This window comes from Sminthopsis crassicaudata, chromosome 5, assembly GCF_048593235.1.
Source record: "Sminthopsis crassicaudata isolate SCR6 chromosome 5, ASM4859323v1, whole genome shotgun sequence".
In the NCBI taxonomy this organism is placed as follows: Eukaryota; Metazoa; Chordata; class Mammalia; order Dasyuromorphia; family Dasyuridae; genus Sminthopsis; species Sminthopsis crassicaudata.
Genome location: NC_133621.1, coordinates 287,196,114 through 287,476,295, shown reverse-complemented (window position 1 = coordinate 287,476,295; position 280,182 = coordinate 287,196,114). Strand labels below are relative to the sequence as shown.

The 280,182-nt window shown below is 36.0% G+C and overlaps 4 protein-coding genes and 1 long non-coding RNA gene across 5 annotated transcripts; 2 read left to right on the top strand and 3 right to left on the bottom strand.

Moving 5' to 3' along the window:
* Positions 1-83,548: 83,548 nt before the first annotated feature.
* On the bottom strand, positions 83,549-146,100 carry SLC17A8 (solute carrier family 17 member 8). Its single transcript, XM_074268048.1, has 12 exons — positions 145,818-146,100; positions 125,796-126,048; positions 119,339-119,457; positions 110,601-110,715; positions 107,467-107,554; positions 100,126-100,212; positions 98,166-98,305; positions 97,899-98,048; positions 95,576-95,708; positions 90,678-90,788; positions 85,158-85,285; positions 83,549-84,382 (listed from the first exon to the last, which is right to left on the bottom strand). Exons 1-12 carry the CDS (start codon positions 145,916-145,918, stop codon positions 84,038-84,040), a joined length of 1,770 nt encoding a protein of 589 aa, XP_074124149.1. The 5' UTR covers positions 145,919-146,100; the 3' UTR covers positions 83,549-84,037.
* On the top strand, positions 90,698-106,274 carry LOC141543148 (uncharacterized). Its single transcript, XR_012482351.1, has 3 exons — positions 90,698-90,812; positions 103,454-103,596; positions 105,358-106,274. It is a non-coding gene; the product is annotated as an uncharacterized LOC141543148 (long non-coding RNA).
* Positions 146,101-160,446: 14,346 nt separating the features above from the next.
* On the bottom strand, positions 160,447-221,576 carry SCYL2 (SCY1 like pseudokinase 2). Its single transcript, XM_074271340.1, has 18 exons — positions 221,367-221,576; positions 206,394-206,598; positions 186,630-186,787; positions 178,794-178,938; positions 177,605-177,754; positions 176,356-176,577; positions 175,867-175,983; positions 175,496-175,621; positions 174,324-174,500; positions 173,787-173,909; positions 171,910-172,023; positions 170,686-170,818; positions 168,812-168,930; positions 166,351-166,451; positions 165,048-165,114; positions 164,808-164,900; positions 162,742-162,861; positions 160,447-162,071 (listed from the first exon to the last, which is right to left on the bottom strand). The coding sequence occupies exons 2-18, from the start codon at positions 206,568-206,570 to the stop codon at positions 161,433-161,435; spliced, it is 2,781 nt and encodes a 926-aa protein (XP_074127441.1). The 5' UTR covers positions 206,571-206,598; positions 221,367-221,576; the 3' UTR covers positions 160,447-161,432.
* Positions 221,576-244,093, top strand: DEPDC4 (DEP domain containing 4). Its single transcript, XM_074271342.1, has 9 exons — positions 221,576-221,757; positions 223,170-223,581; positions 223,671-223,816; positions 232,328-232,514; positions 234,582-234,808; positions 235,159-235,301; positions 235,396-235,521; positions 239,094-239,169; positions 243,726-244,093. The coding sequence occupies exons 1-9, from the start codon at positions 221,622-221,624 to the stop codon at positions 243,911-243,913; spliced, it is 1,641 nt and encodes a 546-aa protein (XP_074127443.1). The 5' UTR covers positions 221,576-221,621; the 3' UTR covers positions 243,914-244,093.
* A 3,530-nt stretch (positions 244,094-247,623) lies between these two features.
* On the bottom strand, positions 247,624-274,496 carry ACTR6 (actin related protein 6). Its single transcript, XM_074271343.1, has 11 exons — positions 274,402-274,496; positions 270,412-270,529; positions 267,796-267,864; positions 266,310-266,433; positions 263,487-263,622; positions 263,141-263,197; positions 260,942-261,040; positions 260,775-260,853; positions 255,131-255,302; positions 252,639-252,777; positions 247,624-248,247 (listed from the first exon to the last, which is right to left on the bottom strand). The coding sequence occupies exons 1-11, from the start codon at positions 274,467-274,469 to the stop codon at positions 248,118-248,120; spliced, it is 1,191 nt and encodes a 396-aa protein (XP_074127444.1). The 5' UTR covers positions 274,470-274,496; the 3' UTR covers positions 247,624-248,117.
* Positions 274,497-280,182: the final 5,686 nt, after the last annotated feature.

Below are 280,182 nucleotides of genomic sequence, written 5' to 3'. Positions count from 1 at the left end.
GAAAAAATATTTGATCCATCAGCATCAATATACAGATTGGGAAAGTAGAATCCAAAAAAGGAAATTACTTTTTCAAGGACACATGGGCCATGCTAGAATTCTGACCCTGATCTTCTGACACTAAACCTAATCCTTTTTCTATTATTCTACATTTCCTCACTTTTTTGTTTAATTAAAAATTGATAGGGGCAGCTATGTGGCGCAGTGGATAGACACCAGCCCTGAATTCAGGAGGACCAGAGTTCAAATCTGATCTCAGACACTTAACACTTCCTAGCTGAGTGACCCTGGGCAAGTCACTTAACCCCAGCCTCAGAAAAAGAAAAAAACAAAAAAACTGATACCTTCCCATATTAATGCTAAAGTATTGAATAAACTATAGCAGTGTGTGAATTACTTGGGAAAAGCAATGATTAATATTTTTTTTATTTTGTGACCACAACGGTCTTGCACGTGTACTTCTGCTATCCCTAACCTGATCTAGGACACATGCCTTTGACAAGAACAAAAAAATCATAATAAGTTGTTTTCTCCATATTTAGTTAATTCTTTGTCGGCTGAATGCTAGATTTGAAGTCATACACACATATTTTGTTGCTCTATTTAAAAATTAGTTTTAAATAATAATAGCAAGAATTTTTATAATAATATTTTCAGGTCTGCAAAGTGCTTTGTATATATTATTTCATGTTATTCCAAAGAAATGTGCAGAAGGTGTCGCTCTTAAAGGCCAATGTTTCCATGACCATTAAAAATATTGGAATAGTTGTTGGTGTAGATGAGGTAAAAATTTAAATGACTATTTAAGCATAAAATGAAATTGGGTTGAAAATACCAAAATTCAAAAGAGAAACACAGTCTAAAATGAAGATGAAGATAAAAATTGACAAACTACTGACATGAAAAAAATCTAATTAATCCTCAGAAAATAAGGAAAGAAGAATCTGGAAAATGGTGGTATTGATGATTTTTGCACAGTGTAGTTACTGTAGGCTTCTAAAAGTTGGAAGAATAGCGTGAAGACTGATTAAAAAATAATTGCTAATCATTGTTATAAAAAATGCTCATCATCAGTAAGACAACACTAAGACTGTAATGATGAAATTAGGAAAAGGCAATTATTACTAATGAAAGTTACTTTTTACTTCAAATCTAGATGAAAATCATTATCAGAAGTCCTCCAAGTCAAAGATCTGGGCAACTGAAAATCTCTGTTCATCTTTTTAGAAAATCGCAAGCCAGTTCAGAAATCAAATTCCAGTCTCTGGCAACTTAAACAGGGAAAAACTCAATACATTTAGCTAAGTCCCCAAGAGGATTTCAGAAAGGCCTTGAAGAGAGTTACATAAACTGATAATGAAGTGAACAGAACCAAGAGAACATTGTATGCAGTAATAACAAGATTATGTGATGAACAACTGTGATGCACTTGGCTCTTTTCAACAATGAGGTGATTCAGGCCTATTCCAATAGGTTTGTAATGGAAAGAGCCATCTACATCTAGAAAGAGAATGACGGAAACTGAATATGGATCAAAGCATAATATTTTCACCTTTGTTGTTGTTGTTGTTATTTGCTTGCTTGTTTTTTTCTATCTCATTTCTTTCCCTGATTTTTCTTGGGCATCATGATAAATGTGGAAATACGTTTAAAAGAATTCCATATGTTTAATCAAATATTGTCTTACTGTCTAAGGAAGGGGGGAGGAGGAAGGGAGGGAGAAAAATTTAGAACACAAAGTTTTCCAAAGATGAAGATTGAATAATATCTTTGCATGTATTTTGAGAAATAAAAGGTTATTATTATTTTTTAAAAAGAAAAGAAAATGAAAAGAAAAACTCCCATCATCATCCTGGATGAATTAAATAATGTCAAAAATTTTGTTAACCTAATGTCAATTCACTTAAAGTAAGTATGTTATCAAAAGGATGTATTGTATAATAAAATTTTTAACATAAAAGAATTATTAGATTTATAACATAAAATAATAAATATAATTATTTTACTATGGCCCAAGTAATTAGCATAACTATCTACAACTGGGGATGAGTTTCAGCCCCTGTTCTCTTTTCTGACCCCTTCCCTTCTTTCCTCCATTTCTTCAAGGACCATTGATTTTGGTATAATGGATAACTTTTAAAAATTCATTTCACCACCACCATCTTTGACTGATACCGAGTGGTCTTGGACAAATCTCTTTATCTCCTTTGGTCTCAATTCCTCATCTGAAAAATGACTAATAGATAGCTTTTGAGGTTTCTCCCTACATTTAAATATGACGCCAGGATGCCTTTCACTGGAACTGCCCTTGGAAGCTTTTCTGCTTCCTAGGACTACTCAGAACTTGCATTGGCCCTAGAATATACAGTGAGGATCCACAGCATCTCTACCTGACAAGAAGCACTTCCGAGGAGCACTTAAAAATAAATGGATGACTCACTTCCAGTTGATCAATGATGGACAGAAACAACTACACCCAGAGAAGGAACACTGGGAAATGAATGTAAATTGTTAGCACTACTGTCTATCTACCCAGGTAACTTATACCTTCGGAAGCTAATACTTAACATGCAACAAGAAAATGGGATTTACACACATATATTGTATCTAGGTTATACTGTAACACATGTAAAATGTATGGGCCTGTCATCTAGGGGAAGGAGTAGAGGGAGGGAGGGGAAAATTTGGAAAAATGAATACAAGGGATAATGTTATAAAAAAAATTACTTATGCATATATGCTGTGAAAAAATTTTTTATAATTATAAAATAAAATTTAAAAAAATAAAAATAAATGGATGATTGAATGGGTAAACAAATAAATAAGTGAATGAATGAATGAATAAACTATATATACAATGACTTTTTATATAAAACTCTGAAACAATATCCTGATGTTTCATATGAAGTATATCCCCCCAAAAGCTAAACAAAACAATCTGACAACATGATTTTGACTTTTATAGTCCAAGACTCTTTCCATAATTGTAATTACTAGCCATTAAAAAAGAGAACACGTGTTTTGAGTTTGGTAGTATTTATTTTTTAATTGTCCTCTCTTTACCTACCTCCTAGTATGTTTTATTTCCCAAATATCACATAAGCTCCTTGTCTCTCTATTGTAGTTATTTCCATATCTGGTCCATAATAGATCTTTAATAAATGTTCTTTGAATAATTGATTGATAGTACAGTAGTAACCTTATCTATTATACTTAAATGGACCTTTACTACCTGAAAAGTATTTACCAATTTTTTTATATCACTCTGATTTCCTAATATCACACTCCTCATAGAGTCTTCACCTGTAAGAAAGAAATATGGTTAAGTAAAATAAACCAATATATTGATCATGGACATATTGTTTGGTCTGTTACAATATAAGCTCCTTGAGGGCAGGAGTACTTCACTATCAAGCACATTATCAAGAATATAGTAGAGATTTCATAAAGGCATTATTAACTATTTCTCAATGCCTATTGAAAAATAGCTGTCCATAAACTGAGGAATGGCTAAATAAATTATAGCACATAATACTTGCCTTTCTCTATTAGTCAAGAGAATACCATCATGTCATAGAAAATAATGGGAATAATGGGAAGCCTGGAAAGTTTCAATGAACTGATGCAAATCAAATTAGCAGAATGAGGAAAACATCAATGATGGTTGCAACAATGTAAATGGGAAGAGTTCTAGTTCTGAAACTAGTACCAGTGTTGAAATTGCTGAACGATAGCAAATCTTGCCATTTTACTGTCACTAAAAACCTCGAAGTTTTTTTTTTTTTTTTACTTGAGAAAACAAAAACAAAGAAGCCCAGACAAGCACAACAATTTTGAAAATAACATGCAGAATTTATTATATACTTTTCAAGTAAAGATATATGAAATGATATACTCGAAATATATCAAGTAAAGATATATGGGGAGAGAAAATAAAAATAAACTATTTAAACTATCTTCAAAAAAATCCTTATCTGCATTTGGGTTAAATGAAGTCTAATAAGACCTTTTCATTTATTTCCAACATCTTCCCTTATTTCTCTCTTTAAGTTCCTCTACCATTCTGTCCTTGTAGTTGTGACCAAATCAGATCTGTTTTGATCCAGAGCTGGAAAAATTTCAGACATCATCCAGTTTTATTTCCTCATTATACAGATGAGGAAACTGAGTCCCAGAGAAAATGAATTATTTCTTTAAGGTCTTGAATTGGAGAAATAGTTTAGTGAAATTCTAATAATGCCTCAAATGAAATATTTTTTGTAGTCTGGACCTGTGAATTCATACATATAAACTAATGAAATTAGAAGTTTCCTGGAGAAAATCCCTCTATCTAAGTAGATTAGCTATCCATTAGCTACTCCTAGAGAGTTGCCCAGAAGCACTGAGTATTTAAGTGATCTGCCCAGACTTATTTTGTCAATGACTGGACTTGAATTCTGGCTAGCCTAGATCTAAGAAGACCCTGTGACTATTGTAGAAATTACTGAACCAAAAATAAAGCCATGTTCTAGTTAATTATATTCACAACATCTGTCTGACTCTGAGACATCTGACAGATTCCTTATCTTGAGCCTGATAAGTAGGCAAGAATCAGACTCCAAAATGTGCCTCATACTCTAATAAAGATAAAAAACTTCCTTGGAGAGCAGCTGACTAGCTCAGCTGAAGTCGGAACAGGTGAGGATGGAAAAAAATCAAGTGTCTTGCAAAGTCCTGCAGAGGGTTGGGAAAAGGGGATGGGGTTAGAAGTGGGTCAAGGATTCTTCATCATATTACATGGAGGAAAGAGATCCTTATTCTAACATAAGTACTTCATTCCAGAAAGGCCTTCTTCTTGGTGAAAAAATAATGAGGTATTAAGAAAAAGAACTGCTTTAGCTTTAACAGGGTATTTGCAATATGAATCAGCAAAGAGCTACAGAAAGACTAATGTCTTATCTTAAAAATTCTTAGCCTGAGGTTCATGGATAGATTTCAAGGGATCCATGAATCTGGATGGGGAAAAAAAAAAAAACACTTTTTAATCTTTATTTTCACTAAGGTCTAAATAAAATCCAGCATTTCCCAAGTTGTTCCATTATTTAAATTATTGTATTATTTAACAATTATAAATAAATATTCAGAATATTTTTAAATTATATTATTAAACAATATAATTTTAAAATATTCTGAATATTTGTTTATAATTGTTAAATAATACAATGATTAGTATTAATATTAATAACAATAATAAAAATACAATGTTTGTTTAATAATTATTAAATTATATTTTAAAATATTACTTCGAGAAAGAATCCATAGGTTTCATCAGATCATGAAAAGAGACCTATAATTCACAAAATAGCAAGAATTCTTGATCTAAGGGGCAACTAGATGGATTGAGCATTGGCTCTGAAGTCAAGAGAACCTGAGTTCAAAACTAGCCTCAGACACTTGATACTTCCTAGCTGTGTAAGCATTTACAATTGCCTTGCCCCCCCCCAAAAAAAAAAGAATTCTTGGTCTAAACAGGATGCTATATGTTATAATAGAGAGAACATTGAGTTTGGAATCAGGTAGGTAGACTAGGGTTCAAATTCTACCCTTGTTACTAACTCTATAATCTCAGGAAAGTCACTTAAAATCATTGGGCCTCTGTTTCCCCATCATTAAAAGCACGGAATTACACAAAAAGGATGACTCACTTCTGCTCTAAATCTATACTCTGAAGTCATTTGATTTCTATGTGTCTCAGACTCCTCTCTAAGAATTGGGACAAAGGGGTTATAATCTGCTTTGTGAAGAGAGCTTACACTCCCAAAGTGCACTGTACTATCAAGATCACAGATCCTTTACATGTTTTATAGTCATTTCTGTGAGTCATGAAAATTTGTTGAAAGCTGTGGACTTTTCAGAATCATGTTTTTAAATGAATAAAATAAAATGCATCCATTGAAAGGGTGTTGTATTTATAGTCAGAAAATGAGATTAATGCTGAGCTCTTCCATGTAATAAGCTCATAACCTCCTTGTACCTCACTTTCCTTATTTGTGAAATGGGGATATTGGACTGGGTGATTTCTAAGGTTTGTTCTAGCTCTAAGTTTATGATGCAGTGATCCCATGAACACTCAGAGAGCTCAGGTTACTGAGATAATGGTCTCTTTTGGTAGGTTTGTAAAAGTTAAATAGCCACCTGCTTCCTTTCCCCCTCTTTTTCATGCTCTTGTAGTAGTTTTAATAAAGGATTACCTTTTGATTTTGGGGGAAAAATATTTTAAAGTAGTAGGAAATGTGAACACAATTATGAAACTGTGATGTAACTGTCCTTTTAGAACGGCTCACATGAAAATTATCACAGAAAAAGGGGACTGAAGACCAAATGTCCCCATACTTTGGTATAAGAGAAAAGGGACTGGAATAACCTCTCCCCAGTCCCTAGATCAGTCTCCTTAACTCTTGGCAAGCCACCAGGAACCATTCCAGATGGGGATCTCACAGCTCCTCAGTTACCTTCTTGGGTAACTCAAGCTGAGACAAGGACTGGAAATGGAAGGATGGGAAGATGAGGACTTAATGATAAGTGGGTTTTTTTTTTCTTCTGGGTCAGAACACGGGTCAAGAAACTCATATCAGAAGGTTAACATGTCTATAATGTCAGCCACATCTTTTATCAGCTTGGATCCAATTAAAGGCAAGAAGACAAATAAAGTAGAAAGACCATTGGCTCTGTAGTCAACAGACTTGGGTTCAAATCCAGCTTCTGATTGCTTACTACCTGTGTGATTTTGGGCAAATCATTTAATCACCCATGTCTCAGTTCTATCATCTGTAAAATAGGTTCAAATCTAGCTTCTGATGCTTACTCACTATATAACTTTGGGAAAATCATTTAACCACCCCATGCCTCAGTTTCCTCATCTGTAAAATGAGGAAGTTGCACACAAGTAAGATTTCTTTTTTAGATCTCTAAGCATAGCAAAAATATAGTTCATAAGCAAGCAAAAATATCTCAAGGCAACAAGAATATAAAATACTATTTTAAACGATTCCATTGAAAAGCTAGTTACATTTAAACTATGAAACTATGATTGTGGAGCCCAAATACATGAGAATTTTAAAAGTAAAAATCCAGATGGGAAGTATTTTAATGGCAGAATAGGGAAAATAAAAAAAGGGAAGAGTGATGCTTCTGGGAATTCCTTAGAAGGCATATGGATATTCTCTTTCCAGGCTACTGATTTGTTTTTCTTCAAAGGAAAAGTTCTTGTTGCTCCTTGATAAGTTGCTGTACTTCACAAGAGCCCACTGGACTTTGAACCAAAAAGCCTATATCTCATAATTAGCCCTGTTCCTCACCTGCTGTGTGAATTCACTAAGTCATGTCCCATGTCTGAGCTTCACTTCCTGCTCTATAAAACGAGAATGTTGAATTTAATGGCCTCTGCAATCCTTTCTAGTCTTATATTTGCTGTTTCCATAAAATCTACAATATTTTTTCTTCATTTATTAGAATGGTTATAAATTAATAGGCTTATGAGACCATTATCTTCTTTGAAACTGGATTTCTTAAGCTTGGAGGCAATTTTTGTTGGCATACCTCTTAGCCAAGAAGCCATTTGTGAGTTATTGTGGCCAACTTTATGCTATTGGAAATCTCTATTACTTAACTGCTTTGGCCCTTTGAGGTCATGTCAGCTCTAGAAGCCTAGTCAATCTCTCACAACATATGATTATTCAAAAGAGTTTTTCTAACAATATACATAGGAACAACCAAGTGGATGAAAAATGTCTTTTTGTATGCAATTAAAGGAACAGAGATGTTCCTTTATGTATATATATATATATGTGTGTGTGTGTGTGTGTGTGTGTGTGTGTGTGTGTGTGTGTGTATGTATGTATACACACACATACATAATGCAAATAGACAGTGAACCGGGTCCTGAAAGCAATCATTATTGAACATCAACTGTATGTCAAAGACTATTACTGGAGATACAAATTTTTTTAAAATGAAAAAAAAATCATTATTTGTAACACACACATTCTAATGGAAGGACAAGAAGTCCAAATATAAATATTATATGGTATAAACAAATATAAATGTATATTGGATTTAGAATCAGGTGCACCAGGGTTTAAATCCAACCTCAGATGCTTTCTTAGACCTAGCTTTTTCTTCTGTGAAATAGGAATAGTAATGGCACCCATTTCACAGAGGATAATCAGAAATAATAAATATAAAAGCATTGTTAAGATGCTATATAAATGTTATCTATTATTATTTATGCAGCATTTTACATGCATCATATCATTTGGGTCTCATAACCAAATTTGTGCATTAGGCATTGTGTTATTATCTTCATTTTTCAAATGAGGAAACTGAGTCTTACAGGTCTTAAGTCACTTGTCTGTGGTCATGTAGCATCAGAGGCAAAAACTGAATGAAGGTTTTTCTGACTTTGAGTCAAACACTCTATTTGCCACCCTATACAAGGCATGGAACATCACAGTCTCTCAAGAAATAAAATCACAGGTCACTCAAAGGACAATAAAGAGACATATGTCAGCATAAGGGGGTCACAGCATATTATCAACATACTAATGAAAGAAGAAGTGTAAAAAGAAGAGAAAAAAAGATGGACAACCATTGTTCCATTGGCATCCACATAATGTCTAGAGATCATAAGGTCATACTTGTAAAGTTGAAAGCATCTTCCAAAGTGCTCTAATCCAAATTCCTTATTTTACTGATGAGGAAACTGAGGTCCCAGGGAAGGCCCTAGAGTCCCTTGTAAAAGATATACAGGATATATATGGACAAGGGTCACCAGAGATGAGAAGGCTTGTGTGGGAATTGCCATTGGAGGGAGTATCTCTATTCCTGAAATCAAAGACCTATTGATCTGTCTACTACAGTCTATTATAGGGGTTCTTAACCTTTTTTTTTTTTTTTTCCTGAGTCACAGACTCCTCTGGAAGTCAAAGAAAGTCTCCAGACCCTAATACCACTGCAGTTTGTTGCCTACATTCATAACCGGGGGAAATGCTAAATTTTAGTTAGAAATCTGTAAATATAAAAGATGTAATGCTTTTGTTGTCCAAGTATGCAGACTCCCTGAAATCAAAGTGTCCATAGATCCCAGGTTTAGAACTCCTGATCTATAATATTCTTGTGGAGGAAGAAAGACTAGGAAATGTAAGCTTCCATCTGGGCTGGACTCACATATAAATAAGGTAAGAGGTCACCTATGTATGTCCTCTGATTTGAAAGTTCTATAAGACTATTTCTATTTTTAATTTCTCCCACCCCTTGCTTTTTTGCTGATGCTTCCAATTAGAAGAAAAAAAATTAATGAGGTGCTTTTTTTAAGTGCATAAAACACAGAGACATATTATTTTATGGTATCATTTAGTTACAAATGTACTAACAACTTTGTACAAAATGTCCTCAGTTTGACTGAAATGACTAATCTAACTCAATCGCTATAGCTTTCTTCCACAAAACAATGAACAACTCCAATCAGCACCATGGAGAATTGCCAAGGGGAAGTTTATTACAGACAATCTGAGGCTTTAATTGGCATCATATTAAACTATAAGTTTTGTTACTAACAGAAGAAGCATTCTTCAGTCTCCTTTAGAATGATATTGGGCTGGGAGTCAGAAGAATGGCATTCTCCTCTTGGGTGTACTCCTAATCAACTATGTGTCCTTGACCAAATCATTTAGCCCCTGGGGCCCCTGCTTTTCTCATCTATAAAATGAAAGGGTTGGCCTTCATGACCTTGATGTTCCTTTGAGATCTAAAATTCTATGACTCCCAAATGGAAGAATATCCAGAGGGATGAGACAATATCTTTAGGGCACTGGCCACCCCCAATTTATTAGTTAAAATTCAAAGTCATTTTACAACTTACCATATAAATGAGAACTATCAAGAAAAGAAAATTCTTCTGAAGAAGGTAAGTGGATGTGTCCAATGAGATTTGTTTCTGATCCCATCCAGGCACTCAGTAATCTGAGAATACTCTCCACATGTATGTTTGACAGAAAATCCTAACAGACAGAAAATGAAAATTAGAGCTAAATTTTTAAAAGAGACTAATTATTTCTTACATATATATTTCAGCAGGCCCTTCTGAAAAACTGTTAGTCTAGCATGGTACAAAAAACCTGGCTTTGGGTTCGGATCTCACTTCTGATCTTTATTACCTGTGTGAATTTAGGTAAGTAATTTCACTTCTCTGGCTTTCAGACAGCTCTTCTGTGAAATGAGGAAGAAGAATGGATGGTCTAAACAGCCTCTGAGGTTTCTTTTAATTGGAAATCTAGACCCTTACTTGTTGTTGTACTGACCAACCTCCTGAGTAGGTATAGAGTAGAAAGAACACTAACTCTTGAGTCCTAATTTTGGTTCATTTTTGAAACTTACTACTGCATGACATCAGTCAAGTTATTTCTCCTCATTTGTAAAATGAAAGGAACAGACTAGAAGAACCTTAGGTTCTTCCCCCAGCTCAGAATCTATGTTTTTATTATCTTAATTACTAGTCCCTAATCTATGCACAGTAGATAGGGCTTAGAATAGGGCAGACATAGTCTGTGACATAGTCCAGTTAAATGACAATAAGAAAGTTGCATTCAGGATAGGAAGACCTGGATTAAAGTACTGCCTAATATGTACTAGCTAAATAACTCTTTCTTGTTATTTTGTGGCCCTATGGCCTACACTATTCATGGGGTTTTCTTGGCAAAGGTATTGGAGTGGTTTGTCATTTCCTTCTCCAGTAGATTAAGGCAAACTGCAGTTGAGTAACTCACTGAGGGTCACACAGCTAGCAAAGGTGGATTTGAATTCAGGTCTTACTGATTGCAGTTCCAGTGCTCTATCTATTGAGCTACCTATCCACCTCTGTATAATTTGAAGGAACTCAGTAGACTCAGAGAACTCCTTAAGATTGTAAATGGTAGAGGAAATCCATTAACTGTGAATCCCTTCAATTAAGGAAATTACAAATCTGAGACTTCCTGCCCCTCCCCCAAAAAACTCCCTATCCAGCATTTTCAGGTTAATAAAAAGCTTGTTTCCCAACAGTGATTTGAGATACATAACACAATTATATTTACCTCCATCTTTCAGATGACTAAAATGACTCTGAGATTATATACCTTGCTAAAGGTCATGTACAATCACTGATAGAATTACTGGCTTTTCTTTGTATTTAGAAAAGGATTTTGACACATAGTAGGTGCTTTATTGATTCTTGTATGTTAATAAACATTCATTAAGTATTTATTATACTTCAAATATATTTCTAAGCAGTAGAGGTACAAAGAAAGGTTTTAAAAAAAAAATGATCCCCTGCCTTCAATAAGTTTACATTCTAATCTGCACAGAATTTATAATAGTTACAAGTTGTTTGGTTGTTTTTTTTTTAAAGATGGGGAAAACCAATACTTTTTTTTTTTTCACTGTTTATTGTCTGGAGCATTCTAGTACATTCAAGATATATTTGAGAAGTAATGATAACATTTACTAGACACTACAAACTATGGCAAATGCTAACTTCTAAGAAATGTCCTAAGGAGTTGTAGGGAAATAATTCTGTTTTCCATTCTCCTTTTTAAATTTGACAAAGCAATCAAACAAGAAAAGAAAGCCATCAATTATCTAGATAGTAGGACATACTTTTTGACCTTTTCTTTTTAATTAAAGCTTTTTATTTATAAAACATATGCATGAGTAATTTTTCAACACTGAACTTTGCAAAAACTTCTGTTCCAAATTTTCCCCTCTTTCCCCTACCTCATCCTCTAGATGGCAGGTAATCGGATACATGTTAAATATGAGAACCAGTACTAAAAGGAAAGGAAAATTTCTTACCCCAAGGCAGTCCAGGCTAAGAAAGCCTTATTGCCCTATACCATCCAAAAAAATACTCAGTACCCCAATTATATTCAAGGTAATAATAAATAATTCTCAATATTTAAAGAAAAGTTCCTTAAAGACATGTTATGCCACAGTTCCCTAATTATCTTGACTCAGTTTCCCTAAATTGTCCTGCCTCAATTTATAATTGTTCTGCTCAATCCTGCAAAACCACCCCTCCCTCTTAATCAGAATACTTGATAAGGATAAAAGATCTTATGTTTTAGAATATCAGAATGCCTCTCCCCATCTCAAGCTATCAGAATATCAGATACCGTCTTATCAAAGATGCCTCTTCCCATCTCTGAGGTGCCTCCCCCCATTATGTCATCCCCATCCACACCAGTGGCTCACCCTACTCTGTCAGAGTCCCATTCCCGCTCTCAGTACCCTAACTCTGCCCCTGCCTTGGTCTACCCTGTGAATCTGAGCCACATGTATATATGTCATTGAGAACTCAGATTCTTTGTTGAATTCTTGGAGACGATAATTTCATTCAGCCCTGGGACCAAACCATAGATCCATTTGATCCCAGTATTCTCTCCCTTTCAAATAAGATATTAAATATTCTCTAATCTCTATCTTACCTTAATTTCTCCAGCATTACAGACAGAGACTCTCTTTTTCCTTTTGTTTTTTGTATTCTTAGTACAATGCCTGTCACATAGTAAATACATAATAAATTCCTGTTGAATAAGCTGTTTATTTTTGTTTGGGACTTTTTTTTTGAATGGAGAAAACTGATCAGTTCTGAGGTTCTTGGAAATCTGTTTCTGTCCCCAGATTATTCTTGGGTAAAACCACATCTTGGTGTTTCATCTTGGTCCAGTTGTGTTTCTCAACACACATTTCATGAAACTTCTGAAGGTCTGCCCATTACAGTCCCCATAGGGCTCATTGGGATTGCTTCATATCCTTCTTACTGATTTTGAGCCAGTCTATTAAAAAGGAGATAATCCAGCACAAAATTTCTCTGGGAAAATTTAAGAAAAAATCAAGAGAAATGAAAGAAAGGGAAAAGAGTCTGCTTTTTCTGTATAGTATAATGGAGAAGAAAGAGAGCTGTTTCTATTCCCATCGGACCTATATTTGAATCTTGCTCCTGTTACTTACTAGCTGTAGAACCCTGAACCAGCCATTCATGTTCTGTCATAAGCAACTGGATAGCGTAGTGGATTAGTGATGAAGTTGGAAGTAAGAATACCTGAATTCAAATCTCATCTTATTTTAGTCACTTATTAGCTATGTGACACTAGGCAAGTCACTTAACTTCCTTTAGGTCTTTGTAAAATAAACATAATGGAGATACCTAGGTAGTGCAAATAGATAAGGTTTGGGCATGAAGTCAGGAATACCTGAGTTCAAATCCTCTTCAAATATTAGCTGTGTAACCCTGCATAGAACACTTAGCCTCTATTTTTTTTTTTTTAAATCTGCAAAACAGGAGAAATAATAGCACCTCCCTGCCAGTGTGGGAAGAATCAAATAAGATATATATTTTTTAAAATAGAAATAATAATATCTCTGTTTCCCAAGGCTGTTGTAAGGATCAATCAAGCATGTGGGTAAGTAAAGGCTTTGAAGCCCTAGAGCACTATATAAGTGCTATTATTACTCATCTTAATATTTCTCAATTTAGTTTCCCAATTAGGAAATATCCTCTGCCAGTTACAATCTTAGGGAGTCCTCTAAACCTACTGAGGTTAAATGACTTCCCTAGAATTATATAGAAGTAGATAAGTACCTCAGAGGATGGCCTGCTGGGTCTGGAGTTGGGAAAACCTAAGCTCAAATACAGGTTTAGTATTATGAATACTTAGTATTCATCGAGAATACTATCCTACAATATTCTTGACAAATCAGAGGATTTAGTATAAGAAAAAGACATAAGAGGATCACCTAATCCAACCTCTCCATTTTACAGATGAGAAAACAGAGGAATATGTCCAATGTCACACTGGTAAAAAGTAGAAAACTAGAATTTCAACCCAAGTCTTATAACTTTCAAGCCAATATTTTTTCAAGTACATTATTTTGCTTAATGAATTGTCATCCAGTCTCCACTCAGAAGGATGCCCATTATGGAAGCTTCAGGTTTATGGGATCCAAGATTTTGAATTAGAAAGGAACTAAGAGGTCACTGAATTTAACCCCTAATTGGTCCAAAGGTTTAGTGACTTGCCCAGGATTATACAGCTAAATAAATATCAGAGGTGGAATTCAAAGTCATGTCCTTCCACCTCCAAATCTAGCATTCATTCTATCCTTAATTCAGTAGAGGGTTATAACTGTCCATATCTCATCTCTTAATCAACTGAAAAGTACTTATTATTCACTTATTATTTGCTCTGCTGGCAATGCAAATATCATAAAGGAAACACTTCCTGTTCTCTAGGAGCTTACATTCTATGAGGGGACAAGACTCAGTACTCTCCAAGGTAGCTTCTACATAAACCTAAGTCACATGGATTAGAAAAAGCAGATAAAAACATTACAGGATTAAAAACAATTCTTCCCCTCCCCCCAAAAACCCTCTTTTTAGAAAACACTGGATATCATTAAAAGCCATTCATTAATATTAACTATATTTTCAAATAAACATTTTCTTTTCCTAATCCCATTTTTTTTCTTTCACAGACTCAGCCCAACCCAAGCCTCTGAGAATAGTACTAGGAATAAAGAACACTTCCTTATGATTATAACTTTGTCCTTGAATAAGCTTTACTTGGCCTTGGATAAGCCATATAAACTTTCTGATACTGTTCTACATTGGAATTTCAAAACAATTTTAGAAATTATATGTATATACATACATACATACATATTACTTATCTATTTAAATGCCTAAACTTTTAGAAACCATACATGAAAAAAATATACACACATATACACATGAGTTTTTAAAAATTTTTTTATTATTTTTTTTACAAGATATTTATTTACAAGATATATGCATGGGTAATTTTTCATCATTGACAATTGCAAAACCTTTTGTTCCAACTTTTCCCCTCCTTTCCCCCACCCCTTCCCCCAGATGGCTAGTTGACCAATACATGTTAAATATGTTAAAATATAAATTAAATACAATATATGTATACACATGTGTTTTGAAACTGTTTTAGAAACTGTTTTAATTTTAGGTTCTATGTTTAAGCTTTGAAAGAATTTTAGAAACAATTATGTATAATGTGTATATATTTACACATACATGTATGTATATGTAAGGTAGATGCATATAACATACATATATGTATATATTTGAATCTTAAAACCATTTTAGAAATTGTTTTAATCTTAGGTTCTGTATTTGAGTTTTGAAAGAGTTTTAGAAACAATTATGTATGATGTGTATATATTTACAAATATGTATATATAATATGCATAAATATCATGTATACACATATCATATAGATTTGAATCTTAAAACCATTTTAGAAACTATTTTAATTTTAGGTTCCACATAAGTGTATATTTATGGATGTATATGTATATATATTATGTACACATATGTATATCACAGACATTTACATATACACACATAGATATCATAGAGAGTTTTGAGAAAACTCAAAACTGTGGCCTTTATAGCTTGTGTTTTTTAGTAAATCATTCAACCTCGGTGAATCTGAGTTTGTTTTTATCTTTAAAATGGAGATAGCAATCCTTTTACCTCCTCCCCGTGTGGCAGAACTATTATGAAGATCAAATGAGAGAGCGGATAATTAGAGGGAACCTCAGGACATGCTCATCCACCAGCTACCAGAAACTTTATCTCATTTCAGTCACTTAAGTCTTCTAGTGAGGAGAAACCCCTTTTGCAAAGGAACTCTTGATCTCAAAGGTTATCCAATTGACTCAAAAATAGCAATGTCTGTTTAGAAGCATTTACCTTCCATAAAGATGCCTGAAGCCCAGACCAGCCAGCCAAACTCCATTCTGTGGACTTTACCCCCATGATTCATCTGCCTCTTCTCTCTCCACCCCTGTATGACATTTCTCTCACTGCTGAATTTCTCCATTCACCTCTACTTTGAGAAAAGGTCCAAGCCTTCTTTCTCTGAACTTCACCACAATAATTGGCAATGGGCACCTCCCCCTTGATAATGTCTCTGCTCCCTTTTATGTACTCTTATTTCCCATTAGAATGTAAGCTTTTTTGTTTATATTTGTGTTCCCAGTGCATTACATAGTTCCTGACATACAGCAGGTGCTTAATAAATATTTATTGACTTGAGAAAGCCTAAATATGTTTCACTATAACTTCTATCTGCTATTCTTTGTTCTTTCTTATTCCATCAAACAGAACAAGACTGATTTGTCTTCCACATGGTAAACTGTATCATGTCAAACTGAAGTCTTCATTTTTCTAGACTAAATGTGTTCTCATTCCTTCATCTGGTCCTCATAATAATTGATTCTGGTGGATCTCCTCAAAGCACTCTTAAGCTTATCATAGGTTCTAGGACTGGAAGGAATCTCAGAGATCAAGTCCAATCCCTTTATATGAGTTGAAGGAGCAAACACTGTCACGGGGAGACAACAGGCAATCCTGTAAGACTTCTTAGCTATGTCATGTTGCTGACTCATACTGTTGTTATAGTTCACTGAAGTGTCTAGATCTTTTTTTCAGATGAACTGCTATTGTCTCTCTCATTTGGTACTGAAAAACTTAATTTTTTAAAACCCAAATGTAGGATTTGATGATAATCCCTATTTAGTGTCATTTTATTAAATGTAGACCTAAAAGTCGAGTTTATTTGCAAATCACAGTTTTGTATGCATCTTTAAAAACATTTCAAAAATACTAACAGTGATGTAGTGCAGTACTTTGTGAAGTTTAAAATTATATGAATATACATATATCAGTTAGTCAATCAATAAACATTCATTAAGGACTTACCATGTGCTACAAAGAAACACAAAAAAGAACACAAAAGGATGCAAAGAAAATAAAAACAAACAAAAATTTCCTGTCCTCACTGGGCTCACAAAAAATATATATATGCAAAAAATTACGTATGAATGAGATTTATATATAAGAAACAGAAGATGCTAGGTAGAAGTATGAGATTGATTTGGAGGGAAGGGGTCAAGAAAAACTTCATGTGTAGCAATTATTTTCCTCTAACAAGATAGTGGCTCTTCATTGAGTTTTTATTGGATCTGAAATCATGCTCATTCTCTGTCATCCAAGGACTGGCCCAGGAACATTAAGAGAAATTCATTTTGATTTAGGGAGGAGAGTTCTTTTCTCATTGGTCTGGGCTCCAAGCCCTGGCTGGGCAGCCTCTCAGCTTCTCAGAGTGCCTCAAATGACAACAGAGGGAACTGAGGTTATTGGCCACACAATTATCAATGATCACATAATGATTCAAGGTCTCATTGGTGGGGGGCATGTCCTTCCCAACATAATTTCACAATTCTGAAGTGCTAACATAAGGAAATAATTCCTGAAAATGACATCATAAGTGATGGAGTTTCCATCTACATCAGTGGAGATAGGACTTCCACCAGGGAAATCACAGATCATTCAATTATGAAGGACCATTAGTATTTTAAATGCTTCCTTCCATCATGAATGGCATATAAACTAACGTAAAAAAGTAAACAGAACCAGGAAAAAATACACACAATGACTACAAAATGTAAGGGAAAAGAGCATCAATAATCAAATGAAACTGACTGCTAAGTATAAGGACTGAGACTAATTTCAAAGAAGAAATATAAGGAGGCACTTCTCATCTTTTGCGTGTGGGACACTGACTAGCTTCAGGTTTTTCCTTGAAGACTTTCCTTGAAGAATTGTTTCCAATTATCCTTTTTATCCCTTGCTTCTAAATAATTACTTATATTTTCTCTTCCCCATAAGATTGTAAGATTTTTGAGAACATTTTGCCATTCTTTTTTGGACAATATTCTTCATATTTTCAGTGCTTATCACAGTGCCTAGCACATTACAGATGCTTAATAGATGTTTACTAACTGACCAGCAGCACAGTGCCTTGTATGTAATAGACATTTTCTTTTTGCTGAGGCAATTGGGGTTAAGTGACTTGCCCAAGGTCATACAGCTAAGAAGTATTAGTTGTCTGAGGCCAGATTTGAACTCAGGTCCTCCTGACTTCAAGGCTACTCTATCCACTGCATCATCTAGTTGCCCCACATATGATAGACATTTAATAAATGTTTGTTGACTTGACCTGTTAATGCACAGATTAATTGATTCAACAGTCTTTTCCTCTATATTTTCTTCTTTGTTATAGGGATGGCTTCCTGAAATGGGTACGCTAGGAAATGAAAGTGGCATAAGAAAAAATAGAGAGAGAGACATTTAAAAATACTTTTCTGGCTGATTAGAAAAGTGAATATGAGTAAATAACTATTAAGCACATGACTTAGGAGAGCAAAATGAAGTCTTTTTTTTTTTTTTTCCAGGAAAAATGCTTGTATGTTTTCTTAATTCTATAGATATTTATGAAGCTCCTATTATGTACTAAACACTTCAAAGATACTGAGAAAACAGAGAAAAAGGCTGTCTCTGCTCTGAAGGAATATGTGTGCTACTAGGACATGGTAAGGAGGAAGAATACAACTTTTTTTTTTTTTTTTTTTTGCTTTGTGATTTGATTGATTTAGGGAGCTACCAATGAAGAAACACCTCTTGCCAAAAGAGAATAGATCCTATTCTGCAATTTAATCTTGGACAGATTCCTGGAGCAAAGTGAAGTGACTTAAATGGCGTCTGAAACAACTCTCTTGAATTCAGAACTTCCTAACTGAAGCTGGTTCCCTAACCATTACATAATGACTGCCCCCACACTGAAATAATTAGTGGTTTCTCAGACTCCTTAAATTGTTCCATGTATCTGAGAGCATTTGGCAGAAGTGACAGATGATATGTTGAAATAATTTGGCATGTTTTCTGAGATAGAAATTAAATCAACATTATCAGCTAGGAAGGAGACAACTATGTTCTTAATGATGTCCTTTCTAATTGGTCCATGAGATTTTCTCCCTATTTCAAAATACATTGGAGTGAGAGGCTAAAAGGTCAGAGAGAGAAAGATCTGAAAACTTGGGCAGTCATTTTTCAAGTTTCCCCTCTATCTCTGAGAAAGGAAATTCCACAGCTTCCTTTGATAATGTATTGTAGGATTGGAGAGGCAGGAAATGGCTTTGATATCTTCCCCAAATTGCTTCACTGTAACTTAAAATCCATAGCATCCTTCGGGCATAAAGGAAATATTTCTTGTTTCAACAAACTTTCCCATACTCTGATCTCATTTAAAGATCTTCCTTATATTCAATGAGGCAATGGGAGAAGAATTAAATTCAATCCAAGTATTTATTAAGCACCTACTATATGCCAGGTCCTATGCTAGATTTTTGGGATAGAAAGAACAAAGTGAGCAGATCCTTGTCCCCATGTTGCTTAGACTGAGAGTATTCATGTATTCACCACATGGGTTCAGGTCTTACCTTTGAGGAATAGTTGCTGTGAGCTCTGGGTAAATCACTTCACTACTCAGACCTCTAAACAATTCTCTAAGATTGTAACCTGCTGAGAAGGTGGCAACCCTGCATAAACAGAGGGAATTTCCTCTTCTGGGAAAATTACTCTAATGAAATCACAAGTTTCGTCCCATTCCCTCTATAGTCTTTAGGGAAAGAGAGCAGAGTTCTGGATTTGTCATTAGAGGATCTGAGTTCAAATTTTTGTTCTACTACTAACTAGCCAGTAACCTTGAGCCTCAATTTCTCCACAAATGAAATAAGTTTTCTATCAGATTCCCTTCTTTAGTCCCTTACAGCTCTAAATCTATGTCCCTTTGATCCCAATCATAGGAATAATAGCTGACATTTAGATGGCACTTTTAATGAACATAAGCACTTTACAAACCTTATCTCATTCAATTCTCATAACAATCCTGTGGCTCAAAAAAGAAAAATGACGTGGCTAGAGCCTCCAAGGTAAAAGGTACCAGAATTAAGCTGCGAACCAGGTCTTCCTGATCCCAGGTCAAGTCACTGTCCAGCTTGGTATTCCTGCCTTTTGGCTTCCTTCATCTTTTTATCATGCTCATTTAACTCACTGAGTCATGGGAGGCTTATGTGGCACATAGAGCTAGGGCTGGACCTGTAGAGGGAATTCCCAGGTGAGGGAACTCTCTACCCATGCTACAACTTATCTTCCTGAAGAGTGGTCTAGAGAAGTACTAAGAAGTTAGATGAGTAGCAAACAACGACTTGAAATCAAATCTTACTGGCCCCAAGGATTCATCCACTATATTACACTGCCTCTTTGTGGTACATGATAATCCCAAAATCTTGTCTAATCACATATGTCAAACCTCCCCTTTTCCTCATTTGAATTCTGAGAAAAGCTCTGTATTTTCTCTCACTAAATTACTTCCTGTTTAATTCAACTTCTTTGACTTTGGGAATGTTGACGATAGACAAATATTCTGTACGGATTTCATTCTTCCTTTAGCACAAAGGGTGAAAAGTCACATACTTAACAATATATATGACCTCCCAAAAAAAAAAAAAAATCAAGCCATTTTGAGAAACTGTCATCACATATTTTTTAACCTAATGAAATTCCTCAGCTATAAAATAGGCATAAATAATATCTTCACTGTTTTACATTATCATAGTCCCAACTGAAATCATGAATGTAATGAAACCTAAAATCTTTTTTTTTTTTTTTTTTTTTTTTGCTATTTATGTATTATATAGATATTTATATTTAATGATAGTATTGAAGTTGAGAAGGGGACCCCAAAATTTTGGAGTCATAGACTGGTATTGTGAGATATCTCAAAAGAATTTGCAGGCTTGAACCCATTTTCTAGTCAAGGGGCAAAATTTTATTGTAATTGTAATGCCATTACAAGAGAGCTAAGTTCCAAAAGAAATTAGAAAAGAAACAAGAGCAAGGAGAAACATTTATCCAGCTTTCTATCACTGACCTGCTAATTCTATGGTCCATAGATAGGGTCAAGGAGTAGTCTCTGGAATTTGGTTCTCACTGACCAGATTAATATGTATTTTAATATTTCATTTACTTATTTCATTAATCATTTTAAATGATTAAAATACAAGATATTAAGTGTTATTTTATTTTTGTTTTTAATGTATTTTAATAATTTAATAGTATATTACATAAACACATTTTAATATTTATTATATTATATAAAGTATATTTATATTTTATTTATTGTTTATATTATATAAATATATTCATATTTGGTTACTTTTATATTTTATTTATTATCATTTGTTATGTAAAACCTGTCTATATTTTATTATCTATATTATCCTATAAAAACTATATTTATGTACTCTCTGAGAGTAGAGATTGTTTGGGACTTAGTTTTTTTTAATTTTATGTATCTAGAAACAAGCATTTCAGTACATATTATCAGGAACCTAGAATAGCTCCTAGCATATGGTTGGTGCTTAATGTTTGTTGATTGATATTGCTCTTATTTTAAAATTTAGGCAGTGATTTATTATATGGCCTTTTTTTTTTTTTAACCTCAATTTCTCAAGAGCTAAAATACTCAAATTTCTTCTCAAGGGGAATTTCTTGTATGGGAGTACTTCCCACCAAACCAGATTGCAAGCCCATTCTGATTTTAGAATCATGAGATCATGAGTGGAGGGGATCTTCAAGACTTTCTAAATGAGATAGATGAGGAAACTGATCAAAAATTCATGGATTTAAAGTTGGAAGAATCCAATCCAGTCTAATTCTTTCACTTTGTAGATAAGAAAACAGAAACCTAGGGTGTATAGCAAAGGCCAGGTTTGAAACCAGGTCCAGTGGCTTCTGAATTAGTTTACTATACATTATTTTTCTTAACAGCTCTCAGTCCTAGGTAGTAGCCTAAGATCCAGATGAGGTTAAGTGATTTAATTAAGGTACACAGTTGGTCAGTGCCAGAGGGCAGGGTGTCCTTCAAGCCCATCCCACTGTCCATGGTGCTAGAATTGCTTAATTTCTATGATGCATTATTTGCTTCAAGAACAAGACTATCCCATTAAGCCCCAGTGCTCTTCTTCAAAGGTTGCTTCATTAACTTCCTGTTTCTCAAAGTACCTAGACCTTCAACCCAAAAGTTCTTGGTATGTGCAGTGTACAGATATAGAAGAAGCATTAGCCAAGAAGTCAAGAGTCAAAACATCCTTTTAAAAAATTATGCGATTTTTCCAGTATCATTTGATTTATCTGTTCATTAACATGATATGGAGGATAGGGAAGTTAATTGGCAATTAACTACCATTATTCAAGAATTTGGGTTCAAATCCTGTCTCTGACATTGATAGCCTGTTTGGTCTTAGGGAGTCTTCTCATCTTCTGGGGCCTGTTTTGTATTTATAAAATTGGACTCAGATCTATCCAAGTTTTTTTGTTGTTTTTGGTGAGGCAATGAGAGTTAATCTGGGACTTGCCCAGGATCATACAGCTAGTATTAAGTGTCTGAGGCCAAATTCCCCCCCCGCCCCCCCGCTGGGGTTAAGTGACTTGCCCAGGGTCACACAGCTAAGAAGTGTTAAGTGTCTGAGACCAGATTTGAACTCAGGTCCTCTTGAATTCAAGGCTGGTGCTCTATCCACTGTGCCACCTCGCTGCCCCCCTGAGGCCAAATTTGAACTCAGGAATACCTGACTCCAGGGAAGGTGCTGCCCCCTCTCCTACCTCTAAATCTATAATCCCAGGATTAAGTTATCATCCAAAAAACAATTAATGGAAAGAAAGAAAGCCTTACCAAGAGCAAGGGACCACAGATAGAGTGTACTGACAACCATGGAAGAAAGCATCCATTTTCTCTAAGACAATTGTTCACTTCTGGCCTGAACAATAGCCTAAGAAGCGGTTTGGCTGCCCCCAATCTCTTCTCCCTTCCATAATGCACAGAGATGCCAAATAGATATTCCCTAAAACACAGACCAACCATGTCCCTGCAAGCCACACCCCACTCAAATCTTCCATGGCTCCATACATAAATCACTGATTTAAGTGACATAAATCATTTTTGGTAACTTGATGGCACAATGGATAGAATGCCAGATGTAGAATCAAGAATATCTGAGTTCAAATGTGCTTCCCTGAGCAGGAAACGTAATATGTGTCTGCCTCTGTTTCTTCATCTATAAAATAAGGAAAAATAATAGCTTCTATCCCTTAGGGTTATTATGAGGATAAAAGGAGATAATATTTGTAAAGCACTTTGCAAACCTTCAGTGCTATATAAATGCCATTACTATCATGATCATTTTTTACTTTAACTTTGCAAAGAGCTTTCTTCACATTTGACTGGCAGATCCAACCTATAACCAGATAAATCTCTCATAGTATAGTGTTTGATTACAAGAAATGGACATCAAACCCACGTGTTATAGGAAAATATGAAGATGAAAAAACCCACTTCTGGCCAGGGATATTAGGGAAGAATGTTTCAAGGAAGGTGACACTTAAGGTGGTCCTTGAATAATTTTAGAATGTGAAAAGGATCATCAGATAACAAATCTAGAGCTGGAAGGGAACAAGCATTTATTAGACATCTACTGTGTGCAAGGTACTATGCTAAGCACTTAAAAATACTAGCTCCTTTAATCCTCACAACAACTAAACTCCATTTAACAGTCGAGGAAGTGGAACCAAGATGGTAGAGTAAAGGCAGGAACTTGCCCAACCTTTCCCCCAAACTGCTCCAAAGTCCTTTAAATAATGACTCTAGACAAATTTTAGAGCATCATAACACACAAAAATACAGTGCCAGTGCAGCCCCTGACCCAGACCCAGACCCCAACCCAGGCCGAAGGTCTGAATCAGCAGCATTATTACTGGTTTTCAGACCGCTCTGCCCAGAATTAGAAAAGGTCTGTGGAACCAGAGTAGGAGCCCAGTGTGCAACCCCAGTGCAGGCCCAGCACCAGCCCCAGCTCTCACTCAGCATCAGTGAGGTGGGACTTCTGAATCAGCAGCAGGCTTCTGAACCTCTCTGTTGGAGAACACCAGAGAGAACTCAAAGGTCAGTGGAGAGGGTCTATGGCAACAAGGTGGGAGTCTGGTGTGCAATCCCAGCATAGTTTGGATCAGGGGAGCCCTAGATCCAAAAACTAGATCTTACAGGTAAATAGAGCTGGGGGAGGGGGGGAGATCATACCTAACAACTCCAGGGCAGAAAAGAGTGCTTGTGGTCAGGTTACTAGAAGGATTTCTGAAAACAGCTGCACAAAACCCTTAAAATTTGGGATAGAGCACCTTCTTTCCTGGAAACAGAGCCCCACTTTAACAAAGAGTTAAAAGCAAAAGAACAAACTAGGAAAACAAGCAGAAAACAAAAGTTTCTGACCATTGAAAACTATTATGGTGATAAGGAAGATCAAAACACACAGTCAGAAGATGATAACAAAGTCAAATCTTCTACATTTCTACAATAAAAATTGGGATCAAGGAAGGGAAGAGCTTAAAAGGGACTTTGAAAATCAAGTAAGAGAGATAGAAGAAAAATTAGGGAAAGAGAGAGATGCACAAGGAAATACAAAAAGTTAATGAGAAGAATGCCTTAAAAAGAAAAATTGGTCAATTGAGAAAGGAGGTACAAAAACTCTGAATGTGGACCACGACATAACATTTTCACTCTTTTTGTTGTTTGTTTGCATTTTATTTTCTTTCTCATTTTTTTCCTTTTTGATCTGATTTTCTTGTGCAGCAAGATAATTGTATAAATATGTATACATATATTGGATTTGACATACATTTTAACATGTTTAATATATATTGGATTACCTACCATCTAGGGGAGGGGGTGGGGGAAAGTAGGGGAAAATTTGGAAGACAAGGTTTTGCTAGGGTCAATGTTGAAAAATTGTCATGCATATTTTTTTGAAAATAAAAGCTTTAATTTTTTAAAAAAAGGAAAAGATAGAATTGAGCAAATGGAAACTAATGAATTTATGGGAAATCAAGATACAATAAAGCAAATAGAAAGGTGAAAATAAAATAGAAAAAATATGAAATATCTCATTGGAAAAACAACTGACCTGGAACATAGATCCAGGAGAGATAATTTTAAAATTATTTGTTTGCCTGAAAGTCATAATTAGAAAAAAAAAAAAAAAAAGAGCCTGGGCACCATCTTTCAAGAAATTACCAAGAAAAACTGTCCTGATATTCTAGAACCAGAAGACAAAATAGAAATTGAAAGAATTCCCTACTACCTCCTGGAAGAGACGCCAAAGTCCCAGGAATATTACAGCCAAATCCCAGAACTCCCAGGTCAAGGAGAAAATATTGTAAGCATCCAGAGAGAAACAATTCAAGTATGATGGAACCACAGTTAGGATAACACAAGATTTAGCAGCTTTTACATTCAAGGAGCAAAGGGCTTAGAATATGATATTCCAAAGCGCAATGGAGCCAGGATTTCAACCAAAAATCATCTATCTGGCAAAACTGAGTATATTCCTTCAGAGGAAAAAGTGTTCAATGAAACAGAGTATTTTCAAGCATTTGTGATGAAAAGACCAGAGCTGAATGGAAAATTTGATTTTCAAATACAGACTCTCAAGAAGCATAAGGAGGTAATCAGAAAAGTGATATCATGAGGGACTTAATAAGATTTATCTGTTTATATTCCTACATAGGAGCATGATACTTGTAACTCATTAGAACATTTTCATTATTAAGAAATTAATAGTTGGAAGGAGTATATATAGACAGAGGCCATGGGTGTGAGTTGAATATGAAGGAATAATATCTTTTTTTTAATGATGAAATTAAGGGTTAGAGAAGAATATACTGGGAGAAAAGAAAAGGGAGAAGTGAAATGGTACAAATTATCTGCCATAAAAATAGAGACAAGAAAAAAGCTTTTATAATGAAGGGGGAGAGAGAGAAGAAAGAGTGAGTGAGTGAACTTTAATCTCATCAGAATTGGCTCAAACAGGAAATAACATATATACTCAAGAGGGATATAGAAATCTCTTTTACCCTACAGGAAAATAGGAGGGAAATGGGATAAGGAAAGAGGGGAGGATGATAAAAGAGAGGGCATATTGGGGGAGGGAGTGCTAAGTAGCAAAACACTTTTGAGGAGAATCAGTGTAAAAGGAGAGAGAAAATAAATGGGGGGAGGAATACAATTAGCAATAGTACTTGTAGTTTTGGTTTTGGTTTTGGTTTTGGTTTGGTTTGTTTTTTAGCAATATAATTGTAAAAAAAAAAATCGAAGCAAATCTCTGTCTTGAAACATTATTGTTCTCTGGAAATGATGAGCAGGATAGCCTTCAGGGAGGAAAAAAGCACCTGGAAAGTCCTGTATGAACAAAGTGAAATATAATGTATACAAAGTTATAGCAATGTTCTGAGATGATCAGTTAGAAATGATCCTGTTATATTCAGTAGTACAATGATCCACAAATACTCTGAAGGATTTTTAATGAAAAAAATCCTATATAGACCCAGAGAAGGAACTGATTGTGTCTGAATAAAAAACAAAGCATTCTCTATTTCTCTCTCTATCTCTCTCTTTATTTTTAACTTAATTTTTTTGAGGACTTTTATTTTCATTAGGAGAGGTCTGTTTTCTTTCACAACTTGACTTTTATGGGAATGTTTTGCATAACTTCACATGTGGTTTCTTAATTTTGGATGGAGAAAAGGGAGAGAAAAGGGAGAGAAACTAGAACTCAAAAATCTTAAAAACAAATGCAAAAAAAAGTTTTGAATGTAATTGGGGGAAAATATTGAATAAATAAATAAATTAAAACAGTTGAGGAAACTGAGACAATGCTTGACTTACTCACATGGCTCTGAATAGTGTGAGCTAGATTTGAATTTAGGTGTTTGCTCATTTGGTACCCAGAATTTTATTCACTGTGCCTACTTCTGCTAAGGACTTTAGAGAGCATTTAGTCAACCACTCTTAGGGTTTACTGGCTAGAAGTCCTTCTTAAGGACCATGCCTTAAACCCAAATCACTTTAGCCCTCATTGACTGGCTGACAAAAATTCCCAGGCTAAGCCCCACTTGGTCTCTGTTTGGGCCCTGATTGACTCAGAGTGCGTATAAATACTAATTGTATCTGTTTTGGCCAGAAATCCTGAGGTTATTCCCTCCCAGACTGAGTTTTTCTTTGTTTCTTTGTTTGTTTTGGTGCGGTTTGGTGTTTAAGTTTAAAAAAAAAAAAGGCCATTCTTAACCTCATTTTTTACCTATCCCTAATCATTGAATGGATGTTGCCTCAGTCAAACTGAGACCTGTTAAAGATCTAAGCTTAAAAAGGCCCTATCACCAGTCATCCTGATCTAGCCACTGGACCCAGATGCCTGTGGAGGAGAAAATGAGGCTGGTGACTTTGCACAGGTCTCCATCACTCAAATCCAACTCACTTCATGTCATGGCATCCCCTTTCTGATGTCATGGTCATCTTCAAGAACGAAGGACAAACAATGGCTCAAATTTACAAATTAGTAAACTTAGGCCAGAAGAGTTTAAGTGACTTGCCCAAGGTTACACAGGTCACAAGTGGCAAAGCTGGCATTTGAACCAAAATTCTTTGATTCTTCATCTATGACTCTTTCCTCTGTTCTTCATTGGAGAGGAGGAGGGAGTAAGTTCCAGGCATTAGAAGTGACCCTTCCTATATGCATGGCTAATAGGCTAGTTTGGGGGTGCATATTATACAAGAGTCATGTGAAATCTAGGAAAGCAATTTGGAAACAGGTTGTAAAGAACTTGAAATGTTGGGCTGAAGTATTTGTATTTTATTTTATTTGCATTTTTTAAAAATACAAGGACTAAAGGGCACTCCAAGATTTTTTTAAGGAAAAGAATGAGTGGCTTGTACCTTGGTAGATTATGTTGGTAACTATGTGATACATGAGTGAAGAGAGGACTACAGCTACGAAACCAGGTAGGACCATAAGGCAGTCTCAGAGCTGAGTACCACCAAGCTACCTCTTTCTGTCAACTATACCAGGGCTTCTTAAACTTCCTCCATTCACCTGAGAAACTTTTATGTGACCCTGGGTATATAGATATATAAAAATGGATTATAAACCAAGAATCTACTAATAATAAATGATTTTGTGACCACCACATTCAATTATGAGACCCCATATGGGGTTTCTGCCCCTAATTTAAAAAGCTAGGTACTCCATACCATCTATGATACAACACATACAAAATCAATAAGTGAAAGTAGTGTTAAAAGAAGAGAAGGAGGGACAGAATGGGAATCAATCAAGCAACTTTATTAAGTACCTACAATATTCCGGGTGTAAGGGTACCAAAAACAATGGTTTCTGCCCCCAAGAAGATTGCATTCTACAAGAGAGATAATCATATATAGCATAAACACAAATTGATATAGAGAGGGATAGACTCAATAACTGGGAAGGATGAAGTAATATTTATACCGTAACTTGAAGGGAACTAAATGATTGGTCTTTTTTCATCTTTGTACCCAAGGCAGCCAGCATAATGTCTAACCAGTTATGGGACAAGAATAGACTGGATCAGTGAATTCATTGATAAGGGAAACTCACATATGAGGAAATTCCCTCTATCAATGCAGACTGGAACCTTTACTGCTCAGAGTAAGCACTAGACCAGTTTGTATGGAAATGGAGGGTACAAGAGAATATTTTTTCCATCACATTCCAACAATAATACTGGTTTCCTTCAAACATATTCATGAGCCTAACTCTTAGTCAGTTCTGGCTAAATGGCTGGAGCAATGAAGCAATGAACTCCCTCTCCCATGGGAGTTTTTTCACCCTTGAACAGACTTCCTTCCCCAGGAAAAGCACTGAATATTCATCTCACTCCCTTAACTCTATATTCATTAGCATTTCCATAGGCAATTCAGCTTCCACAGTGTTCACATGATTCATATTCTGGAAGCTCTTTTTTTTTTTGGTAGCAGAAAAAGATGCTTAGATTTGAAGTCAAGTCACAGGACCTGGGAAGAAGTTTGAATTCTGGCATGCTCCTGTGGGATCTCACATAATCATTGTATAATCATTGTAAAGTGAAAGGAGCTCTGATTTCTAAAGAGATCTATCCAGGTAAAAATCTATGGTCCTATAACATAATTTTCTTTAGCATGAGAGGCAGTTCAGTGTAGTGGAAAGAGTAGTTAATCCAAAAATCAAAGAATCTAGGTTCAAATCCCATTTCTGCCATCTATTTTTTTTATATATATCTAATAAAGATTTACTATCTTAAGTGGCTTCCAAAAATAAGGTTCTTAACTTTTTTTTTTTTGTATCATATCAGTCAGGTAAAACTTATGGTCTTCAAACAATGTTTTTAAATTCATAAATAAAATGTGTTGAAATACAAAAGAAGTCAATCTTATTGAAATTGTCTTATTGAAAGAAAAAAAAGCCAAATTTACAGACTCTATGTTTTCATTTCCCCTCAAAGATTATTTTCTATTTATTCTATTTGCATTTTATATATGGCTATTCATATGCACATGACATATACATTATTAGAAAGGGAGATATATAAAAGTAGGAAATTTTGGGGGCTTTCTTGTGACTTCAATGTTTGACACAATACCTGGTATATATGGAGTAAATAATGCTTGCTTATTGATTCAATGGCTGACTTAAATTCTCCTGAAACAAGCATTAGGCATGAAATGAGAAGCCCTGTGTTGAAAATGTTAGCTCCACCTCCTACTAGCTATATGATCCTGAGCAATTCACTTTGCCTCTCCTCACTTAGTCTTTCCATCTGTGAAATGGGTATATGATACTTGTATTTCCAGCCTTCACTACAGGATAATGCTATGTCAGTTCCATTTATTGTTTCATTCGCTTCAATAGAATGTATCTCCTAAAAGTCCTTTCTTTCTTTCAACAGTAACCATTTACTGAATAAATGTCTTCTAGTCCTTGACCTGATAACTCGGTCCTCAGAAATAATCATAGTATTTTAGGCTTAACTAGCTTATTTCTTCTCTCACCTTTCTTCAGAAGAGCTGCTTGCATGCTCTAGAACTTCATTTTAATGCCATGATTTAATTTTAAAAGTTTTAATGAAACTTTTTGCTAATTAGATCATATTGATTAATCTCTCCCTTACTCCCCCAGCAAACCTTCTCTAGAAAGTATTAACTACTTTTGACCTTCCTTTTATCTAGAAAATAAAGAAGTTGGATTAAATGGCTTTTGGATCCATGCTACATATGGAGTTAGTACATAGTACATATAGAATTAGCACATGGGTACCTAATTCAAATCCCCGCTCTTGTTAGGATTACAAGGTGCCCAAACAGGGATAGACAAGATCCTGATTCCAGTGGAAAAGCCTCCGATCCAGATCTCAGTGGAAAAGTCTCTTGGACCCAGAAGCCTGAGTAACAAGGAAACTTTGTTAAACTTTTGTTAAACTTTGTTTAACTTTGTTAAAGAGCTAAAGTAGAATTTCAGTGAAATGGGGCAAATGCTTTCTGTTCAAGGAAAATGTTTAGAGAGCATTATCAAGGTTATGAAAAGCCAAGGATTGATTATAATTTTGGAGGAGATTACTGAACTTTTAAAAACTGTGCAGGTCATATGTCCTTGTTTTTCTCTGGAAAAAGAATTGGATCTAGATGAATGGGATTAGTAGGAGAACAATTAGGTGAACACTACAATTCCAAACCAAACTCAATTTCCAAAGATACATTTCATACCTACAATTTAATCCAAGTGGCTTTAAAAATTGTTACTCTAAAGGAAAAGAAGAAGGAGCAAAATGGGGAAGTGTCAACTAAAATCAGATAACAATGAAGTTAAATACAACTCTGAGCAACAGGAGCATTTCCTATCTCCTCCCTCAATTAACCCTTCAGGGGTGGAGCAAGAAGGAGGAGGGGAAGAGGCAGAAACACAAACAGAATTGCCTGTTAAGCAGCCATAGACAAGATGCAGATGAATACAAACCAGTTGACTTCAATCCATGCAGATCTCTACCAGCTTTGTTTGTTGGCAAAATGCTTTAAGCCTGCCCTCCCCTATCTGGATGTGGGCAGGATGGACATTTGTAAGGCCTTGACCTAGATTCAAAGCAGGGCAGCCTTGGAAACAAGACTTCAGAATAGACCTATACATTGCAGGAATCTGTAACATGGAATCCCTAAGAAGCAATGGTGCCCAGAGAAAAATAAGTCTACTTTCTATTGGAGGGGGAAAATGAAGCCAAGTAGCAACTGTCTCAAGATTTATTTTCTAGAGCTGCATTTGTTCCATCTGAGGAGGGAGGAAAGTAACCATGATCACATCACATCTGTTTGTGAAGAAAATGCTTAAAGCTCTGATACTTACTACCTATTTTATCTTAATTGGAAAATTATGAGGTTGCATTAAATGACCTTTGAGGTCCCTGCTGCATTTGGAGCCAGGGAACCCAGGTGCAAACCTAAATTCTGTCACTTCCTAACTATATGAACATATTTCCTCCTCTATAACATTGGATTCAATGGATTAGATTCAGTGATTTCTATGATCCCTTCAAGTTCTTAGATTTATGAGCTTATGATAAACTTCCTAACAGTCAAGCAATCCCAGTGTAGAAAGGGCAGTTTTAGTAGAGAATGAGTTTTCTGTCAATAATGCCTTGTAATGAGGCAGGATGACCCTTGACTAGGATGTTATAGAGGAGATTCCTGTTTATATTTGTACTGAACTAGATAACCTGGGCTCCACCCCCAAGGTCCCTTTTAGCCATGAGATTCTGTGTTTCATCAGTTGACTGCTAGGTTGCTTCAGGCCTATTGCAACATTGGCAGCCACCCAGCCTGGTCCAACAGTGAATGTGGCTCACATGGCTTGGTGTGGAAACAGGACAGTAAGGACAGGAGAAACCAACCCAAGAACGGATGAAAATTTCTGAGTCCATAATGTATCATTTCTAGAAATCCATGCCTCCATGAGACCATTCCAGAGGCTAGCCATATATCTCACTAAAGCACAAAGCAGACAAACAATGGTCTGTCCCCACTACTCCCTCCCGTCCCTTAATAAAAGCCATCCTAGCCATTCTCACAGTCTCCACTTTACTTGGAGACAGAAAGAATACTGGACAGCCTGAGAATGCCTTTGGTTTCCAGTGATGGATAATTTTAATAATAGAATGGTGCCTGAAGTTTCCACTAAGCTTGAGTTTCAACTACACATATACCCTATCTTATAGGATTGTGATAAGAAAAGTGCTGAAAATTTCCCAGGGGATGGATGGAGCAACAGATTTGAAGTCAAGAAGACCTGGTTTTCAATCCCACCTCAGACATTAACTTTGTGACTCTGGGCAAACCATTTATCTATTCTGGGCCTCAAGTTTCCTTCTTGGTAAAATAAGGGAATTGTATTCAATGACCAATGAAGTCCCTTACAGCTCTAAATCTAGGCTCCCATCAGTTTATGATTCTACAACTTAAAGTAGTTTAGACAAGTGGGCATTTGTGATTTATAGTGCTGTGCACATAGTAGGTGCCTAATAAATATTTACTGCTCCACTGATTGGTAGCAATAACTTATTTTTCTACAATACTCCAAGAGTTACAAAATTACAAGTTTGAGAGTTTAGCAGTATTTGTATTATTGTCTCTACTTTACAGAATAGGAAACCTAAGTAATTTGTTTAAGTCACAAAGCTAGACTGAAGAGAGATTAAAATCCACTCTAGACTTCAAAAATAAAACCACAATTTCTTTTAAGCATTTCATCTCCCATTGTAGAAATGAGAAGCTATAGAAGAGATGACATTTGAAACAAATAAAAAGAAACTCATTTTCTTACTCCATCCAAAAAAAAATAACCTTTTAAAATAATAATTTATTATTAACATGACATTAAATACCTCTTTCAAGTACCCTTGAACTAATGTGTGACCTTGTAAACTTGAAAATTCCTGTCTTTGATGCATGTTTGTCTATTCTATACAATTTTTGTTCACACCTTTCCAAAGATATGATGCCAGGAGTCTACTCAAAACTCTGGGGGCTTTTCTTATTGTCTTTTGACATTTCTAGGACAGCAGGGGCACTTCGAAGATACTGTCATATGGACCTAGCCAATGAAACTTGCCTTGCAACTATTTATATTTAAATAAATGAAATTGTTTGCCTAAAATAACAATTTTCAGGTACTCTCACTAATTCTCTATTAGCCTTCTTTCTTCATCCATTCATTTTTATTCAATTTTCCTCCATTTTGATCCTAGACTTTGAAAGATCTGGTCTGGTTCAGGAAAATTGTTTCTTCTCCATTTTGTATCCCCCAGCTCTTATGACTTAAAAGTTTGAGATTGCTCCAGTCTCCCTTGATGTCCAATCTCTGTTAATTCTAGTGCATTCTGTCTGTTACTTATATGCCATTTCTCATATAAATAACTTGCCTGTACAGTTATTTGCATGGAATTTCCTCCATTACATTGCGGGCACCTTGAGAACAGGGATTATCCTTTATTTTTCTTTGTATCCCTAAGGTTTAGGATAATGCCTGGCACATAGTAGGCATTTAATAAATGCTTTCTGGCTCTTGACTAGTGAGCCAGTTTGTGTTTCATGCAAACTCATTAAGACCAGGGACAGTCTTTTGCCTTCCTTTATATGTCCAATGCTGGATACATTAATAAATGTTTACTGACTGATCACTGAGTCAAACTCTTTCATTTTAGAGAGGAGATGTGATGTTCATATCCTGCCTATGAGACATGGACAAATTGTTTATCTTCCCTGCACTTCCATTTCTTCAACTTTATAAAAAGAGAGTTGATCAAGATGACCTCTAGGGTTTCTTGATCTAACAAAGATCAAAAACTTCCAAAGCGAATTATCCAAGGAGAAAGTGATCAGATAGGACAGGATTTTTATCTATATCCTCCAATTATTATTCCTTCCCACTAATACCCCTTCCCACTGTACCCCCTTCTTTTTATAAGGGCCTTTCCAAATGTCTTCAAGTTCCTCAAACTCAAATTTTAAGGACAGTGAACAAAGTCAGTTGAAGAGACAGCATCATTTCCCAAATGGGCTTCCTTGACCATCAAGGGAAATATTGTATGATTAAAAGAGACTCAAAAACCACATTTTCTCCATGTAAGCTATAGTTGGTTATATTTAGGAGCTTTTTAGTTCTTTCAGAATTCTTGTAGACATTTTGAGAATTTTTTAAAAATACTCTTAAATTTTTCAATATGATTGATTTCCTTTGCAATCATCTATGTTTTTATTTTAGGCATATAAAAATATTATGCTGAGAAGGGGTCTAGAAGTTTCACCAGGGTGCCAAAGGGGCCCATCACACACACACACACACACACACACACACACACACGCACCCCAGTTAAGAAATTTTAATTTTAAGTTTGTTGGGGTTTTTAAAAAACATGGCTGAAATAATAACTTCATAACCAAGGAAAAAAACATTCATACCTTTTTTTTCTCCATTAACTGAAATAACATCCCTTTCCCCTTCTGCTTGGATAAATTACTTACTTATGAAGTATTTGGCCAAAGTTCGTCATTCACGGTACACAGGGAAGAGCTGTCTTCCAGCCTAGTTAAGTCCCAGTGATTTTCTACAAGTCCATGAGATGTGTAGTGTTTTCTTGCATGGGGTGACTTGTGGGGTGAAAAAATTTGTTTTTTCAAATGAAAGTTTGAATGATAGCACATTGCCTTCTGGCCTTGTCTCATTTCTTCTTTGGCTCACTGCCTCAATGGACACAGATTAGTCATTAACAAGTCTTCCTTGGCTACATTTTCTAAACATAGATTTGAAAGCTGGGAGCCTTAATGAATACCAGAAAGATGGTCAAATCATAGCCTTGAGATATTCCCTGAGACCAAAAATGAATAAGATTCTCACCCCAGCACACCTTGAAATAAATCTCTTAGAAGACACAAGATACTTTTTTAAAAAGTATGTTGTTGGTAACAAAATAGGGAAGGGTGACAGATTATATCACAAAAGGAATTAGAGGTCTATTTAGAGCTTCCTGGGGAAGGGGGCCAAGAAGAAGGGAGAAGGGAGAGACAAGGAAAAGAGGAGATAGGAAAGAGGAGGGTAGAGGGGGAGAAAAAGAAAGAGGGGGGGAGAGGGGAAGAAGAAAGTAAAGGTAAAAAAGAATAAGAAAAAAAGAGACAAAAGACAGGCAGAAACAGAGTAATGAGAGGAGATTGTGTATATCTATGTGTGCATGTGTTGGTGGAGGAAATAGAGGGATGAAGACAAATACGTTCTATCAAGGCTTTACTTTCAAATTTAGTTTTGATGCTGTACATATCGGTTTAACTTATTCAATACCATTATCTTTTATCTTTCTTTTTTAAAAATTATCATTATTATTATTATTATTATTATTATCATCATCATTATTATTATTTGCTGAGGCAATTGGGATAAAGTGACTTTCCCAGGGTCACATAGCTAGGAAGTGTTAAGTATCTGAGACCAGATTTGAACTCAGGCCCTCCTGACTTCAGGACTGGTACTAGTCAAAACCATTTCCTTGACATCAACACTATATAGTGAGGAAGGGGGAGGAGAACAAAAACCAATAGATTTGTAATCTCTGAACTGGATTTAAATGCTGTCTCTATTTCTTACAATTTATGGGATTTTGAGCAAATCACTTTACCTCTCTGAACCTCTATTTCCTTGTCTATATAATGAAAGATGAGATTAAGATGATTTCAAAGGTTCCTTCCAATTTCCCATCTCTGGGTTCTAGCAGGCTTATTGCCTAGTACACAACTTAATAAATACTTGTTGATGACTTGGGTATCATTTTCATTAAACAAAGGTGGAACCAAATGGCCTCTAAAATTCCTTTGAGTTCTGAATCTAAGATTCTACAATCTTCTGATCCATTTGGGAATATTAAAATTTTTTTATGTTGAACGTATGATGGGTAAGGTAATATAGTTCACTGAATAGAAAGCAGTTCATTTCTTTCTAACCTGACCCTAAACACTGAGACTTGGGAAAGACCTTGGTTTAAAAAGTCCAAGATCTCCCATTGCATCCAGGGCCAGCTTCAATGCTTCTGATCTATATCTTGTCACTGACCCAGATGACTCTGGAAGGGAAAGAGAGGCAAGTGATCTTGTACTTCCTCACTCAAACCCAATTCACTTGCACATCATGACATCCCTTAGAAGAAAACTACTGTCCTATACAGTCAAGTAAGGGGGACAGAATAAAGAAGACTGCAGGTTATAGATCTGGTGTCCACTGGTAAGGGTACTATGAAGCACATCATGCATAATAATCATTCTAATCGTGAATGATACCCAAATAAGTGTAATTATATAATAATGACTATTATTATTTTTATGACAATAATAATAAATGCTAACATTTCTAAAGCAGATATTATGTGCCTAGTGTACTTGGTCTGAAGTCAGGAAGACCCATTCATCCTCCTGAGTGCAAATCTGGCTCTAAGACACTTACAAGCCATGTAACCTTGAGCAAGTCACTTAACCCTATTTGCTTCAGTTTCCTTATCTATAAAATGAGTTAGTGAAGGAAACAGCAAACAACTCCAATATCTCTGCCAAGAAAGCTCCAAGTGGAATTAAGAGTCAAGCACAATTGAAAAACAATTTAATAGCTGACAATGTGGCTGGTTCTGTGCTAAGTATTTTACAATTATTATCTCATTTGATCCTCACTATAATCCTGGGAGATAGGTATTATCTACCAGTCATCATAGGTTTAGAAAAAAAATACTGAAACTATTAAGCCCTGCATCCCCTACTAAACCTTAAAGTAAAACATGGCAGTTGTTATTGTTATTTCTATTGTTATTCATTACTACTTCATTTCTACTACTACTACTACTACTAGTACTATTACTACCACTACTATTACTACTACTACTACTACTGCTACTATAACTACTACTATTACTATTACTAGTAGTACTATTATTACCAGTACTATTATTTCTACTTCTACTACTATTACTATTACTACTACTACAACAATTACTACTATTACTACCACTACTATTACTTCTACTACCACTACTACTATTACTATACTACTATCATTACTACTGCTACAACTACAACTACTACTACTACTACTACATCTACTACTATTACCACTATTACCACTATTACTACTACTACTACCAAAACTACTAGTACTACTATTAGTACTACTACTACTGCTACTGCTACTACTACTTTTATTACTACTACTATCAATACCCACTAACACTACCACTATCTCTACAAGTACTATTGTTGTTATTGTACCACTGCTACTATTATTATTACAACCCCATTACTATTGCTATAACTGCTATTATTACTACTACTATTACCAAACCCACCACCACCACCACCATTACTACTACTTACTATTACTATTACTATCATTGCTACTATTGCTATTACCATACCACCATCACTTCAACTATAACTTTTATTACTATCATCATTACCCTTAGTAGTACTGCTACAATTGCTACTACTAGTATCACCAACACTATTATTATTTACTACTATTATCATTATTATTTGCTACTATTACTGCTATTACTATCACCCCACTACTATTATTTACTACTACTACAGTTACCATTACACTACTACTAGTACCATCATCACCAACACTGCTACTACTTACTACTTCCAATACTTTTGCTGTTGTTATTGCTATTGTTGTGTCCTGCTTACTTGATTGCATAGGACAGTAGTTAATTTCTATTTTCTGATTCCAGGTGGAGTATGTTTTAGATACTAAATACAAGAGGAGGTTTTTCAGTGAATGTGTGATTAGACATTTTCTATTAATCAAGGCATATAGACAACATGGCTCCTGCGAGAGGAAAAACTATTTCTAATCAATTTCAATCCTATCAATAATTAATACCAGAACATATTTAAATTCTTTTTAAATTTGCAAATTATGTTGTATACATTATCTCATTTGAACCTCACAACAAAGCTCTGAGATGAGTGCTACAATTATACTCATTTTACAGATCAAATAACTAAGGCTCAGTTAAACTTAACTTCCTAAAAATGTTTTTTTTTTTCTTCTTTACCCAGGAATTCTACAAATTATTAAACTATTTGAAACTGTATAGGTTCAAATTCCACCTCTGACATTTACTGATTGTGTGATCTTACACATGTCACTTAACTTCTTAATATTCTGGGCGTCTCTCTAAATGACAGGGCAAATACTAACTTGCATTTGTAGAGAGAGACCCTTATAAGTACCTCTTTAACCTCAGTGAAATCCCAAGCCAATTCCTATTCTTATCTCTCTCCTATCATTATTAACTAAACAAATGGTACTCTCAATGGGAGTCAACAGTAGAAAGTAAATCACCCCCCTGGACATTATAAAGAAACCAAAGAAAAACTATAGGAATGTTCAAACACTAGCAAAAACACATCCACTTACATACCCACTTACATACACACCCCAATGTAAAAAAAAAAGTCAGCAAAATATGAACTAGGAAATTGAATAAGACATAAGTGAAATTGTGAAGAGAAAATGGGATGTTTTTAGTATGTTTTGCAAACTTAAAAGTGCTTTATAAAATACTACTATAATTATATTTATTACTATTGTTAAACATGTCTTAAAACTATTAAATAAGGAAATCTTGATTTATTTAGACCTCTGTTTTACCAGAAGGGCTTGTGATCAATTCTTTACAGCCCCAGCTGAAGTATCTTTGTCTGAGTGTATTCATCTCCTGTAGTAGAAGTAGTAGTAGTAGTAGTAGTAGTAGTAGTAGTAGTAGTAGTAGTAGTAGTAGTAGTAGTGGTGGTGGTGGTAGTGGTGGTGATGGTAGTAGTAGTAGTAGTAGTATTCATCTCGCTTAAAGGAAAGTAACCACTTTATTTCCATATGTAGTAAAGGCTACTTGGCTATAAAATCTTCTGTGATAGCTTCCCAATAAATGGCACAATGCTGGGCAATAAAAGGAGGGGCACTTCTTTCTGATCATGTTGACTCATATTTAAAACTAAAAGGTAGATAACAAAAAACTCAAACATAAAAAAGGTCACAGAGGGAAACTAACTGTCTATTAAAGCCATATAATGGGGGATTTTCCATCTTCTTTTAGGAAATTTGGCAGATTTCCTGATGATATACCATTATTGCTGGAGAATGGACTCTGAGTTGAACTTTCAGTGGGAATGATGTATCTGCCCACATTTCCCCACCACCCACAAAACACTTTGAGAAGCACCAAAAGCCTTTTCAAGCCTGCTGACTAGAGTTAGGGTTAGGAGTGCATCTAGGGCCATGGAAGGAAATCAAAGCTAACTGGGATGGAAACCATGACCTTGGTCTCTTCCAGTTGGACTCAGCTCAATAGAACAAGGCGGCAATTTAGAGTAAGTATATAAAGTGGCCTTGACAGGAGGGGAAAAGCATTAATCACAAATAGGACAAAGTTCACTAGAGGCAAATAAAAGTTGCACAAATGTAAGCACAGTTCACACACACATTTTATTGTGGGGGTTGTACTAATGAATTTTTTTAGTAGGAAAAATTACTGAATGAAAACTTCCTACAATAACATAGATCAACAATTTGTCTAATTCTGTAGCCTTAGATAGTATCTGTGGTCAATTAGATTTTAAGTGACTTGCCCAGGACGTGTCAGAGGCCAGGGCTGAACTTTCCTGCCAGCTTCTACCCACTAAGTGAGAGCTAAATCAATCAAAAACAATAGGAGAAGACATTCTGGAAAACAACAAAAACTATCATTCCCCCTTTCTCTTCTATCAACTCAACACAAAAGTTCCTGATCCCTTAGACTCAATAGGAGTCAATCACTGGGTGGAATATTTTGATGCCTAAAGTATCCCTCATCATGTTCTAAAATACTGGGGAGATTGTAGGGGGAACTTCCAATTAGATCCTAAGCTCTCTCAAAGAGGGAAAGACCCTAAATGATCCAACGACATTACAACATCCTTGGACAGAAGGGTATTTTGAGACCTCTTCCAATTATATCAATAGCAAATCCAAAAGAGATATCTCAAGGGTGGGAAAACACAGAATTCTTTTCTTCTAGTGAGAGAGCTACTCTACTATCTTCTAACCTGCTAGAAAAGGAGGATCATTAAATCATCACTTATCTAGCTGGACAGTCAAGAAGTATTTACTAAACTATTCTTATGGAATAGTTATTGTGCTGAGAAAGGAAGAGAAGGAAGGACAGAAGAAAGAAGGGAAGGATTTATTAATCTATTGCTATAGGCCAGTTATTGTGCTGAGAAAAGGAGAGAGGGAAGGACAGAAGAAAGAAGGAAAAGAGAGAAACATTTATTGTTATTACTATAGGCTAAGCATTTTGCTGAGGAAGGGAGAGAAGAGAAAAAAGAGAGAAGCATTTAGTAAGCATTTAGTGCCATTTAGTGCCAGGCACTGTGCTAAGTGCTTTACTAATATTATTTCATTGAACAACCTTGCAAGATAGGTGGCATTATTATCCCCATTTTACAGTTGAAGAACTTGAGGCAAGGTACAATTAAATAACTTGCCCAAGATCACAGTGTCTAAGACTGGATTTGACCTTATAAAATAGCCTCTGACTTCAGTGAGAAAGATAAGACTGCAAACAACCATGTAGACACAAAATATAAAGTAAATGAAAGATAATCAAAGTTCTGCCAAACTCAATTCCACTCCCCCCCTCAACATATCTCAGAAGTAATAAAATAATAATAATACATATTTATCAGCACTTACAAGTTTTAAAAACAATATAGACACATATAAAATATCATTTGATCTCTACAATATCCCTAAGATTGGTACTGTAATTATCCTTATTATACCTGAAGAGACAAGTGAGAGATTCTAAGTCACCAAGCTAGTGTCTGAGGCCAGATTTCAACTCAGGCCTTCCTGACTCCAAGCCAAGCAGTAGCTGCCCAAGGTCTCTGAACCTCTCCAATAGCTATTACCTCCACTAAAGCCAGGTCTTTGGATTCTCATCCAAATACTTATTGTCTCCTATTTTGTTTAAAGAGTTAACTAGACTTCCGGCCAAGATGGTGGAGAGGACACACACATCTATTTAATCTCCATCTTTGCTTTTAGAATTTATTTCATGACAAGGCCTTGGAATTAGTACTTGACTGAAAAAAAAAAAAAAAAAACACAAATAATTACCAATAGAAGACATCCTTGAAATTCTCCAGAAAAGGTCTGTTTTTGCTCGCAGGTGGGGATGGTTAGATCGGGCAAAGACTGAAAGCAGGCAGTGGCAACACAGTAGATGGTGAGAGTATAGAGCTGACTGAAGGGGGTGGGGTGGTGATCTCAGCCATTTCTTCAGAGAGAGCTTTACTGCAGTGTTGGCTACTTTGCCTTGGCAGAAAGCCAGTAGATCAGTAGAGGAGCTGTAAACACAGGCGCTAAAGCTAGGGTCTCTCAGGACCTGGCCACACCCACCCAGAGTGTCTCAGCCCGAGCCTCAGACTCTCAGAGCGTAGTCGTAGTGCAGCCATTGCTGTCCTGCTAGTGCATCACTGCTGCCCCCTGAAGTCTGTAGAGGAAGCTTGGTAATACCATCTAGCACCACCCCCAATCCCCCCAAAAAAGTAGACTGCATTTGTTTTTTTGCTAGTTTGTTTTCTTTGATTCTTCTTTGACAAAATGAGCAAAAAATTAAAACAGACTAACTATTGATAGCTTCTATATGGATAGAGAGCAGACCTTAAACTCTGAGGAGACTAAAAACAGACTGTCTCCAGATGAATCCCCAAAGGGGGATATGATCTGGTCCTCAACACACAAGACTCTCATAGAAGAAATTAAAAAGGCTCTCACAAGAGAGCTAGAAGAAAAATGAGAAAAGGAAAGGGAAGCTTGGCAAGAGAGTCTGGATAAGTCATCCCACTCATTTAAGGATAGAGTGGACAAAGAAATCAAATCCCTGAAAAACAGTATTAGTGAACTGGAAAAAGAAAATAACTCTCTAAATTATAAGATTGGCGAAATGGAAAAAAAATTCCAGAGAACAAAACAACTCACTTTAAAACTCAATTGGACAATTAGAAAAAGATATTTAAAAAGTAAGTGAAGAAAATAATTCATTAAACATCAGAATTGAACAAATGGAATTGAATGACTCGGAGACACCAAGAATCAGTCAAGCAAAACCAAAAAAAATGAAACAATGGGAAAAAATGTCAAATATCTTCTTGGGAAAATAACAGAATTGGAAAATAGATCTAGGAGAGATCTTCTGAGGATTATTAGACTCCCTGAAAAATATGAATTTAAAAAGAGCCTAGACACTATTTTCCAGGAAATTATCAAAGAGAACTGCCCAGAAGTTATAGAAACAGAGGGTAAAATAGACATTGAAAGAATTCATCAATCACCTACTGAAAGGGACCCTAAAATCAAAAATCCAAGAAACATAGTGGCTAAATTCCAAAACTATCAAACCAAGGAAAAAAGCTGCTGGAAAAAAATCAATTCAAATATAGAGCAGCCACAATAAGGATTACCCAGGATCTAGCAGGGTCCACATTAAAGGACTGAAGGGCCTGGAATTGGATATTCTGAAAGACTAAAGAACTAGGTATGCAGCCAAAAATAACTTACCCAGCCAAATTGAGCATTTTTTTTCCAGGGAAGAAGATGGACATTCAACAAAATAAGTGAATTTCATCTATTTCTGATGAAAAAAAAATGGAACTAAACAAAAAGTTTGATTTCCAAAAAAAGAACTCAAGAGAAACCTAAAAAGGTAAAAAGAAATGTTGGGAACTATATTGTTGCTATAAAGATATATAAAGAACACATTATAATTTGTTCTAGAAACTAGAGATAGAGAGGGAATTGTACAAGAAAAAGGGTAAAATGGGGGTACTATATTTCACGAAGAGGCAAAGGAAACCTACTATATCTGAGAAAAAGAATGCAGGGGGATGAACATAGTATGTATCTTACTCTCAACAGAATTGTCTTAAGGAGAAATATATTTGACTTATGGTGAAACTTCTTCCACCTCATTGAAAAGTGGGAGGGAAAAAGTAAAAAGGGAAGGAGTAAGCTAAGTGGAAGGGAATACAGAAATTGTGAGGAAAAGGGGTAAGAAAAGGAGAAGAACTCTAAGGTGAGGGGAGGGAAAATAAAAAGGGAGGACTGTGAGAAGCAAGTGGTGCTCACAAGTTTAATACTGGGAAGGGGGTAAGAGGGAAGGAAAGCATAAGCAGGGGTTAACAAGATAGCAAGAAATACAGAATTAGTAATTTTAGCTATAAATGTGAATGGGGTAAATTCCCCCATAAAAAGGAAGCAGTTAGCAGACTGGATTAAAAGCCAGAATCCTACAATATGTTGTTTACAGGAAACACACCTAAAGTAGGGTGATACATACAGAATAAAGGTAAAAGGCTGAAGCAGAATCTACTATGCTTCAGGTGAAGCAAAAAAAGCAGGGGTAGCCATCCTCATCTCAGATCAAGCAAAAGCAAAAATTGATCTAAATAAAAGAGATAAGGAAGGAAACTATAACTTTGCTAAAGGGTAGCATAGATAATAAAGCAATATCAATATTAAACATATATCCACCAAGTGGTGTAGCCTCTAAATTCTTAAAAGAGAAATTAAAAGAGCTGCAAGAAGAAATAAGCAGCAAAACTATAATAGTGGGAGATCTGAACCTTGCACTCTCAGAATTAGATAAATCAAACCACAAAATAAATTAGAAAAAAAGTCAAAAAAGTAAATATAATACTAGAAATGTTGGATATGATAGATCTTTGGAGAAAACTAAATGGAGACAGATATGACTACACTATTTTCTCAGCAGTTTGTGGAATCTATAAAAAAAATTGATCATATATTAGGACATAAAAATCTCAGACTTAAATGCAATAAGGCAGAAATAGTAAATGCATCCTTTTCAGATCATATGTAATGAAAATTACATTCAATAAAAAGCCAGGGGAAAATATACCAAAAAATAATTGGAAACTAAATAATCTCATACTAAAGAATGATTGGGTGAAACAGCAAATCATAGACATAATTAATAACTTCACCCAAGAAAATGACAATAATGAGATGTCATACCAAAATATGTGGGATGCAGCCAAAGTGGTAATAAGGAGAATTTTTATTTATCTAGAGGCCTACTTTCATAATATGGAGAAAGAGAAGGTCAATGAATTGGACTTGCAACTAAAAATGCTAGAAAAGGAACAAATAAATAACCCCTAGTCAAACACTAAACTAAAAATTTTAAAAATAGAAGGAGAGATTAATAAAATTGGAAGTAAAAAAAAAAACTATTGAATTAATTAACAAAATTAAGAGTTGGTTCTATGAAAAAACCAACAAAATAGATAAACCCTTAGTAAAGCTGATTAAAAAAGGGAAAGAGGAAAATCAAATGAAAAGGGAAAACTCAACACTAATGAAGAGGAAATTAGAGCAATAATTAGGAGTTACTTTGCCCACTTTATGCCAATAAATTTGATAACTTAAATGAAATGGAAGAATACCTTCAAAAATATAGCTTGCCCAGATTAACAGAGGAAGAAGTAAATTAGTTAAAGTCCCATCTTAAAAAAAAGAAATAAAGTAAGCTATTAATCAACTCCCTAAGAAAAAATCTCCAGGACCAGATGAATTTTTACATGGGAATTCTACCAAACATTTAAAGAACAATTAACTCCAATGTTATATAAACTATTTGAAAAAATAGGGATTGAAGGAGTCCTACAAAATTCCTTTTATGACACAGATATGGTACTGATATCTAAACCAGGTAGGTTGAAAACAGAGAAAGAAAATTATAGACCAATCTCCCTAATGAATACTTATGCTACAATCATAAATAAAATATTAGCAAAAAGATTACAGAAAATCATCCCCAGGATAATACACCATGACCAAGTGGGATTTATACCAAGAATGCAGGGCTGGTTCAATATTAGGGAAACTATTAGCATAATTGACTATATCAATAACCAAATTAACAAAAACCATATGATCATCTCAATAGATGTAGAAAAAGCATTCGATAAAATCCAACACCCATTCCTAATAAAAACACTTGAGAGTATAAAAATAAATGGACTTTTCCTTAAAACAGTCAGGAGCATATACTTAAAACCATTAGTAAGCATCATATGTAATGGGGATAAACTGGAACCTTTCCCAGTAAGATCAGGAGTAAAACCATTATTATTCAATATTGCATTAGAAACCCTAGCCTCGGCAATAAGAGTTGAGAAAGAGATTTTAAAAATTAGAGTAGGTAATGAGGAAACCAAATTATCACTCTTTGCAGATGATATGATGGTATACTTAGAGAACCCCAGAGATTCTACTAAAAAGCTATAAGAAATAATCCACAACTTTAGCAGAGTTGCAGGATACAAAATAAATTCACATAAATACTCAGCATTCTTATACATCATCAACAAAATCCAACAGCAAGAGATACAAAAAGAAATTCCATTCAAAATAACTGTCAATAGCATAAAATATTTGGGAATCTATCTGCCAAAGGAAAGTCAGGAACTATATGAGCAAAACTACAAAACACTTTCCACCCAAATAAAATCATATTTAAATAATTGGAAAAATATTAAGTGCTCTTGGATAGGCCAAACGAATATAATAATGATGACAATACTCCCTAAGCTAATCTATTTATTTAGTGCTATACCAATCAGACTCCCAAGAAACTATTTTAATGACCTAGAAAAAATAACAACAAAATTCATATGGAAGAACAAAAGGTCGAGAATTTCAAGGGAATTAATAAAAAAAAAAATCAAATGAAGATGGCCTAGCTGTACCTGATCTAAAACTATATGACAAAGCAGCAGTCACCAAAATCATTTGGTATTGGCTAAGAAATAGATTAGTTGATCAGTGGAATAGGTTAGGTTCACAGGACAAAATAGTCAATAACTATAACAATGTAGTGTTTGACAAACCCAAAGATCCCAACTTTTGTGATAAGAGTTCATTATTTGACAAAAACTGCTGGGAAAACTGGAAATTAGTATGGCAGAAATTAGGCATGGACCCACACTTAACATGGTACACCAAGATAAGATCAAAATGGGTTCATGATTTAGGCATTAAGAACAAGATCATGAATAAATTAGAGGAGCATAGGATAGTTTACCTCTCAGACTTGTGGAGGAGGAAGGAATTTGTGGCCAAAGAAGAACTAGAGGTCATTATTGATCACAAAATAGAAAAATTTGATTATATCAAATTAAAAAGCTTTTGTACAAACAAAACTAATGCAGACAAAATTAGAAGGGAAACAATAAACTGGGGAAACATTTTTACAGTCAAAGGTTCTGATAAAGGCCTCATTTCCAAAATATATAGATAACTGACTCTAATTTATAAGAAGTCAAGCCATTCTTCAATTGATAAATGGTCAAAGGATATGAACAGACAATTTTCAGATGAAGAAATTGAAACTATTTGTAGCCATATGAAAAGATGCTCCAAGTCATTATTAATCAGAGACATGCAAATTAAGACAACTCTGAGATACTACTACACACCTGCCAGATTGGCTAAGATGACAGAAAAAGATAATGATGAATGTTGGAGGGGATGTGGAAAAACTGGGACACTGGTGCATTATTGGTGGAGTTGTGAATGGATCCAACCATTCTGGAGAGCAATTTGGAACTATGCTCAAAAACTGTGCATACCCTTTGATCCAGCAGTGGTATTACTGGGCTTATATCCCAAAGAAATACTAAAGAAGGGAAAGGGACCTGTATGTGCCAAAATGTTTGTGGCAGCCTTTTTTGTAGTGGCTAGAAACTGGAAAATGAATGGATGTCCATCAATTGGAGACTGTTGGGTAAATTGTGGTATATGAATGTTATGGAATATTATTGTTCTGTAAAAAAATGACCAGCAGGATGAATACAGAGAGGCTTGGAGAGACTTACATCAACTAATGCTGAGTGAAATGAACAGAACCAGGAGATCATTTTATACTTCAATCAAGATACTGTATGAGGATGTATTCTGATGGAAATGGATATCTTTGACAAAGAGAAGATCTAATTTAGTTCCAATTGATCAATGATGGACAGAAGTAGCTATACACAGAGAAGGAACACTGGGAAATGAATGTAAACTGTTTGCATTTTTGTTTTTCTTCCCAGGTTATTTCTACCTTCTGAATCCAATTCTTCCTGCAACAAGAGAACTTTTAGGTTTTGCACACATATATTGTATCTAGGATATACTATAGCATATTTAACATGTATAAGACTGCTTGCCATCTAGGGGAGGGGTGGAGGGAGGGAAAGGAAAAATCAGAACAGAAATGAGTGTAAGGGATAATGTTATTAAAAATTACCTAGGCATATGTTCTGTCAATAAAAAGTTATATATTTTTTTAATTTTAAAAAAGACTTAACAAGTGTTCAAGGTATTCCAATAAACTTTGGATAGAAATTTCCAACTGCATCCAGAAAAAGAACTATGAAGACTTTTTTGCAAGGCTGTTGGGGTTAAATAATTTGCCCATAGTCACACAGCTAGATAAGATTAAGCATCTGAGGTCAAATTCGAATTCAGATCCTCCTAACATTAGGACCAAGTGCTCTACTGTTCTATCTAGCTGCCCACACTATGAAGATTGAATATAAATCAACACATGCTATGTTCACTTCTTTTTTTCCTTTTTTTTTTTCCTCTCGGGTTTTTTTCTCTTTTGTTTTGATTTTTTTTCTCCCAACATGATTTATAAAGAAATGTGTATTTTAAAAATTAACATACATGTATAACCAGAAAAAATAATTAATAAAGGGAAAAAGACTTAACAAATATGTGAGGGATTTCCAAAGTCATGGCAAATTAAAGCCTCCATGTTCTAAGGGGAGATTGACCCCTGGTAACAAAGGGACAAATGATAACCTGACCATAAGGAAGGAAAGAGAAAAAAAATTCAATAGCAAACAGAAACTTTTTGGAGTTCACAACTTAATAAAAGAATGAAAATATTTATTGGCAGTGACTCTGAATCATCAAGAAAGAGTTAAAATCTGCTCAGTGTCTTCTGTTTGAGAAGAGGTGATGGTGCAAGTGATGGCCTTTCACAGGAAATCTTATATTTTTAATACATACAAGTTGTGTGGTTCTGATCAAGTCACTTAAGACAATATGTTTCAGAGAAGGGGATATTCTACATTGGATTTATCCTACAGTTCTTTATATCAATGAAATCACAGGTGCAATGTGTGTTTCTGTTCTCTACCAAATAAAATCCTCAACTAATCCCTCCTTTTACAACATCAGGCACATAGTGGGTGCTTAATACATATTTATTGACTGAATGACTTACTGGTTTAGATGAGTCCTAGAGAAGGCATTAGCAATAGAGATTCAACACTGGCAGATCCTAGCAAGCAGAAAGTCTCCATAATTCAGCCTGTGAAAGGACATGGGAAAAATCAAACTAGCAAGTAAGGAGAACTTTATCATTAGGTTGGCTATGAGGATGAATTTTGTGTCCTTCTTGGACTATTTTATAAGGTGGGGAGGAATTATATTCTATGTTGATAACCCCCTTCCAAAAAAGTATTGAAATCTTTGTTTTCTGTTTCAGAAAGGTAGAAGAATATTCAAAACATGTAAGAATCATGTCCATTTAAATATATTTTATAAGGAAAAGAAATTTGGACACAGAATTGGGTCAATTTCAGTTGCTCTGAAAAGTATTTTAGAAAATCTTTTTTTAAAATTTTCTCCCCACTCCACAACAATGTCAAAAGAATATGGTGTTAGTAGCGGTTGAAAAATAGTGGATAGAGAAGCAAGTGAAAACTTTGTTCATTTGTCACTCTTGACTTTGGGTTTTCAAGATTTAAAATGGGGTCCTTTTCTTAATCCAGTGCATTGTAGTGATTCATTATACTTTGGGGAGATGTAAGACAAGGTGACACTTTCTGGGATATAAGTAATTGTCAGGAAGAGGCAATTAATTATAATATAAAAACTTCATCTACCTCTTTCCTGTTTCTTGACAAAGGTGAAGATGAGTCTTCTCTATCAGGCCCAGGGATTAATTCTCAGTACTTGGCACATAGTAGGAGCTTAATAAATTATAAATGAACCATAAATTGGCAACTTAGATGGTAGGTGAATAAAGGTGAAAATGATGACTGTAACTATCATTTTTATACAAGTTGGACTTTACAAGGATTGTTCTGATTTATTCAAATGCTTAACAAAAAGAATCTTTATTAAGACTGAGGTGAAAGAAATCCAGGTTTTAAATCTTCCCTATTTCTCCTGCTGGCCTCTTGGAGCTCCTGTGATATACTCTAAATTTCTGACCCTCTATATGGGCAGAGGGAAGTTTGCTCATAGGGCTCTCCCTCCATTGTTAAAACCATAAGTTTTATTATCAGATCCATAGTTTTTAGTTATTAAGAGGATAAAATGAAATGAAGCATATACATTGTAAAACCAAAAAAGCTATAAATTTTCAGCTCTTATCATAAACAGATATGACACAATTTTAGAGTGTTTGTTATTCAGTTATTTTTTAATCATGTCCAACTTTTCATGAGTCCATTTGAGGGTGTTTTTTAATAAAGATACTTGACAAAGATATTTGATTTCTTGTAAAGATGCGTGGTTTGCCATTTCCTTCTCCAGCTCATTTTACAGATGAGGAAACTGAGGCAGAGTTAAGTGATCTGTCCAGGGTGACATGTATAGTAAGTGTCTGAAGCCAGATTTGAACTCATCAATCCTCTGTCTATTTCACCATCTACCTGCCCTTTCTTAAAGCTAGAATAACATCAACAATGTTTAATATGAGTTTTCATTTGCACAGATTATATCTCATCAATAATTCAGAATCTGTGAGCTGACTGGTACAACTTATGCCTCTACTGAGTTTGTACACATGGGTTATTCTCTATTCTTAGAGTTCAAAATATCTCTCACTCAGCTGATGATCTCCAAGATTTGATGGGGCTGCACAATTTGGTTCCCTGTAGCCAAAACTTAATGTAACTGGTCCTTGGATGATACACATCCATACAAAAAGAGAGAAGTTATCACTGGACTTATACTTAAATATACAGGATCATAGGTTAGAGTTCAAAGGAATTCCAGAGACAATTTCATACAATCCTTTCATTTTAAGGATGAAGAAACTGAGGAAAAGAAACATAAGAGAAAAGGAGCATAAAGGAACATAAGAGCACACATTTAGAGGTGGGAGGGACTTTGGAGACTATTTAGTTCAATTATCTTTGCAGATAAGGAAACTGAGATGGTGAGATTAAGAGGTAACACAGTAAGTGATTCATAATGGTGGAATTCAAAAGTCCAAAACACCTGAATATGAATTCTATCTCACCTAATCTTTCTGAGTCTCAATGTCCTTATATATAAAATGGGGATAATACATAGTCTCTACCCCATAATATTAATATGAAGATTAAATGAAATAACCTCAATAAACATTTTGCAAATCGTAAAATGCTATATTATTATTCTTATTAAATGATTAAAGCATATTTTTGACCCCAGGTTCTCCTGGTTTTAAAAAGTCCAAGTCTAGTAACTGGCTGCCACTGTAACTTGATGATGATAACAATCACAGTAGAAATGAGAATAGCAAAAACCAGCAACAGCAGCAACACATTTATATAGAGTGTTAATGTTTTTAGAAGCATTTTTTTCTTGACAATTGTAATGTCCTGTTATCTCCAGAAACTGCCGATCGCTCTCTGGGAGGAGATCTGCTGTCTCAACTCAATCTCAATCAACCTAGAGTAGACTCTTCCTCCTTGCTCAATGTTGTCTTCTTTTATCCTCCCAGAGAATGGGTATGTGAGAACTCAATGGCTTGTGGGAAAATTACTTCAATCAATGAACTTGCTCCTTTTAAAGATTGTGTAAACTCCTTTTCATATGTAAATTCCTCCTCAGAAGTTCAAAGGGGTAAACTCCCCTTAAAGGCCAGAACCAAAAGGTATGAACTAGAGAATTGTTAAGTACCGACTTAGCACTTAGTAAGAACCTAACATCTCATTATCTCATTAGCACTTAGTAAGAACCTAACAGACAATTCTATAGGGGAGGCAAAAAATTGAATGATGTTTAAGTTGAGATTTTTATTTTAAAAAGATGACATTTTCACTAAAGTCCTAGTGTGCTACCTCCTCATACATCATTGAATTTTTTATTCTTTTCCAAATGTTAATGATGAGAAAGTTTTTCAAAAATTCAATTCTTGGATAATTAATTCATTGCATACAAATGAAAAATCATATACATATAATTCATAGATCATCCTCAAAAAACTATTTTTACAATAATATGTACAATATATATATTTTTAAACATATTTAACATATAATGGATTACGTGCCATCTAGGGAAGGGGTAAGGGCAAGGGGGAAAAATTTGGAACACAAGGTTTTGTCTTGGTTTGTAACTGATGACTTCATTGTTGGTTGCTATGGGCAACATTTTATTCTTTTCTTCATAGAGAGAATGATTCAATGTTGAAAAATTATTCATGCATATGTTTTGAAAATAAAAGGCTTTAATAAAAAAAGAAAAAGAAAAGAAGAGAACATGTACAGAGTTTTGTTAAACTAAATGTATTATATAATTTTTTGATGGAGGGAGTTTCAATTTTATTGGCACTGAAAACAAACATGATGTGACCTTAGACTAAAATACTCCAAGCGAAAAATAACCACCACAAAAAATACACAAGACACAGTCTAATCTTTTACCCCATCCTCCCTTAGGGTAAATTACAGTCCCCTCTTCTGCCTTCATGGACACAACACCAAGTTAACACTAGAGACCAGGAACAGTGAGAGGACTAATGCACTGTGATGACCATGTTAGCACCCTGGATACCTTAGAATCAACCAGAGTTAGGATAAGCAAAAGTCCTTAGTCTTTATTCTTGGTCTTTAGCAGTAGAAGTTAAGGGAATGGCAGTGTAGGATCTCTGCCACTTCAACTCTTCGTCTTCTGCCCAGAAATGACCCTGGCTAGTCTTACTCCACCCCCAGTCCCTCCCACAATTCTCTGGGCCAGCACAGAATAGTGGGAAGGGCCATTTTCCAAGCATATTCTTATAGAGTATTGTCCAATCAGTAATTAGCCTTTAAGTGCTTGGTTGTCCAACTTGAGTGCATTAACTCAAGTGTTTCAGCCCTTTACATCTACCTCTTTCTTTTGTTTTAGAACACAGGTGGTCACACCATCCCTGACTTCTCAGGAAAGGAGGTAAAAGCACTAAAAAAGAGATGATCATGCCCTCCCTGACATTTTAGTTTCAGCCCTTGACAATGCACTTTACAGCAAAACATGTGACTTCTAAAGGAAAGTAAAAGGATGACCTGCCCCTATTTATCCCCATCCCAGTGACTCCTGGGGAATTAAAGGGGGAAAAGGTCATGACTGTCTAACCCCAAAGGGCCAGAAAAAAACTGAGGGAAAATGCTGTAGAACAAATAATAATAATAAAATAATCTAGCATGCCCTATCATGATAATGCCACAATAATATCATCACTGAGACAGAATTTTATTTTTTCTGAGGCAATTAGGGTTAAGTGACTTGCCTAGGGTCATACAGCTAAGAGGTTTAAGTGTCTGAGGTCAAATTTGAACTCAGGTCCTCCTGATTTTAGGGCTGCTGCTTTATCTACTGCACCAACTAGCTGTCCCACAGAAAATATTTTACATTTTTTTTTGCATATTATCTTCTTTATAATACAGTATGCAGTTTCAAGGTTGGAAGGGATTTGTGACCAAAAAACAGCCCTATTCCTAAGAATAATAGGAAGAAGAAAATCCACATTTTATTAGGTGCTAGCAAGAGGAGTGGGAGTTGCCAGGGTAATCACACATAATATTAGTAAGAGAATTTTTAGGGCATAAAAGGATCCTGGTGCCCCTCCAACCAGTCTGGAAAGAATTGTTCAGAAACAAAAGCACTATATAAATGATAACTATTATTTATTTTTTCATATAATCTATTGCTAATTCTCAGAATAACTAACAAATGACTTTCATAAAAGGTTCATTTATTTTATATGTTGCTCTTATCATATATAATAAATAATTAAACAACAAATCTGACCATCCTTGGGAATCAAAGAAAAAGAGAGTTATTGAAAACCTAATCATTCTTTCTGAAGAAAACAAAATGTTGTCCATAGCAACTAACATGAAATAATCAGTTATAAACAAAGAAAAGGCTCATCTATCTTCTCTTAAGCTTCTCTAGAAGCACTAAAATTATAGACCAATATCTCTAATGAATATTGATGCAAAAATCTTAAATAAAATATTAGCAAAAAGATTACAGATAATCATCCCCGGGATAATACACCATGACCAAGTAGGATTTATATCAGGAAGCAGGGCTGGTTCAATATTAAGAAAACTATTAGTATAATTGACTATATCAATAACCAAATTAACAAAAAAAATTATCATCTCAATAGATGGAGAAAAAGCATTTGATAAAATCCAACACCCATTCCTAATAAAAAAAAAAAAAAAAAAAAACTTGAGAATATAGGAATAATCAAACTTTTCATTAAAATTGTCAGGAGCATCTATTTAAAACTATCAGTAAGCATCATGTATAATGGAGATAAACAGGAACCATTTCCAATAAGATCAGGAGTGAATCAAGACTGCCCACTATCACCATTACTATTCAATATTGTCTTAGAAATGTTAGCTTTGGCAATAAGAATTGAGAAAGAGATTAAAAGAATTAAAGTAGGTAATGAGGAAACCAAATTATCACTCTTTGCAGATAATATGATGGTATATTTAGAGAACCCCAGAGATTCTACTAAAAAGCTATAAGAAATAATCCACAACTTTAGCAGAGTTGCAGGATACAAAATAAATTCACATAAATCCTCAGCATTTTTATACATCACCAACAAAATCCAACAGCAAGAGATACAAAAAGAAATTCCATTGAAAATAACGTCAATACCATAAAGTTTTTGGGAATCTATCTACTAAAGGAAAGTCAGGAATTATATGAGCAAAACTACAAAACACTTTCCACCCAAATAAAATCATATTTAAACAATTGGAAAAATATTAAGTGCTCTTGGATAGGCTGATAGAATATAATAAAAGAAGACAATACTACCTAATCTATATATTTAGTGCTATACCAATCAGACTCACAAGAAACTATTTTAATGACCTAGAAAAATAACAACAAAATTCATATGGAAGAACAGAAGGTTGAGAAGTTCAAGGGAACTAATGGAAAAAAAATCAAATGAAGGCGGCCTAGCTGTACCTGATCTAAAATTATATTATGAAGCAGCGGTCACCAAAAGCATTTGGTATTGGCTAAGAAATAGACTAGATCAGTGAAATAGGTTAGGTTCACAGGACAAAATAGTCAATAACTATAGCAATCTAGTGTTTGGCAAACATTATTTGACAAAAACTGCTGAGAAAACTGGCAATTAGTATGGCAGACTAGGAATGGACCCTCACTTTACACCATACACTAAGATAAGATCAAAATGGGTTCATGATTTAGACATAAAAAACAAGATTATAAATAAATTAGAGGAGCATAGGATAGTTTACCTCTCAGACTTGTGGAGGAGGAAGGAATTTGTGACCAAAGAAGAACTAGAGATCATTATTGATCATAAAATGAAAAATTTTGATTATATCAAATTAAAAAGTTTTTGTACAAACAAAACTAATGCAAACAAGATTAGAAGGGAAGCAATAAACTGGGAAACATTTTTACAGTCAAAGGTTCTGATAAAGGCTTCATTTCCAAAATATATAGAGAATTGACGCTAATTTATATGAAATCAAGCCAATTTAATAAGGTTAAACTCTTTATTACTTATTTGAGACAATATTGTTTGTCACTCTTAAAATATTATAATTACTAAGGTAGTTTGAGAGAGTATATATAGATAGAAGACTTGAGGTTGAGTTGATTAGGATGGGATGATTCTAAAAAAATAAAATTGCGTGGGGAGAGGTAAAAATGAAGCAAATTATTTCAATCAAAAGAGGTTTGAGTAGAAGAATTATTATAATGGAGAGGAAGAGTGAGTGGAGGATTGATAATGTGAGAATCTTATTCTCCTCAGAACTAGATTAAAGAGGGAATAACATATTTCTAGTAGGGTGTATAAGTTTGTTTTTTTAACTTATAGAGAAATAGGAGGGCAAGGGGATGAGATAAAGGAGGGACTTTTAGAAAGGTGAGTGGCTTAGGAAGGTAATAGAGGGATAGGGTAAGAAAGAGGGATAGGAAAAGGATAAACAGTGGGGAAAAATAAGATAGTGGAGAAAAAATAAGATAGTGAGAAATATTCAAATAGTAATTATAACTTTGGATATGAATGGGATAAAATCCATTAAAAACATATAGTACAATAGATCAAAACCAGAACCTAACAATAAGTTGTTTGTAAAGAACAAATTTTAAAATGAGAAACACAGTAAAAATAAAAGGCTAGAGTAGAATTTATTATGCTTACGCTGATATAAAAAAACAGGGATAGCAATCATGATCTCAGACAAAGTTAAAGCTATAACAGATTTAATTAAGAGATAAACAAAGAAACTACATTATGTTAAATGGTACCATAAAGAATGAAATATTATCAATACTAATCATATATGTACCAAATGCTATAACATCCATATTTTAAAAGAAAAGAGCTAATTAGCTAATTATAGGTAGAAATAAATAGCTAACTATAATAGTTTGGGATTTCAACTTTGCTCTCTCATAACTAGTTAAATCTAATTAAAATACATAGGAAAGGGGTCAAGGAGATTAATAGGATCTTAAATAATCTAGACATGATAAATATCTGAATGGGAAAAAACAGGAATATACCTATTTCATTATGGTTCATTGACTATATATTAAACTATAACATCTTTATACTTAAACGCAGAAAAGCAGAAATATTAAAAGGATCCTTTTCAGATAATAATGAACTATCAAAATTATATTTAATAAAGAACAATGGAAACACAGATTAAAAATTAATCAGAGATTTTATAACCCAATCTTAAAGAATTAGTGAGTTAAAAACAAAGAAGCAATAAATAATTTTATTAAAAAGAATGATAATAATGAGCTAACATGCCAAAACTAATGGACTACAACAAAAGCAATAATCAGAGGAAAAAATATATATCTATCCTGTCAATAAAAGTGAGAAAAAACAATCGGGTATACAATTTTTAAAAACAATCTTTTTCTAAAAGAACAAATTAAAAATCTCCAAACACCAAATTAGTAATTCTAGAAATTAAAAATAAAATTAATAAATTGAATATAAGAAAATCATTCCACTAAAAAATAAAACTAAGAGTTAATTTTATGGAAAAAATAAACCAGATAAACCACTAGTTAATCTTTTTTAAAAAGAAAGAAGAATATCAAATCACTAGTATCAAAAATTAAAAGAGTGAATACATCACTAATAAAGATGAAATTAAATAAATTATTAGGAACTGTTTTGACCAATTATATACTAAAAAATTTAATGATTTAAATGAAGCAAAACACTCGTAAAAACATAAATTGCCCAGATTAACAAAAGAGAAAGTAGAACATCTAAATAAAGCTATTTTACCTATTTAAAAAAAAGAAATTGAACAAATCATAAATGAGCTTCCTGAGCATCAAGACCAGATGAATTTACAAGTGAATTCTACCAAAGGTTTAAAGATCAACTAAAATTATTTTGAACAATAGGCAAATGAATCCTATCAAATTCCTTTTATATGAGGCTGATACTTAAGCTAGGAACATTAAAAAAAAAAAACAGAAGAAAAAAATTATAGACCAATTTTCCTAATGATTACTGATACAAAAATCGTAAATAAAATACTAGCTAGAGACTACAATATATTGCAAAGACTATCTATTGTCTCCAAATGGGATTTATACCAGGAATGCAGAAAAAGTTCAATAGAAGGGAAAGTATTAAAATAATCTACTAATGTCAATAACAAAAGTAACAAAATCATATATGAATAGGTACAGAAAATATTTTGACAAAATATAGCATTCATTCCTATTAAAACACTTGAAAACATAGCTACCAATGGATTTTCCTTAAAATAATAAGAAACATTTACCTAAAACCATCAGAAAGCAATGTTTTATACCATTTACCAAGATAAGGTCAAAATGGATACATGACTTAGATATAAAGGGAGATATTTGTAAATCAGAATATGAAACATATTACCTACCAGATTTATGACTAGAACACTTTATGAATAACAAGAAATGAAAGCACTGTGAGATGTAAAGTTTATCATTTTAAATACAATAAATTTGTTAAAAGTTTGTACAAATAAAATCAATGTAGACAAGATTAGAAGGAAAGTAGAAAATTGGAGAGAGGAATTTTATTGAATTTCTTGGATAAAGGTAAGGCAATAGTGATTCCATAAATAGTGACATAAAGTTAAGACAGGTTGAGTTTGAAGTGACAATGGACATCCAAGTGGAGTTGTCCTCTAGAAAGCTGGACCTAAAAATGTTGCTGATAAAGATTTCAGACTTGATTAAGGCCATGGAAGGATGGACATTGCCAAATCAGATATAGAGGATAAGGTTAAGTAAGTCACAGAAAAAAATGAGTATAATTTGATTGATACATCCTCTCCAATATCAATGGTTTGGTTTTGTTCCAGATACTGGAGGGCGGGGGGCAAAAGGCAAGATGATAAGTGGAAGTTGAGGGTAGGGACATGAAACGTAGCTGGGGTCAGCTATATGTAATGAATCATATATAGACTTCTCAATTACAACATCGTAGGCTTTAGGAAGAGATTTCCAGAGCTGAGAATGTCAACATGAGTTGAATTTCATGTAAACACATCAGAGCTGATTCCAAAGTATCATAATGCTGTGGAAGGAGCATGGAGAACAGAACTCTAGTTTTCTCTCTGTTGCTAATCTGCTATGTAGACTTAGGTAAGTTACTTGCTTTGTCTGGATATCAGTTTCCTCTTCAGTAAAATGGGGACAGAGTGGTCACACAGGTTCCTTCCAAATCTAATATTCCATGGTTCCACTGGAATGGTCAAAACAACTTGACTTCTTGAGGAATGACCTCACAGGAAGGTTTCCAACCAGTGAATACTAAACTAGAAAAGGGAAAGCTTTTGAAAGATAGCCAAAATTGTCACCAATTTATAATAAATTTTATCAGAGCAAGATAGCCAAGTAATTCCTCTAGATAAGCGTCTATCAGGAGGCCTAAATCAATTGAACAAAGTTTCATTTGCCAGAAATGGTTTCCGTGAGAACTCTTGGTGGCCATTAACAAAAAACCAATCCAGATCTGTGATTTCCTTAGTTTGAAGAATTCCCACTAGGATGGGTTGACAACTGTCTATAATAGAAATATAGCATCATAGATTTAGAGATGAAAGACACATAGATGAAGAAATGAATCCCAGACATGTTAAGCAATGTGCACAAAGTCATACATACTGGTAGCAAGAATAGGATGAGGATTGTGGTTTTAGAGAAGGGCTTCCTAATTTTTGGTGTCAGTGACCCTTCTCCTGAAGCCGCTGAAGCCCATCTCTGAATAATATTTTTGAATGCATAAAAATATGTAAGAGAACAAAGAAAACTAATTATATCAAAATACAAGTATCAAAAAAAAAACTAAAAACAAGTTCACACATAATCTTATTACTGACTCCACAAATAGCAACTAATAAATGTTGATGAAATAAAAAAATTAAATGCATACTCTTTGTTTTGTTTATTTTCTTTTCTGTTTTTTTTCTATTCTGTTGTTTTTTTAATTTTGTACTTAGTTCAATAAAAAAAATAATTAAAAGACCTAGGTTAAGAACTCTTCTGAGAGTTGCCTGGACCATTAAGAAGTACAGTGACTTGTCTGGGGTCACATAGTCAGCACTGTCAGTAATAGAACTTGAATCAAGAACTCAAAAACTGGCTATACTTTTTCTCGACATAACCCACCATCACTCTTAGCAACATACATTTTGATAACACATTTTAATTTTGAAAAGTCAAATTAGCTTAAATTAGGGTTTTGCTTCTCTTTTAATTGTCCAAGATTCCCAGAGGCATTTAACCCTTGTTCACTGTCAATCTCTCTTGACTAATTGTAAACTAAATTCTGGCTTATTCTGGGGAAAAATTTTCTCAGGCTTTCTTCTATAAACAAAACAGAGGAAATACAGATGCCCTATAGTCAGGAAGGTCTCTCCAGGACCCAAGTCACTTCATTGAAAAGACATACAAATTATTCAGCCTCTGAAGACCATGTTTTTGCTATCAAAATGTATTCCCAGAAAGACACAACCAACTCCAGAAAAAAAATGGAAATAGAAATAGACAGATCCAGCTAGCTTTATATTGAATCAAGGATGAATGTTTTTTGAAGAGTGTTCAAATAATGCATTACTGTTATATCTCTGAGAGAACCAAGGATAGTTTAATTAACTTTTTTGATGTCTTTCTTACTAATCAAATGATTGGATAAATTGCTCAACCTCTTAAACCACCAACTCAAAAGGCAGACCTCCATATTGACCTGAACGGAATCTGCAGTTCTATAGGAGTTTCTAAAATTGTTTTTACTGCATGATCCCCAGTACTATTGTCAAGAAGAAAAATGAGGAGTTAGAGTTCTGTCACAATTACAGAGCCTTAAGTATCACCAGAATCTAAGACTTATACAACTGACCCTGGAAATCTAGTCAAATGGACCAGATGGCTGGGGTGATGATACTTATCAAATTGGATTCCCAGGAGTACTGGGATGTTACAGATATATAGGAACAGATATAGTACAAACAGATATAGAAATTCATAGTTATGGGATAGGAAGTTACCCAATTGGCACACTACTCCAGCTTCCTCATTTTAGAGATGATGAAACTGAGCTCGAGGAGAATAAGATACTTGCCCAAGATCACCCAAGTTGGAAAAACAATGAGCAGAGGTTGAATCTGAACCTGGAACCTTGGTTTTGGATGCCCATGGTCCTTGTCTTCCTGAATCAATATAACTTAAATTAATAAATAACAATATAACTTGGAATAAAATAACAAAGCTTAGGATTTTATGATTTGGGTACTAGAAATCATCTAATCTAAGGGTTCTTAACTAAAGGTCCAAGAACTTATATTTTTAAAAAAAAATTAATATCTATTTCAATATAACAGATTTTCCTTGTAGTCCTATATATTTTATTTTATGCATTACATTTTTTTCTTAAAATGGGGTCCATAAGTTTCACCAGACTGCCAAAAAGGTCCAGGTCCCCAAAAAGATTAAGAATGCCTGATTTACACCAAACCACCTTATTTTATAGATTTAAAAAAACTGTGCTTAAAGAGATGAAATGTCTAGCATATCATGAGGGAATAAAAAGAATCAATATTTAAAAACAGAGGATTTGAGTTTGAATTCCATGTCCTTTCCACTGGAGATGGAATTTGGAATGGCGTGGGACTGGACCAATTGACCTGTGATTTCACTGATGTGATTAATTTCCCATTAGGAAACTCTTACCTGTCAATAGAAATTGATGCTTTTTTTTGCAACTTTTTGTCTTGAAGAGTTGTCTAGAGCATTGTAATGATTTATCCAGGATGACACAGTTGATATATATCAGAGGTAAGACCTATATGTAGGTCTTTCTGATTTTAAGGTCACTTCTCTACCCATTACCCTCAGTGCCTCTCAGGATGGAATTCAGTAGGGATATTTGTTGTTGTTCAGTAGTTTTCAGCTGACTATTCCATGATCCCTCTGGGATTATTCTTGGCAGAGATATTGGAGTAGGAGGCAAACAGGGTTAAGTGATTTGCTTAGGGTCACTTGGCTAGTAAATGTCTGAGATAAGTTTTTCTGACTCTAGGCCCAGAGCTCTATCCACTGCACCACCTAGCTGATGAAAAGAGGGCCCCAAATTCAGAACTAGGAAAAACGGATGGTGATGGCCAAGACAGAGCTTTCAGTTAGATCTAAAGAACATCAACACTATGGAATATTATTGTTCTGTAAGAAATGACCAGCAGGATGAATACAGAGAGGCTTGGAGAGACTTATATCAATTGATGCTGAGTGAAACGAGCAGAACTAGGGGATCATTGTACACTTCAACAGTGATACTGTATGAGGATGTATTCTGATGGAAGTGGATATCTTCAACATAGAGAAGAGCTAATCCAATTCCAATTGATTAATGATGGACAGAATCAGCTACATCCAGAAAAGTAACACTGGGAAATGAGTGTAAACTGTGAGTATTTTTTGTTTTTCTCCCCAGGTTATTTTTACCTTCTGAATCCAATTTTTCCTTTGCAACAACAACAACAAAATTCGGTTCTGCACATATATATTATATCCAGGATATACTATAACATATTTAATATGTATGGGAATGCCTGCCATCTAGGGGAGGGGGTGGAGGGAAGGAGGGGAAAAATTCGGAACAGAAGGGAGTACAAGGGATAATGTTGTAAAAAAAATTACCTATACATATGTACTGTCAAAAAATGTTATAATTATAAAATTAATTTTAAAAAATAAAGAACATCAACATTATGACTGCCACAAAGAGAAATGAGATGCTATAAGAAGATAGTGGGTCCCTTCCATCAAAATTGAGGTCTTAAAGAAAGACTTGTTTGGCATCTTGTAGAGGAGGCTCCTGAGCACGCAGGGATTTGACTAGATAACCTCTCCAATGCTGAGAATCTGCGTGTTTTTCATCTTTGTTCCATTGCTTCTTTCCAGCCTTTTGCCATAACCAAGAATTATCAGTCAATAAGCATATTAGTGCAAGCACGGCAAACATTGAACTAAGGCACGGGGAAAACAAAGAAATGTAAAATTGGCTCCCATCCTCTACAAGTTCTCATGCTAACAGGAGAGATAACGTGGACAATTACATATAGACATGCAATGTAAATACACGAGGAGTGGAAGGCAGTCTAAGAGGGAAAAAACCTAGAACAAGGCTTCTTAAACCAGCATCCGTGTCTTATCCATGGACAAATTTCAAGGAATCTGTCACTTTGGATGAGAAAAAAAAATATTTTAAATATTTTAAATAATTAATTTAATTTAACTAATTAAGAATTGAAATTTAAATAATTAAAAATTTTTATTTCCACAATACCCTAATTAAAATTTGGCATTTCTTTTAATTATGAATCTAGGTAACAAGCCACAGAAGTATTCAAAGTCCCTGTGGCTTTGTCAACAATAGAAATTGCAGATATTTTCTTTTCACCTTGTAGTTAATACAAATCTCTCAAAATATTGTTTCCACACTGATCCCAATTTCCAAATAACTGTAGCTATTAGACTTGCCACTAGATTGCATGTGATTGAAGTCTTCCTAACTACAGACAACGTGATTGTCTGTATTTGTATTTGTGTGTATTAAATACTGTATTTAGGGCATTTAAAGACTTGATTTAAGGAACGATCCCAAGAATTCACCAGATTGTCAAAGGGGTTCATGACCCAATTAAGGTTAAGAGCTTCTCTTCCTTTGTTCTGCATTATAGGGAAAGTTTTCAGATTTTATGCTGGGTCATACTTCGGTCATAGACTTCATAAGTCCCTGGAGAAATAATTGTTCTATGAATTCAACTCAGCTGATGAATAGTTCTATAAAAAGAGAGTAGTATAAAGAGATGGCCTGTTTCAAATCTAATTTCTCTCCTCCAAGTTTCCAATGGAAAAATGAGGATCTGGACAAGCCATGTCACCCACCTTAGAATAAATGGTTCTGATTAAAGATTTTCCTTCACTTTTAGGTATATATTTGCAGAACTATTTGCATCATCTTCCCACCTACCCATCCAAAGAGTCATTCCACCTTTTCATTTTTTTCTGTGTATAGTTAAAGATGCTTGTACATCTCAAGTTAGAGGCAGCCAGTGAATTCTGAATAGGACAAAAATGATAGGTTTTTAGAAATGGTTAAAACAGAATTCTGATCAAATGTTGCTAAAACAGTGAGTTCTTACAGCATATTCAAAAAAGAGGAAACATGATCTTCCTGAAGCTTGAATCTGAGCATATTCATTCTATGTAGCCCAGTTCCACTCAATAAACTCCTAGAATCAAATATAGAATTCTCTGATAGTCTTTGAAAATACTTCATAACTTGGAGTTCTCCTACTTTCCAGTCTTCTTATACTTTATTCACTTCTATATACTTTGAGATCCAGTGACACTGGCTTCCTTACTTATTCTTTGGGCAGGACAATCCATTTCTTAACTCTTGAGGTTTTTGCTGTGGTATCCCATGCCTCAATTGCTCTTCCTCCTCATTTCCACCTCCTGGATTCTCTGGCTTCCTTCAAGTCTAAGCTAAAGCTCCATCTTACCTCTGTTGATAATTTCAAATTTATCCTGTATACAGATTATCTGTAAATAGTTGTTTGATATTGTCTCTCTGGATTGTGATCATTTCAGGATCAGGAACTGTCTCTGCCCTTTTTTGTGTCTCCAGCACTTTGCACACTATCTGATACATAGAAGGTGTTTAATAAACGCTTGTTTTGATTTGATGGTGTAGTAAATCAAGTGCTAGATGGAGTGTAGTTGGGACCTCTCTGACTTGATGGATTTCCAAAGATTTAACGAGTCACTGTGTCCTTTATCATATACTGGCCTGATGACTAGAAACATTTTCCTATATGGAGATAGATGGGCAGATAGGTAAATAGACAGACAGATAGGTAGCTAACCCAAAGAGTAACTCCAAATGGTCACCTGCCCAAAATGAATTCATAAAAGAACTCGGAAAAGACTTTAAAAATAAAATTAGAGAAGTTGAAGGAAAAATTTTAAATAAAAACAATTTAAGAAAAATAAAACAATTATGAAAAGAAAGTCAACCAATTGGAAAAGAAGGTCCAGAGTCTCAAGAAAGAAAATGATTCCTTGAAAATTAGAATTGGGCAAGAGAAAGTCAGCAAAGTTAAAAGATATGAAGAATCATGCAATTAGAATCAAACAAGACCCAGAAGTGGCCACATAAAAAGACCCCAGGTCTTGAAACTCTATTGCATGTATGTACTTGTGTGTATAAATATACATCTATGTGTACATCCACATATACATATAAGTACATGTGTTTGTACACACATATATACAGATACATAATCTCCACACTTAATTATAACTTTCTGAGAAGGGAGAGAGGAAGGAAAAGGGGGAAAAAAGAAGAAAGTTAAAGTACACAGCACAGAACAAAGGAAAATCTACAAGGAAACAAAAAAAATGGACAGCTCTGAATACAATGTATAATGTTTATAATATAGACTATCTTGAAATTGAAACTTATTGCTTTATATTTTGAATCCTCTCATATTCTGCTGTGCACATGGCAATGTTTTTTTTTCTTTTCTTATTGTGTATTTGTTTAAAATAAATTAATTTAAAAAGAAGAAAATTTGACATATTAACCACTTCCTGCTGAACATGCAACGTGCTGTACCTATAGTCCACCATTTTTTTGTGTTTCAACATGAATCTTTTGGACTATAAATGCATTGATATGAAATCTGTTATCTTCCAGTTGTTTTTTAGTGTTCGTTTACATAATTTAGGTCATTTTAAATGTTATGCTTCTAATTATGCTACATTCCACATCAGTTCATATGTCTTCCTGAGTTTCTCAGGATTCTACTATTTCTTAAAACATCTCCTGCCATTTATTATCATGAAATCCCCAATCAACAGGAATATACTTTATATCTAGTGTTTTCCTACCACAAATAGTACTCCTACAGATTTGTTGTTGTTTAGTCATTTCAGCCATATATGACTCTACATGATGCCATTTGGGATTTTCTTGGAAGAGATATTTGAGTATTATTTTTCTTCTCCAGGTCATTTTACAAATGAGGAAACTGAGGCAAAAAGTAGGAAATGACTTGCCCAGAGTCACATAGATAGAAATTGTCTGAAACCAGATTTGAATTCATGAAGGTCAGTCTTTCAGATTCCAAAGCTCAGTGCTCTATCCACTGTACCACCTGGATGCTACAAATATTTTGGTGTATTTTGGTGAACCTTTCTTTGTCATTGACCTCTCCAGAGCATATGCCCATTGGAAAGATTGCTATTTACTATCATTTTCTACCTTAATGACTGCTCACATCATTCTGAGCTAGTTTCCAGAAAAAAGGGATTAGACGCTCCAACATGGACCTTTCTCTTTCTTCAGTTGTCATGCTGTTATTGTTTGAAAATTATAATCCTAGGTCAACAATGTTGGCACAAAAATGTGTAGAAGCTAAATCAGAGCAACTTCCAAAGAAAAGATTAGCTGATACTAGTCTCCCGGCCTTCCCTGATAGAGAAAAGGGACTATACAATGCTATTTGGGAATAGAAGCCCTTCTGAGAATACTGAGCTGTATTGAGTGAGGCAATTTATAAAAGCCAGCTGTCCAGTGACTTGCAATTATTTTTCAGGTTCATTAACAAAGATTAATTATAGTTAGCCCTTTCAGTTTAATCAAAGTCAGAAAAGTACATGTTTAAAAGCCTGGAGAGAGTGTACTTGAGCATGTAAGGAAATGATTCCCTGTTGGAGACTTCACAACTAATATTCTGTCATGTAACTCGTGCATGGAGCTAAGAAGCGATTCTCCATCAGTACATATTCATAGATCCTGTTGTTTCCAACAACCTATATTCCTTTAGCATTTTCTTCAAAAAGAAATTATACAAAATATTATAAACATCATTTTTTTCTATTTTGTAGATGGGAGAACTGATGCTCAGAGAAATGATTTGCCCAAAGTCACCTAGCTAAACAGGTGTCAGAATTTAAGTCCTCCAGACCCCTGCAGAGTCTTGCCTGCAGAGGTACTTTGGTTTGGTGGAATTAAATTGGTTCTCAGTCAATCATTAAGCATTCATTAAGCACCTACTATGTGTCAGGCAGTGTGTTGAGCACTAAGGAAACAAAACAAATACAAAAGATAGTTCCAATCCTCAAGGAAGTCACAATCTATTGTTAATTAATCTAATTAAGCATAATCTATAAAAACTTGGTTTATACCAAGAGCCTTGTGGCTTCATTCAATCTAATAAATATTTATTTATTTGTTTGTTTATTTTTTGCTGAGGCGATTGGGGTTAAGTGACTTGCCCAGGGTCACCTAGCTAGGATGTCATAAGTGTCTGAAGGCTGTATTTGAACTTAGGGCTGGTACTCTATCCACTGCGCCACCTAGCTGCCTTCTGGTAAACATAGGACTATCTATGAAATGCCAGGTACTAAAATACAATTAATGAAAAGATAGTCTATACCCATGCTAGGAAGCCATATGAATTAATTAATCTAATTAATCATAGCCTATCAAAAACAACTAAAAAAAAAGGAGGCTTGATTTACACCAAGAACCTTCATGGATTCATCCAGTAAACATTTATTAAGCACCTATGATATGCTAGGCACTGGAAAAGAAGGACAATTTTTGCCCTCAAGAAGCTAACAACCTAAAGGGGGGAATGGCACACAAAAGGAGGCAGGAAAGGGGGAGGGATGGACAACGGGGTTCCTAGTATAGGGGCACCTTGTTCTGCAAAGTTCAAATCAGTAAAAGTAGCATCTTTTGCTTCCATCAAGACAAAATGGTGTCAGACTAATCTCATTTCCTTTTTTGACACACGATTACTAAACCAGTAGATGAGAGAAAGCTTGTACATATAACTGTCCTATATTTTAGCAAAGAATTTTAAAAATCTATGATATCCTATTCTATGCATCCCAAGTTGGTCAGTCAACCAATAAATGTTTATTAAGCTCTTAATGTGTATGTGGTACTGTATTAAACCATTCTCAAAGAAAAGTTAAGTGTTTAAAAAACGGTGAAAAATTGAGTATTAACCAGGAAAGAGATTAGGGCTAGATTAAGAATGCCAGGCTAATGAGCTTGATTTTTCATCCTGTGGAGACTAGAGAGCCACCAAGTCTTTTTAATAAGAGAATAATTGATATAAAAATACTAAACCTATCAAAAGGAATCTGGCAGCAGTATATAGAAAGAGGAAGCATTTTCAGAAGCAGGGGAACGGTCAATTGAAGGTTTCAGAGGGGCCAGGAAGAAAGTCTGAGAGAAGGCCATTTAATTTGTCAATAAATAGGTTTAGTTTTCTTCATGTATGCTTTAGCAATAAAACTATATATAAATACATAAAGCACTAGCAAATGCTAGTGATTCAGTAACAAGATTACATGATGATTAATTTTGATGGATATGGTTCTTTTCAACAGCAAGGTGATTCAGGTCAGTTCCAATGGTCTTGTGATGGAAAGAATCATCTTCTTCCAGAGAGAGGACTGTGGGAACCGAGTGTGGACCACAACATAGCATTTTCATCTTTTTTATTGTTGTTTGTTTGCATTTTGTTTTCTTTCTCTTTTTTTTCCTTTTTTATCTGATTTTTCTTGTGCAGCATGACAAATATGGAAATATGTTTAGAAGAATTGCACATGTTTAACATATCTTGGATTACTTGCTGTCTAGGAGACAGAGAGTGAGGGAAGGAGGGAGGAAAAAATGGAACACAATATTTTGCAAGGGTGAATATTGAAATTATCTATGCATATATTTTGAAAATAAAAGCTTTATAAAAATAAATGCTAGTGATTATTGTTGTTGTTATTATAGGAGGCAATTGGGGTTAAGTGACTTGCCCAGGGTCACACAGCTAGGCAGTGTTAAGTGTCTGAGGCTAAATTTGAACTCAGGTTCTCCTTCCTGACTTCAGGGCTGGTGCTCTATGCACTTCGCCACCTAGCTGCCCCTCAGTATAGTGTTTTTTGAAGGGGTCACTTTGGATTAATCATTTAAAGATGCTAAAAGCAAGTTATTATTGTTATTATTACCATTCTGACTATGAAACAATGTGACAAAGATCAAAGAGTTCTAGACCAGAGGACAGAAGAGACCTGAATTCAAATTCTATCTTTGACAGCTGTGCATGCACACAGGGTTAAAGTTTTTAACCTATCTGTGTCTCAGCTTTCTTACCTGAAAAATGGGCACAATAATATGCACCAACTTCTTCATTAAGTTGTTCTGCAGAAAGTTCTCTGTAAGCCACGAAATGCCATAACAAAAATGAGTTTGTATCTTTACCAGATAGCAAAAAGTGTTGCTATAGATGCACCTTCTTCCCATGTTGATCAGTAGAGATAGGAGACAATAGGAACTTTTGACACGTTTAGTCCCTGGTACCTTCTAGACATAAGATCCTGAAGGTCTGCACATTTTCTTCCTGGTCATTAGGAGAAGAATGTTAATCTCCTTGAGGGCAGGGGCAGACTCATTTTTGCCTTTTTATTTGTAGTATTTCACATACTGGTTGACTGCATTCAGAGCCATCTCCAGCCATCTTGATCTCTGTCCAGCCAGTGGACCCCACTGCATGATGGCTCTCCCTCACTTAGATCCAATTCATGACATCCCCTCCCTGATGTTATAGTCCTCTTAGAGAACAGAAGACAAACTATAACAATGGCCTACAATAGGTACTAAGTAAATGCTTGTTGATTTAGACTGGATGTCAGGTATACATTTGCCTACTTTCATTCATCTGAGCAGGGAACCACCAACCAAGGACAAGTTATTTGCAAGGAAGGCAAGATGCATTAAGCCTTAAAATAGCCAGAACAATCCATTGGTACTTTTATTAAGTTCCTTTTGTGTGCCTGGCCATGGGATTCAAAGTCAAAAGTGAAATAGCCCTTGAACTCCAGGAGCTCATATTCTAATTGGGGGAGACAACATGTTCACCTTCTCATGTCAAAGGGTCACAAATTTAGAACCGGAAGGAAGCTGGGAATCAACCAATCCAAACCTCTTATTTTTATGGAAGAGGAAACAATGGCCCTGGTAGGGAAAGTGACTTGCCAAATGCCAACCCCAACAAGATTCTGACCCTTCAAGAGAGAATGGAAAATGATTTCATCATTATAGAAATTGTTAGAATGGAAAAACCTTTCCTCCAACTTTGGTACGGATAAACTCAACAATTACCCATTTCTGCCTTAGGGAGCTTCCTACGATAATTGATAAGATGAATGACTTTCCCAGGATCAAACCGCTGTGTGTATCACCAGGACTAAATTGTCCTGACTTTAAAGCCTGATCTGTATCCATGGCTTGAGGCTACCTCTCACCAATCAAATATACCTTTTATAAAATCAGTTGAAAATTTGTTATAAATATTTTCTTTTTCTTTTTTTTTCTTTTCTCATGGAGGACAAAGGGAGGAAAAACGTAAATACATGTTCACTGAAAAGAATCTAATTTTTTTAAAAATTGGCTAGTGACTGTTGCCATTTTTAGGAAGAGAAACGGAGGTAGGTGATAGAATTCCTGACTTTTTCTCCTCTTCCTTCTTTTTATTTCGCCTGTCAAACTCACTAAATCTCAGACTTGCCCAAGGAAAAAACTGTCTAATGAGACTGATAAAAATTCACATCTCCTTAATTAAAAAGGAGATGTTTAGCAGCCCCATTCTTACATAATTACACCAGGTGCTTCTGGTTTATTTCAAATCCATAGGCGAGTGCACAGGAGGCTGGGACCCCCCAGAGGGCTCCCCAAACCCACTGTCAACCACTGAACAATGACAGGTGAGGTCTCCAGCCCACAGCAAGCAACCATCCACCTGCTGTCCCCAAAGAGGTTCCTTCTAGATAATTATCATAGCTCATTAATAAGAAACAGTACCTTGCATTGGCGTAATGCATTCAACCTTTCAGAGCACTTTTTAGCTAGCAATTAGGTAGCACTTAATGGATTGCATGCAAAGTGTTTTACATCCATCGTTCCCTCCTTTGGCCCTCATAACAACCCAGTGAGGTAGGTGCTATCATAATTTGGCCAGGGGTTTACAATTAGTAAGTGAATGAGTCAAGATTTGGACAAAAATCTCCCACCCTCCTGAACCAACATTCTAAGCACTGTGTTTCCTAGCTGCCTAGGACTTAATCATCTCAGCTGAGATTCACATCTCTCTAGGAAGCAAATAGGGTAGATGTCAATGTGCTAATTTACAAAAGCTTTCTACTGACAGAGATAAAGCCACGGCCAGCACAGTGTACACAGAAAGGTCACACTGCTTGAGAGCTGGAAGCAATTTCAAAGATATTCTTACAGATGGGGAAACTGAGGCTCAGGAAGATCATAGGTCCAAAAAACCATACATCTATAATAGGAAGGGACATCAGTGATTATCTAGGTCAATCTCCTTAGTTTATAGGTAAGGAAGTTAACGCCAAGGGGAGGGAAATGACTGCCCATAGTCAACCCAGGTAGTAAATTCCAGAGATATCATTTGAAGCCAGATTCTCTGACTAAAGTTTTTATCATTGTTCAGTTATTTCATTCTCTTTGTGATCCCATTTGGCATTTTCTTGGCAAAGATATTGGATTGGTTTACCATTTACTTCTCCAGCTTAATTGACAGATAAGGAAACTGAGGCAGACAGGGTAAAGTAACTTGGCCAAGATCACACAGTTAGTAAGTGTCTGAGGCTGGATTTAAATTTAGGTCCGATTCTCCTAGCTGCCTCTAGATTAAGTGACTATTTGATTCCTAGGTAGCCCAGGCATTAAATTGCACCCTACTTCTTCCACACCAGTTTAAGTACTGAAGTCTACAGTCACTTTATTCTCGGGCAGTAACCTACCATAGAAGGATTTCACTGGGGGAAAGAGAAAAACAAAACTTGTAAAAAGAACAGAGAGCAGCTAAGTTGTACAATGGCTAGAACCCTAGGACTGGAATCAGGAAGAACTGAGTGAAAATCCCACTCTAGACACTTATTAGCTATATGACTCTGAACAAGTCACTTCCCATTTGCCTCAGTTTCCTCACCTATAAAATGAGCTGGAGAAGGAAATGGCCAACCATTCCAGTACCTAGCTGTGTGACTCTGCACAAGTCACTTCCCCCTTTTTGCCTCAGTTTCCTCACCTGTAAAATGAGCTGGAGAAGGAAATGGCAAACCACTCCAGTATCTTTGCCAAGCAAACCACAAAGAATAGGACACCAGTGAGACAACTCAATAATAACAAAAGCAACATGTTCAAGCCAGAGAGGAGAGAAATGTTCTTTGTGTGCTTTCTTGAAATATTTCTGCCTTGAGGTCAGCCTAGTTCATTGTCAATGTAACTGGAGAGAATGCTTTTCCCCACCATGCTGAGCCAGCCTCCCCTGCCTCCCAAGATGTTGCTTAATTATTGACTCAGGGTTTTCTGATCTGATTCTTATAGTTCTTGAGCCCTTTAGAAGTCAATAGATAAGCTTCTGGAATAAACAAAACCTTTGTCACTGGCTTGCTTACTCCCTACTGCAGCAATTTTTGACACAAGGGTGGCCAAATGCAATTGCAACAGGGACCTTTGGACAGTAGGAACCATAAACAAAATGATCTGTTTAGAAGGCTGTCATTTTTTCCCAGGAAAGCAACAGGAATTAACAAAATACAGCAATTCCAAGACTGTATTCTAGGTTACCTCCTTTTATCCACCTAGAGACTAGTGGGAAAGGAGTTTTGTATTTCAGAGGGAAAAGAACTAACTCCAGAATCAGAGAATCTGCCACTTCCTGGGACTCTGTGGAAGCTGTCTAAACACACTAAGCTTCAGCTTCCTCATTTGTGAAATATGATGGATATGGGGGAGTGGGGATAGGGAAAGGGTGTGTGGATGTGGGTGTGGATGCCATGGCCCTGAGATCCATTCTAGCTCATGTTTCTATAGGCTTTCAAAGCACTTTCCTTAAATGTGCCAAGGTCAGTAGACAGTATTAGTGTCTCCATTTTTACAAATCATGCAATTGAGAGGCTCAGGTAATCATTAAATGATTTCTTTTGAGTTCCCATAGCTAGGATGTGTCAGAGCTCAAACTGAAAAACATGTTTCCTGATGATACATCTAGAGCTCTTTTTTCTTTTCTTTTCTTTTTTTTAACCACAAATGCATTTCTGCAATGTTCTCTTTGGGGTAAATATTATATTATTTAATAACAAGGATTTTCAAATTCATAAGGAAGAATTAAAAAATGGTGCTCATAAATTCTGCTTATTTTTAAACAAAGAAATAACTCTCCACAAAAGAAGCATATGGGGTAATAAGATAAAGCTAACCTCTGAGAGAAAGAACCAGATTTAGTTCCTCTTTTGACACAGTCTGGCTATGTGACTCTGGTCAAGTCACTTTTAATGCCCTAAAAAATTCATTAAGACTATTAATTGTATTTTTGCACAGGTTGAGGAAATGGCTTCATCAACACCAATTAAAAATACATTCAGATATCCCTCCTGTCCCATCAAAAAAAAATAAAATAAAAGAGAGAAATCTGTCTGCTTGAAACAAAAAGATCCAAAAATGTTTCCAGACACCAACAAGATTTCCATCCTTCATGTGACACAGATAAAAAAGCTGTATCCACATCATCAAAGGCAAACAATTGTAGTAGGTAGGTACCTATGAAAGCAATATCATAAAATAAAAAATTGGCTAAATGGTTTAGCTTATTAAACAGCCAGAAAGAGACTTAACTCTAGAATCATTGAATCCGAGTTCAAATCCTTCTTCCTGCACATACAATCTATGTGACCTTGAGGTAGTCATCTACCTCTATGGGCCTCAGTTTTTTCACTTACAAAAACAAGTTGAACATAATGATTTAACAGATCTCCTCTAGCTCTAAATCTGTGATCCTGTAATGGGGAGACTGAGTGGACTGTACAATGAAAGCCCAAGTCGTTGGAGCATTTTCAGTGGGTATTGTGGTCATACATGTTCCTGTGAACATGTGCACATACATACCCACACATATACACACCTTCCATGAGCCTGACTGGAACTCCAATGAGCCATGGACTTTTCATTTCCATTCTACTAGAAATGGAATCAAGATGTTCTAAGGAAAATGGTTATCACTTGTTGGTAAAAAGTCATTACAAATGTGCTCTCCCCTTAAAAATAATCCCTAAGGGAAGTAAGCAGAGATGTAGGACCACAAAGCCAGGCTCATCAAAAAGGAATCAGGAAAACCTCATATTTTCCTCCAAAGTATTAAAAATTGTTTTTGAACAGCTTCAAGGGCAACCATGACCAATCCTCTCAAAGACTAAGTTATGAAAACTGCTGTGATTAAGTGAAAAGGCTCGGATGGTTGCTCTTGCTGTGTAATCATGATCATCAGCTGAAAACAAAAGCATAATAAATACCATTAAAAGAAAAAAAATGTTCTTTCACTTAGAAGTCTTACCTGAGTTTTAGGCCTATTTATTCAAAGTGCCTCATCAGCCTTTCAATTAACTCCTCCCAAGGACTTTCTCATTATCTTTGTGGGGGGTTTCCACTAATGCATCCTTCACATTGTGTGGTCAGTTTTAAAGGAAGGGTCTTAACAATCGAACAGTTTAACCCCCTTTTAGCCCCCCAGATATACTAAATCATTGAGTGTTGAGAAGAAGAAAAGGAATTGCAGACATCCTCTTCTGCCTGGGCAATCTAAAGTGTCTCAAATTACCACCCATGATGTCATTGTTTTTTCATTAAAAATGAAGGACAAACCACAGCAATGTGACTTTGAGCAAGTCTTTGCCTCGGTTTCCCCAAATGTAAAGTGGGAATAAGAATAATACCTGCTTCATGAGGTTGTTGTGAGGATCAATTGACATAATATTTTGTAAAGCAGTTAGCACACCACCTGACATAGAGTAGACACCTATATAAATATATATAAACACCTATCATCCTCATCATCATCATTATTATTATCCTATTATCTAAAGGAGAGGAAGTTGGGAAGACCAGGTATATAGTTCGAAAGAAGTTTAATCCACCTAGAATGTAAGAAGCAGAATGAAAACCATAGAAAGATGAAGAACATCTTGTTTCTTTCATCCACCCTCTTCTTTAGATAGGATTTGAATTCAGATCTTTCTGACTTCAAGATTAGAACTTTATCCACTATTTCAATTAGCTGCCTCTCAGACACTATATACAGTTATACTCTGGCTTCATTACATTAAATTGCTTCGAATTCCAAGAAATTCACCTAACTACCTAAATTCAAATGTAAAAATGTATCATCAAGCCAATTAGAAATTATTTTTTATTATTTTTATTATATATTATATTATTATACTTTATTATTTTTATCTAGGATTATAAATTCTGTTTTCTAATAGTCTGATAATGTAACATTGACAATATATTTATGAATTTATCATATGTTATTATATATTGGGTAAATGTCCCATCAAATTTCCCCTCATTTTTCTCTTTGTTCCCCCAAAGCATCCTCCTCCCCATTACTTCTGGATTTCCTCTCTTACCTGTTGCAATTTGTAATGGCCACCTACCTGGTCTCCCTGATTCCAGGATCTCACCATTCCAATTTGCATCATGCTATATCCGATGATAGGAGAATTCTTCTCAGTGGATTGTTGGAGATTTGTTATATTTTAATGTGTGAGACAATGTGGAATGTTGTTTTGAATTTTTTTCTTTTTCCATAGGAGGTAAGGAGTGACAGGTTAGCTCAGAAATCATATAGGAACATGGGCAGATAATCCTGTATTTTCTGGATTAAGCCTAACATTACATAATGTGTCAGTAACTCTAAGCTATAGAATCTTAGTGTGTAAAATTGTGAAAACCAGATGGGGTGAATTAGGAATTCTTATACGTGGAGCAAACTCAGTGAAGAGCATTGGTCTCCCCGAAGGGATCTACATCTCCTAGAAAATCCAGATTGTGCCAAAAGTTCCTACCCTTTCAATTTTAGGAGAATGGAAAGTGAAAGTGGGATAGGGTCCCAGAAAGGGGAACTACAGCAACAGGACCCTGGAAGAAGGTGACCACTGGGTAGATGAAGGAGCAGGATGGGGGAGCAAGGGAACTCCTTGATGAAAAAGTACCTTGAATAAAGCCCTGACTCTATGCCAGTTACAAGTTGAGAGTTGGGAGTGCTGGGATTTGGTCATCTGAGTCAGCAGGTGCCATATGTGTTGGAGACCATAATTGTGAGAAATGGATGGGCATTTATTTGGTTTCCACAATTATGAAAATTAAATTGGAGAAATGAGACTTAAATTAGGAAACTGAAGCTCACTAGGATATTAAAGAATAATCAAGGGTGAAGGTTATCTTCCCCCAAAAGAATGGAAGACACTTGGGGGCAGGGACTGGCTGTGTAATGAGAGATGGAGATTCATGTCATGTAATTTCTGTAACATCCAATCAACAAGGAATCAGGGAAAGAAACTGCATTTCAAAATAGGAAATAAAATATGTCTTTGGAGTTTCAAAAGTATGTCTACTAACTTAGGCAACCATTCTTACAAAAATATAAATTAAATCTTTCCTGCATTCATCAGTAAATATGTGGAGTTCTTGGTAGGATATTCTGTTTCTTACAATAAGGTAGCCAGATACTTTTAGCCTAGAGGAAGCTATAATGGGTCAAACTGGTACTGGAGAACTTTTGGGCTAATCTCATTTTGATAGAATAGATGCTGCTAATAGTATGAATTTGGATAAGAAATTTGGGAAAAGCTAACTAGTCAGATGACCTGATTTGTCCAATTGTATTATGTTTAAAACAAATTTATATTGGGTTTTTTTTTTAGTTCCTCTCTTCTATTATAAAAATCAGCTCTGTAAATCACTTCTCATCTCTGGCACCTAAGAAGTCAGATGATCTGGCTTAATAGACAAATGCTAGCTTTGCAAATTAAATCATTGGTTAGTTTTAAAAAATGAAAAAAAAATAGCTTAGGAAGCTGCACCTATTCTTGGACTAAGTATATTTCTTTTACATGTTAATTTCCTTATTCTGTTATATTATTTGTAAATTTGTATATTCTCTTTTCTCTTATAAATATATCCAGGATTTTTCTTGTGCTGCATGATAATTGTGGAAATATATATACAATTGCATATGTTTAACATATATTGGATTACTTGTCTAAGGGAGGGGATGGGGGAAAGGGAAGGAATAGGGGAAAAGGAGGAAGAAAAAAATTGGAACACAAGGTTTTGCAAGGGTGAATGTTGAAAATGATCTATGCATGCATTTAAAAAATAAAAATCTTTACTTATTTTATTTACCTTTTACTGAGAGAAATAAAGAATATAACCACTGGAAACATTTTTTAAAAATATATCCAGAACCTCCAATTTCATTGAATATGAGAATACATTTCATCTACATGGTTTGCCATCTCCTATCATAAAGCTTCTTAAACTGTGAATTGTGATTCTATATGGGGGGCACATAATTGAATATGAGGGTCATGAAATTACAATTTATTATCAGTCATGTTGTAAAATAATATTTTATACATCCAAGTTGTGCGAAAATTTCTCAGATGAAAAGGGTTATGAGTGGAAAAAGTTTAAGAAGTCCAAGATATAATAGTCTTAAAGAATAGCCTGAGGCATTGTCAGGGAATGTCAGAGGGAAGAGTTGAACCCAGGTCCTCCCAGCTCCCCAATCCCCACTGCACACTAACACCTGATACTTCTTATCATGTTTAAAAAGACATGCACACCAGAAAACAAACTTTTGGGGTCTGAAGAGAGATGCTTAAAAGGATGATGGGATCATAAGCAGCTGGATGGTTCAATAAATAGAGCACCAAGCATGAAGTTGGAAAGAAGTGAGTTCAAATCCTGCCTAGACACTGACTGAATATGTGATTCAGACTGAATGGAAATTTTGATATTTCTTCAAAAGGAAAATTATAAATGAACTAAGCTATGGGATCAGGTTCCTATTTTCCCTGCCTTTCCTCATTGGCAAATAGTTCCCAGACATGGGGAGAGGGAACAATTCTGGGACAGTGTAGAGCAGCCTGACTCAACCCTAATCTACCCAGCTCATATGCTGAAAGCCCATGTCTCAGGGTCAGTAAAAGGAATGTCTTTGTTTAAATTTGAATCTATGTGTTGCTTCCCCACGAGCTGTAGTTTTCACTCTTAGAATGTAAGGTCATATTCTCGGTCAATGAGAATAAGGAGGGATGGGAAGAGGGGAGAGCTAATGTTGCATTGGGGAACCTATATATTGTCCCTTCTGTCTACCCTTAGGGTCTTCTCTTTCATGCCTTCAGATAATGAGTGAATGCTTCTCATGAGAACCGAATAAACTTTCTCCTTGCACCTTAAGAGATCACTGAAATTTATTGGGTGAGTTGCATACCACCCAAGACTAAATCACAATTACTGTCTGCTTCAGTTTCCTCATCTGTAAAATGGGAATAATAACCCTACCTCTCTGGGTTGTTATGGGGGATCAAATAAGATGTTATTTATAAATTGCTTAGCACAGTAATTACCATATAAATATTTGTTCAGGCTCTTTTTGATGTAGCCTTGGAAAGGATTTCCCTTCTTCTCCACTAACCCCCTCTCCCAGACAGCAAGCACAATTTAAACAAGTACAATTCTTCTAAACATATTTCCACATTCGTCATGCTATCCAAGAAAAATCAGATTGAAAGGGGAAAATAACATGAGAAAGAAAAAATCAAACAAAAAAAAGTGAAAATCCTATGCTTTGATCCACATTTAATCTCCATAGTTCTCTCTCTGGATATGGATGTCTCTCTCCATCACAAATCTATTGGAATTGCCTTGAATCACATCATTGTTGCAAAGAGCTATTTCCATCACAGTTGATCATCACGTGATGTTACTGTGTACAACGTTCTCTTGGTTCTACTCACTTCACTTAGCACTGAATGTCTTCTAAACACCATTTTCATTAGTCTAATAAACAAAAGTATCTACTTGTGACAGAATCCCAGAGGCCATTTTGTCCAATGCATCCATAGCCAAGAATATTCCATATTATGTGTGACAATCTGGATTTCCATTTAAAGGTAGCCCTTTCCACTTTTGAATTAGTATTCCACATCCAAAGTCCTTATATTTCTTGGTCTCTTATGACTTCACTGGCTTCCCCTTGCCCAATTCTAATTTTCAAAGAGTTTTTTTCTTCATTAAGACTTTGGATCTCCTTTTTTAGTTATTTAACTTTGTTTTTCATAATCTTTTTGTTTGAATGGTTCCCATTTCCTTTTTTAGTTTTTCCTTAGTCTTCCTCATTTGATTTTTGAAGTCTTTTCTGAGTTCATTATATTTTTTCTGGGCAGGAGGCCTTTTTATTTCAGTGTCTTACTCTCAAGATGGACCTGGTCTTTCCTATCCAGGCAATAAGGTTTTATGGTTGGATTCTTTCTTTTTTGCCTGTTCATTTTTTAAAATGAGCACTTCCAATTCTGGGGTGACGAGATAGTGTCTCTAGCTTCACTTCAGCTCTCCCTTCTGAGCTGGAACCCCCAACCAAGAGCTCCCCCATCCTGAAAATGTTGGCAGCCAGCAACATCCTTGCCCCATTGTTTGTGCTCTCATCAGGTTTTCTGGTTGCTTCTCACTCAGAGCTGCATCTCTGCAGTCCCGCTGGGCCTGGCATTCTGATCAGCCTGGGTTCCCTCAGTCTTCCCGATTGCAGACCCCCCAAATCTGCATACAGTCCAGAAGGTGAAAATTTCTGTGGTTTGGACTGAGGCTCCATCCAAACCCAGCTAGCCTCAAGGTGTTTCTGTGGAGCTAATCTGGAAGTGTCTGCATTTCATACTAGTTAATCCATTCCCTCTCCCCATCTTCTAGTGTTCTACAGGAAGATTCCCATTCTGACCCAAGTTTTATTTATCATTATTCCATATTTGCCCTAAGGGGTAATTTTGTTTTATTTGTGGGGAAAATCTGAAATACTTGGAATTTTCTGACCTACTCCATCATTTTCCCAGAATTTTTCCTTAACTGTAAAATGAGAAGGTGGGATTAGAAGGTCCTTTGCAGTTAAAAATCCTATATATATATATATCCTATAGATAAGGTGGCCCAGTGGATAGAGCACCAGGCCTGAGCTCAGATCTGGTCTAAGACATTTAATAAACTATGTGATTCTGAGTTGGTTCCCCATCCTCTGTTTTCCCCAGCTGTAAATGAGCTGGAGAAGGAAATGGCAAAATACTCCAGTGTCTTTGTCAAGAAAATCCTAAATTAGGTCACAAAGGGTCAGACAAAATTGAAAAAATTACAGCAACAATACTGACTCTTATCCCCCTTTTTTGTTAAAGTATAGGGGAGCACAAGCTCTGAAAACAGAGATCCTGGATTCAAATGAAGCCTCTATTTCTTGGAATTGTTCAAATCACTGAACTTCCCAGAGTATCCTTCCTCATCTGAAATGATGAGGTCAAACTATATGCTTTCTAAGATCCCAACCAGTTCTAGAGCTATCATCCTATGAGTTCTAGCACCTAATTATGCATTTTCTTTAACCACCCTTTCATCCTTTATGTAGATCTGTTGGGGAAAAGAAACCTCCTCAGCTAGACTGTAAGTACTCTGAAGACAAGGACTCTATCATATCTTTCCCAGATCATTTCAATATCCAGCATGATATTAAACTCATAATTGAGTTCTTGATTGAAATGAGGATGCTGTGGAGGCTATATATAACAGAAGCATATTATGAAGCCAAAAGTGTTGGGGGAGTATTAAATTGTTCTTGTTGTGACGTGTCTGTTGATCACAATATCTACATAATGTTTTTTCTCCACAATATTCTACATTTTGAAAAGCAATATATTATTTTAGAATTTAAGAATACATTTTTAGAGCTTATTATCTGACTTCTGTCTACTCCCACTTCCTAATAAAGTCCAAAGTTTAAAAATTAAAAGAAAAAAAGCCTTAAAAGGGGGGCGCAGCTAGGTGGCACAGTAGAGCACCAGCCCTGAAGTCAGGAGGACCTGAGTTCAAATCTGACCTCATACTTAACACTTCCTAGCTGTGTGACCCTGGACAAGCCACTTAACTCCAATTGGCTCAGCAAAAACAAACAAACAAACAAAAAACAAAACAAAACGAAGAAAGCCACCACCACAACAAAAAACCCTACCACTTCCCCCAACCTACCTTGTTTCAAAATTCCATAACGTCATTAATATTCCTTGGTCCCCTCCCCTTTCTTCAGAATCTTCATAACTGGCCCAGAAAGACTTACTCAAAATAGTCATCTGTGTACCAGAGACTCTGGGTATACCATACCATACCATACATATAGTTTACCATACATAAACTGCATTTATTAGTTCTTTTGAATTGTTTCCCCTGATTTCTTCTTTATTCTTTGACACAAAGGCTTCTTCTCTGGGCTTCATTCTTAACAATATGGACTTATTTTAGCCAACATAGAAAACTCTTCACACTGAGAAGTCACTTCATCCATAGATGAATTGAATATGAGAATACATTTCATCTGCATGGTTTGCCATCTCCTCTCTCACAAAGCTTCTTAAAATGTGAATTGTGATTCTCTATGGGGGGCACATAATTGAATACCCATTGCTTTTTAGCTTCTCTCTTTGATTGACCACTTTCTCTCAGAACTTCTGTTTTAAGAGGATCTTCAAGTCAGCCATATTCTCTCCTAATTAGCTAAATTTTCTTTCATATTGTCCCCCTCCTCTTATACATATCAGGTTCCCCCCTTCACTTTCTTTTTGCACAATGTCTTCCCACATTAGAGTGTAGCTCTTTGAGGGCAGGGACTGTTTTTCTGCTTATATTTGTATTTCTAATACTTATCACAGTACTTGGCAATATTGTTGACTTGGTGGAGAAAGAGGCAAAGATACATTCATAATTAATGAAAGCGGCATAAAAATAAATAATTGTTAAAAGTTTTAAATGGCTATTAGTGATCAAACAGCTGGCCATCATGTGAAAACTATGGCCTAGCAAGTCAGTGGGGACAGATGCAAATATCATCATCTTTCCAACGTACTCGTAAAGCAAAAGACATCATACAAAATAAAAGTTTCTTGTTTTTTAATACCATTGACTAGCTTTTCATGACAAGTTTTGAAATCCTAAATGACTTTGTTTAAATGACATTTTGTCTCCAAACTTGAAATTCCTATATGTGAAACCGCTTATAATCCCATAAAAGGACATTATATCATGACTTTCAATAGAATCCTATGGAACGTCACAGGATTAGAAAGCTTCATATCCTCTTTTATTATCCTAATGAAACATAAAATATTTGAAACCATAAATTATTCATTTTTAAATCAGGAAAACAATTTTATATATGTATATATATAAAGATATATATATTTAAATTTGCCACAATAAGTTATTTATAGATGCTAATAGGTTAAAATGATACAGCATACTTCATTTTTACCCTTAGAGTATCCAAGCATGGTTGATAGTCTAAAAGTTATTGGTGATATTAAATATATACACACATATATACATGCATATTAATGATACAGTGCATTAGTGGATCATTAGGTCAGTATGTCAAAAAAATATTTTCTTCAAAACATGCTGTTTCCTTTGGTTCAATACAGGGACCAGAAACAATGAACAGGTTAAATTCTGAACTAAAGGTAAACTTCACCTTTGGCCCCTCACGATTAGGATTTTCTTTGGAAAATAGAAATGTCGTTTTAATTAACAATAGACAGAAAAGGTCTTTTTAAAAAATAATACTCCTCTTCGTGTCAACACTGTTTACAAGAGACATTAGATAGAATATCTTATTTTATTGCCTTATAAGTTCTCCATGGGTGAAAGCCTCCATCATGTTGGGGCGGGGGGCAATTAACCAGACATGGACAAGAGGTGAACAGGCATAGCCAGGTCACAATCAGTAATTCAGGAAACAGTACTTACACGTGGTGAGATCACAGTTCTGCCAAATCATAGACATCACACATGTTTCTAGAAAAAGGATCAGTTAATATTTCCCAAGATGACTAACAACTTTTCATAACTAATTAGTGTAATATGTTTTGTTGTATCTTTAAAATTCCCTTGAAAATTGTGGTTTTGTTTCTTCCTCCTATATGAGATCTTTCCAGGTTCCCTCGATTATTAGCACTGCAATTTTTCCATATTCCCAAACTGATTTCATATTCCACATTTCCATCTTTATCTGCACATAACTGGGCCAGCCTGACTGTTTTCATATGTGTCTCTCTTTCCCTACTGCTAGGTACACAGTAGTCTTTTAATGATGGCTCACTGAATTGAATTAGACCATATGTTTTATTTTAGAAATCAATCCTCAATTTTCAAATCAGCATCGTTATGGACAAAAGTGTTAGATGCTTCATATGGGATTTTGCTTTTTCCATCAGATCTTCTGTTAAACTACCAGCAGAACAGATTGAAGAAATAAAATAAAAAGTGGGAGGATTTTAAGAAACATCCCACCTAAGACAAAATATAAACTTGTCACAAAAATTCACTTACTTTTCTTTTTTTAAAAAAACATCTATGGTTGGCCATCTGCCCAATCAATAAACATTTATTAAGTTCCTACTATGTGCCAGGCACTATGCCCAGCACTTCAGATAAAGAAAAATTTTTAAAATTCCTTGATGTCAAGAAGCTCAGTTTAATAGGAGTCCTGTTCTTTTTGTTACATCCATGAGATAATAAAAAGGTAAAATTGGCAGGATATCTGAGCTTTGATTCTTACCAACACTGAGGAATGCTCAGTTTCACGGGCAATTGGTTTCCTAGACTGATAAATTTCCCTCTCTACATAAGCATCTGACCCTTCTACAACTCCAATTCTCTGACATAAGTATGAATCCCAACAACCAAGAGTTCACTTCTAGTATATCAGCTAATCCTTTGCCATCAACTGAAGCTAGGACTCAACTGAACCCAAACCAATTTAGCAGATAAATTAAATCCCAGAACAAAAACAGTACCTCAAAGTCACATTTTGATACAGAAGCCCAGATACCCAGGGAATCACCTCATCTCAGAGGTAGAAGAAGCCTCTGAGGTCAATTTGTCTAATTTCAACTGGACCAAGAAGCCATTCTACAAGAAATGCAACAAGAAGTCATCCAGACTTTGTTAGACATTTCCAGTGAGGAGAAACCAGTCTATTCTCTAAATAAAGGAGGCTATTGGTAAGAAGGGGGAAATCAATGTATCTCCTACATAATGATAGTGTCCCAGTCAATCTCAGTAAAGTTGGAAACTATTAAAGTTTAAAACTACACTAAGACTTTTGAGACACCCTGTATATATAAATATATATTTACATAATATCATATTTATTTGAGGAATAAGTTAGAGTAGAAGAAGAAGGAAGGAAGAAGGAAGGAAGGAAGGAAGGAAGGAAGGAAGGAAGGAAGGAAGGAAGGAAGGAAGGAAGGAAGGAAGGAAGGAAGGAAGGAAGGAAGGAGGGAGGGAGGGAGGGAGGGAGGAAGGGAGGAAGGAAGGGAAGGAGGGAGGGAGGAAGGAAGGAAGGGAGGGAGGAAGGAAGGAAGGAAGGGAGGAAGGGAGGAAGGAAGGAAGGAAGGAGGAAGGGAGGGAGGGAGGGAGGGAGGAAGGAGGGAGGAAGGAAGGAGGGAGGGAGGGAGGGAGGAAGGAAGGAAGGGAGGAAGGAAGAAGGGAGGAAGGAAGGAAGGAAAAGAAAAGGGAAAAATGAAAAAATGAAGAAAAGAACTTGAAGGAAGGAAGAAAAGAAGGAAAGTGGCTAATCTATCTCCTAAATAAATACTGGAGTAGACTTATGATTTTATTAGAATAGGAAGCACCTATTAGGAAACCTCTACCAATGGGGATGGACACTGGCTTTGCACCTTAAAATCTAAGAGAACTCCTAGAAAATGATTGAATGATTTGTCCAGGGTCACAGAGCCAGTATGTGTTAGAGGTAGGACTCAAATCCACATCTCTCTAACTCAGAGAATGAGAGCAGATCTGTAGCCTCCCACACCATTGTTGCCTCTTCACCAAATATGTGGTCCCATGTCTTTTCTTTTCATCCTATAGCACTCAATGTCTTGGCAAGATCTGCTAGGGAGGAAGCAATAGCTATGGATACTATAGTGTCTGGTTTCATGGTATGCAGAGGCCTGGAATGCTGAAGGAACTGGGCATTTTCTTACACTAGGACGTGTCTGGGAAGTATTCCCCTTCATACTGATAGGATGACTGCTCTTCCTCATCCATTGTCAGTTCCCTCTGCCCTCTCCATTCATTTCGCTGGATTTCACTATTCTGAGCGGTTGCCCCATAGGACATTTTTTTCCTCGGACAAACAAAAGTCTCGTGGTTCAGTTCCATCTCTTCCACCAACTCATCTTGGTCAATAATGCCACATTTTTCCTCACAGAGATTCTCTGGATCTGCCCATTCCTGTTTCTCCCCGGAAGCAAAGACACCATAGAAGATCACGCCACTGTAGTGTACCAGAGCAGCTATGAGGAAGACGTTCTGCCATTCTTCCCGGGTCTAAACAATTACATTAAACATTGTTAGATATTTTAAACCAGAAATAAAAAGAACCCATTAAAAATAGCTTCCACTTTCCTTGCTGTTCACTCAATTTGTCAATGGCATAAGAAACTGTATGCAGGACTTCTTAAACTTTTTTCACTCATAACCCCTTCTAATCCAAGAAATTTTTACATAACCCCAAGTATACATTATATATATATATATAATAGGTACACAAATCAAATATTTTCTGATAATAAATCATAATTTTACAATCCCCACATTCTGTTATACAACCCCATAATGGGTTGTGTTTAAGAAATTTTTGTTCTAAATGATGAACAATAAGCTGTTTTCTCTATAATATAATAATACTGTTTTCTCTATAGAGAAAACAGTACTGACTTGGGTGGACCAAGGTTTATATCATAATTGGGAAAGCTAGAAAAGGGCCTTAGCTTAGTGGTCATTGAGTCCAATACTCTCACTTTCCAGACCAGGAAACCGAGGCATAGAAAAGGTTACAGAGCTAGTAAGTGACCCAGGTATCCCTGAATCCAAGTCTAATACTCTTTTAAATCATGTTGGTTTCTAGGGGCTGAAAAGTCTACTCCCTTTAGTTGACAGACAGGTTCAGATAAGAGGGCTGATTGAGTGAAAGAACTGGGACTAGAATCCAGGTCTTCTGGCTCTCACTCTGGTGGTTTTTCTCATGTTCCCATCTTGTTTCCCAACCCAAGGATAACAGTAAAAAGAAGGTTCATTGGCGTCTTTTACAAAGAGCACTCACCTTGTGCTTAGTCATTGCACCAACAATAAGAGGACAAACCATTCCAGAGAGGGTCCCCACACCATTGGAGATCCCCATGAGAATGCTGGCATAGCGTGGGGCAATATCCAAGTGGTTAACATTAAATCCTAGGACAAAACCAACACATTAAAGAGACATTTCTAGATGAGATCAAACACTCAAGGAAATCTAGCATCTGAGTTGGAATCAAGCCTTTCCCTGACAAACAATCACTCTGACTCCTAGACTCAATAAGAGGTCATTCTAATCTGTGTCACACATCCCAAGAAGAGAACCAGTAATTGTAGAGGCAGTCCAGCCCATTTTTGAATTGAGAGCTGGTGTGGTATAGTCTAGAATGTTGGACTCCAGTCAAAAAGATATGAGTTTGAATCCCACCTCAGACACCAACTAGCTAGATAAGTAGGCAATCCATGGCTTTTTCATTCATTTATTCATTCATCCCACATGACTTTCAACTACCTGAAATTTTTTTTTCTAAATCTCGTTCTCTTTTCCAAGTCAACTATTTGCAATTCTTTCAAGCAGAGCCTATATTTTATGGTCCCTAACCCCCTTGTTGTCCAGACTGTCCTCATCTGGATGCATTTTAGCTTGTCAATGTTCTTCCTTTCTGTATCAGTTTCCTGAACTGTAAAATGGGGATAATATAGCAACTACTTCAATGTTGTTGTGAGGATCAAATGAAACAATATTTGTAAAGTGTGAGCACAAAGTAGGTGTTTATTAAATATTTGTTCCCTTCCTTTCCCCCATCAGGAGAATTAAAAATATTTTTTTTTCACAGATACCTCAGTGTTTCCTCCTGCAGAACTTTGAGCAATTTGCCAAAACCCCTAGTTTATATATATATATATAAAGTCTAGCTACACATGTACCACTCTGTGCCATTGATTTTTTGAACACATGTTCAAACTTTACATTCATCCCATTGATATATCATCACATTAATTGTAGCTCATCTAAAATCTGTCATATCCTTTTGAATCCAGTATCTACCAGCCATTCTACTAGCTATTGCTCTCAACTTTCTGTCTTCCAAAAATTTGATCATCTGATATCTATACATGCTTTCATACATGCTAAAGTTTCAGGGTATCAGGATTCTGAAAAACATTTGAAATTTTTTTTTTAACTTTAAAAAAAAAATCTTGGTCAATTTATCCATAATGCCTAAAAATGTATGGGGAAAAATCATTTTTCTGTCTCCCTATTTGGGATTTTCTTTTCTGATTAAGAAATTGTCCCCCACTCCCACCAATCTCTCTAATTTTTTATTAAGCACACCTCCTCTTTTATGTCAGTGTGCCAAAGTACCAGACAACCAGAATATAAAACAGCAGTCAGATTAATTATACCTACCGCCTGATTGGGATGTGATAAACACTTTATTAGAAAAGAGCCCAGAGATAAAAAGCAATTAATATGATTGTCAAGCATTATGCTCAGATACAAAGACTGTGCATTTGCTTTTAGTTGGAGATAATACAAAGAAAGTCTTTGAGATTTTAGTAGCATATCCTCTGGAGCTTGAAGGAGATTAAACCATTAGGAACTCAGAAATTCTGATAAATATTTGGTTGAATATGCCCCGGACCTGCCTTTCTACCATCTATGAGAGAGTTAGAGTGGGCACCTCAATAGGTTGAGTTCCAGTCTCGGCTATCTCACATATTATCTATATGATCTTGGGCAAGTCACTTTCTGAACCTCAGCACTGTCATATACATGAAAAAGTGAAGTTGGGTGAATGATTGCTAAGAACCCCACCCCCCTTCATAGGGTGAGAATCTATTTCTGTCATCAAAACACTGTAGTTGTTGTATGTTGAGTGCCAGGCTTGGCATTAAGGAAATCTGGGTTCAAATTCTACCTCTAATCCTTACTGGCTGATTGATCATGAGCATAATGCAAGGTCATAGATTTAGAACCATAAGGTGTCTCAGAAAATAGCTAGTCCAATCAATCCCTTCCTTTTATAGACGAGGAAACTGAGGCTCGGGGAAGATTATATGATTTGTTGTCCAAAGTTATATGGACAATAACTATCAGAGATGGGATTTAAACTCTGCTATTTTGCTTCTTGAGCCTACAGTTCCAGGAAGTATCCTGCCTGGTTAGGATCACTCTCAAGATTTGTCATAGATGCAATCAACATGAATGAATGATTTCCTACACTAGGCATTCCTTACACAGTGGAACCTGCAGATCCTTCATGGAATGATCTTCATCCTGTCCTTCTATCAGAAGTCTATTTGTGAAGTGTCTCCTAAAATGGTCCCATCTCCTTTTCCCTCACATCCCATTTGACAATCACAAATGTACATCAAAACATCAAGAACATGATTTTACCCTTATAGTGAATTCTGAAACAAATCACAAACCATCTAAAGCAAGAGTTTTTAACCTGGGGTCCAGACACTGCCAAAGAGTCTGAGGATAGATTTCTGAGAATACATAAACTTGGGCATGGACATGAACTTGTAGGGGGGACAAAAGTGCATCTTTGAATAATCGCTTTCCTTTATAATTCTCTATATATTTTATTTTATACATCTCAAGCCATAATTCTGAAAAGTGCATAGACTTCACCAGGCTGCCAAAAGGGATCCGTGACACACACAAAAAGATTTAGAGCACCTCCTCTATAATTTATAATTCCAGAAAGTTCTTGAGGATCTTAGAAGTTACATAGTATTTAATATTAATAGCGAACACTTAAATAATGCTTTTAAGTTTGGAATCCCAGAAAAGTGATTGAGGATCATACAAGTAATAATAATAATAGTGAACACATATAATGCTTTAAAGTTTGGAATCCTAGAGAAGTGCTTAAGGAGCTTAAAAGTTACAGAGTAATAATAATAATAGCTGACACATATAATACTTTAAATTTTGGAAATCCAGAAAAGAGTTTGAGGACCCTAGAAGTTACAAAGTAATTAATAATGAAGACCCTAGAAATGACAAAGTAATTAATAATAATAGCTAACACTTATATAATACTTTAAATTTTGGAAATCCAGAAAAGAGTTTGAGGACCCTAGAAGTTACAAAGTAATTAATAATGAAGACCCTAGAAATGACAAAGTAATTACTAATAATAGCTAACACTTATATAATACTTTAAATTTTGGAAATCCAGAAAAGAGTTTGAGGACCCTAGAAGTTACAAAGTAATTAATAATGAAGACCCTAGAAATTACAAAGTAATTACTAATAATAGCTAACACTTATATAATACTTTAAATTTTGGAAATCCAGAAAAGAGTTTGAAGACCCTAGAAGTTACAAAGTAATTAATAACACATATAGTGCTTTAAAATTTGGAAAGTGTATATACACATGTATATATAACTATATATAAATAGATGTATATATATGTTTATATGGACGTGTGTATGGATTTTATTATAATATTATTAAATTAAATGATTTTATTAATTTATTAATATACATATAATTTGTTGGTTTATAATTAAATTATTAAATATTATAGATGTGTATTTTAGATAGCTAGATGTACCAAGTGAATTAAGTAGATGGTATTATTATCCATTTTACAGATGAGGAAACTGAGGCTGAGCAAGGTTAAATGACTTGCTTAGGTCAGACAGCTAATTAGTAAACATATAAGGCAAGACATGAACTCCGATTTTCCTAACCCCAGATCAAGCATGCTAGGTATCCACCGGCCTACCTAATTGACCTGGGTCACAAAACTTGTTAGTGCCTGAGACAGAATCTGAACCCAGTCTTCTTATGCTCCCTTCCCTCTGTTACAGACTTGTCCCCTTTAATTTTATATGTCCAGTCACTTGAAGGCTCTATTCCATCTTGTCCTAATTTCTTGCTGCTCATCTGTCCCTAAATTTGCCATATCTCTATTTCTGATCAAGACACCTTTCCAACCAAGCCTGACCTGTTCTATTATACCAATGGCCATAGACTCCTCCCAGCTCTGAAATTGTGCTGTTTCCCCCCCTCTGATTATTATTCTATGTAATTCAGGCTTCTCAGTGCCAAAAACATGAACAAATTGATATCTTTGAATACAGGAAATGAATCTTCACTGTGTTACCAAGTTATCATGGAGTGAGACGCTATCTACGTCATTCGGCTTTTCATAGCATCCGAAAGGTGGAAGAGACCTCAGAGATCACCCAACCCAGTGTCTCTTCCTTCAGTGGACATTTATTAAGCTTGAGAACTCACTACTTTCCAAAGGAGATTGTTTAATTTTGGGACAACTCTATCAGGAAATTTTTCCTTATATTGTCAATCCTGCCTTTCTGAAAACTTAAAAATCTTGGTCTTAATTTTGCCCTGACTGATTAAGCAGACCAAGTCTGAATCTCCTTTCTTGCAATCACTTTTCAAATCTTTGAAGATAGCACAAAACTATTATCCATTTTATAAAACTTATCTCTAAATATCTTTAATTTTTCCCTAATTCCTTCAACCTACAAATCACAGACTTGGAACTGGAAGTGAACCTTAGAATTAATCAAATAATTGATCGACTGATCAAGGGGTATTTATCAAATATCATTAAGGACCAAACACTGAGGAAATCAGCCTATCCAGTACCTTAATCATTTCCAGGTTCCCTTATCATGCCAACTATGCTGCCCTGGACACCTATCAGCTTGTCAGGGTCTCTTGAAACTTAATGTTCAGAACTGGACTTAATTATATCGGTGGGATCAGACTTGGGCAGACACTGTGAAGCTATTCCCCTCCCTCACTATATGTCAACAACTTAGCAGAAAGAACCAGGATTGTTTAGCTGGGGGAGAAGATTCAAGGGGCCCATAACTACTCTCTGTCATTAAATTTAGTTTATTCCACCAGGAGGGGAGAAGGAGGGACACTGGGTGGAAGTCTAAAAGAGATTGATTTAGGCTTGATGTCAAGAAAAACACTGTAACGATGAGAGTTTCCAACAGTGGAAGAGGATTAGCTCTAGAAGGGATAGATTTCCCTTTGGAAGTCTTTAGGCAGAGACTGGAAAACCACTTGTTGGGGATCTTGGAGGATGATTTTTCTCAAGCAACTAAGGTCATCAAATCCTAGATTTACAGTTTAGAGACCATCAATTCTATCTTACTCTTCTTATATTACAGATCTGGAAACTGAGGCCTAGAGAAGTTAAATGCCCAGCTTTCTCTCTCCAATACCAATATCCTGTTTGTGTCTGTTGAGGTCTCCTTCCCACTCTCATATCTTGTGGCTATATGCTTATAGCCTCAAATCATATTTCAGTTTTTGGCTGTCATGTTATGCTGTTGACTCATATTAAGTCTGAAGTCCGTTAAGACTAACAAGATCTTTTTCAAATGAATTATTTCCTAATATAACTGGAAATGAAGACTAAGCAAGTCTTCTGTTGAGTTCCCACTCTCTTAGATCTTCAACCTACCATCAATGATATCATAAAGGATGCTGCTCCAAACAAAGCCTTCCCACCCAGCCCCCCCCATAGGCCTAATATTTTACCTGAAATTGCAAAGCCACTGAATCCTACAGCCAGCACTAGGAAGGAGATAGCCACACCTTTGGTATGAGAGAAACCAACCACCAAGAGTAAGGTGGCTTCCATGCCAAAACCTGCAAATGGAAAAAAAATGGGGGGTAGGTAAATTTCATTTTATTCCAAGTAATCTAAGTATGGACTGTCCTCATGCCCCCGAATTAATATGCCTACACAGGAACTCATAAACTCTGATACTCTGTAACATCCCATATGTATTCCATGAACACACTAGTCTTCATAAATTCATAACTTCATAATTTTTATAACTATCCATTTTTTAAATGTTAAGTGTTCATACTTCAATTCTGTGATTCATTGGTATAAACACTTTTATCAGTGTTCCATTCCCTCAAGATTTTGTTTTATGAGAGTCAATATTGGGGCAGCTAGGTGGTGCAGTGGATAGAGCACCAGCCCTGAAATCAGGAGGACCTGAGTTTGATGCTGGTCTCAGACACTTAACACTTCCTAGCTGTGTGACCCTGGGCAAGTCACTTAACCCCAATTGCCTCAGCAAGAGAGAGAGAGTGTGAGTAGCCAATATGGCCACAATATTCATACCAATTGTCATATTCATCACAATATTCAATCCCACCTTTATATAGCTCACCTTAGCAAGGAGAGCTGGAGAGAGGACTCTCCAAACTTACTGAGAGGATACCACTAAAGGATTTTAAGCAGAGGAATGTTGAGATCACACTCAATTCGACACCATTGGGAAGGATGGATTGGCGGATGGAAAAACTAAAATAGGGAATACCAGTCACTTCTTTAAACACACACACACACAAGTTGGTTTTTCCTTTTCTTCTGATTCTTCTTTCTCAACATGACTAAGGTGGAAATGTATTTATTATGATTGCCATCTTGGGAAGGGGGAGAGAGGAAGGGAGAAATGGAAATCCATTCTACAATAAATGGCCTGAAATGAACCTGAAAAGGACACTAATTTCTTTAATTTTTGTCAAGTAGTGGTATATTCTAATAGTCAAATATAACAACTCACCCCTTCTCGAAAAATCTTTACATTATAATTAAAATCTCACTTTAGTCACAGACTAGCTGTATGACCTTGGACTAATCATTTAACCCAGATTATCTTGAAAAAAAAAATCACAAGTCTGAGGCCAATTTTTAATCCACTTTGTCACATTCTCCTTACTTCAGAAAGAGAAACTAATACAGAATGATTCTTTCCTGTTCACTAATTTAGCTACTTGGAGTGACCCTCATCTTCATGCATGTGAATCAATGCTGTGATATAAAGTCCAACAAGATATATGACTTCAAAGAATTCAGATCTGGAAGAAACCTTAGAGAGCATTTAGTCCAGTTTCTTCATTTCACAAATGAGGAAAATGAAGTTCAAAGAAGCGAAGAAACTTGGAATCATAGGATCATAGATTCAGAAACCTTAAAGATCATCTAGCCCAGTCCCCATCTTTTTAAAGATAAAGAAACTGGAGTGAAATAATATATCCAAAGTCAGCAAATAGCAAAGTCAAGATTCAAACCCTAATCTTTTGATTCAAAACCAGTCCTCTTTCCACAATATCATACTGTCTTCCCACTAATTTTCAGGCTAGGACAAAATGAAATTGGGGTTAATATTCAATAACATGGATTTATGTTATCAAAAGAAAGAACTTTTATCTATAATGGATAGTAAAGATTTCTCAGGAAGGGGTGAGTTACTGCCTTTGACTACTAGAATATACATATACTTGACAGAAGAAATTAATGTCTTTGGGGGGGTCTGTTTCACACTATTTATTCTAGAATTCTGACTGTATTGCACCATAGCATTTGGAAAACACTTTCCATATGCATCTCTGTGGATCTATCAAGGAATATGTATGCTATATTTAAAATAAAATATTCAATGCTTTAAATTCTGCTTCCATGTGTGTTGGAGGTGATCATCCCTTTGGAACCTTCATATTTTTCTTTTAACATCAAGGTTGCTCAAAAGATTTAATTCTCCACTTCCATCTTCCTCCAGTCAATGTGCAATCAAACACATCTGTTCACAGCCCTATCCCTCTAAGACTTAAAGCTGGAATTTCTTGAGTAGTTAATTCTCAGCTCTAGCAATTGTGTGAAAATCAATAGGGGGAGGGAGCTGATACATCATTAGACCTGAAAAGAAAAACTTCAAGAAGTAAAAACCCAACATGAGTTTCTGTAGGATGGTTAGCTAAGTTTCCAAAAGCAGGTTATCAACTTGTCTATTTGTGTCTACTTGTCTTGTCATAAACAGACATTGGGAATTACATATCCATCGAGACTGGGTGGTCTTTAACTGCAGGGTAAAAAACTCAGAGAACTGAGAAAAATTTAAGGAAGAGACTCATCAAATGAAATTAGAACCAAGAATAAAATGGAAACTTAGAATTTTTGCCATTTGATGATGAAAATCCCAATTTAGGTTGAAAAAGCTTCAAGCTGACTCAAGGAAACCAAGGCTATATTTATTTAAAAGCAACAATAACAACAACAATAATAACATTACATAGCACTTCAAAATTTGAAAGGAACTTTATGGTGTTCTTTCATTTGATACTCACAAGAACCGTACAAGGCAAGTACTAGTATCCCCATTTTACAGTTAAGGAAACTAAGGAAAAAAGTGAAGTGACTTGTCTAGGATCATAAGTCTTCCTGGTTCAATATGCAGAGGTCTACCCAATCAATGCACTTGTTAAAATTCCATATGAAATGCTCGTGTTCATTGGAGAAAAAACAAGGAAAGTATTTACTCAGAGTGTTTAAACAAGAAAGGTTCTATTAAAATTCAGCTGGTATGGTGGATGGAGTGTTATATTTGAGGTCAGGAAGATCTGACTACAAATCCTACCTTAGACATGTATTATCTGTGTGACTCTGGACAATTCATCTAATCTCTCCCAGCCTCAGTGTTCTTATCTCTAAAATGGGGATAATAATAGCATTTCTCTGCTGAGTGAAGTGACTAGAACCAAAAGAGCACTGCATATATTAACAATAAGATATTTGATGATTAACTGTGACGGACTTGGCTCTTCTCTAAAGTATAGTGGCAATTCAGGACAATTCCAATAGCCTTGGATGAAAGAACTATGGAGACAGAATGTAAATCAAAGCATAGTATTTTCACCTTTTTTGTTTGATGGTTTGCTTGCTTTTTTCTTTCTCATAGTTTTCTCCCTTTTGGTCTGATTTTTCTTGCATGACATGACAACTATGGAACTATGTTTTAAAGGATTACCCATATTTAACATATGTCAGATTGCTTGCTATCTTGGGGAGGGAGGAGGTAAGGGAAGGAGAAAAATTTAGAACACAGAGTCATACAAAAATTAATGCTGAAAATCATTTGTATATGTATTTGGGCAAATACCATGTTATTGAGAAAAAAATTCAAATAAATAAAATAATGGCCAAAAATAATAATAGCATCTCTCTTATAGGGTTGTAGTGAAGAACAAAGATCATGTACACAATTCTTGTTTCAAAACTTAAAGCACCATATAAATACTGGCTTTTATTATGCTATAATAAAATCATGTAATTTGTAAACAAATTATATAAATTATATATTTGATATTTAAATTGTATAACATTTATATTATTATAATTATCATCACCCCCAGTTGGAAGACATGGAGAGTCATTATTAGTTATTTTGTTTTGTTTTACCTGGGTTAAATAACCAGACATTTCTTGGGACAAATTACTTGAAAGGCAGTCTTGGTTGAGAGAAATACAAAGAAACTGACACACCTGTACAAAGAAGTTACTGAAAGAACAGGGGGAAAGGGGAAGGATAGAGGAGAGATCACTCTAGCCCACCATCTTGGTATTTTCCTATTATAACTAAATATTTATACTAAACTCTGTTCTTATCTTCCTGGAACATTATAATTGCCTTTAGCATCATCCACATTCAGTGCTCTAGGGCACGGCACTAGTCACCCTATCCTAGTTATGTCTCTGAACATAAGACAGGAGGAAGCAATTTGCTCTAAAGTGTCCTGTTTGTTCTAAGAAGACGTTGCTTTAGCTATTGTTTCAGGGCATCTAGGTGGTGACATGAAGAGAATGGGTCCTAGAGTCAAAAAGGCATGAGTTCAAATCTTACCTTAGACACTAGCTGAGTAACCCTGAGCAAGTCACTTAACCCTGCTTGCCTCAGTTTCCCCATCTGCAAAATGAGCTGGAGAAGAAAATAGCAAACCACTCTAATATCTTTGCCAAGAAAACCCCAAATAGGGTGATAAAGCAACAAACACGCCTGAATAACAACAACAACAAAATAATTATTGTTTGCCTGTGAGAAGAGATGGAGGAGGGCCCAGATCTTTATAGAGTCAGAAACACTTATCAATAAGAAAGGTTTATAATGTGGATCCAGGAGCATCAGCCCTGGAGTAAAGAAGATCTGAATGCAAATCCAATCTCAAGTGTCTGCATTTGACACTTTACTAGCTGTGTGATCTTGGGCAGGTCACTTAACTTCAATTGCCTTGCCAAAATAAAAAAAAAAAAATTTAAATTCCTCTAAAGAATATCACAAGATAAACTACACATAGCACAACATAGATCATACAATCCCATGACCTTAAAGGGCACCTGGGTAGAGTCATATTGTATAGTCATCACTTTGTATGGAAAAGATCTTGAGATATCAATGATCTGTACACATATTCATTTAGCATCACTGCTGATAAAGAGATGGGCTTTCAGTTCAGGCCTACAATTACCAACCATTAAATAGATGTATTCCTATTTATTATATAAATTCCATAATGTTTTATATTTAAATTAAAATTAATTTTCATCCTGCAAAAGTGGCATAAAACAGCTCAAGGATTCTCAATACCTCCACAATTCATGATTTTGCGTACAGCTGTTGTTGTTAAAATCTTTCTACTTCTTAAATAATCAGCCAACTGTCCTCCAATGGGCACAATGATGGTCATGACCATATGCGGGACTGCAGACAAAAGACCCACCTGGAATTAAAAAATAATAATAATGAGTTACTCATATTTTTGTCTACTTTGTTTTCTTTTTCATTTGGCTAGTTAATTGTCCTATATTTCTTTAGTTGTAGAAATGTAAATCAGATTCCACTGTTAGGCAGGAACAATAACAATAACAATAAACAATAACAATAGCAACAAACTTAGAACTACTCTTTTTTTAAATTTTTAATTTTTTATTTTTTTAATAGTTTTTATTTACCAGATATTTACATGGGTAATTTTACAACATTGACAATTGCCAAACCATTTGTTCCAATTTTTTTCCCTCCTTCCTCCCCACCCATGGCAGGATGACCAATACATATTAAATATATTAGAGTATAAATAAAATACAATGTATGTGTAGGTGTCCAAACAGTTGTAGAACTACATTTTAGCAGAGAACTAGGAACACAATAGGAGACCATTGAATGATGAAAGGCTAAAAGAACTGTGATCCATGAATGTAATAGCAGGTGATGCAGTGGCTAAATTACTGGGCCAGGAGTCAGGAAAACTAAGTTCAAATCTAACTCTTACACTGCCTGTCTCACTTTTCTCATTTGTAAAATCTGTAAAAAGTAATAGCATCTACTTCCCTGGTTCATTGTGAGGATTAAATGAAATAATAAATGTGAATAATAATTGATTAGCACAGGGGCTGATACATAATAAACACTATATAAATCTAGTTATCATTATTAGCTATAGTTATTAAGGGAATTTTGCTGTGTTGTAGGAAATGATGAATGGGATGAATATAGAGTAGTAGGGAAAGATATATTTGACTTGATTCAGAATGAAGTACACAGAGCTAAGAAAACGAAATATATCAGAGCTTCTTAAATCTTTTCCACTTGTGACCCCTTTTTGCCCAAGAAATTTTTATACAATCCTGGGTATATAGGTATATAAAATAAATATGCAAATCAAACATTTACTGATAATAAATCATAAAAAAATTAATTTTAAAACAATTCTTTATAATTTTACCACTTATTAAAGAAGAAAGCAAATTTGCATACTGTTAGATGGATGTCCTTGTTTATTAAATCTTGGTGGAACATTCAATACCTTTTATTGTTGCCAGAATTTTTCATGACCCCTCCTATTCAGTTACACAACTTCATAAGGGGTTGCAATTCACAGTTTAAGAAATTTTGATATACATAATGATGACAAAAGAAAGAACAACAAAAGAATGGAAAATGAATACACAAAATGATAGTGACCTAAACTTCCCAAAGAGGAGGCTTGAGAAGGTTTCTTCCTCTACTACTTTGCAGAGATAGGAAATCATAAGGAGAGAGCACTACATATAACATCAGACATTTTTGATATATTGGCTAGGCTTGTAGATTATTTCTCTTCCCTTTTTTTGTATTATCTACTCTAGGTCATTTCTCTAGGAAGGGGAGGAGGGAATCAACCATGGGGCATGTAGGTTACATAATAACAAAAGATATCAATAAAAATCCCTCAAACTTGATACGCTTCTTCCCACCTCCATACCTTTGTGTAGTGTGAACTCCTTGACAAGGAGCACACTTCTTCCCCTCTGCTTCTATTGAAATCTTTCTTTTCTTTAAGTGCCACCAAATCCACAGAGTTAAAGGGTCATAGATTTCAAGCTAGAGACATCTAAACGTTTCCTCTTACAGATGAGGAAACTGAGGCCCAAAGGAACTAAGTAAATGTGCCCAGGAGTCATGAAGATATTACATCACAGAGTGGGGATCTGAGCCGCAGTCCTCTAATTTCACATCTTTTCATGTAACCAAACCATAGGTAACATTTATATTGTGCTTTGGGATTGAAAAGCACATATCTCACTAGAGCCTCATGACAACCTGGTGAGGATGGTACTACAGAAATTATTATCCCCATTTTACAGATTAAGAAACTGAGGCTTGAAGTATTTAGGTGATTTACTCAGAGTCTCATAGACAGAGAAGCAGAAGGTCTGAGACTTGAACCCAGATCTTCTGCACCCAAACTCAGAACGTTTTCCACCATATCAAAAAAGGGGACAGGTGCTGAGGATGGACATCTCCAGTCTAGACAGCCAAGGCAGAGAGTGAGAAAGGGAGCTGTTAAAATGGGTAATTCTCAGGTGTCTGCTAGAAATGGTTCCCAAAAGTATTTACAAATAATCAGACAAGGTACACTTGCATTTACCTTGCTTATTGCAAAGCCAAAGACTTCTTCAAAGTAAGCAGGCTGACTGATCAACAATAAATAGAAGGTCCAACTCCGACAAAAGTTGGCCACAATGATGGCGTAAACGGGCATTGATGTGAAAAACCGTTTCCAGGGTGTATTAAATTTCTAGAAAAGAAAAATCATGAAGTTTTTGATGAGTAGGATTCACTCTCAAGGGAGCTAGGTAGCTAGGGGAAATTCTTATGGAGAAGAAACCAGAGGCTGATGCTCAATGATACTTACCTCTAGACTGACTAGGTTGGCGCCTTCTCCTATACTTGTCTCTATGTAGGTGCGCTCTTCCTCAGAGATGGTTGGGTGAGAAGCAGGGCACTCATAGGCATGTAGCAACCAGAACATATACCAAATAATCCCAAACATCCCTGTGTGGGAAAACAATGATGGTCTGCTCCCAGGCACAGAATAATGCTCACCTCTCCTTTACTTCCACCTCTGTTAAATATTCAATTTTGAAAACACCTTTCAATAGCCCCAAACAATTTTACACGATTGCAAGCAACCAAGAAAACTTATTTATGGGACAGGAAAGTAGAAGCCACTGCCAGTAGCTCCAAAAAGAGGTTTCTTTCCTTCCTCCTTTCTTTTATCTCTCCTTCCTTTCCTCCCTCCCTCCTTTCTTCTCTCTCCATCTCTCTGTCTCACTCTCTGTCTCTCTCGCTCTCTGTCTGTCTCTCTCTCTCTGTCTGTCTCTGTTTCTCTGTCTCTGTCTCTGTCTCTCTGTCTCTCTCTCCCTCTCTCTCTTTCTCTCTCTCTTTTGTGTCTCTCTCACTCTCTCTTTCTTTTGCTTTCTCTCTTTCTCTCCCTCTTCTCCCTCTCTCTCCTTTTTTGACTCTCTCTCTCCCTTCCTCCCTCTTTTTCTGTGTGCCTCTCTGTTTCTGTCTCTCTGGGTCAGCTTCTGTCTGTCTCAGTCTATCTGTTTCTCTCTGTTTCTCTATCTCTGTCTCTTTATGTGTATCCTGTCTCTCTGTTTATCTCTGTCTCTCTCTGTGTCTGTCTCTCTCTCTGTCTCTCTCTGTGTCTCTCTCTGTCTCTCTCTCTGTCTCTCTGTCTCTCTCTCTCTGTCTCTCTCGTGTCTCTCTCACTATCTCCTTCTTTTGCTTTCTTTCTTTCTCTCCCTCTTCTCCCTCTCTCTCCTTTTTTGACTCTCTCTCTCCCTTCCTCCCTCTTTTTCTGTGTGCCTCTCTGTTTCTGTCTCTCTGTGTCTGCTTCTGTCTGTCTCAGTCTGTCTCTCTCTGTTTCTCTGTCTCTGTCTCTTTATGTGTATCTGTCTCTCTGTTTATCTCTCTGTCTCTCTCTATGAAACTGAAGACCTCCCAAGCTACAGGTGTTCCAAATTTGGCCCTTATATTGTTGTTCAGCCATGTCTGACTATTTTTATCCCATTTGAGATTTTTTGGCAAATATACTGGAGTGACTTGCCATTTCCTTCTCCAGTTTATTTTATAGATGTGGAAATTTAGGCAAACAGAATTAAGTGACTGACCCAGGATTATACAACTAATAAGAGCCTGAGGCCAGATTTGAACTAACAAGGATGAGTCCTCCTGAACTCAGAACCAATAGGAAAAGGAGTATAAGAATCAAATAAAACTTCTTTGCAGTAGATGAGCATAACTCTAAAGAGACTGGTTACCACTGTGACTTTTCTTGAGCCTTTCCATTAATGTGTTTCTTAATGGCATGTGTATATACATATATGTGTGTGTGCACATTTATCCTACGAAGTGTCTAAAGCATGAGACTATAATACAAACTGCTGAAAGTTTTAGACATAGAAAGGCCCAAAATATTGGACAGTCAAGACCCTATTATCAGACCAATAACAACTGCTTCCCTGACCACATCTGCTGAGCCCTTTCCTGTTCTCTCAGCTCTCCCTCTGCTAGTACCCTGATGATCAGAGATTATAGGACTCATGGCTAGACTTGTTATAGAAAACATCATGCTCATTTCAAGTGATCTGGTAGTTAAATAAAAATATTTCTGAATTCATTTCAAAATGCCCATTTTGATACATAAAATACAAAAAATTTAACTGTCTTTTTTGTATAATTTATTTATTCCACTTCTATACTGATTTTTTCTTATTCTTATTTTCCAAGAGTATAATTTTAGACAAACACCAAGTAAAATGTTATCTCTCTGAGTCAACAGAATAAACTCGTGAAATTAAATAACTCACCATAAATATAAAAGACCGAGGACCATCCTATGTACTGCACTAATACTCCAGCCAAAGGCATGGCAACCACTGCCCCCGCATATGAACCTAGGAATGAAAGAATCATGAGAAATATTGGCCATCTAAAACATTAGCTTCTAGCTCTGCAGAGACAGGTCAGATAAACACAAGGCCATGTTGAATTTTGAATAACGAGGCTGGAGAACTCGCCAACTCTCATGACACCATTAAAGAAGAATTCCAGGAATGGAAGACCAGTATTTCTTTCAAATACCATTCATGTCATGAAGAAAAAAAAATGTTTGGAAGGAAGAAAAGAAATGAAAATGTCAAATGAACATTTTAAGAATACATAGAAGAAAGCAAAAGGAAGTTCAAAAGGGGCAGCTAGGTGGTGCAGTGGATAGAGCACCGGCCCTGAAGTCAGGAGGACCTGAGTTCAAATTTGGCCTCAGACACTTAACACTTCCTAGCTGTGTGATCCTGGGCAAGTTATTTAACCCTGATTGCCCCAGCAAAAAAAAAAAAAATTAACTAAACTAAATTTTTTTTAAAAAGGAAGTTCAGAAGAGGATAGGAGCAAAAGATCACATCGTTAATTTAAATCGACACATTAAAAGTTGTATTAATCAATAAAGAAGTATTTATTAAGGGTCCATGATGCATTAGACACTATTCCAAGTTCTGAAGATTCAAAGAAAAAGAAAACACAATCCCTACCCCGAAGCTTACATTTTTTCATGGTCATCCTATAAGATCAGTACTAGAAATATTTGTAGCTTTAGTATGCTAATAAAGAACTTAAATTTCAGAGAGGTTAAGTCACCTAAGTAGGGTCACACAGTGGCAAGTGATTGGAGATTGAAAATTGTAAGAAACATTTTAGAAAAATACACAGAAGAGAAGGGAGCTTAGAAGGGGGCCCAGGGAAGTATGTTAAATTAAATTTATTTCAATACGTACATATACACAAACAGGCAGCTAGATGGTGCAATGGATAGAGCTTTGGGCCTAGAAGCAAGAAGACTTGAATCCAAATTCATCCTTATACATATGTACTAATTGTGTGAGCCTGGGCGAGTCACTTAACCCTTTTTGCCTCAGTTTCTTCATCTATAAAATGAGCTGGTGAAGGAAATGACCGACCATCCCAGTATCTTTGCCAAGAAAACCTCAGATGGGATGATAAAGAATCAGACATGACTAATCAACAAAACAACAATAAAATATACGTATCTATTTATACATAGAGGTTTTTTTTGCTAGTTTCATATTTAAGGCTCACAGATCATAGCTGTATAGTAACCCCATTATCCATCTCCTTATCATGACCTTTGCTATTCCATAAACCTTGAGTCCCATTTTCCAAAGGGTATTTGGCAAAACCTTGATGTATGTAAATAAGGGCTCCATGAAAAGATTCTGGTTAATCATGGATAGATCAGCCTCATTCCTAACTGAGAATAGGGGAGAGACAGGGAGAATGAGTGAGGAGAAAATCCAGAATCAGGATTAGTGCATTATGCCAGTGAGAGAAACTCTGTACCAGCTTTCAGAGGGGTGAAGCTTTGGATACTCAGGATTACTTCCCTATCCTTTGAATGGCCCTAGCAATACCCCTCCATCTCTTCCTTCTATGACCTGTTTTTTAATTTTACTTTCTATTTTTTCCTTGATAGTATTTTAATTTTCCAAATCCATGTAAAATAGTTTTCAACATTCATTTCTATAAGATTTTGTGTTCTAAATATTTTCTTCCTCTCTCTTACCTCCCCCTCCCCTAGACAGCAAACAAGAGGATATAGTTTTAACATGTGCAATATTTTTAAAAACATTTCCACATCTATAGATCTCTATACCTATACCCATTTCTTCATCTATAAAATGAAGATAATAATGTGCTTCCCTTCTAGTGTTATGGTAAAGACCAAATGAGAAAATACTGGTAAAACACTTTGCAAATATTACAGTGCTATATAAATTTTAAGTATTATTTTCAGGGGAGAAACAATTAGGATTAAGTAATTTTCCCAGGGTCACACAGCTAATAATTGAGGCCGGATTTGAATTTAGGTGTTTAATCTACTGGATGACCTAGCTGCTCCAAATTGTGGATGTTATTAATGTTCCTAGAATCATATAGTTAGAAGGCACTTTGGAGACCATAAAGCTCAATTTCCTCAGGCACATGGTAGTTAGGGGACTTGCTTAAGGTCACACAGCTATTAAGGGGCAGAACCAGGATTTATTAACTTGTAGATTTATAGCTGTAAAGGGCCGTAGCGAGAGCCAGTGAGGAAGAGAAAACTGAGACACAAGAGGTTGTTACTTTCCTTAAATCATCACATAGCAAGGAAGTAAATTATCAGGACAGCCTTGAATTCAGGTTTTCTTGATTGCTGATCTAGGGCCCTAATCGACTTCATCAAGTTCATCCCTCCAACATTAGTATTCTTTACACTAGAACTTGCTTAATCTGATAAATACTTATCTATTATGGCTGTTTATCTTGTCTAGACATGATTATAAATTTTACAAGTCATTGACTAGTTTTGGTGCTTTTTAATACCATAATTCCTAGTCTGGTGAGGGGCATCAAGTGAACTTCCAATAAATATTAACTCAATTGAAAAACTCTAATCTGAGATTTACCCTTGACCGTGGATAAGAAGTAGCTGGCTTTAGGAGAATCAACAGCAATTAGAAGCAAATTGCTCTTCTTACTCAGTGCTTCTTCTACCCCTATAACTGCAACCTCTTATTTCAATTCATCTCAAATCTGTATCTCTCGGTCCAATCTCTATCCTAATCTCAAATCAAATTATATAACAATTGATAAAGTAATAAATTAACAATTAAAATTAATAATAAATTAATTAATAATAAAATAATATATTAATGATAAACAATAATTGTTCCAGCTCAAAGGCTCTCATCAATTATTATTAATATATCATAATTAATTAATTAGTCATGGATTATAGTTTTTAATCTGGAAGGGACTTTAAAGGCTTTACATATGGGAAACTGAGGAAACTGAGAAGATAAGTAATTTGACTAATATCACAGCTATGTCATCACATCACAATCTTTGAGCTACAAACTACAATATTGGAGGCTATCTAGTTCATCCCTTCATGAGGAGACTGAGGTCTAATAAGATTAAATGACTTTCCTAGGATTATACAACTATGACAGAAATGATCAATTATTGATTAAATTATTACTAAAGTATTGATTATTGATTAAATATTTATTAAATGATTAATTATTGATTAAAAGTTAAAAGGATAAGGGAAACCATTACATCTAACCTTTTGTTTTACAGAAGAGGAAGAAAATCAAAGAGCTAAACTTACTCAAGATCACATAGCTATTTTGTATCCGAGATCACATTTGAACCCTGATCGTCTTATCACCAAGCCCAAGGCCCAAGACCACTAAGGTCCCAGAAGAGACTCAAAAGTACAGGTAAAGGAACAAGTCTTGGCAAGAATGACAAACCCTTCTCAATCACAGAAAGGTCCTAGTAGAAAGGAGGAGTAAAAACTAAAGGGGTTCTTCAGTAGAGAATAGCAGCAGTAGGAACTTGGCTGAACAGCCTAAGTCTCATGAGAAGGTCTGCAAGGTCATCTGCTAAGAATGAATTAGGTGAGAGGAGGACCAGGTCCCCAGAAGAATGGAGAGAAACAAAGCAGCTGCTTCACAGAATGAGATAAATATATTCTAGCAAGTAAATGATCAGGTTTCCAAGTTAAAAGGGGGGCCCACTGACATTTGGTGAATGGTTGTAGAAGACCTTATTAGCACAATCACCCAACATTTCCCAGTAATTACCAGAAGTGAAAACAAAAAAGCCACACAGGGGAAGGTGTTGAGATCTAGGGGTTGGCAAGATAGGATTGGCAGAAAATTAAAAGGGTGAGGGATTTTAGGGCAGCAGCAAATGCATCACTGAATTAGCTGGCTATGGGGTGGCAGGCTAGGCTGACAGGCAAATGAAGTCATAATTAGGAAGATTTGTTATTAAGAATTTAAAAGATTAGAGGATTCTATGAGAGTCAAAAGCAAGGGCAACTGGTATGAAGGAGTAGGTTGGCCATCGATTTTAGTCCAAATGGGTGATTTGGAGGTTTTAGAACTTATTGGTTAATATCAATATGGAATATTGAGGATGACCACTGTGATTTACGAGAAACCCTGCACTCTTTAGCCATTTTATAAATGACTTGAATAAAGACTTATATGACAAGTTTATCAAATCTTCAGATGATATAAAGCTTGAAGAAATAATTTAATTAAATTAAATAATTAAACTAGAGTTAACAGGGAGTATTTGACAATACTTCAGCAGATCTGAAGTTTTTAAGCCAATTCCAAAATAAAGGGAATTAAATCGGGAAAAAAGAAAACACATTTGGGCTCAAAAATAGACTTTAAAGGTACAAGTTGAAGAGGATAAGAAATAAAAAATATCAGAGGGCCAGGGTTAGTGGATTGCAAACTCATTATTTTGACTCTGGTGAAAGCCATGGATTTCTTCTCAGAATAATATATATTTTAAAAAATAATAATAAATTTTAGTTAGATGCTGGTAAAAATAAAGATGTTATTTTTTTCCATCCACGTTTATGAACAATGTGAAATCTATCCATAGTCCTTTTCAGGTTAAGGACAAGAATTATTTTTGCCTTTTTCTATATCCCCAGCACATACTCAGTGCCTGGGACATAGTGGTACTTAACACATTTTGGGGAAGACTGTCTTATTATTTGCCCTTTTTTATCCCCAGCACTTATCACAATGCCAGACATACAGTAGGTAATTAATAAGTGCTTATTCAATGACCTTTTTTTGGGGGGGTGCTTTATTTATATTCTGAGCATTTAGCATAACAATTGGAACTTGCTTACTTGATTTGATGTAAGAATCCTTGACTTAGGGGAAATGTGATAGATGTCTTTAGGTATCTGAGTAACTGAAGAATGAAGAAGGAATGATTGGGTTTTAACTTAACAAAGGTCAAGGGCTTTAGATTTTCTACTAAGGTGCAGCTTTATCTTGAAAGGATTCTCCAAGCTGGAAAAGTTCTCAAAATTATCTTACCCAATCCCTATATGATTATGGTCTATTTTACAACAGCTCCAATGAGTAAGTAGATGTCTAAGGAAGGGCTCCCAGATGGGGAACTCTCAAGGTTAGGAAGGTTTTGTTCAGATGGTTTTTTATCAGATCCAGGAGCTCATTCACGGATGGGACTCCCAGTGAGAAAACCAGCCATCCCTGGAAGCTGATCAGTAATTACTCTCCAACTTCTAATAATTCTCTTTGTAACTGCTACCCCGTCCTCCAGTTCCAACATCTAGGGCCAAAACTAATCCTTGCCATTCTTGTCATTCAGATACCTAAACATAGCTATCACATTCCCCCACAGAGAGGTTATGTTATTTTCCCAGAATCGCCCATCTAGTTTATGTCAGAAAAGGAACATGAACCCATTTCTTCTTGGCTCTAAGTTCAACAATCTTGCCGCCATATTACATTGCCTCTAGAAAAAAAGATCCAGAAATGAGGATCTGTGAGATCACTGGAATGGGGGACCAACAGGTGAGGAAATCCTTCTCCCACAATAAATTGATCCCTCTCTGCAGCATAGCCTTAGCTACATGGGACAGAGAAAAATGTTGTGACTTTCCCAGAAGCACACAGGCAATATATGCCACAACAAGGCCTGGCTGACCCCTAAAACCAGATACCCAGGAACTATGTCACACTATTTCTGTAGAGAAGGAACCAGAAAGGGACAAATTTTTAAAAGATTTTAAAATCCCAAAGGACAAAATCCTTGTCCAAAGGCAAGAGTAAAAAAAGCTCTTAAAAAGAAACCTGACATGCAGGTTCTGTCTGGAATGAGTCACGAGAGGTCCCATTTACATTCTGATGAGTGTTTCAAAACATTCCCCAGTTCAACATGTGCCTTTAAGCATGAGAAAGAGCATGGAAGAAAACATGAAACATTTTCTTTCCCACTGGAATGATTAGAGATACTACCTAAGCAGCTCCTTTAGGGACAACAGGAGTACTGGTTAGGAGGAAGAAGTCCCCCTCCTAAAGTGAGTAGGGGGTTCCAGATTAAAAATTAACCCCTTGTCCAGGGTCTGTCACTTCCTACATAGCCAAGATTTCCTTTGCTCCTTATTCATGCTAAGTAAATCCATGGAAAATTTATTTTTAAAATAAGTGATTAATTAATCATCAGTCTAAATTAATTAATTAAAATTAACGATTAACTTTTTGAAATGTATTAAAGTATCTTGAAAAATAATGTGAATAGGGTAGAAATATATAGGTAATATGTAAAAGACATGGGATTAAGGGATTTAACCTTGCTACCAACTCTCTGAGATGTGGTTTCATCTTAGACATTATGACATCCAGTTATGTCATTTTACGAGTGAGAAAATGAGGACCTAAAAAGGAAATGTCACCCCTGATTACCCAAGTAGAAAATGATGAAGAGGAGATTTGAATCAAAACACTGTAATTCCAAATTCAGGTTTTTTTCTTTTATAACAGAGTTCCTTTGCCCATCATTTATTTTCTTGGTATAGTAGATAAAGTGCCAGGTCAGAACTTGAGTTCAAATCCAACCTCAGATACTTAGTATCTGTGTGACCCTGGGCAAGTCACTTAACCCTATTTGCTTCAGTTTCCTTATCTGAAAAATGAGCTGCAGAAGGAAATGGCAAACCACTCCAGTGTCTTTGCCTAGAAAACTTCCAATGGGTTCATGAAGAGTCAGACATGACTAAAATGACTGAATAAAAACAACAAACACTCACTTATAATGTTGATTTCCTCCGCTGTAAATGGAGGGGCTGAACTCATTGATCTCTAAGATCCTTTCTCAGCTCTACATGAGCCTATAATTCTCCAAAAAAGCTGGGGAGATTTACATGAATCAATTCAAGTTGAAGTAAAAGAATGAAGAAAACCATGTGCCCAATGACTGTGATGACTGAGGCAGAAAGAACTAAAAAATGAAAGCAAACATTATTATGATGACCAAGTATCTTGATCATGGCAAAGAGTTGAGAAAATGTTCCTCTCTCTAAAGGTGGGGAACTATGGATGTGGAATATTATATAAACTGTCAGAGTCAATGTGTCAGTTGGTTTCCCCAAACTGCCTTTTTTTCCTCTATTTTAAAAAATTCTTTGCTATAAAGAATGATTCACTAGCCAGTGAAGGGGGAAAATTATATTTAGAAAGGAACGCAATAGGAAAAAAAATGATACCAGTAGGTAATTTTTAAAGATTTTATCATTCAAAAGTACTTACCACAGAACGAGGTAGTTGCCAATCTGCTTCTTTCAAGTGGGGGTGCCCACTTACTCCACATCCCATGGCATGCTGGGTAGGTAACACCCTGGAAAATGTGTCAAAAAAAATTTAAAAAGCATTATTTGACCTGGCTTCTTTTCCTTTATCTCCTAACCTGGCTCCTCTTTATCTAACATGAGTCATTATTTTTAGATGCAGACTATATGAAGTGCTCAACAATTCCACTTAATTATTGTCAGAAGCTTTAGTTTAAGTAACACTGAAATGAGACCAAGGTTTCTTTAACATCATCAAATCCTAGAATATTAGACCAGAGAGAGTCCCAAGACCAGAGACTTACAATCAGGAAGGACTTTTGGGAATCATTTAGTCCAACTCCCTTCCTCACCCTACATATGTGAAAACTTAGAGGCAGGGAAGTTAATTATTCATCTGTCCTACATCCTTATGTCATAGATGAGGAAGCTGACAAGTTTAGAACCCAAGCTCTGTGATTTCCAGTTCACATGTATCCATGTGATCCTTTTGCTATATTGTGCACCCTCCTCCCCAAGCAAAATTTGCCCTTTGAAATTCATACATTTACCCCCAAAATCAAATGTTTTGAGCATTTTATGAATGGTAGATTCATCATAGAAGGTAGGGAGAAAGCTGATCTTCATGTTAAGAAGTTCTACCTCTAACACATGCTGGATGAGTTCCTCACTCTCTCAGTACCGCAGATAAAGGTAGTAGATTGCAAACTTATCATTTTGAATGATAAGAATAAATTATAAAACAAGTGCTAATGATCATTGATGGAGGAAACTTCCTCACCAAAAGTTCCCTCTCTCAATGAACTCACCAAGTCTATTCCTGCAACTCACCAAAAGAATAGAAACCACACAGGATAGGGAATCAAAAGATCTGGGGAGAGATTCTCAATCTGCTCCCAATTAGAAGAATAAACAAATCCCATAATTTCTATTGGCTCCATTGGTTAGATGAGAAGGCTAGGCTAAATAAAATAAATAACCAACCTACTCCTTCTAGATGTAGCATTCAGGGCTTTGCAGAACTATTCATCTTATGGCATATTGTACCAGCAGACCACGTGGAGGACTGTGATTAGTTCTGAGCACATCATTTTAGGAAGGGCATGAATAGACTGGCAAGGAGGGCAGCTAAGGTGGGGAGGGAATTCCAGATCATATTTTATAAGGATCCCTCAAGGGATTTGGCCTGGAGAAGTGGAGATTTAATAAAGACATAATAGCTGTCCTTGAGTATTTGAAGAATTATCACATACTAGATTTATTCCAAGGCAGCTAGGAGGCACAGTGGATTGAACACCAGACATGGAGTGATGAACTGAGGTAAAAAGGAATAAGTGATTTGTTCAGAGTCACACCAGGATTGAACACCAGACATGGAGATTTAAACTGAGTTCAAATTCACGTTAGACAGGGACTAGCTATATGACCCTGGTCAAGTCACTTAATCCCGTTTGCCTTAGAGTTTTCTCATCTGTAAAATGAGCTATTTCAATTGATGGCAAAACCCTCCAATTTCTTTGCCAAGAAAACTCCAAATGGAGTCAAAAAGAATTGGACATGACTGAAATGACAGAACAATAAAAGGATCACAGGGACACTTATGTGAGAGGCAAGATTTGAACTTAGGCTTTACAATGGCCAAGTCCAGCACTCTGTACCCCATGGAAGCTAGCTCCCAAGTTATGGGAAGGCAGATCTGTTTCAATACAAGAAGGAAATTGGAGAAGGCAGCTTTACAGAGTGGATAAAGAGATAACCTCAATCAGTAAGAACAGGGTTCAAACAAGGTTTTGCAAAGGTGAATTTTGAAAACTATCTTTGCATCTATTTGAAAAAATGAAATACTATCAAAATGGATAAAAAAGAATGGGGTTCAAGGCTTATTTCTGACCCGTCCTGAATAAGTAATTATAGGCAAATCAATTAACTTCTAAACCCACAAATTTCCACCTCTGATGCTTCTCATCTGAGTAACTTAAATGTAACTCATGCAACCTTTGTGGACCTCAATTTCTTTATTTGTAAAAAGAGTGTACTGAAATAAGTGGGCAGTGACTCCATATAACTTTGTATCTACGGTCCTAAGTTGTAGAAAAATTGCTGAGATGTACTTGTAGGAGGAGTTTATTCATTAGTGGAAAACATTTCTTCACCAGGAACCTCAACCACCAATAAAATCACATGTCCTAACCAAAAAAAAAAAAAAAAAAAAAAAGAAGAGTTTATAATGATTAAAGGGGTCCAAGAAATGGGCAGCCTCCAACTATGGTGAGCTTCCTACCACTTGAAATATTCAGAGAAGACAGATGCTCTCTATTTATGGTCAAAGAAGAAAGAAAATGGAAGACTTTTTGGTGTCTCTATCCCTTCTAATTTTAAGTACTTTATGATACTATCTATTGCCCAGTAGAAAGAATGTTGGATTTGCAGTTAGAGATGTTATTCAGTTGTTTTCAGTCATATCTAACTCTTGGTGACCCCATTTGGGGTTTTCTTAGCAGAAAAACAGGCATGATTTGCCATTTCTTTCTCTAGATCATTTTACAGAGCAGGAAACTGAGGCACACCGGGTTAAGTGATTTTTCCAGGGTCACATAGCTAGTAAATATCTGAGGCCAGTTTTGAATTTAGAAAGAGGAGTCTTCCTGACTTCAGTCTGGCACTATATCCATTCTGGTGTTACCTAGCTGCACTTTGACGTTAAAGTCTAAATGATGACATACTACGGTCAAGCTGTTTTTGAGGACTTGATCTCCTCATCTGTAAAAATAAGAAGGCTGGACTCAATGGCCTTTGAGGTACCTTCCAGTTCTAAATTTGTGATACTGGGTGAAATAGTCACTCGTTGTGTTTTATCTTGGGAACATTTTGGAGACAATATTCACTTTTCGAATAATAACCAGAAGTTGAAAAAAGGCAGGAAAATAGTCAATCAACAACTAGGTGCTTGGGATATAAAAACAAAAGTGAAACAAAAAACAAACCAGAAAAATGGGCATGGAGTTTCCATCCTAAAATTGAACAACAAAAATGACATTTAAAAGAACTCCATTATCCAAAGCAAAATATAAAAGTATTGAAAAATTGTTCTCCTACCTCCACCAAACCCTGTAGAATCCTGACCAGCATAACACAGCCATAATGTACTCGAGCTGCAGAAGGGATGAACATATTCAGGGTCGATGTTAAGAAAACAGCAGCTCCAAATACCCTAAAAAGAGAAAGGAACAAAGAGACACTTGTGACTCATGAACATGGTTGTTTGAAAAAAAATAATAAATTAACCCTGGAAGAAAGAACTAACATCTGTAATAGATATGAAATTAACCCAATGGAATATAGATTCTTTTTTCTGGAGAGAGGACAGAGATATACTCCAGAACCATGATTTCCCGAACGTAGGGACTTCTGGGATGTAAACTGCACTTACCAATGCAGATTAACAATTCATCTATAAATGTGTGCTGTCCTTCAATCATTTGTCAGTTGTGTTTGGAAGTTTGGGGTTTTCTTGACAATGATACTGAAATGGCTTGCCATTTCCTTCTCCAGCTTATTTTACAGATGAGGAACTGAGATAAAAAGGGTTAAGTGATTTGTTCAGGGTCACACAACTAGCATGTATCATATGAAGGAAAACTGCTAGTGCTTCTCACTACCTCTTCGCTTCCAAAAAACAAAACAAAACAAAAACCAACCTTATCTTGTACTTATTTTGTACATATGTTGCAAAAATATTGCCCACATATACAGAGAGTTACCAAAATCTTGCCATTTCCATCTTTCCAACATCTCTCCCCTCCATTCATGTAAATGTTCTGTTGTCTCTCAATTATAATCCTTCTCTGGGAGGAAGTTTCTTTTCTGTATAATCTTTTCCTCTGTGAGCAGGTTTCTTAGGCTTCTGGAGCCTCCAGCCAGAGCGAAGGTAGAGTCTCAAATCCTCTTCTTCCTGAATCCCGGCTCTGAATCTCCTCAAGCTCCCCTGAAGTTTGCCCAGGAAGTCTTGTTCTTATCCCAATCCTTCCAGACTGCCGTCCAAACTCAATGTCCCCTCGGAGGCAGCCTTGGTGGCTCCTCATGTTCTCCCAGAGAATGGGGTATTCCAAAGGTGCAAACTCCTTTTAAAGATGTGAACTAAAGGTGTGAATTCTGAGCTAGAGATTTGTTTAGACAACCTGAGTTAGCACCTTGTAATCCTAACACATTCACACATTCTTGATTCACATTCTCATCACCTCTCGCCTGGAATATTGCAATTGCCCTCCCTATCCCTAGACTCTCCCCTAAACTTCCAAAGGAAGTGATTTTCCCAATTTTGTCACACACACGCACGTGCGCACACACACACACACACGCACAAACACACACATACACAATCCATTCCAGTAGTTCCTCATTAGCTCTAAGATCAAATCCAAAAGTTTTCATTTGCCATTTAAAACTTTTCCTACTTTCCAGTCTTCTTATAAATTTTTCCTCTTTACACACTCCGCTGAATTTCTTGTTTCTCACACACAGGCAACTCTGTTTCCCACCTCCATGCCTTTGCACTGGCTGGCTCCCATGGTTGGTATGTATTCCCTCCAAGCTTCCATCTCTTTGAATTTCTAACTTTCTTTAAAAAATCAGCTTCTGCAAGAAGTATATATATGGCGCCCTCAGCAACAAGAGTTGTATTTTATGTTTACTTAAAGTAACAGAGACAGAAGACGCTCAGATTTTCCCTTCCTGGTGAATTATAGAAAGTACGTAGATATAGGTACTCTTCTGCTTGGTTCTGGTTCTCTGTGTGGAAAGTTGGAGAGAGCCATTCATGACTCAAGAGTTTACAAAAATTCCCTAATTGAATCCTGAGCCAGAACTCAGTAAACTTACCAAAGTTTCTTCTCTTCTCTCTCTCCACACACTCTACCTTTTCACTCTGTCTCTTACTTTCGGCTTTCAAGAATTAGGACTCATTTGAAATATCTCCTGAGAACGGATCATAGGAAAGGGGGGACTAAATTGATTCCCATCCTTGATTGTCACGTGCATATGAACATATGGCTGGCTTTAGCATTTGTTCGTTTTTTATCTTTGGGAGGAGGTAGTCTGGTCACCTTGTAAGTTTGCAAAGGTCTGAAGAATAAAAGGTTGAGAATTTCAAGGGAACGAATGAAAAAAAAGTCAGATGAAGGTAGTCTAAGTGTACCTGATCTAAAGCTATGTGATATAGCAGCAGTCACCAAAACCATTTGGTATTGGCTAAGAAATAGACCAGTCTATCAGTGGAACAGATTAGGTACAAAGGACAAAAAAGGGTACAACTATAGCAATTTAGTTTGACAAACCCAAAGATACCAACATTTGGGATAAAAAATTCATTATTTGGAAAAAACTGTTGGGAAAACTAGAAATTAGTATGGCAGAAATTAGATATGGATCCACACTTAACACCATATACCAAGATAAGATCAAAATGGGTCCATGACTTAGGCATAAAGAATGAGATCATAAATAGATTAGAGGAACAGAGGATAGTCTACCTCTCAGACCTGTGGAGGAGGAAGGAATTTATGACCAGAGGAGAACTAGAGATCATTATCGATCACAAAATAGAAGATTTTGATTACATCAAAGTAAAAAGTTTCTGTACAAACAAAACTAATGCAAACAAGATTAGAAGGGAAGTAAAAAATTGGGAAAATATTTTTACAGCTAAGGTTCTGATAAAGGTTTCATTTCCAAAATATATAGAGAACTGACCCTAATTTATAAGAAATCAAACCATTCTCCAATTGATAAATGGTCAAAGGATATGAACAGACAATTCTCAGACGATGAAATTGAAACTATATCCACTCATATGAAAGAGTGTTCCAAATCACTATTGATCAGAGAAATGCAAATTAAGACAACTCTGAGATACCACTACACACCTGTCAGATTGGCTAAGATGACAGGAACAAATAATGATGAATGTTGGAGGGGCTGTGGGAAAACTGGGACACTGATACATTGTTGGTGGAGTTATAAATGAATCCAACCATTCTGGAGAGCAATTTGGAACTATGCCCAAAAAGTTATCAAACTGTGCATACCCTTTGACCCAGCATTGCTGTTATTGGGATTATATCCCAAAGAAATACTGAGGAGGGGAAAGAGACCTGTGTGGCAAAATGTTTGTGGCAGCTCTTTTTGTAGTGGCTAGAAACTGGAAGTTGAATGGATGTCCATCAGTTGGAGAATGGTTGGGTAAATTGTGGTATATGAAGGTTATGGAATATTATTGCTCTGTAAGAAATGACCAGCAGGATGATTTCAGAGAGGCTTGGAGAGACTAGCATGAACTGATGCTGAGTGAAATGAGCAGAACCAGAAGATCACTATACATTTCAACAACAATACTGTATGAGGATGTATTCTGATGTAAGTGAATATCTTCAACATAAAGAAGATTCAACCCACTTCCAGCTGATCAATGATGGACAGAAATAACTACACCCAGAGAAGGAACACTGGGAAGTGAATGTAAATTGTTAGCACTACTGTCTATCTACCCAGGTTACTTATACCTTCAGAATCCAATACTTAACGTGCAACAAGAAAATTGGATTTACACACATATATTGTATCTATGTAAAATGCATGGGATTGCCTGTCATCTAGGGGACGGAATAGAGGGAGGGAGGGGACAATTTGGATGTTATAAAAAAATTACTCATGCATATATACTGTCAAAAAATTTTTATAATTATAAAATTAAAAAAATAAAAGTAAAAATTAAGTTTCCAAAAGTCCGAAGATCCTGGAAGGTTTATGAGGTGGTACTTGGATTGAAAAAAGTGCTGCCATTAGACTTATTAAGCTGACCACAAGCTGAGCCCCCTGCTTGTCTAGAACAACAATGGATTAAATCATCCAAGGGGAATACTTCTAGAGAAATTAAATCATATTGTTGATAATAAACACAGCTGAGATTTGAACTCAGATCTTCTTGGTTCCAAATCTAGATTCCCCCCAAAAATATTATGCCATTCCTTCTTTAATATTCTTGAGACTGTATACAAAATTGAGATTGACATTTTTAAGGAATAAAAATATGTATCTTTAAAATAATAACTATGGTTTATTTGAATTTTTTTATTATTTATTCTTTTTGGGGAATTTGGTTTACAAAGTATTTTCTGAAGAGGAACTTAGTCAAATGCATCTCTAGAATCAGAACTTGCTAATGTGAGAGCATTAAGATAATTGATTAAGTAATAAATATTTAATATACTGGAGAAATCTCTTTTGCTCCAGATTATTAATATCTTTCCGTATATAAATAAAATTATATAAGCATAAATTTTATATATAAACAATTATATTTATACATGTATCCCAAACCTCCTCAGTTTTAAAACTCCTCAGCTACTGATTACACAATTTATGTTAATTATAAAGTAGTAAGTAATAACAGAAAGATGGCATAATTATTCATTTAACTATAAGAAAAATCACATTCAGTAATGCTTAAATTCCTTGCTGTAGAGACAGATAGAATAGTGGATAAAGTACTGAATGTGGGGTGAGACAGACATGAGTCTCAAACTTATCTCAGATATTGAAAAAAGGGTTTGACCTCTTTAAAATACTACCTCACAGGTTGAAAAGAGCAAATAATTTGCAATTTTTAAAATTAATTTTATAATTATAACATTTTTGACAGTACATATGCATAGGTAAAATTTTTTTTTACAACATTATCCCTTGTATTCCCTTCTGTTCCGAATTTTCCCCTCCTTCCCTCCACCCCCTCCCCTAGATGGCAGGCATTCCCATACATGTTAAATATGTTATAGTATATCCTAGATACAATAGATGTGTGCAGAACCAAATTTTTTGTTGTTGTTGTTGCAAAGAAAGAATTGGGTTCAGAAGGTAAAAATAACCTGGGAAGAAAAACAAAAGTGCGAACAGTTTACACTCATTTCCCAGTGTTCCTTTTCTGGGTGTAGTTGATTCTGTCCATCATTGATCAATTGGATCTGAGTTAAGTCTTCTCTATGCTGGAGATATCCACTTCCATCAGAATACATTCTCACACAGTATTGTTGTTAAAGTGTATAATGACCTCCTGGTTCTGCTCATTTCACTCAGCATCAGTTCATGTAAGTCTCTCCAAGCTTCTCTGTATTCATCCTGCTGGTCATTTCTTACAGAACAATAATTTGTAAATTTTTAAGTACAAGCTAAATTTCACCTGTCAATGTTGGTAACTTCAAGTGACTTCTGGTAACACAGTCCCATCATTCATTTCACTCAAAATAAAGTCTCTTTTCAAGATTTTAGGGTTAGAATTAATTCTAACTTTAAATTCTCTTAATTTTTTAGTTAAATTAGTTCTCTCCAGAAAAGTTCTGCCTCATTTACTGTGTTATCCAATTTCTCTAAAACCATAGTTCCAACAATTTCTCTTTACAAATTATTCTTCATAGAATGAAACTCAAGATTTTATCTGACGCAAGCTAGAGGAACAGTATCCATGCTGGAAAGGCTGTAGAAATTGAGACTACATGTATATACTTATTTATGTTTCCTTGAAAGAAAAGAAAGTCATTGAGGGCAGGGACTATTTCACTCTTTGCCATTGCATCTCCCATAACTAGCATAGGGACTGGAATTTGGTAAGTACTTAATAAATGCTTGTTGATTAACCAATTTTTCAATTCTTTGACAAGCTCCAGATAAATGTTCATCTTTTAATCAACTAGCACCACCTGGATGTCTGTCTCACTGGTATTACAAGTAATAACATGCTCAAAACTCTGGTGTTTTGACTTTTCAAGTACTTAATCCAATTACAGAATCACAGAATCTCAGACTTGGAAGGTATCTTAGAGCACAATCTGTACCTCAATTGCCTTTACATTTCCAACAAATAGCCATACAATTTTCACTGGAATTCATCTGGTAATGGGGAACTCACTACCTATCAAATAACTCAACCTACTTTTAATTACCTCTAATTGTTAGAAAGAATGACTTCTTTCTTTCATATTTTCTTGTTTTTCTTTGTTTAGTCAGTTGGAAGAAAGGAATCCTGCAGCTTTCTTTACAATCAGTAAGGATAGAACTGACACCTTTGTATGTAATTCTTCAGAGACAGAGAAATTCTTAGTCCACTGACCCCAAAGTAATCTATGGATTGATTTCAGGGCGACAGTGAGCTTTATGAAGGAGGGATTTTATATATATTTTTGCTTACCTTTAGTTTCCTTTATAATCATAAGTATTCTATCTTATACATTTAAAAACATTATTTGGGGAAGCCACTCTTGGACTTCACAAAACTGACCAAAGGAGACATGACACATAAAAGCTTCAGAATTTCTGCTCTCAAATAAAAGCCAAGTATAGTGTCTTCTAGAAATCTGCATTTAGAGACACTAGGAAAGCTTGAGTCAAAAGAATGTACAGGAAAAAGGACACAAAAGAAAGTTCAAACGGAATCACAAAAAGAGCAATTTTTTTTTACTATTGCATTAAGTTTACTTCCACATAAAAGAATTTCACAGTTTCACATGCAATCCAGCTTGGTGGTACATTCGATAGAGCACCATGTCTGGTATCAGGAAGACTTGAGTCTAAATCCAACTTCAACTTCAGACATTTACCAGCTGTGTGACTCTGAGAAAGTCATTTAACCCCTGTCTGCCTCAGTTTCCTCATCTGTAAAATGCAGATATTAATAGTCTTTTTTAAGAGGTAGCTCTTAGGGTTGTTGTAAAAACAAAGATGTATTATAAAGTATAATCTATTTAAAATTCTTACTTTTTTAGGGAGAAAATTTAGAACTCAATTTTTTAAAATTGATATTTAAAATTATTTCAACATATAATTTTAAAAATAAAATATTATAAAAAAGAACTTGTCAAATGATTTACAAAACCTTGTTTTATGAAAATGTCATTATAACTATTATTAGTAGGGTAGCTCTTAGGGTTGTTGTAAAAACAAAGATGTATTATAAAATATAATCTAAAATTCTTACCTTTTTAGGGAGAAAATTTAGAATTCAATTTTTTTAATTGATATTTAAAATTATTTCAACATATAATTTAAAAAATAAAATGTTATAAAAAAGAACTTGTCAAATGATTTACAAAACTTTGTTTTATGTAAATGTCATTATAACTATTATTAGTAGGGTAGCTCTTAGGGTTGTTGTAAAAACAAAAATGTATTATAAAATATAATCTATTTAAAATTCTTACCTTTTTAGGGAGAAAATTTAGAACTCAATTTTTTTTAAAATTGATATTTAAAATTATTTCAACATATAATTTAAAAATAAAATATTATAAAAAAGAACTTGTCAAATGATTTACAAAACTTTGTTTTATGTAAATGTCATTATAACTATTATTAGTACTGAAATTTTCCTGTTTATTGATGATTAAGTTCATAAAAATATTAAATTAAATAAAAGGAAAATACATTTAGATTTTTTTTCTTTTTATCTCACACATTTCTAAGGGTGTTTCAAGTGATTTCATACTCTTCAGTCTGTTATTTCAGACAATTTCTTCAAGGAGTGAGAAGTGAAATAGGGTAGGGGTTTCAGAGTAATGAGATTAACCTCCTTCATGGAGAGTTGTGGGGTTTTAAAAAAAGACAAACACAAAAGAATATAAATTATGTGATACTTTTGAATATGATCAGAATCCCAGAGTGAAAAAGGAAGTCCTTTCCTCCCTAATCAATACTTTTCTTTACAAACTCCCAGATGATTGATCAAGATAGATCCATTGAGGAGGAAATTATCCCCACTAGAGGTAGCATGTTCCTCTTCTGGACATCTCCCTGTGTGTCTTCCCACCATCCAGTCTTGGTCTGTTTCTTGGTGACTTAGACTTCTTTTTCCTAATGGTCTCTTTGGGACTAGGCAGAATTAAGCCTTTCAACTCTCTTCCTGGGACAATCCTTTCAATATTTCCATGTTACAGCAATAAATTATCCTTCCCCATCTCCTTAAGAACTTTTTCCTGGGAATTAATTATTTCCACTTCCTGCAGGTGCTTCTCATGTAGCACGATCTCCAATTTGATCCAATGGTCCAATGACCATCCTGGTCCCCCCCTTTCCAGTTTACCAATGTCCTTTCTTTAAAAAACAACTGCTGAACTGAATGAATGAATGAAGAATGAATAAGAAACCATGCCCCCTGTGCCAGGCAATCAAGATGGCTCCTGTCATCAAGAAGTTTACAATCTAATGAATGGGATCTGGAAAGGAAAGGAGTGGACCTGGTTTGGAAGTGGTGGTCAGGGGATATAATGAAATCTCCTCTATCAGATCCCTGAATGATTCCAGGGGCTCAGTTTTAGGTTCCAGTAGGTCAAGGATGAGGAGAATGAGAACAATGGTGAGAATCCATACAATATGGCTGGGAAATGGTGATCAGGACAGAGTAGGGCAAGACAAAAGCCAAAGAGAGAAGTAACTTAAGATGTCATAAGATTCATAGATCTAGAGCTGAAGAGGATTTTAGAGAACAACACTCCCACGTGACTAAAACAAGCTTAGGGAAGGAAAATAAATGACTTTCCTAGAGTAGGGGAGCAAATCATTGGTACAGCCAGAGCTAGGACTCAGATGGGCTCCTCTCACTCAACACCAGGCAAAGGAACATGATAGGAGACCTATTTTATTTAGCAAGGAATACACTGAGTATATGAGGATTTCAAACCTCCAGTAATCCCTGGCCTTATCACTAGGGAAGACTGAGAATTGGATAGAGGGATTTAGTAGATACACAAAGCTAAATGTAAAATTGATGAGTGTGTTGTTCCAGCGATTCTTACCTATTTGCAGCAAATTTATTTGAGATGAAGCCTCCTGGAATTTGTGTCATTATATAGCCCCAGAAAAAAGATCCGTGGATGAGTCCAACTGTCTCTGGGTCCCAGTTAAATTGGGCACTCTGCGAATGAGAAAATAAATCATCTGGGATTTGTGAGCCACCAAACAAAGTCTAATAATCATTTTCAGTAACTAGTCTATTCAGGAATTTTTGCCTAGGGACCATGAACTTTTTTTTTTTTTTTTTTTTAGTATTTAGATAATTATATTTCAATATGGTCATTCCTTTATAAATAAATGTATTTTATTTTATGCATTAAAATATGCTTCTGAAGAGGAGTTTATAAGCTTCAACAGATGATGCAGTGGATAGAATGCTGACAATAGCTGTATGACCCTGGGCAGGTCATTTTATCCTATTTGCCTCAGTTTCCTTATCTGTAAAATAAGCTGAAGAAGGAAATGGCAAACCACTGTAGTATCTTTGTCAAAAAACAAAACCAAAAAGACCTCTAAATAGGGTCACTAAGAATTAGACATGACTTTAAAAATGGCCAAAGATTACAAAAGGAGCCCATGACATCAAAAGAATAACAACCCTAGTCCACTGGAATGGCTCTGTTAGATTAATAGTTCAGTAAAAAAAAAAAAAAAAAAACATAACTCATAGTTCCTTATATATTCCATATATAGTTCAGACATAAGTTTGAAGGGACCTCAGAGACAACCTAATACAATCTCTTCATTTTACATATAAGTAAATTGAGATTCAGCTAAGTTAAATTAAATTCAAAACTGAGATCCTGGACCTCATCTCTCATCTCTTAAATGATACTATCCATCCTACTCACTTAACAGGTTGCTGTAGGTCTGGAATGGGAAGACAACATTGTCCAGTGGAAATCGCTTTGTATCTGATATCAGGGGACTTAGGTACAAGTCTGGGGCCTCCTAAGGACTATTTGTGTAACTTTGGGCAAATTTGGCCTCAGTTTCCTCTGTAAAATGTGGAAGCTGGACTTTAAGGCCTCTAAGATTCTCCCTCAGTTCTAGACCTAGGATCCCACATGTTTTGCTAAGTTTAAAATGTGCCTTTACCCAAGCTGACTCGAACAGGATGCTTCTCTTCACTTCTGAGATTTTGGAACCACAAGGGCCCAGCTCAAATAGATTTCCTCTCAGGGCCATACTAGTATCTGTTGCCCTCCCACAAAACAAATTGCTTTGTTTTTTATTACATTTGTGTGCATATTAATATACATACACACAGAAATATTTGGGTTTTTTGCCTTTGTAAACCAAGTATCTGGTCTAGAGGTTGTATTATTCAGTCATGTCCAACAAGATCCCATTTGGGGGTTTCTTGGCAGAGAGACTAGAATGATTTGTCATTTCCCTCTCCAGCTCATTTTACAACTGAAGCAAACATGGGGAAGTGACTTGCCCAGAGTTAATATAGCTAGATATTGGAATAATTTACCATTTCCTTCCCCAGCTCATTTTATAGATGAGGAAATTGGGGTAAATTTGGGGAAGTGACTTGCCTAGAGCTACACAACTAGTAAGTATCTGAAACCAGATTTGAACTCATGAAGATGAGTCTTTCTGATTCCAAAGTCCAGTGCTCTATCCACTGCACCATCTAGCTGCCCTGGTCCAGATAATAGGATCATACATACATTTGGAACTGAAAGAGACCTCAGAGAGCATCTTATCACCTTCATTTTATAGATAAGGAAGGAAGGAAGGAAGGAAGGAAGGAAGGAAGGAAGGAAGGAAGGAAGGAAGGAAGGAAGGAAGGAAGGAAGGAAGGAAGGAAGGAAGGAAGGAAGGAAGGGAGGGAGGGAGGGAGGGAGAGAGGGAAGGAAGGAGGGAAGGAAGGAAGGAAGGAAGGAAGGAAGGAAGGAAGGAAGGAAGGAAGGAAGGAAGGAAGGAAGGAAGGAAGGAAGGAAGGAAGGAAGGAAGGAAGGAAGGAAGGATTTTAGCACAGACTATCTAGGTTTCTCCTCCCAGCCCAAGGATTTCTCCACAGCTTCTCTCTCTCTCTCTCTCTCTCTCTCTCTCTCTCTCTCTCTCTCTCTCTCTCTCTCTCTCTCTCTCTCTCTCTCTCTCTCTCTCTCTCTCTCTCTCTCTGACATTTCACTCTTCATTATAACGTTGAACACGTTCAGCTATGGCGATGAAGTCACTTTTTTCCATTTGGTTAAGAGCCAACTCTCTACTTCCCAATCCCACCCCTACTCACACACAATGTCCTCTGGTTCCTCATTTTCTGCTTAGGCCAGCAAAACTATGTATTCTGTCTTCTTGCTATCCATGGGATTTATGGTCAGGAAGATCTAGACTTAAATCCCAGATATTACCAGAGCATGTGACTTTGATCTATGTGAATCTGTTTCCTCGTCTTTATATAATTGATTCAATAGTAGCACTTATGAAGTGCTAGCCTTGGTTAAAAAGATTTATATTCTAATCCATTGAAGAGTCTGAACCTGCTACAATCCTAAACAAGTCACTTAATTTATATCAGCCTCGGTTTCTTTATCTATAAAACGGGAATAAAAACAATACCTACCCCACAGAGTTGCTGTGAGAATCTAATTTGCAAAAGAGAGTAATTTGAGAAAGTAATTTGCAAACATTGAAATGTCACTTAAATGTTAGCCATTATTATCCACCATGGCATCATGGGATGATACAAGAACTTTTGCCTTGGGAGCCAATAGATCATTGGGAGATTTCAAGGGATCCATGAATTTGGATGGGGGAAAAACATCTTTATCTTCTAAAGACTTAAAATTTCTTTGAATTATGAATGTGGGCAACAAGAAATCATTCCGAGATGGGGTCCTTGGGTATATCCAGACCGCTAGGAAGATTCCCTGACACATAAAAAGGAACCCTTGGCATAATGTCTATCATTCTAGCCTTGGAAAGACTTGGGCCCAAGTCCTGAATCTATCACACACTGGTTGTGCATGCTAGGCAAATTAATTAACCTCTCAGGATCATAGGCCAGTCTCCTAAGACCATAAGTCTCAGAAAAAGTGGTTAAAGAGAAATTCTTCCCTTGGGAGTTTTCTATACCAATGACATCAGGGGTCAATTTTTGTCTCTATTTTCATTCACAGGGTTTTTGAGAGAATCAGATGAGATAAAATACAAAAATATTACATTGGATCATAAATTTGAAGCTGGAAAGTCTAATTCTCCTTCTCCTTTTCCACTTTACAGATGAAAAAATTAAAACCCAGAGGAAGTAAAGCAATTATTTACCGAAAGTCACATGTAAATGTGACCTATTACCATAATCATCATCATTATCATTTTTTATTATTATCATTTTCCTCTTTCTAAAAAACTAGGTAGTAATATGGAAATATGGTTAAAATGGTTGTCCATGTACAACTTACACCAGATTATTTGCTGTTTTGGGAAGGGATGAGGTAAAGGAGGAAGGGAGAGAAAAAAATTTGGAACTCAAAATCATACAAAAATGAATGTTGATATTTAACTTTCATCAGATTGTTTGCTGTCTTGGAGAGGGGGAGGTAAAGGAGGGAGGGAGAAAAATTTAGAACACAAAGTCTCACAAAATCAATGTTGAAAACTATCTTTACATGTATTGGAAAAATAAAATACTATGAAAAAAACTCAACATATAAAACAAATTAATTTTTAAAAATGTTTTCCCTCAAAAAATGAATGTTAAAAATTATATTCATATGTAACTAGAAAAATAAAATACTTTTGAAATTTTTTCAGTTTTAAAATAAATAACCTATATCAAATAGTCAGTAGCTGTATAGAAATATCAAAGTAAAAGACAGATGGAGACCAGTATAGATCATAGACATAACTGGCCTCCAATAACATGCAAAGTAAGAATTAGATCCCAGTTTACCAAATGTTATGTAACTTGTGAGCTGGAGGTTGGTGGAGGGAGGATATATTAGATTAGAATCGGCTTTTCCCGGGGCGGGGGTCCCAGTACAGATCGGGGTGGGGGGCTGAAACTATGGAAACTGCACAGCCCCAGATACCATTGTTCAGGGCAGTTTTATCAAAATGTTGTTCCACAAAGCCAGAGCTATTGACCCAGCCCTATTTTTCCAGGCAATAAACAAATACAAAGCATAAGTCATCTTTCTCTGGGCTTCAACAGAAGGCTTTTAATTAGCTGGGCTTGCTAACAAAGGACTGAAATAAGACATGATACACATCTGAAGCCACGCTGATATACATGAGCCTTCAGAAAGAATGCCTGAGACCCAGTTCCTGAAAGGAGCCCGGGGATTGTCAGAGCACACATCCCCCATTGGAACAAAAAGGTAATAATTATAAGAAGCTTCTCTGTGGTTGTATTTGCTCAGTGTGGGCCATTCACCACCAAAAACCTGTGATCATCTGAATAAAGGGAGCTTCCATCTTGAAACCCTAAAATCCTCTATGTTTCTAAAGTGCCCTAAACTAGATGTGGTTAGAGGACAGTAGTTTCTGACTAAAGAAAGTATCTTCCTTCCCTTTACTGGAGAGTGGGCAACTACTGAGGGATGGATATGAGCTTCTGTGTTGGTTAGTTTTGCTGAACTGTCTTTTCCTTCTTATCATCCTTTTCTATTCTTTGCTAAAAATTTATGGGGAGGGATACAGAAGATATCAATTAGGAAATGAAAGTGGTTTAAAAACAAATATGGATGAAAATGTTATTTAAAAATCTATTTGATTTTGGATAGAGCCCTAGAGATAGTTTGCATATATATATATATATATATATATATATATATATATATATATATATATATATATATACACCCCTATATGTAATACAGCTGTATATTTAAATAAATAAAAATATAAAGATACTTTATATGTGTGTATATGTACATATGCATATATGTGCGTCTCTCTCTCTCTGTCTCTTTGTGTCTATATATGTTTCTATCTCTGTCTGTTTCTCTCTATGTACACACACACATACATATACATACATACATCTATACAGGATGTCTAAAAAGTCCTAATGCAGTTTTAAGTTTTAATAGACTTTTGAATCACCCTATTGATGTAGACATATAGTATGTGTGTATACATACACACACACAAACACATACACACATTCTGAAGAGAAAGAAGGATGAGGTAGGAGGGAAAGAGGGATGGGGAAGAAGGCAGAAAGGAAAGGGAAGGAGAGAAGGAGACAGAAACAAATAGAGGGAAGACAGAGAAGGGGAGAGGGAGAAAGAAGGGAGAAAAAGGGAAGAAGAAATAGAAAGAGATAAAGAAAAGGAGATAGAGAAGGAGAGAAATAGAGACAGAGAGAGGGAGGGAGAGCCTTTATTAAGCATTTACTATGTGCCAGACACTGGGGATATAAATACAAACAACCAAGATAGTTTCTGCTCCCAAGAAACATAATTTAATAGAAGACAACACATAAGGATTATGCATTAATGTTGGGGAAATGATTGAAAACAGGAAGCATAAAGCCATGAAGTATATTCTTGCTCACTGTTGGGTTGGAGCCAGAGACTGAAGCTATGACTTTAAACTGCATGTAGGAAAAGACTTAGGGGTTCGGGCCAGTCCCAATCTTGACCCTCTCTGATTATGTGAGCTTCCAAAAATCACAGGTAGCAAGTGGCACAATGGATAAAGCATGGGGGCTGGAATCAGGAAGACCTGAATTCAGATGTGATCTTGCCAGCTTTGTGATCCAGGCAAATTATTTGTCATCTGTTTGCCTCAGTTTACTCAACTGTAAAATGAAGATTTTTTTGTCTATAGTTATTTTACTTTATTTTTAACATTTTATTTATTTTTTATGGTTATACATATATCTTAACTTTTTTAATACACATTTCTTTATGAACCGTGTTGAGAGAAAAAAATCAGAACAAAAGGGGAAAAAAAACACAGGAGAGAGAAGAAAAAAAAAAAAAAACAGAAAAAAGAAGTGAACATAGCATGTGCTGATTTACATTTAATCTCCATAGTTCTCTTCCTTAATATCCTGTAAGTTTCCTAAGGACAGGGAATTTGTCTTTCTTCATATTCCTAATGCTCAGCACAAATTCTGGCACACAGTAGCACATAATAAATGCTAACTGATTGTGAATAGAGCACTAGACTTGGAGACAAGAAAACTCATCTTCCTGAGTTCAAATTTGGCCTCAGACACTTACTAGCTTTGTGACCCTGGTCAGATCACTTAACCCTGTTTTCCTCAGTTTCCCATCTGTAAAATGAGCTGAAGAAGGAAAAGGTAAACCATTCCATGTCTTCCCTGATACAAAATAGAACTTATTTTTTATTTTGTTTCCCCAATACCTGGAATGATGTCTGGAAAAAAAATTTGTTTTTAAAGAAAGATGGAGAGATGGCCTCTAAGTCAGCATGACAAATAAGTTGGATTGGAGTCTAAGGGGGATGAGTTCACCTCATAAAACATTCACCTACCTGGACTTCTGGCTTCCCATCTATATACACAGTACTATTATTGACCATCTCCACAATAGCAACCCCAAGGTTGCAGCGAATCCCAAAAGAAATGCAGAAACCCAGGCCACTCATGATGGCAATGATGTAGCGCTTGGGTACCCCACAGCAATAGCAGTCACATCGAGGGCCACTCTGAGTTGGAACCTGCACTGGCTGCCCCTCTTCATTAAGCTCAATGTTGTCTTCTTCCACATTGGTCCCATCAATTTTTCTGAACAGGTAAAAGAAAGAGGAGAGAAAGGATTAGGTTTAATTAAAGAAATTCTATTGAGCATAGAAGGAATAAAATAATTATAATTATAGAATTGGGGTCATCTAACTAGCTACCATCTGCTATGTCCTTGAGAAGCCAGGTGACATCATGAATTGAGTTGAATTAGTCAAGAAGATGCGAGTTCAAATTCTGCCTCTGACACTTATTAACTATAAGATTCCACCTTCAAGACACACCTGAAACAGGGTGATACATTTAGAATAAAAGTAAAAGAATGGAGCAGAATCTACTATGCTTCAGGTGAAGCCAAAAAAGCAGGGGTAGCCATCCTCATCTCAGATCAAGGAAAAACAAAAAATGGATCTAATTAAAAGACATAAAGAAGGGCAATATATCCTGCTAAAGGGTAGCAGATAATGAAGCAATATCAATATTAAACATATACGCACCAAGTGGTGCAGCATCTAAATTCTTAAAAGAGATTTAAGAGAGCTGCAAGAAGAAATAGACAGCAAAACTATAATAGTGGGAGATCTCAACCTTGCATTCTCAGAATTAGATAAATCAAACCACAAAATAAATAAGAAAGAAGTCAAAGAGGTAAATAGAATACTAGAAAAGTTTGATATGCTAGATCTTTGGCAAAAGCTAAATGGAGACAGAAAGGAGTACACTTTCTTCTCAGCAGTTCATGGAACCTATACAAAAATTGATCATATACTAGAACATAAAAACCTCAAAATCAAATGCAGTAAGGCAGAAATAGTAAATGCATCCTTTTCAGACCACAATGCAATGAAAATTACATTCAATAAAAAGCCAAGGGAAAATAGACCAAAAAATAATTGGAAACTAAATAATCTCATACTAAAGAATGATTGGGTGAAACAGCAAATCATAACAGACATAATTAATAACTTCACCCAAGAAAAATGACAATAATGAGACATACCAAAATGTGTGGGATACAGCTAAAGAAGTAATAAGGGGAAGTTTTATATCTCTAGAGGACTACTTGCATAAAATAGAGAAAGAGAAGGTCAACTAAAATGCTAGAAAAGGAACAAATTAAAAACCCCCAGACAAACACGAAACTTGAAATTCTAAAAATAAAAGGTGAGATTAATAAAATTGAAAGTAAAAAAACTATTGAATTAATTAATAAAACTAAGAGTTGGTTTTATGAAAAAACCAACAAAATAGACAAACCCTTAGTAAATCTGATTTTAAAAAGGAAAGAGGAAAAGAAAATTGTTAGTCTTATAAATGAAAAGGGAGACTCACTACTAATGAAGAGGAAATTAGAACAATAGTTAGGAGCTACTTTGCCCAACTTTATGCCAATAAATTTGATAACTTAAATGAAATGGAAGAATACCTTCAAAAATATAGCTTGCCCAGATTAACAGAGGAAGAAGTAAATAGTCTAAATAATCCCATTTCAGAAAAAGAAATAGAACAAGCTATTAACCAACTCCCTAAGAAAAAATCCCCAAGACCAGATGGATTTAGATGTGAATTCTACTAAACATTTAAAGAACAACTAACTCCAATGCTATATAAACTATTTGAAAAAATAGGAATTGAAGGAGTCCTACCAAATTCCTTTTATGACACAGACATGGTATTGATACTTAAACCAGGTAGGCTGAAAACAGAGAAAGAAAATTATAGACCAGTCTCCCTAATGAATACTTATGCTACAATCATAAATAAAATATTGGCAAAAAGACTACAGAAAATCATCCCCAGCATAATACACTATGACCAAGTGGGATTTATACCAGGAATGCAGGGCTGGTTCAATATTAGGAAAACTATTAGCATAATCGACTATATCAATAACCAAATTAACAAAACCATATGATCATCTCAATAGATGCAGAAAAAGCATTTGATAAAATCCAACATCCATTCCTACTAAAAACTCTTGAGAGTATAGGAATAAATGGACTATTCCTTAAAATAATAAGGAGCATATATTTAAAACCATCAGTAAACATCATATGTAATGGCGATAAACTGGAACCTTTCCCAGTAAGATCAGGAGTGAAACAAGGTTGCCCACTATCACCATTACTATTCAATATTGTACTAGAAACTCAAGCCTCGGCAATAAGAGCCAAGAAAGAGATTCAAGGAATTAGAGTAGGTAATGAGGAAATCAAACTATCACTGTTTGCAGATGATATGATGGTATACTTAGAGAACTCCAAAGACTCTGCTAAAAAGCTATCAGAACTTTAGCGAAGTTGCAGGATACAAAATAAATCCACATAAATCCTCAGCATTTTTATACATTACCAACACAATCCAACAGGAAGAGATACAAAGAGAAATTCCATTCAAGATAACTGTCGATAGTATAAAATATTTGGGAATATATCTACCAAAGAAAAGTCAGGAATTATATGAGCAAAATTACAAAACACTTGCCACAAAAATAAGTCAGATTTAAATAATTGTGAAGACATTAAGTGCTCTTGGATAGGCCGAGCGAATATAATCAAGATGACAATACTCCCTAAACTAATCTATTTCTTTAGTGCTATACCAATCAGACTCCCAAGAAACTATTTTAATGACCTAGAAAAAATAACAACAAAATTCATATGGAAGAACAAAAGGTCGAGAATTTCAAGGGAAGTAATGAAAAAAAAATCAAATGAAGGTGGCCTAGCTGTACTTGATCTAGAACTATATTATAAGCAGCAGTCACCAAAACCATTTGGTATTGGCTAAGAAATAGAGAAGTTGATCAATGGAATAGGTTAGGTCCACAGGACAAGATAGTGAATAAAAACAGCAATCTTGTATTTGACAAACCCAAAGATCCCAACTTTTGGGATAAGAATTCATTATTTGACAAAAACTGCTGGGAAAACTGGAAATTAGTATGGCAGAAACTAGGAATGGACCCACACTTAACACCACATACTAAGATTAGATCAAAATGGATCTATGATTAGGCATAAAGAACGAGATCATAAATAAATTAGAGGAACATAGGATAGTTTACGTCTCAGACTTGTGGAGGAGGAAGGAATTTGTGACCAAAGGAGAACTAGAGATCATTATTGATCACAAAATAGGAAAATTTTGATTATATCAAATTAAAAAGCTTTTGTACAAACAAAACTAATGCAAACAAGATTAGAAGGGAAGTAACACATTGGGAAAACATTTTTACAGTTAAAGGTTCTGCTAAAGGCCTCATCTCCAAAATATACAGGGAATTGACTCTATAAGAAATCAAGCCATTCTCCAATTGAGAAATGGTCAAAGGATATGAACAGATAATTTTCAGATGATTGAAACTATTTCCACTCATACGAAAGAGTGTTCCAAATCACTATTGATCAGAGAAATGCAAATTGAGACAACTCTGAGATACCACTACACACCTGTCAGATTGGCTAAGATGACAGGAACAAATAACGATGAATGTTGGAGGGGCTGTGGGAAAACTGGGACACTGATGCATTGTTGGTGGAGATGTAAAAGAATCCAACCATTCTGGAGAGCAATCTGGAATTATGCCCAAAAAGTTATCAAATTGTGCATACCCTTTGATCCAGCAGTGCTACTACTGGGCTTATACCCCAAGGAAATACTAAAGAAGGGAAAGGGACCTGTATGTGCCAAAATGTTTGTGGCAGCCCTTTTTGTAATGGTTAGAAACTGGAAAATGAATGGATGCCCATCAATTGGAGAATGATTGGGTAAATTATGGTATATGAATGTTATGGAATATTATTGTTATGTAAGAAATGACCAGGATGAATACAGAGAGGCTTGGAGAGACTTACATCAACTGATGCTGAGTGAAGTGAGCAGAATTGGGAGATCATTATACACTTCAACAAAGATACTGTATGAGGATGTATTCTGATGGAAGTGGAAATCTTCAACAGAGAAGAGCTAATCCAATTCCAATTGATCAGTGATGGACAGAATCAGCTACACCCAGAGAAGGAACACTGGGAAATGAGTGTAAACTGAGAGCATTTTTTGTTTTTCTTCCCAGGTTATTTTTACCTTCCAAATCCAATTCTTCCTTTGCAACAACAACAACAACAACAAAATTTGGTTCTGCACATATATATTGTACCTAGGATATACTATAAGATATTTAATATGTATGGGAATGCCTGCCATCTAGGGGAGGGGGTGGAGGGAAGGAGGGGGAAAAATTCAGAACAAAAAGGAGTACAAGAGATAATGTTGTAAAAAATTACCTATGCATATGTACTGTAAAAAAATGTTATAATTATAAAATAAAAAAATAAATAAAAAAAAAAGATTCCACCTTCAAGTCAAAATTTCTCTCAGCCTATTTCCGCATCTGTAAAAAGGGGGCCATAATTATCCCCATTAGCATCTATCTCATTGGATTGTTACGAGGATTAAAGAAGATTATATATGTAAAGTGCTCCACAAACTTAAAAGTGTAATATAATTTCTAATTATTATTATGGACTTTTTCTTATATGTGTCCATTTTTGTATATTTTACTATCTCAGTTAAAATGTAAACTTTTTGTTATCTTTCATTAAAGTCTTTTCTTTGAATTCTTTGACAGCTAGGTAGCAGAGTGGATAGTGCTGGTCTAAAGCCAGGAAGATTCATTTTCATGAATTCAAATCTGGCCTCAGACACTTACTAGCTATATGAACCTGGGCAAGTCAATTAACCTTATTTGCCTCAGTTACTTTATCTGTAAAATAAGCTGGAGAAAAAAATGGGAAACCACTCCAAGAAAACCTCAAATATGGTCTTGAAGAAGCAGGCAATAACAGCAACTTAACATGGTGCCTGGAATATAGTAAATCCAAATAAATGTTAATTGATTGATTGTTTGATTTACTCTTTTATTTTTAGTTTACTTATTTAATATCCCCCCATTACATTCAAAACAATTTTTTTACATTTGTTTTTAAAATTTTTGAGTTCTAGGTTCTGTCCCTTATCCCCACCCATAATTAAGAAACTACTACTTATACAAAACATTTCCATAAAAGTCAAGTAGTGAAACAAAACATAAATTTCCCATCCTAATGAAAATAAAAACTACAAAAAAAATTAAGTTGAAGAAAAAAGAGAGGCCTCTCCTTTTTTTCTGAGAGCATCCTGCTCATCATTTCCCATAGAACCATAATTTTCCATCACAAATATATACTATAGTTTATTTAGCCATTCCCAAATTGATGGACATCTCCTCAATTCCCATTTTTTTTTTGCCCTGAGAAAACAGCTGCTTTGAATAATTTTTGTACACAGAAGTCATTTTCTTTCTTTCTTTTTTTAATCTCTTGGTATTCATCTCTAGTAGTGGTGTTGTTAGGTCAAAGGATATGCATGAATTTATAGCCCTTTGGGCATAGATCATATTTGTTGTTAATCAATTAATTTAATAAGACATTCTAGGATACATTCTATCTTTCCAATAACATTTTCAAAAGTTTTTTGTTAAATCTTATCTCCTTCATCCTATAATTAGGAGGACAATTATAAGCACAGAATAGAACATGTGGTGTGAAATTTGTCTGCTGCATTGGTTTATTTTGCTTTGTTTCTTCATTATAGGAAAAATGCTGGGGGGGTGGGAGGGTGTTGCAGCTAGATGGCACAGTGGATAGAGCACCAGCCCTGAAGTCAGGAGAATCTCAGAGGAAGAAGAAAGAAGAAGGAAGGAGGAAAGAAAAAAGAGGAGGAAGAGAAGAAGAGCGAGGAGAAGGAGGGGGAGGAGGGATAGAGAGAAAGGAAAGAGGAGGAAGAGGAAGAAGAGGAGGGAAAAAGGAAGAAGGGAGGAAGAGGATAAGGAGGAGGAACAAGAGGAGAAAGAGAATAAAAAGGAGGAGGAAAAAGGAAAAGGAGTAGGAACAGGAAGAAGAAGAGGAGCAGGAGGAAGAAGCAATAGCAGCTATGGCAGTAGCCAGATAATCCTTTACACCACTTGACTTGTGTTCATTTTGCATATTTAAGATACCCACAAACTCTTTGTGCCATTTTAAGTTTTATAGGAATGTCTTATGTAAACTTTACATGAGAAGATGGAGGATCTTCTGACATTACAGAGGAGCGGGGACTACTCTGGCTAGCCACCTTCCAACTTATTGTCATCACTCTACCAGCCAATCTCCTCCTCTTCCTAGCATCCCTGCCATCTTTTACTCCCATTCAGACCTTTAATAATTTTAAACTGCCCTAAGACTTGGGATACAATGTTTTTTTATAAATTATAATTGGTAGAAGCTTTCTTCTCCAACAAAATATATGCTCCTTGAGGGCAGGGACTATTTCAGGGACTGTCTTTGTCTTCTGAATATCTGGATCAAAGACTTAATGTGCAAATACACCTGATCCATCAGATCGATAGATAGGCCCTCCAGAAGTGCATGTGGCCACTCTTCCACGCCCCATCACACCGTGGTACTTGTCTGTGTTCTCCCATAGGTTTGTCATAGAGGGATGTACCCAAAATAATAGAGAGACTCATTTCTTCTGACTCAGCTAATCAACTAACTATATTTGGCACTGTGCTATGCCTTAGAGCTAGAAAGACAAAAATAAAAGACCCTTTATCTTTAATAAATCTACATTCTAAGGAGACAGCAGATGCATGTGCAATATATACAAAAGTGATCAAATCATTTCATGGTAATTTGGAAGTGGAGAATCACGTGACATTACAAAAGTATGGAGGAACACTGACTTGTCTCACAATGTTACTTATTCTCACCTCCTGAAAGTGGGCTCATCTTCTCTCACTAGCATACATTTCCCTAATGACTTCTTCTAGGATAAAGCTTCTTAAACTGTGCATTGTGACCCCATATGGAGTCACGTAAGTGAATGTAGGGTTGCAAAGAATTTGGCAACCATAAATGGCATCAAATATACTGCCAAGATTTAATTCTTTATGTAAAAATTAAAACACACCTCCATCTCATTAGTATGCAAATATGCTTTCATCTTTAATAAATGGTAAAATTACATATATATAATTAAATTAAAATAAATTATATATATATATATCAAATAACTGTTTTAAAATAAATTTCTTTATGATTTATTATAAGTATATGCTTGATTTGCATACCTGTTTTATGTACCTATGTTCCCAGGGTTGTATAAAATTTCTCAGATGAAAAGGGGTCATGCAGGGAAAATGTGTAAGTCCTGTTCTAACACTAACAGTGAGCACTGGTTCTAGAATGAGGAAAACCTGAATTCAAATTCAGCCTCACTTGTGAGCTATATGACTCTGGAGCGTGCTAAACTTCTGTCCACTACAGTTTCTCCATCTGTAAAATGGGGATAATAATATCTACTTCCCAGAAGGATTGTAAGGATCAAATGAGATAATATTTGTAAAACTCTTAGCACAGTGCCTGATTCACAGTAAATGATACATGTTCTCTTCCTCTTCCCTTCTCTAAGATATTCCCTGCTCTCAAGGAGTAAACAGGTTTTTTTTTTTTTTAATTATAGCCTTTTATTTTCAAAATATAAGCATGGATAATTTTTCAACATTGACCCTTGCAAAACTTTGTGTTCCAAATTTTCCTCCTTTCCCCTCACCCTCTCCCCTAGATGGCAAGTAATCCAATATATGTTAAACATGTTAAAATACATGTTAAATCCAATATATGTATTCATATTTCTACAATAATCATCCTGCACAAGAAAAATCAGATCAAAAAGGAAAAAATATGAGAAAGAAAAAATGCAAGCAAACAACAAAAAGAGTGAAACTATTATGTTGTGATCCACCCTCATTTCCCACAGTCCTCTCTCTGGGTGGAGTGATAGCAGAGGGCTATAGTGGAGAAATAGAAGTCATGACACTGGTATAATTTTACTTCCTTCATTAATCTCCCATTGGAGAGATTTAGGCTCACTTTTCCAGAAAGAAAGAATTTTGTATTTTTAAGAAAAATAAAATACTTGCGTCTCAATTGAGGCACACATACATTATTTTTCATTCATTTACAATTTTTAAAAAGAGATTATAACTCAACCTAAACATTGTTTATCAAGAAGAAAAATTCTTTGTACCCTTCCCATTGGCAACACTTCTAAAGGTATTTATAGAAATGTTCTGCCTCTGGCTTGTCTCTTCCTTCTCCAGTTAAGCAGATGATTAACAACCAAGTCCCCTGACTCAAAAATCAGTGTTCCTTCCATTGTAAGGAAGCCAAATACTTAACAGGAGAGTTCAGCTAAAATATAAGTCATTAACCAACCAACCTCCCTAAAGTACAATCTTGGCAACTCCTCGTGCTCCCGGCAATTTGTAGGCTCCAAGCGCATGCTAATTGGAACAAGAAGATGGTAACATTCGCTCTGATACATATGCCATTTGTTCGTCCTAAAATAATTTAAATCCATACAGACTCTGGTCATTTCGGGTACTGCTTTGATTCATACTGATATGTGCATGTGTGTGTGTGTGTGTGTGTGTGTGTGTGTGTGTGTGTATGTGTGTGTGCATCTACATATCTACCTATATATCTCTATATATGTGTCTATATGTCTACCTATATTATCTATATTTATATAGATTTATATCTCTATACCTATATCTACATGTACCCGTGTATGTGTGTTTATCCCCTTAGCACCCAGGTGACTGGTAATCAGCCATGACAAGAGTGGGGAAAATGAAGTATTTGCCCAAGACATGCAAAACAGAGTAGAAAGTATATAAAATATACATGGATCTTTGCAAATAGGTCATGTCAATAACATCCCAGAACTTGATGTCATCTGATCCAATACCCTCCCTTCTCAGGACGGAATGCAGGGAATCCAGGGAAACTGAGTGACATGGTAAGTCACACGGCTACTGTGTTTAGAGATTTGAACCCAGGGCTTTTGACTGTTTCTACAAATACTCTTTCAGTAGAGGCAATTTCAGATCTTTTCCTTTAATGTAAAAGTCAGTAGTTATGGTATTGTTGGCAATTAATAACTTTGGTAGCAATTTGAGCCTGGAAACTAAGTGAATCTACACACACACACATACACACTTATGAAGTAGCATTCTAGGAGTTCAACAATTCCACACACAGACAACAAGAGCTCTCAGTCATTTTTTTTTTTTTTTGGTACTTGTGGGCTAAACACACAAATCCACACTCATCATTTCTGTTGTTATTGATGCCTTTTGCATAACCTTTTTCTCCAATTATATCCCTCCTCCCTCTCCTCCCCCTGTGAATCATCTCTTTTAATGAAGAGTTTAAAAAGAAAGAAAGAAAGAAAGCAAGCACAATTTGTCCAAAACTAACAGGTATATAATTTTATTTTCAAAGGGTTGCAGAAAGCAATGAAAAATAACATCTCACAGATAACACTTGGGAAATCCTAAAGTGATTAGGTCCAGCAAACACCTTGTCCAAAGTGCAAACCACCAGGAAGATAACTTCTGGGCTGTTAAACAATGGCTTCCATCAAAATCTTTTCACTGTTGTATTTTGAGGTTCAAAAACAGTGTGATGCTAAGGTGAAAGGTAGAGGAAGAAGCATCGATTTGAGGAAAGGGAGGATGGGGAGCTTGGAGACAGAGGGATCACATGGATGGTTATTGCAACAAACCAGTTCAGAGATGGAGAAAGTCTGAACTTGGAAAGCATTTTTGTTGTCATTCTGGAAGAGAACTATGACATCAGGAATGTGATGCTATGATGCAAATGAATGGGTTTTAAGTAAGAGGGAGGCTGTGCAGTCACCAGCCTTATTTTCTTCTCCAGAGCCATTAGGCTCCAGTGACCAGATATAGATTAGAACTGGAGATGGCCCCCTGAAGGTCATTATATGAGTAAAGTGAAAGGCCCAAGTGCAAGAGTTGTAAAGCGGGATTTGAGAAGACTAGGCAATTGATTTGAGATAAGTGTGGAATAGAGATGGGTAAGAGAAAGGGTCAAAGATTATCCCAAAGTTGCAAAGTTTCATCTAGAAGGATGATGGGGCCTTTGAAGTTGACTTACTGACTTCCTAGAATGCTACCTCTTGGAAGGAAAGTCATCTGGTGTCCTGGCTCAAAGTACCATTAAAGTAATTTCATGCCAACAGTCCCATAATAATAATAACCATCAGAGGCAAGAATTTGAAATTGCTTCTGGAAAAAAATGCACTGATTCTGGGATGAGAAGATGTGGATTCAAATCCCCCTTGTGACACTTGGTATCTGTGTGACCTTGGTGAATACAGAGGAAGGAGTATTTGAGGGGGCAGGGCAGAAGGAAGATAAATAATATGCTCCACTTTTAGACACATTGAGTTTGAAATGTCTGAGTCAACCAAGTGTCTGTTCCCCAGCCAGAACTTGGTGATGCCCAATAATATCCAAGAAATCACTTGAAAAGTTAACTTAATAGTTCAGCAAAATTTCCTTAATTTATACCTCATAAACTTGGGGGCTTTGACTGAAGGGCGGATCTACAGTTGACCTTTGCTCTCTAAGAATACTTGTAACTCAGCATAATTAACGGCTAGATAGTCCTACTTCTGACACATACTAGCTGTGGGACCTTAGGAGAGTCATTTCATGTCAGTACCCTTAAAAACTCTTAAGATGTCAAAGGATATGAACAGACAATTCTCAGATGATGAAATTGAAACTATTTCCACTCACATGAAAGAGTGTTCCAAATCACTACTGATCAGAGAAATGCAAATTAAGACAACTCTGAGATACCACTACACACCTGTCAGATTGGCTAAGATGACAGGAACAAATAATGATGAATGTTGGAGGGGCTGTGGGAAAACTGGGACACTGATACATTGTTGGTGGAGTTGCGAAAGAATCCAGCCATTCTGGAAAGCAATTTGGAACTATCCCCAAAAAGTTATCAAACTGTGCATACCCTTTGATCCAGCATTGCTGCTATTGGGCTTATATCCCAAAGAAATACTAAAGAGCGGAAAGAGACATATATGTGCCAAAATGTTTGTGGCAGCTCTTTTTGTAGTATCTAGAAACTGGAAGATGAATGGATGTCCATCAGTTGGAGAATGGTTGGGTAAATTATGGTATATGAAGGTTATGGAATATTATTGCTCTGTAAGAAATGACCAACAGGAGGAATACAGAGAGGCCTGGAGAGACTTAAATCAACTGATGCTGAGTGAAATGAGCAGAACCAGAAGATCACTGTACACTTCAACAACAATACTGTATGAGGATGTATTCTGATGGAAGTGGAAATCTTCAACATAAAGAAGAGCCAACTCACTCCCAGTTGATCAATGATGGACAGAGGTAGCTACACCCAGAGAAGAAACACTGGGAAGTGAATGTAAATTGTTAGCACTAATATCTGTCTGCCCAGGTTGCATGTACCTTCGGATTCTAATGTTTATTGTGCAACAAGAAAATGATATTCACACACATGTATTGTATCTAGACTATATTGTAACACATGTAAAATGTATGGGATTGCCTGTCATCGGGGGGAAGGAATAGAGGGAGGGGGGGTAATTTGGAAAAAATAATACAAGGGATAATATTATAATATATATATATATATAATAAAAAATTATTAATTAAAAAAAATTAAAATAAAAAATAAAAATAAAACTCTTAAGATGCTAAGTTGCAGAGCAGACATTAATAAATACTGGCAGAGGAAGCTTCCTCATTGGGAGAAGAGGAGAAGGAAGAAGAAAAAGAAAAGGAGAAAAAAAGGGAAGGAAGAGGAAGAAAAAGAAGAAAAGAAGGAAATGAGGAAAAAGAAGAAAAGGAGGAGGAAGAAGAAGAGGAGAAAGAAGGGGAAGAAGAAAGATAAAAAGGAAGGTGAAAGAGGAAGAGAGAAAAGGAAAAGAAAGGGAGGAGAGAGAAAGGGCATTTGTGTAATACCTACCATATGTCAGGCATTGTGCTAAGCACATACAAATATTGTAGTTACAATGCAAATAGTGTCATTTTTGTTCTCATAACCCTAGGAGGTACTTGCTGTTGTCATCCCATTTTACTATTGATGAAACTGAGGAGAAGAGACATTAAGTCTGGGGTCACACAACTAGTGAGTGAGTGTAGTATATTTGAATTCAGATCTTCCTAATTTTAGGTCCAATCCTCTCTTAGATGAGCCTCCTCATGGTCACATATACAAAATAAACTCAAATGAATGAGAAAGAGGGAAAACATTAAAACCCGGGAGAGGGAGTAGAGGAGATAGGTAGGTGGATATTGTGGATAGGAAAGATTAGTTGCTTCTAAGGTCCAAGATTTTATTTAATAGATAAAATCTGGAAATTGCCAATAGCTTGAAAAAATCTCCAGGGATAGAAGGTGAATCTATCCTGGAACAATTATGCACTGGGGAAAAACAATGATCCTGGAAGCAAACAACATAGGTTCAAATCCCATCTATGATGTTTGCACTTCATGTGTAACTTTGGGCAAGTTCTCTCACTTCAATAGGCCTCAGTTTCCTTACTTATAAAATGAGGGATTTGGAATAATGTCCTCTGAGGTTTCTTAAGGCTCGGTATCTATGATTCAATGAACAAAAAAGGTCATTTCCTTACTAATTTTCTTGATTTTATGAGTTTCTGAAGCTAAACAAGAAGAATCCCTAAATTAAAGGCCAGCCTTTGGGTGGAGAGGTTGTTGGAGCTTTGCTAAGCTGGTCCTCCAACCCTTCCCAGTGTGAAAGAAGCTGCTGAGGTTTCTGCTTTTCTGTGATAACTTTGAAAACTCAGCATCACCCCTATACTATGGTGAGTCTTCAGCAAAGTACTTAATTGGGAAAGAAAAGAAAGTAACCAGAACTTTGGCTCAGGTCTCAGAATTTTAAAACAATAACGGCACTTACAAGTCCTTTAATCATTCAGGCTTGAGCTGCTCTTTCACCCATGCTTACCACCCCAAGGTAGCCTGGGATCGATGTTCCCCTACATCATGACCCAGCAACAGAGATAACCCTTTGGGCCTCTTGGCCTAAGCACAAAGATATTTAGTTATCACTCAGAAATGAATTTCTTCCTAAGAATTAGTCACTGAGTTTGTCAATCAACATTTATTAAGTGCTTATTATGTGCCAGGCACTGTGCTAAAGAAATGGCAAAAGATAGTACCTGCTTTCAAGGAGCTTACAATGTAATGATTTTAATCAAAGCTTCTTTTACTCTTTTTTTTTTCCTTGAGGTCATTGAGATTAAGTGACTTGCCCAGGGTCACACAGCTGGGAAGTATTAAGTGTCTGAGACCAGATTGGTGGTCCACTGAACCACCTAGTTGCCCCACTTCTTTTACTCTGAGGCCAATAGATCTTTTGAAATACATTCTTCACAGAGATGCCAGGCTCTTGTTGTTTCTCTAATATAGGTGAGGGAGCTTTGTGGGCTTCATTAGTGCAAACGTTCCTTCTCCTTAGACAAATATCTATGGGACAGGGGAGCCCCACTTCTGAAAGAATGCTAATGAGACGTGTACTTCAGCCCTTGGGTACTGCCAAAAGTATTTACTCACAGTTCAAATATTCAGAGTAATTGTGGAAAAACTTGGGGGGAAAAATCTGGACCAACAGTGAAAGCCCTTCCGAGCTTTCTTACCTTTAACATAATATAGTTGACTTTCTACTTCCACTTTGATTTTTCTTTTGCTCCGGCACAACAGTGATGTGCCGAGGGAGTCAGTGTGAAAGAAATGTGAACTCTAGAGTCATAGCATGTGAGTTCAAAATTCTCCTGTGGAAATGTGTGTGTGATTTCATGGTAACTCCCTTTAATTGTTAAAATGACAGAGCTAGAATCCTAGAAAAAGCAATATTTGGTGACAGAAGACGAGTTCAAATTCTGATTTTCCCCATTTCCAAGGTCGCTTCCAACTTTGAAATATAATGCATTTCTAGGACAGGAAACTCACTACTTCACAAAGTCTCCCATTTTGTGATTGAAAAGTCCTGAATGATTAAATGAATGGACTTTCTTTTCTATTGGACTGAAACTTGCCTCCTAATTTACTTGTGGGTACTCTAGATAGAGTGCTGAATTGGAAAATAGAAAAAGTTGGATTGCAAATCCACTATAAACCCTTTAGAACAAGGACAGCCACAATCTCTAGGACTGGCAGTTTACTCATACGTACAAATAAGAGCTGTAGCTCCAGAACTAGAGTGCTACATGATACTACCACCTCTTCCAACCTCAGTTTCCTCCTTCGCAAAATGATCTTAATAGCATCTACTTCCCAGACTTAGTTTCTCCCAAATGATCTATTTTTAATAGTTTTAAGTTTCAACTCCTAAGAGAATATACATTAATTCTAAGTTACTGATTGTTTAAATCTCATCATTATGTGCTTGTGAGGGAGCCTTTTGTATTATTATTGTTCAGTCATGTACAACTCTGTAAAAAATTTTCTTGGCAATTGGAATTTTCTTGACAAAGCTCATTTTACAGATGAGAAATATGAGGCAAATAGTTTTGAGACTTGCTCAGGATCACACGGCTTAGAGGCCAGATTTAATGTCAGATCTTCCACATTTCAGGTGCTAATTATTTTAAACATTATTTTTATGAATAGGAAATAAACACCTGCACTTACCTGATATATATTATACAATAAATGACTTTCTATCCCCCAATTTGTGAAGACCCTGGACATGCAATAAAACCCAATTTTTAAGCATTTTTCCCCAGAGCACTGCAATGGGAATGTTAAGAGTTCAAGAAAGAAAGTCTAACCCATCTTTTAAAGTAAGTGTTCTTAAGGTTTTTTTTTTGTATGTCATGAAACCCCCAGTAGTCTGATGAAACCAATGAACTCCTTCTCAGAATGATGATTTTAAATGCAAAAAATGCATAGGATTACAAAAGTTATCAACTGTATTGAAAGATGCTTTTCAAACTTTTTTTTAATTTTAGGTTAAATATGTACAATTGTTTTAAACATATTTCCATATTTGTCATGTTGCACAAGAAAAATCAGACCAACGAGGGGAAAAATCCATGAGAAAGGACAAGCAAACAAATAAATAAAAAGCTGAAAATACTATACTTCAATCTACACTCAGTTTCTATGGTTCTCTCTCTAGATGCGGATGGCATTTTCCATCCTAAGTCAAATGGAATCATCAAACTATTTTTTAAGAAAAAAAACTAGGGGCAGCTAGGTAGTGGATAGAGCACCAATCCTGAATTCAGGAGGACCCGAGTTCAAATCTGGTCTCAGACACTTAACACTTCCTGGCTGTGTGCCCCTGGTAAAGTCATTTAACCCCAATTGCCTCAGCAAAAATAAAAAATAAAAAAAAAAAAAGACCTAGTTCATGGATCCAGATTAGAACCCTTGTATTAGATAGTTCACTATTACTTTACTCAGTCAAGATGATGAATGTCAGTTCAATGCAGAGCACTCCTTAAATGAAGGAGCCCAGTAGCCATTCTAATTGTTACATTTGCTGCCAAAAGTAAAAGTTTAAATATTAGAAATGGAAATAATCACCACCTGACACCAGTGGTCCCAATAATAATAATTGCTGAAATTTATATTGTATTTTGAGGTTTGCAAAACACTTGATATATTATCTCATTAGATTCTCACATCAACCCTATGAAGATCTCGAGGTATCATTAGACTCATTTTGAAGATGAGAAAGCCTAGGTCCAAGAGCATTTACCACAGCCCCTGCCATGGGGACTAAGTAGCTGTGACAACCATAAGGTCACAGTTACACTGGGCAAAAGGATGGCATAGAGCTTGATATTGGGAAAGAGGCAACTGTGCAACAGTTCCTCCTTGTGGAAAGCAAGTGGCCGATGCATGGGACCTACTTCCACTCTAAAGTCATGCAAATAAATTTTAAGGAAACTTCAACTTTGGAGAAACTAAATTTCCATTGCATTTCCTCCTGAAGAAGCAAGGGTGGTGGGAATTTTAGGTTTTGCTCTGCCCACTATTTATTAGCTTAAACTAACCCTTTCCAGAGGAAGCAAAGTATGGTGGACCTGATTTCAATAGACTGGGACCTGGGTTCAAATCCAAAATGGGATCCTTACTAGCTAAACAACCATGGAAAAGTTATTTCATTTCCTTGAGCCATTTTCTCATCTATTATAGACTGATAATATCTATGGAATCTTCCTTACAGAAAGTTGTGAGGTTCAAAAGATATAGATCGAGTGTCAGAAAGGGTACTGATTGAGACAAATACTCGATTCTTATGGATTTGGAACCTGAAGCACAGGGAGATTTAGTGACATAGGGGATGATGGTGGAGAGTGTCACATAGCTAATAAGGATCCAAAAGTGAATTTGGATTCAAGTCTTTCTGGCTGTAAGTCCATTGTCCTATCCACTACCCCACACTGCCTGTATATAAGATATTTGGGAAAACGCCCAAAAGTGCAACGTAAGGATGTAAGGATATTTGATGATTTGCCTTTTTTTTTTTTTTTTTTTTTTTTTTTAATCTATGATGCTTTCAATGAGGAAGAAATTTCTTTCACTAACAGACTAGCTACTTATTTGTAATCTATGTCTTGGGTAACCTGGGGAAACCCAGGTATGAGAGATAAAATGATTTGTTTCTGGTCACAAAGCTAGTATGTTTCAGAGGCAAGATTTCATTCTTCTATGTATTATGCTTCCCTCCTTCTCCTAAATGGCACTTATAATTATTATTGTTGTTACTGTTTGTTTTTCCAATATCTCTTAAAGTTTTTTGTGAATTGGCTAGTGATAGCTATGGATGCCTTCTTAGAATAATATTTTTAAATATATAAAAGGTATAGGATTGCAAAGGAAATCAATACATTGAAATATAGCTTTAAACATTTTTTTAAAGTTGAATGTCATGCAGAGGAAGAACCAATATAAAGGCATTAGACAGAGGAGAAGGACTGGCATTTCTGAAAACACCATGGAGTGTATAGCACTCTTCAAATTCTATAAAGAAAGAGGGAGGGAATAGGATAAGAGAGTATATAAAAGGGTGTATAGATTTATGGCAGTGGAACTAGATGTATAGATTAATGGGAAAGGGATAAAGAAGGAAGGACAGGGATAGGATAGAAGAAAGTAGAACAAAAAAGGGTGTAGTAGATTAAGGGGAGTGAGATAAGGTATGTAGAATACTGGGAATGGGATAAAGAGAGAGGGAAAAGATAGGGGGGAAAAGACAAGGGAGGGATCCATGGGGGGAGGGGAGGTTAAGTATTTGCAAGGCAAGTTAAGAAATAGAATTAAAGAAAAAAAGCTTGGACCTCATGTTAATAACTCCTGCTCTAAATGGCAAACAAAGGGAGAAGGAGCTGAGATAAAGTACTGAGGGATGGGAAAAGAATTGTATGTTTGTTATTTCTATAACACTCCCACAACTATCACATAATACCATGCCTACGTATTGTTCAAGGAAGACTTTCAGAAGTGTTCCTCTGATCTCTTTTTCATGAAACAATTCATATTAAAGAGAAGATTATATTCCCTAAGAGATCAAGAAGTTGTCTAGATACATACTTTAAAGTCACAGCTAGCCTGTAACCAGCATGGAGATTCAAGAATACTGAAGTCTGTTTTTCAGATTAAAAATTTGGGCTGGGTGGGAATGGGGAAAAGTAATACACCTATAAGAAACCAAACATAATTAAAACAAACAAACAAACAAACAAACACCAACTCATCAATATTATCAGAATGGCAAATTTCTAGCATTTTAAAAACAATCACCCCAATCTGTATGACAATATAATATTTATAAATGCTGTAATAAGGAGTATCCTGAGGATTTACTTTACTTCTCCAAATGGGATTTTTTGGTTGTTCATTGAGGATTTCCTGCCTTGCTTCTACAGACTGTCTTATTTAAGAAAGGGGAGGAACTGTTTTATGTGGTTAGATTATCAGGAAGCACAAATTTAGAGCATTAAGGCACCTGAGAAGTCATCTGGGCAACACTCTCATCTTACAGAAAGATATTCAGAGGTCCAGGGAATCCATGAGATAAAATAAAGTAATAAAGTAGCAGAACTGAGATCCAAACTCAAGTACAAAGAAATTGGAAATTGTCTGATGGAGCACTGGGGTAAAAAAAGTCATTATATTCACGAGAACCTGTTGTAAGCATTTCCTAGGCATGATACTCTTGGAAATGAACTAGCATTCTATCTACTAAAGGTTTATTGCAGATCTGGTAGAACTTTGGATCAAGAAGAAAATTCAATCAGGTACTCAATTCAATTTTTCTAAAAATGTTTGCTTAAAAAAAATAAATAAATAAAGAATGATTTCACCATCAAGGAAACCACCTGGTTCCTTTCCAATGTCTTTTAGGACACTCAGGCTTAAGAGGAACTGTGATTATTTAAATATAATGAAATTATTAAATTAAATATCACTGCATTAGTCCATTTAATTAAGGAAAGGTTTGATTTAATGCATTTTGCAGAGAGGTTCTCTTTATGAATCAACCTTTCAAATTTAAGCAACCACAAATACATGTCAAAATCTATTTGGAACTGACAAGAGGTGTGTATATATATGTATATATATATACATATATATACACATACACAAATATATATATATATACATACATACACACACACACACATATATTTATATATATATACATACGTACATAATAGATACTTTCTCATTCCTAAGAAGTGATCAAACCACCACAATCAGAATACTTAGAGCTTAAGAAAGGGAGCTTACTTTTATGTACATGCTGATAAAACTGATGAATAATTTGTATCTTATATTCAAATATAAAAAGCACCAATTCTTTTCACAAAAGATACATAGAAACTTAGTGTCTCTTTTCAAAACCCATAAATTAAAATGTCCCATCTTTTCAAATATTTGAAACTAGTTAATCATAATCATATAGTTTTTTAGAAGCATTTCTTTTGATAATCACACATTGGACTATACTTTTGAAAATGCTTTTCTTTCTTTTTGCACAAGCTCTGAGAATCCTCCATTTCCCATGATACAAATCCTTAATCTTTGCTTCCCTCTAAATGTGAATGATGGGCTTTTGCTTTTTGATGACCTGATTTTCTTATGCTCAAACTATTAACACTTTATCCTTCTGACCTTAGAAAAATTACACATGGAGATACCTTGGTAATTTCTAAGTTTAAAATACTTGCTTGTGTAATTCTGTGATGAAATATTTCATTAGAAACTTAATATTAAAGCCCAACACAAACAACTCATCTTACTGAACAACTATTCAAAATAGCATTATCTGTAAAAACAAAACAAAACAAAAGCCAGAGCTATCTAAATGTCCTGGGAGAAGAGGAATGGTTAAATAAATCATGGTCCATTCACATCATAAAATACTGCAGTGCTCTTATAACACAAGTGTAAGTAACATAAAAAAAGCTGGAAAGACCTTTCTGAAATAGTGCAAAGTGATGTCATCCCCATTTACAGTAATAGAATTAAGACTATTCATCATTTAGAGGGTAATCAAATTTTGCACGAGAGCTGCATTTTAACCAGAAGTCCTGTCCACCTTCAGCATTGCCATCTTAGCAGGAAATGTCATACCCTCCCCCCAATCTTTTCTAGCTCAGAGGTACAGGGTACCCCCTTTATACCACATTTTATTTCTTCAATTTCCTTTCAGTCCCACCGAGGGAATGGAACACATCTCTGGGTGTGTTCTAGTCTCAACAATATAGATTTGGCATTTCTCTTAAAATCTCTCATAAACATGCTCCAGTGGCTGATCTGTTTAGCCCACAAGGTAGAATTAAGCCTTAAACTTGAACTTAGCAATCAAAACTTTTACCTTTGGAAAATGCCCAGCGAGTCTCCAACCGCATTCTTCACACCCTCTTTTCCAGGCTTGAGGAATTTTTCTTTGAAGGTAGTGAACCCCTTAAACGGCATGGTGAAGGAGGGACCCCTCTAGTGGGTTAGCAGCAATCATTCACTGTCGGTCATTCTTATTCATTTCAGTTTGAGAGGCCCATGCAGAGCCCTCCCAGGGAGACAAGTAACCACTCTTTTCCCCTTGGAAATATCAGGAAGATGAAATCCAATCAAGTTCTTCCAAGACAAAAAAAAAAAAAAAAAAAAAAAAAAAAGGCAATGGGATATGGGGTCTGACCAGCAATCAGGCTGGGGAGACTCCTTTAGGAGAGCTAAAAGGGAGACAGGATGCTGGGAGCTCTCTATGCATCCACAGTGAGGCTCAAGGCAGACTCCTAGGGGCTGCAGGTGGAGATGCTAAAGGGGACCTCACTGGGTGACCTGGGAAAGAGGCAAATCCCTATGTCTGCTTCCCGCTGGTCCTGCCTTGATTGGGGCTGAACTCTGGGCCCCGCCCCCACCTGCCTTTTTCCTGAGCTCAGCTGTGTCTCACTCCCAGATCCTCTTCAAGGGGATGCTATAGTAACAGACATCATACCTGCCCCTCAGCCACTCGTTATTAATAGGCTCTCGTCCAAAAGAGGCATCCAGGAGCAAAGTTAATTAAACATTTACAAGTTCTCTTCCAGCATGGAAAATAGACACTTGGCAAACAAATACCCAGATACCTTTGGCTAAAGAACATCACTCCTCATTGGAGAGGCAGTGGGCACAATGAGGAAAAAAATGAGTTCAAATTCTGACTTGGTCACTCTCTCTGGGTCTTAATTTCCCCATCTATAAAATGAGATGTTAGGGCTGGGTGGCTTTCAAGATCTCTTCCAGTTTGGTCAACAGCTTCAACAGGGACATGCAGGGAGCAGTTCAGGAGAAAGATAATTATTATTTTACATTTTGAAAAACTTTGCAAAGTTTACTAAGTTTTTTTTTTTCCTAATTTGTGGTTCAATCATTTTGGGTGTTCGATTCTTCATGACCCCATTTGGGGTTTTTGTGGCAAAGTACTGGAATGGTTTACTATTTCCTTCACTTCATTTTACAGATGGGGAAACTGAGGTCACACAGCTAGATACTGGAGTAGTTTGCTATTTCTGTCTGCAACTCATGTAACAGATGAGGAAACTGAGGCAAAGAGGGTTAAGGGATTGTCCAGGGTCACACAGTTAATCTCTCCAGCTGCCCATCTTTCTTAATACCCTTGTACAAGAACATAATGTATACATATGGGCTGGTTAAGGTAGCCAGTGCTCTAAGGTCACTATCTAAACTATAAGTGGAAGTGGGATAAAAATCAGATCAAAAAGGAAAAAAAAAAAACCATGAGAAATAAAAAAAGGCAAATAACAAAAAAAGGTGAAAATACTAAGCTTTGATCCACATTCAGTCTTGACAGTTTTCTCTCGGGATATAAATGGCACTCTCCATCACTAGTCTATTGGAACTGTCAAGGCATATATTCTACAGTATGCAAAGCTATTGGTATCTGCAGCTATATAACACAGTGGGCTTCAAGTCAAAAAGGCTTGAGTTCAAATGTAGCCAAGTTTGATCTTGAGCTAGTCATTTAACCTCTGCCTGCCTCCAGATTCTCTAATATAATAATAATAATAACACCTATCTCCCATTGTTGGTGTGTGAATCACATGTGTACCTTGCTTAGCACAGTGCTTGGAACAAAGTAGGTATTTAATAAATATGTTTCCTTCTCCTCTAGTTAGAATTTTAGAGCTAAAAAGAACCTTAGAAGTTTTATAGTTCAACCCACTTTTAAAAATGTTTATTGATAACTTATTTTTCTAAATACTTTCATTTCCAAATATTTCCCTCTAGTATTCTACCTGGTGGAACATTCAAAGGAGAGGAAGAAAGAAGGGGAGAATGAGGAGGAGAAAGAGGGGGAAAAGGGGAAGGGGAGGGGAGGAGGGAAGGGAGGAAGGAGAGATGAATTTAGGAAATTTAACAATATGATAACTTGAACACTATATATGTTGTTCCACATCCATCTTCTTCAGAGAAAGGAAAGAAGTCTCCTCTATTCTTCAAGACCCATTTGTTGTTGTTTTTCACTTGTATTGCTATAAGAATAATAATAGCTCGCATTACATAGCACCTATAATGTGCTAGGCACTATGTTAAGTATTTTTGTCAACTCATTTAATCTTCACGATCATCCTGGGAAATTATTGTTCACTTGTTTCAGTCATGTTCAACTCTTTGTGACCCAATTTGGGGTTTTCTTGACAGTATATTAGAGTGATTTGCCATTTCCTTCTCCAGTTCATTTTACAAACAAGGAATCTAAGGCAAAGAGGGTTAAATGACTAGTCTAGGGTCCTACAGGTAACAAGTGTCTGAGGCTAGATTGAAACTGAAGTTTTCCTGACTCCAGGCCTGGTGCTCTATCCCTTGCGCCATCTGGCTGCCATGTTATGTTATTTGTTTGCTGGTTTTGCTCATGTATCCTTTATCAGTTCCTATACTTTTTGTTGCTCCTCTGAAATCTTCATATTCATAATTTTTTAAAACATTAATCAACAAGCATTTAATATTTAACAGGTGCAACTAGGTACTCAATGGATACGGTGCTGGGTCCTGAATCCGGAAGATCTGAGTTCAATTCCAACCTCAGATACTTACTAGCTATGTGACGATAGGCAAGTCACTTAATCTGCCGGAGAAGAAGAAAATGGCAAACCACTCCAGTGTCCATTCCATGACAACTAAAGGGACACTACTGATGTGCTATGGTCCATGAGGTCACGAAGAGTTGGGCTCAAGTGAGCAACAACCACCTTCAAATGATAAAGGTGGAGATTTCTGTCCTCACAAACACTTGGGTATGAGTCTGACGACAAAAAGGTCAACTGGTCTCTTGGTATGCAAAGCAATCAAGAAAGACCTCAGGAAGACAGCATTACATATCATTCACTCAAACAAATATTTATCCAGTCTATTATGTGTCTGGCATTGGTACTATTCAGTGACTTGCCAATAAAGTACCATGGTCATTCACCAAAAGCAAATGCAACATGAGATGGTGATTTAAGCATTTTCTCATTTAATATAAGGACTGACCTGTGGTAATGATGCCTGGGCCAGAGAATCTATTCCAAGATCTATCCTCAATCAAATTAATCTATGGTAACTCTCTCATTCAAATTGCAAGAGATCCTACAGGCATTTTGTTCTACCCTTCTGCCTCATGCAAGAATGCTCTCTATAACATTCTAACCTCCACTGGAATACTTCTATGATGCAGAACTCATTACTTTACAATATATCCCTAATTGTTAAGAGTTCTTCCTAATTTTGAACCAAGTTTAGCTTTCTACTGATTAGTTTCAACTCTGGAGTTTTAATGAATAAATTTGATCCCTGCTCCCCAATAAGTAGAAACAGCTACCTAAGTCTTCTCCAATCTAAACATCTAGATTTCCTCACAGGTTTTGAGATTTGTTATTTCCATTGCTTTTTCTCTATTTTTCAGTTTTTTATTGTTTATTTGGTTTTTAGTTATGTCCTACTCTCCAAAACCCCATTTAGGGTTTTCTTGGTAAAGATACCAGAATTGTTTGCCATTTCTTCCTCCAGCTCATTATATAGATGAGGAAGCTGAGGCAAACAGGATTAAGTGACTTGATCAAACTCACAAAGCTAATAATTATCTGAAGTCAAATTTGAATTCATGTCCTCCTGACCGTGGGCCCTATCTTCTAGGGCCTAGCTGGTTTCCCCAGTTTGGCCATTTTCAAATATGGTGCTCAGACCTGAATTGACCCTCTAGGTATCTCCAACTGACTTTAGTGAGATCGATAGATTGGACAAAGATGCTGCATCAAGTCTAGGGTGGTTTTTCCACTCATCTCCTGTTAGGATTCAAAATGTTCATAATTATAATGGAAGAAGGGACTCACCTATGTTCTAAATCAAAAGAAAAGGGGAGATGTTAGGATTACAAGGTGAGAACTCAGGTTGTCTGGGCAATTCTCTAGCTCAGAATTCACACCTTTAGTTCCAGCCTTTAGGAGGAGTTTACACCTTTGAACTTTTGAAGAGGAGTTTACATATTTAAAGGAGTTTATACCTTTAAAAGGAGTTCTGAAAAGTTTACACAACCTTTAAAAGGAGCAAGTTCATTGGTTGAAATGTTTCTCACAAGCCCCGTTGAGTTCTCACTCTCTGTGAGGATAAAAGAGGGCAGCATTGGGTCTGGAGAGTAGTCCAGCCTGGGACAGAGTTGGGACGGCAGACTGGAAGGATAACCTAGAGACGACCGGACCTTTACATTTTGGCGCCCATCGTGGGGCAAGGACTTTTGCTTATCCTGACAAGGACTTATTCTGAGCCCTTCAGAGGAGCTAGCCCGGACCTTCACAAGTAGTCACCCCTTCCATGGACCCACTCCCAACTCTAATCTCTAGAACAGTAAAGGACATGTACTGCTAGGTTCCTCACAGCTGGGCTGGAGGCACATTGTAGAGTTTACCATCTTCTTTTTTTGCTATGATCCAATCATAGTAGGGAAATATCGATTCAGCTCCATGTTCCTGAATTATTGAAATTTGGCAACAACATATTCCAAAGAATAGATCTAAATTCTAATCCTAGTGGTACAAAAATACTTTGTTTCAAATTTCCCCCTAGACATTTAAGCTTTGTGACTAGCTCAAAACACTTAAGCATTGTGTCTCAGTTTCCTTTCCTGTAAAATACAGGAATTGGATTCCGTTGTCATCTCCTAACTCTAAATTTATGATTCTATGACCTAAGATTACAGGTAAGGATAGGAGTTCTTAAACTTTTTTGTGCAACATACAGGGAAGTATATAGTAAATAATTAGAGCAGTTCAGTGGTGCCATAATGCATAAAGTGCCAGACCTGGAGTCATGAAGACTCATTCTCCAGAGTTCAAATCTGACCTCAGATAGTCACTTAACCATGTTTGCCTCAGTTTCCTCATCTGTAAAATAGGCTGGAGAAGGAAATGGAATACCACTCCAGTAGCTTTGTCAAGAAAATTCCAAATGGAGTTAATAGAGAATCAAACATGACTGAAAAAATGTGAACAGCAAAACTTAACTAATTCAACAGGAGAGAAAAGCATACATGACACATTTAAGGATAACTTGCATTATTATCATTTTCTCTATTATATCCTAACTGGAGAAAAATCAACAAAACAATAAACCAAGTCCCAGTTTGTCAATATTCAAGGTGTAAATAAAGGCTCTCAATGAAAATTTAAGGGGCTCTCACCAGACTGTTTGACTGAAGTCTATGGACTCTGTCTCAATGATTTTTTCGGGGAGTAGGAGAGGGTTGGTGGGGGAGGGAGAGGAAAAGACTTTGGGAGTTAAGTGACTTGCCAGGGATGACACAGCAAGTAAGTGTCTGAGGCTGAATTTGAACTCAGATTCTTCTGACTGCTCCAGGGCTGGTACACTATCCACTGTGCCACCTATCTGCCCCTTCAGAATATTTTTAAATGCATAACACACACAAGATAATAAAGAAGACCAATATTCTTCAGTTATAAAAACAACAACAACAACAACTTTTTAACACAAATTCATAGACCCCAGGTTAAGAATCTATTCATTGGAAGAAGTCTCTTCTCAGTGAGACCATGTACATAGAGAGAACTAAAATGTTTATTATATCAAGGATTTGGACTAAAGTATATTACATTCTAGACAAGATTCCTTTCCAAATTTGCAAAGGAGATTGGAAAAATATGCAAAGGAGACTTGATTTCATCAGTTTATTGAATTCTCTATACAGGATCTCCAAACTACCAGGGATGACATCCTGCGTAACTAGGTGGGGTTGACAGAAAAAATACTAATGGAATTGATGGGATTATTTCCTGAAGCAAACAAAGAAGGGCACTGATGGGGAACTTTATAGTTTCGCCCTCGATGGAGGTCCAGTTAGAAATCCAAATTATGTCAAATCTCTGAAGTTAAATCTCCTCTATATATCTATCCATGGCTTACACCATCTTTGCCGGACAACCTTTGGGTTACACTCACTATAGTACTCTGCCTTCCCCATGCCATGCCGTGCTTCTATTCTTCTTTTCCTTCTTACCGCTAACTCACTCTTTTTTGGGAGCTTAAATCCCTTTTAGGATTTAGTCTGTCACTAAGGGCATACTCCAGTCTTATGGAGTGTTCTCTTCTGGTTAAGTGTGAGTTCCACTAGGGAACTTGTCTTTTCCATCATTAATTTTTAAAACCCCTTTCCTTGCTAACTATATGCTCTCCCGGCTCTGTTTCATACCTACTACTCCAAATGTTTATCGTATCTTTTCATTTTATCTGTAACCTTTTCTCCTACATAAACCTAACTTTTGCCAAAGAGAATGGCCATTGTGAATTACTCACACAACCAAACACTAACATTTGGTGCTTACAATCTCATCATTTGATGCTAAACCCCAAATATAACATTTGGAATGAGAAATCACATTACCAGTGCATGACTTTACAGGTTAGCCACATAGAACTGCCTGTGGAATATCAATCAATCAACAAGATTTATTAAGCACCTACTATGTGCCAGTGCTCGCTCTGAAGACACAAGGACAATAAAGCAATCCCTATTTGCAAAAAGTTTACATTTTAAGAAATTTCCAGCCCCAAATTCTCTTCCCCCATGTTCAGAGTAAAATCCACCCACTAGGAAGGTAAGAAATGATATTCATTATACATATGAAATCATGCAAAGAATATTTCCATATTAGCCACATGAACAAAAACAAAAAGGCAAGACAACTCCCCTCCTCCAATAAAACTCCTAGGTCACATACTCTTTCCATGTTATTGATTAGGAAGCAAAGTGTTTAAGTGACTTTCTAAGATCCCAAAGTGAATCAAGTAGAGAAGCTGGAATCCAAGATGCTGACTCCACATCCAATGCTCTGATTCTACTACCATTATTTTTCCTGTACATTATTATTTAGATTCACATCTTAAAGGGGCCTTAAGATCCATCAGTTTACTCACCATAAAAAATTTTACATGTGATATACCGAAGCAGCCAGATGATACAGCAGATGTACACTGGGCCCGCAGCTGTGAAGGCCTGTTCAAATCTGGCCTCAGAGACGCACTAGCTGTGTGACCCTGGGCAATTCATTTTATCCTGTTTCCTCAGTTTTCCCATCTGTAAAAGGAGCTGGAGAAGGAAATGGTCAACCCACTCCTGTATCTCTGCCAAGAAAACCCCAAATGAGGTCATCCTATCAGTGGCTTCCCAGTGCAGGTTCCACAGAACCGGCCCAATGTGTTTTCAAAGACCCAGTTAAAGCTGGTGTAGGCCATGGTATTACTGTTCCGTGGGTTTTCTTGGCAGAGATACTGGAGTGCTTTGCCATTTCCTTCTCCAGCCCATTTTACAGGTGAGGAAACTGAGGCACACAGGTGAGTGACTTGCCCGGGATCACACAGCTAGGCCGGATTTGAATTTTGGAGGATGAGTGCTCCTGATTCCAGAGGCCAGTGCTCTGTGATGACACTTGGCTACCCAGAACAGGAGATAAAAATGGCGCACAAGAAGCGGGGAATCAAGTAGAGCAGGACACCCGATAACCCAGGGGAATGTGACTACAGTTGGATGCAGTGGAAACTGCACCGCTCTCTCGGAGGACCTGAGTTCAAATGCTACCTCTGGCATCCTTACTCTCCACGAGATCCTCATCCATCCCTTGGGCATCGGGCTAACGGCCCCTCCCTTTCCGTCCAGCTCTACGTCCACACTCCCGGGTGACCCTGACCTTTGGTAAATGCTACAAATGTGCGCTAAGTCTTCATTTCCTCAGTCTTCTGCTTCTGAGGCTGGTGTGGGAGGAGACGCTTCTTAACACCTGCAGCTGCTAGTCCCCCGCACAGGTTGTTGCAGACAGGTATCACTGAAAATGACTTGGGCTACAGCGACACCTTCTGGCCACTAGGAGACTCGGCACATTTACACACGAAACCAACAACTGCCTTAAGCAGCCGGATTTTGCGCTTCTTTTGTCAAATAGAAAGGTTTCCTCATGGAACCAGTGAGAGCGGGGGGGGGGGGGGGGGGGGGAAGGGAGGGGGAGGGGAAAAGAGGGAAGGGGAAGGGGGAAGAGGGGAAAAGGGAGAGGAGAGAGAGAGAGAGAGAGAGAGGGGAGGGAGGGGGAGGGAAAAGGAGAGAAAAGAGAGAGGACGGGAGAGCTTATCTACTACAGGTTAATAAACCTTTTGAAGTGAAGAACTAAAAGATCTTTCCACAGAGTTCCACTTCATCTCGGGTCAATTCAACTTACTGAGCAGAGGATCACAGATTTACAGCTCAAAGGGACCCAAGAGTGCCCGGAGCTCAAACTCTTCCTTTTTTAATAGGAATTCCTAACCTTTATACACAAAGTGCTTTATCCGTACTCTTGGAGTCTCCCCCAAACCTTTTGCATGATGGCCTTTTTCTCCCTTTGCCCCGGGCCGGCCATTATTATGAGCACAGATCAGGAGGGTACCATGGAGAGCGCCATCCTCTGGTTTAGGGTTTGGAGGTTGAAGTGTTGAATTTGTGCAAAATGAATTTGTAACTTTATCTTTAAAATTTGTGAACCTTTTGACTCCGTCTTTCAGGGGCCTTCCTTTCCATCATTGGAGGATGGCAGGGCATCTGACACAAAGTACATAACGTTTGATGGCTGACCGGTGGGGCAGTACCCGTGTCATGCATACGGGGCCTAGACAGGCAGCTCCTCTCTCTAAATCTGGCAGAAGTGAATCCATTTCTGCTTGGGGGCAGGAGGCCAAGGGGAGGGGGACTGTTCCCTAATGAAATCGAAGGACTGACAACCAAAATATTGTTAAACTGCTATATTCACGGGACTGTGCTAGCCAAATCAAAGACAGATGCAACATAAGGTGATTCAAAGAGATGGCAATCTAATGGAGGAAAAGGACACGTATGGATGCAGGGGGCAGAGCTTGGGAGTCAGATACACACTGCGACCCAAAGAAAGTAATCTCTCACAGGGTCTCAGTTTTCTCATCTGCAAAATGCAGCAGTTGGAGGAGGACTTCTAAGGTCTCTTCTGTCCAAATTGAAGACCCTGAATCAAACAGCTCTAAGTTCAGGACCAAAAGAGAAACATGTAAGTGTGGCCCCCCAAACCATTCTTGCTTAATCCAACTCTTATCAACAAGCACTTATTAATCACCTATTATTTGCCAAGGATTGCACTAGGCACTGGCTATATAAAAGGCAAAAATGAGATTTTGAGTTCTTACGTTCTCAAGTTTGCATCTTTATGGGAAGTAGGGGAAGAGAAAATACCAACATGATACAAATTCAGAAGGGAAGCAATGATAGAGGGTTCAGGTAAAAAGTAACAAATAGGTGGTGTTAAAGCAATAATAAATTAAGATTATACTTACACTTTTTCAAGTCACCATTCATCAAATGTCTCCAAATGAATTATTCCAAACATTATAGAAAAGGACTCACATGTGCAAAAATGTTTGTGGCAGCCCTTTTTTGTAGTGGCAAATAATTAGAAACTGGGTGGATGCCCATCAGTTGGAGAATGGCTAAGTTATAGGATATGAATGTTATGAGTATTATTGTTCTGTAAGAAATGATCAGCAGGATGGTTTCAAAAAGGCCTGGAGAGACATGAACTGATGCTAAGTGAAGTGAGCAGAACCAGGAGATCGCTGTACACTGCAATAAGATTTATACAATGATCAGTTCTGATGAACTTGACTCTTTTCAACAATGTGGTGATTCAGGCCACTTCCAATAGACTTGTGATGGAGAGAGCCATCTGCATCCAGAGAAAGGACTATGGGGACTGACTGTGGATCACAATAGATTATTTTCACCTTTTTGTTGTAATTTGCTTGCTTTTTGTTTTCTCCTTTTTGATCTGATTTTTCTTATGCAGCATTGACAAATGTGGAAATATGTATATTAGAATTGTACCTGTTTAATAATATATTGGATTACCTGCTGTGTAGGGGAGGGGGACAGGGAGAAAGTAGTAAACTAGGACTGATAGGCCTAAATTTATGATCCCTAATTTTTTTTTTGACATTTTTTGGTTAATTTAAAGGCTTGTAAACCAGAAACCCCAAAAGGGGCAGAATTCTGGGCACTGTCATGAGTTGAATACCTAGAATGACTTTCCCAGTTTCATCTCTATCTCTTCTATCTTACACCTTCCATCAAAGCTCAAGTTCCATCTCCTACTTCAAGTCTCTCCTGACACTCCCTCTATTAATTCCTTCCAAAACACCTCATGTTTACTTTGTATATCCATGTACAAGTGGTTTTCTCAACAGATAAGGTTTTTCAGACTGGAGACTGTTTTTATTTTTGTCTTTGCACTCCAAAATCAAATATAGTAGCTAGTACATATTAGGTGCTTGATATGTGCTTGTTCTGAGGTCCCAAAACAGCATTTCTATTTCAGATACACTACTCAGGTGAAATCTTTCCCAAGAAATTAAAATGAAATAACTAGCAGACAAGATCATGCACATAAATCTCTATTTCTCCCATGGTGTTCCCCCCATTAACACAAGATCATAAACCAAACTACATAAAGATTCCTAACAGCTGATTCACATTAACCCACATGTGGTTATTTGGAACTATCCTTCAATCACAAGTTATTAACAGTATCTTCTACAATCACAGCTTTATAAAACTGGGGTGGGGGGGAGAAAGCAAGCTTGGCCAAGGTTTGCACAATAAACCTGCACATCAATCAATGGCAATCTGGAAAATGAAACTCCCTAAGACTGGATTTTCAACTCTGAATGCTTAAATACTAATCCCCACTATTCTGTCAAATTCATTAATAGAACAAATTCATTAATAGAACAAATCTACCTAGAACCAGCAGAAGTTTTCACTGGAAAGCAACTATGACAGTTTCTGAGAATTCAGTGAAACCCCATTATTATGGGAAGGCATTGGAGTAAAGCTTTAGTTGAGACAGTGCTAAAAAGAATTCTTTAATTATATGGATAACTGCTGAAGAACACAAAAATTCATTTTAACTTCAAATTTAGATTTGCCAGCAAATAAACATTTTTCACTAATTCAACTAGTATTAAGGAATTTTTATTTGTCAGACCCTAGATACAATGATGAAAAAATTTAACACCTGCTCTCAAAGTGTTTATTGATATAATGGGATAAATGCTATGTATACATGTGTGAAATATATACCAATAAAAAAAATTGGGAGACTGAAGTATCATCAGCCTTATTTGGATGGAGGCACTTGAGTTATGCGTTAAAGAGAAATTTGGGAGGTTTAAAAAGGTACAGGAAAGCTTACTATGCATTGATAATAGCCAGAGCAAAAACAAAGACGAGTGTTGTATGTGAAAAATGACAAAATGGGCAATTTGACAGATTTTGTAGAATGAGTAAAGGGTAATAAAGTATAGTAAAGCTGGAAAAACAAGCTGGAGCCAGATCCCAAAAGTACTCCAAATAACAACCAGAGAAGTTTGCATTTGATCCCTTAAGTAGGAGAGAACAACATAGTCCCCAGTCCACTTAAAAACACGCTTTAGGCCCAATAGTTACAGATTTCTAAAACAGTTTAATTATGTCTCTCATCTAGCCCACATGGTTCCACAATGTCCCTAAATATTCAGTGAAAGACAAGTTAAATGCCAGACTATGGCCTAGACTATTCTACTCTAGCTATGATCTAATTTCCAGGTTTTAATAGCACATAGTATCAAAGCCCCTAATAGCTCTACTAATCAGTTGAAAGGCTCAAGTTCAAACTCATTCTCCTGGCATTTCCCAGATACCCATATTTATCTCCCACTATTCTATCCCTGTAGGGCCTAAAGGCATGATCACAATAAGCAATCAATAAATGCATACTAGATGAACCATATGCTACAATTTCAATGCAAATGAGCATCCACTTCAGACAAGAAGTGTTTTTCTAGTTGATACAGATTAAAAAAAGAAATAGCCCATAAGGAACCATGTTGCTGTAAATGGGAGAAAGGAACAAATAAGATCACAAAGGCTTTTTGGAGGCAATGTGTACCTTTATACACAAAAGTTCATACAACAAGGAAAGTTATGTGTGTTAGTGCAAACAAGTAGCCTGGATACTGAAGCTGTAGGCCTGGCTCTTCCATTAACTCATAAAATACTCATGGCAAAGTATTTATTTTCCTGGTCCCAGCTTACTCCTCCTCCTCCAATAAAAAGCTGAAAACTGAGTAGAGATGGGGGGCAATGCCTATTAGTTGAGGAACAGCTAAACAAATTGTGGTATATTTATGTAATGATACAGCTCCACAAGCAGAGCTATTATTATCATTATCATCATCCCTGGTAAGAAATCATCAAGGGATAAGACTCAGAGAAACTTGGAAAAGACTTCTATAAAAGCTGATACAGGATGAATTGAGACACAATCAGAATATAAACCATAACAATATTGTACAAATAAGCAACTTCAAAAACTTTAATCAGTGCACTGAGCTATCATGTACCTACCTTGTGGCAAACAGATGATGGACTAAATATGTAGAATGAGATACACACTGTGAGCATGACCAATGCTGCAATGTGTTATACATATTTATTTAAGAGTTTTCCTTTTCCTTTCTATTTTTTCCTGGATAACAAGGGAAGCAGGAAAAAAGGAAAAACAAAGTTTAATTAAAAAAAAAAAAAAAAAAAGGAGGAAGTAGGCCATAAGTATCTCAGGTACTCTCTTTCACCTGGAAAATTCTGATATTAACATTCTTATGAATTAACTTCTAATAATTAAGTCGCAGGTTTAACTTCAAAAGTATGCCAATTCAAATGCTCGCTCACAAAGGGTTTTACATAATGAATTATATTTGAGACGTCCAAGAATGCAGTGAGGTAGACATCACAAGAATTTTTATTCCCGTTGACCACTAAGCTTTGTTCAGTTAATCTGCAAGAAAGAAATCTACTTACAGAAAAGGAAAATAAAGTCCACTCGTTTCCTTTTAGAAAGTTCTATATATTCTGCTTTTTTTCATAGAAGTATGAAGTTGGTAGAAAAAAGGGAAACACACAATTGTTCATAAAAATACAAATTCCCCTTGAATTTTGAACAGCTATTGTAAACATTAGGATTCCAATTCAAGAAGACAAAAATGATCTTGTAGACCTTTGCAATTTTTAAAAAGTGTCTGTTCACAAAGTCCCCAATCCCTTTTAAAACTTTTCATAACAGTTTTCTTCCCAAAACAATTTCTTGGTAGAACAGAGCAGTGGCAGTAAAAGCAAATAATACATTGGAGTGAGATTCTACAATGTGGATGAAATAAATGGGAGAATGTCTTTAAAAAGTGATGGAACAGATCTCAATTATATTTCCAAAAGTCTGAAGTTTTAATTAAAACCAAATTATCAGGAACTCAATATTGCAACAGCCCTCATATCACCAGGCTGGGTAGTAACCCTCCACCAGAAATGATCACAATCCTTCTCCAAGCTTCAGCAAATATTTATGAATTGCTTGTGACCACCACCAAACTGTCTATGACCAACTCCTTGGCTTTCCTGTTAATTAGGAGAAGATATCTCTACATTAAGTAGAAAATGCCTCTACTAAACAATGATTACTTTATCACAAAGAAAATATACTTCAAATATTCATTCCATGTGTGAATTTTCCAAGCATGATTCAAACCCAATAGTTATAAAAACACTCTTACAAAGAATGCAATCATATTTACAAATACACTTTTCTAGGGCAAAATGACTGTTCTTAATGGTTATCATTTCTGAAGTAAATAATCACAAGTTGTTTCTAACATAAGTCAGTTCTAAGTTCAGATATAATAAAGTACAGCTCATGCAGAAATCAGATGTGAAAGTTGATTTATTTTTTTTAATGTCCCCTCATATCATATGTTGGCAGCAAGAATGGTTTTTATCATCCAATCACATTTTATAATCAAATTAGCATAACCCAGGACACCTACCAAGAGTATCATTTAGCACATAAAACTTCACACAGTTTATTTAAAACCAAATGCTGGTCCCAGACAATTCAAAATAAAAATATGAAGGCAGCAACCATCACACCCCCCAACACACACACACACACACACACACACACACACACACACACACACACACACACACACACACCCCTACACATACACACACTCTCTTCTTGGAAAGAGGAGTTTTAATTTATCACTGCAATAACTGTGGAAATATAATTTAACAAAATACAAATCACATTTACAGCATAAGGCCCTGTGGTTTTTTTAAGCAGCAAATGAAAGAACAATATCAGTGAAAGGCTTTTAAAAAATAAAGCATGTACGTTTTCTGTAAAAATGTTGAAGAATTAATTCTTTCCTTCCAACAAACAGACAACTCTGAACTTCAAAATGTTAGAATAAAGGTTCCTGAAAATCTTAGGAAAGAAAGAATTAACATTCAGTGGCATTAACAGAGAAGAGGTCAGACTGTAACATGGTCAAGCTGAGCATCACTGTGGGCAAGCAGAAGATACGACTGCTCATTTTTGGAGAAGTAAAGTTTATTACATTTGGAGCAATACAGCATAAATTTAAAAGTTTATTCACCAAATACACTTGGATTCTTACAAATCTGCCTTGGAAAATGCAACCTCACAAATTTCAGTTCAAACATAATGAGAAGGCAAGAAGACACAGGGCAAGGCCCCTAACAGTGAGCTGTGCCAAGTGACCGTGCCCTTTTTCTCCTGGGCTCCTCTGCACTGATGGGCACAGGAAGAAAGAATCAGGATGTCAAACACTCCCCGGGGAATGAAGGAACAAACTGTGCCATGAGGCCGGCCTTGCTCAGACAGGTTTTACAATGAATTGTCTTGCACTGAAAATAGTGTATGATGAGGCTTTTTACAGTTTGAACCAACGAGAAGCAAGATGAGAAATTTTGCAATCTTTGCTGAGAATTGTCTAGAAAACAACAAATGCATAAAGACTGAGAAAAGCAAATGACCTGATCCTTTCTATACACTTACAGTTTGCTTTACTTAGAGAAACACACCAATTCAGAAATCAAATCAAGCAACTAGGGAAAGAACAAATTAAAATTAAGATTTAATAGCTGTGACATGGGGACTCTGGCGGCATTGGGCAGAGAAAATCTGCAAATGCCACGGACACCTTTCTGTCATTGATTGGCCATACCAACTTATGATGATGAGCCACTGACAGCAGTGTTTTCAGCCCTAAATGAGCCTGGTTTAGGGCCATGTCTTCAGATCACTGAGAGGAGGAGAGGACGTGGGAGAAGGCAGGAGGGAACAAATCAAACTGCATTCAATGTGTACAAACGGCAGGATTCTACATCACTACAATGATGATGTGGATGCCCTTGTTTTCCTCCACCAAATCCCTCAGACTCCTTCCTGTGGAAAAAGTTCCTCCAAGCCAGATATTCAATCAAACATATCAAGATGGAAATCAGCTTACCCATGATTAAAATGCACTCAATTCTTCAAAATGAACACAAGATGCCTTAGCCAAAAAGATCTTTTAAATCATTGCTAGCTGAGCTGCTACTAGTCATATTGGCTGGTTGTGCAAAGTTCTGTGGATTAAAGAACGGATTGCCCTGCAAACCAAAGGCAGGCTGTCCTACCATGTTCAATTGTGTTCCCATTACTGAACTGCCTGTCCCTGGGGACCCTTGAGGAGGTACAAACTGATTAAGCCACTGGTTTGGTTTCTGTTGAGATAACTGGTTCATGCTAACTTTGGGTTTCTGAGGACCAAATAGACTGTCCAGAGCAGACATATCAGTGGGTCTGTGAGGGGTCTGCTGTGACATTCCAGCTGAAGCCCTCCTGTGCAGGTTCGGTAAACTAGAAGGCGTACCCAGAGTCATTTGGGCTGCTGCCGGCGTGCCCGGGCTGCTGAAGAGATGCTGGTTTGCACTAGTTGGCAGGTTGAACGCTGGTGTCTGAAAGCCCATATTGGCAGTTAGGCCATTTGTCAAACTTCTCTTTGTATTATCAACCGGTGTGGAAAAAACCATGCCCATCCCCATGTTCGGGACTGAAGAAAAGCTAGTAGAAGCCGAAATTTGGGGGGAGTTAACAGAAAGGCTGGTCAAAGAAGACATGTTATCCATCAAAGTTTCTGTCAAGTCCTTAGTCTGCAAAATATATAAAACAGAAGTATGATTATAACTATTTACATCAAGTCTACACTCTTAAATCACATAAAGTACATTAACATTTGACAGGAAAAATTCAGCTTAAGCAGCTATAGTCAACTAAACTTATTAAAATGCTTTGTTTATAATACATAATTTTATGTTGATTTCTCTATTTTTCAGAGAAAAATTTTTTTTCTTCATTCTAAGAAAGTCTTCTGAAAAAAAAAAAAAAAAAATATATATATATATATATATATATATATATATATATATATATCATGTCAAGCACAAATTCAAAGTATTCCTGCTATTAAATGAAGCTGTGGAACTTATATAAATATCAAGGATCAGTTTCCCAAACTGTATGTATTTGGACCTGTCACCTTTACTGTTCTGAAATCTGAGTATTTAAAAAAATAAACAAGCAACTCAAAAAACATCAACAGAAAGAGTCAACTCATCTTGCCTCCTTAAGAGAACTGAACACTGCATTTGTCATTCATCTTTCAGCAACAATCTTTTCCCCTCAATCCTAACCACAACCCTCCAAGAAAATACAATTTAAAGAGAGTCTTTAAAAATGCATCTCTTGGAGATAATTAACTTTATATGGTCACTGTCTTAAAAGAGAGCAAATAAAACACTACCAAAGAAAATAAACTCTGACCTGTTTGATGGGCGCCACAGGGGTATGGACTTGGGGCTTCAGTGGCTGCTGACTTTTCAACTTCTGGGCCTGTTCCTGTTCCTTTGCTAACTTTTGCTTCTCTTCAAGTGTCAGTGATGCCTACAAAGTGAAAAAAGACAGTTTGTACGACAATCTTAGATTTCCTTTTTTTTTTTTTTTTTTTTTTTTTAAAGGCAGATCTTCTAGTTAATCCTGGATTTTTCACAAGTTAGATTTTATTAAGGGGATCTTTGCCAAGTATAGCACAGAAGAAACCCTGAAGACACTGCTCAGCCTCTAGGCCACAGACTGAGCAGCATCTGAACGCGAAAAGCTCACTACCTCTTAGAGGCATGGCTTCCTTATGCATGAAGAGAGTATGATGATGCTGGCCCAACAACTCACAGGATGGCTACAGAGCAAATATTTGCTAAACTCAAAGCTCTATAAAAACATAAACTGTTATTAAACACTTGGAAAATGTAGTTTGACAACAATTCCCACACAGTCTGAGCAAGATTTAAATTTGTCCTGGTTAAGACTGGTACATTTCTTATTAAAAGACTTTAACTATATAGGATTTTTCTGACCATACTTAGAACTGTTACTTGGGAAAACCTGATATTGGAGTCAACTTCTGGGCTATAGAAGTAAAGGTCCATTTACTTCAAGGTCTATTCCAAAAGGCATTGTTGCTTAATTTTCATTTACTTTTATCTCAGAAGAATGGAACGACTCCTAACAAATCAGTTGCTAGTTAGGTTATTTCAGAGCACTATATATAATTAGATAGTTATGCATATCTTATTTCTCTGGCATCTTAAAGGAAAGGTTCCTAGCTTAACCAGCTCTACATTCTGTATAGTATCATACAGACAGTGGATATTCAATACATAAGAATGAATTAAAACTGTTCTGAGCATAAGCTGCTTGAGTTAACAAATGAGACAAATGACATTTTATAGAACTGGAATCAGAGGAACTAAGATGAAAGTTCGCCTCAGGAAAACAACATGTCGTTGAACGTGGCAATTTATCCGAATTAAAACTAAACCTGAAGGAAAAGTGTTAAAGAGAAAACCGAAAGAACAGAGCAACAGCTTGTCATATAAACATGTTCTGAAGTGTGGTGGACTACAATTATCCAAGTCCTGTTGAGAAAGGGTTCTAATTTAGGAATAGATGTACTAATCAGGAATAAAAGCAGTTAAGAGATAAAACTCTGCCTCCTATCTCTCCCACCCCCAAATTGATAGTCAATAAATGGCAGAGGTCTATGATCCCTTGGGCACATTGTATAAGACTCTTAAGAATTTTTTTTAAATAACACAGTCTATTTAATTGATAAATGCCATCATTTGCAAATGGTTTGACATTCCACAGGTAAATACATATAAGTCTGCAGTTAATATCCAAAGCTACATAAAATTACAATTTCATAACATAAAAATTAAATGCTATTTTAGAAACATAAAAATGTAGTCAAGCTTTCCCCAAATATTCAAAGCATATCACTAGATATTGCAACAGGGAATAAGGATAACTCATGTAAAAGGAGACAAACCACTTTTCTTATTTGTAGAATGAAAAGGCTGCACTCAATTGCCTGTAAAGTACTTCCCCTCTAGAGGTATGGTGCTATAAACCAAATCTACAATATATAGCCACTAACAACTTCTAATAATAAAGCTTAACATTTTTTCCTAAAGCAAATTAAATACTAATGATATGAAATTTTAAGAAAGAAAGCTCAGAGAAAAATTTAAAGTGAGGGAAATAGATCAACATCAATTACCACTGTTTAATAACTGAATCTGAGGATCTCAGAGATATATTTTAGAAGTTGTTTGTTTACTTTATGAAACACTGAATATGCAGTTTCATTCTATCCATCCATGTAGGTTCAACAAAATACATTTATTTCATGATTTTCAGACTGCATTAATACAAAGCATTTTCCTGGCAAAATTTTATCACATTCAAATGTCTTAAAAGAAAAAAAAAAAAAAAAAAAAAAGGGAGGGGAGAATAAAATGATAATTAAAAAAAAAAAAAAAAAAACTTACTCTTTTCTGCATATTCTGTATCCCATTTTCTTTACTGTCTGATCCACTACCAGTTAGAAGGTCTGTCCCAATATTGTTAAAGACCTTATCAATCTGTTGAAATTGAAAACTACTTGGTTAAAAAGACATATAAATCCAATAATGTCATTATTTTTTCCCCATAAAACCTAAAAGTATAGAATCCCATTTTCAAGCACTCTATTAAGAAAAAAATTTGAAGAAATATCAAAACTCTCTTACCTGACTACCAGCAGTAGGAATTTTTGTCTCTTCAGAAGTATTCATTTGATTAGTGATATCCAAAGATCTGCAAGGTCAAGCCCAATTATTGCCAAGTGAGAGAGCAAAAAAGGAACATGCATATCCCCAGTGCTCAGCACAGAATGTGACCCATAGCCAGTGCTTAATAAATGTTTTGTGGCTGCCTGGGGGCACTCATGCTGTCAGGTTCCTCACTCCCATGCTGACTGAACAAACCTCTGACACATACTGACATCCTGGGATGGTGGACGCCTCATCTGATGGGCCAGATGGAGGTTCAGAACTAGATGAAAGTACAGTTGGATGGAGAGGTGGGGGCGGTTGAGCAAGGAGATAAAATAAAACAAGTAAAAGGCAACTTCCAAGAGTTCCCTTAGGGAAGACACAAAACAGAAATAGGAATGTTGCAATATAAGCATCCAAATATGTGGAATAGACAACAAATACAATCAAAGGGCTGGCTAATGAAGTGGAGGTAATCATGAAAAATTCATGAAGATGATCAGACTCAAGCAATGGTCTTGCTATCTGAAGGAACTTCTAATTCAATTCTTTTTAATATCTCTCAGAAACAGTCAATGTTTAGCTTTTTAAAAAAATAGATTCTGCTGCAATTTAGATGGGCAGGTGATGAGCTCTCCCTCTCACTTCTTTCCCTAGGCAGGGCACTGTCTAGAGAAGGAGCATCATTCCTCATCAAGGGACTGCAACAGTCCCTGGAGCAGAGGCATCAAACATGGGGCCCACAGCACTCCCGAGGGCCCCCCAAACCAGATTAAAATGTAGCTGGAAAATATTTAATAAATATAGAATTCAGCTAAAAATACTACTACAAATAGATAGGTAGTTCCCTAAGTCACTATGAGATCTGCACAGATCCACTTTTATTTCCACTGGATAGAGTATGGAACTGATTCATAACTACTCCAAAAGAAGAATAAAGAATCTATTTTTTTTTAAATGTTGTTTACATCCCTAGTGGCCTCATTATACATATGGGTTAATACATATTTGCGATGCTAAGCATTGTTGATGAGAGATTTCTCTGGGATGAGTTACACAAGAAAACCACTCTTCTACTAAATTAGTGTGCTCATTTTTTAAACAATCTCCTCTTTTAATCTAATCTTAAAGCTGATCTAAATGGAAAGGAAGAGCAAAATAGTTGGCCTGTGATCATATAAAACCCAAGTGTTTTTCAGATAACTGATGGAAGCCAAGACAGGGAAAACTGACTATTCTCGCAACCAAACCACCTGCATTCCAGGAGAAAGTGACTCACTTCTGCTGTTCTTGCATTATGTGCAGTTGCTCCAGTTTGGTTTTATGTTCCACTTCCAGTCTATGAAGCATTTCTTTGATGACCGAAATAAAAGAATTGAACTAAAATTAAAAATTAGACAAGATTACAATTTTGAAAACTGGTAGTAAATAAGATAAAGTAATCAGTTATCAAAATATTCTTTATAGTTACTTTAGTAAATTTTGTTATACACTGGCATTGGAGATTGGGATGTAGCTCTGTTAAGCATGCTCTAAAGCAGGCCTTTAAAAAATGTCATCAGGCTCTTAATTCCCATTTTTCCACTTAACTACCTCAGGGAGTATGGCCAAGTGACTTCAGTTTGATCATCTATAAAAGAAGCAACTTGGATTGAGGAACTTTTTCAGGCTCCCTTCTAGTTCTAACCTACCACCTCATAACTTCCTAGATGAAATCTGAATTTGGACTTTTATATCTCTAAGTGTCTCAGAGCTGACTATCATTGGGGATTCTATTTATATGGCTACTCTGAGTTTATGATTTATAGATTTTCAGGCAAACACCCACCTTGATTCAAACATTTGGAAACATCCACTTTTTAAAATTGACACATTCTATTTAAACACAAGAGACTGAACTTCTCTGAAAATCACTTTCTAAAGCTAAGAAACTGAAGGAAAAGTAAGCCATGGCTTTTCCCTGAGGGTTTTTAGAGCAATCACTGCAACTGATGTCTCTATCTTTATGGGGAACAAGAATTGAATGCTCAGGGTGGGAATGGGATAGGGAAATGCTTCCTCCTTCCTTCTTGCTCAATAACTTCTAGCTGCATGCTGACTTTTTTGGTCTCAGGGACAGGGCCAAAGGCTTTCTACTAGCACCACAAGGAAAAGCTATGCAGACAAGACTTGAATTGATAGCTCTTTGTATCTATATGTTTCAATTCAATATAAACTAGGACTGCCCAGATCATAAATTCTGCTCTTTTTCTTTCAAGGATTCAAGTTTTTATTTGTGCCTTCTCCTGACTAGGCAAAGCTTTCATGTTTCACACATTTTGCTCTCCATTTCTACAAAAGCAAGGCCTGATCAGGAATGGAATCATCTTGTGAGGATGGATGGGTTCAGATTTCAGTCTTCTCTCAAGTAACTTAGCTTAATAGTGAAGACAACATGTCCAGAGCTACCTCCAGACAGACACAGAAAAACCAGATGGAACTAGAGGAAAGCCCTGCCTCTATCTAGCATTTTAAGGCTTGCAAAGCATTGTATGCATGCTTCTTTCACTGGATCTTGACATCCATCTGGGGATGCAGGTACTGTTATAAACCCCATTTTACAGATGAGCAAACTGAGACTAAGCACAGCAAAAAGAAGCGACACTCAAGTCTTCCAAACAGTAAGAGCAGCACCTTCATTTAGCACATCTACATCTGTGTCCCCAGCAGGTGGCACAGCTTCTTGCATGTAGTAACCCCTTAGTAAACACCCGTTGAGTTGAAAAGACCTTCAACTGAAAGTCTGCTATGTTGAAGACACACATTTTACACAATCACAGCACAACTTAGAAAAGGATCTATGGGACCTTCTACTTTCAACTCAACTCTGCACTTTATAGGCTAGGCCAGAGAAGAAGGACACAAAATCCATTAGTGGCCAAGAGAGCAAGAATAAGAACCTGGCTGTGAGCCCTTGCCCTCCCAATGGCTTCCCCACTCCTGATCTAGTCTGGGCACTGCTGCCATGAATGCAACAAGGCCTGGCCAGCTTGGCCGGCCTAGGAGAAACAAGGCTCACCACCACTCCTGTACCCAAAGGAAGGGCTCAGTGGGGACTGATCACCTCCTAGTAATGAAGTCCAGCAGCCTGGATTTATACCCCACTTTCCACTTTTGTCCATCACTCCAAGCAGGCCACCATCTTTTCTCTTTTCTCTTCCTGCTGCCTTGAATGTGGCTACACCCATCCAGTTTCAGCTTTCCTTCCCCAAGCAAATGATGCCCAGGACCAATTTTCAGAAGCACAACTCAGAATTCTGAGATATTAGAGACTAGGCACTCTGCCTTCAGCCCCACATCACACACAGGGAGCTGCTCAGTGGCAGTTTTCTATTATCTGTCCAGTCAATTTAAAACCCCTGAGACTGACATATAAAGCCCATGGCCAGCCAGCTCCAATCACCTTCGATCAGCATGCCCTATGCAGCAAACCAACGGGATTGCCCCATTTCTAGACACGTCTCACTTTCCTGCCATCCCTCCCCCCCACTTGTCAACATCCTAGCTCTCCTTTCTGTTTGGTGAGTCTCCAAGAAGCCTTCCCTGGCTGCCCTGCCAAATGAGGCCCTCTCTTCTCAGAAGAATCGCTCTGGGCCATTTCCTTGCTTCTCTATTTCCCACACACTAGGGAGTCTCTAACAGAGCTTCACAGAACAGAAATTCACTGCAAGAAGAATAAAACCCACCAACAACAGACTCACCTGATTGAAATTAAGATTATTTTCAATACTCAGAGGAATCAAATGAGGCAACACTTTCCCAGCAAGCTGCTCCTTGGTGATTCCCAACTTCTTATGAGTAAAAGTACATTTGTAAATACCTAATATGAAATGATCAAGAGAAACTATTCTTGAATCACGTATCAACAAATGAGAATTGCCACCAAAAAAAAAAAAAAATTTCCCACAGCTCTCAAAAGCTGTGCTTTGGAGTAGAAATGGGGACCCCGAATTACACTAAGTCTGCTGACAGTTTCCTGGGTCTTATTCCGATTTGGTCTGGGAAGTTCAATGCTAGCTATTTGCTAACTAATGTCCTTGCCTGTAGGATAGAATAAATTCTCTGCATCCCTTATCCTTATAGTTAAGTGCATAGTTTAAAACACAATTCCATAGGGCAGAGTATCTGGGCACATAAAAAAAAAAAAAAAATCAACAGCATTTCCCAAACACAGCAGTGGTGACATAACACGATAGTTTTCCAGGTGCTACTGTGATTTACTCCCCAAATGCTAAAATGTTATGCTTAAAAGCATCATGGCTCTTAGAGGTCCTTAATCATCCAATAAGAAGCCCGTCATTTATCATTGACAGGCTAGAGCAACTCAAAGGCCTTGGTCTTTGGAGGGTCTCAGTTTATACTTCTTTTCTTAGAGAACTAGTTCTCTCTCTCTGAAGATTTGGTTATCAATTCACCCAAGTTCCAGTCCAGAAGTTCTAAGTATCAACATACACAGCCACTAGGAGGTATACCTCTAGCCCTCCTACCTAAAAACCTTGGAAAACATCTTTGTCTTTTTCCATCTTCTTTGCCCATGAGAATTAGTAACCTCCTGCTGTTTATTGTTCTTTTATTGAGTTCATCCCTGCCATATTTCAGTGGTCCCTCAATATCAGCATTTTGGCACTAACACTTCACCCACAGATTACTTATCCTAATTAAAGCTCCACAATCTGACTATTTAAAACAGTTTTAAATCATTTGTCTTTCAAAAAAAAAAAAGCACACAGCTCTTCAAAGTCAATTTCTTCTAATCCAGTTCTTCAAAGTCTTCCAGGAAGGATTGCATCCTTGCCCTCTTCTCTACTCCACCTCATAAATATCAGCCCTATCCAAGAAAGAGGCAGGATGGAAAAGGACAGTAGACTTAAAGAGAAACTGGAGCTGAGTCTGAGCTGTGACCCTGCAGAAATCACTTTTCTCTGGGCCTCAGAAGGGCTGGCCTGGATATCTCACAGGACCCTTCCCACTGCAGAGGCATGATGAGCATGTGCAGGCAACCTTCACTCCATCTCAGGTGCCCTTCTCTTCCTCATCACCCTTGCAAATCCAGCATGTGTCAGAGCTTCCCTAAGATACCTTTCCCCATTACTACAGTCATAATTCATCTTCTTTTTCTTGTTCTTTGTTGAACCAGAGAATGCAACTTTTTGTAACAAACATCTAACATGAGGCTATGTTGGTTTTTAAAATAAATCTTCTCCCCAAGAAGGGAGCTTTATGAAGATAGCCCAGTCTCTTACTATTATTATATTCCTAGTCTTTCTAAATAATACAAGTGTGCAAATTCACATCTATAAAGTAAAACGACTTTATTTAGTTTTGTGAGACTAAAATTGTGCCAACAATAGTCTGCTGAATTCACACCATGATCACAGCACATGATGAAATTAATTAAACATACTGTCAGTTGAAGAGCAAATGCAAAAGGAGTGATTCAATGAAATTAGCTAGAGAAGATAAAGAAAAGTGAAGATTGTACAATAATTTTAAAGGTGAGATTTGATTTGTAATGGTTATTTAAGCTATAAATTTGATGAAGTAGCAAAAAATAAAGTTTAAAAATTTCAGCTACCTAAAATTCCCATGAGGACTGCAGGTTCCTTGGATGGAATTTGTTGTAGAAAGGGCAGAATGTCATCAAGTACAAACCATTTATCCATGTATTCCAAAATCTTTCCTAAGCACACTAATGAATTTACACGAACCTATTAAAAAGGCAAACTGTTAGTAAATTAATATTCTTTGTGGACAAGAATTAAATATTTTTGTAAGCCCTAAATTTTAAACAATAAAACCAAAATTTTCCAATGTTTAATAGACCAAAATAGTATTACTTTGAAACAAAAGGACCAGGTAAAACATGCTTTGATTAAGTTTTGAAATCTGTTTCTATATGAATATAAGATTATGTAATTTTTTCTAAAAAAAAAAAAAAAATGAACACAAAATTAAAGGGAAAAGTTTTAGGTCACTAGGTGGCCCAGTGAGTAGAGCACCTGGCCTGGAAAAGAGAAGACCTGAGTTCAAATTCTGTCTCCAAGTGCCTTAATTTCTATTTGCTTCAGTCTTCACATCTACAAAATGGAGGTCAACAACAGTACCCACCTCCCAAAAATGTGACAAGATTTAAATGAGACAAGAATTATAAAATACTTAGCATAGTGTCTAGCACATAATGAATATAACATAAATGTTAGTAATTATTATAATGATTAATTACTTTACTATGTAAAAAGACCAAAAAAAAATATGTAAAAAGACAAATACAGAATTCCAGTACTTTCCACAGATTTAAATGCAATGTCTAGTGATTTTTAAAATTATAAATATTATTTTCTAACTTTTGCTAATTCCTGATTCCCCCAACTCATTGAGGACTATAAATGATGATAAAAGTTTTGTATTCATTTCTTTAGTTGACTTTTAGGAGTCATGACCATTAAAAAAAAAAAATTGTTAAAAAACAAACAAACATTAAAAGTAGAGAATTCTACCTTAAAAAACAGACTCTCGGGCAGTCAGGAAGACCTGAGTTCAAATCTGGTCTCAGACACTTAACACTTTCTAGCTGTGTGACCCTAGGCAAGTCGCTTAATCCTGATTGCCTCAGCAAAAACAGAAAACAAAAATACAAAACAACAACAACCACAAAAAAACCCCAAAAAACAAAAAACCAGGCTCTCATAAGAATGCTTTGACACAAACTACCCAGGAGAGATGATGTAAGGAAAAATGGTATAAACATAAGAAAGAAAGAAATATCAGGCAAACATGCAAAAATTTAACATTTACTTACAGCAAGGGAAGATGTTTGTAAACATGCATTTTTAATTCTTGGTATCAAAGAATTTTTCATGGATGGATAGTCTATAAGGTTTGCAAAAGTTGGAATGATGTTCAGGCAAAGTTCCTATAAAGGAAAAAAGATCTGTGTATCAATCTCATGAGAAGAAAAATAATTTAAAGCATTTCAGTACACATCAATATAGTCAAGAGTCATAAGAATGACTACAATTCACACATCCATTAAACCATCCAATGCTCACAACACCCTAAATTAAGTCAAATCTTTAACCTGTTTCTTACAGGCAAGAAAACCAAAATTAAAAGAGATGAAGCAGAATGTTCAGAAGCCAAGTCTGACTTCAGTCTGGCTACTCTCACACCTTTCAATCCTTTAACTGATTTTTAACAATAAAAAGCTTTATTATTCCTCATGTTGGGAGAAAATAGGTCAAATTTTTTATCAAGATTTCCTGGAAATTAGTTTTTATACTTAAGAATGAAATAGAATACCATGGGAAATACCAAATCTGAAGCCAATAGGATGTATCTTATTTAGTTTAATGAGAACACCCAGAAACCGGTCTTTAATTGCCTTTGGCTTCCTTAGGAAGGGCAAGAGAATGAAGGAAGAAGAAAAGATATAGCAAGAGCCAAAGGGCCGGCTTTTATAGTGTTTTCTATTCTATATGCTTCACACTCCACTAAAAACACATTCTTATCTGGAAGGACAAAATAATGTCCCCAAGGCCATTTCAGATCTACAACAGCTTCCCCATCTAAGCTTGATTACATTTCTAAATCCTTTCCAAGACAGGATCTCAGAACTTCAGAATAGAAAGAAACCTCTGTGGCCCCTTAGGCCTAAGTCAAAAGTTGAAAGAAGTTCCCTCTACAAGCTGCCTGATACATTGTCCCTGTGCTGCTGCCTGAAGAAATCCAATGACAAGAACCTGATTGCCAAGCAGTCCATTTCCACCTCTGTAGTCTTTAATATTTCCTTATATTTAATCTGAATATTTTTCTGCAAATGATTCTGCTCTCAGGGGTCAGCCTCTTCCATTTGAGTCTTTCCAAACCTGAAAACACCTTCCATATCCTCTCTGACTCCCCTCTTTTCAGCTTCCCCAGCTCTTTATGTCCATCCTCAGATGACATGAATTCAAGGTCCTACATCATCTTGGGCTGCTTGCCTCTGAACTCTGTCACTCAACATTGTCTAAGACAACATCTTAGGAGTATGATCAGTGCAGACAACAGAGAAACTTTTCTTATTCCTGAAAGCTATGTCTCACTTAACGGGCCTATTATTTTTTTAGCACTAAATTTTGGCTCAAACTTTTTGGAAATATTTGTCATTTCTCTTGACTTCCTACATGACTCTACACACTCTCGTGATTTATTAAACATAGATAAAGTTGGGGAAAACATTCTCACTTTTTTCTTCTAAGTTTCTTCTGAATAGTTTAATCATCAAGCACATTCTGGTCTTTGTATTAAGCAGGCCTTTCAAAATGATGCTGACAGAACTGAAAGTTCTATTAGAAAGACTAGTTTCAAGAGCTTTTCAATAGGTCAAACCACCTTGAAATTGCCAGAAAATATATTTAACATACAATATTCATTAGCAGCTAATATGAGCTGAGTCCAATGTTCTGATTCCATATCAAGAGGAGAGTCATAGTATTTGGAACTCTTTGAAAATAGTTAGCAAATCCCACCTTGATCCAACCTGTATGAATCTAATATTGCCCCCAAAGAGGTACCATCAAAATGAGTGGAAGAAGAATAAATGTTTCAAGCAATTTTTCTTCAAATTTTCAAAGCAAAACTTACTTCTTTTGCTTTAAGAACCAAGCTTCTTAAATTGTTCCCTGTCAGCAGTCTTACCTGGATTTGAATAGAAGGGGCTTCTAAGGCTCTATATACCATGGGAAGAACACTGTTCTTTATTTCATCTGGAGGTGTTTTAGTTAGCAATAAATCCATTTTTTGCAGGAAAATTAACAAAATCTGTTTTTGAAAGAGCAAACCAAACAAAAAGTTTGAAGGTTACCAAGAAACACAAGGATTCTACTAAATAACACAACAGGTGAAATATCTTAAAAAGATTAACTCACCATGTTGCTGGCCTGAAGGCATGAAAGACAAAAAAATACAACCAACTCAAGTCCGATTGCATTACAGAAGGCAGATCATGAGAACAAGCCCAGTCTCATCCTACAATGCAATCTATGTTTAAGGATAATTAAAAGGCCTCCAATTTCCAAACTGATAAATCTATCTCACTATCTTAACCCACTATTTTCTTTGATGCCTGAAGGAACAATTTCTCTGTTCCAGCTGGCTGACCAGGCACACAAGACTACAAAGTAGTTACCAAAACTGAATCTAATGCACAAAAATACTCCACACACATATACACACCTGGATAGGCTCCTGCTGCTTAAAGACAGGTCCCAGTTCTGGCAGAATTAACTTGACGTATTCTTCTTTGGTGCATTCCTCGGCAATTAATAGAACATTGGGCAAAACAAATGGTACCATATCGGGGTTTACAAATTCTGAGGTTAAGCAAGGCAAAATTCTTTGTACTATCACACGCTGCAAGGGGAGGAAAAGCACAAGAATAGTATAAGAGGAACATATATAAATATTTTCCTATGTCTAGTGTGAAAATTTTTTAAAAAGTAAAATGAATTGGAAATATCCTATAGGTTTTGCAGTGACCACAGATTCCTAATAGTCATGCCAACAAAACATAAGCTCTTGAACATATTTGATACCATAAGGGGAAAAACCCTACAATGTGAGGACCAGCATAGCTAGGTAAGAAGACACTGATTCACAACATAATTAGGTCTCAAGGGATAAATCAACTCATAAAACGATCCTCTATTATATGACTTGTGAAGGCTCCATTAGTAGAGGAATGGCACAATTTCAAGCCAGAAGAGACCTTAGACATCATTTAGGCCAACCTCTGCATTTTACAAATGAGGAGAATGAGGGTCAGGCAAGAAAACTGACTTGTACAGGTATAATAAAGACTTTTAAGGAGCACAGCCCAAATGAAAGCCCAGCTCCTTCCATTAACAGAACTACAGTTCTTCCCAATACACATTTATACAGGACCCTGTCCTCTTAGACAGAAAGTAAGCTCCTTGAGGGCAAGGAGCCTAAACTTCAGCAGGTCCTTAATAAACACCCAATTATGATTGGCCCAATCAATGAAACATTTACTAAGAACATTAACTTTTAGGCCACAAAGGTTCATTCACTAAAAATTTCTATTTGGGGCAAAAATTCTAACAGTCCTGACCATTTATTTAAGTTTTCTATCCCCACACAAAACCTTTCCCTGGTTTGACCAACCCAAAACCCATTTCCATCTTCAAGGCACCTCTTGCCAGACTAAGTCTCCTGGATAGTTTTAGGGTTAAAGTTGAGACAGTCCTTGAGAAGCCTAAGTTTACAAACAGAAGCCTCACTTCTCTGGGACAACCACTAGGTTAAATTAGCAATTAGCTTAAGATTTTTAAACCTAGGTTGCAGTAAAAAACTGGGGGGAAAAAAACAACAAAAACTAACAAACAAACCTTGGGTAGTTTGGGCAAAACTTTTGGGAGTCCTTTGAAAAACTGTGATTTCTGAAGATTATCTCTTTGGAATAAGGAATCAAAATATTGTAGAGTGACTGCACCAACATCATCAAAGAAAGGAATCTAAATGGAAGAGAAAGCAGGGGTCAATCAGAACTCAGTAGTGAGTTGAATTTTTTCTTTTATCACCAAGACCCAGAGACAATGAATGACTCATCCAAAGCCAGAGATGACTACAGTGCTGGAAAAAATAATGAGATAACTGATAGTCCCTTTGCTTGTATTACATCCTCACTCACTGTTCAATTCTCAACACTTTAATTGAAAATAAAGGTTTCATCCAACTGAGACATACACTATACACTTACCTTGGTCATTTGATCTGCATCTGGCCTGACAGTCGGAGTTACATTTAAAAGTAATTTCACATGTTCCCGGACTTCCTCAGGTATATTCTGAAGAGAACTGGATCCCAGACGACTTAGCTAGTCAAAAAAGTGATTAAAAACCAACTCATTATTTTCAAATAACCCTTTTAAAATGTCTCATTCTACTAACTATACTAAGATCATACAACTAATCCATGCTATAAAAAAAAAAAATCCCAAATCTTCTTATAAACATCTTACATATTTTAAAGATACTTTTTAATAAAGCATTTCAAACCAAGTTAAATTTCCAGTTGCCACAACAAAGAAAATTATATGTCACTAATCATGTTACATTTACAAAAATTATTCAAATCTGATTTATACAAATTTTAAAATGCAATATTATAATCTTATTCCATTTTAGATAATTTGCCTTCAAAACAGCTCAGAAACTAAACGATATGGCAGCTACAGTAAAGGAAATACCTGATCTAGTTGCCTACTGAAGCTCTTATAGATGTCTTGCTTGTTGACTTCAAAGATAGGTTTTCCTTTATTAAAAACAGCATAAACAACAGCTCCTAAAGAGTACATATCACTTGCTGTCTCACAGCTCACAGAAAGTATGTATTCAGGAGCCAAATATTCAGGATTTGGTAGGCATAATGAAGGTAAATTTGGATCCCACTCTTTGCAAGGAAACTTAGGCTACCAAAAAAAAAAAAAAAAAAAAAAAAGGAGGGAAGGAGAAAAGTATATGCATTAAGAACTTCAAATTAATATTTAAGCTTAAGTAAACAATTTATTCCCAAACTCAAAATCAACCATGCAAACTGGCATGACGCTACTGCTTCCTTTCCCTCTCCTTCATGTAAGCTTTAACAAAGTAATCAGTAAAATAAGACGAGGGCACGAAAGAATGTTAATAACATTCATGAGGCTACTGAAATTGACTTTTCAAATGAAAATTTATAACATCATTATTAATAGTAAGGATTGGAATATTTTCTGACAAGTACTCAAGGTTTTATAGAGTAGAAGACTCAAAATTGCAGATGTTCCTATATACATCATAATGTAGATTGAACTTTTTGAACAGGGCCTATTTTTAAAAGTTCATCACTATATGAATTGAAGTATAGCATAGATAAAATAATGGGTTACACCACTCAGTAAAAATCTGTTACAACATGCAGTCTAAAACTGACATTTATATACACATCTGTCAAAAGTTTAAAAAAAAATCAATCTCTACTGAGTTATGTAACTTGTTTTCTAACAGTAACAGACTTACATATAACATTGAGAAGTAGTTATGTGTGAGAAACAGACTTGAAATCTAGAAGCTGCAGAAGTAGCTTATTTTGATAAGGCTAGCTTTAAGACCAAGGGCCAGTAATCTCTCTTAGGCTCAATGACCTCATCTCTACAATGGAGACAGTAATACCAATAGAACCTGCCACAAAGGATTGTTGTGAAGATCACAAATGACTGTGCCTGTAGTGTGCTTTGCACACTTGAAGACAATACAGAGATGCTAATCACCATCATTATTACAATCAGACTTTTTTCTGAAAGCAGATTTTGTAATTTTAGCACTTTCATTACTACTTATACTTATATTATTTCTCTGAAAAGTTTCCAAAGAAAATAGTTTTCTCCAATACATTTCTAATTTAATAATTAAGGTATTCTTTTTTTTTTTTTTTTTTTAACCTAGGAAAAAAATTATTACCTCTTGTTCAGAAGGATTTGTTGATGGGATACAGAAATCAAAGCCCATTATTTTCCAGGCTCCCGTTTTATTCAATATTATATTTTCTGGAGTAAGGTTTCCATGAACCATTTTCACACTGCTATGTAAAAATGACAATCCTTCAGACACCTGTAAATGGAAAAAGGCTTATTTCTTGCTAATAATACTTAAATTTAAATGTTTTAGAAAGTTATCACTGATAGTAAAACTTGATGAATTTTATTGTCATAAATCTTTAGTTCCCCATATTTAACATTAAGAAAAACCACACTAGCCACTTTTAAAACAAGTACTTTAAAATTCTTTTCTATAAATGCTAGTAAAGAGAAAATAATGAAAATCATCTAGATGATAATTAGTAACCTCCTTTAAAACTTTACTATTTGAATTCTATTAAATGCTTTATGACATCCTACATGGAATTTAACAATTAATCTTATACATATTCACCTTTCAAACATTAAATTTAGCATAAAATAACTTTACACTAAATTGGTATCTTCAATAGTTTTTATATTCATACCCAAAATTACTATCAAATTTATGAAAAAACAATAAAAATGGCTGGTCTGTTTTGCTTATTGTTAAAAATGAAACAAACTATCATGTCTATCTCAAATTCTTTTCTCAACTTGAATTATTTTCATTGCAGAATATAAAAATAACAAAAGAATTACATTTCTAAAACATTTTTGAAATACTTTTTCAACACAGAAATAATTTCCAAGTACTTCAGGCATGGACAGATTATGTTTAATTTTTCTTAGTCAAGACAGAAATTACATGAACACCATTTTCAAAGACACTTCATAAGTCCCCCAAAAATGATTTTTGAATCATATCAAGATCATAATATTTGAGGCAACTGGGTGACACAGTGGAGAGAGCACAGGCCCCAGAGTCAGAAGAATCCGAGTTCAAATTTAACCTAAGACACTTGACATGATTATAACCTAAGACAATTGACATTAGTGGAAAAAACACTTCACAAATGTAAAACATTATTGCATGAAAGTTTAAGGTAAGGATGAAATTTCAAAATAAAAGTTAAAAACAATATTAATATAGAGAGGGAAATATACATAAATTAGTCTCATTGATAACATTGTTTTTAAAGTTAATTTATGCATGTCTTTAAAAAAAAAATCCAAGAGAGATATGCATATACCTGAAGCAATCCATATTTTGTTTCTACATCATAAAGTTTATAATCCTTAATGTCAGGAGACCCTGTGGAAGGTAGATTCTCCCAATTCCCAAGAACATTGGCTAAACTTGCACATACTGGTTCTGTACAAAATGCCAGGCAGTCTCTATAGAAGACAAAGAGAATTATGCTTACTATAACATTTTTCCACACTTAAAATTTTTAAATATATACTAAATATAATGGGGATACCTATTCTCTTTGTTTTATGACAAAAAAAAACATGCTATATTAGTTTATTTTAGTACAAATATGATGGTGTTCCTTTAGATTAGCAACAATATCACAGTATCACAATATATTTGTTTAGGAATCAAATGTGATGGAATGAACATACATGGAATATGTTCTCAAGCCCCAGAAAACCGTTAAGAGTTAAGTTTATTAAGCCAATTTTTACAGTCATATAACATTAAAAACTAGAATGTTAATCTTAAATTTAGGTAATACAACGTAAGTTTACTTACAATTTATTGCTTAGTCACCTACTAGCTCTCACTGACAAAAGCCATTCAACATACACAAAGCATCAACCACCATCCAGAAGCAATGGTACCTTTCTAAAAGGTACCTTTCAAAGTCTTTCACAATTAAAAAATGTTAGTAAGATTAGATACAAAGGACAAAAAAGGGTACATCTATAGCAATCTAATCTTTGACAAACCCAAAGATACCAACATTAGGGACAAAAATTCATTATTCGGAAGAAACTGTTGGGAAAACTGGAAATTAGTATGGCAGAAATTAGATATGGATCCACACTTAACACCATATACCAAGATAAGATCAAAATGGGTCCAAGATTTAGGCATAAAGAACGAGATCATAAATAAATTAGAGGAACATAGGATAGTTTACCTCTCAGACCTGTGGAGGAGGAAGGAATTTATGACCAGAGGAGAACTAGAGATCATTATCGATCACAAAATAGAAGAGTTTGATTACATCAAACTAAAAAGTTTCTGTACAAACAATACTAATGCAAACAAGATTAGAAGGGAAGTAACAAATTGGGAAAATATTTTTAAAAGGAAAGGTTCTGACAAAGGTCTCATTTCCAAAATATATAGAGAACTGACCCTGATTTATAGGAAACCAAACCATTCTCCAATTGATAAATGGTCAAGGGATATGAACAGACAATTCTCAGATGATGAAATTGAAACTATTTCCACTCATATGAAAGAGTGTTCCAAATCACTACTGATCAGAGAAATGCAAATTAAGACAACTCTGAGATACCACTACACACCTGTCAGATTGGCTAAGATGACAGGAACAAATAATGATGAATGTTGGAGGGGATGTGGGAAAACTGGGACACTGATACATTGTTGGTGGAGTTGTGAAAGAATCCAGCCATTCTGGAGAGCAATTTGGAACTATGCCCAAAAAGTTGTCAAACTGTGCATACCCTTTGACCCAGCATTGCTGTTATTGGGATTATATCCCAAAGAAATACTAAAGAGTGGAAAGGGACCTGTATGTGCCAAAATGTTTGTGGCAGCTCTTTTTGTTGTAGCTAGAAACTGGAAGATGAATGGATGTCCATCAATTGGAGAATGGTTGGGTAAATTGGTATATGAAGGTTATGGAATATTATTATTCTGTAAGAAATGACCAGCAGGAGGAATACAGAGAGGCTTGGAGAGACTTACATCAACTGATGCTGAGTGAAATGAACAGAACCAGAAGATCACTATACACTTCAACAACAATACTGTATGAGGATGTATTCTGATGGAAGTGGAAATCTTCAACATAAAGAAGATCCAACTCACTTCCAGCTGATCAATGATGGACAGAAATAACTACACCCAGAGAAGGAACACTGGGAAGCGAATGTAAATTGTTAGCACTACTGTCTATGTACCCAGGTTACTTATACCTTCGGAAGCTAATAATTAATGTGCAACAAGAAAATGGTATTTATACACATATATTGTATCTAGGTTATATTGTAACACATGTAAAATGTATGGGATTACCTGCCATGGGGGGGAGGGAGTGGAGGGAGGGAGGGGATAATTTGGAAAAATGAATAAAAAAAAAATTTTTTTTTAAATAAAATTAACAATATTCTCTTAAAAAAAAAAAAATGTCAGTAAGTTAAGGCTTTTCTGAGTAAAGATTCTGCTTCTACCTAGACCTGCTTTGAAGTCCACGTAGTTAAAACATGGCTGGGGGGTAGTGGGAGGACGAGGAAAAATACATGAAAATCCATGCTACCTTATGATTCACTGAAAACTCTTAGTAATAACAAATCTAGACATGAGAGGAAAAAAAAAATCCCCTTTTATCCATCCGAGAGACATGTTCTTTCCCTGTGTTCCAGGTCAGTTAAAAAGATGACTCCCAAATATCTAATCTAGGTCCCTCTATCCTGAGTTCCAGGACACATTACCAACTGCCTGCTGAACATCTCAAACTAGATTTACCATACTTACATCAAGTTAACTCAATTTATCCAAAGTAGAATGTTTTACATCTCTCTCCTCCAAACTTTCTGATTACTATCAAGGGAATCACAACCTTCCTATCCTCCTAGATCCCAAACTCAAATTGTTCTTTTCCCCCACTCGTGTCATATGTTTAATCAGTTGGCAAATATTCTTTCTATCCTCTTGTAGATGTCCCTTCCTTACTATGCATATAGCCAACACCTAGTTCAAAGCCCTTATTGCCTCTCACTGGACAACTGCTCTATGGCTGCCTTAAGCTCCTTCCTATCAGACTCAAATCTCTTCACAACCCAGCTCCACTATCCCTTCTCAGTAATTTCCTATTATTCCCTTCTCTCACACTCTGGCACAGATATACAGAAGCTTATCTAGCATTTGGCACATAGAGCCCTTTCTCCCTACCTTGGTACCTTTTCCCATAGGATGGTCTTCAAAGCACTCTTGCCTCAAACTCCCTGAATCTGATTCTTTCATTTCCTTCTGCTTGTATACTGCAATCTACAAGAGGTCCTTTCCATGCCTCCTCCCAAAAAATCCATATATATATTCATTTTGTTCATATTCTGAATATACTTGCATATATACAGCTTATCTCCCTAATAATATCTAAGATCTTTGGGAACCGGGAGTCTTTCATGTTCATCTCTGTAGCCTCAGCAGCTGATCATGGTGTCTGGCACACATATAGTTGGCACTTAAATGCTTTTTGATAGAAAGCAGCTTTGTACTACTGGTGTGTTACAGAACAAAAACAGATGCCAAAATTTAAACAACCTTTGTCTTTCTGAAATTGTTGATATGAAAAACTTTAAAAGGAGAGTTCTCTTTATTGTATTTCTCACTTCTTTTTCTCCTTTTCCTTAAAGTTGGCTTCAAAGATGGCAACTCCCCTGCCCCTATCCCAACCCCAAACATAGGTGAAAGGCAGACAGATGTAAACTTCCTTCTATGTTTCCAAATCTAGCCGTCTATGTCAGTGACATAGAAAATAACATGTCTCATCACTGGAAGCCCAAGCTTGCATCTTAACTACTATCTGCCACCCACACAAGACCTTTTCCTGATTTTTTAAAGGACTTTTGCACCTGGCTCACCTACTTCTTCATTTTACTAACCAATATCTTCCTGAATTACATTCATATCTCATTTAAATGATGCTTTATCCTCTTAAATCTTAAAGTGCTTGACCTTTCTTCCCTTTGAATAAAGCCATATTTATTCCATATCATTTATACAAACCTAAATTTTGTCATCACGGATACTTATTCATCTCTGTGGAAGGGTGAAGACTTGGATCTTAAATTCATTACTCCCACATTGGCCAGAGCCCATCTTATCTACTATGTCTCCTGTTCTTCTATCACATCCAGGCAATGTCATCTTCGTGAGGTCTTGTTTCCTCATGAGTGGTGGAGGAAACAAAATCACAAACAAGGTCCCTCAAAACTTCTATGGACTTGTCACTAAGTAGCTCTTTTATATGCACCTTAATCTGCTTTCAGGAGCATCATGAAACAAGTCACTGCCAACCTTCCTTCCTTCCTTAGTTATGATGCTCTTTTCTCTCAGCAGAAAATCTAACTCTCTGCTTTTGGAGAAGAGTGACACAAGGCTGCTGCAAGTCCTTTGTTTGGTGCTCACATTTCACATGAGCTATTACTGTCAATACAAGACAGTAGTTAATAACAACACTAAAAGTCCACATCCACATAGGGCTTGAAGGTTACAAAGCACTTTCCCTCACCACAGCCCTGGGAAGAAATTAGTACCAGGATTATTCTCCTAATTTAGGAACTGGTAGAGCAAATTAAGATGAATTTAATGATAATTAATAATTACATAAAAACAAAATTAATGATACTAACTCTTCCAACTCAGGTCCCGGGGTCAACACATGGCAAAGGTGCTTCTCAGGGCTTCTTTCTAGGGGATGCTGCATTACCTCCATAGTTCTAAGGTAGCACTGAAGAATGCTCTCTTTGCTACAACCAACAAATCAGCATGTTCTTTTCTGTTTAATGACTAATTTCAATTTTCATTCTATAACACATTGTGGTTGACTACACAATCCCTGTAACTTTCTTTTGCCTCTCTACTGATTCAATTTCCCAGTTCACTTAGAGAATTTAATACTAATTTAAGTATATCCTACATGTTACAAGGTACTGGGTGCGATATACTCTAAGAAATTCAAAGGTAAACAACAGTCCCCGGAAAAAGTTGAAATGAGAGGGATGATTAAACATTCACACATAAAAATACAAAGAAGTCTTCAACTTGGGGCACAAAGAGTACTATACTAAGGCTGGAAAGATGAGTTCCTCCTCACAATTGGCACTTCATGTACAAAATGGAACTATCTACCCAAAGGCTTTGAACCGAAGAACAACACTTTTAAAGATATGCTCTAAGAAGATAATTGTGATAATTATGTTTAGGATGGATTACAGAGAGATTACAAGCTCAGCTGTCAAGTCAGGTAAGTTTCATTCCTTTCAAGTGCTTATCTTCCTCCTCCTTTACATGCAGGCCAGGAATTGTCCAGAGTATTTTCTTAGAAAATGTGTCTCCTTTTCAATGTTTGAATTATCACCTGTGCTGATGATTCCCAATTTTGTAACACTAGGCCCAACTTCTCACTTATATCTGCTTCTCTCCACTTGGGTGTCTTACTTTTACCTCAAACTCAGCTGTTTCAAAATCAGAACAGCCCCTGTTTATCCTATTATCCAATTGTTCCTCCTCCTCCCAGCCACATTCCTTCACTCACCTAGACTAGAAACTTGGTAGTTTTGTCTAGTTATTTTTCATCCACTTAAACTAAGACAACTACTGAGCAAAACAAGAAGATTAAGGCAAGAGGAAACAAAGAACAAAACAGTCTGTCTTGGAGGAAACTAACCTCAGTATCACAAGGGAGGACACAGTTAGTATATGAATGAGAAAGACAATAAGGACAGGAGAACTTCTGAGAAAGGATATGTTCGTATTAAAGGTGGTGACCTTTCTGGAGGAGACTAGGTCTCCTTTTTAAACTAGGTCTAAGCCAATTTTCACAAATGACAAGATTTGGAGAAAACGAAATCCTCCTAACTGCAAGGAACAGCTTAGGCAAAAATGCCAAGATAATCATGCTCACAGTATTTCTCAGAAAAGATGACTAAGACTGGACAAAGCAAAGTATATGCATGAAGAAAAAGCGAGGGGAACTTTGGGCCAAGATGCTTGCCTGTACATTAAGAGGCAGCCCTTCTCCCATGCTCTTATTCCATTAAAAATCTAAAAATAATACCAGATCAAATAAAGATTGAGAAATTCAATAAGCATCTACATTAAATGGCTTCACCACCCCCAAAATGCAGAAAAGGTCAGCCAGAAGATGACAGGCAACAGAAAAGAGAGCTTTGCTAGGATTGTCACAAAAGTCCACTCTCAGGCAGACAAGCAGGCTGCATTTCATTATAGGCATCAAAAACCAGTCAGTCTAAGATCTTCTTACACTGTATTCAAGAGGCGACAGAAAGCAAAGATTCAACCATAAAAAGAAACCCAAAGCATGGACTTTGGAAGCAACCAGACACTTCTTTTTAAGACATCTTCCTGTCTCCACTCTCCCTACTATTTCAGTCTGTCTTCCAGAAAGGGAGAGGCTGGGAGAAGGGATACAACACAATCACAGTTAAGTACAGGAAGACAGTTTTAGCTTTATGTAAATTTGTATTGTACAAATTCAATATCATGTATAAAACTCCAAAAATAATAATATTAATTAAAAAAAAAAAAAACAAATTCATCTATATTGACTTTACTGTGCTCTCTGTTTCTAGAGAAATAAGAATCCCATGAATGGACTCATTTGTCACAGAGCTTCCTCAAGTAGTGTTTACTTAAGATGGCCTACTTAGAGCTCAGTAAAATCAAGATCATCTAATGACAAGAAGAGCATGAAAGTGAGATCAGAAACTTATGAAGTGTGAAATAGTTCTGCAATAATCAGGGAATATGACAGGGTGTCAAGCACAAATAAAAAGAAGACAAAATATCTGCGAGGGTCCAACTGAGACTATGAGGAGCTTACAATGGACAGCATTTTGAACTTACTAGAACAGGAATTCGTAAATCTTTTGTGTCGTAGAACCTCTAAAAGTCTAATTAAGTTTATGGATCCTTTCTCCAAATACTGTTTTTAAAGAATTTTAAAATGTCAAATTTCAGCTAGAGGTTATTGAAAACAAAGACTAGTTTTTCACCCTATACTTCACAGTTCACAGACTCTTCTCAAATCTATTCATGCACTCCGAATTATAAACACTTTTAGAGCAAAATTTAACAGACTAAGAAAAAAATAAGGAAGAGATTAAAAAGTGGCCAGCGTCATGTACTAGTAAAAACAAACTTTTTAAAATGATAAAAAAAAAAAAAAAATGTCTGGGTCTAGAGTCAGATAAAGTTAGAATCAAGCTGATTAAAATAAGATGTTGAAAAATCCAAGTTTTTAATCAATGTAAAGAATAGATTTAATAGGTTCAAGGAAAAGGAGATGGCAGATAGAATATTTTAATTAGATAAGCTCCAAGTGGTAGATCAGAGAGATTTTTTTCAGAACTATGATTTTCATATCATGCTTCAGAAAACTGTTGTTCAATTACTTCATATTTCCTATTGCATGTAACAAACTCCTCTTCCATATACATACATACATACATACAAAAAATTACATCGTATATACTCAATACAATTCTCTTTTCCACGCTCTCTCTCTCTGATATAGCAAAGCTTACTGTCTGTTCTATGTTATAAACATACTATTGCTATGTCCATCTATCTCTATACTCCTCCTATTTCCCTTCAAAACATCTAAAAAAAACTTTTCTTCTTCTTCAGTAACCAAAATCATTTTCATCTTCATAATCACCTTCAGCACATCTCTCATGTATTTGTAGGGCACCAAATTTAGTATATAAGTAATGTGCCATCAAAGAAGTTTTCTATTTATTGTCTCTTCTCCCCACACCACTTAAGGAAAAGGACTGTTTCATTTAACTTCTGTATTAACCACACTGCCTAGAACAATACTAGTAACCCAGAAGATGCTAAATGGATTGTTTACTGAAGTATTAAGAATAAGTCTTATTAATATCAATTCTTCCTATCATTATCACTCTTCTCAAAGACAGATCAAGGAATTCTTCAATTAGATCATTTAAACTTTTTACCAGTTTCCATAGTTCAAATTGTTCTATTTGTATTATTACTTCAAATTCTGTAAATAGATTCAAAAAATAAAGTAATTTAATGACTTTATTAAAGCTATTTAAGTTACACAAAAATTTACCTGGATTCTTCTAACGGATGCTGGACGGTAAGAAGTCGAGGATGTCGAAGACGGGTTAACTGTTGAACTCCTCTTTTAAGAGAATCAATGATCTGATCCTTTTCAAACTTTTGATATTTGTCAATCTGCTTTTTATCAAAGACGAAAACAGCCACTTCCTAATAGAAAAATTAGGTGTAATTGATTTTATTTGAAAACATATACACAAGCAGTATACCTCTGTGTGACAAAAGCTTATCTAACAGAAATACACTAAGAACTTATCACAAAATTTTGTAAGACAAATATGTGCAAGTCAAATTGAAACAAAGTATATTTTTCTAAAGAAGAAATCCATTTTTCTTGATTGGAGAAAAGCTAAATTATTTGAAAAAAAGGCTATCTACAACTTAAATTTGATTTTTTAAAAATATGAAACACAAGTACTTTCCTTAGGAAATTGAGATTTATGATATCAGTACTACATGCAAAATGGAAGTATGTAATATATTATCTACCCTTCGGTCTATAGTAAATGTTCACTGATCTAGAAGTCAAAATGAGAAAACTCAATGCATTAAGTCTTATAATACTATATAATAGGTGTTCATAATGATCAAAAGATCCCTGAAGTAAACATGAGTTAAAGAATGAATTAAAGTAGAAGCATCTCTGGAAACAAAAAATCTTTATATACGGATGGCCATATTATATTGTACACTGTCTCCTCTTAATCTCAATACAAATCTATTTCAGATCATGTCCTAGCTGGTGGTCAGTAAAAAGAACTTGCTCCTTTAATCTTTTCTTTACTTTCATTTTTCACGGCTTTAGATCTAAAGCTGATTGCAATAAAAATCTAATATTAATTTACATACATGTGTAAATGTGTGCATATATAGTACTTTTGTTATTAGGTTTTTTAAGAAAATCTGCCCTCCCCATTATATTTGTGAGTCAAATAGAATAAGTATGTCTGACAATATACGAGCAGTGATAGATACTGCTATATCATGGAACTGGAAAGCCCTAAATCTTGAAATAAAATGTAATTATAATCACCTATACTCTTAGCCTCTAACATACTTGAAAATTACTCAGAAATCACCTTTAGAACTTCATTAAAATATCCTCCCCTATTTTAATTCTATTTTCCTGAAGCATTTTAGAAATAATATGAAATCTCCATGACATTCTGGAATTAACCTGGAAAATTAATCACAATTTATAAGAACTGTTTTCTATGAGAAAATATATTCCAAATTTCAACATATAAAGAAATTATTCTATTAAATTGAAGTTCTATGATTAATTATGAAAGTATACAGAATTTTATAAATCTCTGACAAGTATTAATCAATATATAGGATACTTAACTCTCAGTGTTTAGGATAGTAGATTCATCAAAACATCTAATTCCCCAAAAGTCACATGTAGACTATTAAAGAAAACACTAACTTTCTTTCTCTTTCTTTATAACATATAGCACACATTTAAAAAATAATTTATTTAAAACTAAATACAAAATAAAACAAAATGGAAGAAGACAAAAAAGAAAAATTAAAAAACAAAACATTGTCATGTTCCTAGCAGAACATTAGCAGAAATATATAATAATAATTTTGCATTTCAAGAAAGCATAGGAGAAATTATAAATAACATGACTTTCCATCTTTGCTTTGCTTTACTGTTAATAACATTTGTTCTCTGATGTGCACTTTTTATTCTTTTTTTCTACTTTTCATTACCCTATCTCCTCTAAGCAGGCAACAATTAAGCAGGGATATATATTTATAATATAAATATATATCCCTGCATAATTGCTGCCTGCCTGTATGTATATATACATATACATACACACCCATATCTATGTATAATATACACACATAATATATATATATATATGCATTACACAAACATACATCTAAAACAATATTAATATGACTGACCATAATGTAGATTTCTCTTGATTGAATCAAGTTTGACTTTGTCTGAGATCAATAATATTGAGCTCTACTCTTTTTCCCTAATCAATTCTATTCCTGATCCTTGTTATAGTGTTTATGTATATCTCTTAATTTCCTATCCCTGCTAGGTTTTCTACTTTAATTCTACTCCTTAAGTTGCCTTGCTATTACTTAGCCACCTTTTCCCTTCTTTAGCCCATTCCCATTAGTTTACAGAACTTATTCCACTCCCCTTAATCTAAACACTCTTCTGTGCCCCCACTTTATCCTATGCCATCCTGCTCCTCCCTCTTTATCCCTTATCTATTAATTTACATACCTAACTCCACTAGCAAAATCTTCACACGTTCCTATAATACTTATTATCCTCTTCTCTCCCCCCTTATTTCTTTATGGATTTTGGAGGATATTATATCCTGAATGATATATATAGATGTATTATTCCCCATTTAATCCATTCCTAATGTTAAGTTTTCAGAACTATTAGCCCTGCTCCCCCCAATACCTCCCTTGGTTCTTCCTCTACACTTCATTTATACTTATATATTATATATTTTTAAAAACTTGTTCCTAGATAGTTTTACTTTTTTAGAATCACATCATATTTAAACTGCCTCAATTTTTCTTCTGAGCTACTCAATTACTGAGTACTGGTAATTAAAGTCAATCATAAACACATAGTATATACTTTCAGGTTTATTAATTGAAACAAAGTCCTGAAAATCTGTAAGCTTGTTCAATGTCTATTTTTTGAGTTGAAAATTATGGCTAATTTTGCTGGATATGATATTTTGGCCACAGGCCTGTAGTATACACTTTTAAGAAATGAGACCAAAAAGTCAGACAAACTGGGAGAGAGTTAACTATGAAAACTACTGATAGATTTTATTTTAAACTCTAAAAGAACAGCAAGCAGGCCTTCAAAATTAATTAAAACAAAAAGAAATTTGGCCAACAATTTTTCAAAAGATAAGGAACTTTCCATTTGTTCTTAATTTATAAGATTTAGCCTAAATAAAATAATTTGATGTTTTTATAATTAAATTCTTGAGTTAGAAATGAAAAAGTTAGAATCACAGGATCATAGATTTAAAACTGGAAAAGAACCCTAGCTATTACCTAGCAAAGCCTTTCACTTTACTTTTAGGAAACTGTGGTCCACAAAGATCAAATAAAACTTGCCTGATGTTCTATAAGTAGCTCGTGGCATATAGTATTTATTTTAGCATATAGTAAAAACTGGAAGTTACCTGACACTAACATATTATTGTCATATATTCCCAAGTTACTCTGAGGAACAAAAAAAATTTTAAATAGCAGTATTCTTTCTGGTGATGCTATGTGGTTACATTCCACAGACTATAACAATTTGTAAAGAATCAAAATAGGTAGCCACCTAAAGTTTTACACAGAGAATTAGTATGCAACATTAGCTGGATGGATGGATGGATGGATGGAAGGAAGGAAGGGAATTATTAAAAATATCTAATGTTTGAGGGGGAAAAAAACAGTGGGGAGGTCACATATTGAGAACTATAGGTCATAGATTAATACTTTAAAAAATGTCACAAGACTTGGAGGAACACTGCTAGTTCACTGAGTGGCTCCTACAAGGGGGATCATTGAGATCAAGATCTACCAAAATATCATTAAGTTCCCACAGGGCCCATATTTTTCCTTACTGTAATGTACTTGTTTCCCTTGAAAACACAGGCAGAAGCAGTGGTTGAAAGTACTTTAAAGGATCACTAAAGATAACTTCTCCACTAAAGCCAGATAAAGATCCCAAAAAGACATTCACACAGAGGTTTGAAGGGTCTCCTCCCTAAAGTTCATAAGGCATAATCTGGAAAGAATGTCTTTGAAAAGTCACTATAACTAATGACCCAGATGCATAAGTTTTTGTGCCTCATGATCATTCATGTGCAAAAATCCTACTTTAGAGGAAGATGTTCTATCACATTTTATAAATGCATCTAATTTAAATGTGTTTGTTTTTTCAAGTTGTTATGTCTTTGCTAAACTCCTTTTTATTCCCTTTTAATTCTTGATTAGAAGAAATGGATGGAGAAGGGAGGGAATTATTTAAAATATCTCATTAAGAAAACCTCATTAAAGCAGAATTTTTCTCTTTTAAAGTTTGAGGCTCTGGGGATTAAAAATGAGACAGACAGACAGACAATGACAGTTCCTGCCCTCATTATACACAATACTTTTAAATTTTATAAAACACTCATTAGAAGACAATGTAGCAATGTATTCAATAAAATGAATGCAGAAAACTTTCAAATGCTTCTTCCAACAATATGTGTATAACCCTGGTAAATCACTTTTAAGATCCCCAAGATTACTACCCTCTATATCTTACAGGGAAGAAAAAAAAAAGATTCAAATATATGGACTTAATAATAAGTCATATAGACAGGAGTCTTTCACTAAAATAATTCTAATTTCCATTTATCCTTTTCTGTTGTCTTTTCAAGCTATCTATTCCAAGATTTTCTTCCTGAGAACACAAATCAGGTTCTCAATAAACAAACTGCTTATACTAAGAAAAGTCTTTGCCCAAATTTAAACTCTTTCTAGCCCCTATCTGAAATAACTTCTAAAATTTCATTAAATTTCAGTCTTCCCAAACTAACCTCAGGAAGGCATTCAATTTCCAAAACTCCTTCCTCACTAAACATTCTCTTCTTTTAATGTTTAATTTGTTTAACTGTTTATCATTACACACTGGTAAGAAGTGTTGTTAAACTATTTTCTAGTACCACATACATTTAATCTACTTTTGTGGCATATATGAGGACTTTCTTCAGATCAATGGCTGGGATTAAATTCCAAAATGGAAATTCTGGTTCAAATCCTTATTCAGGCTTTCTTTAAGTCCCTTAAAATTCTTTTACTTGATGCCTCCCAAAACCTTTCTAGTGTTTTCCCTCTGCTAATTATCTCCTTTTTATACTAAAAATAGTTTGCTTGTGGAAATCTGTATGCACTTATCTTCCCCATTATGGCAGAGACTGACTTTTGTCTTTTTGTATCCCCAATGCTTGGCACAATGCCTGATAAAGACTAGACACTTAATAAACATTAATTCAAATTGTCTTCTCAAATAATTGCACTGACCACTACCTCCCCTCTACCAATAAAGGACCAGAAGATTTCTCTTTCCACAATTCTTTCAAAATTGATTATTCCCCATTTTTTGTCATCTTTGCCAATGTGCTGTGCGTGAAGTAAAATCCTATAATAGTTTTCATTTGTAATATTAATTATTTGGCAAATTCTTTCAATATACTTGCTCATATTTTACACTTTTTCTTTTGCGAACAGGAACAACAGGAAAAGTTTTATTTCTTCACCTATTCTTAAGCCTTAATTTTTTTTCTTCTGTTCTACTGCTGTTGCTAACACTTCTAAAACTACATAAAATACTGACGAGAGTCGACTTCCTTATTTTACTCTCACATTTACTGGAAAAGATTCTAGAACATATCCATTACATAAAATATTTGCATTTAAATACATATAAATCCTTTTATAATATTAAAAAAGGTCCATCCACTAATGCATTGTTATTGTAGTTGTGAAATGATCCAACCATTCTGGAGAACAATTTGGAACTATACCCCAGGGCTATTAAAGTATACTCTTTGATCCAGCAGGATCTCTATTAGGTCTGTATCCCAAAGAAAAGAACCCACATGTGCAAAAATACTTATAGCAGCAAGGGACAGGAAACTGATTGGATGCCTATCAATTGAAAAATGAATGAATAAGTCATTGTATATAAGTGTAATGGCATAATGTTGTTCTATAAGAAGTGATGAGTAGGCTTATTTCAGAAAAGTCTGGAGAGACTGCCATGAACTGGTGATGACTGAATAGAGCAGAATCTAGAGAACTCTGTATATAGCAACAACAAAATTGTGTGATGATCAACTGTGATGGACTTGTCTCCTTTCAATAATTAAGGTGGGGGAAGCTAGCTGATGCAGTGGATAGAGCGCCAGCCTTGAATTCAGGAGGACCCGAGTTCAAATCTGATCTCAGACACTTAACACTTCCTAGCTGTGTGACCCTGGGCAAGTCACTTAACCCCAGCCCCAGAAAAAAAGGGGGAAAAAAAAAAAAAAAACAATTAAGGTGATTCCAGGAAATTCTAATAGACTTGATGGAAAGTGCTATTTGCATCTGAAGAAAGAACTATGAGTCAAATGTGGGTCACAGCATAGTATTTTCACCTTTTTGTTATGAACTTGTTTTTCCCCCATTTTTTCTTTTGATTTGAATTTTCTTGCATAAAATGATAAAATATGAAAATGTTTAGAAGAACTACACATTTTTAACCTATATGGGATTGCTTGGGGGGGGTGGGGAGGGAAGAGGCCGAAGAATTTGGAACCTAAGGTTTTGCAAAGGTGAGTGTTGAAAACTGCATGTATTTGGAAAAATAAAATACTATTTTATTTTTTTTAAAGCTCCATCTATGTCTGTAATTGTTGGGGTTTTAAGCATAAATAAGTATTGTACTTTTACCAAGACTTTCTTTATCTAGTGAGAAAATTATGAGGCTATATGGTTTTGTTTTCAATATGATATGTATTGTTTTTCTAATACTGAACCATCCCTGCATTTAGTTTGACAAGATTTTATTGAGAAAATGTTCATCTACACTTATTAGCCTATAGTTCTTCCCCTGTGTTTTATCCTTCCCTGGTTTAGGTATTATAATCATGTTTGTCTCATAAAAGGAATCTAATAGAATGCTTTCATTCTCAATTTGTTAAAATAATTTGTACAGCACGAACACCAATTGTTTTTCCAAATTTTATATAATTCTATTTCTTTTTCTGACATTTTAAATTCGCTATATGATCTGTAAATCTGGACATCTTATATCTTTGAAAATATTCCTCTATCTTTTGTGTTCTCTATTTTGTTAGCATTTAACAGTATAGGTTCTGATTATTTAGGTTTTATAGTTTTGATTTCAACTTGTCACTTGCTATTTTGTTGATCTGAAATTTTGCCTTCTTTTTAATTAGAATGAAAGTATATGAATTTTATTTGTTAGTCTTCAAATATCAGCACTCGAGTTGCATTATTTTTATTTTCTGGTTTCAAGTTTTTCTATTTCTCCTTTAATTTTTGCAATTTCCCCATCTGTATTTATTTTAGATTTATTTGTTGGCTAATTTTAAAATGTACATTCATTAATCTTCATTTTTTCCCTTTTGTTAACGTATGTTTGTATGATACAATCTTCCAAAGGCTTCCAAAAGACTGCTTTAGTTTCATCCCAGCTATTTATGGTATTATTTTTCACTCAACAAAATTCTTTTCGTTGTTTCTATGATCCGTTCCTTGGCCCATTCATAATTATTTTGTGGTTAAGTCTCAATTTGGATGTCTTTTTTGTTTATACTCTCTAAATTGGCTACTATTTTCATTCCATTATAGTTTATAAATGATTCTTTGTCTTCCTGTCTTGTTTTTTTTTTGTTTTTTTTTTCAATATTTATGTGCCCTAAAACATGGCAATTTCTTTAAAAACTCCATGTATTGCTGAGAATACATACATCCTTGAGCAGTCATTTTTATTTTATTTTTTTTATATTTTGTATTTTTATTTTTTAATTTTATAATTATAATTTTTTGACAGTATATATGCATGAGTAATTTTTTTTATAACATTATCCCTTGTATTCATTTTTCCAAATTTTCCTCTCCCTCCCTCTACTCCCTCCCCTAGATGACAGGCAATCCCATACATTTTACATGTGTTACAGTATAACCTAGATACAATATATGTGTATAAATACCATTTTCTTGTTGCACATTAAGTATTAGATTCCGAAGGTATAAGTAACCTGGGTAGATAGACAGTAGTGCTAACAATTTACATTCACTTCCCAGTGTTCCTTCTCTGGCTGTAGTTGTTTCTGTCCATCATTGATCAACTGGAAGTGAGTTGGATCTTCTTTATGGTGAAGATATCCACTTCCATCAGAATACATCTTCATACAACATTGAAGTGTACAGTGATCTTCTGGTTCTGCTCACTTCACTCAGCATCAGTTCATGCAAGAGTCTCCAGGCCTCTCTGTATTCCTCCTGTTGGTCATTTCTTACAGAGAAATAATATTCCATAACCTTCATATACCATAATTTACCCAACCATTCTCCAATTGATGGACATCCATTCATTTTCCAGTTTCTAGCCACCATAAAAAGGGCTGCCACAAACATTTTGGCACATACAGGTCCCTTTCCCCTCTTTAGTATTTCTTTGGGATATAAGCCCAGTAGTAATACTGCTGGATCAAAGGATATGTACAGTTTGATAACTTTTTGGGCATAGTTCCAAATGAGCAGGTCATTTTTAGAAGTCATAAGTCTTTTGGCTATAGCTTCTCCAACAATTTATTTTCCTTTTAGACTTATCCATAACTGAGAAGTACAAATTGCTGGTTACTATTTATTACTGTCTTTGTATGTCAGTAGTTCAATTAGATTGCTTCATTAAGGATTTAGATGCTAAGGCATTTGAACACGTGGTGTTTTGGTTTTGTTTGGTTTTTTGTACATTTGTGGAGTAAAACAAGCATTTCCTCTTATTTTTAATTTTTCACTAGAATTTGTTTTCAGCTTCCCATTCAAAGCAAAAAATGATTCATCTGGGGGTGTTGTGAGATTTAGTCAATGACAGTTCAGGGCTGTATATTTATCTACCATCACTTCTATGAGAGATATGTTTTCATCTTTCTCTCCTCATACATTTCTTTATGGCTTATTATTGTGGTTATTGTCCTTGCTTGCTATATTTGTTTATCATCTTGTATTTCTCTTCTCCAGGATGCAGAGATGCAAAAAATTTCATCATGCCTGATTTTCTTTTTATAAATGTTTTAAATGTTTTTTTTCAAACAAAAAATGATAATCCATTTTTCATTTCCTTTCAAGCTCAGATTTGCAGAGTATGTCACACAGAACTACATCTTGAGTTCCTCCGAATGTTTTGTTTCTTCCCACAATATCAGGTGAGTTCAAAATTGTCTTTATATTATTTGAATTTTCTTTTCTTTATATCTGATGGTCTTTCTCTGACTGCTTGAAGGACATATTGTCTCTCAGTAGAAATATTAAATTTAACCATTATGTCTCCTGAAGTTAAGAGTGCAATTTCAGAAGTGATTTGTGCATTCTTCCAAATAGCATTTTCCTCGAATTATGGTGTTCAGGTTTTCTGACTTAGTTTGTTTTGGGAGATTTCAAAGATCTTTAAGTTGTCTCTATATAGCATGTCTTTCAAAATCAATGGTTTGCTTATATGGAGATTAAGCTTTCTTTTAAATCAGTCCTTTTTGCTTCTTTTCTTCCAGATTGTGAAAGTAAATATATAGAAATGAAGGCCAATCAGTTATCACCCTCTTGTTTATCACTTCTGCTGTGAAGACTAGAAATTATACTTTCATAATTCTTATTCTTTTAAGCAATTCAGGAACATCTTCCTATGATTTCCTGAGTCCTCTGCCATACCACAGGTTGATTCGTTCTACTTTTTCTTATAATACACATTCACAGATATGTGAACTTTTTACTTTACTTAGAAGCCATATTCCCTTCTGCTATTAAATCTTGTCTATTGGTTTAAGTGCATTTGCTAAAGGTTGTATAATTGTCTTCTTCCTAAATTTTTTGGTCAAGTTTAGTTTTTTTTTTCATCACTTCTCCCTATTGTTCACTTTTCTAATAGTTTCCTTGGGAGGCTAGATCTCAAGTTTCAGCCTCCTCACACAACAAGTAATATAAGTTATGGTTTACCAGCTTCAGAAACTGCCTCAAGTGAGTTCTGGGGAGACAGAATTAACCCCAAATGGATGCTAGGCTCTTTTCCTTTAGTTTAATGAAATGACATATAGCCATACTTGCCTTCCTTTCTCTGGTCAAACTCTGATATGGCACAGAGCAGTACCCTCATGCTTCTATCATATCTGAGCAAATTTCTGTAGTTGGGTATCTGCAGCATGAGGATGTAGAGTTGAAATATTTTTGTGAACTGTGCATTATCTTGTCTAGCACTACTATGTGGGTGGTAAGAGAGTGGGCACTGAAAAGGCATGTTAGGAGTTAAGACTTCTTTTATTATGAGATATCAAATTTCTACCTATGAGTTCTTGGTAGCCCAGAGAAAGCTGAAACTGCTTTATCTCTTGCACTTGATTCTTATTTTGGAGAGGTCTAAGAGGTCAAGTCTAGTTCTCCATTTTGTTGGTTATGTGATTTGGGGCACGATTTACATTTTAGAAAGTCATCCCATACCCTTCTTTAAATATTCCTGTGACTTCTCCTTTCCGGGAATTCCATGAAAAGTTGCAGTGTATACCACTTCAATGACATTTAATCATATGCTGCTTTGTATTATATAGTTCAACTTGTCATGTACTATGCATTAGGTATCCAAAAATCTAAACAAACAAAAAAGCCACAGCATGTTAAATCAAAACTATCTACCTATAATCAATGCTACATCATACCTGCCCCCTCCATCCAATTTGACATTCTTTAGATAATAGTATCTATACCTTAATCTCAAAACTAAATATACCAGCAATCAGTCTTTTCAACCCAACAACTCAATTTCAGAAATTTTTACTAAATGCCAGGTACTAGGAGTTTAAAGATAAAAATGACAATTATCCAGGATTTCTAGAGACTTGCATTCTCTATAGGGGGTTGGATGATGATAAAGTGAAAGAAAATATCCCATGTAGAGATAGAAGGGTGTGTGTGTATGTGAGTGTGTGTGTATGGTGGGGGGGGAGAAGAAGAGGGGGAGGAGAGATATATACAGAGAGATTTTTTGGGAGGGGAGCAGTTTACTTTTTTTTGTCTTTTTTTTCACTGAAGCTTTTTTATTTTCAAGACATATGCAATGATAATTTTTCAACAGTGACCTTTGTAAATCCTCGTGTTACAATTCCTTTTCTTTCCCCACACCCTCCCCTAGATGGTAAGTAATCCCATATATATATATATATATATATATATATATATATATATATATATATATATATATATATATATATATGTTAAACATGGTAAAAAGATATATATTCAAATATAGGCATACATATTTATGATTATCTTGCTACATGAGAAAATTCAAATTAAAAAGGAAAAAAATGAGAAAGAAAATAAAATTCAAGCAAACAACAACAAAAGAAGTGAAAATGCTATGTTGTGATCCACACTCAGCTCCCACAGTCCTCTCTCTCTGGGTGCAGATGGCTCTCCTCATAAGATCATTAGAACTAGCCTGAATCGTCTCTTTGTTGAAAAGATCTACATCCATCAAAATTGATCATTTTGTAATCTTGCTGTTGCTGTGTACAATGATCTCCTCGTTCTGCTCATTTCATTTAGCATCAGTTCATGTAAAGTCTCTCCAGGACTCTCTGAAATCATCCTGTCGATCATTTCTTATAGAACAATAATATTCCATAACATTCATTAAACCATAACTTATTCAGCCATTCTCCAATTGATGGGCATCCACTCAGTTTCCAGTTTCTTGCCACTACAAAAAGGGTTGCCACGAACATTTTTGCACATGGGTCCCTTTCCCTTCTTTAAGATCTCTTTGGGATATAAGCTCAGTCGAAACACTGCTGGATCAAAGGATATGCACAGTTTGATAACCCCTTTGGTTTCCCCATTACCTATTCTAATTCCTTTAATCTATTTTCCTTCTCTTTTTGTTAAAGCCAACATTTCTAAAACAATGTTAAGTAGTAATAGTAATAGTGGGCAGCCTTGTTTCACTCCTGATCTTAGTGATAATGGTTCTAGTTTGTCCCTATTACATATGATGTTTGCTCATGGTTTTAAATAGATGTTACTGATCATTTTGAGAAAAACTCCATTTATACCTATACTCTCTAGTGTTTTTAATAGGAATGGGTATTGGATTTTATCAAATGCTTTTTCTGCATCTATTGAGATAATCATATGATTTTTGCTAGTTTAGTTATTGATATAGTTAATTATGCTAATAGTTTTCCTAATATTGAACTAGGCCTTCATTCCTGGCTTAAGAGAGATTTTCTTAAAGAAACAAAATAATTAAGGGGACATTAAAGAAAATTTCCCAAATGAGAAGATCTAAAATGAGTCCTAAAGGAAGCCAGACATTGCAAGAGGCAGAGGAGATAAAAGAGTGCATTTCAAACAGAGTAGATAAATAACTGGATTAGTCCACATTTCAAAACAAATCCCTATTATCTGTCTCTCTGCCCCTTGCAATCTGTCTCCTATGTCTGAAATGTACTCTTTTAATCCCCCTTTTAAAAAATCTCAATCTCTCTCCCTTCTCCCCCCTCTCCTTCCTTCTTCCCCTCCTATTTACTTAATATATTAACAATGGCAGAGATAGCTATAGACAAGACAATTAGATTGCCCTACAGATTTGGATAACACTTTCTTCATGACAACCTTGTGAGGTAACTATTATACCTGTTTTACAGATGAGGAACATGAGATACTGAGAAAAATTACATCTCCAAAAGACCCACAGCTAGAAAGTTCAATTAAACTGAACCTAGCTCTTCTGATTCCACATCTACTTGTTATATTTCAACAAACTTGTCTTTTTAAATTACCATCAGAAATATTTTTCAAAACCTAATAGAATTCTTTCCTAGAAAATTAGTTATACTTTAAAAGTGGCAGGTAATCAACCAACCATAAGTTTGAAACGTCTGGCTAGGAAACTTTACTTATTTGTAATTAGTAAGCTGTTGGTACCCCATGAGGCAACATGGTACAGTGGACAAGACAATTAGGCACAACATTAATAAAACACATATTCAAGACCTATAATCAGATACCAGTCAAGTGACAAAGCAACTCAGTTAATCTCTTTTCAAACAATTCTGCAACATACCTTAATATTACTAGAAATAGTTTACATGGATAGTATCAAAACTGGCCATTTCTGACTTAACTGCTTTGCTTCAACACATTATTATTATGATTTACAGAATGTTTTCCTTTAATACCAAAAAAAAAGTATAATACATTTAATGTGTGTAGTTCATTAAACAATATTAGCAAGGCAACACCCACAAACACAGGAACACTTGAGAAAAGAATTTGGATTCTGCCATATGGTGGAGACTATGTCCAATTCTACATGTGATATCGTATATAAAACATGATTTGCAATCAAATGCTTATTGCAGAACAATTTTTCCAATGAATACCCATAATTATCATATTGAACAAGATGGATTATATTACAGAGGGCTATAAAATCCCTAAAAACAATCACAGTAATAGGAACTGATGTGCCTATCAGAATTACTTTGAAGTACTTCTTTTTTTCCTAAGAGAAACAAAAAGGTCAACTCCAAAAATAGACATGTAACAGACTAACTTTTAAGTTTTGGTAATTTATAATAAACAATTTTTGAGAGAGGAGAGAGAGGGGGAGAGAGAAGCACTATAAAGACAGTTAGTGTCAATGCTTAGCCTGGAATCCAGGAGACTCATCTTCCTAAGTTCAAATCTGGCCTCAGATACTTAGTAGTACATGAAAAGCAGCAAAAGTGAAATCTAATGGTATAAAACAACTTAAAAGTGACTTTATTGGATGAGGAATTCAAAACTGATTTCATTGGTATAGAAAACTCCAAATGTGGGCACTCTCTCCATCAATACTATCTTACAGAGTTGTCTGGGGCAAAAAGAGCAGTAGGTGATTTGATCCCAATTACACAACAGCCATGAGGGTATGTGTCAGAGGTAGCACTGGAATTCTGAGGTTAATACCCATTCCTCCCCTGTTTACATAATGTTATGATCTCAAAATATTTCACTGGTTCTTTACAATTTACACTCTTCCAAGTGGGTGACTGGGCTTTCTTTGATTCAGTGTAAACTCTGAAATATCAGGTTTACAATGCAGATGTTTGACAGTTTGGGAGAGGAGGTGTCATCTTGTACAATTGGAAGGAATTCCTCATTTGAGGACTCCTCAATAATCAATGAAATCAGAGTTCCAGTCCTATCCCTATCTCTAATATTTTTTTATTAGGATAATAAAATACCCATTTGAAAATGGGGTATAGAAAAGTAAAGTAAAGTTGCCTGTTCAAGTTCACATCAGAAGCTGGAACTATAAAACAAATATTTCCAAACTGCATCTGAATTTTTGTGTACACACACATACAAACTGCAAATACAACCAAAAACATCCTTCTCTCTACAAGCTTGCATAATTTGCCTACTCATACTCATATTGGCAAAGCTGATTTAAAAAAAAAATTTTTGGAGGGACTGTTCAAATACATACATATTAATACCTCTACAGTAGAGCTGTGAATTAGACCGGCTTTTTTAGAAAGCAATTTGGCACTAACCCAAAAAGTTTCCAAAAAATGTACAATACAACTACTAAGTCTATCCTCCAAAGTGACTAAGAAAAGAATCCACCTGTAAAAAAATATAAAAGCTTTTTTTGTGGTGGCAAAAAACTAAGAAGTGAAGGAGTACTAGAAAAATGGCCGCACAAATTAGGGTAAATGAATAAAATAGAATAATACTATATTATAAGAATGTACAAAAAGACCATTTCAGAGATACCCAAGAATATTTGTGTAAATTGATGCAGACTGTAATGAAAAGAATCAGATCAATTTATATATTAACAATACCATACATACAACTTTAACAGTCTTAAGGACTTTGAGCACAAGAACCAACACAATTCCTATTGATCACTGATCATGATGACATATGCTATGTTGCTGTGACACAGAGCAGAATTATATAAATCTATGTGTCTTTTTTATATTTTTATATATATGCACATATGTGCACACATATTATATACTTCTGTCTTTATATACGTGCATATGGCCACACACATTTACATGAGATATATATGTACTAAATGCATTTGTGTACATACACAAATATATACATGTGTGTATATGCATATATATGTGTGTGTATATATATGTATATATGTATACATATATATATGTATGTATAGCCAAAACAGAAATTTGTTTTGCTTGACTAAGCATATTATAAAAATTATAATTTTTCTTTTTTTTTATTCCCAATGGGGAAAAGGAGAGAGAAAAAGACTTATAATTCATTGAAAAAAATTAATGTAAAGAAATCACTTGTCTAGATAAACCTAAATAGAGTTTTTAAAACAAGTTGGAAGGCTAAAGCTTTTTTCACAGTGAATGCTCATTTGAGATAAGGAAAAATCTAAAAACATAATTTGTTTAAACAAACAAACAAAAAACTGCTGGAAAATGTTAGGCTACTATAGTTTATAATCCCAGTCCAATTTTAATCCCAGACTAAAAAAGTATATGCTATATTAATAAATGAATTTGTGACATTGCTGTAACTAAAATATGTGTTCCTAGCCTAATTTACTATTGATCAACTAATAAATTTACTTTAAATTAAAAGCTTTCTCTGTACCAGGCCCTGTGCTAGTCACTGGAAAAACAAAGACAGGCAAGACAGTTCTTTGAATATATTTCATTTCAACAAAAATGAAATATATTCGAACTCCTATTCTCAAAGAAAAAGTCATAACTCTAAGTCATTATTTAACTCTCTAAATATTCCCTAGAAATCAAGTTACAAAAATGTTGTATTTCTTAAAGTTATACAAATAAAAAAAAAATACAAAACAGACTAGGTTTCAATTTAAGAACAATTGAGGTTTACAATAAGTAGTCTTTGCTGATAGGACATATCTAACATCATTAGCTGAAAATGCCAATGAAATGAATCAAAGAAATTTCCATTTCCACTTTTAATTATTTTTATTGAAAAAATTTATTCCAAAATTTTAAAAAATGTTCACTGCTAACTCTATATAAAGAATTTGCATAAAAAACATGTTTACAACTGCAATCATCTATGTGCACAATTTTGTTTTTGTAGTCCTAACAACTATGATTCATTATAACTTTTATTAATGAATTTATTCACAATGAAATGTTCTCAGTAAAAATGACCAAATATAAGGAAGAACAGAGGAAATTGATTTTTTTAAAAATCAAAAGAAACCCATACAAATCATGACTCCTATGTAAGGGCTTAGAAGTGCACCCTTCTTTCCATCTGACTGAAAAATCAATCTTAATGACAGCATGCAATCTTTTCTAGTTATTCCTCTCACACATCCTCCCACCCCACCAATCTACACATGAAAACTATAAGTAAAACAAAGATGCTGAAAAGCTAGAAATAACTAGCTTGGAAAGAACCCAGCACACCAATAATTACTTAGCCTTTTTAAACATGCTGCAGAATTTAATTCACTCTCTTCATTGATTTTTCTTTTGCTCTGCATTTTTTTGGGGTAAGATGCCCTATATCAGTGTCAACCATTTCTAAAACTATGTAAATAAGGGACATCTTTGAGGAGAAGAAAAACAGGACAAGGGAGCACTTGAATTTAACTTGCTATGTGAGGTTAACAATATATCAATTTAGCCAGGGGTTCTCAAACTAGGGCCACGGGCCAGACACGGCCCGCTGGGTTATGGCAAATGGGCTGAGGGGCGGAGACAGAGTGTAAGCTTTTGTTTTTACTATAGTCTGGCCCTCCAATAATCTGAGGGACAGTGAACTGGCCCCCTATTTAAAAAGTTTGAGGACCACTGATTTTAGACTGTAAGGCTATTTTACTTCAATATTATACAAAAAATAGATTTGATTGTTAATATAGGAGCTATTAAAAAAAAAATCCTTTAGTCTCCTTAGGCCAAATAGACAAGAATTTTCCATCAAACATTCAATATCCAACTGCAAAATTAATGTCAAATTTAACATGTTTCTATAGAAACAAGAAGCCATCAATATATGCATATGATATTGAATGGAGAAGAGGGAAGGGAAAGTGTAAAAGACTTCATGAAGTTCATTGTTTCTTCATGATGAACCACTGATCAGACATGTTTTTCCTTATTCTTTATTTCTTATTTTTTCCCCTATATCTTCCTATTTGACTTTCCATTCAATGAGAGAAGAAAATTTTTAAGTGTCTAAACCAAACTGATCTAAATATTTCTGACTCTGATAATCTCCCCTCTCGGTTAATTGCCTATGAGCTAAATGAAAATCACTGAGGTAGAGAGATAGAGGAGCTTAAGCAGGGGGGAAAAAAAAAGAGAGAATGCAAATTGACTGAGAAAACCACAAATTAATGCTATCTCTGTTGTTTGATATTTTGACTTTGCTAAACATTTCCCAATTCCATTTGATGGGGTGGAGGAACAGGCTTTGACTGACCCCTCTGGTATATAATGCACTCACAACTCAATATCTGCAAGTCAGGGAAGGTCCAGATCTCAATATATTGCAGTAATTACATTCAAATGCCTTTTTTTTTTTTTAAAGAATTTTTAAGTTTAGCAGCATTTCTCTGCCACCACCAGCTCTAGCAAATACCATACCAGTGTTTCAGGAACCAATTGTGAAGGAGATTTTTTAGAAATTAATCTTTAAGATCATCTTTGGTTCCAGGAATTCCTTGTGAAGAAACTTAAAATTAAATTAGGAGGAAATAAAAAACTTCAATGTAGATCATTACTGGGTTTATCAACTTATATTCTTCAAGAGCTGTCTGTGGCACAGAGGGCTCAACCCAAGGTGACTTTCATGGCCAGCACATATCAGAAGAACCATGTGGACATGAGTCTTTCTAACTCCAAGGTCATTTTCTATCCATTACATCAAGATATCGCACAGGAGCAACTATCTTTTCGATGAAACAAATCAACAACCTGTGTGAGTGTGCTTTTACGCTTTTGAGACTTACATAATTTTATAAATTAAGTAGTTTTTTTGTTTTTTTTAAATGTAATCCATGGCTAAATAAGCCTTTCTTTGAATGGGATAATTATTAAGCTAGATAGAAAACAAAAAAATGACAACAGCTTACATCAGACATTTTAAAAGACAAAATAATTAAATGTCCTTTTAATAAATTCTTAATATGGATTCTGGACCTCAAACATTTAAAAACGTAGTGATGAAAACAAATATAAGCAAGATTAAAAACTAAACATCGACTATGAGGTAAATTCTCCTTGATTATATAATAATATTTTTACTCATAAGAAAGTTACTTACAATGAAGCCTCTAGGCAGAGATACTGAAAGATGGGAAGAGGGGGGGGTGTGTGAGGAGGAAAAGATAGCATTTAATTTATAAAGATTAAAAGCTGTTACAATAGAACTAATATGAAAATATGTTTAATATAATCGTACACGTACAACCTATGTCAAATTGTTTGCTGTCTTGGAGAGGGGGAAAAATTTAAAACTCAAAAGTTTATGAAAAAGTGCTGAAAACTACTTTTACATGTAATTAGGAAAAAATAAAATAATATTAATGGGGGAGGGTTATAAACTATGTTAACAAACAGCCCTTTACAGATGGAAAAGTTTTTAAGCCCTTTCCTTTTCCAGATTAAAACAAATAAATCAGAATGAGCTTGAAAGACTTGCCTGAGATGAAAACCTATGGCTCCTTATTTCCTAAACTACATTAGATTATTATTCTAATAATTTCTAAAACTAAAATATTATGACTATTTGGATAGCTTTAATACTACCAGCTTTTTAACAATCACTCAAAAAAAAATCCACGATTCCCCATTAAAAATAAAAGTCACCCACCAATTACTCTTCAATCATGTCCTATATATTAATAACAATATTTACCCCGGTACCAAAATTAATTTTGTATTTAAATTAGCCAAAAGCCTGGCTCCCTGTTCTTTTGTGATTCATTCTTTATCATAAGCAAAAAAGTCACAAAGGATAACTACGCAAAATATAGTCACCTATCCCACACCTTACCCCATGTGCTTTGTATTTATGGGAAAGTAAAAATATGTTAGCTAATAATATTTTAAGATTATGTATCTAAACTTATTTTGGGAGATATGGTCAACACAAGAGAAATTTGTTTTGTTAGTTTGTGCACATTTGTTAGGAAGGTTTAGGTTTTCTTTTTTGGGGAGGAAGTGAAATTAATTTTTTGAAAAAATAAAATGTAAATTTAACAAATATCTCAAGAATTATTAACTTGAACAGTACACTAGTCCTTATCAATGCCTCTAAGAAAGTTATCAAAAAGTGACAGCACTCACATTTCTACAAAATTCTAACAACTTATCCACTGATATTTTGTAAGATAATCTAAACCTGCCTCAAACAGCTAGAAATGCTTACCCAAAAAAGCAATTTTTTAATGAAAACCTCATTTTAAAACAATGGATTCATTAAATATCCCAAAGCATACTAATCTTTATACTCTACAATTTTTACATTCAAATAAGGTACAAATAAAAAAATCTGTCCAAAAAAAAAAAAAATGAGAAAATCATACAGAATTTTACATTTACTCAAGAAAGAAAAATGTTTCTCAGTAAGTGGGGCCAAAGTCATACTTAATTATAAAAAATTCAACAAATAATTTTGCCACACCACATCATTAAATCAGAAAAATAAATCAAAAGGGCAGGACCTCACTTCTTCTAATACAAAGTCTTCATATTACAAGATATATCTTAGTTTTGTTAACATTTGCCTATCTTATAAGACAAATAAAACTAAACTGTAGGTTGGTATGACATGGAAAATCTGCAACTAAGTAGATCAAAACAACAAAAATAATATGGTTTATCTGACAGTATTTCTTAAGACAAAAGGCACAAATAGGTATCTTGAACATAATTTTTATCACTAGCTTTCACTTCAGACTCACCTGTTTAGTTGACTTTTTTGTGCCATTGAAAATCTTCCAAGCTAGCCCATTGCCACCACTGGCAACATGTCGACCAACATCAAATTCTCTGGTGACAGGATTTCCCATTACTGCACTGGTGACATCAGCTGTTACTTTTGTAACCGTACTCTTCAATTTATTCAGCATGGACTCCATTGCTGCAATGTTTTGCAATTCTATTTACCTAAATATATAATAAAAGGGAAAAAATGCTTTAAAAATTTCAACATTATGCAAAAGAAAGAATAAGAACCTTAATTCTCTTAACCATGATGTTTTTAAAAAGTTCAACACCCAAAGGTTTTAATTTCATTTAAAATACAATACACATATATAAAAACTATAGAAGTTTGATAACAAGAAAAAGAAACCAGTCATATCCTTGGGAAGTAAAAACATAAGCCTGGAAAATAAGTTTTCCAAATTTTAATTGCAATCAAGATCATATAGAAAAGTCATGGAAAGAGAAGTAGTTAAATGATTTGAACAAATATTTTTCAAAAGGCAAGCCATCAGCAATTGTATGGGGAAAAAATCTTCTAATTCACTAAGAGAAATGTAAATCAAAACAAGTTTTACTTGACACAGGGCAAGGATGAAAAATGATACAAAGAGTCAATGCTGGAGGGACAGAGGAAAAATGGGTACACGAATACAATTACTGTAGCTGTAATTTAGTTCAATTCTTCTGAGAGATGATTTGAAATTAAGCTAGAGAAATCACTAAACTGTTCAATTTTGGGGAATCTCTACTGGCCATACTATTTCAAAAAGGTAAAATACAAAGACAAATCATAGACCAAACTATTTGTAACAACACAAATAGCTTTACTACAACAGGAGATTAACTGAGCTATAGTAAGCAAATATAATGAAATACTATTGTACAATTAAAAAAAAAAAAAAGAATGAGGAACTCAGAGAAACATGGAAAGACTTGAATGAACAGATTCAAGGAGAAATGAGCAAAACTAGGGGACTATTCACAAAGATTTTTACACAACTAACACGAAAAGACAGAAAAACAAATTGCTGTGACCAATCTCAATCCCATTGAATACAGATGAAACACACCCTTGTAAGCAATGAGACGGAGGGATATAGGACACATATTAAATGTACTGTGTCTTAAACGCATGCACATTCTTACATCTGGTTTAATTTAATTGTTTTTCTTTGTGAGAAGAGATGGTTTCAATAAATGAATATAGTGTAAAAATCCAAAGGTATCAAACATTTAAAGACCACTCATGAGAAGTTATATGCTTCAAAAGCAGGTTCAGATGAAATTAAAGTCTCATTTACCAGATGTGGAACATGGTAAACTAAAGAGGGAAAAGGAAGAATTAGTAGAGGTGAAATGATGGCTAACTGTTCAGGAAAATTCTTCTATGTTATAATTATCCATCAAATATATCTACTGAATCTACATAAAATGACAGTTACCATATACATGGAAGCTCTTATTGTATAAATCTTACTCATTTTTCTCAGTCTTTAAAACCATCAATTTCATGGGAGATGAGAATAATACAAAAATGCTATTAAAAATCTAAAAATAAAATACTGAATTTTTCCAAAATTTAAGTGATGAGCTTCCAGAAGAAAAATGTATGAGAAAAAAAATTGATTTAAAATGTGCAAAAAAGCACAAAGACTTAATGCTTCAATTTTGTTATAAGAATCTTACCTAGTTTACTTTCACGTCTACCTAAAAATACTTTTAACATCATCCTTTAGCAAGACCTCAGTATTTCTGATTTTGGAATAAGTAAAAACTTGAAAATTTTCCTACTTTTATGAATACAACTAATTATACCTACAATTATTAATTCTTAAACTGTAATTTGCAAATAAAATAAATTTTGACTACTTAACAGAAACATTTCTTTTTACAAGTATCTTAATACGATCACTTCTAGAATGTAATTCCTCTGCTAGGTACTTAGATAACACTGCAGTGTAACTATACACTTAAGTTGTTCTCCACAAATATCTGCTGTTAATTCAGATACATAAGGCAACTATAAAAAGGGAATATATACTAGAGGAAAAGATAAACTCCATGCAAAAGCTAAACTGCTACTGAGGTAAAATGAAAATTACATTTCAGAATGTGGACAGAACTTAGCAATTCTGAAATATAAATTTTAATCATCACCAGTAACTACTAAGAGATGAACTATCATCACAGAATCTAACTAATTCTTAAAATTACAAGTCATTCTAATCTTTTATTTTCAAACCAAGTAGATTCACTTCTCTAAATTAAAACTGAACAGAAGCCATAAACACTAAATTTTAAAACAATAAGACCAAACCAGCTGGCACTTTATACTCTGTTTACAACATATGCTATGAATCACAAAAGGAAATATATCATAGTAACCATTTTACAAAAAAAAAAAAAGGTCCAAATCTTTTCTACCTCTAAATCATAAACCAAAATAAAAATAGCCCTCTATTTTTAAAAAGTTCAAGTTCAGTACAAGTAACAAGAAGAGTCCACTGCCACTTCATTCAGTAAAAACCTAGCCTCTGGTCGAACAAAAAGTAAATTTAATGATCCTCCACAGCCCCAATGACAGACTGTCTGCTATCAAAGGCCCAGAGAATCTCAGAAAGAGAAAGCCAATAGACACTAGGTTAGGAATTTTTTGACCTTGGCAAACCCATGAAACAAAGAAAAGTACCAGATGGTCTTGAAGCTATTCTGTTCTGCAGGAATAGTAGTGGAAAGGAAGGCAGTGGACAAAGGAGGCAGAGACCACAAAGTTTTCACACCATCTATAAACACTGATTTAACTGTTGACAATCATGGAAAAAGACATGAAGACACTGTACAATTGAAACAAGTTGCCAATTTTGAAAAAATCAGAAATGCACACAGGAAAACAAAGTACCACTGATTTGCAGCATTTCTTCCAGAAGTTTAAGAAAAAGGAAATCACTACAATGAGGCAGGGTAAAGAACCTTTATCCTATGTCAGCCTACAAACTTTTTTTTTTTTTTTTTTGAGAGAACAAGACAGAGAAAGGCAAAAAAAATTTAGAGTATAGACTTGCTTGAAAAACAGAGAAGTCAGCAGAATATTTTCCTGGAATAGTGAAGGTGAAAAGGAAGATAAATCACAGAAACCTAAGATCTTCCCAAAATTTTAAGATGGAAAAAGAGACATTTACTTTTGGGTATGGGTAATGCTACAATAACTTGTTTTACTTATCTTTGCATATGTATTACAAGAACTATTTTTTTTCTTTTATATTGGGAGAAAGGAAGTGGGAGAGGAAACAAATACTTATTAATTGAAAAATAAGGTAAAATGAAAAGAACTTTATCATGCTAAAAGTATTTTTACCATAAGTTGGAAGGGCAAGTATAAATTTGCCAATATTTCTATATATATTTATTTTTTTCTTGATAACAAATGAATACATTTCATCCCAAAGAATCTAAAAAGGGGAAAGTTGGGAGAGTTAGATGGCACAGTGGCTCCAGCTCTGAAGACAGAAGGGCATGAGTTCTCTAATTTGATCTCTAATACTTAATTGCTAGCTTCGATCATGATCCTGAACAAGTCAGTTAGGCCCAGTTGCCTTCCAAAAAAAAAAAAAAAAAAAAAGCCCAATAAGAAGGGCACAATCAAGAATCACTTAAATTTTACGGGTTATCTAGTCCAACATATGTCTCAAAAGGATTATCCACTATAACATACCTGATGATAATTTGTCTCTGCCCAAAGACTGCCAATCTAGGGAAACCAGTACCACCTAGGATAGCTCATTTGGTTTGTGTAGAGAGAGCTCTGTTAAGAGTTGGGTTTTTTTGCTGCTGTTGTTTGTTTGTTGGATTTTTAAAATTTTTTCCTAAAATCTGCCTCTCTGCAACTGCCATCAATTTCTGCTTTTGTCCATGAAGGTAAATAAAAACAAATTCTAATGCCTCTTTTACATGAGAGTCCTTCAAGCACTTATAAGAAGCTCTCAAACTCCTTAAGTCTTCTCCTGCCTAACCTTACCAAATTCTTTCAAGTAAACTTCATATGTTGGAAGTCAGAGATCCTTATCTATCTATCTATCCTGTCTGCTCTGCTCTAGATTCTCTTTTATCTATGTCCACTTCAAATAATGATGTACAAAAATGAAAACGATATTCTCTATGGGTTCTGATCAAGGCAGACTTTTTAGAGAGCTCCTGCCTTGATTTCTGCAGACCTAACTGACCTAAAGTAGCTCAAGACTGGATTTGTTGGACAGACATTGTTGGTGGAGTTGTGAAATGATCTGGAGAGTAATTTGGGCACTATGGCCAAGGGACTATAAAATTGAGCATACCCTTGGTCCAGCAGCACCAAAAAGGTCATAAAAAAGGGGAAAGGACTACATATGCAAAAATGTTTGTGGCAGTCCTTTTTGTAGTGGCAACGAACTGGAAATTGAGTGGATTCCTCTCAGTTGGGGAATGGTCAAATAAGTTATGATTTATGAATGTTAATGGAATATTAATTGGTTTTTTTTTTTTAAGGCCGACCAGAAAAGTCTGGGAAGACTTACGTGAACTGCTACTGAATGAAGTGAGCAGAATCAAGAGAACATTGTACACAGCAACAACAAGATTATGTGATGATCAACTGTGATGGATGTGCTTCTCTTCAAAAATGAGGGGATTCGGGCCAATTCCAATAGACTTGTGATGCCAAGTGCTATTTGTATCCAGAAAGAGAACTATAGAGACTAAACACATTTCAAAGCATAGTATTTTCATCTTTTTGTTGTGGTTTGCTTAACTTTTTTCCCTTTTGATCTGATTTTCCTTGCACAGAATAAATGAACATGGAAATATGTTTAGAAGAATAGCATATTCTTCTTCTTTAGAAGAAAAATAACCCATATCATTTTGCTTGCTCCTCTTGAAGGAGGAAGAAGGGATGGAGAAAAATTTGGAACAAAGTTTTGCAAAGATGAATGCTAAAAACTATCTTTGCATGTGTTTGGAAAAGCAAAATTAAAAAAAAAAAAAAAAAAAAAGACTGGATTCATTGTTTTGGATGCCATATCACAATGCTGACCCAACACGCACTAAAATTTCCAGATTCTTTTGACAAACTTTTAATATTATTCTACTTTGTCTCATGATCTTGGTCAAATAAATATAAAAGAAATCTATTTAAAGCAAAACAATTTTAAAGACAGAGGAATTTTTTTCAAGATAACTATAAAATGTGATGCCAAATGGTTAGAAACATGACAAAAAGTCTTGTTTTCAAAAAGGCAAACAAGTTACCATCTTATCCTCTATGAAGATGAGAAGGAAGGAAAAGGTTTTCAATTAAACTGTTTCTGGACAGCATACCATATCTTCATTGAAATGTGAATACAAAATTCCTCTGAGCCATAGATTTGGAGCTGGAAGGGACCTCCAAGACCATCAAGTCAACCCCCTTATTTGACAGATAAAAAAACTGGGAAGGTTAATTGACTTTCCTATTTAGAGTCAATAAACATCAAAGGAAGAATTACTTACTGATCTTCTCTCCATACTACATTGACTCTATACACAAATATGCAGCTTTAAAATGTTGAGATCATAGCACTAGGAAAGTGGCCAAAGTAGGGTGTGAAGTATCATGTGACCCAATGAAAGGGAACAAGCCCACCTTATGAAATCTTTCAGTCTTTCCTTTCCATAGCCCTAAGAGGTAGCTTAAAAATAATTTGGTTAAGTCATATGCTTAACTGAGAAAATACAGAGTGTTCTGTTTCTTTAACTTAATTCTTTTTACAAAAAAAAACAAAACAAAACATCATCGGTGCCCTCCATGCAATATAGGCTGGCAACTCCTTGAAATCAGCTTGAAGGTTTCATTTCTGTTTTTACTTCCAATTCTTTTACCACAATTTCTAGAAAACATAAGGCAGTTAAAAACTAGTTATGAAAATGCAATGAGGTTTAAATAGTTAAAAATATATAATAATATAATAATAAGTTGAATTATAGATAAGTGGTAATGCTATTCTGCAACACAAATAAAAAAAAAAAGAGGATATTAAAATTTGTCTGACAGTATTATTTCATATTACTTTTACATTTCCTACATCTGGACAGTAGCAGATGTTAAAGACTAGAAGAATGGCAGAGACTAAATACTGAAATCTTGACAACATTTAAGTTAAAATGTTTTTTCTACTAACATAAAATTTTAAGCATTCATTTATGTAAAACAAGAGGTAGTATGATATGGTAGACATAGATTACAATCAGATACACAAAATCCTAAGTTCAAATTCAGTCTCTGACACTAGCTTAGATGACAGTAGGCAAGTCACTTCGGTTTTTTGGTTTTTTTTTTTTTTTTTTTTTGCCTAGAAAGTCTTAAAGACTAAATTAATGACAGGTTATGAACTGAGATAGTCAAGGTACCAAGCTGCTCACAATTCCTCCACAAAATAATAATTTTATTTTCAAATATTGCTAAAATAAAATTTTTGGACTGAAATTGAAAATGATATTAATTTGATTTTAAATATCTGTTGCCAAAGAATAGCAATCCAACAATAAATATTTGTTAAGTGCATACTATGTAGCAGCTACTATATTAAGTGCTAGGGATACAAAAGATAGTGCATGCCCTCAACCTCAACATGCTAATCTAATACAGTTTTTGCTTTTGAAAATTGTTCAAATAAAAATTTTGGACTGAAACTCAGAGTGATACTCATTTGATTTTAAATACAAGTCAAATGAATCCTCATTTTAAAAACAGGAACCCATTTTTGGCAAGCATTTCTGTCAAAATTGTGTAATCCTACTACACATGTAATATATTTTTGAGACTTGAGTAAAGGAGTCTATAAAACATTCTGAAATATTTCATCTTTGGAAGTAATGTACTAGCATACTAGAGATTTTAAGGAAATTAAATTTTCCAGCAGAAAAGAAACAAAGTAGCTCCAAGGGACAAAAACTTGGGTTTAAGTTGTAACATTGACTCAGACTGGCCATGTGTACTTCAAGGCCCCAGAACGTCTCTGAGGCTCCCACAATGATTAAGGAATCTCCTCAGCTGGAGTTACCAATGAAATCACAAAGTCCTACCTCTATTCTATGTTTCCCAATACATTTCAGTCATAGTCTTCCATCACTTCTGCTGGATCTTTCTCAATTAACGTAGCTTAAGTACCACCTCTTATACTTAATTATTAAATGATCCAATGCCTTCTACCACTGCACCCCCACTTGCCTGACTCCCAAAGAAGCTCCCTGAGGATGGGTGCTTTTTTGATTTTGTCTGTGTATCCAGAGGACTTATCACAGTGTCATTTAGGCATTTAATAAACTGCCTACTAAATTGAATGATAAGATATAGCACAAGGGAATATAAATATAGCATAAGCTTTGACTTTAAAAGATGTTATAACTTACAACAAATAACTAGAATTTCCTCAATAAAATCAAATATTTACTATTACTATATATACTACTACTAAGTACTAGGTTCTGAGTAGAATATTAGATATAAATAGACAAACATAAAGAAGCACAGCCCTCAGTTCTTATCTTCAAGCTTACAGTCTCAGGGAGAGGAGGTAAGATACATGTGAAAAACTAAGCAAAACATCAACCTAAGAGATGTAACAATTTAGTATTTGGAAAGTGCCAAAATAAACATTACAGAAAATAAATGGTATAAGTTCAGAGATGCATAAAACTAGTATGGGCAAGAATAAATTTGGAACACTTTACCAAAGAAGTGGGATAATAACAAATCCCTATCAAATATTTATATGTTAATGGATATCTATTTCAAAAAACGCCTATTTAGGAGTAAATTACTGAATGCCTATATATTTAACAAGATATATGGATCTGGAATCAGAGAATTTAGATTAAAATTTCAGTTCTGAAATTTACCAGTATGATCTCTGGATTTCAGTTTCTTCAATTATAAAATTAAGTGATTGGACAAGATAATTTCCAAGATTCTTTCTATAGCTAAATCTATAATTATAAGATTATTTCTTATGAAAAAATTCAAAACCAGGAAAGTGCTATCATTTTCAATTCTTAGGTAGATCACTTTTGGTCAATATCTTCAGGGTGTCAACTGCTCAAAAAGTAATACCTGTAAGTTTTCCACTAAAGTTCTATACCTAGAGTTTATGGTGACAGAAATGAACATGGATTCTTAAAGAGGAAGCTTTCCCTAGACCTATACTAAACTGAACATCTTCAGGAACAGACGCAAAAATACTGCTTTATGCTGATAAGGAACACTGAACATAAGGAATTCAAAGAAATATGGGACAATATGCAAAATAAAGCTGAGCCAAAAAAAAAAAAAATACTTATCTACAACTATGCAAAGTGAAAAATAAGACAATAAAACTCAGTAAGTTAAGAATTTAAGTGTACTACTTTAAATACTACAAATACAAAGGATGAATACATTGCTACTTGCTTGTTAAAAACTTCCTTCCAAAAAATTTTTTTAAAAAAATTTCTTCCTTTTTTTTTTTTTTTTTTTTTTTTTTTGAGTAATCAGGGTTAAATGACTTGCCAAGGACCACACAACTAGTAAGGGTCTGAGGCCACAATTGAACTCAGGTTTTCCAAGTGGATCTTATCTCTAAAGTCAGTACTCTATTTACTGCACCACCTGGCTACTTCACATCTTTCCTTTCTTTCAACAAACAGAAAACTTTAATATGAGGATGTGTCCCAATTCTAATCATTGCTTTATACTGTTCTGTTCAACTGTCTTCAGTGAAAATAATCATATGTATTACTGATTAAATTTAGCAATTAAAAAAAAATCTGAAGACAGGACTAAATGTGAAGAAATAATACCTGAGAATTGACTACCAAGAGAAGGATTCTGCAGTTAAATCTACTTAAGCAGAGATCAAGAGGTGGATGAATATCTTCCATACTAATAAAATGAAATATCTTTGAAATAGCATTTATGAACACCATTATTTGGAATTCCACCAAATGTAAACATTTACCACCACAATCAACACCTTAACCACTTGATAACTTAGTTACTATAGTCACCTCTACAGGAAAATAGTAATTCCCATTATATTACAGTTATTTGAACTCATAAAAGAAAAACAAAAAAAATTTAGTAAACAGATACAGAACATCCAGAATTACATTTAATTTTTCCTTGGATATCCTCAGAAAAATAGATCAGAAAAAAAGTCCATTATCTTTAATAACAATGGCATCATTTCTGGAAAAAGTTTTAATTTCAAATTCAACTAAAATTGAACGGAAATGTTTTTCTGCATTTAGGCTTCCCAAGTCCCTAAATTCTCACTCACTACTCAGGTATTTTATTTGCATTCCAACTAGTTTCCTAATCTTTAAGGTCTCTTCTAACCCATATTCCCATTTAACTAACAGTCATCTTCCTACTCTGAGAAATTCATGGTAGAGTTAATAGTGCTGGGTGTCTATACCAGTAGGATCTCCATTCAAATTCAACTTCTGATTCTTCCTCACTCTGTAACTCAGGGAAATCATAGGACCACAGCTTTAGAACTGCAAGAACTTTAAGAACTTTTAAGAACTTTAAGTTCATGAGTCCTACACCTTAATTTTACAGTGAAGAAACTAAGACTCCATAATGTTAAGTGACAGTATCTGAGGTGGGATTAGATGGTGGGTCTTTCAGACTCCAAGTCCAGCACTTCACTACTCTACACATCACTTTATCTTTTTAGTTCTTGGTTATTCATTTGTAAAATGGGGATAATAATATCTGTAGTATCTGCTTTACTAGATTTGAAAATAAATAAAATAGTAAATGAAAAGTAATTTTAAAAACTTGAAAGTACTGCAAATCAACTCATATCACTCTTATTTCAAAAACTTTCTATAATTCCACAAAATCTATAAGATAAAATCCAAAACTTTGCCTGGGATGAAAGGTTCCCCACAATAGGACTTTCTACTCCATGTCTGGAAGAACTGTTATGATGGGAAGCATATAAAAGTATGGTATCCCAAAACCAGAGAAAAATGGCATGTAAACACCTACATAATATATTGTCAAAGGAACTGATTTTTTTTTTAAAGATCCATAAAACATGAAAATTTATTTTAAATCATTAATAAGAGAAATGCAACCCAAAACAAGACTCAAGTTTCAATTTATATCCAGTTGATTAGCAAAGATATAAAAGATATAAAAGCAAAAGATATATATAAAAATACTTGGTGTTAGTTGGGTTATACAAAGACAGTAACATTAATGTATTGCTGAAGTAGCTGTGATCCTCTCAATCAAGAAAACAATTTGCAGTTGTTGAGAGAAGTTATTAATTTGCAAACTAGCTACTGGGCATACACCTCCAACAGGTCAAAGAGAGAAAGCCCATAAATATACCCAATATTTTAAGCAGCACTTTTTGTAGAAAAGTTAAAAAAAAATAATTATGTATTCATCAGTTTCTTCCTAGTCTAAACAAATTATGATATATGCATGTAATTGAATTTTATTATACACAAAAAATATATTAATTCAGAAATATATGGAATATTGTACATAGGAATCAATGAAGAAAGGAAACCCAAGAAAGTAATGTTACTGAGAATACACAATATCATAAATTAGATCACTACAAACAACAGCTAAATACTAATTAAAGAAAACGTCCAATGAAGGATGTAGGAATTAGATAATAAAACACTTTTCCATTCTTTCAGTAGAGATTCATTATAGAAGCAAATATTGGAAATTCTATCAGATAGAAGATTAAGCCAAATAAACACACAATAAAACTATGTGACAAGGAAAGAGTGCAGGTAGGGCAATAAGGGAAAATATTTTTATCATCAAAATCAAAAGGCATCAATAAAAACAAAAACAAAAACAAAACTCAGAATCAGAGGCTAGCCTTTGAGTCCTAACTCTTCCTGAAGACCTGAAAGTCATCTTACCTCTCTAGACTTCAATTTCCTGATCGGTAAAATCCTTTCAGACTTAGGAAGCGATCCCACAATTAACTCATTCCATTCAACCTCTTTCATGTGGACCCCCTTCACATATTATACATAACAATCAAACTGAATTGTACTTTCCTAATTTTATCCTGTTCTCTTCCACATCCATATCTACATTAACCACTGCCTACTCCCTTCTGCTCTACCCATTTCTGGGAATGCTGATGAGGCCCAAGTTCAAATCTGCTTACAAGATTTAGTTTAGATTCCACCGTCTCCATGAAGTCTTCCCTTATCGCCCAAGTTAGAAACAAATGCTATATCTCTTCTATGCAATCATCATATTAAAGAATTATAATTATTCCTGCACAGTTCCCTGAGGGAACACATTTTTCCAACTATTCCCAACTGTCTATAAGATACTAATTAGCATCTGTTGAAGTGAATATACAGAGTTTAAATTCAATGGCTAGCAATTCTTGAATGATGAATATAATAGATATCAGCAGAGTGATGAAGCATCTATAACTTTTTCAAGTGTTTATTTGAAAATGATTTATTGGGAGGCAGCTAGGTGGCGCAGTGGATAGAGCAACAGCCCTTAAGTCAGGAGGACCTGAGTTCAAATATGACCTCAGACACTTAACAGTTCCTAGCTGTGTGACCCTAGGCAAGTCACTTAACCCCAACTGCTTCAGAAAAGGGGGGGGGGGGAAGGGAGAGAGAGAGAAAAGAAAATGAAAATATTAGGTATCTTATATGGGAGGCACTAGAGATTCAAAGATAAAGATGAAAAACATTTCCCTCATTCAAGGAGCTTACATTCTCAAACAGGAAAAACTTCCAGGATATAACTCCCTCCACCGAAATGGACTTAATAGATAAGGGGTTGCTATACATCTAGTGTCACGAGCAAGATCTGGATCTCTGTCCTTCAAGCAGAATATTCAATCCACTAATGCAATGCTATTATGATGTACTGATGGCACATAAGCACACATATTTCTATGGAATGAATATTCTAGAAAAGAAGTTCTTTGTGATATAACTCTCTGTAAATCATGGGAAGCACAACACATACATCAGTGCCACCAATGATAAAAATATCTTCCTGCTCAGCTTCTATTTATCCCTCCAAAGTTGTGAAATCTTCAAAATTGGTTTCCAGCTCCTGGCACTCCATCCCACCCTCTATTTCAGACTGTTTAAATATTGAAGAAATGACTAGATATACATTGTAATAAGAACTGAAAAGGATCTCAAGAGATCCATTTCACTATAGAGCAAAGTGAGGCCCTTAAGTGAGTCCAAATTCACACAGCAAGAAAACAGGAATAATAAATAATTTCACATTATCTCTCCATTGGTCCCTGGCCTCCATGGCATGGACTTCAAGAAGTTCATGACAATAGAAAAGTTTGCCATTATGTCCCTTAGACTTACTACAGATTCCTTCACTCAATCTCACTAATGGATGGTCCAATCCAACTTGTAAGCTAAATAACAAACCCTTCTATACCAGACTTCAGAAGGGATCACTTCCAAGCTCCAGAGTCCATAAAGCCTCAGCACAGGTTCAGATCATACCCTCTACTTAAAATACTATTATGAAGTCCTCCCATCTTTTTCCTAAGAAAAGGTCTAAGGCACAAAGGAGTTTCAGGGTTCATGTAATCTTGTTAAGATAAAGTTGAGGGGAACATGACAAGTCCAGGAGAGTACAGCCGTGGGGAATGATTACTATCTGGATCTAGATAGGGTGGGGGAAAATCTTTGAGTATGAGGTTGAATTAAAGAACTCAAAAATCTATTCTAACTCTAAAATTAGATCAGTGGCTATTGTATAGCATCTTCATGCTTTATGAAAACCTTGAACTTACAAATTACACTCATAAAAATATCTACCCTCATCGAATGCATTTTAAAATAGGATTTGATCAACAAATCTCTTTAAATGCACAAAGTAAAATAATATCTAATAAAAGTAAATGTTTACTTAGCACTTTAAGGTTTACAAAGTATTTTCCCCCCCTGAGGCTGGGGTTAAGTGACTTGTCCAGGGTCACACAGCTAGGAAGTGTTAAGTGTCTCACTCAGGTCTTCCTGAATTCAGGGCTGGTGCTCTATCCACCGTGCCACCTAGCTGCCCCCATTTACAAAGCATTTAACATGTTATCTCATTGTAATACATCCACATGAGTTTCATTTGGTCTTTTTGGACACGTTTATCTTTAGCTATGAAATAAGGAGATAATATGATGGAAGAAAACAAGACCTTGGACAGACTGGGGAGATAGGAGAGGACAGAAGGGACTGGTATGCTCTGGTCCATTGGGTCACTAAGAGTCAAGATAACAACAAACAATATCTTTAGCTATATAGTATAAGTAGGTGTATACCCTAATAAAAATCACTTGCTCAATTTAGACTAGGATTCTAGAGTGGGGAACAGAAACAATGTCTTCAGTACATAAATAATTACAGCAGATACATTCCTCCAACACAATTTTTTCCTCTCTCCCACTAACATTTGTGTCTTGACTATTACCACCTTGTTCGTACAAATGTATTTTTAACAGCAACAACATTTACAAATACTGTTGCCCAAGTCATTCCTATGCTTCTTTCAAAACAAACCAATACCATCTTACCTTTGTACTTCTAAAAAGCTTTTCCCTTTCTCCAACAACCCTGTGAAGTACCTTCTATTTTTATATTTCTGAAGATAATAAATCAAACAACTTTTTCTTCTAACAACCATTTTTTCCTCTCCAAATGTATCTTTCACGACAATAATAATATAACTTACGTACAATACTGTTGCCCAAACCATTCTTTTTCTTTCACAATAACAATACCCCAACTCTCAATTATTTGTTTATTCAAAAGTTCTCTCTTTCTCCAAGTAAAATACCCTAAATTTTTATTACTCCATGAGCCAAGTCAACCAAAACACAAACCACAAGGCAAGCCCAGTTCCACAGCTTGTAAGTTACCACTGGAAACATACCAGGAAATATTCATCACGCAAGTTTATAGTATGACAAATTGACACAAGACTGCCCCTGAAAAACAGCAAAAAACAGCCCGGACCCACTTTCAAGGTACCTGGTGCAAAAGTAAAAAGAAACATTACTTTTTCTTATGGAAGTTCATAGCGACAAACTGACAAACTTGGGAGTGAAGTTGATTTTTTTCAAATGTTCCCTTTAATACAGCATGGTGAGTCATATTACTCATTAGACTTTTAAAAAGTAATTGACGCTTTCTCCATCATCAAGAAGACACCCTGAAAACGAATTAGCAAATTTCAGTACTAAGAAGCCTACTACGTGGCACACAACGGGGACAGAAAGAAAAGCCGAAGCAGTCCCGGCTCTCCAGGAACTCGCCGGTGGTTAGGGGACAAAAACCAACACGCCCACAACTCAGCGCGAACCAGTTTCTGTAGCCCATCAAGAAGGAAGTCTAGGTGTGGAGCTAAGGGGGATTCTTCCTTTTGAAAATAAACACGCAGACAAGCCTTCGCTTCGCCGCTTATTCACGAGTTCCAGCAGAGCGTCTGTCGGGGGTCGAGGACAGGCGAGGGGGTCGTTACTAGGGTCCACTAGGGTTACTAGGGCTGGGTTGGGGGCCCCGGTCTTCTGCTTACAGCAGGAGCTTTCTAAGTATTGGCCGGGTTGCTCCTCTCCCCGTGGGCTCCGCAGAAGTAGAGGGGGCTCCCTGGACTAACCGAGGGCCGGGGGGTGGCGCTACCCGTCTCCCCGGGCCCGAGACCCTGGAAGGGGCAGGAACCGCAGCGCCTCGCCGCAGCTTCAGCGTGCCCCTCCCTCCCCGCGCTCCGTCCGCCGTCGGGGGCTCCTCGGGAGCCGCGGCCTCCCCGGAGGAGGCGATACCCGACAACTGCAGTCGGGGCGGGCCTAGGCCGGGCGGAGGCAGCCGGGGCTCCCCTTCGCCAGCCGAGCGGCGACAGCTCCCTGGCGCGAGGCCCCGCGGCTCACCTGGTCCAGCTGACGACCCCGGAGGGGGCGGTGCAAGGGCTCGCTCCCCTTCAGCCGCCGCCGCGCTGTCGCTTCGGCTACTCCATCGCCATCTCCGCGCTTCCCCGGCCGTAGCTGCCCGAGCTCCGGGAGCCTGGAGGGAGGCGGGCGAGGGGAGGGGCAGGAAGAAGAGCAGGTCCCGCCGGCCTGGTGAAGTCACTTCCGGTCCTCGAGGAAGGGGCGGTGCCGGCCCGCAAGGGAAGGAGGAGTAGCGCGATGGCGGTTCTTTTGACTCCGCGATTCCGCAAGATCAGCAGCCAAAGCGAGCTCCGACTTCAGCGGCGGGAGGGACTCCGGCTCCGGCTTAGCTCCGGCACTGGGCTCAGCCGGAGGAGAAGGGCAGTTATCACAGGTGAACTTGTTGTGGGGAAGGGGGAGGAACCAGACCTGAATTCAGCCTCCTCGAAACCAGAGAGGCTTCGCCTGCCCCTTTTGACCTAACCTCCCGCCCGTGTCCATTTGCACCTTATTTAGCCCCTCTTTTTTTTTTTTTTTTTTTTTGGCGTGACCCCGCCCATTTTTGCCTTAGAGTAGCCTCTGCCCTATATTCCAGTCCCCTAGTTTAACCCCGCCCATTCTCTTCCTGTCTCTTCCCCCTTGCTTGGCCACGCCCCCTACCTGACCTTCCCCTGGGGAGCCTCGCTCCTATTTCCCGAACCTCTTTGTTTAAGCCCGCCCATTTTCAGTCCTTCTCTGCCCACGCTCTCTATTTGACCTTTCTTGGCCAGCCACCTCATCTTACCCAGGCCTTAACATTGCCCAAGAAGACCTCAATCTCCTGCCCCTACCTATCCCTGCCCAGGGACCACTTACTCTCTTTAATCCCTCTTCTCGTTGTCTGGCCACGCCCCCTGTGTATTTCTTCCCAATTTCCTCCGCTAGCCCATCCCCCCCCACCTCGCCTGCCCTAACTTTCCCAGTCCCCTCCCTAGTACTTCACTTTGTAGTCCTATTCAGCCCGCCTGTCTCTACCTGTCCACTGGTTGCCTCAAGGGATATAGTAACTCCTGCCTCCTTCTTACAGTTTGCAGTTCCAAAATGGGAAGCTTTTACCCTGAAATGCACTTGGGACTTTATGCCGTTACTGGCAGTGCCAGGGTACATGACGTTAGGCAAACTTTCAGTTTTCTTCTGCTCCCTTTGGCTGCCAAAGTTGTCTAATGGAATTAGGAAGTTCTTCCTTTTTTTGTTATGTGTCTCTACTGATGCCCCAAAGCCTAAAAGATCCGTTAGTTTCTCCTCCTTCCCCCTGAATGTCTTAAAAGATACAGGGATCTTGACTGATTCTGGCCTCCTCTCCACTGTCTGCAGAGCTAACTAACCTAGCATGCTGTCAAATGGATGTGCTAATGAGCAATAGAATGTCTAAAAGAGAGGGAGAAGAAGCAGGACAGAGCATCCAGAACTCAATGAGAACTGACATCATGTGTCAACCGTGGTGTAAATACAGAATGGAAATCACATCGGCCTAGTTTCAGGGGAGGTAGTAAATTCTCACATTTTAGAGAATACTGACAGTTCAGTCACATAGTTTGAGTGCTATTTTTATCTCAACAGAGGAATATTATGGTGAAACTATTTTAAATATGGGTCATCATCATAAATTGTAAATTTACAAGTTACATAGATTGTAGGAAATGAAATTTATTATGAAATTGGCAAGAACATATTTCATAAGCGACATAAGGTTCACAAAAATAAGTGAAATTATGTATACATTTGAGTAATCTAAATTCCACAGCATCTGTCTAAATGTTTTTTCAGGATGCTCCGGTCCTTTTCAAGCTACTCAGCTCTGGAATAGTATCATTCACTCCCTTCATACGCAGGTGGAAATAAAAAGAAGACGACAACATTTCCGAACTTATAAAGACTGTTTCACTGGTTCAGATGCTGTTGATGTAGTGTTAGGTCATCTCATGCAGAAAATATCCTTAAGCAGCACTGATATCTCCCGTCTAAATGGAGTGCGTCTTTGCCAAGCTCTCATGGATCATAAAATATTTGAACCAGTTGGAATAAAACTATTTAAAAGTGAAAAGGAATTGGAATTTGAAGATACAAATAGCAGTTTCTACAGGTTTCTAGACCAAAATCCTGTTTCTGGTTTATCTAAAAGAAATGATGATCCTAAAAACACGGGCCTTGGTAAAATACAAGCAGAAGGACTGTCCAGGTTAGTGACGATATAATATTACATAATGTATGCCTTAAACATTTGGGCTTCTAAGAGAAAAAAAAATGTGTATATTTTATTTTTAATAGAATAGAAGATGAAACGATTTCGAATCCTTTAGCACAAGAAATTGATGAGAAGACAATTGAAGAACTAATTCATACTCTAAATGGGCATGCATCTTTCCCTCCAAATGTAACAGTTGATAAACCAGTCCATATGCTTTCAAAAAAAGGTAATTGAAGAGCTATTTGTATTTGTAAGAGCTTAATAGAATTGTTTTAAGATGGTGGTAATTAGATGTGATATAAGTCATTTCTGTAAACCTTAATGTAGTGTGGGGAGTTTTTAGCTGGAGGATGCTGCATATATTCTTTGACCAAGTTTAAAAAAAAAGGCTATAGCTGAGCCAATTCAATAATTATTAAATACTTTTTACTTACAAAGCAGTGTAATAGGCACTGGAGATACCAAGATACTAAGAAATTTCCATTTTACTTTAAACCCATTATCAATTTTTAACTCTATTTTAAATTAAAAGTACTATCTTTGGTCATTTTTACCTGAAGATCTGAGATCCCCTCTTAATGATTGACCAAGGATGATCCTTGAATGTCAGTACGTCCTTTGTCTATCATATTTCTGCATAGACATTTAGTTGCAGGATATGTACATCTTAAAATGTTTCTCTTCAGAAGAGCATATATTATATCCATTGTACAAATTCAAATCACATTTGTGGCTAATATAGACAATCTATAACCCATACATGGATCACAAACTGAAAAGATAAAATTTAAAATAGTAAGTTGCGTTTCAAAAGATTAACAGAGCAAGAAAAAATATTTCATCATGTCAAAAGTTAAAATTTTGGAGGTACATAGAAGACATAAAGTCCCAGAATCTGTAAGCTAAAAGGGGCCTTAACATGGGCCATACAGACCTGTCTCCTTCTACAACAGATGAGAAAATTAAGGCCCATACAGGAATTTCTAAATAACTTTCCCAGGGTCACATTACTGATCACTTACTAGAATCCGAGTCTCCCATTTCAAGTACCTTTTTGAATCGCTTCTGCAAAGTAGCAAACTGGAAAATGTAGAAAGTTAGAAACTAGAAAAAAGTTTGATTTCTCAAGATTTTTTGATATCTGTCAGAGGACTTAATTGCCATACTTTTAACAAGAAGGAAAAAGTTGTATTTTAGTTTGCTGAGAGATTACTTTTTTTAGCTTTTGTGTACTTTAATAAGTCACTACTAAGGAATTTTCCCGTGTTCAAAGTTCTGTCAGAGAGTTGTTTTTAAAAAGACATGCTATTTTTCCATATAATTTCCTAATGTCTAACATAGGATCAGCACAACTTGTTTAATGTATTCATTTTTTTCCCCTGGAAAATAAAACAGCCATAATAAAGCTAGAAATCAACTGCAAGCTCATAAGGATGTGTATCTACTTTGTCTCCTGTTCAGTTATGGGTGACTGATATATAGTATAGGAATATAAATCAAAAATTAAGAACTTTTAGAGTTAAATAAGATTTGATTTAAAAAAAAAAATCTTTTGAAATCCCTGTATAACAAGGCAGATCAGTCTTGAGCTGTACTGACAGTGGCTCTTAGTCATTGCCATTTTACTTTGGTGCCATCCTGGTTAGAAAAGAAAGATTTAAGCACTGACTTGGCTGCATTGTAGAAGATATTCACCAAGATTTCCCAATACTAAGGAAATCACAACTCTCTTAAAAAATAGATTCAGTTAGAATTTGTAAAAGAAATTTAGACCTGCCTCTAGTTTTTAATTAGATAATTAGAAAGCCATATTCAAAATTAATTATTTTTATGTTGAGCAAATGCTTCCAAAATTTTGTGATTTCATCAAAGTGGCTGACTACTCTTTCCACCAGTGTGAAGTTGTAATCCTTTCAGAAATGAGTTGCTTTTGCCAAAATATTCATCCCTTGTTGGTGATATTTGTGGCAGTTGCCCCTTGGATGCCAGCTAGGATAGCCTTTAGAGAGCGGACACACGGGCCATCACGGAGCCCATAGGCTAAGCTTTCCCACTTGGAGGGAGGCCTGTCAGAGCCAGTCACCATCACTTTGAAAGTACAGGGTCCTCTTCATGTCATAACAAGACACTGAAGGAGGACTTTCTTAGAGGGGTTGGAAATTACAGTAAATTAAGGATTTGCAATTGGCCTTTTAGCCTATGTGATTTCAGTGGGGTTCCAGAGGCTTTTGGGTAGCATCACTGCAGAAAGGTCAATGGCACCACCTCCAAATACTTGGTAGATCCCTGTAGTTTGAAAAGTTCCTGGGTTAAAGGTTGAAAGGTATGGCAAGCAGTGAAGCAATTTGAGTCAGGTGACATTAGTCTACTTTGTCAGGCCTGGGTCTGAGCACAAAAAATGAGGGAGCTCCTTGAGCTAATTCACCAGAACAGAAGGAATCATGGTTGTTGGCTAAACAGTAATCTCTGCTGACATCACAAACAAGACCACCTACTATGTGCAAGTCCTTTTAGTTATACAAAGGCTCCGAGAGTTCACAATCTAATTGGAGCGATTACAGATGAAATAAAATAAGAAATGTATTTTTAAAAATTATGATATGAGTAAATATTTAAATGTAGTACCATGTCAGAGAGCCCCAAATTATGTGTGGCCTTACTTGAGCCCCCTTAACTTAGTCCTTCTTAACTTGGGACTTACGCTCTAATATGAACTATTTCCCCTAGCTTCCTTTTGTCAGCAGAATATCTAACTTCAGGCTATTAAGCTTTCCTTTAACCCTGCTGCTTCTCAACAGTCTTTATTCATCATTTGATACCTAATAGTAAACTCCCCAATCTTTCTTCTCAAGTTTGAAATCCCACTGTCACTTCTCTTCTTAAACAATTACCCTGTTTCTAACTTTGTGTGCTAAGGACTCAGTGGGTGCTTGTTGAGTTGAATTCACCAAGATTGTTTTTTTAATTTCAATGCCTTGAACTCTATGGAAAATCATTGCTAGGTAATTTAAATATTAAGTATCAGATGTCCCTCTATTAGGCCACAAGCTATATGAGGGCAGGAACTGTACCTTACTTAATATTACATTTACCTCAGTACCTGATAGATTGTTCACTTTAACCTTTCTGCCTATGACTAGATCCATTTCCTCCTGCTTTTTCTTATCTTCAATTTCTTATCCTCCTTCAAAAGTATACAAATTGTCTTTTCTTGAAAAAACTTTCACGTGATTGTGGATCTCCTTATGTCATAGAATCTGTCTCTATCCCTTCACCATCTTGCTTCTCCAGTGAACAAGCTGCTCTTTGTACAACTCTCATTTAAACTGTTCTCTTACAGGCTATGACTGACTATCATTAACAGCCCGATGACCTGATTGGCTGTCATCATATGTCTCAGATTTTATCTCCTTGATTATCTAATTATTTCATGAAAGAAACCCTCTAATTGTGTAGCCTCTGGGGTACTTCTTGTCAGTTGTCTCCCATATCTCTGATTGCCCATTCTCTTCATCTCACAAGAGATGTTTTTCCATCTTTCATTTCTGTGCCCTGTTATTTCTCTCTCTACTTCCAATCCAGTTCAATATTTGCCTCTTCCTTGGATATTCCTATGTGGGTTTCTTCCCAAAGGCCTAAAACTCAAAACTCAGAAAAGGAACTTATCATCTTCTACCTTCCCTCCTTTCCATCCAAAAATGAAGCTCTCCCTTCCAGGTTCCATTTCTGTTAGTTTCCTAGCCTTAGAATGTTTGAGTTACTCATCACCTGGTTTTCACAGCAAGACCTTGAGCTCATTCATCAGTCTTGTGGATTCTTCTGAAATGCCTTCTGAAGCAAACCCTTCCACTTCTCCCAACTCTAGCCCTAACCCAAATTGTTTTTTCATACCAAAAGCACAGAAGCAGCTTTCTCATTGGATTCTTATTTCTGATCTTACTTAATCCTCCAGTTCATCTGTCACCGACAAGTTCATTTCCTTTGGAGTATGTCATCCCCTTGTTCAGAAACACTTAGGGGCTTCCCAGTATTTATCAAATAAACTTTTGACAATCAGGATCGGCCTCATTCTGGCTTCATTCTACCATTCCAGCTTTATCCCCTCTCACCACCATTTATTCCAATTGGACCCCAGCCAAACTAGATGGCTCATTTTTTCTCAAACCATGCTTTATGTTATTCCCACTTTCTTTGCTTTTCAAGTTTCCTTTGCCTGGAACACCCCACCAATGCAGAGCCAAGCCATCCTTCTGAATCCTTTGTGATCAAGGGCCACTTCATTCATGAAACTTTCCTGATTGGTCCCAGCAGACAACCTTTCCCCATCCCTATGTCTGAGCCCTCCTTCATATCTACTATCTGTAGTTTTCTTAAAGCACTTTCATTTTCTGTCAGTATTATGATTGTTTTTGTACTTGGCTTATACTCCTTGCTATATTGTAAGCTTCATGAAGCTTGTGTCATTCTGTCACCTATTACAGTGCATTGTACATTTTTATCATTCATTTCCATCCAACTCTTCATGACTCCATTTAGTTTTTCTTCTTTTTTTTTGGCAACGATACTGGAGTGATTTGTCATTTCCTTCTCCAGTTCATTTTATAGATGAGGAAACTGAGGCAAACAGGGTTAAATGACTTGCTCAAGATAGTAGGGAGTCTGAAGCCAGAGACTTTTTAATTGATTCAGATCTTCCCAGCTCCAGGCCCTACAGCCTGATTCAGATCTTCCCAGCTCCAGGCCCCACCTACACTACACCATTTAGCTGTACACGTTGTCCTAACTGGTGCTCAACAAATGAATGACTTCAAGTTGACCTGGGGGCACTAAGAAAAGTATTTGTGTAGTGGTGAGAAAAGTACCCTTGCTGATTTTTTTTTTTTCTTGATTTGTCCCTTCACACAACTTTTCATTTTAGTCAGCTAATATTGAGCTCTAAGAGACCACCAGATGTTCTGTAAAGGGTTTCAAAAATGCATTATGAAGACCCCTCCCTTCTGAATATTCATAAGGCTATGCATAGTTCATACTCCTGTAGTATCCTTCGAGGCCATCAAAGCCAATCTCTAATTTTAAGCTGAGGATTCTCTGAGGCCTGTGGAGATGAAGGTATTCATTACCTGACTTTACCCAGGGAGTGCCAGAGCTGGGATCTGACTTCACCATACACTGTCTCCCCACATTAGCACGCAGCCGCCTTCAATAACTATCTGTATCGATTTCAAAATATATATTTAACATATAAGAAGGAAAACAAGACAAAATTTCTCTTAGAAAACTAAACAAGAAACAAAGTTTGACTATATTTTTAAGCTGAGGTGTAACGTGCTCTCCTGGCAGTTACAATTACTAGTCTGTCCTAGACCCACCAGAGTACCTTTGACCACTGACCTTTGCAGTGTGAACTCTACCCGGCTCGCCTCCTCTGAGGCCTTCAAAGGTCTCTGGCCACAATCTCTTGAAGCTATAGCTTAATAACCAGTAGCGCGCTCAAGAACAGCCATGTGTAATCTTAAAAGCCTTTATTATACCTACTCACATAATGCCCTGACTGATGCCCTGACTTGTTGGTTCCCGAGTGAACACCTGGTCAGAAGACCCACGTGTTCACTACTAAAATCCTTACCTCTTTTGGCTATCCATCTTGGCTTGGCCACCCAGGCTAGGAAGCCAGGGCGAAGAACGCCAGGTTAAAGAGGGCGATTGCTGCCTGCAGTGGGCTTACATAGGGCCTGTGAGGTCACACACAGCCAATCAGCGAGAGAGTCACCCATTACGAAGCTATCTCAATATGGCCAGGATCCCACCCAAGGGCAGTCCTAATATCCACAGAAATTACTTCCGGACCACTCAATCTCCCGATTTGCTGTGGCACCCATTTAAAGGCCCCTTACACTGAGGACTTTTAAAATTTAGTAAAAAATTTGCTGTGTGTATCTTGTAGAGAGAGGAGGAATTAGAGATAAAGAACATCACCAACATAATCAGCCTTTCTCCATTGGGCAAAATGCAATTATAGAAGAAAAACAGATGTCAAGATATTTTAAAAAAAGGATCAGGTTGACTTTTTAAAATAGACATCAATGCTGAGCCTTATAATCATATCTTAATTTCAATTCCCAAGTCAGTGGATAAAATCTTGTTTGAAAAATGTCAATTTCAAGCAGTACTAATAATAAACGCGAGTTGATTCTTGGCCCAGTATTTACTTAGTGATCTAGATGGATGAATACAGATTTCAGCACCCTGATTTAATAATGTTTTAAGGAGATACCCCATAAAAAAATTTAAAAAGTAGAAAGAACTTTACAAATCATTTAGTCTAAGGGTTCTTAACCTTTTATGTATCATGGATCCCCTTGGTAGTCTTAGGAAGCCCATGGACCTGGTTATTGGGGTGATTACAAAGAGAATCCCTTACCTAATCTAACCCCCTCACTTTAGGAAGGCAATATATTACAATAACAAGCACATAGAACTTTTAAGAGTTTTGAGATCTGGCTTTCATTTAGACCCCCATCACTGATCGCCTTTGAACAAATCATTTCTCTGCCTCTCAATTTCCTTATAGGGAAAATGAGGATAATGTGACTTGTGTTATCAACTTCAGAGGATTGTTGTGATAAATAAATGAAAGTGTGTGTTGAGAGCATCTTGGGCTTGGAAGGAGCTCTGTTGATAGAATGTTCCCTGGTTCAGGCACAGACAGACCTGGCTTGTATACCACAGTACTTCTGTCCTTTCTGCCTTCTCAAAAAGGCATTTCCTTTATACCAACCTTTCAACGTCTGAAACAAATCTTTTTGTTAGTTATTTCTTTATATAGCTTTTTTTTTTGTAACGTAGCATAAATAATTTGAGGCTTTTAGAGTATTTTCCGCAGCCAGGGGGTACAGTGGATAGAATAGTGGTACTGGAATCAGGAAAACCTGCATTCAAATCCTACTTTAGACACTTCCTACCTGTGTGATCCTGGGCAAGTCACTTAGTCTCCATTTGCCTCAGTTTTCTCATCTGTAAAATGGGGAAATAGCATTTTGTCCCAAGACTTTTGTGAAGATCAAATGAATTAACCTGTAAAGCATTTTGTGCTGCTGACAGTGTTGAGTAGATGCTAGCTTTTACTATTCTTACAATGCTGTGAGGTAGGTAGTTCAAGCATTTTTATTCATATTACCAATAAGAACGCAGAGATTCTTCCAAGTCAGATGATTTATCCAGAGTGAGACAATTAGTGTCAGTCAGTCCATAGGCCCCAAATATATTAAAAGTATTTAATAGATGTGCTAAGCAGTGGGGATACAAATACAGCAGTACCTTAGCATTTGTCACTTTCAAAACTCACCAAATTTGGTATTCTACACATTTCAAGAAGAAAAAAATGCTTCAGCACTTGATGCTCACTCATGGCACTTGGTTGAGCATTCAGGATGTGAGGTTGGCCAGGTCGTACTGCCCGGCTCCTGTAGCCGCCACTATCGCCCTCAACTATGGGAGCTCCTCCTCGGGGAAAGTAGTGGTACACAGGGCTGTCGGGTCATAGCCCCTATGTTAAGATTGTAAGCCGCTCACAAGGCAGTTCCTGCAGGACAAGGTGACTGCAGTGTGTAGTCTCCAAGCCTCAAAGCAGTACTAAAAGGGCCACAGAGCTGCAGTGGCTCAGCAGGAGGAGAAACAGAAGCTGCAGGAGCTCCAGAGGACTCAGGACTCCTGGCAGCCCCAAGTGGCAACTGGGCAGTGACGGCCATGGGGATCATGGCTTTGGCCTCCATATCCAGACTCCACCCAATCACAAGGGAAACTTGGGGCATGAGTTGGGAGAGTTGGAGGGGGACAAATATAAAGGCCAAGGTTCCTCTCAGAAAATAAGTTGGGTCAAGAAGGGAGGAGCCCAGCAGGGCTGACTTGCTTCTCTGCACCTGGAAGCCCCACTTACCCCTTTGGGTAATTGGGTGCAGAGGGATGATTAGACTTAAGGGGAAATGTTCTCCTTTTGGGCAAAATGCACTTGCTATTTGTTGTTTTCACTACTTATGCTTCTGGAACCAGTACCAAGATACCACTGTACCTTAGGGAGCTTACATTCTAATTGGGAGACAAGGCAAACAGGTGGGTACAAAATTTATCCAGTGTAGAAGGGACATCGTGTCAGAGGAAGAACACTTGCAGTGGGTGGAACTGGGTTAGCATCCTGTGCAAGATGGAGTTGAGCTGATTTATGAAGGAAACAGAAAAGGCTTCCTAGGCAGTGAGTGGGGAGATGGAGTGAATGTGGAGACAGACTCCAAACCAAGAGTTCCTTGGCCCATGTAGAGGGTTCTGGGGTTCCACCCCAGCAGTACTCACTTTATTCCTATAAACTCTATGCTCTTTTGTCTTGGGAGACTTTATTTGTAGTTTGCATTATTTATAGTTTTCTTGTTGAAAATTGTCGTTTCCTATATGCAAAGGATGTTATATTCTTACAGTATACTAAGAATTCTTTTTTTTTCCATTCTGCATATTGGGAGACAGAATGGCATAGAGGATAAAGGACTGGCCTCAGAGCCAGGATGACCTGGGTTCAAGTTTAGTGTGTGGCATAGAATGCCCATGTGACTTTGGGCAAGTCATGTTGCCTCTTGACATCCCCAGAAAGCTCATAAGACAACAAGCTGATGAGCATGTGTTGAGTTGATTGGTTTATATGCCTTACTCATTATGGTTTTTTTTTTTCCCCCCTCGGCCTTTTTTTAAGTTGTGGAAGATGTGTGGAGAGAGCAGACGTTGTTAAGACTACTCCAATTAATTCACCTTCCAATCTTAGAAAATATTTTAGAGCCTCCAGTAAAAAACCAAAATGTTCAGTTGAAGCGAGAGGAAGATCTCATCATCTCCAACACTTGGTTAGATAGAGATGTTATTCATGGTCTCAGTTTGTCTGAGTAAGTATGAGTCTTTATTATCCAACACATAATATTATCGTTATTACTAAAAGCTTTCTTGCTTATATTCTGTATTCAGTGATATAAGTCACACAGAAATACATAAGAGAATATGGCATTGTTCTAATAAAAAGTCTAGGTGAATCTCTTGCCTTTCTGTATTCAGTGTATATGTGTACACACAAACACACACCCACACCCAGAAACTCATCAGATCCAATTTGGCTGAATTGTGTACTCTAAAATCAGGATTGATAAAGATTCTCTTCTTTCTGAATTGGCCTGGGTTCCTGTTGCTCCTTGCTACTAGTATATAAGAAAATGAACAGAGTCAAACATGGTGTAAAATAGCCTTTCGGTGTTGTTCATGATGGTTAGTTTGTGTGGGGTTTGGGTCTTTGTTAGGTTTTGGGGGGGGGGGGTTTAGTATTCAGATACTTAAGTGGAGCTATGATTTCACTGATGTAACTCCTCTGTGGACCTCAGTTTTTAAATAAAGGAGATTAACCAAATGGCCTCTAATCCTATGGTCCTTCCAGGGAAGTGATCACAGTCCATTCTTTGGAGTCTTTTTTTGTAACCTCCTCTAAGTTTAGCATAGCATGCCCATGCATTGTTCCTGAAGTCTTCCTTATTTTGTGGCACTGCAGTGCTCATTGAATCACCCGAGAGTTATCCCAGCTCTGGTCACTTGAGTAGCTCCCTTCTCTTTTTTTGCTTTAAATGATTCTTCAAAAAAAAAAAAAAAAAAAAAAGGTATTGATATCTTTTGGTCTTAATATCACTTTCATTTCTAAAACATCCCTCTCCCTCTCTTGTCTAGCAGTTTAACAAAAGTTTAAAAAGAAAAAGTTCAGTAAAACTAACCAAGTGTGACAAAATAGTACTGATTGTCCCCAGAGTTTCAGTGCAGCTTTAAAATCTAATAGTTGCGTAGACTTGGTGACTCTTTTTTATGCAGTATTTCATGCTTCAAGTCTCCTGCCTCTGCAAATAAAAGAAGAAGATGGCCTTCTCAAAGCTTCTTCCCTGATAGCTCTATTGTAGGCTTTGCATGAGTTATGTTCATGAGTCCACTGTGGTCACTCTGTATCGCTTCATGTCAGTCTTCCCATGAGTCTCTGAATTCTTCATGTCATTTCTTATGGCACAACAATGACCTCTTACAACAATGCTACATGGTATCTCTATCCATTTAGCCTTTCCTCAGTCTAATTTTTTCCCTAGTTCTTTGCTCCAACAAAAAGTATTGCTATAAATATTTTGGTGTGGATGAAACCTTTCTATTTTTTTCCTATTTTGGGGTATACATCCAGCAGTGGGATCTCTGGGTTGAGAACTATGGATGTTTTATGCATTTATCTTAGCATAATTACAGATTTTTTTCCAGAATGTTTGGACCAATCCATAAATTGACTAACATTGTAGTAGTATGCCAGTCTTTCCACATCCTGCCATCATTAGCTGTTCCCATTTTGGGATCATCTTTGCTGAATATGAGATAAAACCTCAGAATAATTTGAGTTGCATATCTCTTATTTTCAGTGATGTTAAGAATTTGTACTTATTTTCTAATTTATGTTCTTAGATCACTTGAGCCTTGGGGAATGAACCTGAATCTCTGGTTCATAACTCTGTATTGGCTCATAGCTCATTGTTGCCCCTAGTCACATCTTATATATGTCTCTATTGCTCTCGAATGATGCTCACATTTAATTATTTAGGGACTCCTTATGTCTTGCAACCTTAAAACATGAGTAAATTATAGATACCAAAATAAAAAATTTGAATTTCAGAAAGAAGTTTGGTCCATAAAGGAGCTCAGTGGTTTCTCAAAGGCAATACTGCCCTCTGCCCTCTCTCCTGTTTAATACTGGGCCCAACAAATCAAGTCTTTTAACTTTGATAATCTTAAATATCTCTTGCTACAGTTGGTTATATAAATATAGTTTATTTAAAACTTTATACAATACATATACATATGCAATTTAGTATTAAATAATTCAATTAAATTTTTTTTTGCAGTTAATTAGCAATATTAACCTATGATTCATTTCCCCCTCCCAGGATTGACAATTGGCTCAATGCAGCAATTGAATGCTTGGAATATTTCCCGGATCAGCTACTAGTGATGGTTAGTCAGCAGTTAGTTCAAAACGCTAACGAAGACACAAAACTGAATATTCATAAGAAGATATTCTTTGATGTTATAGTAAAATATTATAACCAAGAAAGAGAATGTTTACTTAATGACAGTTATTCTGATGTTCATTCAGGAATTATTGAACTTCTGGGTAAGAGTGAAATTTCAAGGAGGAAATATTTAACTTTTAAGTTAATTTTTATCACATTAAAGCATTTAAATTTAAAAATGAAGATGGAAAAATTTAATTACTTTTGCATTTAATACCTTATGTTCTTTAAATCTGGTAACATTTTTGCAAGATTCAGATTGAATGATTTTTTTTTTTTTTTTTACTGATGACATTTTTCAGGAGGGCACACAATTTAACAACCAAAAGAAGTGTTTGATTTTATAGTGTTTATTCAGCTATTTCTCTCTTGTAGCATACTGATACTTAAAACCCAAATATTGCTACATTCACTGGTATGTATTGTGAATTGTTTTATAACACTCTAACAGAGAATGAAAAACGAACAGAAGCTCTGGAAGCATCACAGCTCTACCTGAGGCTCCTGTTCCCTCAGATCAGGGAAGAATTACGCAGACTCCTGACTTTTATGGCCATAGCATCAGACCCTCATGGCTACAAGTTACAAAAACAGGTATAACCAGTATTTGAAATGTGAATGTATTTGCATTTTTCTCATGTTCTTTTAAAATTGTTGATTTCTGTTAACTTTATTCTCTTTTTTGCAGTATGATAATAGAACAGTGGTCATGAAAATGCTTACTAAAGCCATTTTGCAAAACAAATCATTGTCGAAAGTACAAACCGAACAACTGGTCCAGTTTCTGCTAGAGAACCATTGTGAGCTTTTTAAGGTATCTTTTTTTATCTTCCCTTGGCATATTTGCACTAAACACGCTTTATTCCATTTTATTGAGGTAATTGTTTTTATAAATATTTGTCATCTCTCCCCACCCTCACTGAGCAATAAAAATAAATCCTTCCTAATAAGTTTGCATCTGCCAACAAAGCAAGTTCCCACACTCTTTCTACATTTTCAATCTATCCCTCTGAAGCAGGATGAAATCCTGCTGAAGCAGTTCTCCTGATATTGATCAGATTTCAAAAGCGTTTTTCTCTTATAAGGTTGTCATTATATACAATGTTCTCTCATTCTGTGGATTCAGTTGTTTTAATATCCAAAAGTTAAATGATAGATGAGATTCTTCAATCTTTTGGATATACATGTCTTTTCTAATTTAAATAATTGTAGCATTTAATGAAGATTGGGTGTTTAGAATCCCTTTTATTTTTAAACCTCAGTACTGGCTTTGAATGATACTTTTAGTTGCAGAGGTATTAATATATTATTTGAAGTTTAGGTTATATTGTGTATCACATCTCTGGCAAGCAGATTTTGTTTTGTTTTGTTTTGTTTTTTTGCAGTACCATGGCATTCTCCCAAGATCTCTCTGACTGTTTTCTCATCTTTCACTTGACTACAGTCAGAAGACTTGGTTTGAGCCTCATCTCAGCCATTAACTATGTGGCCAGAGACTAGTTTTTGAATTTCTGAGTCTAAAAAATGAGGACAATAATATTGACACATTTTGGAGAAGGAAATGCAGGGCAGTTACATTCTTAGAGTTAGAAGATCATGAAACTGTGAATCAGCCGAACTTGTTTTGGAAAACATCCCAGATGATGATAATAAAATTTTCATAGAGGAAAAGAAGGTCAAAAATTTCAGAGGGTACAGTGAAAAAAATTGGTTAGTTCCTAGCGGTACCAGATCTCAAACTATTACAAATCAGGAAAACAGTTTGATTCTGATTAAGAAATAGGGTGATCAGTGGAACAGGTTAGGTATACACAATAAACAGAGCAAAGGAGCATAACATCCTAGTATTTCATAAGCCCAAAGATCCTAGTTATTGGAAAAACAACTCAATATTTGACAAAAACCTTTGAGAAAACTAAAAAGTTTGGCAGAAACTTGGTGTAGAACTTAGGACTTAGCAAAGTACCTAGTACACACAGTAAGTGCATACAAGCAATAAACAGATTAGAGAAACAAGGAAGAAACTGCCAGATCTGTGGATGAAGAAGAATCCACCTTGAACAGATAAGAAATAGAAAGATACAAAAAAGGCAAAACTGATGATTTTTTTTTATATAAAATTAAAAAGGTTTTTGCACTAAGAAAATCAATGTACTAAAATTTGAAGAAAAGCAGAAAAAAATTGTAGCAAGTTTCTCTGATTTCTAAGATATTTAGGTAACTGATTCAAATACATAAAAATAAGAGCTAGTTCCTAATTGATAAATGATCAAAGGATATGAACAGGCAATTTACAGAAGAAATGCCAACTATCAAAAGCCATAAGAAAAAATTGCTCTGAATTACTAGTAGTTAGAAAAATGCGAATTAAAACAACTCTGGATTCCTCACTACATCCTTCATATTTGAAAAGTTGATGAAAAAAAGGAAAATGACAAATGCAATAAGGACTGTTGAAAGACATGTGCATTAAGGCATTTTTGTTGATCTCTGAGTTGGTCTTGCCATTATGGAAAGCAATTTGAAATTTTACCCCCAAATTATTAAAATGTGCATACTGGGTCATGCTACTATAATATGTACACCCAAAAGAGATCAAAAAAAGGACAAGGACTCATGTACAAAAATATTTGTAACAGCTATCTTTGTGATGGCAAAGAATTGCAAACTGAGGGGATGCCCATCACATGGGAAATAGCTAAATAAATTGATAAATGGAGGTAATGAATACTATTGGCTAAGATGATGGTTTCAGAGCCTGAGAAGACATGTATGAACTGATAGCAGAGGGAAATGGGGAAAACTAGGAGAATAATTAATGCAATGATAACAATACTGTAAAAAGCAAACATTCACAGATGTTTGAACTCTGATCACCACCATAATAGACTGTGCACAATTCCAGAGAACTCAATGGGAAGCATACTACCATCTTCTGATAGAGAGGTCATGTACTCAGAGGACAGATTGACTTTTTTTTTTTTTTTTTTGGACAACACCAATGTGGGAATATGTTTTGCTTATTAGTATTTGTCACAGAGGCTTTTTTTCTATTAGGCAGTAGGAGAAAAAGAAGATAGGTTTTGCTTAATTGGGGGGAAAAAAAATTTTAAGACCGGATTCAAATCCCCACCAGAAGAAAACAACTTAGAATTAGATGAGAAAAGTCAATAAATTGTTAACTACCTTTGACCCAACAATCCCTTTACTGAGCATATATTTTAAGAAGGTCAAACACAGGAAGAACATTCTCAAGTATTCCAAGTATGTTACGGCAGTATTGTTTGTGGTGGCAATAAAACTAGAATGTGTCTATTAAATGGAAAAAGGAGTGAAAAAATTGTAATATACAAAATTATTTTATTGTTGTGCTGTAAGAAATGCAAATGTGAGAAATTTGTATTTACTGGTACAGAGAGAAGAAAGTACACAACAACTATAATATTGTTTAAAAAAAAAAATGGCAGCTGAGCTCCAGGTAATCATAAAGAGTAATCCATCTTAGTTTTAGAGAACAAATAACAACAACAACAACAAAAATACAGCTTCCTTCCCCAAAAAAGTAGTGGGGAACTACTGAATCACCTACTTTGGGGTTGATTGATTTTAATTAACTGCTTTCCTATTTAAAAGGGAAAGTTCAGTGGCTAGAAAAAGGTGACTGTTTTGGGAAATGACATTAAAAGGGAGGGAAAGGAGGGGGGAGGAAGAGAATCAGAATCTACCAGTAACTACTATGAAGTATAAGTTGAGTCCCTGGCAAATTACTTCTGTTGGGAATAATGTCAAATATAAAGCAAATTACAAGAGGAGTATTTCTTGACTTTACGAAAATAATGTCTTCCTGCATTTAAATGTAATTATATGAAAATAATGTCTTCCTGCATTTAAATGTAATTATGATGGAGGCATTAGTTAACAGTGCTTTTAGAAATGTGCCAATTTGTTAAATAAAAATCATTTGTAAATTCATTACAACTGGATGTCTTGACCATGGATGGCAACCCTAGTAAAATAATGAAACATTTTCTTTTTAAAATATCCTTTAATTTTTACTTTAAATTTTACAGAGCTTTTAAAATTTGTAAAGGGCATTATTTTCAAGACTCAAAATAAATCTGTGAAAAAGACAGTAGAGATATTATCATTTCTGTTAAGCAGAAAAGGAAACTGAGGATCAGAGACCTAGCCATGCTCACACTGCTAGTATCAGGAACAAGATATGTCTTGATCCCAGATCTCTCTTTCTGACTCTGTACATCACCTTATCCAATGTGCCTTCAGTTGATATAGAAATTAGTTAGGTTTTACTATTAATGGACTCTAGGCAGAAACCATACTTTATCTTTTTAGTTCTAATTTAATCAAATATTGTGTTTTTTATAGACACCTTTGAATTTGTTGGACTTGGTCAGTAGAAAATTCAGAAGCCTTCATGGAGAAGATCCAGATTTTATATCAGGTACAAAACTGAACTGTGTGTCTCTTGCAGTAGTATTCAATAAGGCTAAATTGCTTAAGTCCTACCAACAACATTTAAGGCACTCTATTTGCTGCTCAAGTTATAAAAATAGAGACCCTGTCTCCAAGAAATTTAAGATCTGGGGATACTGAGTAGGGAGAGGAGCTGAGACCCAAATGACTGACATGTGAATTTTATGTTAGATTTTAGTACACAGGAGAAATAAAAATGGCATAGAAAGCTTCATAGAAGAAGTTGGCACCTGAGTTTGGCCTTATGCAAAAGAAATATTTCAGTATAGAGATTGTCACTTTGTAAATTGAGGAGGTGCGATGTGCATGTGAAGTTTGAATGTTTTATCAAGTGTTCAAAGGTAACTCAGTTAAACCAACTTTTTCCTCCCCATTATTTCTAGAGCAAATGGAATGATCTTCTAGTTTTTTCTTACAGAGGTTTCATTATACTGTACCTTTACCAAGTGGGTGATGGCCTCTAAAACATTTTCTCATGACTATTTTCTGACCACTTTATTTATATTCTTTCCTCTTCTTATTTTTAGTTTGACTTCCTTATTTTTGTACTGTTGGGAAAAGTTTTAAAGGTCAGGGTGGGGTTGGTCTTAAGGATAAGGCCCAAGAAAACTATTCCAATGCCTTTTCTTTCTCCTATCAGTTATGCCAAAGAACATCTTAGGAACATGCAACTCATTCTTGTGATCCTAATTATTAATATTCATCTTTGCAAAATTTGTAATTTAAGTTCAGAAAACTATTAACTTTTATCTATTCATCAAGCTAAAAAAAAAAAAAAAAAAAGTAACAGCATAGGAAGAATAGCACTAAAAATGCCCAGAAAGTTATAGGAGACAATTTTTTTTTTTAAAAAATGAGCCATTAATAAAATCCATGGCTTCAGATATCTATTCATAAATGTACAGAATCCCGCTAAGATTCAAGGTGAACTAAATATCAAAGGCAGGGAGGAAAATCTGCTATTTTTTGTTATTACTAAGTAGTAGAAGAATATGGTTCTTGAATGGAATACCTTATTCAAAAGGAGGAGGATCTGTCCAGTGGGAAGAGTAACATTGTATAAGAACTTATAGTTCCTTGTGAGGGAATTCAGGAAGTGGACAGGAGGATAAGCAAGGGTAAGAGCATTTGGATAAAGGTCAAAAGTGCAAAATTAGAACCTGTATTGTCCAGATTAGTGATTCTCAAATTTTTGTTCTCAGTATCTTTATATTATTAAAAATTATCGAAGATCTATCCAAGAAGTTTTTGTTTATGTGGGTTTTATATATTTACTATGTTAGAAATAAATTTTTATTTCGATCCTCTGAAGGTTTCAGAGATTCCCTAGGATTCTCTGGACCCCACTTTGAAAACCACTAGTCTAGATCACCAGAAAAGGAGGAAATAAATGAGTTTGGGAAAGGCACAGTGGCATGTAAAATTAATTGAAACATTATCCTGATGAGTACTTTCTCTGCTGTACTTGGTAGAGCAGTTAATAACATTCTGATTGCCTTAATAATCCCATCTTTTAGTCATTCAGCAAGCATGTATTAAATACCTTCTATATGCCAAACACTGTTTAAGGAAGGCACTGGGGGTACAAATGCAAAGAATGAAATGGCCCCTCTTTTCAGAGTTTACATTCTAGTAGAAGAGTACAATATATCTCCTAGAAAAAGTTGAGGGATTAGCAAAGGGATCTCTCTTCTGGACCTGCTTTTTTCACCAATGAGAAATGGTTGCTGAAATAGAAGTGTTTGTAGCTTTAGCAGGAAATGGCCATTTGGACTCAGAACTTATGCTAGAGAAGGAAGTCAAGTTGCGTCAACCATGTACTCCAGCTTTTGGAAAAGTGGATTTTGAAGGGTTCAGAGAAAGGCTTATAGGACCATGGCTTTGGAACTAGAAATTCAGAAACCAGCCTGTCGTACCTCCTCATGAGAAAACTGAGGCCTGTAAAGGGAGTGGAGGGGTGCCCAAAGTCACACCAGGCACTAAGGTCAGAGATCGGAGATTAGCTCAAGTCCTTCAGCCCATTTCAGCTATACCAAGCTTGTTGGTGTAGATCTCAAGGACAAAACTATTAATAGGGAAAATAGGAGAATAGGAATGCTTCAAATCAGTTTCTCTCTCTTCCTCTCCCACCCCCTTTCTCTCTCTGTCTCCCTCTGTCTCTCTCTCTCTCTCTCTCTCACACACACAATTCTTATGAGGAAGAAAAAAGTGAAATCATCTAAAGAATGTCCTTTGTATTAAGGAAGATCATGGGAAATTAATTCAAAGGCATTATATGGATGGGCAGCTCAGAATGTAGTGAGATCAGCAACCCAAAGGAAGAGCACCAAAGAAGCCACAGGCCTGCCCTTCCAGATAGATGTTATAACGACAGTGAATGGCAGAGGGTCGAGCTACTGAATCCCCATTTCCCTTCTCTTTTCTTTACTAGGGAGAAAGAACTGATAGCAAGAAAGTAAGCTGATTGTAAAAAATGAATCTGACTCAGCAGTCTGAGGAACTGCATACTAAAGCAGCTGGTAGAAATAGAGGCAGAACCATGATCAGTGATTTTTGAAAGTCAGTGGAATATAAAAGAGGCATTGTAGGATTGGGGATAGACAAATCTTGTCCCAGTTCTTAAAAATGGGAAGAGAGCAGTCTGCAAAGTGGGCCACTGAGCTTGACTTGAGCACTTGTTTTTGAAGGGATATCCCTTCAGCCAGTAAAAGGAGTGGGCGCTCCTTCCAGAATAAGTCACGATAGACCAACCTCAGAATTATTACATTATCAGATGAGACAAGTGTTAGACGAAGCAAGATGAGGCAACCTTCCTAATCCTTCCACTGAATAGCAAAAAAATTTTAATTAAAAAAAAAAAACAAAAAACAAAGCAGCTAGTTGGTATAGTAGGTAAGAGTACCAGCCCTAAAGTCAGTAGGACCTGAGTCCAAATCTGACCTTAGACACTTAACACATCCTGGTTATGTGACCCTGGACAAGTCTCTTAACCCCAATTACCTCAGCAAAAACAACAAGAAGCATGTAGTGAAATTCAAAACGAGTCAAACTGTCAGACCAGAAGAATGGTTGATTCAGATTTCTAGTATATAATAAGCACTTAGTAAATTTGATTGATTGATAATGGAACACCCCAGTGATCTTACTAGGCTCTGGGCTTTTGACACTTTCATCAATAACTTATCAGGAGGAATAGATGGAACATTTATCAAATTAGAAGATGATGCAATGCTAGAATGACAAAATCAGGTTCCAGATTTTTCCAGTCTAGAGTAATAAAAGCTAGTAAAGTCAAATTTAATACACATAAATATAAAGGCTTACACTTGGGTTCAAAATAATCAGTTTTTCCATTAGAAGAAGCAAAAGGCACAGTTAGATAGCTAGATCTAGAGGTCTTAAGGGAGTGCAAACTCAATAGGAAATCATTAGTAGGATGGAGGAATTAAAAGTTAAGTGTAATGTTGGGTTGTAATGAGAGTAAAGCCTCAAGGACTAGGGCAATGAGATTCTCCACTCTGTTCTGTCCAGCCATACCACATGCCATCTCCAGTACTGTATTCATTTCTAAGTATTTCCACTTAGGAAGAACATTGCCAAGTTTAGGATTATGTGTGAAGTTATGCAACATGGAGGGTTTAAAGAACTGAAATGTTGACCCTGAAGATTAAAAAAATCATCCCAGCTTTCAATTCAATGTTTGAAGGGTATCATGGAGAAAAGGGATTTAAAGAGGCAAACGAAGGCTCTTTTGAAGAGCTGTGGTTGTGGTGGTTCAGTCATTTCATGGAACATGGGTTTTTTCTTAGCAAAGCAAGTCAAAATTTCCTAGCACTTTCTTATGACATAGAATGAAACACTGAATCATTTCAGATGACTATGAAAATACCTTGAATTGGAAATAGTTGTGTGACAGTATTATAATTTACAGCTCTTAGAGGGAGGTGAACCATGCCCAGTTTACCTTCGTGTAACCGCCAACTCATTGTCCAATGACATTTTGAGATTTATTCATTTTTCCCCATTCTAGTTAATGAGCCTAGGAAACCTGAGACTACCAATTTACAAAAGCACTTAATTCCCCTTGAGAATTATATTGAGAGTGAAATATGATGTGTCAGACTTGGAATCCGGGGGACCTAAATTTGAATCCTACCTCAAACACAGAAATTGAGTTACTCCAAGCAACCCAACTTTTTGGTCTCTGTTGCCTTATCTGTAAAATGAGGATAATTGCAGCACCCATGACATAAAATTGTTATAAAGATTAAATCAGGTACCCTGTGTGAGGGATTCTGCAAAGTTGAGTGCTATAGAAATGTTAGTCGTGAAGTCATTTGTACTTCCAGATCAAAGAAGACATTTAAAGATGATAATACTTAACATGACTGCCACTCAAATCTTGGGGGGAAAATGTATTCAGCATGAGGCATATCCATAAATGCATTTTAGTGTGGTACAACAATGTGTACATATATATGTAAGTTATTTTGTTTTCTAAATGGCATGATTTATATTTTTAAGGTTTCACGTTTTGTCAGCGATTGACTCGTGAAGACTATGAAGAACAAAAACAAAAGACAAACGAACAGCTCCAACAGTTGATTCAAGAGATTAACCTCAGTTCCAGTATTCCTTTCAAACAGAAAAAGAAACTTATAAAGGAATTTCAGAAACATCATCCATCAGCTTTGAGTTATTTAACATTTTAGCTTCAAGAAATCGGATGCAATTTTGTATTCTGGATTCTTGTAAAAGGATAGAGAGCGTTTATCTTATACAATTTTTTTTTTAATTGTCTAACATATTTTAGTAGAATCCAATGAAAAGCATAGCCTCCAGATACCATGTTCATCCAGTAAACATTTAAGAGAGACAATCTCATCCTTCAATTATGCTACTGAATCGCTTATTTGTGCTCTACTGAATAGTTGATGCTACTGAACAATTTAGAAGTTATGCTGCTATTTTGGGAATCTGATACAGTCAGATCCCAAAGAAGTCTTTCTGGATTTCAGGGAAGAAAGATTTTTGGTTGAAGCTCTAGTTAAGTCTATCTACATGGGTGTCATTTTGCCTTTGCCTGCTAGAACATAAATGACTCAAGGTGATCTAAAAGTATAAGAGAAGAGCATCTTCAGTTTGGCCACTCCTTCCTTTCATGTAGATCATAGCTGTCCATATGTTTCTAGCTTTTGCCATCCTTGTTCATGCCTTTCAGTAAATACTGCAGAGGTTCATTCCATCCCAAATATCTGAAACCTTCCTCTGCTTATTTTATATTTACCAGTGCAGCACTCACAGTGCCCACACAGTGGGCGATTCTTTTTCCCTCTCTTGGAAAGAGCCTTTCTTTCCTCGGCACAAGCTTCCTTGATTATATCTTTTTTGTTACTTTTGAAAGTAATTTATTAGTAATAGGCTACTACCTACTATTGCCATCATAAGTTTTTTTTTTAATTTTTATATTTTCTCCAATTAAGCATTTTTCCTCTCCTTCCTTAATCCTTCCATTGAACAGCAAAAAAAAAAAAAAATTTTAATTAAAAAAAAAAAAAAAAAAAAAAAGGCAGCTAGTTGGTATAGTAGATAAGAGTACCAGCCCTAAAGTCAAAAGGACCTTAGTCCAAATCTGACCTCAGACACTTAACACATCCTGGCAGTGTGACCCTGGACAAGTCTCAACCCAAATACCTCAGCAAAAAACAACAAGAAGAAGATCCTCATATCATGCAGTCAAGGAAGAAAAATGCCCATGTTGACTATATCCAAAAATCATGTCTCCTTCCACATTTTCTGTCATCATCTTGGCAGGAGGTGGCTTACCATGTTTCATCTTTCAGCCTTTAAATCAAGATGTAGCACTGAACTCATCAGAATTTTCATTTTTCTCCAATCTAATTGGAGAAATTAATAATCCAATATAATAAATAGTTATTGTATGAAATTTTTTTTCCTGGCTCTGCTTACTTCCCTCTCTTCTTCAGTTCCCAAAAGTCTTAATAGTTTCAGAAACTTCCCTTTTTGTTATTTCTTATAAGATTCTATTATTACATCTGCGTATCATTATTTCTTTAGTCTTTCCCCGGTAAGTAAAGACACCCTGCCCTCTTAGTTTCAAAAGTTTTGCTATTGTACATATTTTTGTACATATGAATCCTTTTGATTTCTGTGGGTTATAGACTTACTTATAGTCAAAAGATATGCTTGGTTCAATGATGTTGGATCAGATGTCCAAACTGCTTTCCAGAAAGGCATGACCAACTCATGGCTCAAACATATGAATCATTTCATTGCGTCACCAATTTTGATTATTCTGAGAGCGTGGTATTCCATAATTCACAACCACAGAGGATCACTCACTAACAAACCTTTAGCATTAAAATGATTTGGTTTTGTGGCAATAAGCCATTTAGCATTATTGGAGTTAAGTTCCCCAAATAAAATATATTCATGTTTTCACCTATATAAATCTGAAGTGACATATACTACAGGTGGATTAACTCACTGAGTTCATCCAACTGAATGTTATTGTCCATTTTATATTGTCACCCACTTTGTTTTGCAACTGTAGATGGCTCTTCTATCAAAGGTGAGAAACAGCATCTATATCGTAGGGGTGTTGGAAAGATTAGATGAGATCATTAATGAGCACAGAATATTTTATAAATTTTGTATCTTGGCCATTTTGTCTGAAAAATAATAGGTAAAATTCAATTATCAGACAGACAACCACATTCAGAAAAGTGCCTGACATATACATATAAGTCCTTGCCCTGAATTATTTGCCCTGCTCACTATCACAAGCAAATACCTATAGTACAAAACGCAGAGGTTGTTTTGGTATAATGGGTGAAGTAATGGACTAGTAGTCCAAGACTCAGGTTCTGATCCTAGTTTGATCACCCACTCATTTTGTGACCTTCAGGGAAGTCACTTCCCTTCCTGGGGCTGTGGTTTTGTTATTGATATCATCTCAGCTTCTTAAAGTATTTGAGTTTGTAACCCCATATGGATACTTGTAACTGAGAGGGGAGGGAGGGTTAAAATAATAAATGTTTGATTTATATACCTACTTTATGCACCTATATACTCAGGGTCACGCAAAACTTTCTCAAGCTAAAAGGAGTCGTGAGTGGAAAAAGTTTTAACTTGTTCCAAAGAACAAACAAGCTTGATGTAGTGCTGCTAAAGAAGTACAAAGTGCCAAGAACCAGGGAAACTCATGACTTTGACCTAGGAGAGAACACTTCAGGTAGTACAGTAGCAGTAAAGTGCTGCATGTCATAATGGTGCTTGTGGACTGGCTGGAGAACAGCAATGTCCTCCAGTTGGAATACAAATCATATATACGAGACAAAGCAACACACAGCTGGGAAGAAAGGTTGAGCTGGGCCATCTTGTTGAGTACAATTGTACTTTATTCAGTGGGCAATGGAGCATGACTCCACCTCTCTAAGATGGCAGACAAGTTTCTTTTGCCACATTACACAAGATTAGGCTGGTGAAGAACCAACCTGAAAGAGTATTCCTGGTCATAAGGCTGGCCTTTTGTTTCACAAAAAGGCTTGCGATCGTGAAAAGTACTGGGCAATTTTGGGCAGCCCAGTATCACTGCAATGTGTTAAGATAAATGTCCACACTGACCAGCAGTATAGCTTGTCTACTGGACTGCACCTCATCTGAATAATAAGAACTGCTTCATCCTATGTGGGTAGTTAGGCTCCATTCCTTTTAGTGGTCGTGCATCTCATTTGGAGGCTCCACACTATCATAGGAGTTAGTGCAATCCAAGTGATGTTATCCATAAGCAGGCTGTAAAACGTAGAAAATACCCATGCCTACCGAAGCCTGGGCCATTTCCATCAATTCCAAGAATAAGTACACATGAAGAATGTCTGTGAAGTTCTGAGAAAGGGAGATAGCAACTTCTTACAAAAATTTTAGAAAAGATTGCCTCTTCACAGACTGAAAAGTGTAGGCTGAGAGTTTGTTAATGACTGACAAATATTTGAGTTAAATGTCTTAAATCCTGTCCTCTAACCAAGTGTCTTCCTCTCAGAATCATAAAGGATTTTTAAATATATATTTACTTGGATTACTAATTATGAAGAGACATAAAAACAGGGGAATATATACTTTTCAAAGGCATTTGCCCCCATCATGGAATAAAGCCAAAGTCAAGTCTACACTGAAGGCAGATTACCCAAGAGACTGCAGGGGTCCAGATCTTCTTTATTTCATTGTGCTGGATACATCCAGCTAGCTCTGGACCAATGCAGAGCCTCCTAAATTTCTTCATAACCTTGACAAACTGACATTAATTCTTTTCATTCAAAAGCAATATGAACAACAGTCTTTTGTGGAATGAGTCAAATGAAACATTTTAAAAAATAATAAAAATTGAATAGAAATAGAAATCATACACTAAAGGCAATTTATTAAATATGCTCTAAGTAAAAATTAGAACACTTTAAATTATCATTCCCATCACATATACATACACAATATATAAAAGAATATGAAAACTAAATGAAGTCAAAAATTTCATTTCCAATAAAATGCAAAAAAAAAAAAAAAAACGAACTATCAAAGACTAAATCTGTTCTTGTAACTAAAAAGAATAAATTTTAAATGCATTTAGTCTTTCATTCATCAATGAAAAGTAACCTGCCCAAAAAAGGATAGTGCAAGCCCTGACGGAAGCCTCACTCCTAAATAAAAGTGTACAATAAAAGTACATACGCCCCTTTGTACTTACCATTTATGGTATGAGTCACTGAAGCTAAGCTTTCCAAAGCTCTAACACAAAGTATGTTAATCAACTCAAGACACTTTCCAAGATGAAAGATTACAATAGTGCTCATTAACTTCTTCAAAAAGAACTGCATAAAGACATCCATTCAGGAACGTTCTTTAAATATCAAATTTCTCTTCACATATGCAATGTCCATTTTCTTCATAATCTTCTCTTGTTACTACCATATCTTCAAAATCATCATTCTCTGATATCAGCTTTCCACCTTCCCAGGAATAAGTAATTGGACTGAAAATAAAAATAAATGAAGCAAGATGAAATTGCAAAAGCTATTAGTAATCTCTATCCAACTATGAAACAAATTGTACTGAAAAGGAAACACTGATGTCTTCCCTGAGAAGCTGAATAACCTAAACAAGGAACACATTCTGAGGGCAAACATAAAGATGAGGCCTTTGGGCTTTCATTTTGGGACCAAGGTACTGAGTATTCAATACCACTTAGTATGTCTTCCCCTTCCTTCACCCTGTACCTGCAGCCTTAGATCTGAAAGGTCCAAAGATAATAAATAGAAAGAAAGCAGTTGAAATTGTGACTAAATACAAATACTAACAGCATGGTCAGAATCTCCCCCAGGAATATCTGTAGCTTTCACCTCCCCTGGAAAGGCTGTTTTTAATTGAGAGCCAAGGCACAAAGGGAAATCATATCAGTGTCCTGCTGTTTGGGTTGACACACCTCTCCCATGTGTAATGATATTATCCTTAAAAGAATATAAATGATTAAAACCATTTCTAGTCACACACAAAAAAAATTGCTCTAAATAACTATTGATTAGAGAAATACAATATTGAGATACCATCTTACAACTCTTGAGACTGGCTAAAATGGCAGGAAAAGATAATGACAAATGTTGGAGAGGATGTAGGAAAACTGAAACATTAATACATTGTTGATGGAATTGTGAATGGATCCAACCATTCTGGAGAGTAGTTTGGAACTGTGCTCAAAAAGTTATCAAACTGGGCATACCTTTTGATCCAGCAGTGTTACTAAGTTAATAAGTTTAATAATAAGTGTTAATAAGTTGTGGTATATGAATATCATGGAATATTATTGTTCTATAAGAAATGATTGGCAGGATGATTTTAGAGAGACCTGGAGAGACTTATATGAACTGATGCTAAGTGAAGTGAGCAGAACTAGGAGATTACTGTATCCAGCAATAAGATTATGTATTTGGTCAACTGTGAAAGACTTGGCTTTTTTCAACAATGACTTGATTCAAGGCAATTTCAATAGATTTGTGATGGAAAGTGCCATCTACAAGAACTGTGGATACTGAACATGGATCAAATTATAGAATTTTCCCCTTTTTTGTTATTATTTGCTTGATTTTTTTTCTCTCATATTTTCTTTTTTTTCCTCCTTTTGATCTGATTTTTCTTGAGCAGCATGTTGAATATGGCAATAATGTTTAGAAGAACTGCTCATGTTTTAACCTATATCAGATTGCTTTCTGATTTGGGGAAGGGGAAAGGAGGAAAGGATGGAAAAAGATTTGGAACACAAGGTTTTGCAAAGGTGAATGTTGAAAACTATTTTTGCCTGTGTTTGAAAAAATAAAATACTATTAAAATCTTTTTAAAAAAGAACATAAATGACAACATTTGAGTTAAATTTTAACAAACTTTAATTAAAATTAAATCAGAAAACAGATGAGCATTCCTGGCTAAAGAGCCAACCTAGAAGTCAGGAACACTTGGGTTCTTGCCGTGTCTCTGATACCTCCAGGCTAAGTGAGAATCCCAGTACTGACTTACCCTCTCCCTAGGGGGAGAGACAATTCTTGTTTCCCAATTCCTAAACCCAAGCTTGCACACAATGTAGTCACAAAGGATACCCTGTGAAGGTTTGGAGCGAGGATGCAGAACTAGCATCAATATACTTCCACAGGGTAAAAAAAAATACCCCAGGGAAGTAGCAAAAACTCACTGAGTAGAGGTTTACTGATCAATCAGCTCCCAAGTCACCCAATCCTTTCAATTCCTGTCTGCAGTACAGAAATCATTTTTAACAAGAACAATAATGCAGCCATAGAGCAGACAGCAGGCCTTCGCAATAGGAAGACACCAAAGAATGGCTTCTGTCTCATGCCTACTTTGTGACCCTGGGCAAGGTCTTTAACTTTTCCACAGCCCATGCCACTTCTAGGACTCTCTCAGCTGCAAAACAGGGATCAATCTACATGGGTAGAAGGGTTTCTTTACTGGAAATTCCCTTTAACAATGACATTATAGAGCTAGTCCAAAAAAATTAATGCATGACAGTGTCAGAAAGTATTTGTAATGCCATTACTTTGCCTAAAAAAAAACTCATGTAAAATTAAATAATATATAAAAATATAAAATCTAAACTCAACATCTTAAGACTTAAAACTTGCTGAGGTGATAAAACATAAATCAATCTAAATTGAAGACAGTAAGTCAAAATAAAACTGTCTTGAGACAATAAATGCAACAGGAACTTATGCAACAGGAACTTACACAACATATTCAAAGATCTGATTTTGATCATCCACAAATGGGGTTAGGGTCCTCCAACTCTTGGAGGCCATCTGGTCAATGTGGGCCTAGCAGTTTGATGCTTATTCACTATTCGACCATGGGCCCTCACCCACAGCAAGCAGCCTTAGTCCTCTCTTCTGTACAAAGACGGAATTGGACCAACGCCTCCAAAGGCCCTTCTGGTCCCATATTAGGACTCTCCTTATTCCTATTTCCTTTCATATTTATAATTCAAAATTTAACTAAAAAGAAAACAATGCCATCTTTAATCATTCTTCTTCACATATCCATAGTACTCAGTAATACTGCTGCAAGCCTTTTTTTTTTTTTTTTAAATTCCTGAGTCCTATAACATAAAAGTGCTCAAGACTCATTTAAGAATATTCAAGGTTCAGTCAAATAATTTAGGTGGATATGTATGTCTGTACTAAAAGATATGCAGTTTTAAATTCTTAAAAAAAGAACTGAGTCAAATTTATAAAAATATAAGTCATTTTTCACTGATAAATGGTCAAAGAATATGAAAAGGCAGTTTTCAGAAGAAAACAAAGTTATCAATAGTCTTGAGAAAATGCTTTAAATCTGATTAGAGATTATAATTAGAGAAATGCAAATTAAAGCAAATTATAACATCTCACACCCATTAGATTGGCTGATATGATAAAAAGAAAAATGACAAATGTTAGAGGGGATGTGTAAAAAGTGGGGTGCCAATAACACTGCTAAAAGAATTGTGAACTGATCCAACTGTTGATTCTGGAGAATAATTTGGAATTATGTCCAAAGGGTTATAAAACTGATATCCTTTGAACCAGTGATACCATTCCTAGATATATATCCCAAAGAGAGCAAAGAAAGAGCTATATATACAAAAATTTTGTAGCAGCTTTTTGTGGTAGCAAAAAATTGGAAACTGAGAGGGTGCCCATCGATTGGGGAATGGCCGAACAAGTTGTGGTATATGATTGTTTTTTTATTTTTTGTTTTTCCTGAGGCTGGGGTTAAGTGGCTTGCCCAGGGTCACACAGCAAGGAAGTGTTAAGTGTCTGAGACCAGATTTGAACTCGGGTCCTCCTGAATTCAAGGCTGGTGCTCTATCCACTGCGCCACCTAGCTGCCCCGGTATATGATTGTTATAGATGATTATTGTGCTAGAAGAATAAGCAGGATGATTTCAAAAAAACCTGGGAACATTTTTATATGGACTGATACAAAGTGAGCAGAACCAGAAGAAAACTGTATACAATTAACAGCAATTGGGTACAATGAGCAACCAATTGTGAATGACTTAGCTATTCTCAGCAATACACTGATCTAAGATATTACAAAGAACTTATAATGAAAAATGCTATCCACCTTCAGAGAGAAAGAACTGATGGAGTCTAAATGCAGATCAAAGCATTTTTTTTTAACTTTTTCTTGGGGGGGTTTGTCTCTTTCCTTTTGCAATTTGGCAATAAGGAAATGTTTTGCTTGACTGCACATATATAATCTATAGCAATCTGTATGTCTTGTCAAGGAGAAAGGAGGACAAAGAAAGGAAGAGAACTTAGAACTCAAAATTTTTAAAAATGAATTTTTTTTACATGTAATTGAGAAAAAAAACAATTCTAAAATAATCCAGAGAGAGGCAATATGGCATAATGAATAGGGTTCTAAACTCAGAATGAAGAAGAACGAGGACCAAATCTCATTTCAGCCATTTATTAGTGGAGCATATGCTATTCATTTAATCTCTTCCAGTTTCAGTAAAAAAGGAGATAAAAATAGTATGGTATATTCTTCATAAGTGACATTAAAAATTACATTAAAATTACATTACATGTTTTTACATGTAATTGAGAAAAAAATTAAAAGGGAAAAAAACAATGGCTTCTACTAAAGGCTATATTTGAAAAAATTGACATGTGTAAAATGTAAACAATAGCCAATACAATACAGTTTTGTACTGAAGATCTAAGAATATGTGTTTTGTTTTGTTTTTTTAATTATTCTTAAGGATTATGGCTGGTTTCTGAAGAGGACAAATCTGTAAACATGTCCCCCAAACCACTACCATCAATAAAAAGAACTCTAGGCCTAGTCCCACTCCCATCACAAACTCACACTTACTTTTCAGGAAGCACGACAGAAACATCATAATCTGTTGGAGTGAGACACCGAACCTCTGAGTAAACTCGATCCCTGAATCCTGGAAAGAGTGTGTTTCCTCCAGTCAAAACAATATTCTTGAAGAAATGGGGCTGCATTTCTTGTGAAGAAAAAAGGTAGAATATTAATAAAAATTTAACTTCAGGGAAAGTAAGGATGAGAAAGTAAGGATGAAAGCAGATTTTTAGATTATCTCTAATCCAAGGAAACCCTGATAACATTTTATAGATTATGGTTAATGACAGGGAATGAAAGAAAACTAATCTCATGTATATTTCCCTTATTGGGGGTGAAGAAGAAATGGCTCTATTTTATTCATATTTGAACACTATACCTTTGTTAATAGCAGTCAGTATTTTTTGATGATAACTCTATAGTAATTATCCATTCCTTCTCCCCAAATGTCAAAAATCTTTAAAGAGAGTTGTGGTAATATAAAACTAAAAATTTTGCTTGAAATTCAAATTTCACTGTATATCAGACTAATAACATTTGTTGTGGCAATATTCAATATTAATATGATCCTTAGTATCCCACAAATGCAAAAATATTTAAAGAAACGGTCTAGGGTTTCAAAAGTTAAATTTTGATGATGAAAGAGTTGCCATACAGCTGGGTGAGTATGGCACCATCACTGTAAATATCTCGGGGGAAATCAGAGGGAGCAGTATTAATACAGGACATGGGAAGATGGAAGACTGTTGCAAATGCTCTGCTGTCCCAAAGACCTCTCGCCAAATTAAAGACAAAAGGAGTTCATTTTAATCTTAGCCTCCTTCAGTATTCAGCCACCTGAAAAAATCTCTTATTTCCATCAAGCATACACTGTACTGTGTAAGCCAAATTTTACTGCCATGTTTAAGCTACTTCCTGGAAGAAGAAAAAAATCTAAATCAACATTAACACTTGCTGACTGGCCCCTTGAGTCTTATTTAGTGAAATCTTAGTTCAGTATATTAAGTAGAACCCAGGAGATATCTGAAAAGCATTACTCTTCAAAACTCATTACAATTAGTTTACAGACCTATGAATAATCCAAAGAGGTTGGGAATCATTTTACTCATTTTCTTTTCTCTTTCTTTCTCTCTCTCTCTCTCTCTCTCTCTCTCTTTTTTTTCCTGAGGAAACTGGAGTTCAATGACTTGTCCAGGGTCACAGAACTAGGATGTGTTGAGTGTCTGAGGCCACATTTGAATTCAACGTCCTCCTGACTTCAGGGCTAGTGCTCTATCCATTGGCGCCACTTAGCTGTCCCCCCATACTACTTATTTTCAACTGAAAACCATTAGGATGACAACTTGTAAATATCTCTAACCTAATTTGGACTACTTAAATAGTATTAAAATAAAGGTCAAAAATTAGGATCCATGTACTATCTAGTAATAGTTTGAAACTACCTAGCTATCTCAGTAACTATTTATTGGAAAAACCCTCTGTATGCAAGAAAACATGACAAATGCCAAAAAAAAATGTGAGTTATTCACTGAAATATTCCTCTGAAATATATATCCAAAATTCAAATTAATCGTGATTCCTTCATACTAAAAACACAGTGACAAAGAACTGACTACAGGAAAAATGTCAGAGGATAGTATGGAATCTCCTTTTTTCTAATACAATATTAAATAAGTAGTGATAATGGGCATCTTTGTTTCTTACTGGGAATGTGCCCAGCTTTTCTCTATTACAAATAATGCTTGCTAATGGTTTTAGACAGAGATTGCTTGTCATTTTGAGGGAAAACTCCTTTTATTTCTATGTCTCTAGTGTTGTTGTTGTTGCTGGTTTTGAGGTAATTGGGGTTAAGTGACTTGCCCAGGGTCACACAGCTAGGAAGTATTAAGTGTCTAAAGCCAGATTTGAATTTGGGTCCTCCTGACTCCAGGGCTGGTGCTCTGTCCACCGAGTCATCTAGCTGCCTTTCCCTAGTGTTTTTAAAAGGAATGGGTGCTGTTTGACAAAAGCTTTTTCTGCATCTATTGAGATTATAATTTGATTTCTGTTAATTTTATTATTGATACATTTCCTAATATTGAACCAGGCTCTGGAGATTTTTTCCTAAGGAGTTCTTTGATGGCTCTTCTATTTCTTTTCTAAAATGGGGCTATTTAATATATTTCCTCTTCTATTAACAAAGGCAACTTATATTTTTGTAAATATTGATCCATTTTAATTAAGATTGTCAGATTTGCTGGCATGCAGCTAGGCAAAACAGCTCATACTTGTTACTTTAATTTCTTTTTCTCTTTGTCTTTGTAGTTAGAATAGATTTTTATCAATCAGAATATGTTAAAGTAAGATGCTCTTTCCATAATCCTTCCAATTGTAAGAGCATGTGATTATACTATTACTGTTCAATATTTGGTGGGTCAAGGGCACATATAGGAAGCACAAATATTCATACTTTCAATCTACAGCTACAGATCAGAACACCTGTGTAATTACAACTGTACCTTCAGGCAGATTCTGAATGGAATAAACAATAGCTTCTGGAATTCCCATTTCTTGAATGCCTATATCAGAAGGATTAAAAAGTATTTCTGGAACAGCAAATCTCTCATTGGCCAAACGAAGAATTTGTTCCCCAGACTTATACTTTCCACTTAATACCATCTCTTCTCTTGGCTAAAAAAAAAAGAAAAAAAATTAAAATAAATTGAGATTACTAAATTCATATATTATTAACATAAACAGCAATGATACTATTAGATAAGAGGGGTCATACTTTAATCCACAGATACTAAAAAGTTTAACAAACTGTGTAAAGCAGCACCTATTTGGATTTATTACCTATTTTCTTTTTTTTTTTTGCTGAGGCAATTGGGGTTAAGTGACTTGCCCAAGGTCACACAGCTAGGAAGTGTTAAGTGTCTGAGATTACATTTGAACTCAGGTCTTCTTGACTTCAGGACTGGTGCTCTATCCACTGTGCCACCTAGCTGCCTCCATATTTTCAAAGCAAATTTCTCAGAGACAAATTATACTTTCAAACTTCAATGCATCTAAGATTTTACCAATCTAGATATTCCCACGAAAGGACAAACACAAGGTTGCCCGTGCTGTGTTTCTGGTCCAAGGTCACTTAGAAATCTGTCAATGTGCTAAGAGCTTTCCTCTAAACCTCTTTACCTCGCCTACTGAAGATGCAAGCACCCCATCACTGACCTCTTAGTCTGGCAATATAACTTAGCCTTTTCTTCCAGTCATATAATTTGTCATAGATGTCATCTTCACACAGCAACTCCTCGTAATGTGCTTACACTTAACTACATACTTCTCTGGTATCATATGGGAGGATACAAACCTTCAATCCTTTCAAGACTATAGGATTTCTTGCCTTAAAGTCATGCATCAATGAAAGAATACTGGTGATAAAATGATAAGCCTTTATGCATACTCTTCCACCTATACACAATTTTCATAAGAGTTAACTATATATGAATTGAGGACATCTTGAATAAGAGTATTATAAAGAATAAGCAGGTTTTCCCCAAGCAACACCGACCACATCTTTATCACTTCACAAGTGATTGATTTTGAGAATGATTTTATTGATTTAAAAAATATATATTAGCATTAATGAAATAAAAACTGCCTTATAGGCTCTTTTAGGAAAAAAAGTATTTCATTCATACATCAAAATCATCTGTAAATATCACTTTGGTATAAGAAACAATGAAGGTAATGAATACAGAGCTTAGAAAGATCTACATTAACTGACAAAATGAAATAAACAGAGCAAAAAAAATAAAATAAAATAACTACAAAAAATGGACATGGAAAGATCAATATTAAAGAATAAATATGATAGGCAAAATTACAAAGACCAAGCATGGTCTCAAAGAAGAGATATGAAAAGATACTCCTTTGTGGAACTAGCAGAAACCTTGTATGCATTTTCATATTTTTTTGACACATCAATCAATTTTGTTGATTATCTTTTTCCTTCTTCCTATTTTCTCATTAAAAAGGTACTCTTTGTAATATGAGATAGCTCTTTGGAAAGACAAGGAAAAGAAGACAAGGAAATTTAAGCAATGTTTAAAAAAAAAAAGATACTAGAAAAAAATATTTGTTAAAGGATAAAATGGGAGTAAAGCCCATATTTTTTTGACATATCAATCAATTTTGTTGATTATCTTTTTCCTCCTTCCCATTTTCTCATTAAAAATGTACTCTTTGTAATATGAGATAGCTCTTTGGAAAGACAAGGAAAAGAAGACAAGGAAATGTAAGCAATGTTAAAAAAAAAAAAAAAAAAAAAAAGATACTAGAAAAAAATATTTGTTAAAGGATAAAATGGGAGTAAAGCCATGATGGCAGATTAAAGGCAGCAACCCACCTGAATTCCCTTAATATTTCCCCAAAACCTTTAAATATCTCAAATCACATTTTGGAGTTGCAGAGCTTACAAAAGTAAGACATGGGCTGGCTTAAGAAAACCTAAGAGGTCCACAGGAACGGTCTGTGACATCAAGATGGAGACCTGTCTGTAACACTTCCATGTGCTGGCACCTTCAAGAAGTCTCAGACCAAAGATACTGACACTGGGTGCAACTGACAATGACTGGCAATTCTGCTTCTCATACACAAGTCTGTGTCACAAGACAGCAAGGAACCTGGTTACAGTTCTAGGGCCAGGAAGAGCACCAGTGCTCACAGTGAAAGGAGGATAATAGAAATGGTCACAATTCCACAGCAAAGAGGAGTATCAGCACTTGCTGCTGGAGGGGAACAGGAGACCTTGTCCCAGTTCCAGGGCCAAAAGGACTTCTAATACTTATGGCTGCAGAGCATCAGGGACCTTTCCTGGATGAATACCAGAGCACAGACCCAGAAAGTAGTGGCCATCCCTCTCCCATATCATACCACCCTACAAACACCAGAAACTTTCAGACCACAAGAAATAGTTCTGAAAACAGTAGCACTAAAAAATCTGAAGTTTGGGACAGGATCTTCCCACTCCTACATGAGCAGAGATAAACTTTAACATAGAGTTTAAAGTCAAGAAAGGTACTAGAAGAATGAGCAAACAACAACAACAAAAGGAACAGGGAAGACCAAGACACAAACATGAAAACGTTTATAACCAGATTCAAAAAGAAAAATTTTAATTGTACACAAACCCCATAAACCCAATAAGAATTCATGGAAAAGTTATAGAAAGAGAATGGTAGAGAAAAAATTAAGAAAAGAAATGAGACTGATTCAAGAAAATTATGAAAAGAGAATTGAACTTGGCAAAAGAGACACAAAAATAAACTGAAGAAAATAACATCTTTAAAAAACAGGATTGGCTTAATGGAAAAGGAAATACAAAAGCTCAATAAAGAAAATAATTCCTCAGAAATTAGAATTAGAAACCTAAAAGCCAATGATTCCATAAGACATCAAGAAACAATAAAACAAAATTGAAAGAGTGAAAAAATATTAAATATTTTGAATAAGAAAATGAAAAATATGAAATATATGTTGGAAAAATAACTGACCTAGAAAATACATCAAAGAGAGTCTAAAAATTACTGGACTACTCAAAAGCCACAATCAAACAAGGGGGCTTAGACATCACTTCAAAAAATTATCATGGAAAATTGTCTCAATATTTTCGATCCAGAATATGAAGGAATATATTGATCACCACCTGAAAGAGATCTCAAAATGAAAAGTCCCAGGAATTTTACCACCAAATTCCAGAGCTCCCAGTCAAAGAAAAAAAATGCAGACAGAAGCAATTCAAATATTGTGAAGCCATAGTCAGCATTACACAAAATTTAGTGGCTTTCATGTTAACCGAGTTGAAGATTTAAAATATGATTATTTCAGAAGGATGAAGGGAAATGCACAGTAAACATAACTGAGTGGGATTAATTCTCATATAAAAGAGGGATAACAGAATGGATAGGAAAGTATATGCTGTTTACAATAGACATTTCAAACAGAAAAACATACACATTTAAAAAAAATGTTGGAGCAGAATCTATTACGCACATTCAATATACTATGAAGTTAAAAAAAGGCAGGGTTAGTGATTGTGACCTCAGACAAAGGAGATGCAAAGAAAAATCTAATTAACAGATGTAATCAAAGAAATTTTGCTTAAAAAGTACAATAAACAATGGAATAATATCAAAAAGTATTTAGAGCAAGTTTCTCTAATAAAAGGCTTTACAAAACGGAGTCAAAATTTGTAAATATAAGTCATTCCTCAAGTGATGAATGACCAAAAGATACAAACAGGCAGTTAATTTTCAGAAGAGGAAATCAAAGTTATCTAAAGTCATGAAAAAAAAAAACAACACTCTAAATTGCAACTAATTACAGAAAAGCAAATTAAAACCACATTGAGGGACCTTACGTATCAGAAATGACAAATGTTGGAGAAGATGAAGGAAAAACAAGCACACTAATGAACTCTCAATGGAGCAATGACAGGTTCAGCCATCCTGAAAAACAATTTGGAACTCTGCCTAAAAGGCTATAAAACTGAGCTCACTTTTGGACCCAGCAATATAACTACTAGATCTGTATCCCAAAGAAAAGGACCCATTTGTACAAAAATATTTATAGCAGGTCTTTTTGTGGTAGCAAAGAACTGGATAATGAAGGGATGTTCATTCAACTAGGGAATGAGTGAACAAATTGTCACATGACTGTGATGATTGTACTAGATTACTACTGTGCTTTAAGAAATGATGGGGGGGGCAGTTTATTAGAAAAATATGGCAAGACCTATATGATCTGATGCAAAATTAAGTGAAAAGAACCGGGAAATCACCGTACAATAACAGCAATGTTGTAATGATGACTACCTGTGCAAAAATTGCCTATTCTGATTAACACAATGATCCAAGATAATTCCTCATAAGGAAAAAATATTGTCCACCTCCAGAGAGAGAACTGATGAACTCATGCAAAAGGGGTATAATTTTCTCACTTGCTTTATTTCTTTATTGCTTAAACTGTTATTCTTAGGAGATCCTGAGTTCAAATGAGAGTCTCAGATACTTGACTAGCTGTATAACCTTGGGCAAGTCATTTAATCCTAGCTGCCTCTTGGTAAAAAAAAAAAAAAAAAAATCCAAGAGTATATGAGGGTTTTGTCTTTTTAAAATGAGTATTTCAAGTGAGATGTATTTTAGTCACATAAAAATGAGAACTTTGGAAAAAAGAACTTAAGACACAGTTATTTTAGTTATAAAAAATAATAAATAAGGTCACAATCACTGCACAGCTCTCATCAATCCAGTTCTGGTAGCATCCATTAAGAAGTGTAATTACTATAAACTGTGCCACTCTTTTAGGAAGTAGTCAGCATCATCCATCACTTAAAGCTGCTCAATTTAGGTCAGAGAAGAGGTTATAGAGGACATAATGCTGCACAAGCTATCAATTTTCAGCAAACAGCCCAAAGCAAGGTTTCTGTTACCTGTGATCATGAAATCCATAAAGACCATATGAAGGCTTTTCTATTTACAAAAGTGAGAAAATATTTGTGACAAATGTTTTTAATTTTATGGATTTTAAAACTCCTGAATACAAAGCACTGAAATTCTAAATTTTAACAACATCCTAACTAAAGATAGTTTTATGAGATTGTCATTCTTTTCACATCTATTTTTTTTTTTATTTTAATTGAGGCAATTGAGGTTAAGTGACTTGCCCAGAGTCACATAGCTAGGAAGTGTTAAGTGTCTGAGACCAGATTTGAACTCAGGTCCTCCTAACTTCAGGGCTGGTGCTCTATCCACTGTACCACCTAGATGCCTCTCTTTTCACATATCTTAACCAACATTATTATGTGGTTCAATTTTTGTGTTTGTGTAAAAATTTCTTCCCTGTAAGTCAAATTACACATTAATAAAAAACAAGTACATGATGTCAGCTAAGTAAATATAAAATTATAATTTCAGAATTTTCCCTAATACATAAAAATATAAGTTTCCAAATACAATAAAACTTATGAACACATTATTAATATATTAATATTCAATGGAAAAAAGTAACATTAAAATGATTATTCTTAGTCTCCCTCTGAAATATTGCCAACCATGAAAACATCAACTCTTAACTCAAAAACTATGACCTCCACAAAATTACCTTACAAAAGCCCTTTTTAATTGTGCTGAAATCAGGCAAAACATAGTCTACCATAACTGTATTTTCTTCTCCTTTTAATCTGAAAAAAGAAAAGAGATTTTAAAAGTTCAGTTTTATATTATATGACCTGGTACTGACTTCAAACATTAGTATATCAAGATGCATACTTTGCAATATCCATGTCCTTATAAAAATCTTGAGAGACATAGCATACATCTTCTTTCACCTGATTAATTACATGTGTTTCATCCATGACATGTAGTTGTCTGCAAATAAATGAAATAGAGAAAATTTGACATTTAAAATGAGTCATAATAATTTTTTTTTTAATATTTTTCTTAAATTCTACAGTAAAAGGGGCAGCTAGGTGGCACAGTGGATAGAGCAGTGGATAGAGCACCAGCCCTGAATTCAGGAGGACCCGAGTTCAAATCTGGTCTCAGAAACTTAACACTTCCTAGCTGTGTGACCCTAGGTAAGTCACTTAACCCCAGCCTGGGGGGGGGGGGGGAAGAAAAGAAAACGTAAAAAAATAAATAAATAAAAATAAAAAATTAAAATTCTACAGTAAAGATAAAAATAGGAAGACTTAAAAGAGTGTAATAAAAAAATCTGAAAAAAACTTATACAGTGCCTTACCAATATATATTTTGATAAAAATAAACATTTTGGTTCTAAAAGAATCGAACAATAAATATCTTGCATTTTATGGTGGATTTTATTTCTTAAAACACCTTTCCCTCCATCATTTCATTTGATTCTCACAAAACTGTAGTGGAGGCAGGGATTATCCTCAAATTATACACATGAGGAAACTGAAACATAGAAAATTTTGGATACTTGCCTATAGTCACTTACAAAAACTTTATCCCAAATCCTCGGGCAACAAGTTTTTCTACATGGCAAAGTTTTCGGAGTTAAAGGTTTAATTTTTTAAACACTTTTTAAAGCTTTCTTTTCATCATCTTGGATTGAAATCTAAACCAGACTATAGATTCACTACCTTATGAAATAAGTATATTGAACATTATTTATCTTTGTATTAATGAGTCAAGGTCAATAATTACCAATACTGGTTACTGCATTATGCTATAATATAATGATATCCCTCCCAACTAAAAGGTCTAATGAAGTATATAGTGCTATTTCCCTTTTAATAAAAAGCCCTGAAGAGACTTATATCAACTGATGTTGAGTGAAATGAGAAGAACTAGGAGATCATTATACACTTTAACAACAGCACTATATGAGGATGTATTCTGATGGAAGTGGATATCTTCAATATAGAGAAGAGTTAATCCAATTCCAGTTGATCAATGATGGACAGAAATAGCTACACCCAGAGAAGGAACACTGGGAAATGAGTGTAAACTGTTAGCATTTTTTGTTTTTCTCCCCAGGTTATTTTTACCTTCCGAATCCAATTCTTCCTTTGCAACAACAACAACAACATTCAGTTCTGCACACATATATTGTACCTAGGATATACTATAACATATTTAATATGTATGGGAATGCCTGCCATCTAGGGGAGGGGGTGGAGGGAAGGAGGGGAAAAATTCGGAACAGAACAGAGTACAAGGGATAATGTTGTAAAAAACTGCCTATGCATATGTACTGTCAAAAAATGTTATAATTATAAAATTAATTTTAAAAAAATTAAAAAAAAAAAAAAAAGCCCTGAGATGCTGGTTTTTTGTTTTTTGTTTTTTTTTAATTCTTGGGTTAACTTTTTATAGTTTTTCTGACTCCTTTACTATAAACTGTCACTTTTAAAAGCTGTCACTGTGCCAGCCTGGAGCAGACTCCTTGTCTATTTTAACACTTCCAATCTGCTCTGGATTGGGAAACCCAGAAAACTCAATCTATTAGCATAGTATCTGAAATAAAAGCATACTAGAGCTCAGAGTGAGGGCCTGAAAGACTTTCCTACAAACCAACTACACGGACTTCACACCAATTGTTTTGGTTGCTTGGCAATCTTTTCCTGTGCTCTCTAGTTCTCATCTATATTCCAGAAGGGTTAATTAAACAAGCAAGAAAGTTGCAGTTTACAACAGCATCTACATCTGTTACTCATCATGTATTTCTATTATCATAGTCAACTTAGTAAAGAGCAATTATACAACTTTCTCATTACAGTAACATCTTATTACAGTGACCTTAAGTTTCCACACTGAGAAATCAAAAAGGGAAAATAAGATTTTATAGCAAATATTGCAGATTTTGTAAATCAAATAATCAAATACATCTAAAGCTGCATGACAGGACATGTGATGTAGGAATAACTGAGCAGTGCCTCCATGAGAAAAGGACACAAAGTTCATGACTTACTTCCACAAAAAACAAAGCAGAAAAAGTCTTACCTGTAAGAAATTATCTCCTTTAGATGATTGGTTAGAAGCTTTCCTCCAACATTAATACTAAAGAGGAATAATCAAATTTGAGTTCAGTAATCATTTTTATTTGAACACCATAATTCTTTTACTTAAAAAAACCCTTTGCTATATTTTTACTACTGCTTTTATTACTGAATCTTTTCTTCCCTCCTCCCTATTCTTAAAACATCTCTAGTAACAAAGATTTTTTTAAAAGGAAAATACAATTTTTAACAAGCAAAACTAACCAAGACACTGCTTAAGCCTGACAGTAATTTCAATTCAATCATTTATAACAATAAAAAAAAAAAAATAAAAGCAAAAAGTAGCTTACCGAATTATTGCTTCTTTTTTCTTTTTACTTCTGCAATATGGTACTATGTGTGTAAAGGAATAACCACTGTCCACAATGATACAGCATAATTCAGATGGATTATCGCGGAAATAACGATGTGCACTCAGGCCCCCAGCTACAATAAAATAATCACATATTAAGCAACCTTCTGCAATATAATGGTTTTAAAATGATGAGTGAAAGAAAGAAAATCAAATGACTACATCATTTCCTCTAGATGAAACCATGAGAGTATAAGACTTCAAGAATTAAGAAAGACAAATTTGTGAGACAGTCTCACTGACCAGTAGAGAGGATGTCCACAAAGTCTTGTTATAGTTTTTAACTACTTTATGAATTATCTAGATTGTAGATAAGATAGATGTATATGGCAAACAGCTTGTAAAGGCAAAATAAATATTCTCTTGTCAGCAAATATGGGCCCAGATCATTAGCCATTGAAGCATCTGTCCAAGAATAAGGGACAATGAACCAATTCTACAAGATGTCCATCCAAAGGCATATCCCAATCTAGACAACAAGCATTCTTCACCATTTGCTTTTATCTTCGTGCATTGTCAGGCATAGATCTCATTTAGGAACCTCTGCAGGGCTCTAAGGCTCCATACAATTAGGACAATGTCACGTGCAGAGGCATGTGAAGGACTTCACCAGCTATAGGATCCCCTCTTCCATGTGGACTTTGTACCCCATGAACTGGGTCTAGACTTGAACGGGAGAGGCACGGCTGACTAGACTGTCTTTGGGAATAGATGAAGAGCCTGGAATGACAACAAAGGCCTTTTTTTTTAACAATGATGTACTTTTCATGATGGTGTATGGCTATGAGTCAAGATACCAGACTCTCTAACCAAAGGGCCATGGAGAAATAGTGCATGTGAATGGAATGCAACAAATTACCAGCAAACAAACATACAAGAAAAGAAGCGAAAGGAAGTTATCCCAAAGATGTACGATGTGTAGCCAAAAAAAGAATGAGAGTTGGTCGCATGTGAGAAAGCAGGGGAGAGCCCACTGGGAGCATGCAATATTAATAGCTCTAAAAAAGACCCTCAGGCTTTTGGTGGAAAATTTATGGGAAATAAGGACAAGAAAAGAGAGGGCACAGACGCAAAGCTATCTGCACTGGTGGACAGTGTTCATATCACAGAGCTCACCCATCCATCAAAGCGCTAAAGAAGCTAACACAGCCTTCCTTCAATCTGGAGAGCCCACGGTGACTGCCCTTCTCAACTACAGCTGCCTGTACTCTTTTATCACAAGACCTGGAAAAACGCTACATTGGATATAATGTCCAACTGTCTAATTTAATTATTCTTAATCTTAATAAATTTACTTTTAAATATCATTTAAAGGTTATTTCTATCACAGTTACTATCTGTCGTTAAATTTAAAGTTAAAAATGCACAATTTATGAACATTCTTTAAAGGAGAGGTGAGAGAGAGGAAGAGAAAGACAAAGAGAAAAATCGAGATGGGGGAAAAAGAGGAGATAAAGAAAGACAGAGGGAAAAAGAAAAAAGGAGGGGAAAGGAAAGAGAAAGTGGGAAAGAGGGAGGAGACAGATACTGAGAGATAGAGAAACAGCCAAGGCCAAAGACCAAAAAGAGAGATGGGGGAGGGAGAGGAAGGAGAGAAAAAAAAGAGATAAAGAGACAGAGGCAGAGATGGAGAGGAAGGGGAAGAACAAGAACCCTCAGAGGGAAAGTGGCAGGCACCTTCTAGTACCTGCAGGGCTAGTGTGAAAAAGACTCCTTCCTCGGAGGAAAGAAGGTGCAGGAAAGCAGACTCAGGCTCAGGGCACACAAGGGGGCAAGGCTGATGTCAGAGATGGGGCCCCCCTTATTTGGTGGCATTCATGCAGAAATGCCCTCTCCCCAGGGATGTTTGTGTGGCCCCAGTTGCCCCCCTTTCCCCAACTTGTGGTATCTGTGATTCCCCATCCTGAGCCCAAGTCCTCACAGAACTAGTGGCACAATGTAGAATCCAGGATAAAAACACCCCCAGCTGATCAGAGAAGCTGGATTCAGATCCTGCTTTGGAAGCTCATACTAATCAAGTCTGGGCCTTTTCTCCCCCTGTAAACTGAAGGTCCCACTTGATGGCCTCAGAGTGCCCATTCAGCAGGCAGGAACCCAGATCCTGCAAAGACCCCAGCCCACGGCTCTTCAGCTTTCTGAGCTCCGGTATCTTCATCTCTAAAACAGACTGAGATAGAGATCCTTGAGGAGCTCCTCTCCAGCTCTGGATTTCCGTGGCTCTAACACGTACTTTTAGGGAGTCACTCTATTAATCCATACTCATTATGCCCTCCCACACCACTAAGGACAACCACGAGAACGACAAGACACAAAACGCATCCTGGTCTCCCTCTTCCCCTCTGCTTTCTTGAAAACTCCCTGCCCAGGTACTGAAGAAAGCACCCAAAGGTACTTTTCCATCACAGATGTGCACAAATTATTGTCCCCATTTGACTAAAGATGCTCAAAACTGCCTGGGAATTCACCTCTAGCCGTCCAGTAGCAAAGCATCAGAGCCAAACTGCAAATCCCTATCTTCTGGCTCCAGAGCCATCATCCTCTCCCAGCCAATCCCTGGACCAGGCACTGGGGATGTCCTCAAGCAGCCTACACGCTAACGCAGATACAGGAGGTTTACAAAGAGATCCAGAGCCCAATAAAAGGAGGGAGACGCAAAGAACTCTCCAGTCTCATCTAGCCATTCCAGGGCTGGAAAACTATGTTCACCCCATCTGTGACCATGGCTGTCCTACAAAATTACATTCCTCCCCAAACAACTCACCATTTACTCTAAGCACCGCTTGGAACTGATATTCTTCAAACAAGATTTCATTCATTGATTCTTGAATTGAAGTGAAGTTAAAATAAGGTTCTGTGATTATAATGTTTGTGTCTACAAAATCAACCTGTAAGAATACAAAAACATATAAAGGCGGTCTTATGACATCAACAAGAATAGTGACAGTTGCTTATCAGCAATCTTGCTATGCCTGAGTCTATGAACAACAATTTTTTTTTTTCTTTTAAGAAAGCAGAGGAATAAAAAATGTAGGAATGAGCTACAAGGCAGGACCTGGCTCACTCCTGAGAAGCATGAAACATTCTCTTAAATCGGTTTTCACAAAACTCCCAGCTCCCCTCAGACCAAACCCCAGAGCCATGGGAAGGGCCAGACTGTCAGGCCAATGCCCACAGCACAATCCCAGCCCATGAGGAGATGTTGCCTGGGGCCTGCTCCTACAGGGGTTGCAGCCACAATTGGAAGACCCAGGAATGAAAGCTCTAGCCATCAAAGTCCTGGCTCTGCATCAGAAAGGCCTATCATTTTATCAGTGAAGCTGACATTAAAGAAGAGGCCTGACCATCTGCTTTCTCACTGTAGCCTAAGGACCAAAGAAGCTTTCCAGCCAACTTGCACTTGAAATGTCCCATACTGTTGTTTCCTCCATGTGAATATTAGCTCCTGAGAGCAGAGACTTAGTTTTTGCTTGTACTCCAAACTCTTGACACAGCGCTTGGCACAATGAAGAAACTTGTTAAAATATTTATTCATCCATTCACTGATGCAGTAGGTGCTTCACTGTACCCACATAAATAAGACAGCATAACCTTTCAACTCTAAATCCAATACCTTAGATATGATGTAATCACAATACTGAAACCTGACAAATTCTAATTCTGAATTTTACAGTCTCTAGATGTGGTCATCTTCCTTTTTCACAAACTGGAAAGAGAAATCGGATTTACTTTACAGGTAGTATAGCTGACAGCATAACAACCTTTATGTCAAAATGTATGAATGAGTTCATTTCTTGCCTTAGACACACAATGGCTAAGTGGCTACAAGTATTTCCCTTAACGTCTTGGGGATCATAATTTCACAGATTATTGTACAGGCCTGTGTACAAACCCAGGGGTGCTTACAGAACTCTATTCATGATGTCCCAGCTATCTCTTAAGAGACTTTCATGACTGAAGGGAGTTACTATGATGGTATTTTCCCATTATGATAAAATAAGTCTAGATCTCCCTGCTCCTGTACCATCTCCACCCCTAACTCCAAGCCTAAAGTACTCTAGAAAATTCAAGTCTAACCTACCTATAGACCAAATGCAAATGCATTAAATGTATATCTAAAAATGCAGTTATTATTCTAGTATTATTTCAATTTCAATAATGATAAACAGTAACTATATTAACACTTTCAAAGTAAAAATATTTAATATCTTAAAAGCCTTAGAAATTTTATTAAAAAGTATAATTTTTACCTGATACATTTCTTTCCCAAAAAGGTAATCCCAAACTTGTCTCTGGACATCCCAATTCACCAAATAGCCCTTGAAGAATTAAAAATATCTTTAAAACATCAAATGGAAAGAAGTCCAAATAATAATAAAACAATTCAAACAACATACATTTATTAAGAAACTACAAAGTACAGAAATCATGCAAAATGTTGAGGAGAAAGTTTCTGCCCCCGTGAGGTTTTTAGCCTACTAGGTAAGTAGAATACACACAAGAGTAAGAATATACACAATTAAGAGTAATATATAATTATACACAATTCTCTAATGGAAAAAATGCAGAAAAAAAGCTGTGTGAAGTTGAAAAGGGTAAGGTGGAAGAGTCAAAAACATGCCTGGAGATGTGGCATTTGAGATATGCTTCAAATGAGGGGAAGGATTCAAAACTGTGAAGTAAAGGAGAGGGCTCTGAAACTTTCTTCAGTAGCTATGGCTGTTGCACTTGTGGGAGACAAAGAATAGAGGCAGGAAAAGCTCAGCACATAGGGGACATTGGGTAATCTAATTTGGCTACTACAGAGTGTACAAAAGAGATAGTGTTAGATACGCTGTAACAAAAGAATGGAACCACTTTGTGGAGGAACCAAGCTACTGAAAAGCTTTGAGCAATGTAATTAACTATCCATGCAAAATGATTACGGCAGCAATGGTGTGAGAAATGAAATGGAGAGAGGAAAGAAAAGGGAGACAAAGTCTTGGGGGAACCTATTATAAGAGTCCGTTTAGGCAGTGATGAAGGCCTATTCTAGGGTAAAAACAGTAAGAATAGAGAAGAGGGATTCTAAAGCAAGATGCTGTCAAAGTCAAATCAATAGCACTTGGCAAATAATTGGATATGGGAAGAGAGAGAACAGGATCAACAGCAATAATGCCAAAGTAGATGGGACCAATGGAAGAAAAAATGTCAGAAAGAAGAACAGGGGAGAAAAGAGAAAAATAAAAAGTCATCTGAGCATGCTGAACTGGAGATGCCAAAGGAGACATCTGGGGAATATGGCCCCAGAGAAGCTGGCAGTGCGCCCTCAGGAGACCAGGTGGGCCAAGAAACCTCAGCCTGAACATCTGCATGGAAATAAAGAGCAAAGATAATGGGATGAGCTGAAACGGTGAAGAAGGAAAGCTGCTGAGAAGCCAAAAGCAATGAGAGGAGGAGAAGGAAAACCTGGGGGGCAGAGAGGAGGGAAAAGAGAAGAAATCCATCGAAGCTACTAGTATCACCACAGATAACACAAATTATTCAGCTTTCCCTTGCTGACCTATCTTCTCTCACTGCAGGCTCCACTTTAAGCCCTGTTACCTCAAAATGGACAGAAGTAATTTTAATAATTTAACAAATTAGTAATAATTTAAGAGAAGAAAACTGCCCTTTTATATCTGCTTGCTTTCTGATATTAGAAGGGTTCACCTTGCTTGGCTTATAATGAAAACAAGTACATTCACTCGTACTGGGAAATCTGCTTGGATAGCTTAAATGAGCTTACTGGACATAATCTCACTGCCATTTATTCTTGATAATCTTATTTGATTTCAGGAAAAGTTTATTTGATGTTGGTAAAAACTTTAGTCATTTTTTTAAATTAATAACTTGCCTTTAATTTAAATTTATGCATAATTATTTTTAAAACATTTAACCATCTATGCTAAAAAAAAAAATCATGAATGAAAAATGTACATCATTAGGAGATTATGAACTGCAGTTAGACAGATAGCCCAGTAATTTACACACACACACACAATAAAAACTTAAGCATATGCAGTAGATGAATAATGAGCTAAACCCAGATTTAAGAAAGAGAAATAAATCATACAATGCTGCATCTGGGAAACTGTGCTGTGTTTTCAAAGGTCCTAAGCGATTCCCCATTGCAAAAGCTCATCTCTTTAACACTTTTATCTTTCTGATCTATCGTGGCCCAAACTTGTGATTTCACTGGTTTCAGAAAATCTCTGAGGAGGAAACACTCCCCACCAATATAGATCAACAACTGTTCTACACTTTTCAGAGAGCTGTGTGGGGCACTTAAGGTTTGAGTGACTACTGAATCAAAGTTAATGCCCAGGTCATCCTGGTTCCCCATCCCTTAAGTATGATTCAGACCTTCAAATTATGAAACATCCTAATATTAGGAGCATCAAATTTCCAGATGACAAAAATGACAAGATTCAAGATGGGTATAAATAGGTTACAGATGACTTGTGCACAAAGCATGAAATAAAAAGCATTCTCAAGTGGTTCATAAGCTTAAAAAAACATTCTGATAACTTCCAATATTCTGATATTTCACTATAACTACTTTCCTTTATATTTCCATGACTTGTACTTTATGGATCTAAAAGTAGGCTCCTGAGAAAGGATCTAGAGCTTTGAGAGACTGCTGAAGGGTTCCAGGACACAAATGAATATACAGAACTCCTGCTTCAAGGACTATTTGCAGAATATGCTAAGAGCTGATCAAAATGGAAGGACACAAAAGGTTGAAATCTGCTCCAGGGAAGGGATCTGCCACACCAAAGAAGCAGTGAGTTATACTATTAGTCAGTTATATTCATTGTGCTGGAAAACATGCATAATTTAGTTACCTTCTGAAAAGGCAGGATGTAAAAGAGTCCAGAAGGGTCCTTTATTTCATCTATTTGATTGGCTGTGAAGGTTTTGAGCCTTGCAGTTTTTGATCGGAACTGACAATTCGGAATAACACTGTTGAAGAAAAAAAAGCAGAAACTCCTTGAGATGTGAAGGCCTGGAAAATTTTAGGAAAACATGTTTCTCCCTAGATTTCCCCACCCCACTCCTATAATGGAAAATTTTGATAATAAACATTTTGTTTGCATTTTTTTCAGTTTTTCCTCTAGATCTTATTACCTCTGGTAAAAGGGTCAACAAAGGCATTCACATTGGGAAAGGTAGATATGCAGAGATAAGATTAGGAAGGGTTAAACAGGGGACATAGGATTTCATTCAGAAAGCTCTTCAATTGGGATATAAAATGATACTCATAGTTGAAAAATAATATGGAAGTAGTCTACAATAGAAGCTTCTTAAACTGTGGGTTGTGACCCCACAAAGAATCACATAACTGAATGTAGAGGTTGCAAAAATTTGCTAACAGGAAAAAGTTTCTGAATGCTCTACATCCTGCAATGTCAAATATTTCATCAAGATTGAATTCTTTATGTAAAAATAAACAAGCACATCCATCTCATTAGTATGCAAGCTTGCTTTCATCTTTAATATATGGTAAAATTATATGTATACCAAAGAATCGTTTTAAAATAAAATTTCTTTATGATTATCAACAAATGTTTGATTTGTCTACCCATTTTATAATACTTATATACCCGGGGTCGTATAAACATTTCTTGGGCAAAAAGGGGTTTTAAGTGGGAAAAGTTTAAGAAGCTCTTTTCTACATGAACTAGACACAGCAGCCCAGATTAGCAGCACAATGCCTGTCATCAATCACTTCTGCCCAAAAGAGCCAGATGGTGAGAACACGCCCTAGATGTCTGCTTTGGCATAAGGTTCTATATTGTTTAGAAACAAAATGTATTGAAGAACTGTGAAAAATATTACTGGCCAAAAACTAGATATATAAGCTGTGGACAACTATTACTAGGTCAGGAAGCCCACAGAGGAAGCAAATCCGATAATCTAGAATTTGGAGGTTAGCTCTGATCTAGCCCCTCTCTTGTCCATAGTTCACAAACACTTTCAGAGTGAAGCTCAACTTCCTCATCAAAGACTGAAGACCTTCCACAAGTTACCATGCCAGCTTCATCTCTGATTTCTCCCCTCAACTACCTGGGGCTCTGCCTGCAATGCCCTCCTGCCCCCTGCCTGTCTACCCTCAGATGACATCCCTTCAATGTCACTCCAAAACACCAGGAGACACTTACAGACTCTTAAGATGTGCAAAGTGTTTCTCATCATTACACTTGATATTCATGGTGACCCGGTGGGAAGCATACAGGTGCCATCAACCAAGACCATGAAGAGCTTAATCTCTTAATCACTTCACACTAGCCCGTGGTTATACTTAGCAAGGGCTAAGTGCTGGATTAAAAATCAAGATCTCTGCTCAAAGCTTTCCTGTTTTCCTTTGCCAAAAGTAATTATTCTCTCTTCTGTTTTCTCATGGCATATTTGCATACAACACTTTTATAGAGCTTTTCTATCCTGTATCATATGCATTTGTGTACATCTCATGAGTCTACATTCTTTAAGGAGCTTATGTATTTTTATATGCCTATAGGGTTTTGTACATAGTAAATGATCAAATGTTTATACTGGAAAGAATGCATGTGATGGGTATTTAAGATTTCTAAATTTTATGTTTGTGGCTAGAAACTGGAAGATGAATGTATTTCCATCAGTTGGAGAATGGTTGGGTAAATTATGGTATATGAAGGTTATGGAATATTATTGTTCTGTAAGAAATGACCAGCAGGAGGAATGCAGAGAGGCTTGGAGAGACTTACAGGAACTGATGCCGAGGGAAACGAGCAGGACCAGGTCATTATACCTGGCAACAAGAAGATTATACAATGAATTTGGCTCTTGCCAACAGTGAGATGATCTAGGCCAGTTCCAACGATCTTATGATGGAGAGAGCATCTGCACCCAGAGAGAGACTGTGGGAACCGAGTGTGGACCACATCATAGCATTTTCAGTCTTTTTGTTGTTGTTTGCTTACATTTTATTTTCTTTCTCATTTTTTTCTTTTTTGATCTAATTTTTCTTGTGCAGCATAATTGTAAATATTTTCATATATTGAATTTAACATATTTTTAAACATGTTCAACATATACTGGATAACGTGCCATCTAGGAGAGGGTGTGGGGGAGAAAAGGGAGAAAATCTGGAACACAAAGTTATGTAAGAGTCAAAGTTGAAAAATTAGCCATGAAGGTTTAGAAAATAAAAAGCTTTCATAAAAAAAACTTTTTTTAGAGATTTCTAAATTTTAAACTGTTTGCCAAGACTTAAAAATATTCACGGTAGTTTCAAAAATTAATATCAATCAGCACACACCTATTATGCACATATTATGTATCAGGAATGGAAAGACACTGGGAATACAAACACAAAAATAAAATTATTCCTACTGAAAAGGAGTTTGCATTCTCAGAGAATAGAGGTGGCAACAAAACATTTTGCTAACCGAATTTCCTATCTTTAAGGCTACCTGCCCCTTCACACACTAAAAACACGGCTTCCAATTTTAGCAATTTGTATTTATGAAGCACATTAACATAAACACATTTAATTTTCACCACAACCTCTGGAGCTAGGCAGATAATAACTTGCAATTATTAACCGCTCTGCAAACATTACAGTGAACAGAAAATAATAAGCTGCTTGACAGCAGGGGCTGCTCATTCCGGTCTTTGTATCCCCATCAGCCTCGCACCTAGCGAGCCATTAATAAATGCTTCTTGACTGAAGGAATGATTGGAAGACACAAAACCGAGGAGACGCCTTTGTGTCACGCAGAAAAAAAGCCAGGATTCCCTCCAGAAGCTTTCTTAGTTTTATAATTGTATCATTACCATCTGCCCGAGGAGCAGGGGCATTCTCCAGGAGGATGTTTGTAAACTGTGTAAAGTAAAAGCACCAGAGCTGGAAAAGAGCTCACTCCCTCTGAAAATAGGGAAACTGAAATTCCCTCCGCAAAGCCTCCCAGGGAAGCTGTGACGTCAGAGTAAGCGCCCAGCAGGCGACCTTACGCCACCCTATTTGGGTAATTTTGCCCCACAGGCTGCATGGGGCATCCAGGAAATGGCAATGAAGAGCCTGCAGTCTATAAAAAGCAGCAATTATTAAACGCTTACTGTATACGGGTTACTATATGCAGAGCGAAGAGTATAAAATAAAGACAATACACGTCATCCTTGCCCATGAACTCACTCTTAATGGAAGGAAACCACCATCACACAAGGCCTATAAAAGTAACCGTAATTAGATAGGGGCATAAGGAAGGAAGAATGAACAACAAGCAGCAAAACGTGCTGCAGGCTCAATGTGAGCAGAGCCTCCAAGGAAGCAGCCGGTGGAAGGGAAGAAGGGCATTCCCGGCAAAGGGAAGGAGAGCAAACCAGAGCAAAGGCGAGGAGTCCGGAGGTGAAACGTCCCTGAGGGAGGGGGCCAGAAGCTGGGAGGGGGAAGGGGGTGGAGCTTGTTGCAGTTTGGACCCTCTCATTTCCTCCGTCCTCCCGGCCCCAACACGTCACACGCACTAGACGGTTGAATTCATAAATGGGCAGGTTGCTACTTCTGAGACAGTTTCCACCTCGGGTAGCCACTAACTGCGGGTCAGCCCCTCCAGAACCGCGCCCCACCCCCTCCCCAGGCCCCCGGCCCCCGGCCCCCGGCCCCCACGTGTATAGGCGGGACTTCCGGCGGCAAACATAACAACCCCCCTACTTCCGGGTCCCACGAAGCCGACACAAAATTGGCTACAGAGTCTCCTTTCCACTCCAAAGCCGAGAGACTCAGGGACACGGACCATATTTTCCCGGTGTCAGCGAAGCCCTTCCTCCTCACCCCAAGCCGAGAAGCGGTCGCTCACCTGACATTGTCATGACTGTAACCGATCTTGGCATTGTAGGCCCCGTTATCCAGCACGAGCGTCGCCATTATCCCTCCGCCCGCAGAGGAAACTATTGCGCAGGCGCCTTCCTCCCCTCCCCTCCTCCCCCACCCCCCCACACACCCCCGCTCTTTCTGGTCCTCCGACTCTTGCCTCTCTATGGTTCGGTCTGGCTGAGAGCCCCGCGGAACGATCCGCTTCTCACAGCGCCGCTCTCGGCGCGGGGGAGTCTTTTTGAGCGTTCCCCCGTCACGTGGTGAGGAGGGACGATAGATGCTACACGCCTGCGCAGTGAGGTCTTATGAAGTCGGGCGTCCAAACAGGGAAAAAGGGGGAATGATAGGGTTTGTCTGTGTTCCTTTCTTTGTGGGATCCTAGGTCCGGAAGTAGAACGGATCTTGGAAGTGATCTAGTCCTGTCCAAAACGAGACCGAGGAAGGGCACTAGCACCATAGCTCCGGAGCTGGAAAAGTTCACTGAATAAATGAATGAATGAATGAATAAAGCGTTTATTAAAGCCCTCACTAAATACCAGGCACCGCGCTGAGTGCTGAGAGCACTGATGGCAGGAAAAAATGTGCAGCCCCTGGGTTTTTTACATTCAGTGAACAATTCCACCTATTTCCTAGCAATAACTCTGGGCGAGTCACTGAGCCTGAGCCTCAGTTTCCCCATCTTTGAAATGGGGAAATAGCGCTCACCCACCTAGGGGGTTGCGAAGGTCAAACGGGATGATATTTAGAAAGGGTTTTACCAATCTTACAACTAGCAGTATTATCATTGTTCTTCCTGAGTTCTGCTAGAGGATCGGTGACGCTGACCTCTGTCTCTGTCTCTGTCTCTGTCTCTGTCTCTGTCTCTGTCTCTCTCTTTGTCTCTCTGTCTCTCTCTCTGTCTCTCTGTTTCTCTCTCTGTCTTTGTCTCTCTGACTCTCTCTGTCTCTGTCTCTCTGTCTGTCTCTGTCTCTGTCTCTCTCTGTCTCTCTGTCTCTTCCTCTCTGTCTCTGTCTCTCTGTCTCTCTCTCTCTGCCTCTGCCTCTCTGTCTCTGCCTCTCTGTCTCTGCCTCTCTGTCTCTGTCTCTCTCTGTCTCTTTGTCTCTCTCTCTGCCTCTCTGTCTCTCTCTCTGTCTCTGTCTCTCTGTCTCTCCTCTCTCAGTCTCTCTCTCCCATCTCTTTTTTTCTGTCTCTGTCTCCAGCTTTCTTTCGGTGTGTATCTCTGGCTTTCTCAGTCTCTCTCTCTCCCTCCCTTCTCCCGCCTCCCCCCCACGCGCATTTTAATTCAAACCCACTGAGGCATCATTTTTTTAAACTCAAATTACCACATCCACATTGGTGAATATGCGCCTGCAGGGTAAAGTCATGCAATTATGGAACTTTAGAGCTGGCAGCAATCACAAAGATAAATTGGTTGAACCCCTGCATTTTACAGATGAGTGAGCCCAGAGCCAGGAAAGTGACATGATTCACTCGGGCTCTCCGAGCTAATTAGTGGTACAGTGCCTTGGATATCGTGGAAGTGCTTTGCTAGAGGGAAAATGATCTACTGGATAAATGTCCTGGAAAGTAGAGGAAATGCCTTTTGCTGAAAAAAAAAAAAAAAAAAAAAAAAAAGGCTGGGATATGATATTGATTGCTTTTGCTAAACTTTGGTTTGGTTTGGTTTTTTCTTTTTTTTTTTTTTTATTTTTTTCTTACAAGGTTAGACTTAATGGGAAGGAGAATATTCAGAAAGAAAAACAAAAATTTAAAAATTAATATATAATATATAATTTTATTCTAGAAATAAATAACTTTAAGGAAATTATTTTCAAATCCCCATCCCCCCCAAAAAACTGAATGAGACTTCCTTCTTTGAATATGGAACATATCATGGAAGATAAGGGGTCTCATCTTCCCATCTTTTGATGGGAAAAGAGGGGATGGATATATTGGAAAATAAAGGTAATATACAAATAGAGGATAACCAATTTTTAAAAATCTAATTCTTCCGGTCTTTCAAGCCCAACTCAGATGCCATAATTTTAAGAAGCTTTCCCCATTACCCCCCGGTTAGATAACACATACCCCCAGATATTTTCTCTACCCCCATGCTGCAATGTGAGCTCCTGAATTAATGAAATAGCTAAAATATGTAAGAAGTTTTAAGGTTTGTAAAACACTTTTCAAGTTTTCTCATTGATTCTCACATTAACTCTGGGAAATAGGTGCTAATGTTATATTCTCATTTTTCAGATAAAAAAAAAAAATTAGGCTGATGAGTCTAAGTGATTTGCCCAAAGTCACTTGAGACAGGATAGAACACAGATCTTTCAGACTCTAAGCCTTGAACTCTATTCCATGCCACCCAACTGCCAATTAATGGGGAAAAACAACTAGAATTTGTTAAGCACCTACTATGTGGCAGGCTGGGCAGTTAGGTGGCACAATGTGTAGAGTGCCAGACTGGGAGTCACTCCCTTCACATTCAGCCTCAGGCACTCCCTAACTTTGTGATCCTGAGCAAATTACAATTCTGTTTGCCTCAGTTTTCTCATCTGTAGAATGAGCTGGAAGGACAAACCACTCCGGTATCTTTGCCAAAACCAAAACACAAACAAACAAATGAGGTCATAAAAATCAATAAAAATGTGTCAGGCACTCTGCTAAATATTGTAATAGGAAGGCAAAAAGAAGATCCTGTTCCCACAAAGCTCACAGTCTAATGCAAACAACTATATATAATTTAAGATAAAGACAAGATGAATTGGGTGTAGAAGGAAAACCCTAAAGTTAAAGAGTTCTAACAGAAATCGGGACTCTAGTCGAGACTTAAAGCAAATCTGGGAAGTTGGAAGGCAGAGCTCAAGTAGGAGAGTGTCCCAGGCATGGGGGACAGCCAGTGAGCATACCAAGAGTCAGGAGATGGGGCATCTTGTGAGCACAGCAGCAAGGAGGCCAGTCACTGGATCAAAGAATATATGGTGGGAATAAGGTATAAGAAGACTGAAAAACTAGGAAAGGCCTAGTTTATGAAGGCTTTAAAAGCCATGCAGTAGATTTTTATATTTGATCCTGGACGTAATAGGAAGCCACTGAAATTTATTGAGTGGGAGTACAAGTATGACTTGGATTTTGACAGCCAAGTGGAAGATGAAATGGAACAAGGAGAGATTTCAGCAGAAAGAACCAGCCATCAGTCTATTAGAATAGTCTATTTATGAGCTAATGAGGGCTTGTCAGAGAAGAGAACATGAGAGATGTTGCAAAGATAGAAAAACAGGACTTGCCAGTATCAGTCTAGAGGGTGGGGGTGGGGGGTAAGGGATGAGAGAATGAAAGGATTAGAGAATGACACCTAAGATTTGAGCCTGAGTGACTGGAAAGACTGTGGTCCCCTTGAAAGTGATAGAGATGTTAGGAAGAGAGGTGGGCTCAGGGGAAAGATAATGACTTCCACTTTGGACATGTAGAGTTTAAGGAATATCAAATTCAACATGCTTAAATGGGCACTTGGAGATATAAAGCTGAAGGTTGGGAGAGAGGTGAAATCAAATAAGTGGCTCTAAGAATCATTCACAGAAAGATAATAATTGGAATCTTAAAAACTGATGAAGTCACCAAATGAGATAGTACAAAAAAGGCTTAGAACCTGAGGGGGCATTCTCATGGTTGACAGGCAGAATCTAGTCGAAAACCTAACAGAACAGACTGAGAAGTGATCAGACAAGTAGCAAGAAAATCATGAGCAGTGTTTGGAAAACCTAGACAGAAGAGAGTATCAAAGAGAAAAGACTGATCACCAGTGTCAAAGGCTGCAGAGGGGTCAAGAAGGAGGAGCATTGAGAAAAGGCCATTAGATTTGGCCATTAAGACTGGAGAGAGTAACTGGAGGTAACTGGAGAGAGCAGATTTAGTTGAATGATAAGGTCAGAAGCCATACTGCAAAGAGCTAAGCAGAGACTGGGAAAAAAGGAAATTGTGGCACCTATTGTAGACTGCTTTCTCAAGGAGTTTAGCAACTAAAGGCAGAAGAAAATAATACCCAGGAGGGACGGATGAATAATTCCTGTCCCAAAGCCACTCTCCTGACCTGAGTGAAGGCAGAGGCAGAATTGACAAGAGATCAGATAGTCCCAGCCTCCTACAATCCATTTGGGAACTCCTCAAAGAAAGGGATTAATCAAGCTTTGAGTCGTCACTTCAGGCACTACTGGTTTCCACTTTGGAAGAAGATGAAATGGCAACAAGAATGTACAAAAATCAATTCTGATGGACCTAGTTCTTTCCCACAATGAGAGACCAGTTCCAATAATCTTGTGATGAAGAAAGCCATATACTCCCAGAGAGAGGACTGTGGGAACTGAGTGTGGATCACAACACAGCATTTTCACTTTTTGGTGTTGTTTGCTTGCATTTTGTTTTCTTTCTCATTTTTTTCCCTTTTTGACCTGATTTTTCTTGTACAGCATGAAACTGTATAAATATGTATACATATATTGGATTTAACATATTTTTTAAACATGTTTGACATATATTGGATTACTTGCCATCTAGGAAATGGGATGGGGGGGAGGAAGGAAAAACTCAGAACACAAGGTTTCACAAGGGTCAATGTTGAAAAATTATCCATAGACATATCTTGAAAACAAAAAAGCTTTAATAAAAAAATTTAAAAATAGATACCAAAGGCAAAAAAGAGGGGAAGATGAAAGAGGAGAACTATATTTCAGATATTTAGATCCCATTTCATTTTACTTGACACTTTTTTTCTTTTTCTTTTTAATTTAGGGAATAAAAGAAGCATTTCTATAACATAGTATAATTAAAAACAAAAGCAATAATAATAAAAATATAAGCTTTCCATAACATAGTATATATATATATATATACATATATATATTTTTTTTAATGTTATTTTATTTTATTATTTATTTATTTATTTTTGCTGAAACAATTGGGGTAAAGTGACTTGTTCAAGGTCACAGAGTTAGGAAGTATTAAGTGTCTGAGGCTGGATTTGAACTCAGGTTCTTCTGACTTCAGGGCCAATGTTCTATCCACTGTGCCATCTAGCTGACCCCATAGTATAATTTTTTAAAAAGACAAATGCTGCCTCAGCAAAGCCCAGATCTGCTTGGTCTTTCTTACCTATAAAGACCCCTAATTAAATGCATCTTAGCATCTTCAAAAGAGTCCTCTTTAACTTCCAATTACATTGTCCTCATCAGCTGAGTGAGCAGATATGGCATGGGACCATGGCTTCATCAAGGCTAGTCAGAGCAGACTAAAAATAATTTATTGAGTTGACAAGGTACTAGACTAGTGATAGGGAGTGCTTCCCTTGACAAAGTCACAATATCCTTGTGATGGAGAGATGTGGCCTAGATTATATGTGTGACTTTGCAAGTGGCTGAATGATCAGACCCAATGATTAATGAATTGATGCTAGAGTCCCTTCCACCTCTAAATCTATGCTGTTATAAAGCTAATCTAAAAGGAAATAATTACTGGTGTAATTAGCAATTCTGTAGTTAACTCAATACTTAATCAATACTAAAAACTGACAGAGAAGAACTTTGAAATTAGGGTACATGCTGAATTTTAATATTTCCTTGTTGTAAATGTCTGTATACATCCACTACAGGATGTTAAATGGAAAACCACAAGATTTCATTTGGAGTGATTTGAATATCTGCATCTAAGTTGCCATTAATTTTGTTCAGGGAAATTTTATTTTTAGCAAATTGAAAGAAAATAATGTGTGAGGGAGGAAGGGCCAAAA

What these genes read in the sequence shown, in the direction of transcription:
- SLC17A8 (XM_074268048.1), bottom strand. Translation starts at nt 145,918, where the DNA reads ATGCCGTTTAAGGGGTTCACTACCTTCAAAGAAAAATTCCTCAAGCCT. An exon ending in ATGGGAAGCCAGAAGTCCAG is followed by an intron (nt 119,458 to 125,795) that starts GTAGGTGAATGT and finishes TCTCATTCGCAG; the next exon opens with AGTGCCCAATTTAACTGGGA. An exon ending in CAAAATCATGAATTGTGGAG is followed by an intron (nt 90,789 to 95,575) that starts GTATTGAGAATC and finishes TTCCATTTGCAG; the next exon opens with GTTTTGGCATGGAAGCCACC.
- SCYL2 (XM_074271340.1), bottom strand. Translation starts at nt 206,570, where the DNA reads ATGGAGTCCATGCTGAATAAATTGAAGAGTACGGTTACAAAAGTAACA. An exon ending in CATCCGTTAGAAGAATCCAG is followed by an intron (nt 178,939 to 186,629) that starts GTAAATTTTTGT and finishes TGTCTTCTATAG; the next exon opens with AGACTGCCTGGCATTTTGTA. An exon ending in CTGTGGCGCCCATCAAACAG is followed by an intron (nt 162,072 to 162,741) that starts GTCAGAGTTTAT and finishes TATATTTTGCAG; the next exon opens with ACTAAGGACTTGACAGAAAC.
- DEPDC4 (XM_074271342.1), top strand. Translation starts at nt 221,622, where the DNA reads ATGGCGGTTCTTTTGACTCCGCGATTCCGCAAGATCAGCAGCCAAAGC. An exon ending in GAGAAGGGCAGTTATCACAG is followed by an intron (nt 221,758 to 223,169) that starts GTGAACTTGTTG and finishes ATGTTTTTTCAG; the next exon opens with GATGCTCCGGTCCTTTTCAA. An exon ending in CAAGCAGAAGGACTGTCCAG is followed by an intron (nt 223,582 to 223,670) that starts GTTAGTGACGAT and finishes TATTTTTAATAG; the next exon opens with AATAGAAGATGAAACGATTT.
- ACTR6 (XM_074271343.1), bottom strand. Translation starts at nt 274,469, where the DNA reads ATGGCGACGCTCGTGCTGGATAACGGGGCCTACAATGCCAAGATCGGT. An exon ending in TTGGGAAAGAAATGTATCAG is followed by an intron (nt 266,434 to 267,795) that starts GTAAAAATTATA and finishes GTATTCTTACAG; the next exon opens with GTTGATTTTGTAGACACAAA. An exon ending in AAGGACATGGATATTGCAAA is followed by an intron (nt 260,854 to 260,941) that starts GTATGCATCTTG and finishes TTCTTTTTTCAG; the next exon opens with ATTAAAAGGAGAAGAAAATA.